Genomic DNA, 288,358 nt, shown 5'->3' with positions numbered 1-288,358 from the left:
GAAAGACCCGGCAAGGGACGTTTTTCAAACGATGTAAGTTTAAAATACAAGTTAACAGAGGCCAACGACACCAGATGCTGATATAGCACTGGGCCGGATGTTCCTACGAGTAAACAGGGGTCAGCAAAGTGCAATATAACACCAGCCACAGATGCTGACATAGCTCTGGGCCGGATGTTCATGCACGACGGCAGCGCACGAGGCGCAAGCTAAGCATTCTAGCGGCCGTTGTGAAAAGCACACAATAGCTTAAGTAGTTTTGATCAACCTTTTGTACATTTAGTTTTTAATTCAACTTTCACTGAGGCACATCGGCCTAGCGATTTCACGCGTAAAGTAACTCGCTCACTACGGCATATCGGACTAGTGTTCTATAAACTATATAACGTTAATCAACTTTGTGTTACAAAAATAACAAAATTATCGAAATAAAAGTCTCATAAAGAAAATCCGCGAGTTATTATTATTTAAATATTAATTGGCGCCCAACGTTTTTCGGTCCATTTTGTGCAATAATTATTTTGGGAATGGAGCTTGAGCAGCTTAAGGCTTTGGTGCATGCCGCAGTGGCCTCCGCCTTAGAAGCACAGAGCGCAGCATTGAAGCAAAGAGATGCTGAACTAAGGGCTTCCTTAAACGCTCGGTTACAAGAATTGGCAGGCAGAATACCTGCCAGTAGTATAGAAACACCGCCGGTCCAGGCATTTGAGCCGGTGGAAATCAGAAACGACGTCCAATGTAATGAACCGTTGGACGCCGTTAAATGCTTATCAGAATTTACGGGGCTGCCAGAGACGTACGCCTCTTGGAGACAAGCTGCGATAGCGGCATATAAAATTTACAAGCCATACGACGGCAGCTCACGCCACTACCAGGCGGTCATTATTATAAAGAGCAAAATTAGAGGGGCAGCTGACGGCGTTTTGGGCCAGTTCGGCACAGTAATGAATTTTGATGCCATAATAAACCGTCTCGATTTCACATACAGGGATAAGAGAGGCATTCACGTCATAGAGCAAGAGATGAGCACCCTTAGACAGGGCTCATTAACAATTTTACAATACTATGACGAGGTTGAGAAAAAGCTTACTATTCTCACCAATAAGGTAAACATGTCCTATGAACCAAACATGGCACAAAGGCTCTGTACGAAGTTCAGAGACGATGCGTTGCATGTTTTTGTCTCAGGCCTAAAGCGTAGCCTGACGGATGTCCTGTTTGCGGCAAGGCCTAAGGACTTACCGTCGGCCCTAGCTCTAGCGCAAGAGGTGAAGGCAAACCATGAGAGGTACGCCTTTGACGCTAACTTCGCTAAGGGGCAAGAAGATAGGGAACGAAAAGTGACCCCGAGGCTGCAGGTCCGTCAGCAAGATAGGGTTCAACAGCAGGGGGATCCGCAACCCAGCGGTTCCAAAAATCCTCATTTCACTAAACAACAGAAACAGCAACAAGGTCAATTTGAGCAACAGAGTGGCAGGTGGAACAAAGGTGGAGGGTCACAGGAACCAATGGACGTCGATCCTTCGGTGTCAAAAATTGTACAACCATCGCAGGAACCAGCCTACGTTAACTCTAGCGCTCCTCAAGCCTACAAAAGAACGGCCACGTCTTGGAGTTTAAGCGGACAGAGGAGGCAGAGAGTCAATCATACGGCTCACGAGCCTGATCAAGATTCAGGTTCGTATGCTAGCTCTGCAGCAACAGCAGAACAGCAAATTGCTGACGACAATGGTAGCGGGTATGACTAAGACACTCTCAATTTTTTAGGGGGAAGCTCCCTGCTGCCCTACATCAGTAGGAGAATAGCAGGGATCCAGATGAGATTTCTCATCGACACGGGCGCTTCCAAGAATTATATCAGACCACATAAAATTCTAAAAGGTGTGTGCCCAGTAAATTCTTCCTTCTCTACCCATTCTATTCACGGCACCACGAAGATCACTCATAAGTGCCTTATACCTCTGTTCGGCAAAACTGCCACATTTTTTTTACTCCCAGACCTATCCACATTTGATGGAATTGTGGGGCTCGACTTGCTCACGCAAGCAGGAGTGTCGCTTTGTCTTTCTTCTGGCCAGCTCAAATGTGGCACAGAAACTGAACAAATCGAATTCCACAGGAGCGCGGATGTTAACTTTACCAATGTTGACTGCGCCGACGTGCCCGATGCTGTAAAAGATGCATTCCTAAAGATGCTAAAAAGCAAACATAAGGCCTTCGCGGATCCGGAAGAAGCACTTCCCTATAACACATCAGTGGTGGCCACTATCAGGACCACTGATGAACAACCAGTTTATGTCCGACTGTACCCCTATCCCATGGGAGTAGCGGAATTCGTTAATAAAGAGATTCAAAGCCTTCTGAAGAACCGTATCATAAAAAAATCTGTTTCCCCCTACAACAACCCCATTTGGGTGGTGGACAAGAAGGGGACGGACGAGTTTGGTAACAAGAATATGCGCCTCGTAATGGATTTTCGCAAACCTAACGAGAAAACCATCGCAGACAGATATTCTATGCCTAACATTCCAATGATTTTGGGAAATCTTGGCAAAGCTAATACTTTTCGACATTGGACCTAAAGTCCGGCTATCACCAGATCACGCTAGCAGAGCGTGACCGTGAAAAACAGCCTTCGCAGTTAACGGGGGGAAGTACGAATTTTGTCGACTTCCCTTTGGGTTGAAGAATGCGGCCAGCATCTTCCAAAGAACTGTTGACGACATACTGCGTGAGCAAACTGGCAAATCTTGCTATGTCTATGTTGACGATGTCATCGTCTTCTCAAAAGACGAAAATTCTCATGTCCAACATGTAGAGTGGGTCTTAAAGAGCCTGTACGAGGCAAATATGAGAATCTCCAAGGAAAAATCTAGTTTTTTTTAAGAAAAGCATAGGTTTTGTTGGTTTCGTGGTAACCAGTAATGGGGCTACAACGGACCCTAAAAAAGTCAAAGCGATTCAGGGGTTCCCAGAACCAAAGAATATATTCGAGACTAATCTTGATCTAAATCAAGCCCAATTAAAAGCCATTTGATACACCGAAGCCGCTGGAGCTCTTCGGGCAGCGACTTGTCACCAAACCAGCGCGAAGCCGGTTGGAGCAGCGAAGCAAACCAACACCCATAGACTTCAGCGAGGGATCATAAAAAAGCATTCGCGACTGCAGCGTGGGAAGCAGTAGTTTTAGACGTAGTACTACACCCCTTGTAGGATCAAATAAAATGTAAGTGGGCCATCATTTGGCACAAACTTTTTTCAATTTGCGTGATTAATTTTAAAATTAAATCCAAAAATACATAAGTGAGAAATATAAAAAATTGCAATAATTTTGCTCCCAACTAACTTTGAGTAGTAAAATTTTGCATCCATCAGCAATTTTCAATAAAGTCGCCTCTGTCAGCATTCATTTAATTTACTGTTGTTGATTTGCCCTGGAAATTGTGTTGTTATTATTGTTGACAGTATAGTCTATGTACAGCTCGTTTCTCAGGTACAGAGACCGCTCTGCGAGGGGATCTGAGTCAGACGACTCAACCACCTTAGATAGGGAACCCGTCCCGCAAAAAATCGCTGACAACAGGTGTAAAATGGGAATGGAGCCTGAGCAGCTTAAGGCTTTGGTGCATGCCGCAGTGGCCTCCGCCTTAGAAGCACAGAGCGCAGCATTGAAGCAAAGAGATGCTGAACTAAGGGCTTCCTTAAACGCTCGGTTACAAGAATTGGCAGGCAGAATACCTGCCAGTAGTATAGAAACACTGCCGGTCCAGGCATTTGAGCCGGTGGAAATCAGAAACGACGTCCAATGTAATGAACCATTGGACGCCGTTAAATGCTTACCAGAATTTACGGAGGTGCCAGAGACGTACGCCTCTTGGAGACAAGCTGCGATAGCGGCATATAAAATTTACAAGCCATACGACGGCAGCTCACGCCACTACCAGGCGGTCATTATTATAAAGAGCAAAATTAGAGGGGCAGCTGACGGCGTTTTGGGTCAGTTCGGCACAGTAATGAATTTTGATGCCATAATAAACCGTCTCGATTTCACATACAGGGATAAGAGAGGCATTCACGTCATAGAGCAAGAGATGAGCACCCTTAGACAGGGCTCATTAACAACTTTACAATACTATGACGAGGTTGAGAAAAAGCTTACTATTCTCACCAATAAGGTAAACATGTCCTATGAACCAAACATGGCACAAAGGCTCTGTACGAAGTTCAGAGATAATGCGTTGTGTGTTTTTGTCTCAGGCCTAAAGCGTAGCCTGACGGATGTCCTGTTTGCGGCAAGGCCTAAGGACTTACCGTCGGCCCTAGCTCTAGCGCAAGAGGTGGAGGCAAACCATGAGAGGTACGCCTTTGCCGTTAACTTCGCTAAGGGGCAAGAAGATAGGGAACGAAAAGTGACCCCGAGGCTGCAGGTCCGTCAGCAAGATAGGGTTCAACAGCAGGGGGATCCGCAACCCAGCGGTTCCAAAAATCCTCACTTCACTAAACAACAGAAACAGCAACAAGGTCAATTTGAGCAACAGAGTGGCAGGTGGAACAAAGGTGGAGGGTCACAGGAACCAATGGACGTCGATCCTTCGGTGTCAAAAATTGTACAACCATCGCAGGAACCAGCCTACGTTAACTCTAGCGCTCCTCAAGCCTACAAAAGAACGGCCACGTCTTGGAGTTTAAGCGGACAGAGGAGGCAGAGAGTCAATCATACGGCTCACGAGCCTGATCAAGATTCAGGTTCGTATGCTAGCTCTGCAGCAACAGCAGAACAGCAAATTGCTGACGACAATGGTAGCGGGTATGACTAAGACACTCTCAATTTTTTAGGGGAAGCTCCCTGCTGCCCTACATCAGTAGGAGAATAGCAGGGATCCAGATGAGATTTCTCATCGACACGGGCGCTTCCAAGAATTATATCAGACCACATAAAATTCTAAAAGGTGTGTGCCCAGTAAATTCTTCCTTCTCTACCCATTCTATACACGGCACCACGAAGATCACTCAGAAGTGCCTTATACCTCTGTTCGGCAAAACTGCCACATTTTGTTTACTCCCAGACCTATCCACATTTGATGGAATTGTGGGGCTCGACTTGCTCACGCAAGCAGGAGTGTCGCTTTGTCTTTCTTCTGGCCAGCTCAAATGTGGCACAGAAACTGAACAAATCGAATTCCACAGGAGCGCGGATGTTAACCGATGCTGTAAAAGATGCATTCCTAAAGATGCTAAAAAGCAAACATAAGGCCTTCGCGGATCCGGAAGAAGCACTTCCCTATAACACATCAGTGGTGGCCACTATCAGGACCACTGATGAACAACCAGTTTATGTCCGACTGTACCCCTATCCAATGGGAGCAGCGGAATTCGTTAATAAAGAGATTCAAAGCCTTCTGAAGAACGGTATCATAAAAAAATCTGTTTCCCCCTACAACAACCCCATTTGGGTGGTGGACAAGAAGGGGACGGACGAGTTTGGTAACAAGAATATGCGCCTCGTAATGGATTTTCGCAAACTTAACGAGAAAACCATCGCAGACAGATACCCTATGCCTAACATTCCAATGATTTTGGGAAATCTTGGCAAAGCTGAATACTTTTCGACATTGGACCTAAAGTCCAACTATCACCAGATCACGCTAGCAGAGCGTGACCATGAAAAAACAGCCTTCGCAGTTAACGGGGGGAAGCACGAATTTTGTCGACTTCCCTTTGGGTTGAAGAATGCGGCCAGCATCTTCCAAAGAACTGTTGACGACATACTGCGTGAGCAAATTGGCAAATCTTGCTATGTCTATGTTGACGATGTCATCGTCTTCTCAAAAGACGAAAGTTGTCCAAACATGTAGAGTGGGTCTTGAAGAGCCTGTACGAGGCAAATATGAGAATCTCCAAGGAAAAATCGCGTTTTTTTAAGAAAAGCGTAGGTTTTCTTGGTTTCGTGGTAGCCAGTAATGGGGCTACAACGGACCCTGAAAAAGTCAAAGCGATTCAGGAGTTCCCAGAACCAAAAAATATATTCGAGATTAGATCATTTTTAGGACTGGCCAGTTACTATAGGTGTTTCATCAAAGACTTTGCGTCAATAGCAAAACCCATTTCTGATCTTCTTAAGGGCGAGAATGGGTCAGTAAGTAAACATAGATCGCGAAACATCCCGGTAGAATTCTCTGAGCTTCAGCGTCACGCATTCGAAAAGCTACGCAACATGTTGTCATCAGAAAACGTCATGCTCAGATACCCTGACTTTAAGAAGCCGTTTGATCTAACGACGGACGCTTCAGCTTACGGCATAGGGGCAGTGCTTTCTTAAGAGGGTCGCCCCATCTCAATAATTTCCAGAACATTGAAGCCCCCGGAGGTGAACTACGCCACCAACGAGCGGGAACTTTTGGCTATAGTTTGGGCCCTTAGCAAGCTACGTCACTATCTATATGGGGTAAAAGACATTAACATTTTCACGGACCACCAACCATTAACTTTTGCCGTTTCTGAGTCAAACCCGAATGCCAAAATTAAAAGATGGAAGGCGCGCATTAAGGAAACGAATGCGCGAATATTTTATAAGCCAGGCAAGGAGAGTTTAGTTGCTGTTGCGCTATCGCGACAACAGCTCAGCGCTCTTGACGAGCTGAATACTGATTCCTGCGCGGCCACAGTCCACAGCGAGCTGTCCTTGACCTATACAATTGAGTCAACCGAAAAGCCACTTAATTGTTTCCAAAATCAAATTGTCATTGAAGAGGCACGCGTCCCCACCAAACGCAGCTTCATTCTTTTCAAGGACAAGAGGCGTCATGAAGTAAGCTTCACTGATCGCACAGCCATTCTAGATGAACTCATTGACTTTATTAATCCAAATGCAGTTAATGCCCTCTATTGCAACCTGCACACACTAGCACAGGTGCAGGAAGGCTTAGTTCGCATGTTTCCAGGCACAAAGTTCTGGCACTGCAAAAACCGAGTTGCAGATGTCTTCAACGTAGACGAGAGGAGAGAAATTCTCGTTCCCGAACATAATAGAGCGCACAGAGCAGCTCAAGAAAATGTTAAGCAAGTGTTATCAGAATACTATTTCCCTAAAATGGCGAAGTTGGCTAAGGATATTGCAGAAAGTTGTAGAATCTGCTCAGCAGCCAAATACGATAGGCACCCGAAAAGACAGGAGCTCGGAGAAACCCCGATCCCTGAGACTCCTGGGGAATTTCTACACAGTGATATTTTTTCCACGGACAAAAAATTTTTTTGACCTGTTTTGTTAAGTTCTCTAAATTTGCAGTCGTACAACCAATTCAGTCGCGCACTATCGAGGACTTAAAAACCCCACTACTGCAGCTCATGAATTTCTTTCCACGAGCCAGAACAATTCTCAAACGGTAAAGACCCTGTTGTTAAACAACTACGAAGTCCATATTGTTAATGCGCCGCCGCTGCATAGCACCTCCAATGGCCAAGTCGAGCGCTTCCATAGCACTCTAGCCGAGCTTGCACGTTGCCTCAAGCTGGCGAGAAACATCAGCGAGTCAGTCGAAGTAATTTTGCTAGCCACTATTGAGTATAACAAGACAATACATTCGGTCATCAACAAGTGACCTGTTGATGCCCTCCATGTGCCCCCAGGCGAACCTCAAAGGGAAATATCAGCAAAGTTAAGGAGTGCACAAGATGCGCTCCGGGCTAGGCTGAACGACCAGCGACTGAATAGTCTTTGAAGTAGGCGAAAAAGTCCTAGTGAAAAGAAACCGCAGGCTTGGCAATAAACTCACGCCCTTATGTGAAGAACGGATCGTAGAGGCAGACCTTGGCACGACCGTCCTCATTAGAGGGTGGGTGGTCCACAAGGACAACCTTAAGTAGGGCGAGAGCTGAAATAAAACATTGATTCTACGCATCTTGAATTTTACTATAAGTTTCAACATTTGAGCCACTAGGCTTTACCTTTAAGTTTTATTATTTACGCCACTTGGCAATACCTTTAGATAGACACGTGGTAATAGTTTGGTCCGTTTTGTCTGTCTTCCACAGGTTCGGGTTTCTGCTATTTCTATTTTTTGCAAGTGCGACAGCGCGTGTGACTAATTACTCACACGCCAAGTATATTCCCATTGTTGATGGTCAAGTTCTGGTCTGGGAGGAATTCAATTTCGTCAGGCACACAGCTAACATCTCTGAGTACGAGAAAATGGTAAACGAAACAATGGAGCTATGTGATATGTTTCCGCAGTCACACATGAGAAAGCTTCTAAGCGTAGATGCGTCCCACCTCAGGGATCTGTTAGAAGCTCTTGGCGTGCACCACAGGGTGGCAAGAAGTTTAGATTTCTTGGAAGAAGTTTAGATTTCTCAAAGTAGTTGCGGGAACACCTGACGCCAGTGACTTCGAGAAGATCAAATTTACTGAGTTACAGTTAGTGAACTCTAACAACAGACAGGTAGCTATCAACACAAAAGTTCAAGAACAAATCAATCAACTCACTACAAGTGTCAACACATTACTAAAAGCTGCAAAAAAGAATCAGATAGATTCCGGGCATTTATACGAGACTCTTTTAGCTCGGAATAGAATATTGCTGATGGAAATGCAGAATTGGATGCTCGCTGTTACCCTTGCAAAAATTAATATCATAAGCCCAAATATATTAGATCACGCAGATTTGAAATCTGTTTGGATCGATGAACCCACAGGAACTTCAATAGCTGACCTTATGTCCGTTGCGTCCGTGAAAGTATTACAATCTGTTAATGCCCTTCACTTTATCATTTAGTTCCCGAAAATCAAAATGGCTTGCAGAAAGGTGATGCTGTATCCAGTTGCACATGAGAATGCTGTGCTTCAAATCGACGACAACATTATAGCTGGGTGCGGAGATCAAGTGCTCGCCCTTAAGAATTGCACTTCCACGCCGGGAGGAACTTTTTGTCAACTTTTACCGACCAGCTCTTGTGCAGAGAGCTGCATGCTGGTGGCCTGGCAAACTGCCAAATACAGCCGAGTCACTTAGACCCGATCACATGGGTCGATGACGGAATTTTGATCATCAATAACCGGCCTGCTAAAGTTTGCACTGACAACTGCACTGAGACTTGGATTCACGGAACAAATTTAATCACGTTCAATAATTGGGCTCTGATCAACGAGACAAAGTACTTGAATCGCAACAATGTCCAGAGTAAGTTCCCCGGCATCGCGGCATCTCCCCTTCTGAACGTCACCGGCCACCAAGACGTGCTGAGTCTCCCTTACCTTCATCGCTTGAATGAACGTAATTTGGAGATCATCAAGGAAGGATGAAATTGGAAGCGTCGACGTCGTGGTAATAGCCTTCTTGTTGGGTGCTGCGTGTTGCACCATAATATGCATCGGAGTCATCTACCAGAAACATGGCATCGGCCAAGGAGATTAAGAAGGTGATCGCCGAGATAGGAGCGGCCGAGGGCGGCCCTAACTTAAAAGGGGACTATTTAACAGAGGCCAACGACACCAGCTCCAGATGCTGATATAGCACTGGGCCGGATGTTCCTACGAGTTAACAGGGGTCAGCAAAATGCAATATAACACCAGCCACAGATGCTGACATAGCTCTGGGCCGGATGTTCTTGCACGACGGCAGCGCACGAGGCGCAAGCTAAGCATTCTAGCGGCCGTTGTGAAAAGCACACAATAGCTAAGTAGTTTTGATCAACCTATTGTAAATTTAGTTTTTAATTAAGCTTTCACTGAGACACATCGGCCCAGCGATTTCACGCGTAAAGTAACTCGCTCACTACGGCATATCGGCCTAGTGTTCTATAAACTACATAACGTTAATCAACTTTGTGTTACAAAAATAACAAAATTATCGAAATAAAAGTCTTATAAAGAAAATCCGCGAGGACTTATTATTTAAATATTAATTTACACATACATGTATATACTATTTATATTTAAAAAACTCGTTTATGTTTTGTGGTTTGAAAACATGACCAAAACACCAAGTGTTTTTTCACATGACCGAACTAAGCTATAACTACTTGTTTAGTTTGGTGGAGTCGTATTTAGTGTCGAAGAAGAACACACCTCCAAATGCCATTCCACATGACGCAAAGCTTGCAATGGTTCTTGAGTAAAGCTAGGTATGGAGATAAGATAAAAGCTGTGCTCTAAATGTCAAGTCCATATAAAAAAAAACAGTTGCTAAGTTAGCTAGATAGCGTTTTAGCTGGTTTGTTCGGAGAACGGGTAACACAGAGTTGGCAGAGCAAGAAATTGTTGTTTTTCAACACTGCTGGCTTTTCGCTCGGGTGACTGCGAAAATATTGAATTGTTCAAACATTTCACGCATGACAAGCTAAATATGGCCGCGGCAAACTTGAAATTAAAAAATAAGCAAATTAATTTATTCAAAGATATGGATAAAATTGTTTAAATTCAAGAGATTGAATCGAAGCCCATAATTTGGGATTTGTTTCATAAGCAGCATTATGATGCAATTCAACTTATAAGTGGTGCTCAACAGATGCGGTAAATTCATTTGTATCGCAAACTTAATTAACATATATTTAAATGGATATTACAATTTTAGTGAATAGCTATAGATACCATCGCAAGGCGTCTGAAAAGTGAAAGAGTGGTAGTGCCGATGGACTTGGCCCAGAGCAGCCCAGGGCTAATGATAATGTGGAGTGGCATTTTGCCCCATATGTGGCTTTCCTACCGGACCTCTCGTCGCAAAGACGGTAGGCATAATGTTATTATAATATTGTATGCAAATTGGCATTAAAATATTTTACGTAATCTTGTAGTACTGTCACCATGGGGTTCGACGACAACGCATCGGCAAATCACAAGCAAAATTCTGAAATTTAATGGGAAAACACAGCTGAATAGACGGACCTGTCATTTGCAGCGTTGTGGAAAATGAAAGCCACAGCAATACGTCTTCGTATTCCTATGTAAGTACAAATGTGAATTCAATAAGTGCTTGACAAAGAAATAATATTATATATATGTATCCATGTCCAGAAGGCACAGCCCAGCAAGAGGCGGAAGGTCGAGGAGAAAAGCGAGCCCGAGGAGGTGATTGGAATGTTGGGCAGCTTTATAAATTCAGAAATTCTTGACCGCTCAATTCCTAAGCCAGCTCCTGCCATGGAATACTCTCCTGCCGTAAATTATTGGCAGGGCTTGCTTAATGAAATAGACCCAGAGCTGAGACGACAAGCTGAAGAAGAGGTGACTCAAGTCTTCTGAAAGTACCGAGGCCTGTCAAAAAAAAATTTCTTTTGGTTTATTTAATTTTTATTTTAATTTCATTTCTTCTTTATTATTTTCTTATTTTTATAAAAACTTTATTTTGTATTTTAATTTTTTTTTTATTATTTTTCACTTTTTTTATTTGAATTACTGTTTTATGATTTTATGATTTTTGGTTAAATTATGTCTAGCTTGTATTTGTTAAAATCCTAGTATTTAAATAAAACATAAACCAAGAATGCGTTCAATAAATATTTATTCTTTTATACCAGTTCATTCTCGCTGGCAAGATACAGAACCACTCGGGGAGTTCACATATTCTTTTATGTTATTTCTTATGTACTTCGGGTAATCTTGATAGGGACCATGGAATGAAAGAAACTGGGCAAATTTTGTTGGATGAAGCTCGTCTATATTACGTGGAATATAATCTTTATGCCCGTTGGTTCCCGTCATAAAGTTGTGTAAAGCGCAATATGCTGCAACTATTTATTGAGCCCTATCTGGGTGGCTTAGCAAAGTGCGTTGCACGGCCATCCACCTGGTGCTGAGAATTCCGAAAATATTTTTAATAGTACGCCGAGCTCGACTTAGTCGATAGTTATAAATTCGCTCGGTTGTCGTAAGGCCTCGAGCTCCATATGGATTCATAATTTAATATTTTCTCATATTTAAGGGGAAGGCATCGTTTCCTACCAAAAAATACGAAGTCGACACACCATTTACTGTTTTGTGTGCCGGAAACTGCAGAGCTCCTGACAACAATGCCGTTCCAAGCTTACTATACGAAAAGGCATTCTTGTCGCCCTCGCTTCCATAAGCACCTACATCAATATAGGTGAAACGACACGATGCGTCGCACGTCTACGGCGCTTTAAATCTAATAAAACAGGTGGTTGAAAATATCTTTTTATGCCCATATTTTCAAATTATACTCACTCAAGAACTATTGCACATTCGAATTTCCGCGGAATTGCATCTGAGCGTGTGTTCCTCTTTGGCATCAAATAGGGCTCCACCATGCTAAACAAATGCTTGAAATTAACTTCGCTCATGTGAAAGTTCCCCAGAAAGTTTTGGTCATATTTTCGAAGTACAAAACATAACCAAGATAATTTAAAACATATAAGGTATATCGCTATTTTTAACTTACATCGCTTGCAAATCGTCCTTTGACGTGTCTTTCACTCAAATAAGAGTTTACCTAATGCTCGGGGTGCTTGCGCTTATTTGATTTTTCCTCCTTCTTAAGCAGAGCATAATATGCTATTAATCCTGCAGTACCCACACTGATCACCGCCTCTACTCTCTTCTTCATTTCTAAATACTCTTCCATTTTATTTCACTCAATTTTTATTGACCAAACTCTCAACTCAAATTAGTTGTGCGTTTTTAAAATGTAAGCAAAACACACAGCTGACGTAACAGAGTTCCCATTCAAATGTTGGGGTTTTATTGTATTGCATTGACAACACTATTTTCGCTCGCCGACAGCTAAATATTGAGCACCTTCCCTTCGCTAGTGTCAAATCTTATGTCCATATTCAGCTTAACCCTCTAACAGGCAAAATCGAAATAGTCATTCAATCAAGTTGATATTTATTTTATGAGTAGATATAGGTAAAATAAGCTTAAGTTTTAAATATCATAATTTTTCGTTGGTTGGGACGACTGTTAGATGCAAAATACTAAAGACCGTCTGTAGACGGTTTTGTCGGTTTGAGCGTAAAAAAATATCGCCGTTCGCTTGCATCACAAGGGAATATCGCACGCGACTTTTGACGATAACTTTTGCTATTTTTTGCTTCAAAAGTTTTTTTTTTTAATTTAAATAATTATTATAAAATATATCAATTTGTAATCAATTTTAAATGAACAATTGCTTGAGTTCACCGTTACTATGTAATATGTGGAAAGTCCCTATTTACAGGTATTTTTTAAGTTAGATGTCTTAAAGTATAATTATTTTTGTAATGGTTGTCTCAAAAAAAATTTTGGGAGACTGATTTGTATAAATTGAGCATTCACTTTTACCAAAATACTAAATATGTGCATATTTTTCCTTTTTATCCAGCCAAATTGCAAAAATTATTTATTTATCATATTTTTATCTGATATCAGATGAACAGCTCGTTTCCAGTAATTGCTAAGCCGGTCAAGTCATTGCACGCCATTTCCTTGAAGAAAACAAGTCCTGCTGATATTATTGTAAGGAACTCTTTATGGTATAGCTGCTCTCCGATGCCATACTCTGAATCGGAAACTTTCTATACAAGAACCCACCTGTATAATATGTTTGCATATAGTAGAATAGCTTTCTTTATGTTTCCTATCTTCGTCCTTGGATTGTAACTGCCCATAAGGCCGTGCATCAAAGGGACTCCTTCAAATGTGATTATTGTATTCCTCACTTATTTGCAAGCAACTGATTTCTATATAAGCCTTCAGCATCCTGCCATAATGCAGTGCTTTATCTCTTTCCTTACTGGAATTGGATCAGGGGAGTGGTGCAACTCCAAAATATATAGATGCCAGCCTACCGCACTTGATATCTTCCCACATTACCGAATTTACGCTAACACCATGAATCTTGGAGCAGAACTGGGCGGGAAGTAGACTGGATTTGGAGACTAGTTGGTTCAAGTATGGGCAGTGAAGATCGAATGCTTTAGAGAGGCTTGAAGTATGCAGTTGTTGATGAGGATAGTTCTAGTATAGGACCAACATTTCAGGTGAAACTGTTGCCTGAATGTCTTGTGAAGCAATGAATGAGAGGCTTAAATCTTAAAGAAATGTATCTGAATTATCATTTTTAATAAATTTCCAATTTTTTTAATGGTTTTGGAATATTATTGGTTTCTAGATCAAATGTTGTCGACAACATAATCGGAGTCCTATCACTATTATAGCTGCTTAACTTAACATCGCTTCTACAGAATCCATTAACTCAAGCAATTGTTAATTTAAATTTGCTTATCAATTAATATATTTTATAAATAATAGACACTTAAATTTAAGAAAATTGCATATTAATAGTTATAATAGTGAATATTAACTCAAAAAAAACTTTAGAAGCCAGAAGCAAATGCTCATCGTTAAAAGTCGCGTACGATATTCTCTTGTGATGCAAGCGAACGGCCATATTTTTTTCCGCTCAAACCGACAAGACCGTCTACAGACGGTCTTCAGTTTTTAGCTTTTTAAGAATCCTTCTAGTTGTATTTTTGTATGTATTTTTCTACATATCATAAGAGAATAATGTTACCTACCAGCAGTCTAATTCACAAATCGATAGACTCAAACAATATTTATTTTTTTTAGCGATTGAAATTGCAATTTATTCGGTCATAATTAAATTTGGCATTTTCCACAATTTCAATGTTTAACAAAATTCTGTAAAACAACGGTTCATCGGAAAATAGTCATATATATTTTTTAGACGTCAGAAAATCAATTCTTAATATATAATAAATATATTCGAACAAAAATATTTATTAGTTATTAGATGTAATGATGAAGAATTATTCTTTTTCGAAAACCTAGAAAATTTGTTTTACGACTTTTTGAAAAAACCGCTAAATAAAAATTTGATGACAATACTCCGAGGATGTTGACCTATATCAAGTTTATTTTACAATTTGGCCACGCGCACTTCCGCCCACATAAATTATATTAAATCTTATAACAAGAGCATTTTAAAGCCTTGAGACTTGGCACACAGGATGGGGGGACGAGTCCTGAGGTGTGCTGAAAATTTGATCGATATCGGTTAATAAACAGAAGAGACATTTAAGGAAATATGATATATAGAGGACATATAATCACCTGGATATCAGAGACTATAAGAGCTAGAGCTACCGAATTCGGGGACAATACTGCTATATTGCGCACGCAGATCAAGTTTGCTTTAGAATTTTGCCACGCCCCCAAATTTTCCTGTAATCGACAAAAAACTAAAATATCCAATTACAAGGCCAAGAGTTTTAAAATTAGGCGTACGTATAGATTACTTTCTTTATGATGTATGCTGAAAATTTCATTGCGATCGGATAATAAACAACGATGTATTAAGGAAATAAATTTCGCTTTGCACGCCGTGGTACACACAGTCTGGAGGGGTGGAAGTAACGGCAGGCACACATGTTATGTTAATGTTATAATAACATTATATAATTTTAGTTATACATGCTACATCAATGTTATATTAACATAGTATACTTTATGTTAGACATGTAATATGAAAGTTATGTTAAGAAATTTTTTGTTACTATACATTTCATCTGTTAATTCAATTGCTCATTAAATTATGTTAATATATAAATGTAAAATTTGCATATATTTATGTATGTTTGATGGTTAGTATGTTAAACTTTCTTTTATTTTAACATTTTGAATGTTAAAAGTATCAATTAAATTTAGCCTCAGCACGTATTGAAGTTATTTAAGGATTTATTTATTGAATTAATGGTCATTAAATCTAACTGCCGAGGATGTGGGTAGCAAGCTTATAACTGTCGAGTGGGCTCAACTGTAGTTCTTTCATACATCACCGCGAGCGAAGCGAGTCGGGGATAGGCGGGCGTAGCGAGCAGTGGGCACATGACATCTTTATCAAATTTCAATGTATATTATAGTCAATAAAATTCCGCTTTTTTTTTTTTGGTATATCACACATATCTGTAAAAATTCGTTTCGGCAAGATATTTCCAATTCAGTGTATATATACATATTACTAAGAGTGCAAAGATGACAGCAGCAATATAGTGTCATATCAGCAAACCTATGAAGCCCACAAAATAAGCAGTGCTAAGAAAATTTTGTTTTTCGTTATATTTTTATTTAAAATTTTTAGATGAAACTGAATTTTGTTCGTCACAAAATTGGATATCAGAAATTTTGGGGCTAGAAATTGCTTTCGTCACTAGACTTTCACCTCGTGTAAAGGTTTTTTTTGTGGGATATCAGAAATTTTTGCAATTGCTTTTTCTTTTGACATTGTAACTTTATCATTAATGCAGGCAAATAGTAAAATATATAAATTTAGTTGTTGAACGTATTTCATATGTAAAAAAAACATTTTTTCTTTTATTATAAAAACTAGGGGGCTTCGCCCCTGCTCGCTTTGCTCGCGATGCTATGAAAAAAAGTTTTTCATACTAAGACTTGGATTTCGCCCGATCGGTCCTATGACAGCTATATAATATAGTGCTTCGATTAGAACCAGCTTTGGTCAGGATATATAAGTCTAACTTAAATGCATATTCTATTAGTTTGGTTACTATATCTCGTAAAACAAAAAAAAATTTTATACTAAGGCTTAATATTGGACCGATCGGTCCTATGACAGCTATATGATATAGTGATCCGATTTGAACCAACTTTTGTCAGGATATATAAAACCAAGTTAAATGCATATTGTATAAGTTTGGTTAAGATTTCTCATAAAACATAAACGTTTTTCACAGTAGAACTTGATTTTCGCCCGATTGGTCCTATGACAGCTATATGATATAGTGGTCCGATAAGAACTAACTTCGGTCAGGATTTTTAAAACTAACCTAAATGCATATGCTATCAATTTGGTTAAAATATCTTACTAAACAAAAAAGTTTTTCATACTAAAACCTAATTTTGACCCGATCGGTCCTATGACCAACCAACCAAAATTTATGTTTCAAATACCAAAAAACGGGAAATTGTAAAATGTTATCTGAGTACTTTAGAAAAAAGGTTCAAGGGTACGCATAAAAGCCCTCAAACACACCTTTCCAATGATATATAGAACATATCTGCTTCTATGGTTTGAAAACTGTTGAGGTTTCAATTTTATCGGGATCTAGCGCTTTATCGCAAAACTAGCATTTTTTTCAAAAAGTCGTAGAAAAAAGCATTTTTAGATTTTCGAAAAGGAATAAGGAATAAGGAATAAGCTTTTTTAGCGCTTTGATACAAACAGACAAACAGACAAACCGACAAACAGACAAACATAGAAACTGACTTTTCATTTCATTTTGAGAAGTCCACTAAAATGTTCAAATTTATTTATCTTTTGAACCAGTTATCGAAATTGGGTGATTAATGTTTCAATCGACGCGTATTTTTAAGTAAAATTTTTAAAAAAATTTTACGAAAAGGCCCCAACAGCCCCGTTAGCTGCAATCATTTAAATTTTTCCCCTCCCATTTACACCCCCGTATCTCGTGACCCAGGTTGGTTAGAAAAAGTTTTAATATGATATTTTGTAAGTTAAGACTCATTCTTTTGATCGGTATATAACTTGATCTGATCGGACAGTCGTAGCAAATTTTCCAACTTAGCTGTATATATTGTTAGTCGCCTTTCGCACCCTTCGTGATGCTTTCGTCACTAACGCGAACTGCCGTCCGCAGTGATAATTTAATTTAACATAATTTTTAATTATTTTTCTTTGTATTTGCAGAGCAGAAAAAATAAAAATTGGCCCGAGTGGTGGCGCGCCGTCTTCGTGGGCTTTTTACGAAAAAGTGCACAGCATTTTGGGCGGCTTGCGAGTCCATGATATCGACTCCCCGCGACTAACAAACACGAGTTAGTATTGATAATTGAATTTATTATAACCGTTTTTATGTACTCATCACGCCACAGTTGCAGATTTCATTGAATATTTAGAGGACCCCATTGTGTTCGAACCGGACATATCCATATCGGAAAACCGATGGCTTTAAACTTTAAAGCCCTGCACACACTCGTCAATTTTTGACTCGGTCAAAAAGTTCGGCTTCATATATTTATTCGTAAACTCCAAAACTAGTGGAAAATATTGCAGACACTGTTTGGAGAAACGTCGAAGAGTCTGCCAACTGCTCTATACTCAGCCGTCGAGCCCAGAGTGCACAGGACTATCGCTATCCTTTTATCCAGTGGAATGGCATTTCGGAAGTTTGTGTCCTTCTACCTCAAGGTAACTAGTCTGTTGACCAGCATGTCAAATGTCGACCTCTCCATGCGGAAGCTCTCTTCAAAGAGGTGGTCAACATTTTCCGGCACGTCCATCTCCCAAAGCGCGCCAAACCGCTTCTAAAATAAACACATGAATAATGCCTACAAAATGAGAGCATTTTTTTATTAAATGTTTTTACTTACAGCCATCCAAAATTTCGGAGGAATCCTTATATTTGAGGTCATTAACATCTTTTCGAAATCGTCATCGTCATCGTTGACGGACATATCATCGTCCACTACGTTGTCCAACTCCATTATCAAATCACTAATCATTTTGTTGCTATGCTCCGAAACAGCAAGCAACACTTTAATTTTTTCTAGTCGATTCATTATACCCGATACTTAGAAAATAAGTAAAAGGGTATATTGTATTTGTTGGAATGTATGTAAAAGGGAGAAGGAGGCATCTCCGACCCTATTAAGTATATATGTTCTTGATCAGCGTCAACAGCCGAGTCGATATAGCCATGTGTGTCTGTCCGTCCGTCCGTCCGTATGACCAAAACGATCTCAGAGACTATAAGAAATAGAGCAACCAAATTTGCAAACAGATTTTTATACACCCCACGCAGATCAAATTTGTTTCAAATTTTAGCCCCGCCCCCCTCAGCTCACGCAAATCGCGAAAACCCGTTCGTTCGTCTGTATAAACAACAGTATCTCAGAGACTATAAGAGATAGAGTAGCCAACTTTGGCACACAGATTTCTATAAACCCCACACAAATCAAGTTTATTTCAAATTTAAGCCACGCCCCATTCCGCACCTACAAATCGCGAAAAGCCACCACACCCACAATTTTTAAGATAATACGTTTTTTTTGGTAATAACCGGTATCTATATTATTATCTATTATCGATTTAGTAGGATAATAACAACAAGATCGGACAAGTAGAACAGCGGTAATAACGTGACAAAGTAATTAAAGCAACGTAAGCTCCTTACAGTATGCAATAGTTTTAAAATTGTTTTCCCTTATTAGAATGCCTCAAATTCTCAACTGGTTCTGACTAGGCAAAGATGGCATTCGGCTTGAATCGCTAGTCGAGACAACCCAAATGGTACTGATGATAGGGAATGGCATCTCTTGTATCAGCTGTTGCATGCCAATCTCTCTGCATTTATGCAAGTGTTGTTGTTGTTTGCTGAGATGTCATATCGACAATAAAACCAACAAAAGACACAATTTTTGTTTTTGCCTAATTTATCTCATACAATATTTTGTAAGCCAGAAAGGTTTGAAATGATTTCAAACTATTCAGAATTTTTTTTTACCTGAAGAAGTTGCTACTTGATTTAAACCTGAAGCAGTGGCAAATTTAAAGCTGTTGTAACCAAAAACCGTTGTTAACCTGTGGAAGTTGAAACAACATTTTATTGCAACATTTTTTCGTCATTGGTTTCAAGACAATGTTTTGAAGACCAGAGAGGTTGGTTTAAATATTGAGCTATGTAGAATTTTTTTTACAACGGGAAGCAGTTGCTACATGAATGGTTGGTATAAAATAACTGCAATGAATTATTGCACTCAACTTGGGTGAGTAAGTGAGCATGATCCTTGTCCCTGCTATTCCCAAGTCGACGCACTACCTCCACGTGGTTCCTCCTGGATTGTCACCTAGTACCCGTTGGGTGGCAAACTAAAGCTTGCGGCGAGGAGCCAAATTGGACAACAAGCCATGCCCCAATAGGGAATCAAGGCCATATAACAATAAATTTTAATAATTTTTATTGTTTCTTAAAAATATTTTTTTTTTTTTTTTTTTTAAATTTCCTTAAAATACTCTTATATATATTTAAGTTAAGTAACGGGTATCCTTTAGTCTCGACTATAACCTTTCCCACTTGTTTTTGCTTGTAGAATTTATTACTTGAAATCGCTTTTGATTCTAGACCAAATATGTCACTGTACTTGGTACATAATTCAGTAAGCTCTGTTTTTACATGGTCTGGGAATTTTAATTTGTTTAAGACTTAATTTGTTCTATTTGTTCATAAATGAACATACGGTTTGAACAGCCCTCGGGATGCGTGACAGATTTGGGACACAAACCACTTGAAAGGGTCACTACAATGTAGAGTTATCACAAGGGTCGCAATCCTGACGTTCAGAAATAATAGACAAACGCTAATCAATACAGTAAGTAAAAAAGAACCAAGTACACGTTAACCCTATGGTTAACTCAATCTAAATAATAGATTAGATGATATAGAACAATAAGTAAAAAAGAGTCAAACATACTCTAACATCATGTCAACTATATCCTAATAATACATAAGATCACACAAATTCGATGAGTAGAAGTAAGCCAAGAATATTGTCAACACTATATCGAGCTCTGTCTAATTAGTATATAAGATATCCTATAAAACCTCATACAAATCCAATAAACGAGACAGTTCTTAAACAAACGCTTGAGCAGTGTTTAAAAAACTGCCAACAGTTTTTGCAGTTCTGTTATTGCTAGAACTGTTGCTGCGAGTATTTTCGACAGTCGCAGTCGCAGCGAAAGCAAAAACATATTTTTATCAGCAGCGCAGCGCTTCGGGAATCGACAACTTCGGCAGTTTTACGAATGCTAGAGCTGTTGCTGCGAGCATTTTCGACAGTCGCAGTCGCAGCAAAAGCAAAAACTGTTCTTGATCAGCAGCGCAGCGCTTCGAACTGCGTGAACTGGCGACAGTTGCAGTCGCAGCAAAATCAAAAACTGTCGACTGCCGAACAGCATAGCACAGCACAGCAGACAGCTTCGACACTTTTTGCTTTGCTTTGTGCGTCATGAGCGAAATGAATGAAAATTAATAACATTTTATTTATTCATTTATAATAGTGATTCTTTATTTATTTATTCGTCATCTTCTTGGAAGAGCGGCAGGTTATCAATTGCTGTTTCCAAGAAGCTAGGATTAAGCTTCACAAGCAATATATTTTCCAGCGACTCTGCATTTAAACAAAATGATTTTCCGTCGGTTGCCTTGAAGCCGTCACAAATTGGGTTTAAAATATTTCGCATATTATTCGAATTTAACACATTGAACGGTATGGAGTCCTCCGTAACGAGTCCAATGTATGACCGTATTAGTTGCTTTTTGTTCATTTCAATTTTAATTTTTTTTTTTCGTGTAATTTTAGACGACGAACAACTAGAAGAGTTTTCCGACAGTTCGGATGGAGGTGTCGTTTTCAAATGATGTACTTTGACAATATGAGCTTTTAAATTTGAAATTCGATTGCTTTTTAGTTTGCTTTTGCATGTTTTACATGTAGCAAAGTCCCCTTCCTCATTGGTATCAAAATACTTCCAAACATCACATTGTTTATTAAGCGACATTTTTGCTGTTGCTCGGATGCACATTAATACAAGACTACGTCTACGATCTGTTTCATTGCTACAAAGTACTCCGCAAGTGACTTCGGCAATTACAGTTACAAAAGTTACCAAAACAAAGCAAAGCAAAAAGTGTCGAAGCTGTCTGCAGTGCTGTGCTATGCTGTTCGGCAGTCGACAGTTTTTGATTTTGCTGCGACTGCAACTGTCGCCAGTTCACGCAGTTCGAAGCGCTGCGCTGCTGATCAAAAACAGTTTTTGCTTTTGCTGCGACTGCGACTGTCGAAAATGCTCGCAGCAACAGCTCTAGCATTCGTAAAACTGCCGAAGTTGTCGATTCCCGAAGCGCTGCGCTGCTGATAAAAAAATGTTTTTGCTTTCGCTGCGACTGCGACTGTCGAAAATGCTCGCAGCAACAGTTCTAGCAATAACAGAACTGCAAAAACTGTTGGCTGCAGAAGCCCAGCACAGACAAAATTGTACGACTGCTGCTGCTGTGACTGTCAGCTTTTCAAACACTGCGCTTGAGTGTTTTACTTAGGGATTGGCAAGCGTGCTTACATACTAGCTCTGACGTTACGACTAACATCGCGACAAAGTTCAAGTACAGATTTGCATGCACTATTGTTTTTGTTATTACTTAATGATTTAATTTCGTAATTTTCTATTGATTCGAACTTAATATTTGGATTTTTGATATTTATATTTTCACTTGTTGTATTCAAAATACGAGCTATTGCACTATTACTTTTTACGATGCTGTTAGCTATTAATACCCCACGATGAATTTACTGATTTGGTATTAAAACAGTATCGTTATTTGCCTGAAGTGTGATTTTTTAGAAGTGTTTTATTTAACTAAACATCCAATTTTATGTGTGTATCAATTTGTGCATATATATTTGTTTTTGTTGATTTTTTCCCTTCTCTCTACTTGATCTGCTGCTAAGTAAATTGTTTTTGTTTGGGTATTTAACTTTCTGTTAACTTGCTCTCTCGCTCTCAGTATGCTTAGTTGCGCTCTCACTAAACAACGTCTCAAGCATTGCAAGCGCAAGCGCATTGTTTTTGTTCGTGCGTTAAGCCTATTTTTCCGATAGCTAGCTCTCTCACTCTATTTATGTGTTGCTTTGTGTTTACATTCTGCATTTTTACGTCGCGACGTTTGTAACCAAGCATTGCTTTTTTTCGTTTTCTGTGATCTTGTTTTGCATTGGCATTTCGATTTGCATTCCCTTGAAAGTTTTGCACCGACTAAAAAATACCCTATAATACTATGCCATCAGATTTGATCTGTCATTTTAACAAGTTTCATGTTACTGATTCCAAGCAAGAATGTACTTCTTGCTACTTCTGTCACCGGACTTTTAATTTAATGTGTGTTGGTTTAACAATTAAAGACAAAGATTATCTGGATAAAAACATTGGTTTGAGATGGCGTTGTGAAACTTGCCGGCACATTGAGGTGCAAGTTCGCAAATATATTAAGCGACCAGAAAAAGTTTTAAGGACTTATCGAAGCTTTTTCATAAAGCAAATGTCGTTTTTCGGATATGGAGAACTTGTTCAGAAATTCGTCATTATTGAATGAGCAACCTAAAAGAAAAAAGAGTAGTTCTGTTTTGCGCCATGCGCAGACTTCCTTTTCGATCCTGCAATCAGATCTGGATCTGCAGCAATCAAATACAAATTCCACATCTCAATCAACCAATTTATTACCTCAACATGCTAGGACCCACCATAACGCACATGTTAGTAAAATTTCTGCCCCCCAATCAACATCTGTATCCAATAGTGTGAATCTTAGTGTCACGCCAGTCGTTACGGCAGCCAATCCACCAACTACCGTACCGCCTCGCCTGTCAAGGCCCCTCAAAGGCATTCCTCCTCCGAATCCTAAGAAACATGTTTTTATCTCTAAGTTTTTTAAAGATCAGTCTTCGTATGATGTTAATTCTTATGTCCAAAACAAAATACAAGATGCTGATATTTCGGTGCATAAATTTAATTTCAATTACTCCAGGGAAATCTCGTCATTTAAAATATCGTGCTCAGAAAGTGTTTTTGCTTATATTTGTCAAACACACTTTTGGCCTGAACACATCTTTGTTGAGTATAAAGGAAATGCAAATCGAAAGAGAGATCGGAACCCGATATAAGGTGATGGCTCCTCTTTACCTGTTGCATCTTCAAACGTAGTCTCAAAAAACTAATTTCCTCTATCTTCTTAGCTTACCAAAATTTACGAGGCCTTAATAGTAAGCTATCTAGCCTATTTCTAAACAGCCATTCTTTTGGCTTTAACATCATCTGTTTTACTGAGACCTGGCTCAAACCTGCCACATCAGATATTTCTATTCTTTCTTCTAAATATACTACATATAGATGCAATCGCATTACTCGAATTGGAGGTGGATTACTGTTGGCTGTTGACTTCAATCTCCCCTCGGAACCGATTCCAACCACTTTTAATTTGGACATTGAGTTCATTTGTGTAAAAGTATCTTTCAATAAATTTTCTATTTATTTAACATGTTCTTACATTCCACCCCCTGCTGATGAGACAGTATACGGTACTCATCTAAGCGCTATTAAATATATCTCATCGTTAGTTTCTGACACTGCCTTGCTCTTTGTCTTGGGTGATTTCAATTTACCCGATGTTGAATGGATCGCCTCCAATGACTCGAATTTACTTATTCCTGATAATTCCGATAGCTTTATTGATGGTCTATCAGAGCAATCGTTGGTTCAAATCAATCCAGTTCGCAATTCTATTAACAGGACGCTTGACCTGCTATTTGTATTGGACTCTAGCAATACCATTGTATCTAGGATTGACAAATTGGTTATGCCAGAAGACTTATACCATCCAACTCTTAATACATGCATTAGTTTACCTTTGCGTTCATATGTATTATCATCTGATACCGCTGATTTCAATAAGCTAAACAATCAAATTTCGTGAATGGATTGGTCTCAACTATACGCATGCTCTGATTTGGATAATGCCATTAAGCTTTTTTATATTACTCTAAATTCTTAATTTTATATCTGCGTTTCGCTTGTATCTCATATCAGTTCTGCTAGACCTCCTTGGTTCTTTAGAGAACTATCACATTTAAAAAATGTAAAATCCAAACTATTTAATAAATATAAAAAGTCTGGAAATCCTTGCGATTTCTCTCGATACGTAATTACCAACTCCAATTTTCTGGTACTTAACACTCAATGCTACAATAATTACTTTCAACGTTGTGAGGTTGAATTCTTTAGAGATATTAAACAGTTCTATAAATTTGTAAACTCTAAACGCAAAACTGTATCATTTCCATCATCTCTTACCTTTACATAAGTTATTTACTTTGTCAATTGACTCTTCATCTTTTCCAAATCTATGGAAAGACTCTTATATTATCCCTCTTTACAAAAAGGGTATCAAGTGCGACGTTCAGAATTATAGGGGTATTGCTAAACTTACTGCAATTCCGAAGTTGCTTGAGAAAATAATAACTTCTCATCTTCAACATTTATGTGGTTCTATTATCTCTCCTACTCAGCATGGGTTTATGAGATCTAGATCGACAATCACTAACCTTCTTGAGTTTACTTTTCTTGTGATTAAAAGGTTCAAGAAAAAGATGAAAACTGACGTTCTGTAAATCACTCACTACGAATTCGTAAGCTTGATCTTCTCGGCTTTCCGAATAATCTGCTTCTTTGGACATCCAATTACTTAATTAACAGATCGCAAAGAGTTAGTTTCAGAACTTCATTTTCAAAGTCCATCAAATCTACGTCTGGAGTACCGCATGATAGTCATCTTGGCCCACTTCTTTTCACGTTATTTATAAACGATCTTCCAACTGTCTATCTCACTCACGTGCACTCATGTATGCGGATGACGTCAAGCTTTGTTTAACCTATAGTGAACCTGCATGCAAATCTGTACTTAAACTTTGTCGATATGTTAGTCGCAACGTCAGAACTAGTATGTAAGCACGCTTGCCAATCCCTAAGTAAAAACACTCACGCGTTTGTTAAAGAACTGCCTCGTTTATTCGGTTTGTATGGGGTTTTATAGGTTATCTTATGTACTAAAGGATAGAGATCACTATTGTGTTATAATATTTTTTACTCTTTTCTTCTCATTGAGTAAATAAGTCTTATGTGACGGAGTAATTTCTTATCTATTATGTATTCAGTTTTGTTTATGTTGCCCTTGCCCATCTATTTCTGAGCGCCGGGATCCCTTCCCATGTGGTAATCCAACGCCTTGGTGACCTTTTCACTTGGCTTGTCGAACATCTGGCAGCGCACTCCAAAGGTTGCTTAAATACCATGTTCATTTATGAACAGAACCTTTCTCTGATAGGATATTGCAAACAGACTCAAATGCACTATTTTTTTGGTGTCAAGCAAATTTTGCTAAATTTAAATAGCTCAAAATGTAAATTAATGACTTTCTACAGATCCTTTCGGCATATTTGTCAGAATTCACTTAATGGCATTATTTTGGAATTTTTAAATGATTACGAAAATGATCCAAAAACCTCAGTACATGATTTCGGTATAGTTCTAGATTATAAACTTAAGTTCGATTAACATATTGCTGTTGCATTCAATAGAGCAATGGGAGTTCTTGGGTTTATTAAATTAATATTATTTATATCTCTTGTTTGCCCGATTTTTGAGTATGGATCATGCATTTGGTCCTTTCAATATAAATCACATCGTGCCAGAATAGAATCGGTTCAAAAACAATTCTTAATATTTGCTCTTCGCGGCCTGGAAATTCAGATGCCTTCATACTCTAGAAGACTTCGCTTAATTTATCTTCCCTCTCTTACTAATCGTAGAATTATGCTTGTAGTAATGTTCGTCCATAAATTACTGCAGGGTCAAGTAGACTCAGTAGGTTTGATAAAGAAACTTTTTTTAACATACCTTTTAAATAAACTCGTAACTTTAATCCTCTGTATCTTTAGCATTACACGACTAACTGGGCTTTGCATGAACATTTTCGTATCTGTGTGCTGATTATAACAATCTATGCCGTACGATAAGTTTCGAGTGTTCTTCGCTTACTATTAAAGCCTCTATATTAGTATTTCTAACTAATCTTACTAACTAACTAATCTCTTTATTTTTTATCTTGGTCTGATTGGGCTATTCTGGGTTTTCCCCAATCCTTGCAACAAATGTTGGACCAATCGTTTTCTTTTTCATTTTAGATACCCCCAGAATATTTATTTTTATATTTATATTTACATTGACATTACACAGAAAAATTTTAATTTATTTGTTAATTTAAATGCATAGTTAAGTGTCGGCTGCTTATAGCTTGACAATAAATAAAATAAAATAAAATTTTCAGAACATGAGCTATTATCTTTTAGAATTGATATGTTAGCTCCAGTATCTACTAGTAATGTTAATGGCTTGATATTTTTTTGTTTCTGTATTTTTATTACTCTACTGAGACTTAGAATTGTATCAAAAACTTTTATTCTTTCATATTGAATATTGTGTACAATATAAATTAATAGCAATCGTTACTGATGTTAATTATATTTGTTTTAATCTAAATCTTATCTGAGTCATTCGCCTTGCTTAAATATTTATTTTTTAGACACTTATTGTGTACTTTGTAAATTTTGAACAAAAGATTTGCGAGCATTATTATAATTATTATGATCAATAACTTTGTTATAATAGTTAGATCTTGATTTTCTAGAGCTACCTTATTTATAACATTGGCAGTGGAGTCAACTGTTTTTGTATCTATTAAACCCTTTTTTGGGGGTAATATATTTATTATATATTTAAGGTTTTTTAATGTTTCAACATTTTCAACAGATTTGCTAATTCTGTTGTCATTCATTCATGAATTTAGAAAATTTAAAATTCTAAAATTTAAATTGTATTAAATGGTTTTAATATTTGAAAATTATTATTTTACATATTTCCCTGCCTATGTTTTTGTATGGTTTCAGGCCACACTCTAACCGGGCAACTTTTATGTCGCTCAATTGTACTTTAGTTTCTTTTAAATAATAATTTTTTTTTATGCATCGTAGGGAAATATGTAAAAAAATAATTTTCAAATATTAAAATCATTAAATACAATTTAATTAAAAAAAATTATGCGCACTTGGAAGCACTGTCGGTTCACTTATCCGTGGTCTGACTTGATGCGCCAGACGGGGCCGGTGCTGGCTGCAAAGGTGTACTCACAGTGAGGTGAGTCTAATGGTTCCTCGCAGTCATTGGGGCAGGTACCGGTGCTGGCTGCTCAGGTGTACTCACAGTGAGGTGGGTCTAATGGGGCAGGTCTTCTTTTGCTTTGGAATCTCCTTTAATTTGGGTGGAGATTGTATTAGTTTTATCTTTGCAACATTTGGAATTGCAGGGTAGGTGGATGTGGTACGGCTGTTATTTGACTTTTTCGAACCGATAGTAATGTTTTTATATGTTCAACTTCTGCATGTATTTCGACCGAGTTGTCCCAATTTATACCATTTTTGCTGTTCAATAGTTTTAACATTTCTGCCTTTCTGGCTTTTAGTCTTTTTACCACGCCGCTTCGTTTGGCGCACATCACACTCTACTCACTGCGTTTGTACTTTGTTGTTTCTGTTGTTGTTGTTTGCTGCCGTTGCTGCTGTTGTCGTTGTTGTTAATGCTGTTGCTGCCGTTGTTGTTGTTACTGCCGTTGCTGCCGGTGTTGTTGTTGTTGTTACAAGTCCAAGTCCTGGTCCATTTTGAAAGGTGTCACGGCGGCCATGTAGAATTATTAGTTCTCTTTGCGTTTGTTTTAAGCCAGGAGCAACTGTTGTGATCGCTCTGGCAGCGCTGCCTTTTGTATATAAGTCCTTTTATATATAACATATAAAACGAATATATGTAAGCGGCGGAAACGTCGCTGGTGGGACAGAGCGTGCTGTGCACATATATATCTTATGCAAGCGGTCATTGCCTGGGCTTGTTTTTAATAGAGGCACTTGTGACCGATCATATTTTGGTGCACTTGAATATGTCACATGTTTAGGCAACAAAGACTAAGTGTCGTTGCACTATAGTATTCATGTTTATTGGTATATATGAAGTATATACTGGACATAGTGCTAAGCACAGTGAGCTCTCGATATGTGCATAACACAATATATATTTTTCTTTTTAGACCCCGTACTTAAAAAAGTACAGAGGTCAATTGGGTTTGTTTTAAAGAATATGTGCGTAACAGGCAGAAGGAGGCGTGGCAGACCCTATAAAGTATATATATTCTTGATCAGCATCAATAGCCGAGTCGATATGACAATGTCCGTCTGTCCTGACGTCTGTATGAACACCTAGATCTCAGAACCTATAAGAGCTAGAAACACCAAACTCGGTATGTAGGTTTCTGTATATTGCAAGCAGATCAAGTTTGTTTCCAAAATTTGGCCACGCCCCCCTTACCGCCCAAAAATCAACTAAGAAATTTTGATATCCATATTATAAGAGCAATTTAAAAGCTGGAGACACCAAACTTGGTATGAAGGTTCCACTATAGTGCAAGCAGATAAAGTTTGTTTTAGAATTTGGCCACGCCCCCTTTACCGCCTAAAAATCGACTTAGAAATTTTGATATCCATATTATAAGAACAATCTAATAGCTGGAGATTCCAGATTTTGGTAACATGAAGCGGGAAGTGTTCTAGATGTTTGCTGAAAATTTCATTCCGATCGGACAGTAAATAGGGAAGATATTCAAACAATAAATTTTACTGTTTGATTTGATAAGGGAGCGTTGGCAAGTAATTAAGTCTTGAATATATTGATAACATGAAAATTTAGTTAACATATTATATAACAAATTGTCGTCCAATCAGTCATGGGTTTCTGTGGCGTAGTGTGATAAGAGGCGGAAAGTCAGACGATGTTCGTGGGTTCGAGTCCTGCCGTGGGCGAAAGACATTCAATTTTTATTCTTTTTCGATTAAAATTCAGTGTTTATTTATAAATGTGCTATTAAGATGATTAAAGCCTAAAATAAAATTTTTGAATTATCTAATTGAGTAATAAAAGAAGTAATATGGCAATTTGGGAGAGCTAACGGATTTTTGCAAGTCTGGCTCAATATGTTAAGCCTCTGTCATTTAAAATTTTTTGAGTTTTTTGCGGGTTCGATTCCCGCCGGGGACAACTTTATTTCAGCTAATTTTTTAGCTATTTTTAAATTTTGTTTTAAATTTTTATTTAATTTCAAAATTTTTTTTAATTTATTAATTATGAATGTTATATTGACATATTATATTGAATACATGTTTAATCATTTGATTTAAATTATTTTATATTGACATTTATATAAATGTTATGTTAAAATTCTATGTAAATTTAATGTTTTATAAATTTGTCTGTTATCTTTTTTGATTCAAATATATTATTTAATTAAATTTTGAGCTTCAATTATGTTACTATATAATTAAGTGTTGGTTAGTATATTTATTACAACATTTTGCATGTTGAACATGTACTTTTAATTTAATCTCTGTTAAGGATTTATATGAAGGCTTATATATAAGAATTTAAGTTTATCTTAAACATTATTTAATTCTTAGAAGTCGCTGCTTTTGGATAGTAAGTACGGGGTCTCCGACAGTCGAGTATGCTCGACTGTAGCACCGGCCGACTAGCTTAATAATAAATTTTACTTTAATTAAAGATTTTTATTAATTTTTGAATTATATATATATTTTTTTTTTGCTTTAATATACAAATCGTGTGCTTAAACTCACGAGCTTAATACACCCTGTAGGTGGCGAGAAGTATTTAACCCTACGTGACGGTGTACATTTACTACCTATATTTTGTATGGCTTTATGGGCCATACGCTACCTGGCTGGTTTGAGCTTTTTTGAGCTAGACGCTGACTTGGCACTTATGCTGTCCATTGCGTTCTTGTGCGATCATATTACTTTGCACTTCGGAAATTCATTGGGACTTATGTATGTTTATGTAATCACTGCAACAAAGTGTTACAGTGTATTCGATATGTGTGCATACTACACTATCCTTATGTGATTTCTGTGTCTTATTTGTATCATTTTTAATTAAAATTTGTTCCTTGTCTTCTATTGCTTCTACTGTATATGGGCCTAAGTAAACTGGTTCTACGTTATGGCCAGTTTCATTTCTTAACAGATCCTTATCTCCTATTTTTAATTCAACATAATTTTCCTTATTCTTAGCCCTATTTTGTTCTAACATTATTCTGGCTCTTTTGTAAGCCTGTTTTAACCTAAACTTAGATTCCTTAGCGTAATCTTCTGTATTGTATAATGTGTTAATTTTATCTATTGTATTAAAATATGCTGGCAAATTGCTTTGTTTGCCAAAAACTAACTCATATGGACAATAAAATGTGCCATAGAGGGGGTCGTGTTGAAACAGTAATCAAACTTTTAAAACCATACATTCCAATCTGTTTTATCAACAGATATATATGAACGGATGTATTCATTAAAGGTTCAATGACTTCTTTCGACTGTTCCAACTGTTTGGTGTCGGTATGCTGTATACGTTATATTATAATATTATACAGTATTATGGAATTTTTATATTCAGTACCCATGTCCGAAATGAACGTCTTCATTGGACCGAACTTCAGTATAAATGATTCGAATATTGCTTTCGCAACAGTATTAGCATTTTTGTTTGGTATTGGAATAGCTACAAGATATTTCGATAAATCGCATATCAATGCAATTGCGTATTCGTTGTTATTTTCTGATTTAGGTAGCGGACCTATAGTATCCACTATCACTCTGTCAAAGGCACTAATTGGTGTTTCAGTAATGGTCATTGGGGTCTTTGTAGGGATCAACGTTTTTGATGTTAGGCATTTATGACATCTACGTATGTACTCTTTGACATGACGAGTCATGTTTTTTCAATAGTAGTGTCTTTTGATTTTTGCTAGCGCTTTAGTTATGCCTGTATGACCTCCTTTTATGGGATCGTCATGAAATGTAGACATTATTGCTTCTTGTTCTTTTTCATTATTAATTAGGGTCAACGGCTTGAGTAGCGCTACTCTTAATGATTTTTAATATCTTATTGCCCATTTTTTTTAAAGTATCTTTTGAAACTAATTCAAAAATCTTTTCGCTCGGTGCCACTTTGAGTTGGCGGATTTCATGTATACCGGCTTGCATTTCAAACCTTTGGAAGAACTGACCTAAGTCAAGAGTTCCAATGTTGTACAGATCGCCAGCATCTATTATTGCAATACCTTTATTTCCATGTTTCAGCAAACATATTTTATAAGTTATTTGCAAGGCCACTACTTTTCGTACATCGACATTCTTGATGACTTCATATACGTTGGGCTTTGAAGCATTATCAGGATCTTGCATAAACGAGATTTCCTTTTTTGTTCCTGCACAGGAATTGTTCTGTCTACTTTGTTGTCTTGTAGTGACATTTGAGACATGTTTATTCATTGTTGTTAATTCATCAATGGTTATTCTTAATAACGCATCGGCTCAAAATTATCTTTTCCCTTAAGATATTCAACTGTGAATTCGAATTCTTCTAGATCCAGTCTCATACGAGTTAATTTTGAGCTTGGGTTTGTCATTGAGAACAAATATGTCAATGGTCTATGATCTGTTTTAATTGTAAAATGTTTGCCATATATATATGGTCAAAAATATGTTATTGCCCAGTGAATTGCTGCTAACTCTTGTTCGGTTGTATTTTTATTGCTTTCTCCTTTTGTAAATGAACGGGAGGCATATGCTACGGGCGATTGTTTATCTCTATAGGTTTGGGTTAGAACTGCTCCGCAGGCTTGTTTACTGGCATCTGTTATAATGCAAAATTCTTTATTAAAATCTGGATATTTTATTATAGTAGGCTTTATAAAAGCTTTTTTTAAATAATCGAATGCTTTTGACACTCATTGGACCATTCAAACTTTACATTCTTTTCACATAATCTTGTTATGTGACATGCATGATCTGCAAAGTTTTTTATAAAACGTCTCTAATAATTGCAAAATGCAACGAATCTCCTAGCGCTATCGGCGTCCGTAGGGACAGGGTATTTTTTAATGACATCATATTTTTTATCGAAAATATCTTGATCTGTACATTTGTGACCTAGAAAAGTCACTTCATGCATGAAGAATGTGCATTTTTCTGGATGTAGTTTAAGGTTGTGTTTCCTACACAAATCAAAGACATTTGTTAAGTTTTTGATTATGTGATTTTCGAAACAACCCATGAGTCATCCATATACAAGAATGCTTGTGAAGGGTCTAATCCAGAGAAAGCTATTGTCAACATTCTTTGAATAGAATTTGGCGCTATTTTTAAGCCATATGGCATTCGCGTGAAGCGATAAGAGCCATTGCTCGTTGAAAAAGACGTCATATTTCCAGAGTGTTCTTTTAGCTCTATTTGTTGAAAACCGGATATTAAGTCCAAACATGAAAAATATTTAGCTCTACTTAATTGGTCAAGAATGTCGTCTATTCTTGGTAACGGAAATTTATCGGAAAGTAATTTCTTATTTATTTGACGATAGTCTATAACCAATCGCCATCTTTTGGTATCGGAACCTGGTAGTCCTTTTTTTGGAACAAGTAGTATTGGGCTGTTATATTCTGATACGGTCGGTTGAACTATTTTGTCTGAAATGAGTTTTTCGACTTGTTTATTAACTTCTTCTTTATGTGTATTAGGAATTCTGTAATTCTTTATGTATACTGGCTCAGTATCTTTTAGTCTTAGTTCTTGCCTATAAAAATTATTTGTCGTAATTGATTCGGTCTCTAGTCCGAATATGTATGTGTACTTGGTGTAGAGATCTTTTAATTGGTTTTTAAATAGTTCTGGAAAGTTCTTTGGTAATTTTTTCATCACCGTTTCTTGGCAATCTTTGCTAATGTCATTGACCATTTCATAGTCACTTAGCTTTTAAATTTTAATATCATTAAGGTTTATAATTTTTACTGAAATTGTAGTATTCAGTATTCGCACAAACGCTTGTTGATTATCGGAAATTGTATTCGCTAAAAAGATTCCTTTATCAATTTCTTGATTTGGAATTAGAATATTGTTTTCCGGTGTGGAAATTTTAATTTGACGGACTACTTCGGAACGTGCTGGAAGTATTGTGGCATTATTGTCACAAGTGTGAATTGTTGGTAAATGTATTGGATAATTTAGATTATTTGGCTGAAGTATTAAATAATCACATGTTTGTGTGCAATCTAATTGGCAATTATTCTTTTTGAAGAAATCCATACCAATAATACCATCGCTAGGTATTTTGAAATCTTGTCTGACTATGTAAAAGTCGTGAGGAATGACATATTTTCCAGTAGATAGCTCTATGAATGTTAAACCTTTAGAGAAAATAGAACCTTTACCAATTCCTGATATTTGTGTTGATATGTTGGAATTAATATTGTAAAATGTATCAAAATTTTCTTTTAAACTTTAAACTTCTTTTAAAGACCCCCCAATAAAACTAAACAACAAACACACAGCAAATGCTCGAGTTTCGGCTGCGACGCGTACCGTCATAAAAGTGTTCATTTTGCTATAATTTATGATAATTTGGTTTTGATGCGTTTTGATGCGTTTTGATTTTTACCATGTAATAAGCGTTCGACTTGCAAATAAAATTAATTAGAACTTCTTTTAGTGTATAATTGTTTTGTTTTGTCAAAACCAACAACAACCATACAGATTTTTCGTCGCGGCGCACAGAGTCATAAATATGTTCATTTTGCTTTAATTTATGACTTCAGAAGTTGTGTTTGTTGTAGATGTTGTTGTAGTACTCACGATTGCAAATTTCGTGCCCATCGCTGCTCTAATGGTCGATTCGGTTTTGAATTTTTGTAGCTTAATCTTAACTTGGGGGATTTTCTGCATTAAGCAGTTCTTTACTTCTGTGGCTTGTGGAAGTTGCGTATTAGACATTGATAACGGAGGACCTGCTTGCATGTTGAGAGTAAACGTGATGTGTTTACACTTTTATTTATTTCTTTTAATACACCAGTCGGCTAGCCATTTCTCTAATACCGCCAAATGTTCAGCTAGACGTGCTGTTGCTTATATGGGGCATCTGAAGCGACTAAGAATTGCGTTGTCGTCGGCAAACGTAGATGTTGTTAGCCGCTCGTTTATGTGGATGTCCGCTGTGTATATAACATATATGTATATAGTGTTGGTCCCAAGATACTTCCCTGAGGAACCCCAGCTTCTATAATATTATCATTAGATTTAGTAGTGTTGCATCTTACTCCGAAGACTCCATTGTAAAGGTACGACTCGAGTAGATTATGAGTGTACACCGGGACCGTCGCTTTGATTTTATGCATGAGGCCATAAAGCCACACTCGATAGAAAGCCTGGGTGACGTCGGGGAATATTGCACTGCAGGCAAATTGATCTATACGATGGTGGTATTGTATGATCTTTTCCAGGTTTGGGAATCATTATAATGACCGATTTCTTCTATTTTTTTTTTTTTTGGGAAGTAGCCGAGTGTTGTAATCGCGTTGAAAAGTTTAGAAATGAGCGAAATAGTACAGTTCAGAAGCTCAAAGATCATTTTTTGAGTTATTAGATCGCAGCCTGGAGCTTTCTTTGGTTTAATTTGGACGAAATTCAGGTGGTTCCGGCTCGCCAGGACTATGAGGTGCGCAGAGTGATAGTACAAACGAATTTGTTGCGGGGTTTGGTTGGAATTCATTACGTAGGTGAGCAGCGGGCCCAGCAGCCTGAGGAGTTTCTTATAGCCGTTACCGTTACGATCAGCGCACTTAGCGTAGGGTGAGCCCACCACAAAGAATGCTTGATACTGGTTGGTGATAATTGCTCTATGTACTTAGCTGCGTTGGGCATCTGCTTCGTCTTGCTTTAGAGCTTTACTGAGTCTGCGTTAAGCATCTTTAAAGCGTTGTTTTGTAGATGGCGACCGGTGAGGCTGCCATTCACGTCGCGTTCGTCGCTTTTCCAGAACAAGTTGTTCTCTTTGAATATTAGTTTTGCGTTGACTGGGCTGCACATGGGCGTGTTGTGGAGTAGACATTTTAGCTGCTGCAACAAATACAAATTCTAGTAAATCAGCAGAGCAGTCGATGTCCGCTTCGATGTTGAACTGCGGGGCAAGATCGAGGTGAGAGCTAACGTATTTCTTGTACTTGAACCAGTTGGTTCTGTGTATTGTAAGTCTATCAGGATATCTGCTGGCCAGTATGTAGGACTACCCGGGGAAACAGTTTGAGTTTGTTGCTTGGTTTTATGATTGCGTTGTATAACTGCCTTCCTTTTGTGGTCACAAGGCAAGAGCCCCAGTGCGGGTGTTTCGCATTGTAGTCTCCTGCTGCTGTAAACCGCTGTCGCAGTGAATTGTAGAATTGCATGAATTGATCTTCAGAGATTGTAAAGCGGGGAGGACAGTATACAGCGGCAATAGTTAGATTGCTGATGTCCTATTGTACAATTATGGATGTGGCTTGTAGATAGTTTGAAGCAAACCTTTTGAATTCATGTTTGATGCGGTTTCTTATTAGAATACCGGTTCCGCCATGTGCTCTTCCATCCGGATGATCTGTGCCGTAGAATATGTAGCCGCGTATTTGAAAGTTATATTTGTTAGTAAGGTACGTCTCAGAAAGCAGCATTTCATCAATGTGATTGTCGTAATGGAATTGGGTAAGTTCAAGTTAATGCCGTGAAACACCGTTGACGTTCCACAGAGATATTCCTAGAGGCGCCATTGATTATTTGGATTGTTGAGATGCAAGCATCTGCATCAAGGTGTTTTGATTTTGCATAAGATTTTGCATAGTTGATCTAATAAACGACATGAACTCCATTATACTTTGTTGTAGGGTGAAAATCATCGCATCAATAGAGCTTTGTGACTGCTGCATGGGTTGCTGAGCGTTATCCATACTTGAATCTTCTTGGATTACACTTGGGGGCGCTGCGGAGAAAGTTGATTTTTGAAGTCCAGATTTTAAAGCATAAGCGAAAGATATACCGTTGATAGTTTGGTTTGATTTATCAAAAATAATGTGTTGCTACATTCCGTATTTTTGTAGTTGTTTGTTTTTGTTAAAACAAAGGACACTTAACCCAGGGCTGCAGCATATCATATTTTCTTAGGAGCTTTTCAAGGCATTTATTGACACTAAAAAAAATTTTCTTTAATTTAATTTTTCGTTTCTCTTTTAAAAAATGTTATCTATATATAAATCTCTTTTCCAACTGACTTACTGACTGACTTCGCTTTTGACGTACGACCTTGAAACTTGGCCACAATATTCTTAAGATAATAAGGCTGCATTTTTCAAAATTAGAAGTGCAAGTGCCTTAAATTAAAGTTCAAAGTTCCCATGTATTTTCTGTTTACATGTGTTTGTAGTGTAGTATAGTTTGTTCAGCCACGCTTTTCAGTGGCAAAGTAGTGCAGAGGATGGTGTGTTAGATTCAGAAGCAGAAGCTCCGGGCTCGAATCTCGCTTGATCATGGCTTTTTTTTAAATCAATTCGACAAAACATAAACATACATTTATTTAATTAACATATAGCAGTGCTTGGTCAGCTGGCGAGTTCAGTACCTAAGTAAGTACCCAGTAGAACTGGACCTCAAAAAAATATTGAGGAAATGTTGAGGAACATTCCCTGGTCATTGAGGAAACATCGATCCGTTTGTATGAAAATGATTGAGGAATTTAACATTGGGAGTTCCTAGGAACGATGAATGAGGAAGCTTCCCTATACATTTCTAACAAGAAACCTTGGTGACTCCTCGTGGAATTCTGCCAAAAAATCACCAGGCACTAAACTAAAAAAAAATTAATTCAAACGTATTGTTTTTCATTTTGAGTTTTTTTTTTTTTTTGTTAATTTTTTTTTATTACTTTTTTTACTTTGTTTTTTTCTTTTTATTTATTTTGTATTAAATTTTTGTTTTATTTATGGCAGTTCTAGTGGTGTTCGAAACGGGGCCCCCGAACTGAAAAGTTCTGCTTGTCTGCCACACTCGGCGACTCTAACCATTGAACCACGGAAGCTGAAATTTTTTGCTTAACAATAATGTAGCAATTGATTCCAATTTTATGTTTCGAAAAAGCAGCGGGCAGTTGACGTCGGCAGAATTATAACAACACCAACAATAAAACGTCAAAAAAATGACAACAACATCAAGTAAACGTTAGGGAAAATCAAGAACAGGGAACTTCAGTTCCACTGGGTAGTGCAGAGGATGGTGTGTTATAGACCCAGGTGCAGGGAGGCGCGGGTTCATTTCCCACACCAGGCAGGATTTTTATTTTATAATTTAATTTTATTAACACATTTTCAAATTTTTGGATATTTTACAATTTGGTCAAATAAGAATAGTCGGGTTCAGATTCAACTTTAGTGTGGAGAATTTTTTTGTTTTTCAAGTTATCTCAACCAAACTCAGAGATTGTGTTTTTTTTTACCATGTTTTGCGTCCTGACCAACTTTTGTCAAAATCGGATGACTATATCATATAGCTGTCATAGGTACAATCAAGCTCAAATTAACCTTTAGTATTTAAAACTTTTTTGTTTCTCAAGACATGTCAACCAAACTCACAGATTGTGTATTTGAGAATGCCTGTTACACCCTGACTAAATTTGGTGAACATCGGGTAACTATATCTTATAGCTGCCATTGGAACAATTGGATGGAATTTAACTCTTAGTATGAAAATTATTTTTATTTTTTGAGCTATCTCAAACCAAACTCACAAAATATATCTTTTTTACTAAATGTAAGACCTTGTTTAAAGTTGGTCTTAATCGAATGACTATATCATATAGCTGCCATATAAACATCGGGTTCGAATTAACCTTTACGTATAGTATGAAATTTTTTTTAAAATTTTTCAATTTCTTAACCAAACTTAGAGATTTGCTTTGTCACGCCAAATATCGAAGTTTTCTGCCAAATCTAGCCGCGTGCTTACAATTATTCGTTTTTTTTTTTACAAAAAATGTTGTATTATATAAATTTGTTGCTATCTATTGCATTCAGCATACAATTTCCAACGACAAAAAATTTCTAAATTTTTTCATATAACTGATTGTATAAGAAGGTATCATGCCATTTAGCAGGTACTACTTACTGATCCATCAGAAGTAAAAGATAATAATAAACTGATAAAAAACATACCGAATAATCCCAATGTTAGAAATATCGACGCTTTGTTCTTAAATGACAGAAACTGCAGCTTAAATGCCTTCATTTGCACATATTTTTGCTTAATATATTATTTTCTTACATACAAACACGTTAATGTGATTGGATTTCAGAATAAACAAATTTATGTGGTGCCCGGGTTACAGAATATTTTATAGATAAAAATTAAGTGTCGGAATTATAAGGTTGTCCGAATTAACAAGTATTTTTTAATTTAATTTTATTAACATATTTTTAAATTTTAGGTTTTTTTACAATTTGGTCAAAATCGGGTTACTATATCATATAGCTGCAATAGGAACCATCGGGTTCAGATTCAACTTTAGTATTGAGAACTTTTTTGTTTTTCAAGTTATCTTAACCAAACTCACAGATAGTGTTTGTTTAACCATATTTTGCACCCTGACCTGATATCATATAGCTCTCGTAGGTACAATCAAGCTCAAATTAACCTTGAGTATGAACAATTTTTTTGTATCTTTAGACATGTCATCTAAACTCACAGATTGTGTATTTGAGACTGCCTGTTACACCCTGACCAAATTTGGTGAACATCGGATAACTATTTCTTATAGCTGCCATTGGAACAATGAAAATATGACAATTATTTTTGTTTTTTGAGCTATCTTAACCAAACTCACAGAATATGTCATTTTTAACAAATGATACAATCTGTTCAAAATTCGTCTAAATCGAATGACTATATAATATAGCTGCCATATAAACGTCGGTTTCAAATTAACCTATAATATGAAAAACTTTCACAGATTCGCTTATGCATGCCAAATATCGAAGTTTTCTTTTACAAAAAATGTTGTTATATAAGTTTGTTGCTACTTATTGCATTAAGCATGAAATTTTTAAATTTTTTCAAATAACTGATAACTGATAATTGCATCGTACGAACTGTGAAAACGTAGTAGTCTGATTTGTATAAGAAGGTATTATGTCATTTAGCAGGTGCTAATTACTGATCTATAAGAAGTAAAAAATAATAATAAACCAATAAAAAACGTTCCAAATAAACCCAATGTTAGAAATAACGACCCGTTGCTCTTAAATGGCAGAAACTGCAGCTTAAATGCCTTCTTTTGCACATATTTTTGTTACTTATACTATTTTCTTACATACAAACATGTTAATGTGATTGGATTTCAGAATAAACAAATTTGTGTGGTGCCCGGGTTACAGAATATTTTATAGATAAAAATTAAGTGTCCGAATTTTTAGGTTGTCCGAATTAACAAGTGTCCGAATTATTGAAATAGTACAGTAATATAGTTTTGCGTTAAAGAAGTTTATTCAAGGAAAATATAAGAAGTGCTGCTCTTTTACACGCATCAATTTCGCGAGCGAAGCAAGCAGGGGGCAGAGCCCTCTTGTAACATATAAAACGAATATATGAAACTTATATGTAAACGGCGGAAACGTCGCTGGTGGGACAGAGCGTGCTGTGTACATATACATATATCTTATGCAAGCGGTCATCGCCTGGAAAGCATGCTGACGCGGCTTGTTTGTAGTCGAGGCACTTGAGACCGATTATATTGCGGTGCACTCGAATATGTCATATGCTTAGGCAAAAAAGACTAAGTGTTAGTGACTCCGCAGAGTGCGATGTGTTGGAGGGTTATGAGTATTTGTTTTAAGGCAAAGAAGATTGTCCCTGCTCTTTCAGCGTGAAGTGCGATGTTTCGATTAGCGAAGAAGAGGGAAGTTCAACGAGCTGAACCGCGCGTGCCTCTTCGAATCCAAGTACGTAGAAGCCATGTATAGCTCCGAAGAAGGAATCGCTGCTAGAAAGAGTCACCACAACGCAGCAAAGAAAAGAAGATATGGATATGCAGATGATGGATGTGGAAAGGAAGAAGCTGGCCTGGGAAAAAGAAAAATATGAGAGAGAACAAGAAAACGATAAGAGGGAGATGGTTGCCAAAAAGAAAATGAGAGAAAACGAAATAAAGCACGAAAAGAAACTAAAAAAAATTGGAAATTGAAAAAGAGCTTAAAATGTTACATTAAATGTTCGCAAGCCAACTATCGTTTAAATTATTACTTAACTTTGTTTTTTGACTTTTCTTTGGCATTTTGTGCGTTGTAGTCTATCATTTCTCAAACAGCTGTTCGGCCAAGCTGTCAGCTGTTCACGAAATCAAGATCAAATCAGTGTGCAAAAAGGGTCGTTCCTGAAACAGATTCAGATTTGCTTAAGCGAAATCGAAACCAAATCCGAATCTGTTTCAGGTATCCCCACAGTTAACTTGCAGTATAGCATAATTGGAATAATTCTATTTACCAATAATGCGTAATCTGAAATTTTATGAATTCTCAGCTGCTCTTCGTGTTTTTAAACTATTTTTGTGCTTTAACTTTCTTTCTTAGCTGTCTTGTCCATCTAAAATGTAAACAGACACCAAGTGTGGACAAATAATGTTATCGAAATGCACGGTCTTACATATTATCGAAATGAAATCATAACGAAATCAGCCTCAGATCTGATTTCGTGAAATCTCTCAGGGCTACCACACTTTCAATTTATTTTAATTATTTTGCCTGGCAATCCTACACATTTTGTATGGGGCAGCTGTGAACAGCTGATCGGCCAAATCAGATCTGTAAACGATATCCGAAACTGTTTCAGGAATACTACCAATGAAATAAAAATTATTAGGGGTGCCACAGAAATCGAAACCAGCCGAAAACCAAACAAAAATCAACTTAGGGTGATTGACACAGACCCCTGTTCAAGATGATTTTCAATTCTCTTTCATTTTGCCCAGAAATTTGATCATGTTCACCAAGGGCGTAGGCAGCTTTGAGCGAAGGGAGGGCCCAAAAAAAAGTTTTTTTTATAATATCACCACAAACCCTGCCTAAAACCTCTAGAGATTCTTAAACAAACTGTTTAAAAATTTACGAGTTATATGTGTTATATTAGGTATGTTTTATATAATTAATAAATTAATTCAAAATACATTTTATTCAATTTAAAGAAATACTTGATACTTTCACCTCTCCAAAAATTTGAAAGCATTTCTTGCATACTTTCAGAAACTCCACATTTGGGGTACTTTTAGAGATTTTTGGAACACACATTCCTATGACCAATATAGCTTCGTAGTTAAATTAGTCATTGTAGTCATTCTGAACTTTATATAAGTTAAAATTATTTCTAAATCTAGCCTTTCTTGCGCACTCAGCATACAAGATCCTTAAAAAAAAGAATTTACAGTAGAGTGGGTCATTTTGTTTTTTGCGACAAAACAACGAATTCTATATTAAATATAAAATATATTTTAAATTAATTGCCTACGCCCTTGATGTTCACCAATATATAAAGCTTTTTATGCATAATAAGTGTTACTGTTTTGGAAAGGTCATTCAATTTTATAACCAGCTGTATTAAAACATTTCAATATTGCAAAGGTTTTAATATATGATTTTTATTTATACAAAATGAAAATAAAATCTCTTGCGTTTTTTTATATTAAACATAAGAACATTAAAAAAAATATTAGTTTAAGTTGACAAAATTGCAGCTCAAAGCAGTGAAGAGTTTGGTGTAAATTAAAAAAAGGAAATGCAGTACTTCTATTTTTCATTAAGTGGCAACTCTTGCAGTGTTTTGTGGTATGTGTGAATGGCTTCAGCAAGAAGAAGAGCTGGGTTGTCTACACAAAGTGAGAAAGAGATGGCATGTCTTCTTTGCTTAAATTAAAAATCATCATTATTTTGTCCTTGTCGACACGGTAGCTATATCGAAATCTGTTCAAAATAATTGTTCTGTGCTTGTACATAATCAAAATAAAAAACGCATGCGAGCGGTCAGCAGTCGTCAGTGGATCCGATGCGCTTCGAAGAAACCTACGCTCGATCCTTTCCTTGGCCAACTGTTCTCTCCGCAAGAAATCAATGGCCAGCAATCTTGCAAGAAGCATATTTAATTTTTCTTTTTTAACTTTAGCACTTTACAAATGTAAACAAATCAAATTTGCCATTCACAGGCAATCGAATAAGAAACTAAGCAGCTGACATGAACGCAGGTTTGTCAAACAACTTACGTTTTTTGGCGGTCAAAATAATTGAATTTTTTTGTATTCAATTCACAAGCGATTAGTCAAAAAAATATTGTTATTTCCCCACCTATCAAATTTAGTACTATCACTTTGGGATCGACTTTAAAAACAAAGACAAAAATAACAATAACATTTAGCTCATAACATTTTAGTTCATTTTTTTTGGTGAACGGTAGCAACTCTATGCTGCCGTTCTCGTTTTGTGCGTTTACTCGGACAAAATACTCCGATGAACTAAAATGAAATCTATCAAAATTCTGTGTCACCTACGGTTTGGTTTGAGAGATTTGCAAATCGGCTCGATCCAAAATCTCCAGAGATTTCTGTGGCACCCCTGATATATAGATAACATTTTTTTGTAAGTATATGCAAATTTTTATAAAAAATAGTTAATTTATATTTTCAATTTCTATTACAGAAATTTAAAATAAAATATATCTTTAATTATAATTATAAAAATAAAAATTATTGTTAATTTTCATTATAAATTATATAATAATTAATTAATATTCATTTTCAATCTATATATGTAAAAAAGTTCGTCATGTATGTACACTTACTCACTCACTCTCTCACTCAAGATCATTGTACAGGCCAAACTGCTCGACATACAATATTTAATTATGGGACAACAAAGCTATGACAATTTCATTGGGAGATGAGGCGGCGTTTTGGAAAATTCGATCTGCAAGTGTGTCAAAATCGAGGCCAAAGTTCGCGTTTATTTCAATTTACATATAGAAGCGTTTAGTCAGCCAGCGTGTTAGTAGGTAGTGCAGAGGATAGTGTCGTAGACTCACGCGCACGGGGTCACGATTTCAAGCCCAGACCGAGAAAGATATTATTATTGTTTTTTAATTTATTTTTATTAGCATTTTTATAAATTTTACGATATTTTACAATTTGGTCAAAATCGGGTTACTATATCATATAGCTGCAATAGGAACAATCGGATTCAGATTGACATTTAGTATGGAAAACCTTTTTGTTTTTTAAGTTTTCTCAACCAAACTCATAGATTGTGCTTTTTTTTACAATATGTTACACCCTGACCAAATTTTGTCAAAATCGGATGACTATATCATATAGCTGTCATGGATACAATCAAGCTCAAATTAACCTTTAGTATGAAAAACATTTTCTTAAGACATATCAACCAAATACACAGATTGACAATTTGAGACTGCCTGCTACACCCTGAAAAAATTTGGTCAACATCGATAACTATATCATAAAGCTGCCATTGAAACAACTGGATGCAATTAAACAATTAGTTTGAAAATTTTTTGAGCTATCTTAGCCAAACTCACAAAATATATCTTTTTTTACTAAATGTTACACACTGCTCAAATTTGTTTTTTTTTTGCCATATGAATAAATTTTTAATATCTGCAATATCTTAACCAAAATTAGTTTTTGAACGGCAAATATCGAACTTTTCTGCCAAAGCTAGCAGCGTGCATACAATTATTCGTTTAATTGCGTAGTACGAACTGTGAAAAAACGTAGTAGTCTGATAGGTATAAGAAGCTATCAAGTGATTTATCAGGCTCTGAGGTAATTATCTATAATACGGGTGATTTATGGGGGTGATTTATGAAGAATTTATCAGTAAAAATTAGATTGGGGACTCACTTGGTTTATTTTTAAAAAATATTTGAAATTATCATACAAAATTAAATTTTGCATGGTTGTATTGTGCAATTTGTCCCTACTTTGTCTGTTTACCAACACTTCTTTTGTAGTGAATTTGGTTAAGTACTTAATTTTGACGCTCCCGATTTATAGCCGTTGTCTGTCTTTTTTTGTGAACACTTGTTGTATGAAATGAGTTCTTATAGGTTATGTGCTTAGTGCTCTATGCACAGAATACGATTCCCATCTCTATTGGTTGTGCAAATTTTCACCACTTGTAGTGAGTTTTTTCAACGCCAATTTTACACATACGATTAGTGATTTAAAAAAACATCGATGCATCGCACATCGAATATTATTTAACGATGTTTCGCGATTTATTTGCAGATATCGATGTTCATCGAAGTTTGAAATAAACATCGGTCGTAACGATTAAGACTGCTATAAAAGCATAATAGACTATTTCCACGCCCACTCACATATGCCACATTTGCTTACATTTGAATGTGTCAGATTTTTGTCTTTCCACGACCAAATGTGAAACTGTTATAACATTTTCCGTTCACCCTGAATAAATCAGATGTTCGATTTCTGTGCAAAAATTATAAAATGCTGAAAGCTAGAACATTTTCATTTATATTTTGCAATTATAATTCGCGCCCTTTTTATGCTAGCTTATTTATGGAACAAAACAGCTGGTTACAGTGTAAATTCCTTTTTTTCACGAGCTTATCGATAAACGTGTGTTCGATAAAAGAAATACTGAGATGGGTGGATGGCAAAAAATCTTAGCAATAATTATGAATGAGCCAAAATGATCACTCGGATGTTGTACTAAAAAGAAATTCACATTCGGGCCGAATGATGATAATGGCGTCGAATAAGCTATAACTTACGATAAATATGACTGATATGGATGCACTAGTTGTTATAATAATACTTTTAGCCATTGTTAATCAAAAATATGGGTCAACGGAATTCAATGAACTGAATTTATTGTGATAATATTTATTCTAAACATTCTCAATAAAAATAGTTTATGTTATGAAAACAAAATATTTATTATGTTATTTAATTATATACGATATCAACGCATAATTTTTATTAATTTTTTTTAATGGAATTTTGTTGAGAAAAAGAAACATCGGACACCATGATGCATCGAAGATTTTGACCGATGTCTTATACACCATCGAATTTTCATTTTGTAAACATCGATGAACATCGACATCGAAGTTTCGACCCAATTTTAGTTGAATGAACCTCGACATGCTAAACGCGATTTGATACTTCAGCTTTTTTTTTTTAGGTTTTTGCATTTGAAATTTCAGGTTTATTTCGACTTGTTTCCCGTCAAAAACAGCTTTTTTCTTAAAAAAGTTGGCAGCACTGTTCTACAGTTTTATGAAACATCGATAGTCCGATGGTGACTTTAGTTTTTTCAATGCTATTTTCTATAAACGTCTGTCGGCAATCGAGATCATTTATTATTTCTGTCTTAAACAAATTATGAATCCCAAAATAAAAAAAAAAAATCAAACCAAGTTATAAGTTGAATGAGATCATCAACTTTTTAATAATATTAACATGAATTAATTTGTAGTAGTTGAGTATATGTACATATGTGTACACATACAATCTGCCAACAATGAAACACATTTAATAAAAAAATACTTTGAATTACTAAGTTTAATAGATAAACATCCACGCCTGCATTATAATATTACCGTGTCTATCAATTAATTAAAAATAATTTAAAATGAGAGGTGGGTGCTTATATGTGTAAATTATTTGTTAAATGTTTTTTGACATTGACTGTTTATGTTTTCATCCCAAATATTGAAAATTGGTATCGACGAAATAATATTTAAGTGAAAAGAAAAATATCAAAAAACGTGTGTAAATAGAGTGTAATTGATAACTGTTGACATGTTGACATATACGTATGTATGTACATCAGAGAACTGCAACGGGTATGTTCGAGTATGATCGAACACCAGTGCGAAAAATTCAATCAAATCAACTCAGCTGCAACGTGCTTGATCGTGTTCCGAGCATATCTGTTTGCGACCGAGTAACAAGCGCGATTGTTTGTTTACGAACTACTCGGCTTGGCATTGAGGCTCGTTTCCGACAACCCCTAAAACCCAAGTGCTGCTCGAGTTTGTGTATGCAGACGAGTGTACATAAAAATATGGGGGTAATAGTCTATTGAGCTGGGCCAACTCCAAATCAAACAAAAAACACCGCAAATAGAGGCCGATTTATCATGAATATTGCCGAAAAAATTGGTTTGGGGACTCAAGTAGTTTTTGGTTTAATGTTTGAAGTTTCCATACAAAATTCCCTATTTTTGTTGTTGCTTAGTGCAATTTGTCATTACTATGGACCTAATACCAACACTTGTTTTGTTTGACTTGTCCATTGAGTTTTATTTGCAAAAATCTCAATCGAAAAATAATATAACAAAAAAAATAATAATGTAGAATATTTGGCCAAGCTCGAATTTCAAAAGAAGTTGGAAGTAGCATTTATAAGATTGGTAAATATCACCGCGGACGGCAGATCGCGTTAGTGACGAAAGCAGCACGAAGGATGCGAAAGGCGACTATCACTGCGGACAGCAGTTCGCGTTAGTGACGATGCAGCACGAAGGGTGCGAAAGGCGGCTAACAATATATACAGCTAAGTTGGAAAATATGCTACGACTGTCCGATCAGATCAAGTTATATATTGATTAAGTCGATTAAGTTGAAAGGTTTAGTCCTAACTTACAAAATGGCATACTAAAACTTTTTCTAATTCACCTGGGTCATGAGATACGGGGGTGTAAGTGGGAGGGGAAAAATTTGTATGATCGCAGCTTGTGGAGCCGTTGGGGCTTTTTTTTGAAATTATTTATTTTTTCTTCAAAAATACGCGTCGATTGATATCTCGATGACCCAAATCCGTTAACTGGTTCAAAAGATAAATTTGAAATATTTAGTGGACTTCTCAAAATGAAATGAAAAGTTAGTTTCTTTGTTTGTCTGTTTGTATCAAAGCGCTAAAAAAGCTTAGATGTAATGATGGGGATTTATTCCTCTTTGAAAATCTATAAATGTTTGTTCTACGACTTTTTCAATTTCCCGCTAGTTTAGCGGGAAAACGCTAAATCCCGCTAAAATTGAAACCTCAACAGTTTCCAGCTACAGATATGTTTTATATATCATTGGAAAGGTGTGTTTGAGGGCTTTTATGCGTACCTCAAAACTTTTTTTCTAAAGAATTCAGGTAACATTTTACAGGTGATATAATGTTTTTAAGCTTACATTTTCGCGATTTCTGACAAAACGGTTTTAACGATTTCTGTTAAATTTTATTATGTTGTAATACGTACAATTTTGCGTTTTTTGGTATATGAAACATACATTTTGGTTGAGGGGCTTGGAAGATATTACTTGTTAAGTAAATAAATACATTTTTCTAACGGTCGAAAATTATGTTTTAGTACGAAAAACTTTTTGGTTTTATGAGATATCTCAACCAAACTGATACAATATGCATTTAACTTGGTTTTATATATCCTGACCAAAGTTGGTTCAAATCGGAATACTATACATATAGCTGTCATAAGACCGATCGGGTCAAGATTAGGTTTTAGTATGAAAAACTTGTTTGTTTAGTAAGATATTTTAACCAAATTGAAAGCATATGCATTTAAGTCAGTTTTAAAAATCCTCACCGAAGTTAGTTCTTAACCGACCACTATATCATGTAGACAATCGGTCCAATATTAAGTCTTGGTATGAAAAACTTTTTTGTTTTACGAGATATCGTAACCAAACTAATAGAATATGCATTTAAATTAGACTTATATATTCTGACCAAAGTTGATTCTAATCGAACCACTATATCATATAGCTGTCATAGCACCGATCGGGTCAAAATTAGGTTTTAGTATGAAAAACTTGTTTGTTTAGTGAGATATTTTAACCAAATTGATAGCATATGCATTTAAGTCAGTTTTAAAATCCTCACCGAATTTAGTTCTTGTCGGACCACTATATCATATAGCCAATCGGTCCAATATTAAGTCTTAGCATGAAAAACTTTTTTGTTTTACGAGATATCGTAACCAAACTAATAGAATATGCATTTAAATTAGACTTATATATTCTGACCAAAGTTGGTTCTAATCGAACCACTATATCATATAGCTGTCATAGCACCGATCGGGCGAAATCCAAGTCTTGGTATGAAAAACTTTTTTTTTTTCATAGTTAGTACGGGGTCTCCGACAGTAGAGTATGCTCGGCTGTAGCAACGCGAGAAAAATTTTTTTTTTAAATATGAAATACGTTTAACAACTAAATTTATATATTTTACTATTTGCTTGCATTAAAGATAAAGTAACACTGTCAAAAGCAAAAGCAATTGCAAAAATTTCTGATATCCCACAAAAAAAACCTCTACACGAGGTAAAAGTCTAGTGACGAAAGCAATTTCTAGCCCCAAAATTTCTGATATCCAATTTTGTGACGAAAAAAATAAAGTTTAATCTAAAAATTTTAAATTAAAATATAAATTAATAAAAAAAAAGCGAAAATTGGCATTCGGCACTGCGCAAAAAGTAATTCCTTTGTACATCTATAATACGGTTCTTATCTCAAAAAAAAAAAAAAAACACCAATAGGGGGTGATTTATGATGAATTTATCAGTAAAAGTTTGATTGGGGACTTGGTTTATTTTTAAAAAATCTTTGAAATTTTCATACAAAATTAAATTTTGCATGGTTGTATTGTGCAATTTGTCCCTACATTGTCCGTTTACCAACACTACTTTTGTAAGCGAATTTGGTTAAGTACCTAATTTTGACGCGCCCGATTTAAAGCCGTTTTCCAACACTATATATAACGGAGTCGTGCAGAAAGCTTTAATTTTTATAAAATGTGCACAGGTTGTGATGTTACTGCGAGAGAGTTTCTTAGACTCAGTGAAAGTGAGTTGTTAGACTTGCGGAGGCACAACGTAATACTCAGTGAAAAGTTGAAGTTTAAAGATGTCACGGATAGGATCCATGAGGGGTTTATGGCGATTGGAAGGCTTTACAATCCTTCCAAAGAGCTGGTCATAAATGAATATGTCCATTTAGATGAGGTGAGTTGTTAAGGTGTAAAAAAAAGCGCTGCAGGCAAAATTTTTTGGAGAAAAATCGCGAGATTTTTTTTTTTAATTTTACGGTCCATATATTTCATTTCCTCATGGGAAGAAGATTTTGACGCTGATGACGTAGATGCTGCGGATACCTAAGAAGTCACCCTAGATGATGATGACGCAGAAGCTGCAGATGATATAATTAATTAAATATTTTTAAATCTAAAGTAACGGCAACATTTAAGCACCAGTACGAAGTAGTGTTGGTAAACGGCTATAAATCGGGCGCGTCAAAATTTGAATTCTATTTGAATTGTTTGGAGAAGCTTTTTGCATATTAACATTTTTTTGTGTAAGCCCTAGAAAAAATGAAAAAAATAGATTTTTACATAAAGGCCTCTCTCCATCAAAATAAAAACACCCGTCATTAATTTGCTAACTATTTCATGTGTTTGTGGAACATAACTAAATGAGTGTGACCAAGCACCTAATATTATAAAAATATTTACCTAAAACTTGCTTTGCTTGTAAACAGCCCAAAATTTTAAAGCTCAACTTAAATTAAACTAGTCGGCCGGTGCTACAGTGTAGCATATTCGACTGTCGGGGACCCCGTACTTACTATGACAAAAACTAATAATGAAAGAAATTAAAAAATATTTAGTTAACTTGAATGCATATTCTATCATATTGGTTACAATGTCTCATAAAACATAAAAGATTTTCATTTTAAGACTTGATTTTCGCCCTATCGGTCCTATGACAGCTATATGATATAGTGGTCCGATTTGAACCAACTTTGGACAGGATATATAAAACCAAGTTTTATGTATATTCTATTAGTTTAGCTACGATATCTCAAAAATCAAAGTTGTTCATACTAAGACTTGATTTTCACCCGATCGGTCCTATGACAGCTATATGATAAAGTTGTTCGATTTGAACCAACTTTGGATAGAATATATATAAATCCAAGTCATATGCTTATTGTATCAGTTTGTTTTAAATATCTCATAAAACAAAAAAATTTTTCATACTAAAACTTGATTTTCGACCGATTGTTCCTATGGGCGCTATATGATATAGTGGTCCGATTCAAAAAAAAGAAACAAACTTGACCTGCCTGCAATATAGAGGAATCCTCATACCAAATTTTGTGTCACTAGCTTTTAAATTGTTCTTATAATTTGGATATGAATTTTTTTTTCGATTTGTGGGCGATAATGGGGCGTGGCCGAATTTTGAAACAAACTTGATCTGCTTGCAATATAGAGGACATTGCTATATCGACTCGGCTATTGATGCTGATCAATAAACTTTATAGGGTCTGCCACGCCTTCTTCTGCCTGTTACGCACATTTTCGTTAAAACAAACCCAATAGACCCCTGTATTTTTTTTTAAGTACGAGGTCTAAAAAGAAAGCAAATTAACTCTGTCGATGAAGTGATTGTGTTGGTGGCGACAATTATTATTAATTTATTTCTCCAGCAAAACTTTTTCACGTACTTTTCATAGATATGTTATCAAAAAGATTCTTATTTGTGATTCGCTAAGGAAATGGTCGTGCATACACTGTTGTTATAAAAACTTTCTTTTCCTCGTGCTGAAAATACAAGTCGCGTTTTTTTTTTCCGCACAGCAACTTCTGTCTCCATGTTTGACCTAAGAGTCCATCAGGAATAAATGCCAAGTATATTTTCCTGATACACTCATCAGCTGTTCTCACATGCTATCGATATGCCAATTACACTAGGCAACAGCCAAAAAATTACAAGAACCAACTCCACTTTTTTGGATAGATTTGGAGCACCATATAACGAAAAACATTTTTTTTTTTTTAGAATTTTTTAAAAATCTGCCTTTTTTTCGTACCTTTTTTTTTTAGAGGTGCGCCCACACTTGTCATCATTACTCGAGAATGCCAAAAACGGATTTTCAGAAGCTTTACTTTTTCTGAAAGCTAAGGAATATTTCTATAATTAATTAAAACATAGCTTAAGATTTGAAACAGTAGTTTTAAAGACATAAATTTTCGAATTAAGAAAATTATGATTCTTTGTATATCTTTATTTTTAGATTTATTTTGCTTAAAGTTCTAGGAAAAGTAGAAAAAAATGTGTTACATGTTATTTTATATTTTATTTACATAGCTGCATTTATTACGCGTCGCTTAAGTAATGATTAATGAAAATCTATGAAGAGACGGCTAAGTAATTAGCATATAAATAATGAAACAAGTTTTACACAAAGGTTGATTTTGTACTGATCGGTATCGTGGACGCTTTATTTTATAGTGGTCCGATTGCAACCAAATTTGAACAGGTTGTATAAGGCAATACAAGGTTTAAAATTTGTAAGTTTGGTACAGACAAGGTTTATAATTTGTAAGTTTCGTACAGATAACTTAAAAAATATAAAAGTTTTTCATACTAAAGGTTGCTTATCAACCGTTCGTATCGAAAGTTCCTATGGCAGATATATGATATAGTGGTCCGATTTATACCAAATTTGGTAAGGATGTATTGGGCAATTAAAAAACCCAATTTTGATTGAGATATCTCAAAAAACAAAAAAGTTTTTCATACTAAAACTTGATTTTATGATATAGTAGACAGATTTTAACCAAAATTTGTGAAGATGTAAGGGACAATATAGAATACACAGTTTGTGAGTTTGGTTGAAATATCTTAAAAAATAAAAAAGTTTTTCATACTAAAGTTGGATTGAAAAGTCAACCGATTTGAACCAAATTCGGTAGGGATATATAACACATTACCAGATTCTATAGGCTGATTCAGAACCGATCTCTCCTATGGCAGCTATATGATATAGTGGTCCGATCCAAAAATTAAAACAAACTTCAGCTGCCAGGCATCCAGGAACCTACATACCAAGTTTGAAGTCTCTAGCTTTTATGGTTTCTGAGATCGACGCGTTCAAACAGACGGACGGACGGACAGACAGACGGACATGGCTCAATCGACTCGGCTGCTGATCGTGATGAAGAATATATATACTTTGGGGGGTATGCCACGCCCCCTTCTGCCTGTTACATACATTCTGCCAAACACATTATGCCCTTTTTGCCCATTTTCAATGGGCTCAGCGTATAAAAAACACAAAAATTTTGAAATATTTATTTTTTATTTTACTTTCATATTTCGACAGGGTTCCACGACGAGTCCCTAACGTTTTATGTGAGGAAAAGGTTAGGGAATACCTTGAGAGGTTTCCTGTGTCCTCGATATTGGGACTCACAATGTTAAAGTCCGCAACGTTTTTCATACAAAGCTATCAAGTTTTTCCTGTCGATTAGGGACAATTCCACATGCATTCCTCAACTATTCCTTGAGATCTGGAACTGCTGGAGAGTGTTTGGGTATGCATGTATGCAAGCGTTTACATAAGCGTATATATTTTTGTACTTTTGTTAGTAAGATAGTATTATTGAATTGCAAAATAAATTGTTACATAAAGATTAAATAATTTAAAATATATGAATTAGTTTTCTTTGAAAATACATAAAAAAGGTATTATTAATAATAAATATTATTTTTTGCATTTTTTTATTGACTTAATTGTTTAAATAAATTAAACGAATGTAACTTATTATTATTCACTCAATTCTAGAAGTTTGACATATTAAAACCGATGTAAATTATTAAGTTTTTTTTATGGTTATTGACTAAATTCTATTTTTAAAAATTGACCTAATTCTTACGGTATGTCTGTTTGACACCGAAAATCTCAAAAAAAATAAAATAAAAAAAACAAATTTTAGAGATAAAAAATTATCCGGGACTCAACTAGTTTTTTAAAATGAATTCTAAAGTTTCCATACAAAATGTTCCTTTTTATTGCTGTTTGTCACTATTATGGCCCGTTTATTTATTGCCAAGCTATAAGCAGCCGACACTTAACTATACATTTAAATTAACAAAGAAATTAAATATTACTGTGTAATGTAAATGTAAATATAAATATTCTGGGGGTATCTAAAATGAAGGAAAAAACGATTGGTCCAACATTTGTTGCAAGGATTGGGGAAAACCCAGAAAAACCCAATCAGACCAAGATGAAATTAGAGATTAGTAAGTAAGTAAGCTTAGTAAGAAATACTAATATAGAGGCTTTAATAGTAAGCGAAGAACACTCAAAACTAATCGTACGGTAAAGATTGTTATAATCAGCATACAGAATACGAAAAGGTTCATGCAAAGTCCAGTTAGTGGTGCAATGCTAAAGATGCTGAGGATTAAAGTTACGAGTTAATCTAAAAGGTATGTTGAAAGTCATTTCGTCTATCAAACTAACTGAGTCTACTTGACCCTGTTCGTAATTTATGGACGAACATTACTCCAATCATAATTCTACGATTAGTAAGAGAGGGAAGATTGATTAAGCAAAGTCTTCTAGAGTATGAAGGCATCTGAATTTCCAAGCTCCAGCTCAAGCCGCGAAGAGCAAATATTAAGAATTGTTTTTGAACCGATTCTATTCTGGCACGATGTGATTCATATTGAGGGGACCAAACGCATGATCCATACTCAAGAATCGGGCTGAGCGTTCAGAATCATTTAAGCAATCCAAGATAATGCCATTAAGTGAATACTGACAAATATGCCGAATGGATCTGTAGAAAGTCATTACTTTATATTTTGAGCAATTTAAATTTAGCAAATTTGCTTGACCTATCAGAGAAAGGTTCACTATAGGTTAAACAAAGCTTGACGTCATCCGCATACATGAGTGCACGTGAGTGAGATAGAACAGTTGGAAGATCGTTTATAAATAACGTGAAAAGAAGTGGGCCAAGATGACTATCATGCGGTACTCCAGACGTATATTTGATGGACTTTGAAAATGAAGTTCTGAAACTAACTCTTTGCGATCTGTTAATTAAGTAATTGGATGTCCAAAAAAAGCAGATTATTCGGAAATCCGAGAAGATCAAGCTTACGAATTCGTAGTGAGTGATTTACAGAACGTCAGTTTTCATCTTTTTCTTGAACCTTTTAATCACAAGAAAAGTAAACTCAAGAAGGTTAGTGATTGTCGATCTCGATCTCATAAACCCATGCTGAGTAGGAGACATAATAGAACCACATAAATGTTGAAGATGAGAAGTTATTATTTTCTCAAGCAACTTCGGAATTGCAGAAAGCTTAGCAATACCCCTATAATTCTGAACGTCGCACTTGATACCCTTTTTGTAAAGAGGGATAATATAAGAGTCTTTCCATAGATTTGGAAAGATGAAGAGTCAATTGACAAAGTAAATAACTTATGTAAAGGTAAGAGATGATGGAAATGATACAGTTTTGCGTTTAGAGTTTACAAATTTATAGAACTGTTTAATAACTCTAAAGAATTCAACCTCACAACGTTTTAAGTAATTATTGTAGCATTGAGTGTTAAGTACCAGAAAATTGGAGTTGGTAATTACGTATCGAGAGAAATCGCAAGGATTTCCAGACTTTTTATATTTATTAAATAGTTTGGATTTTACATTTTTTAAATGTGATAATTCTCTAGAGAACCAAGGATATTATCTTAATATATGCATATTAAGATTTGGATGGTATAAGTCTTCTGGCATAACAAATTTGTCAATCCTAGATACAATGGTATTGCTAGAGTCCAATACAAATAGCAGGTCGAGCGTCCTGTTAATAGAACTGCGAACTGGATTGATTTGAACCAACGATTGCTCTGATAGACCATCAATGAAACTATTGGAATTATCAGGAATTAGTAAATTCGAGTCATTGGAGGTGATCCATTCAACATCGGGCAGATTAAAATCACCCAAAACAAAGAGCAAGTCATAAATTGGTTGAATGAGATGTGGAATTTGTGTTTGATTGCTGCAGGTCCAGGTCTGATTGCGGGATCGAAAAGGAAGTCTGCGCATGACGCGAAGTATATCTACTCTTTTTTTTCGTTTAGGTTGCTCATTCAATAATGACGAATTACTGAACAAGCTCTCCATATCCGAAAAACGACATTTGCTTTATGCAAACGCTTCTATAAGTCCTTAAAACTTTCTCTGGTTCGATCCATATATTTGCGAACCTGCACCTCAATGTCACGGCAATTGCCACAACGGCATCTCAAGCCAATGTTTTTTTTTTCGAGATGTACACTTTTGCCTGGAATCAGTAACATGACACTTATTAAAATAGCAGACCAAATCTGATATATCTGTATCTGAACATAGGGTATTTTCTAGTCGATGCAAAAGTTCACAAGGGAATGCAAATCGAAATGCCAATGCAAAACAAGACCACAGAAAACGACAAAACCAATGCTTGGTTAAAAACCGACGCAAAAATGCAGAATGTAAACACAAAGATAGAGTGAGAGAGCTAGCTAATGGAGAGCTGATTTAGTCACACGGTCACAAGTAACTTCTCAAACATCTGTATGAGCTACATCCTACGGGGTTAAGGGGATGTAAATAGTGGGCCGTATAACAAAATTTTTTGCATGACAGATATGTCCTGTTGGAAAGGTGTGCTTGAGAGCTTTCAGGCGTACCTTCAAACTTCTTTTTTTAAGTACTCAGATAAAATTGTACAGGTGAAATAAGGTTTTTTGCTTACATTTTGGCTATTTATGACAAAACGGCGCTAACGATCTTCATTATTTGTTCAATATGTTGTAATACGTAATTTCGACCTTTTATATGATATATAACTTTTGGCTGAAGGGATTGCAAAATATTACCTGTTAACTGAATAAATACATTTTTCGGTCGGTCGAAAATCACGTTTTAGTTAGAAAAACTTTTTTGTCTTTTGAGATGTCTCAACCAATCTGACAGGTATTGCATTATGTCAGTCTTATACATCCTGACCAAAATTGGTTCATACCGGTCCACTATCCAGCTATCATGGGAACGATCGGTCTAAAATCACGTTTTTTTTTGTTATTATATCCTAGTGCTACTAGCTTATGCTTATTAATTATTGCAGACACTATTAGTTATATTAAGTTTTACAAATAATTTTATTAATTATACAATTACATTTTTGCACTTTTAATTACTAAAAAATTATACAATTTTATCATTATTTCTTGTTCATGTCCTCTAATAAGCTTAAGTTATTTTCCTGTAGATGCATTTTTAGTTTTATTTTAAATTGCGTGGCGCTACAAATGGTTTTTAAATAATGTGGAAGTTGATTTCAGGTGCGAACAGCATGTATGAAGAAATGTCTTGCAGAGTTCAAGGTGTTGTGTCTCATGCAGACAATATTATTTGTTTTAGCTGATGTTGAAAATTTAAGTTTAAATATGTGGGCTCTTTTGTAAAAAATATTTTATGCAACAAAATTAATGTCCTGAAATTTATGAAATCTCTTTAATGCATGTCAGCCAATTAAAATGTAAATGAGACATGATCCTTCAAACACTTCAACTTAAGTGTTAGTATAAGACACGTCTATGCAATTAAAAGCCGAAAATAAGCTGTTCAGAAATTCTTGCTTTAGGAGAGTGTTCTTAGTAGGCCATAGGTTCTACCGACAGGCTTGGAAATATGATTGTTCCATGTCAGAGTTTTATTAAAAGTAAATCCCAGGTTACTTGCATTGCGAAATGAACACATTTATAACTCTGTGCGTCGCGACGAAAAATCTGTGTGGTTGTTGTTGGTTTTGACAAACCAAAGCAATTATACACTTAAAGAAGTTTTAATTAATTTTATTTGCAAGTCGAACGCTTATTATGTGTTAAAAATCAAAACGCATCAAAACCATCTTCACTTTTTCACACAGTGTACAAGACGCTGCTGACGTCATAAATCATACCAAAATGAACACTTTTATCCGTACGCGTCGCAGCCGAAACTCGAGCATATGCTGTGTGTTTGTTGTTTATTTTTATTGGGGGTCATAAATGAGTTGCGCGCGACAAAACTTTTTTGTTTTTTGAGATATCCCAATCTGACAGATAATGCATTATGTCAGTCTTATACATCCTGACCAAAATTGGTTCTAATGGGTCCACTATATCACATAGCTGCTATGGGAACAATCGGTCGAAAATCACGTTTTAGTACGAAAAACTTGTTTGTTTTAATGCCTTCAATCTTATGCATTCCAACCAAAGCTTGTGCAAATCGACTGACTATATCGTATAGCTGTCATGGGAACAATCAATCGAAAATGTATTGCCTCAAATCTCAGGGTTGCAGGTTGCTTTGATGTAATTGTGAATTGATTTTTAAATTTGGAGTAAGCATATTAAAAACTTTTTTCAAAGAATCAGTGTCCAAAGCATATGAAATTCAACAATTTTTGATATCTTCCAATAAAAACCTTACGAGGTAAAATTCTAGTGACGAAAGTCTTTGCATACCCTAAATTTTCTGATATCCAGTTTTGTGACAAACTATATTCAATTAAATATATAAATTTAAAACAAAAATACATATGTAAATTAAAAAAAAAAAATACATTTGGCACTTCGTAAAAACTAATTTTTATGTACTAAGAAGCTCAATCTTTTTGCGCATGGTGAAAAATTTAATCTTTTTTGATAATAGTCCATTGGGCTGGGCCAACTCCAAACAAAAAAAAACCCAAATAGAGGCCGATTTATCATGAATCTATCAGTAAAAAATTAGTTTTTTTTTTAAATCTTTGAAGTTTCCGTACAAAATTGTTTTTTTTTGTTGTTGCTTTGTGCAACTTGTCACTTTACAGCCCGTTTACGAACACTGATTTGCTCACACGGTCACAAGTAGCTTCTCAAACATCTTTATAAATTATATCGTAGGGGGGTTGGGTAATGTAAATAGAGGACCGTAGACAAATTTTTTTTTTTTTTAATCGCACGATCATGAACATAAAGATCTTAGAAATCCTTCTCCATTGACCTTAGAACTTCTTTTAAAATCAGTACTTGCCCAAATATCCAATATAATGATTTTTTTCACTACATTATTTTTCCCAAAAAGTTTGAGAAAGAACACTGTTTTATGTCAATAGGGGAAATGCTCATAAAATATATAAAATACGCTGAAAGACATGAACAGCGATGTAGTAATAAACAACCGACGTTTCATGTTTGATGATCTTTTATTCATTGAATTCGTTTTACATTAAATGTCTCAAGCAAGCTAGGGGCTGCGCCACCATGTACGCTGGCAGCAGAGCAGCCGCTTTGGGCTTTATATATAAAAGAGAGAATGTTATGTGCACACAAAGAGAGCGCCATGCGCGGCAAGCTAGACGCCGACTTGGCACTTAAGCTGCCAATTGCATTCTTGTGCGATCATATTACTTTGCACTTTGAATATGCTTGGGACTTATGTTTATGTAATCACTGCAACAAAGTGTTACAGTGTGTATTCGATATGTGTGCATACTACATCTCCCTCCTTTTGAAAAATAACGTAATCTTATGAAGTTATTTTGAATATAAAGTGCGCGAAAGAAGTAAATGGGACACTACGTTCTAAGGAATAACAACTTAACCTTTTAATATATTTTCAAAAAACAAATTATTATATAAACTTAATAATATTATGAATAGATTTTAACATATTTAAATAAAAAAAAAATTGGGAAAATTAAGAAAAAAATTAAGACAAAATATTCTGAAGCGAAATAAGTAACTGGGACAAATTCATTATTTGTATGTCAAAACTTAAAAAAACAAAAACAAAAATTTTTAAACTATACCAATATCTTAAATAGAACACCCTTTGTTGTTTAACACCTTCACTATCCGTCCTGGCATTGAATTGACCAAGTTTTGGAGCATTTGTATGTCCAATTTCTCCCATTCTCGCATAATGGCTTCTTTTAACTCTTTTAGAGTTGAAAATTGCTTCCGTTGGCATAAACCCGTTGAGACAAGATACCCCAAAGATTTTCAATCAGTTTAGGTCCGGGCTGCGTGCTGGCCACTCTAAAACAGGAATTTGGGACTCCTTAAAAAAAGCCTTAGTGAGCCTTGCGGTATGGATGGGTGCATTATCCTGCTGAAAAATCCAGGTATCACCAAATTTATCCTCTCCAAATTGCACTAACACACTCTCCAAGAGCTCCACATAATTTTGTGCAGTCATTTTATGCGTTATAAAGCACATGGGTGTCTTTCCATTGAAGCCGAACGCAGCCCATATCATAAGTGATCCTCCGTGGAAATTTGTGGACACGTGAACTTTTTTTGGGCACCGTAAATCGCGGTAATAATAGCAGTAGCCATCAGGGCCGTCTAAATTAAACTTTTTCTCGTCGCTAAAAATTATATTTTCCCATTCAGTATCCCAAAATTTATATTTGTTTGCAAACTGCAATCGAGCAGCTTTGTGCCTTGGCAGTAGTTCCGGTTTTAACAGTTTTTTTTCATACGAAACATTCTCGGAACACTTTAAAATTTGTTGTACACGTCTCGTAGATATCGGTAGAGACAAATTGCTCCGTATTTGGGATGCGCTGATATTTTCCTTGACCGCTAGATTTTTTATTCGCCTTTTGTCCCGGTTGTCAACCAAGGGTGGGCGCCCAGAACGGAGTTGTTTCCCATGATTTTCAGGGTTCTTTATTAATTTTTCCACCGTATTCTTATTTCTGCCAACCTTGTCTGCAATTTTTCCTATTGACATCCCCGAATCACGCAGTTCCAAGATTCTTCCACGCTCGATATCCGTTAAACGACCAAAACTTGACATTTCTTAACAAAAAAAGCGATTAGGAGCTGTTATAAGTAATGAATTTACTTAAAACTTACTTATTTTTGTTTATTTTAATATTTTCAACAGAATTCAATATGAAAAGTTCAAACTCCACGTGGTTAACCAGTCGCAAATTAAAACAAACTAATCTGTCCCATTTACTTATTTCTTTCGAAAACTCAACATTGTCATCTATAAATAAACATAACGGAAAAGTCTTGCGGTACTTTTTCGAAATTTTTTGCCTACCGCATAAGCACACTATAATCGAAATATAGTGGGAAGAGAGAAACCCAAGAATTGCATCTTACGGTTAATACAGGGTGCCAAATGTTTGTCCCATTTACTTATTTCGGGCACTTTAGTGTATTTATGTTAAAATTAAAAAGATTTTTATTATTAAAAAAATTTTTATTATATATAATATGTTCTTAAGTTGTTTTTTGTTTCTGTTAAAATGTTGTCCATGTTGGATTTTTAAAAAGTTTTATAAAGTAATTGACTATGAAAAAAAAAAAAAACTATATATCTATAAAATTTTTTTTTGAAATAATTAGTTTTTAGATTTTTATTATTATTTTTATGTTTTTTATGAGATGATCACCTTTTCCATGAAAATTTTCAATTATTAAAAATTTGTAACCTATCCTTATGTACTTTTTGTGTCTAATTTTTGTCAATTTTAATGAAAATATTTTCCTAAGCTTCTATTGCTTCTACTGTATATGGGCCTAAATATACTGGTTCTATCTTATGGCCAGTTTCATTTCTTAACAGAACCTTATCTCCTATTTTTAATTCAAAATTTATTTCTTTCCTATCATACTTTTTTTTATTCTTAGCCTTATGTTGTTCTAACATTATTCTGGCTCTTTTGTAAGCCTGTTCTAACCTAAACTTAGATTCCTTAGCGTAATCTTCTATATTGTATAAAGGATTAATGTTATCTATTGTATTAAAATATGCTGGCAAATTGCTCTGTTTGCCGAAGACTAACTCATATGGACAGTAATCATGTGCCATAGAGGGGATCGTGTTGAAACAGTAAACAAAATATTGAAGCCATACATCCCAATCTGTTTTATCAACAGATATATATGAGCGGATGTATTTATTAAAGGTTCTATGACTTCTTTCGACTGTAGACGTTTTATTGTCTATTTTTAGGTTTTTTCACAAATCGATAATTAGAGAATTTTTATATATTGAGTTCCCAAGTCCGAAATGAACGTCTTCATTGAACCGAACTTCAGTATAAATGATTCGAATATTGCTTTCGCAACAGTATTAGCATTTTTGTTTGGTATTGGAATAGCTACAAGATATTTCGTTAAATCGCATATCAATGTAATCGCGTATTCGTTGTTATTTTCAGATTTAGGTAGCGGACATATAGTATCCACAATCACTCTGTCAAAGGCACTAATTGGTGTTTCAGTAATGGTCATTGGGGTCTTTGAATGGATCAACGTTTTTGATGTTAGGCATTTATGGCATCTACGTATGTACTCTATTACATGATGAGTCATGTTTTTCCAATAGTAGTGTCTTGATTTTTGATAGCGTTTTAGTTATGCGTGTATGACCTCCTTTTATGGGATCGTCATGAAATGTAGACAGTATGGCTTCTTGTTCTTTTTCATTAATAATTAGAGTCATCGGCTTGAGTAGCGCTACTCTTAATGATTTTAATATCTTTTTGTCCATTTTTTTAAAAGTATCTTTTGAAACTAATTTAAAAGTCTTTTCGCTCGGTGCCACTTTGAGTTGGCGGATCTCATGTATACCGGCTTGCAGTTCAAGCCTTCAGAAGAACTGACCTAAGTCAAGAGTTCCATTGGTGTACAGATCGCTAACATCTATTCTTGCAATAACTTTATTTCCATGTTTTAGCAAACATATTTTATTAGTTATGTGCAAGGCCACTACTTTTTGTACATCGTCATTCTTGACGACTTCATATACGTTGAGCTTTGAAGCATTATTAGGATCTTGCCTAAACAAGGTTTCCTTTTTTGTTCCTGCGCAGGAATTGTTCTGTCTACTTTGTTGTCTTGTAGTGACTTTTAAGACATGTTTATTCATTGTTGTTAATTCATCAATGGTTATTCTTGATAACGCATCGGCTACAAAATTATCTATTCCCTTAAGATATTCAACTGTGAATTCGTATTCTTCTAGATCCAGTCTCATACGAGTTAATTTTGAACTTGGGTTTGTCATTGAGAACAAATATGTCAATGGTCTATGATCTGTTTTAATTGTAAAATGTTTGCCATATATATATGGTCGAAAATATGTTATTGCTCAGTGAATTGCTGCTAACTCTTGTTCGGTTGTATTTTTATTGCTTTCTCCTTTTGTAAATGAACGGGAGGCATATGTTACGGGCGAATGTTTATCTCCATAGGTTTGGGTTAGAACTGCTCCGCAGGCTTGTTTACTGGCATCTGTTATAATGCAAAATTCTTTATTAAAATCTGGATATTTTAATATAGTAGGCTTTATAAAAGCATAATCTGCAAAGTTTTTTATAAAACGTCTGTAATAATTACAAAATGCAACGAATCTCCTAGCGCTATCGTCGTCCGTAGGGACAGGGTATTTTTTAATGACATCATATTTTTTATCGTCAGGGAAAATATCTTGATCTGTACATTTGTCACCTAGAAAAGTCACTTCATGCATGAAGAATGTGCATTTTTCTGGATGTAGTTTAAGGTTGTGTTTCCTACACAAATCAAAAACATTTGTTAAGTTTTTGATCATGTGATTTTCGAAACAACCGATGAGTCATCCATATACAATAATGCTTGTGAAGGGTCTAATCCAGAGAAAGCTATTGTCATCATTCTTTGAATAGAATTTGGCGCTATTTTTAATCCATATGCCAATCGCGTGAAGCGATAAGAGCCATTGCTCGTTGAAAAAGACGTGATATTTCTAGAGTGTTCTTTAAGCTCTATTTGGTGAAAACCGGATATTAAGTCCAAACATGAAAAATATGTAGCTCTACCTAATTGGTCAAGAATGTCGTCTATTCTTGGTGACGGAAATTTATCGGAAAGAAATTTTTTATTTATTTGACGATAGTCTATAACCAATCGCCATCTTTTGGTATCGGAACCTGGTAGTCCTTTTTTTGGAACAAGTAGTATTGGGCTGTTATATTCTGATACGGACGGTTGAACTATTTTGTCTGAAATGAGTTTTTCGACTTGTTTATTAACTTCTTCTTTATGTGTATGAGGAATTCTGTAATTCTTTATGTATACTGGCTCAGTATCTTTTAGTCCTAGTTCTTGCCTTTTAGAATTATTTGTCGTATTTGATTCGGTCACTAGTCCGAATATGTCTGTGTACTTGGTGCAGAGATCTTTTAATTGGTTTTTAAATAGTTCTAGAAAGTTCTTTGGTAATTTTTTCATCACCGTTTCTTGGCAATCACTTAGCTATTAAATTTTAATATCATTAAGGTTTATAATTTTTACTGAATTTGTAGTATTTAGTATTCGCACAAACGTTTGTTGATTATCGGAAATTGTATTTGCTAAAAAGATTCCTTTATCAATTTCTTGATTTGGAATTAGAATATTGTTTTCCGGTGTGGAAATTTTAATTTGACGGACTACTTCGGAACGTGCTGGAAGTATTGTGGCATTATTGTCACAAGTGTCAATTATTGCTAAATGTATTGGATAATTTAGATTATTTGGCCGAAGTATTAGAGAATCACATGTTTGTGTGCAATCTAATTGGCAATTATACTTTTTGAAGAAATCCATACCAATAATACCATCGCTAGGTATTTTGAAATCTTGTCTGACTACGTAAAAGTGAGGAATGACATATTTTCCAGTAGATAATTCTATGAATGTTAAACCTTTAGAGAAAATAGAACCTTTACCAATTCCTGATATTTGTGTTGATATGTTGGAATTAATTTTGTGAAATGTATCAACATTTTCCTTTAATATAGATATATCTGCACCAATATTTTACAGTAATGTAAATGTTTTGCCAGTTTTTTCATTTTTTACTTTAATAAAGATACTGAGGTTTAAGTTTATGGTGTGTACTTTGGCTTTTCTTGGTGCATATCTCAAGGGTTCTGCTGGTTTTCGATAACTATTTCCACTGCGATAGCTGTTGCTACCTCTGGGTCTTTGAGTGCCGCGGAAACGTCCGTTTCCATTACCACGGTTGTAACCATAGTTACTTCCACGATAATTGTTTGCTTGTCGATTTTTGTAATACAAAACTGTATAAGATCGGCCAGTTGCATCTGTGCAGCTGTTTACAAACTTTGCTACGGCTTCATTCATATTGGAAAATTGGCCAGCTTCCATTATAAGTTTTACCTTATCAATGGAGCAATTCTTTATCATTTATTTAACAACGTGTTGGGTGCTGTATTTTAAAGCTAGTTGTAATGGAAGTCCATCAGTTATGTATGTACCTTCTAGAGCTTTTGTCAGCTTTTCAACCTCTTGGGTATACTGATTTGCTGTTTTGCTATTTTGTTGAAGATTGAGCAGTTTAGCTTTAATGACTTCAGCAGATTCGCCTCGTACAGTATTGGATAATGTGCTAATAATTTGTGCAATTGAGTTCTCATTGCTAATCAATTTACGTGCGTTTCCTTTAAACTTTGTTTTAATCAATTGGACTGCCGTTGACTCGTGTGTCTCTTTGATTGAGTTCACTAATGGCGACGCGTCTAGAATGCTTCTTAAATTTTTAGCTTTGCCATCGAAATCTGGTATCAGAGATTTTGTTTGACTGTTTATTGTTATAGAAGAATTTTTTTTTTTTCTAATATTTACTATATTTTATCAAGATCATAACCTCGTCTTAGGTATTGCTTCTTTAATGATCTTTTGTGCAAAAGATAAAGTTTAAGTGCGAGATTTATCGCAGAAATGGTTGTTAAAATAATCATAACAGAATAGAGCGAATCTATTTGGGAAGTGTGATCAACAACCTCTACGTTATTAATAACATTTGCGGGGCTATCAGCCACTTTAGATTTTTGACCGCACATTTTTATTTGTTGGGTTAAGACCAAAAAAGTTTTGTTTTTTTTTTTAATATTTGAAAGTTTTCATGTAGATTTTGTTATCTATTATGATATTTAGTGTTTTTTTTTTTTTTGTTAATATTTGTTATATATTTTTTTCTTTATTTTTTAATAATCAATTTTTCTTTTATTAAAGATTTTTATTCATTTTTGAATTATTTTTTTTTTTTTTGGACAAATCGTGTGGGTAAACTCACGAGCCTAATACACCCTGTGGGTGGCGAGAAGTGTAAACCGTGCGTGACGGTGTACATTTACTACCTATATTTTGTATGGATTTATGGGCCATACGTTACCAGGCTGGTTTGAGCTTGGTTTTTACAAATTTTACAATTTTTACTTATTTTAATATATATATATAATTTTTGTTTTAAATTTATGTTGGGCGCTCTTTGTAGCGCTGCCGGTCCTTGATTTCCAACATTGGTGCAAAAGGCATCGCCTTCCTTCGTTGGTGCAAGGGGTGGTCCTATGCCGTTCGCACTGTATTCCCTCGATGGCGTAAAAGGCGGTCTTATGCCTTTCACACTTGTTTCCTGCGTTGGCACAAGGGGCGGTCCTATGCCTCTCGTGCTTGATGACATGTATACTTGCAGTATATGCTTTCGAATGGTCCTCGGCAGTCAGCTGGACACATCACTCGTTAAACTGGAATATTATTCCTTAAAGGGGGCTGATTAATTGTGCCGATAACTTTTATGAAATTATTTGAGTTAGTTTTCATTTTGGTCAGTGTATTTGTTAAGCAATTTCTTGCTTAGCACGGAATATGATGCCACCGCTTTTGGCTTTTGGAATATTTATTTGAACTCCTTTAGCTACATACACTGACCTAATTTTAGAGGTTGGAAAATATCGAATTTTGCTACAATCGATTTTTCGATTGTCGATGTTAGCCAACATCGATTTCACCGATGTTTTGAAGCAAAAAAATCGATAATCGACGATAATCGCAGTTTTTCAAATAAAATTTAAAACAAAATAACAAGTCTTTATTATTCAAGAATTTACAAAGCAGATCATTTTCGAGATCACAGTTTTGTTTCAAAAATAATGAGTATCAAGTATTAAGTATTAAGGAGATCATAGTTTTGGTTTATAAATAATAACGCATTAACGATTTGCGGTTTCAGAGCACATCGGCTATCTGACACGACTTGTCCGGCTTTGCTAAACATCCTTTCAGATGCACACGACGTTGCAGGCACGCACATATACTTCTTAGCTATCAACTTTAAAGCTTCTTCGTCAGAATTCTATAAAAACAAAATAATTAATGTTAGCATGTGTAATTAGTAGGAAGTGTACTACCTTCCAATAAATCAGGGGATCCACATCCTCCTCGGCATTTGGTTTTGTCAAATATTGGTTTAGCATGATGATTGAATCAGCTCTATTGGAGGCTAGCTTGGCCGCTATATAGTACTTTAAAAATTCAAATCGCGTACGCTTTGGTTCAGATGGTGTAGGAGGCTTTTGTGACGTTTTTAAGGACAAACAATCGGATAACTCATCTTCTAAAGCTTTTGCAGCTTCGTCGGCATTGAAAGTATGCAAGAAACCATACTTTTTGAAGCGAGCATCTATTAATGTTGAGATTCGGGGAATGGTCCTCTTTTCATACTGTCCAAATCTCTCGGGCAATCTTTTGGCAATCATGTTTAAGGCTTCCAAAACGTTGTCGAATTTTATTTCATAACGCAATTTGTTAATTTTTTGATGCAGCTCGCTAATTATCGGAATGATTAGAGAAATGGTGACAGTTTTATTTGCGGAAATTTGTTGGGTCGCGTCATTGAAGGGTCTTAGTAATTCGATTAGCTCCGATATAGTCGCAATTTCGTCGACTGATAGCGGGTTTGGAGTTTTGCGCGAAATTAAAAGCACTTTTCCAATGAAAGAGCTCAGCATTACTATACGATCCATCATTAAAAAGGCACTGTTCCATCTGGTAGCCACTTCTTGAATAAGACCCAATGGATTTTCCTCGTTTTGAGCCTCTTTTAACTTGGCATTCGCAACTGTGTTTGATTTAAAGAAGGCTACGATGCGATTGCATTTACAAAATATATCATTAAGGCTCGGCAATTTTAGAGCTTCTTAGACGATCAAGTTCAAAGTATGTGAACAGCAAGGCAGATTTTTAAGCTGTAGTATCTCGCACGATTTTTTTATTGTCGCATCGTTATCCGTCACGACACACACAACTTTTTTGTACACATCCCACTCTGTCATGACAGCCTGCAATGTTTCTGCCATGCTTTTGGCAGTATGATTTGTGTTGCCAAGACTGCCGACTTTAATTCAAATCTACTGTTTATAAAATGGCAAGTTACTGTGATATAACCGTCAACTGCCTTCGAAGTCCAGCAATCTGTTGTAAGCGCAACAAAGGATATATTTTGTAAACTTGATTTAAGCAAATTTTTCATATCATTGTACTTATTCTCAAGAAGCACGTTGCGAAAGAACTTTTTGCTGGGTATTTTGTACCGGGGATCCAACAAATGCAGCAATTCACAAAAGCCTTTGTCTTCGAGGAAACTAAATGGTTGAATATCTATTGCTATCATGCGCATTATTGCTTGGTAGCGTTCTTGCGAGCTGAGCCATTTTCGTAACACTTGACTTTGTTTAAATAGTTGTCAAGATTTGTTGGCAAAGCAGGCTTAGGATAGGCTTATTTGCATAGTTCTGATGCATGCTTTGTAGATGATGGATTAGATTTGACGTGTTGCCTTTGGTTTTTATCTATGATCCGCAATGATTACATATGGCCTCTTGGCTGCCTGCACATTTTTTAAAATGGTCCCATACAAGAGAAGGCCCCGTTTGGCGCTTACTCACTTTGAGTTCTTGCGGCTCTCGCAATCTTCTTTTGACGAATCCGCACGCTTTTCGTTTGTTACAACTTTAAGAAAATTTATAACTTTAATTGCTGTAAAATAATTAATATCAACCAACAGAGTGGTTTTGGGGCGCAGAAAAAGTGTAACATATGTACATACATTTATGCACATTGCACTATCTAAACTCACATTTCAAGTGTTTGTCCATTGTTACTTTGTCACTTTTACCTCCACCACAACAGTAAACCACACGTACGAATACTAAACATATAAATTCAATTAAATGTATGGAATTAATAAAAAAAACGCGGTATTTACGCTTTTATCTGCTGCTTTTAGAGAAGGTAAAAAATCTATAGCAAGAATCGATGTTGGGGATCGATGTATCGATATTAACATCGACTCCGAATATTAAAGAATCGATAATCGAAATTTCTTTTGATCATCGATACATCGATGTATCGTCCAACCTCTACCTTATTTTCTTTTGTGTATCACAATCACACTACTCACTCAGTCTTATCCCGTTCCAGATTTTTCAGTTAAAGGTTGCCGTTGTTGTTGTTGCTGCTGCTGTTGTTGTTGTTGCTGTTGTTGTTGCTGCTGCTGCCGTTTTTGTTGTAGATGTTGTTGCTGCCGTTGTTGTTGTTGTTGCCGTTGTTGTTGCTGTTGTTGTTGAACTATTTAACATACAAATTACACATGTCACGGTCGCCATGTAGTAATAAACAACCGACGTTTCATCTTCGATTATCTTTTATTCATTGAATTCGTTTTACATTAAATGTCTTCAGCAAGCTAGGAGCTGAGCAGATGCGCCGCCAGGTACGCTGGCAGCGGAGCAGCCGCTCTGGGTTTTATATATAAAAGAGAGAATGTTATGTGCACACAGCGCCGTTTCGAGAAGGGCAACCGCCCCGAGCGCTAAGATATTAGGGGCGCCGACATTTCAAAAAGAGTTTGAACTTAGAAAAAATTTGAGTGGTTGAGCCTGAGATTTAATAAATCAGACAATGAAAAGTGCGAAAACAATTTTAATATGTGGCTGCAGTTGATAGCAAAACAATACCAGAAACTGGTACATTTCGAATTCCATTTTTAGAATCAATCGACCCCATCTTTTAGCAACTCAAATTGACATTTGAGGCACTTTTTATTGTTTCCGACGATTTTAATTAATAAACAGGACTTTAACACTAAATCCATATTGGACAGTGAACTTGAAAAGCACACAATGAATTTGACAACGATTTTTTAACGATTCACATCACATCCTTCACATCATATCAGCATTAGCACATCGTTTATTTAGCAATAAAGAAATTTGAACCTCTTACGATCATCAATTGGACAAGATAACTTAGCAGTCTCCGTTTGCTATCAATCGAATATCTCCAAATATGGGTAAAGTAATTTATGATTTTGTTTTCATAAACGCTAACAATTAATATCTCAATTTGGGGGACCTTAAGTCAATTTTACAATTTTAGAAATAACAAACCATTACAAAATTAAAGTTTAAAATTTTTAATTTCATCATGTATTTTTATACCCTGAGCCCATTGAAAATGGGCAAAAAAGGGTATAATGTGTTTGGCAGAATGTATGTAACAGGCAGAAGGAGGGGTGGCAGACCCCATAAAGTATATATATTCTTGATCAGGATCAACAGCCGAGTCGATCTAGCCCTGTCCGTCTGTCTGTCCGTCTGTTTGAACGCGTCGATCTCAGAGACTGTAAGTGCTAGAGACTTCAAATTTGGAATGCAGGTTTGTGAATACCATACGCAGGTCAAGTTTGTTTCCAATTTTTGATGCCACGCCCCCTTCGCCCACAAATTGAAAAAAAACGATTTACAGGCGCAATTTTTGACATAGCACTCCATAACTGAACAATCAGTTGAGAAGTATGCGTATTAAACGACCCTGAAAATTTCAAAGCGATAGACCCATAAATAAAGAAGTTATTTCGGAATTTAGATTTAGTTGAATAATTACATTTGGATGGCAAATCAAACGTGCGAGCGAGACAGCATGTTCACGTTTGTATGCAAGGCGCGCACAAACACAGCAAGAAATAGTACCAATTTTCTTTTGGGCTTCGATTTCAAGTACTATATGACCTAGAGACTTCAAATTTGTTATGTAGGTTCCTGGATACCATACGCAGGTCAAGTTTGTTTCCAATTTTAGGTGCCACGCCCCCTTCGCCCACAAATTGCACAAATCGATTTACAGGCGCAATTTTTGACATAGCACTTCCTAACTGAACAATCAGTTGAGAAGTATGCGTATTAAACGACCCTGAAAATTTCAAAGCGATTGACCCATAAATAAAGAAGTTATTTCGGAATTTAGATTTAGTTGAATAATTACATTTGGATGGCAAATCAAACGTGCGAGCGAGACAGCATGTTCACGTTTGTATGCAAGGCGCGCACAAAGACAGAACGAATTAGTACCAATTTTTTTTTGGTACCAAATAAGAATTAAGCGATAAGCAAAAATATTATCGATATCATGTAATGAAAATGTTAATGTATAATTTATGTATATACAAATATACAATTTGATTAAAATATAATTGTGTTAATATATAAATATGTATTTTTGCATGGCAAAAATCAGCAGAAGCTGATAGCTATGTATGTATGAAATTGCATGAGAGAAATAGCGATCATTGTGCAGCACTACTCTTGCATCTTTGCCGAGCACTGAAAGCTGCAAAATAATAATTTTAGTTATTAATATTTTCGATTCCTTACACATATATATAATAAGTATCTGCTTATTATCGTTGTAAAAAAAAACTTAGCATTATCCGCTTTAAGAATCTCATAAAATTAGACATTGCCTTTTATTTCAAATTTCGCGCGCACTGCAGCAGCCTTTGGCAGGCTTGAATTTGTTGCGTAAGTGGGAGAGAGTGAGAGAGGAAAATGGGTGCTGCCAGATTGCAGGCTGAGCAAAGTTGTAGTTTGTGGCTACTCTTGACACACGCTACATCGATTGCAAGCGATTACGATTACGACTTGCGATTTACCAATTTATCAATTTCTAATTAATTTTAAACAAGTTTATTATATTAAAGTTTATAATATTAAACTTATTTAAAATTAATTAGAAATTGATAAATTGGTAAATCGCAAGTCAATCGTAATCGAGTGATGTATTAGTTCAGTGAGGCATTAATAACGTAGTCTGCAGTGATAAGCACAGTGACTTCAGAAAACCGAAAGTTGTTCATAGTTTCGCGTGTGTAATTTTTGATACCCTGAGCCAATTGAAAATGGGCAACAATCAACTTTTATAAAAGAGTACATGGGCTCAGGGTATCCTACTGTCGAGCGTGCTCGACTGTAGCCGCACCTCACCGCGAGCGAAGCGAGCCGGGGGTAGGCGAGCGAAGCGAGCAGGGGGCGGAGCCCCCTTGTTAAAGTATGTATTCAGGATGATATTGTTAAATTCAGACAATTTGCGGATAAAATGGCAACGACTCAGCATTTTAAAAGTCAAAGAAGTCTAAAATATTTGATTTAACTAAAAAAAACATGGTCTGACGTGGGCCTGGCCAAATTTTAAAGTTCACTTCCGATAGGTCAACATCCTAAGAGTATTGTCACCCAATTTGGTTCCTCTTACTCGAATAGTCTCGGAGATAAAAGTGTTCAAACTGGTATACCATAATCCTTCACGAATCTTATAGTACCCATTTTTATGTAACGAGCTAATTATCATGTTATATGTTTTTATTGTAGGAACATTTAAATAATTTTAGTAAACATTTTTGATACTTGAGTTGTCAATTTAATATGTTTTTAAAGGAGTTATCTTTGTTTTGTTTATTTTCTTAAAAAATGTGTTGCTAAAAAGAAATCGTAGGAGGTGGAGGTGGCGCCGACAAAATCTTTGCCCCGGGAGCAACTTTTCGTCGCAACAGCGCTGTGTGCACACAAAGAGAGCGCCATGCGCGGCAAGCTAGACGCCGACATGGCACTTATGCTGGCCATTGAATTCTTGTGCGATCATATTACTTTGCACTTTGAATATGCTTGGGACTTATGTTTATGTAATCACTTCACAAAGTGTTACAATGTGTAATCGATATGTGTGCAAGTTACTTTAAGTTGGTTAGAATAGTGGAAATGAATTCAATCACAAAGCGAGATACTTTGTTATTATTTATTTGAGTGATACACTTCGTAGTAATTCAAAATAAGATCTAAATTTAAAGAACATAAAAGCTTAACGTCTAACCTAAGCTCGCCGGCAGCGCTGCCGCTGAAGCCGTCAACCTCACATTGCTGTCCCACGGTAATGCAGCGTAAGCGCTTTGTGCATAGTGTCGCGTTACCCGGCGGTTGTTGGGCAACATAATTGCAAGTCGTCACCTCGAAGTTGTTGACCGATGGAGCTTGCCGAATTCGACGCTTTTGTTTACGCTAACTCGCTGACCACTTATAACGTTGAGTCAGCACGTCTGGGGAGCGAGTGTGGCAAATTCTCTTCTCTACTTCGGTTAGCGGGAAGCTCGTAGTTAACTACTCCCCCCTTCGAAGACTGACCGTCCTCGGTCGCGTTCAAAACTTTCACCAGCTCTACAATCTGTTGGGCGTTCCGACGTCTTTCTATGAATTGACACAGGAACACGGTGCCGCATGCTATGGCACAGACTCCAAGGCCCATTCCAATCGCCAGCGCAAATCTCGATTCTGATGAGACATCATTCTTGATCATCTTGATGTAGTTAAGGTTGTCTTCACTTAGGCGGCGCAGGTAGGGAAGGCTTAGGATGGTGTCATGTCCAGTAATATTGAGCAACGGGTTTGACGCAACTTCAGGTAACCTCTCCTGGATATTCTTTTGGTTGACGTATTTCGTCCCGTTTACGAGAGCATATGAGTCGAAAGTCAAAAGTTGGGTTCCGGAAACGCTAACCTCCTTGCTTCCGTCACAGACCACAACTGCTGGCCTGTCGTTGATGATGAGGATTCCCTCGTCTACCACGGTAACTGGGTCCAAGTGGCTAGGCTGCAATGCGCTACGTCTCCTGCATGAAGACCTCGGGCGCATGTGTCCTCAGCTCATTCCTCGCAGAATGTTGCCGTGCTTGTTGGGATACAACCCGTGACCGCTAGTATTTGGTTGCCACATTCTGCTATGTTGTCTTGAAGTTGCAGAACGGATTCGTTGTAAATGACGGGGAAGATTGTTATTTTACGGCAGAGCTAGCTAACTTTAGGATATTTTGTGATAAATTTAATTACATTAGGTGATTGTAAAACCTTAATTCTAGATACTCCTAAAAGGTCAGTAACACTAGTCCCTGTGAGCTCGTTCGTTAAAATGGACTTGAGATCAGCATGGTCTAATATGATTGGGTTAATTACATTTAATTTAGCAAGAGTGATCGTTAGCATATGGTTGCCAACTTCGTTAATGAGAATCCTGTTTCTGGCAAGTAATGTCTCGTATAAGTGGGCAGTATCAATCTGTTTATTTTCTGAAATTTTGATTAGCTTATTGACCGTATCAATCAGTAGGTTAATTTGACTTTGAGTTCTAGAATTAATTTCGATTTGTTTGCTATTGGAATCTATAAGTCGAGCCTCAGTTATTCTAATGTTTTCTAGGTCGTGCGCGTCCGGCGTTCCCGCTATTACTTTTAGTGTTGTCCCTAAGAAGTCTAAACTTCTCGCTTGTCGGTGATGAACGCTGAGAGCTGCCAACAAGTGCCGTACATGTTCAGTGTCTACCTCCAAGAGCTTGCGCATATGAGATTGTGGAAACCTTTCCGTCAGACTTTCGGTCTCGTCAGCCATGCGGGTGAACTCTGTAAGGTTCGTAGTGTGGTGCAAGAAGTCATAGCCCCTCCATACGAGTACGTCCCCCTCCGTGACAGGAATATAGTTCGAGTGGGAGTCGTCCGTTATTCGTGCCATCACTGTAGTCAGCATTAGTAGTATCGTTCCGTACATCGTTGTCCAGTTAGTCCTGTAATGTAATTGTCCGTCAGTTGGAGTTTCGAAATAAAGTCTTAACCTATCTTAATGATTAAACAGTAACACCTAACGGAGGTTGTCCTTGTGGACCACCCTCCCCTTAATGAGGACCGTTGTCCCCAAGTCCGCTTCTACCTTCTCCTCGTTGCACAATGGTGTGAGCTTATTCCCCAACCTCCTGTTTGTCTTGACGAGGACTTTTTCGCCTACTTCGAAAACCCTTTTTTGTCTTGCCTGGTTGATTCGAGCATTTTGCACTAGTTGTGCTTTTTCGATCCTATCCCTGACGCCTTGATGGGCTTCCGGCCTGCTGTTATGCACGATGTCAACTGGTCTTCTGTCGGTAACCGAATGAATTGTTTTATTATACTCGATCGTAGCCTGAAGGATTAGCTCGACCCTGTTGCTGATGCCTCTCTGCAATTTGAGGCATCGGGCATTTTCTAGAAGAGCGCTGTAGAAGCGCTCAGCTTGGCCGTTTGACGTGCTGTGCAACGGAGGCGCGTTTGCAGTATTAACCCCAAAACTGTTTAGCAATAGGGATGTCACAGTGTCAGACTTGAGTGAAGGCTCGTTGTCGCAATACACTTGTTTTGCATGGGGAAAAAGTTCATAATTGTGAGCAATGGAGGTATAACGTCCTCGATCGTCCGGGACGCTATATGCTGAACAGTAGCGAACTTTGAATATTTGTCAATGCAGGTTAGAAAGTATTTCCGGTCTGTCGAGAAGATGTCGATATGTAGCATCTGCCCGGTGCGTGAAGGGATTGGAGTTTGTCCAAGTTCCTGCTTCTTTGGATGTCTGTCATATTTCGCTTTCTAACAAACCTTACAATTAAGAATTACTTCGTTTGCGAGTTTTGTCATTTTTGGGAAGTAGTAATCGTTCATTACCTGCTTCACATTTTGCTGGGTGGCCCTATGGTCGCGATTATGCTCAGTGGTGATGATTTCCCTTCTCTCCCCACTATCGTAAACGTCGTTGACAAGGCTCTTACAATGCCAGAATTTTGTAGTGGGAAAGGATTTAACCAGTTCGTGTTGAATCTGGGCCAAGGTTGGAAATTCGCACATTTGGGTTGATCACCGATTTCACAACGTCAATAAGGGAATTTTTATCGACAAAGTTGATTACATGTCGACTTTTTTCTCCTAACAGGATGAAATTTCTCTTTAAGGGAAACCTAGCCTCCTCGAGGACAATTTGGTTTCTGAAACAATTGACCGGCTTGGTAGTTTTCTCAATAGTGTAGGTCAGGGATGCCTCGCTATGAATAGTAGCGGCGTCTGACTCAGGCTCATTATTCTCGAGCGCATTTACCTTTTGTCGTGATAAGGCATCAGCCACGTGATTCTCCTTACCAGGTTTGTAAAAAAGGTTTGCCCCTAGCTCGTCAATGCGTGCTTTCCAACGCTTGATGTTTGCATTCTGGTTTCCCTCGGACACAGCAAACGTAAGTGGCTGGTGGTCCGTGAAGATATTAATGTCTTTTACCCCGTAAAGGTAATGACGGATCTTGGCGAGAGCCCAAACAATGGCTAACAGTTCACGCTCGTTAGTAGCGTTATTTGCTTCCCTGTCTTTTAAAGTTCGTGATATCATGGTTATAGGCCTGCCATTTTGCGAGAGAACTGCCCCAATGCCATAATCTGACGCGTCAGTGGTCAGATCAAATGGTTTTTTGTAGTCAGGGCACATGAGCAATACGTCTTCCGAGGCTAAGATGTTTCTAAGTTTCTCAAAAGCGTTGCGTTGTTTCTCATTAAGTTTTACAGGGATCTTTTTCGACCTGTACTTTTTACGGAATTATTTTCACCTTTAAGGATATCGGAAAGGGGTTTTGCTATCGAAGCAAAATCATTTATGAAGCAGCGGTAAGAGCTGGCCATCCCCAGGAACGACCTAATTGCGAAAAGTGAGTCTGGCTCTGCGTACTGCTGGATGGCTTTCACCTTCTCAGGATCCGTTTTTGCGCCATTATTTGTCACGATGAATCCCAAGTATTTGACGCTGTTTCTGAAAAACTGTGACTTTTCTTGGGCTACCCTCATATTTGAGTCCCGCAAACTTTTGAGAACCCATTCGACGTGCTTGACATGCTCCTTTTCACTTTCGGAAAAGATAATGACGTCATCGACATAGACATAGCAAGATTTGCCAATCTGTTCTCGAAGAACGTCGTCAAAGGCCCTTTGAAAAATGCTGCCAGCGTTTTTCAGGCCGAAAGGCAGTCGACAAAATTCGTATTTTCCGCCGCTAACAGAAAACGCCGTTTTTTCTCTGTCTTGCTCCGCCAGAGTTATCTGATGGTAGCCGGACTTGAGATCGAGCGTTGTAAAGAACTTTGCTTTACCTAAGTTCGCCAAAATCATCGTTATGCTTGGCATGGGGTAGTTGTCGGCAATTGTGCTTTTATTCAGTTTCCTGAAATCAATCACTAGTCGTTTTTTCCTATTGCCGTCACTGTCGATACCCTTCTTGTCCACTACCCAAACTGGGTTGTTGTAGGGTGAACTAGATTTTCGAATGATGCCATTTTTTAGAAGGTCGTTTACCTCCGAGGCAACAAAGTCATCTACACCACGCGGGTATGGGTATAGTTTTGAATGGACAACTTGACCGCTTACTGTTCTTATAGTGGCGACAACAGCCGTGTTAAAAGGCGGAGACTCGTTGAGGTCCGCGAATGCGTTTGCACAATCTTTTAACATTTGCAAGAATTGCGGTTTTACCGCAATTGGATTTTCGATGTCAAGAATCTTTGAATGATTCACATCTTTGCAATTATGGTAGTGTATCTTTTCTTGAACACCACCAGCTACTAGGCTGATAGCGGCATCGACTTGTTTTAACAGGTCGAGGCCAATGATCCCGTCAAATGTGGACAGGTTATCCAAAATAAAAAATGTTGCCTTCTGTCCAAACATCGGTAACAAGCACTTCTTAGTTATGCTGTTCGAACCGTGAATGGACTGGATGACAAATTGGGATTCGACTGGGCCTACACCTTTAAATTGTTCAAAGGGTTTAATGTAGTTTTTAGATGCGCCCGTGTCGATTAATAGTTTAAGGCTTACTCCCGCTACTCTTCGCCGTAGGAAGGGCAGCAGGGACTTTGCCCTAAAAAATTGACGCTGTCAAAAAGGTAGTTGGCACTGTCGTACTCGTATTCATTATCGGATCCGTCTTCGATCTCGGCTACGTTCTCCTCAGCTTTTCCGCTGTAAGTCGTATCTTGATCCGTTTCAGCTGAGACATGGTCTACCCTTTGGCGCCTTTGGCCAGATACCCGTTCGGACGTATTGGAGCGTTTCATGACTTGACCCTGGTTTTGATTAACCCTTCCAGAGCCTTGAGCCTTTTGAAAGCTTGTGGGTTGCCTAAATTTGGACATCGACTGGTCAACGTCCATTGCTTCCACCCCTGATGAATTACCTGCTGTAGGGTTAGCTGCCTCAGACCTCTGTTGCCATTTCTGTCTTTTAAATGCTGGGCTTTTGCCCTGGTTATTCTGAGCATTGGGTTTTTGCTCCTGAGACTGATAATTGTGGCGGCTCTGGTTTTGTGACTCACTTCTATTAAGTTTCTCCTCCTGACCCCTGGTATAGCTTGTCGCAAATGCGTATCGTCCATGGTTGGCTTCCACCTCTTGGGCCAATGCTAAGGCAGAAGGCAAATCCGAAGGGTGCGCCGCAAACAGAACGTCGGTCAAACTTCTCTTTAGGCCGGAGATAAATACTCGTAACGCGTCTCCCTTGAATTTTTCGCACATGCCCTTTGCTAAATCCTTGTCGTGGGTCATGTTTACTTTGTTAGTGAGCAAGGTAAGCTTTTTTCTCTACCTCGTCATAGTACTCTAAGATACCCATTTGTCCCTGTCTCAGCGTACCCATTTCTTGTTCAATAACGTGTATGGGTCTCTTATCACCATAAGTGAAATCAAGGCGAGCTATGATCGCTTCGAAATTAAGGACTGTATTAAAAGAAGCCAGTACTGCGTTAGCAGGTCCCTTTACTTTGTTACGAATAATTATGACAGCCTGATAATGTCGTGAGCTACCGACATAATTTTCGAAATCTTTGTACGATGCATGGGCCGCTTGTCGCTAAGCTACGTATGTGTCATGTATCCCAAGGAATTCCGGTAAGCTTTTTACCACGTCCATGCGTTCATCACAAGTTCTACCCGGAATAATTACCGCCTCTTCGTACACTTTTACTTCAGGAGCTAATAACCTTGTTGCCTCTAGACGCCCTGACAATTCTTCTATTTTCTTTTCTAGTTACGCCCTAATCTGCTGTTCTCTTCTATTTGATTCCTCGGCTTGAAATCTTAAAGCAGCATCGATGATCGCGCGCATTTGGTTTTCGTCCATTTTGTCGTTATTATCTTCTGAGTGGGTAGCTTGAACTTCAGATACCTGCCACAGGTCTTGTACTAAGTCTGCTAATTTGCTATCGTCTGAATCGATTCGTGTTTTATAACTCATAAGACTCAAACTACTACGGTACGTAGCATACGAAAACAAAAGGAGAAATGATTTTTCACACAAGAACAGGAAACTCCCAAATTTGGAATAAATATTTATTTTTCACAACTTTAAAAACCTATGTGATCTCAAGTATTTAATCGAAAAGCTGACTTACATGCTCTCCCTTATTTATGCGACTATTTGTGCGGGTGTCGCTGCTCCGTTGATGTTGCAAGGCTTCTTTATTTTCTTCTCCGCTGCCCGAAGAGCTCCTGCGGCTTCGGTGTACTTTGATGGTGGTTTTGTTTTACTTGCAACTCGTTTGTGTTGCACTACACTTGTGTTGGTTTGGTTTAGTTTTTTTTTTGTTTTTACTTGCAAATTATTTGTGTTGCATTACACTTCACTTGTGAGATGTATTTTAGTTTGATTAATCCGCGACGCGAGGAATTATTTATTCAACCGTGAGTTACCGTGGTTGGGCGCCAGTTACTTTAAGTTGGTTAGAATAGTGGAAATGAATTCAATCACAAAGCGAGATACTTTGTTATTATTTATTTGAGTGATACACTTCGTAGTAATTCAAAATAAGATCTAAATTTAAAGAACATAAAAGCTTAACGTCTAACCTAAGCTCGCAGGCAGCGCTGCCGCTGAAGCCGTCAACCTCACATTGCTGTCCCACGGTAATGCAGCGTAAGCGCTTTGTGCATAGTGTCGCGTTACCCGGCGGTTGTTGGGCAACATAATTGCAAGTCGTCACCTCGAAGTTGTTGACCGATGGAGCTTGCCGAATTTGACGCATTTGTTTACGATAACTCGCTGACCACTGATAACGTTGAGTCAGCACGTCTGGGGAGCGCGTGTGGCAAATTCTCTTTTCTACTTCGGTTAGCGGGAAGCTCGTAGTTAACTTGCATACTACAGCGAGCTATTTATTTTTTATTTATTTATTTATTTATTTATGCACGACTAAAAGCAGTCGGCAAAGCAAAAAATTACCAAGTATAATAATTAAGCAAAAGATTAAAAATAAAAATAAAATTAAACATAAGTTATGAACTGTAAAGAAAAAAATTAAAATTAGATTTTGATCTGGGGTATGAAAAATTATGAATGATATAACATTTGTTGCCCGGATTTGGGAAAATCCAGAAAAACCCAATCAGATCAATGAAGATTAGTATTGTTAATAATAATAGAATGAATGTTAGACTAGTATAAAGTCACATAACAAGTTATTAGTATTAGTAAGGTCAGGGATTTAACAATATGTATTGAAAAAGTGCGGATTTTAGGGAAGGAAGAGCGAGAGAGAGTTCTGAGGAGAAAACGTGAAAGAGGCTATTATAGTTAGTGCATAAAACACAAAACGATTCGTGGAAAGCGTAATCAGTTGTGCATGTATATAAAAATAAAGTCTTGTAATTCCTAGTAGACCTGCAGGGGACCGAAAAGGTGAGGCGGGCCAGAAGGAAACTATAGATCTTTAGTGGTGAAAGAATAATAAAATTCTTTCGACCACGTATAATAAAACCAAGTACTCCTTTGGCCTCATTAACTATAGTGGAAATGTGGAAATTGAAGCATAATTTGCAATCTAATGAGACTCCAAGATCCTTTACAGATTTTATACGTTCCGAAGGGGTATTGTCAATCGTATAAGAACCTAAATAGGGCCTAGTACGACTAAATGTCATGAGCATAGACTTTGAAAAATTTATATGCAACTTTTTTACCTAGCACCATAGTTGCATAGCGTTCAAATCGTCTTGCAGACGATTATGAAAGAGTGGATCATGGTATGAAAAGATAAGCTTTACATCATCCGCATACATCAAAATATAAGAATGATAGATCTTTAATGAATAGAGTAAAAAATAAAGGCCCCAAGTGACTACCTTGAGTTACACCAGAAGTAACGTGAACCGAACTCGAAATGGTTGACCTAAGAAGCACATTTTGGGTCCTACCTTTTAAGTAGGTGGAAACCCAACGGAAAAAGGTGGGGGGGTGCCTCTGTAGTTCGAAATATCAGACTAACCACCTTTTTTGTGGAGTGGAATAATATAAGATTCTTCCCAAAGATATGGAAAGATTGAAGATTCAAGCAAATAGTTCAGCGGCTGCAGAGTCGTTGGTGGCATTATCTATCCCATGAAAAAAAGAGGAAGTAAAACTGGGGGATTTATGCTTCTTGCTCACAAATTTTAAAATTGTTTAGGGTCACTGGAAAACTGTCTTTTTTATATCGAGTTAGATAGTTCTCGTAGCATAGCGAGTTTAAATGGGCAAAGTCCGACTTGGCTACTGTGTACTTAGACCAGTCAAGACTTGAACCAGACTTCTTATATTTTTTAAAATATATAGATTTAATATTCTTTAAATTAGAAAGTCTGGGTGTTAACCAAGGAGGCTTCATAGAACCAGACGGTGGAACATATTTGAGAATGCACACATCTCATAGAAAGAGCTAAGGGCAATATCGATGTCAGTAGCTTTCGCTAAAAAGCACCAGTCGGTAGAAAGGATAAGTTCATTAAGCAATGAATAATTTCCCTTGCGAAAACAACGACGAGATGACTGCTGACATAATAGAGGTGGACTAAAAGGTTTTGAGATTGAGATAGAAATTTCTATGGAAGGGTGATGTAAATCTTCAGGGATACTTAATGGGGATGCCCTAGAGACGGCAGTTTTTGCGAAATTATTAATAAAACCCGGATCAAGAATTCGATCATTATGATTTCTTATTGAATTTATTTAAAAACAATGAGAGATCAAGCTAGTTATCTAAAAATTTATCTTAATTTAAGGGAACAAGATAATTTGTGCTACTGAAAAATCACGAATGACAGTAAATGAGTCGTGAGGGACACTTATTTTAAAAGATGCTATTTCACGGGAAGTAGCAAAATTAAATGTAGTGATTGATACATTATAAAAGACTTTGCTAGAAATGGATGCCGCTACAGATTCACAAGTAGTGTACGTGTGTGAAAGAATCACCTACAGAAGGTGTAGGAGAATTGAATAGGTTAACAATACCCGGAGAGCCCAAGAAAGACAACGTTGGCGAAGCGTCTTGATAGTGACGAGATGCCAATGGAGTCTCGGGAGGCTGAGTAACTGGTATATTAGGGGGACCCGTTAGAAATTGAGAATCAGGTAATGAGTTAAATTTATATTGGCTAAGCAACTCCAGACTAGAGTCAAAATCACTCGAAAGAAGCTTAGCCATTCTATTTAGTTTTTAAAATTGGTTTGTCAATTGTATCAATTTGTCAATTTGTATGTCTCCAAAATGTTGGAGATTTAGTATTTTCATTTTTTTTTTTTGCATTCTTATTAAATTTTAAGATACTTTAGTATTTAAATATTTTATTTTGTCAAATCCTTCAATTTTTTTTAGACAATTGAAAGAAATGGTTTCTTTTTTTCAGGAACACTAACAATTGCTTTTCGGTTGCTTTATCGCTCTTATAAATTTGTAGAACACACCTGATAGGCAGTTTTATTTTATTCAATAATTTTGGGGCATAGAATATTGCTTTTCTATGCTTTTGTATAGAAAATTTTTAGAACATGCCTGAATGCTCTTTTAAGATTATGTATAGTGCGCACATAAAACTACTCTCCGAAAAAGTCTTAACTCATAAAGATTTGCAAGAATTAGTTTCTGACCGAGTTGTCATGGCAAGACCGATTTGAGTGTTTGCTCAGTAAAAAACTCAAGACCGAAAGCATAAGTGAAACGAAAAAAAGGGTCTTGCTCAGAGAGAAACCGAAATTACTTAGTTTTTCTGTCATTTGTGTGAGGGAATTGCTTCTATTATTTTGGTCGACACTTATTTGGGAGCTCTGTGTATTACCTATTAAACTACCCAAAAGTAGGAAAAGGATATTTTTTTCATAATATATGTTTGCAATTGCGAGTATATATTTACAAATATACATATGTATACGCATGTAATTGAATATATGTACACATACTATACACTATTTAAACATACATACATACTATTGCATTTATGTACACATTTGCATACATACATACATAATATAATAATAATAAGTCTATCTTATATTAATCTATATATATAAAAGTGTTTGTCCTGGCTGACGGAGTGACTCACTGACTGACAGATATTTGAGAGCCCAAACGGTATGACCTAGGAGGATGAAATTTGGGCACAACGAAATTTGCACACACACACAGACGTCTTATTGGTCTTAAGGCTTGATCGAGAGTGTTCTCTCGGTTTTATTCAATTTTATATTTGGCTTATTACATACAATATTCTAAGTGAACTCTGCCGCTAAGAGCGTCGGCAGAGAGAGAGAGAGTTGCAGTACCTATGTGCCTATGTAGTTATGTATATATACAAGTTAAGCCTTTCCGTTATCCCATGATAACGGAATGGCATCTTTACCTAAACATAATTAGGTTCCTGTGAATTCCTTGGTTTCTTTGCTTGCTTGGTATGCTCATAGAAGGTTTCCCCAATCCAGCGTCTATTCCCAGTCCCAAGATTGAAGTAGCGAAGACTTTGTTTAACGTTATAATTTATTGTTCAATAGCTTATTGTACGTTAATTAATTTGTTCAAGATTTATACAAGTCTCTTCCAAGTCCCAATTAAGTCTAACCCTAGCTGGCTGAATATTTCCACAGCAAACCTCGTTGCTCGTCTTGGTGTTGGCGTCGACGTCCGCGTCGGTGCCCGTCTTGCAAACGGTGCAATATGATCATCCCGCGTTGTTGTTGTTGCGTCGTATTTCCATACAGCAAATTGCTGATAGTAAGTATTGCGCTGTTTGGCCCCGAACTTGCCGGTTTTGTGCAACAGCGGATATGGTGACCGTTGTCTCAGCGAAGCCGCTGTTTCGGCGAGTCAACGGCACTTAGAATGCTGACTCGGCGCGGGGCGCGACGAGGGAAGTAGAACGCTGGGCTGTAAGCGGATATTGCGACAGCGCTGGGAATGTGCAGCTCATCGCGGGGGGCGATGAGAGTAAAGGGGGAAATACTGCACTGTTAACTTACATATACATGTACCGATGGTACATACTCAAGAAGTGCTTACGCTAGCGATCTCACGCTGCGGCCAGTCCGCATAAGTGACGGATCCTATTACTGCACTTATGGATATTTATGATTGTATAAACATAGCAACAAAGTGTCGCTATGTTATGAGTTGTTACTCTTGCTTTTAAGTTGACCACTTGTTATATTGTATACTCTACAATATAGTGGGCATATGCTCATTTGGCATACAACGTACTACACCGTACTTCAGAATAAAAGATTCGAATATGGCTTTTGCGACAGTTGTTGCACTTTTGTTTGCAACAGGAATTGCTACTAAATACTTTGTCAAATCACATATTAAAGTGATTGCGTATTCATTCCCATTTTCCGAACGTGGTAGTGGACCAATTGTGTCTACTATCACTCTGTCAAAAGCATATTGTGGAGTTTCGGTTATTACCATAGGTGATCTTGTATGTTTCGTTGTTTTCGACGTCAGGCATTTTGGACATTTATTTATGTACTCTTTTACATGTTTAGTCATGTTTTTTCGATAATATTGTCTCTTTATTTTTGATATCGTTTTATTTATGCTGTATGACCTCCTTGAACTGTATCGTCATGGAATGTAGACAATATAGCTTCTTTTTCTTGTTCAATTTTTATTTGGGTCACCGGCTTGAGTAGCGCTACTCTTAATGATTTTAAATTTTTATTGCCCATGTGTTTGAAAGTATCTATTGAAATTGATTCAAAGATCTTTTCGCTCGGTGCCACTTTTAGTTGGCTGATTTTAGATACACCGGCTTGCCATTCAAGCCTTTGAAAAAACTGACCTAAGTCGAGAATTCCATTGGAGTACAAATCGCTAACATTAATTCTTGCTACAACTGTTTTTCCATGTTTCAATAAACATGTCGAATCTGTTATTCGCAAGGTCACTACTTTTCGTACCTCGTCATTTGTGATGATTCGTATACGTTGGGCTTAGAAACTTTTTCAAAACTTTGCTTTGGCAATAGTTCTTGTTTATTTTCTGCGCAGAAATTGTTTTGTCTACTTTGGTGCCTGAAAGTGACTTTCAGGTATTTTCTATTCATGTCAATTAAGTCGGATATTGTTATCCTAGACAGGGCGTCTGTCCCAAAATTATCTTTCCCTCTCAAATACTCTACCGTAAAATCATATTCTTCTAATTCGAGTCGCATGAGTGTTAATTTTGAACTTGGGCTTATCATAGAAAATAAATATGTTAAAGGTCTGTGATCAGTTCTTACTGTAAAATGTTTGCCATATATAAATTAATTATTCTTAAGTTATAACTCCAGTAGAGATTTTGGTTTAGTTTATCTTTATTTAAAAATGTTTATTTTGTTAATACGAAAGATTTATTAAAACACTAGTCAATCCAGACTCAGTGAGTGAGTTAAATTTCGCGGATAAAATAATGGGCAGATGTGCCTCATTCAAAAACCGATATAAAAACTAAACTAAGGGATACAAATAGAAAAGACTTAAGCTATTGAATTTAGCTCACAACGGCGGCTAAAATGCTAAGCTTGCGCCTCGTGCGCTGCCGTTGTGCAAGACATCCGGCCCAGAGCAATGCCAGCTTCTGTGGCTGGTGTGATATCAAATTACATTTGCACTTGCGTTGACTTCTGTTAACTTATATATGGTCGAAAATGTGTTATTGCCCAATGTATTGCTGCTAGTTCTTGTTCTGTAGTACTCTTATTGCTTTCACCTTTAGTGAATGCACTTGATCCATACGCAACTGGAAAGCAAGCTAAGGGCTGCGCCGCCAGGTACGCCGGCAGCGGAGCAGCCGTTTTGGGTTTTATATATAAAAGAGAGAATGTTATGTGCACACAAAGAGAGCGCCATGCGCGGCAAGCTAGACGCCGACTTGGCACTTATGCTGCCCATTGCATTCTTGTTCGATCATATTACTTTGCACTTTGAATATGTGTAATGTTGAAGATGTTCGAAGCACAATGAAAGACGTCGGATTGGCTTGAGGCCTTGATCGGGAGTGTTCTCCCAGTTTTATTCAGTTTTATATTTGGCTTATTACATACAATATTCTAAGTAAGCTCTGCCGCTAAGAGCGTCGGCAGAGAGAGAGGGTTGCAATACATATATGCCAATATAGTTATGTATATATACATATACATATGTACATACTCAAGAAATGCTTACGCTAGCGATCTCACGCTGCGGCCAGTCCGCATAAGTGACGGATCCTATTACTGCACTTAAGGATATTTATGATTGTATAAACATAGCAACAAAGTGTCGTTATGTTATGAGTTGTTACTCTTACTTTTAAGTTGGGCATATGACCACTTGTTATACTGTATACTCTACAATACTGTGGGTATATGCTCATTTGGCATACAACATACTACACCTCCCTTTTTTTTTAAAAAAATAACGTAATATATTGTAGTTATTTAATATAAAAATTATTATTAGTATTATTTTTATATTTTTTGTATACTATGTTGTATAAAATTTTTTTTGAATATATATAATTAGTAAGATAATATAAAATGAAAATGTATTGGTATTAATAAAAAATTTTGTATATAATTAAAAAATTTTTTTTTCTTTTTTTTTTTGATATTTATTTATTTATTTATATTATTATTTTTTTTGTTGTTGAATTATATTGTGGCTGATCAGGCCTAAAAATTGAAATATTATTTTTTTTTGAAAAATCAAGCTTATCTAACTTTTGAATAGTTTTAATCTGTTCTTATTTATTATCTGTGGTTTCTTTTTTCCCACATCTATTTGAATGTTGTTTCTATCTTCTATACTTATAACTTTATACGGACCTAAATATTTACTTTCCAACTTATGTGCTGTATCGTTCTTTAGAAGTACTAGAGTTCCTACTTCGAGTTCTATGTCATTTAATTTATTGTCGTATTCTAATTTTCGTTTTTGTTTTTCTAAGTTTATTAACTTTTTTGCTCTTTTATAAGCTGTTTCTAATCTAAACTTAAATTCTTTGGCATAATCATCTATGTTGTATATAGGATCTATTTTAGTTATTCTATTGAATTCTCTGAACTGTCTTGGTAATCTGCCAAAAACAAGTTCGTAAGGACAGTATTCGTGTGCTGTTGATGGAGTAGTATTGAAACAATAGGTGAAATAGTTCAACCATATGTCCCAATCGTCTTTGTCAATCGAAATATATGAACGGACAAATTCGTTAAATATTCTATGACTCCTTTCAATTGTCCCTAAAGTTTCGTGATGATGTGCTGTTGAGTGTATATTACTTATATTCATATACTTGCACAAGTCATTTATAAGTGAATTTTTATATTCAGTACCCATGTCCGTTATGAACGTCTTCATAGGACCGTACTTTAATACAAAAAATTCAAATATTTCTTTAGCAACTGTTTTTGCACTTTTGTCTATTACTGGTATTGTAACTAAATATTTGGTTATGTCGTATATTATAGTTATTGCGTACTCATTGCCATTCTCTGTTCGAGGTAATGGTCCAATTGTATCTATTAAAACAGTGTCAAATGCAGTATTTGGAGTATTTGTTAATATCATAGGAGCTTTAGTATGCGTAGTGGTTTTTGCCTGTTGGCATTTCACACAAGTTTTCACATATCTTGTTATTGCCTTAGTCATTTGGGGCCAATAATAGTATTTCTTAATTTTTAACAGGGTACGCGTAATTCCTGTATGGCCTCCTTCTATAGGATCATCATGGTATTTCGACAGTATTGCTTTAATTTGACTTTCGTCGTTTTTGTCTATGTGTGTCACTTTAGTTAGTAGCGCTATTAACTATTTAACTATTTATTGCCCATATTTTTAAATTCATTTAGTGATACAGATTCGAAAATTTGTTCACTTGGTGACAACTGTAAATTAACAATTTTATGTAACCCGGCTTCTGAATTAAGCCTTTGAAAGAATTGACCTAGATCGAATTTTTCATTGGAGTACAAATCATTAACTGAAAATTGTGAAATAATTCTTTTTCCTTGTTTAAATAAACATTTGGATTTATCGAATTTTATTTTTACAAATTTCTTTACGTCATTATTGCTAATGACTTCATAGACATTGGGCTCTTTTTGTTCTTTTTGCAATTTTATTTTATTATCTGCGCAGATATTTTGCTGTCGTTTTGATGATCTCGTTTGGACCATCGTTATGTTCCTAATCATTTCTATCAGTGATTCTATTTTAATTCTAGATAATGCATCTGCTACATGATTATCTTCCCCCTTGAGATATTCTACCGTAAATTGGTATTCTTCTAAATCTAGTCTCATTCTTGTTAATTTTGATGTTGGGTTTTTCATTGAAAATAAAAATGTTAAAGGTCTATGATCTGTTTTAACTAAGAAATGCCTGCTATAGACGTATGGTCGGAAGTGTTTTATTGCCCAGTGGATTGCAGTTAATTCCTGCTCTGTAGTTGATTTATTGCTTTCTCCCTGTGTGAATGATCGTGACGCAAATGCAACTGGTAGTTGCATATTGTTGTACTCTTGGGATAGTACCGCGCCACATGCATGTTTATTGCATCTGTAGCTATGCAAAATTCTTTGCTGAAATCAGGATATTGCAGTAATGTTGGTTTCATTAGTGCCTTTTTTAAATAATTAAATGCGTCATTGCATTCCTTTGTCCATTCGAATTGAAGGTTCTTTCTACACAATTTAGTCAAATGACGTGAATATTGTGCGAAATTGTGAATAAATCGTCTGTAATAATTACAAAACGCGACGAATCGTCGTGCACTATCCGCATCTGTAGGGATTGGATAATTTTTTATAAAATCGTATTTTTTATCATCCGGGAGGATGCCATAATCTGTGCATTTATGGCCTAGGAATGTAACCTCATGCATAAAAAATGAACATTTCTTTGGGTTTAATTTTAAATTGTGTTTTCTACACGAGTCAAAAATATTTGACAAATTTTTAAACATGTGCTGTTCAGAACAGCCAATGACTATCAAGTCATCCATATACAGAAATGCTTGCGATGGTTCAAGACCGGTAAATGCGAGTGTCATCATTCGCATAAACGAATTTGGGGCTACTTTTAAACCATAAGGTAATCGCGTGAAGCGATAGGAGCCGGAGTTCGTGGAAAATGATGTTATGTTTCTAGATTTCTCATCTAGTTTTATTTGATGAAATCCAGACATAAGATCGAGACATGAAAAATATTTTGCTCGTCCTAGTTGGTCTAGGATTTCTTCTATCCTTGGCAGTGGGTATTTGTCTGCTTAAAGTATCTTACTTATCTGGCGATAATCAACTTCTAAACGCCATTTTTTTTCTTTAGAATTTGGAAGAGATTTCTTGGGTACCAAGAGAAGTGGGCTATTATATTCGGATATAGATGGTTCGACTATACCGTTTTTAATAAGATTTTCGACCTGTCTGTTTATTTCTGGCATCTCAGATTCAGCATTTGTATAATTCTTGATATATACTGGAGTTTTGTCTGTAAGTCTTAATTTTTTTTTTTTTAAATTATTACTTGAAATTGCTTCTGTTTCTAGACCAAATATGTCACTGTATTTGGTACATAGATCAGTAAGCTTGTCTTGGAACTGCTCAGGGAATTTTAGTTTTTTCAAGACTTCATTGCTTCTATTACTTTGATTTATAAGTTGTTTTTTAATTTCGTAATCTTTTATTGATTCGAATTTTACTTTTGGATTTTGAATTTTAATATTGTCGTTTGTTGTATTTAAAATATGAACTATTGCACTGTTACTTGCTACCAAAGTGTTAGCTTTTAATACCACAGGGTGAATTTCCTGGTTTGGTATCAATACAGTTTCTTCTTTTGTCAGAAGCGTAATTTTTCTCATTACTTCTGATCTAGCTGGTAATAGTATTGAATTGTTCACATCGTTATGTAATAGTGGTACATGTATTTAATAATTTAGTGATTTTGGTTTCATGATGAACTGATCATTTTGATAATCTAGTATGCAATTAAATTTTCGAATGAAGTCTAGTCCAAGAATTTCATCGCATGGTATGGGAAATTCATTGTAGACTATTTGAAAGCAGGGACCATAACTGTTATGAAGAATATCCAAAAAAGTCACTTTTAATGGTTATTTTAAGACTTTTATTTTATAAATAAAATATAATTGTTATTTTTATTTAAAAAAAATAAAAATTAAAATTAATCATTATTTTTGATTTTTATTTTATTAGTCTTTAGTAAGTCTTTCAAGTCTTTTTTGATGAATAATTTAAAAGTCTGTGAAGACTATTATTTCTGATTTTAAAATTTTAAAAGACTTTTATTTTATTTCTCAAAAATAAAAGTCTTTAAAGACTTTTGTCATATGAAAAAATTTGAATAAAAGTCTTTGTGAATATTTCGGCTTATTAAACATATTTTAAAAGAAACCTTAATAAATAAGACAGCTAATTGCTTACGGTGCAGGATGTCGGGTGGTTGCTTACTCGTATATTGACGCTTTATTTCTTAAGCCAAGGCTGAGACCCACAAATTTGCCAAAATATAAACTTTAGAATTGTGGACCGCTGTGCGGCGAAAAAGAGCGTAGTTAGTTAGTAGAGGATAAAGGTTCATAGAATGTCGTATGTTTTACTGGTGTTGTAATTTTGAAAGTTTTATCTTGAGTATGAGCGAAGATATTGACAAAGACTTTTATTCAAAAGTTTTCAAATCGTAAAAGTCTTTAAAGACTTTTATTTTAGTTATCAAAATAAAAGTTTTCAAAGTCTTTAAAGACTTTTATTCAAAAAAAAAAATCAAAGACTCTTATGAAAGATTAATAAAATAAAAATCAATAATAATTATTATTCTAAATTTTTTTGATCACAAATAATTATTAAATGTGATTTAAAAAATCTAGTCTTTAAATAACCATTAATTTTGATTTTTTTCTTTTATAAATCAAATAAAAGTTTATTAGCTGTTTGCAGAGATATACAAATAACAAAAATTTTGGTACATTCAAAACAAAAATTGAACTTCTCCTTATGGTTGATTTTTTATGTTGCTATTTTGAACAATAATCATTATTTTCTGTTCCTGTTTGAAAGTCGTGACTGATTACAAAGTAATCGAAAAGTAAATCAATTGTAGATTGTCCAATTGATTGTATTGTTCTCTGTCCAATTCCTGTTATATTTGTTTTATAATTTTGATTAATATTTGAATTTACGTTAATATTTTTTAGGATAGAGACATTTGCTCCAGTATCTACAAGTAATGTTAATGGAATATTATTTTTTCTATTCTGTATCTTAATTATACTACTGAAACTTAGATTTGTGTTTAGTATTTTTACTATGGGTTGCTCAAGGGGGTTTGTTGGTTTTCCGAGTTACCTTGTGAACCTGATTCTGCTGTCCGCGTCCTCTGTTTGGTGCGCCTCTGTACGAGTTACCTCGAGGGTTGCCTCTGCTATTGTTGTATCTATTGCCGTTATGGTTATTATAGCGAAAGCCTCCCCTGTTGAATGGTCGGCTTCTGAAATTACCCCTGCCGCGGCTTCCGCCATGGTGAGAGTGATTTTTGGCAATATAGGACAGTGTGAGGTTGTCCTGTTGCTTCTGTGCAACTATCTACAAAATTTGGATATGGCATCATTCATGTTATTGAATGTGCCTGCCTGCATGATAAGTTTTACCTTATAGCGCAGTTTTTGGTCATGGCCTTTACAGCTTGAGCTGTGCTGTATTTGATGGCTAAGTCAGAACTTAAACCATCATTAATGTAAGCACCTTGTAGGGCTTTTGTCAATTGCTCAACTTCTTGTGCGTAAGTGTTGGCAGTTTTGCTTTTTTGTTGTAAATTCAAGAGTTTAGCTGATAGTACTTCAACTGATTCTCCTTTTACGGTTCTTGAAAGTTTTGCAATAATTTCAGCGATTGTTTTTTCATCACTTATTAAATTTCTTGCATGACCCTTTAGTTTGGTCTTTATCAAGCTGATTGCGGTTGCTTCATGATCGCCTTTAAGTGAATCTACTAGATTCAACGCGTCTTTGAAAGTTTGCAAATTTTCAGCTTTGCCATCATACTCCGAAAGTATGGACGAGGCTGTTTTAATAAACTCAATTGTTGTTTGAGCCATTGTGATCGGTTTGTGTTCTGAATTTGAATCAAAATCTGACGATTCAGTCAACGTTATTATTGCTGGGATTGTTAAATTATTTATAATTTGTAATTCAATATCTTGAGTTTCTTCAGATTCTGAATTATTTTCCAGTTCTTCTGATTCTTTTTAATTCGTTCCTATAGTCATATATTAGTTGACGAGCTTCATTAAAGCTTTCTACTAATAAATTTGCGTGTTTATTTACTGTATTTTTTTGAATATCCCTATTTTGTGCTAAACATTTATTTGATTTATCAAACGTTACTTTGATTTCTATTATTCTGTCTCTGATCGCTTCCCATTCCATACTAATCCATTTTTTTTTTTTATTACAAAAATAATGCTGCCATTATGCAGTGTATATAACTATATACAAACAAATTCATTTTATACACTTTTTTTTTTGTTTTGAAATTTTTAGATTTTATCTAAATCTTTTGCCTTGCTCATATATTTCTTTTTAAGAGAAGTTATTTCGGAATTTACATTTAATTCAATAATTACATTTGCATGGCAAATCAAACGTGCGAGCGAGACAGGATGTTCACGTTTGTATGCAAGGCGCGCACGAAGACAGGACGATTTTCTTTGGGTTTCGATTTCAAGTACTATATGACCTAGAGACTTCAAATTTGTTATGTAGGTTCCTGGATACCATACGCAGGTCAAGTTTGTATCCAATTTTTGGTGCCACGCCCCCTTCGCCCACAAATTGCACAAAACGATTTACAGGCGCAATTTTTGACATAGCACTCCCTAACTGAACAATCAGTTGAGAAGTATGCGTATTAAACGACCCTCAAAGCGATTGACCCATAAATAAAGAAGTTATTTCGGAATTTGCGTTTAATTCAATAATTACATTTGCATGGCAAATCGAACGTGCGAGCGAGACAGCATGTATACGTTTGTATGCAAGGCGCGCACAAAGACAGTACGAATAAGTACCCATTTTTTTTTGGGTACCAAATAAGTATCAAGCGATAAGCAAAAATATTATCGATATCATGTAAAGAAAATGATAATGTATAATTTATGTATATACAAATATACAATTTGATTAAAATATAATTGTGTTAATATATTAATATGTATTTTTGCATGGCAAAAATCAGCAGAAGCTGATAGCTTTGCATGAAATTGCATGAGAGAAATAGCGATCATTTTGCAGCACTACTTATGCATCTTTGCCGAGCACTGAAAGCTGCAAAATAATAATTTTAATTATTAATTTTTCCGATTCCTTACACATATATATAATAAGTATCTGCTTATTATCGTTGAAAAAAAAACTTAGCATTTTCCGCTTTAAGAATTTCATAAAATTAGACATTGCCTTTTATTTCAAATTTCGCGCACTGCAGCAGCCTTTGGCAGGCTTGAATTTGTTGCGTAAGAGGAGAGTGAGAGAGGAAAATGGGTGCTGCCAGATTGCAGGCTGAGCAAAGTTGTAGTTTGTGGCTACTCTTGACACACGCTTCATCGATTGCAAGCGATTACGATTACGACTTGCGATTTACCAATTTATCAATTTCTAATTAATTTTAAATAAGTTTAATATAATAAACTTTAATATAATAAACTTGTTTAAAATTAATTAGAAATTGATAAATTGGTAAATCATGTCATCAATCGATGATATTAGTTCAGTGAGGCATTAATAACGTAGTCTGCAGTGATAAGCACAGTGATTTAAGAAAACCGAAAGTTGTTTACAGTTTCGCGTGTGTAATTTTTGATACCCTGAGGCCATTGAAAATGGGCAACAATCAACTTTTATAAAAGAGTACATGGGCTCAGGGTATCCTACTGTCGAGCGTGCTCGACTGTAGCCGCACCGCACCGCGAGCGAAGCGAGCAGGGGGCGGAGCCTCCTTGTTACATTTGCAGTTGAGTCTACAGTTTTAGTATCTATGAGGCCCATTTTGGCCCAAGGGAAATTGTTTGTAATTGTGAATAGGGTCTCCGTTTTGACGGTTTGTAATTAACAGATTTCTACCTATTAGTTCGCATAGCTTTACAGGCCACACTGCTAATTGGGCAGAAATGGTTCTGTGCAATTTTATAATTTTAAGTGTAATTTTTATTTTAATATACAAGAATGGATTGACCCTCGATGATGCATCAGCTGGGCGTCGCCGGATGTGGCACGCTGATGCTCCTTCGTTGGCGCAAGCTGCGGTATGCCTCTCGCACTTGTTGACTGCTGCTGCTGTCCTAAGCCTATGAGCTCAGGCGGGGCCGGTGCCGGTCATCGCACAGGTCGTTGTATGTAGGCAAGTTCCTTTGCAGAATATGTTGTAGAATAATCCACCGCAGTCTCCTGGGCATTCGCCAGGTCTTCTAAGTGAGCTCTGCCGCTAAGAGCGTCGGTAGAGAGAGAGGGTTGCAGTACATATATGCCAATATAGTTATGTATATATACATATACATATGTACATACTCAAGAAATGCTTACGCTAGCGATCTCACGCTGCGGCCAGTCCGCATAAGTGACGGATCCTATTACTGCACTTATGGATATTTATGATTGTATAAACATAGCAACAAAGTGTCGTTATGTTATGAGTTGTTACTCTTACTTTTAAGTTGGGCATATGACCACTTGTTATACTGTATACTCTACAATACTGTGGGTATATGCTCATTTGGCATACAACATACTACATATGCTTGGGACTTATGCTTATGTAATCACTGCAACAAAATGTTACAGTGTGTATTCGATATGTGTGCATACTACAGTGGAGTCCATTATAGTTTTGAGTTAAAACTGCTCCACATGCTTGCTTGCTAGCATCTGTGATAAAGCCAAATTTTTTGCTAAAATCTGGGTACTGTAATAAATTTGGTTGAACAAGTTGATTTTTTAGGTACTGGAATGCCTTTTCACATTCTGTTGTCCATTCAAATGGGACATTCTTTTTACATAATCTTGTTATGTGCCGTGAATATTCGGCGAAGTTTTTTTTATAAAACGTCTATAATAATTGCAAAATGCAACGAATCTTCTAGCGCTGTCTGCGTCCGTAGGGACTGGATAGTTATTGATAACATCGAATTTTTTATCGTCTGGTAAGATTCCTTCATCTGTGCATCTGTGACCTAAAAACGTCACCTCGTGCATGAAAAATGAACATTTTTCTGGATGTAATTTCAGATTGTGTTTTCTACAAAGTTTGAAAACATCTGTTAAGTTTTTAATCATATGTTGTTCAGAACAACCAATAACGATTAAATCATCCATGTAAAGGAAAGCTTGTGAATGCTCTAGGCCTGAGAATGCTATTGTCATCGTTCTCTGAAATGAATTAGGCGCTATTTTTAAACCAAATGGTAATCGCGTGAAGCGATATGAACCATTGCTTGTTAAAAAAGACGTTATATTTCTTGAGCTTTCCTCAAGCTCAATTTGGTGGAAACCTGACATTAAGTCAAGTCAGTTATTTTATACCAACCACTCATGTAGCAACTGCTTCATGTTGTTAAAAAAATTCTACATAGCTCAATATTTAAACCAACCTCTCTGGTCTTCAAAATATTGTCTTGAAACCAATGACGAAAAACTTATGCAATGAAATGTTGTTTCAACTTCCTGAGGTTAACAACGGTTTTTGGTTACAACAGCTTTTAATTTGCCACTGCTTCAGGTTTAAATCAAGTAGCAACTTCTTCAGGTAAAAAAAAAAAATTCTGAATAGCTTGAAATCATTTCAAACCTTTATGGCTTATGGCTTGCATGTGATAAATTAGGCAAAAACGAAAATTGTGTCTCTTGTTGGTTTTATTGTCAATATGACATCTCAGCTAACAACAACAACACTTGCATAAATGCAGGGAGCATGGCATGCTACATCTGATTCAAGCGATGCCAGTCCCTATCATCAGTACCATTTGGGTTGTCTCGACTAGCGATTCAATCCGAATGTCATCTTTGCCTAGTCTGAACTAGTTCAGAATTTGAAGCATTTTAATAAGGTAAAACAATATTAAAACTATTGCATACTGTAAGGTGCTTTTGTTGCTTGGGCACGTTATTACTGCTGTTCTACTTGCCCGATCTTGTTGCGATTTAGTAGGATAATAGATAATAATAATGGATACCGGCTATTACAAAAAAAACGTATTATCTTAAAAATTGTGGGTGTGGTGGTTTTTCGCGATTTGTGGGGGCGGAATAGGACGTGGCTTAAATTTTAAGTAATCTCGATTTTCGTGGGGCTTATAGAAATCTGTGTGCCAAATCTGGTTACTCTATATGTTATAGTCTCTGAGACACCGTTGTTTATACAGACGAACGAACGGTTTTTCGCGATTTGCGTGGGAGGAGGGGGGCGGGGCTTAAATTGGAAACAAACTTGATCTGCGTGAGGTATATAAAAATCTGTGTGCCAATTTGGTTGCTCTATCTCTTATAGTCTCTGAGATCCTTTTGATCATACGAACGGACAGACACACATGGCTATATCGACTCGGCTGTTGATGCTGATCAAAAATATATATACTTTAGGGTCGGAGATGCCTCCTTCTCCCTGTTACATACATTCCAACGTACACAATATACCCTTATTTTTTTTAGTAACGGGTATATAAAAAATAAAATTGGCATTCTGCATTGCTCAAAAAGTAATTTTTATGTACAAAGAAGCAAGAAATTGCTTTCGTCACTAGACTTTTACCACGTGTAGAGGTTTTTTTTATGGGATATAGAACATATCTGTAGTTTCTGGCTTGAAAACTGTTGAGGTTTCAATTTTACCGGGATCTAGCGTTTTCCCGCTAAACTAGCTGTTTTTCAAAAAGTCGTGAAACAAACATTTCTAGATTTTCGAATAAATCCCCATCATTACATCTTGGAATTCTTAGCGCTTTGATACAAACAGACAAGCAGACAAACAGACAAACAGACAATCAAACAAACTGACTTTTCATTTCATTTTGAGAAGTCCAATAAAAATTTCAAATTTATTTATCTCTTGAACCAGTTATCGGATTTAGGTGACCGAATTATCAATCGACGGGTAAGTTAGCAAAAGTTTTAGCCTTTCGATCAGTATATAACTCGATCTGATCGGACAATCATAGCAAATTTTCCGAATTAGCTGTATATATTGCTAGTCGCCTCGCACGCTCACGAAAGGTGCGTGCTGCTTTCGTTACTAGCACGAGCTGCCGTCCGCAGTAATAAAGTTACGAGTACAATGTCTAAAGCAAAAGCAATTTCAAAAATTTCTGATATCCCATAAAATAACCTCGTTACGAGGTAAAGGTCTAGTGACGAAAGCAATTTCTAGCCCCAAAATTTCTGATATCCAATTTTGTGTCGAACAAAATTTAATTTACTATAAAAATATTGAATAAAAATGTAAATTAATAATAAAAAAAAAGAAAATTGGCATTCGGCATTGCGCAAACAGTAATTTTTATGTACAAAGAAGCACACCCTTTTTGCGCACAGTTCACAATGCCAATTTTCTTGTTTTTTAGACCCCGTACAAAAAAAAACCTACAGGGGTCTATTGGGTTTGTTTCAACGAATATGTGCGTAACAGGCAGAAGGACGCGTGGCAGACCCTATAAAGCATATATATTCTTGATCAGCATCAATAGCCAAGTCGATATAGCAATGTCCGTCTGTCTGTCCGTCCGTCTGTATGAGCACCTAGATCTCAGAGACTATAAGAGCTAGACATACCAAACTTGAGCTAGACATACCAAACAAGTTTGTTTCAAAATTTTGCCACGCCCCCTTTACCGCCTAAAAATCGACATAGAAAATTTCATATCCAAATTATAAAAACAAATTTAAAAGCTAGTGACACCAAACTTGGTATGTAGATTCCTCTATATTGCAGGCAGATCAACCTTTTTTCTTATTTCGATGGGACCCCTAAATCATATAGCGCCCAAAAGAACAATTGGTCAAAAATCATGTTTTTGTATAAAAAATTTTTTTGTTTAATGAGATATTCTAACCAAACTGATACAATAAGCATATAACTTGGTTTTATATATTCTGTCCAAAGTTGGTTTATTTCGGACCACTATATCATACAGCTGTAATAGGACCGATCGGGCGAAAATCAAGACTTAGGATGAAAATCTTTTATGTTTTATGAGACATCGTAACCAATCTGATAGAATATTAATAAAATATTCTTTAGTTTTTTCCATTATTAGTTTTTACCAAAGTAAGTACGGGGTCTCCGACAGTCGAGTATACTCGACTGTAGCACCGGCCCACTAGTTTTATTATTAATTTACATTTTATTTAATATTTTTATAGTAAACTAAATTTTGTTCGTCACAAAATTGGATATCAGAAATGTTGGGGCTAGAAATTGATTTCGTCACTAGACTTTTACCTCGTGTAGAGGTTTTTTTTGTTTATATACATTCTTGACAATCTTAAAATCGTCGTTCCAATTGCTTCCTATCATGTAAAGGGGTATCAGGGTGACTTTTGTCGTCATCATAAAATTTAAGCTTTTTTAGCGCTTTAATACAAACAAACAAACAGACTTTTCATTTTATTTTAAGAAGTCCACTAAAAATTACAAACTTTTTTATCTTTTGAACCAGTTATCGGATTTGGGTGATCGAGGTGCCAATCGACGCGAATTTTTGATAAGAATTTAAAAAATTACAAGAAGACCCCAACGTCCCCATTAGCTGCAGTAATTTAAATTTTGCCCCTCCCACTTACACCCCCTTATATCATGAACCAGGTGAGCTAACATAATTTAGTTTTTGTTAGTTAGGACGAAACCAATCGATCGGTATATAACTCGATCTGATCGGACAGTCGAAGCAAATTTTTTATATTTGCTGTATATATTGCTAGTCGCCTTTTGCACCCTTCGTGCTGCTGTCCGCAGTAATATGTACTAAATCGTCCAAAAAGTCCCCGGACTGGCAGTGAAAAAACATTTTTTTTTCAAAAATCTATATATTATTCAATACAGTCTCCGTCTACCTTATTAAACTTAGTCCAACATTTAACATTTCGATGCGTTTTTTGTAATGGTCGGAAAAAAGTCCCTCAAAATAGGCTTCAGTTTCCCATTCAACTTCTTCTTCATTGGACTAAAATTTTTTTCCCTGGAGCCATATTTTCAAGTTTGAAAACAGGTAGTAGTCACTGGGGAATATGGAGGATGAGAAAGAAATTCCCAGCTCAATGTTTTTATTTTTTCCATCTTTAAAGCGGCTTTGTGAGATGGTGCATTGTCTTGATGAAAAAGGATTTTTTTCTTTACCATATGCGGGCGTTTCTTCTTGATTTCGTCATTCACACGATCAAGCAATGCTGGGTAGCTTTGAACAGCATTCACCTGCCTCTCGCCACTGAGCTTATGACCGATTAGACTCAGGAATGTAGTGATGGGTGCAAGTCTCATCCATGGTGATATATCGACACAAAAATTCTCTTGGATTGCGGTTATACATGTCCAAACGGAACTTGGAATCGGCAACTCGTTTTTCCTTTTGTTCAATATCTAGAAAATGCGGCACCCATTTTACATAAAGCTCTTTCATATGCAAATGGTCATGCAAAATCGAAACCACTGACCCAGTTGATATGCCCACAGTCTCAGCAATTTCACGCACTTTTGACTCTTCGATCAGTCAACACGATTTGACGAACTTGTCTGATGATCTCTGGGATAATCACCTTTTTTTGGTCTTTCCGAATGCTTCGAGTCTTCGGTGCTCGTACGACCGCTTTTAAAGTTGGAATACCAATCAAAAATGGTTGATTTACTTTCATCAAAACACGAAATGCTGCTCTTTGCATTTTTCAAAAAGTTGCCTAGCCTAAAAATTAATTAGTCTGTCAAAAAAATGTGTTTCAAAATTTTAGTGGCGTACCCTATGTGTCAGTCCGGGGACTTTAAAAATAACTCTTATTTTTCGATGAAAAAGACATTGTTATTTAAAAATCATATTCAGGCCTGTTCCGAATTCCAAACGATTTCAATAAGTAAAACGAAACGAAAACAAACGTTTTACTATTTGCACCAGCTGATTTCCTGGCTTGTGCATATCGACATGGACCAGTGTTGTCATGAATTCAAAAATAAAAACATTTAATCCTCAATTTTTCACTTAAATCCGATTAGAATTACTTAAAACTATTTTTGAAAAATAATATTAAATATTTCATGTTAAATATCGCACATAGAAGCTAAATTAGACTAAAATTTCGTTGTTCGAATTTTTTATGTAACTTTAGAAGCTTTCGATTGCGAGAGCTATTGAGAACAAAAAGTAAAGTGGAATTCAGAACAGCTCGGTTTAGTCATTGCCGCTCAATTTTGTTTTGTATGCAATATTTTATAGATGTTAATAGAAAAATTCTTATAAAATACTCTTCAACTTTAAACATTTTAAGTAGTGATGTTAAACGATTCTGAAAATGTTCAAGGCTATATGAATTTTCAGTTTATTGTTTTAGGGAATTATTTTAAAGCTTTTTGTATAACTTACTTTTGATTCCGCTCGCTCAACATCACACGTTTTGAAATCGATTTTCGATTTGCAGAATTCGGAACAGCAATCAAATCGATTTGAGGAAATTCCACTCGTTTTCGGAATTCCGAACAGGCCCGAATATTCTTTTTAATTTTCATCAAAATTAAAAAGAATTTTCATCAATTAAAAAAAAAAAAAATCCTAAGAAAAAAAAATAGTTTTTTAATTTTTAAAATAAATGTCAAAATTATTTTTCATCTTTTATTACAAAAATTTAACATATAAATTGAGTGTAAATATCTTTGATCCAAGTGGTGTCATTTCAAAATCCAAAAATATTCCTTATATGTAATGTGCTCAATACCTTTCATATGATGATGATCCTTGAAGGACGAATATTTTTTACAAATATAACTAGTAAGAGATAACATTAGTTTTTAATAAAAATAAAAATTAAAAGTTAATCCTGTTTCCAGGAAACTACATCCCGAAAAAGTATAGCTAACATTTTCTTATTTAATTAGATAATTTTTTGTCATGATCAAATTTTTTTAATCAACTCTTATTTGCGATCACTGATTTTTAGTCCAATTGTATGTTGCAGAAAAGTCCTCAAAACACTTAACAGTAAAAAATTCTTTTTAATTACAGTTCATCGTTCTGATCGACGGGACCTAGTATCATAGTGATTGCCGACAGTCTGGCAACAGTGATTCAATAAGTCATCCCGTTACTTGCAATATGAGTAAAATCGGATGTTTATTTGCTTCTGTCGCGACATCTGCTAGTGCATTAAGCCCAACACAGCTGACACAATCAGTCAGTTGTCAATCACACGATCAACCACGAACGCATAAATCGCCTAATCGCCACCATACAATCAACTTTAAACGCACGCCAAAGACAAATACTGCAGACCCAAAGATTCATAACAATTATCGGAATGCGCATGTGGTTGTTAAGGATCCCATTTTCAAAACGGATCGTTGCCTAGAAAATGCACTTAATTGTGAAGACAAATATTCGCAAATCTTTGAAACATATTTTAAAACTGTTCAAAAAGACATTACCCCACCTATGCGTAAAATTGTTGCCGATTGGATGATGGAGGTGAGTAAATTTTAATACAATACTAGAACGTATTTCCATTGATATTTAACAGCGGTGGGCAGGCCCTTAGTAACACTAAGTTGTCGTTTCTGAAATGTCAGAGACTTAACTTTCCGGAGTCAGAAAAATCGGCTATAAGGGCGAAAAATAACAGTCAAAAGCGATAATTTGTTTTTTTTTTTTAACATTTAAAATGCAATATAAAAAAATTTGAGTTAAACTTAATTTTTTTATTTTTAAAAACTTTTTTTAAACTCTCCTTAAATATTCACAGAATCAGAGTCAAATTTATTGAAAATAACCCCGACTTTGAAAAGCTGCACACGCCTCAAAAATTTTACAAAAATTATAAAACTTTCTGTATAAATTACTAGAACCAGTTCTTGACCGAACTACATCCAAATTTTTGACAAAAGGAAATACGCGAATATTCTTTGTTGCCACTTACTTTCCTGAAATAGGCCATCGCTATCAAAATCGCACAAAATTCATTTTTACAGAGCACCTCAGAAATGCACGTTAGCTGTGATATAGGTTATATAAGCATATGTTTTAAATTTTATAATTTTCCGTTGGTTGGAACGACCGTCAGGTGCAAAATACTGAAGACCGTCTGTAGACGGTCTTGTTGGTTTGAGCGGAAAAAAGTATGGCCGTTCGCTTGCATCACAAGGGAATATCGAACGCGACTTTTGGCGATAACTTTTGCTATTTTTTGCTTCCAAAAGGTTTTTTGAGTTGGTAATCACTTATATAACTAAAATAGTATGCAATTGACTTAAATTTAAGTGACTATTATTAAATATATCAATTTATAATCAGTTTTAAATGAACAATTGCTTGAGTTGACCGTTACTATAAATATATTTATTTTTGTAATGGTAGTCCCAAAAAGATGTTTGGGAGACTGATTTGTATAAATTGACCACTCACTTACCAAAATACTGACTATATGCATCTTTTTTTTTTTAATACAACTAATTTGGAAAATGATTTGCATTTTCATATCTTGATCTGATGTCAGATGAACAGCTCGTTTCCAGTGATTGCTAAGCCGGTCGAGTCATTTTAGCGATTTCCTTAAAGGCAACCAGTTCTTTTGCCCTTTTTTGTAAGGAACTCTGCGTGCTTTAGCTGCCCTCCGATCACATACTCTGATTCGGAAACTTTCTCTACAAGAACCCACCTATAGAATATGTTTGCATTAGTGGTATTCATGTTCACGAAATGATAGAAAAGCCACTCATCATATAGTAGAATAGCTTTATTTATGCTTCCTATCTTCGTCCTTGGATTGTAACTGCCCATGAAGCCGTCCATCAAAGGGACTCCTTCAAATGGGATTTGTGTGTGTATTCCTCATTTATTTGCAGGCAACTGATTTCTATATATTGCTTCAGCAACCTGCCATAATGCAGTGCTTTAGCTTTGGGGACTAGTTGGTTCAAGTATGGGCAATGAAGACCGAATGCTTAAAAGAGAGGTTTGAAGCACGCAGTTGTTGATGAGGATAGTTCTTCTGTATCGATGGGTATAGGACCAACATTTCAGGTGAAACTGTTGAATAATCGGAGTCCCATCACATTTATCACTGCTAAACTTATCATCGCTTCTACCGAAATTATCAACTCAAGCAATATTCATTTAAAATTACTTACAACTTAATATATTTTATAAATAATAGACACTTAAATTTAAGTAAATTTATTTTTCATCGCTTCTACCGAAACTATCAACTCAAGCAAATGCTCATTTAAAATTACTTACAAATTAATATATTTTATAAATAATAGACACTTAAATTTAAGTAAATTGCATATTTATAGTTGTATTAGTGATTACCAACTCAAAAAGAACTTTAGAATCAAGAAATGACAAAACTTATCGTTAAAAGTCGCGTACGATATTCCCTTGTGATGCAAGCGTACGGCCATATTTTTTTCCGCTCAACAGCGACAAGACAGTCTACAGACGGTCTTCAGTTTTTCGCTTTTAAAGAATACTTATAGGTGAATTTGTTTTTTTTTATAAAACATAAGAGAATAATATTACCTATTAGCAGTCTAATTCACAAATCGATAGACTTAGTCAAAATACTTTTTTTTGGTGATTGAAATTGCAATTTATTTGGTCATAATTAAATTTGGTAATTTCCACAATTTAAATGTTTAAGAAAAATTACGGTTCATCTAAAAATAATCATATATATTTTTAAGCGTCAGAAAACCAATTCTTAATATATAGAAAATATATTCGAAAATAAATATTTATTAGTTTTCCATTTATATTTTAAAAGCGGATGACCGTCATCAGACTATCTTACCCGTTAGAGGGTTAAGACCTTAGCAACATTATCTTGGTAAACAGGTGCCTGACATAAGATTTTGGGAAGCTCATTCGTAATGTGTTGGAGGCTGCGATCATAAAGTTATGGTTTCGCGATGAGCTTTTTTATGATCAATCACTGCGGACGGCAGTTCGCGTTAGTGCGAAAGGCGACTAACAATATATACAGTTAAGTTGGAAAATTTGCCACGACTGGATGATCAGATCGAGTTATATACTGATCGAAAGGGTTAGTCTTAACTTACAAAATGGCATACCAAAACTTTTTCTAAGCAACCTGGGTCATGACATTCTGGGTCATGAGATACGGGGGTGTAAGTGGGAGGGGAAAAATTTAAATGATTGCAGCTAATGGGGCTGTTGGGGTCTCTTGGTAAAATTTTTTATTTTTTTTTTATTAATTTATGTTTTTATTTAAAATTTTTAGATTAAACTGAATTTTGTTCGTCACAAAATTGGATATCAGAAATTTTGGGGCTAGAAATTGCTTTCGCCACTAGACTTTTACCTCGTGTAGAGGTTTTTTTTGTGGGTATAGTTCAACGGGCCTCCCTTTATTTTTTGATAGGTACTCATATTCCTCAATTTTATGACCGGTACTTGCACATACTAGATTGCCAGGCCATTTCACAACTGTATTATAAAATTAATCAACCTTAAAAGTTCATTCAAACATTTGTCAAAAATATCATGCCTTCTTCATACATTGCACACATTCCAAAAGAACGTATCCACCTTCAATGTAACGGTTTCTTACTAATTTTGGTGTGCTTAAAAAATCTGTAAGTCCGATGTTATTCCACCGATCTTAACAGTTGATATTGTTTAAGAAAGCAAACAGTGAGGGCTAACTAAGAAAAATAATATTTGATTTTAAAATCATTATCTTTTGGGGTAAAATCACAGTTATGTCGGATCTTTTGAGTTTTTTACTGATTTCTCATAATTTATCGTTAATGCGCTACCTCAGGATTACCTCCAAGAAAATTGATTTTTTTTTTACAGATATTGCTTTTATATCGTATAACCATTGATGATACAGCGTTTTCGAAAATAAAAAAATGTGAAATTCACTCCACCCTAATTTATACATACACTTAATCGGTAATATCTTGCCAAAACCAATATTTACAGATAAGAGTGGTATACCGAAAGAAACCCGGAATTTTATTGACTATAACCTATTGAAATTTGATAAAGATGTCAACTGTAAACTTTTAAAAAATCGCCAAAATGTAAGCTAAAAAACCTTATTTCATCTGTGAAATGTTACCTGAGTACTTTAGAAAAAAAGTTAACATTCTGCACAGTGCGCAAAAAGGGTGAGCTACCACGAACATAATAATTACTTTTTGCGCAGTGCCGAATGTCAATTTTCGTGTTTTTTTTTTTGTAATTTATATTATTATTTAAAATTTTTATATTACCTACTCTATATTTTTTTCGTCACAAAATTGGATATCAGAAATTTTGGGGCTGGAATATGCTTTCGTCACTAGACTTTTACCTCGTGTAGAGGTTTTTTTGTGGGATATCAGAAATTTTTGAAATTGCTTTTTTTTGACATTATATTATAACTATAATTAATGCACACAGATAATAAAATATGTAAACTTATTTATTGAATTTCTTTCATATCTAAAAAAAAATGTTTTTCTTTAATAATGAAGAGAACAAGGGGGCTCTACCCCCTGCTCGCTTTGCTCGCGGTGAGGTGCGGCTACAGTCTAGCACGCTCGACAGTAGGATACCCTGAGCCCATTTACTTTTTTTATAAAAGTTGATTTACTGCCATTTGTTCCTATGGCAGCTATGTTATATATGTAACCGATTTGAACCAAATCTGGGCAGAAGGTAAAAAAAAATAACATACGTTCATATTCTATCAGTTTGGTTAATATATCTTAAGAAATAAAAAACTTTTTGTCCGATCAGTCCTACGACAGCTATATGATATAGTGGACCGATTTAAACGAACTTCGGTCAGGATGTACAAATCTAAGTTAAATGCATATTCTATCAGTTTGGTTAAGATATCTCAAAAAACTTTTTCTTACTAAGACTTAATTTTCGATTGAGCGTCTCTATTGCAGCCAAATTTGGTCAGGATGTATAATACAAGCACAGATGCATATTTTATCAGTTTGGTTCCAATATCTCAACAAACAGAAAACTTTTTCATAATAAAAATATTTTATGTATCGATGAATCGTTCCCATGGCAGCTATACGATATAGTGGTCCGATCCAAAAATAAAAACAAAGCTTGATCTGCCTATGGTATTCAGCAACCTACATACCAAGTTTGAAGCCACTAGCTCTTATGGTCTCTGAAATCGACGCGTTCAAATAGACGGACGGACGGACAGACAGACGGACATGGCTCAATCGACTCGGCTGTTGATCCTGATCAAGATTATATATTTTTTCGGGGGTCTGCTACGCCCCCTTCTGCCTGTTACATACATTCTGCCAAACACATTATACCCTATTTTGCCCATTTTCATGTGCTCAGGGTATAAAAAGAATAAATAAATTTCATATGCGTTGCAGAAAAACACAACAAGTTTAGGTCAATTAAACTAGTTTAAGCCCGAATGGTCAGAAAACAAAACTAAACTATCTGGCAAAACTGGCTTTTTCTGCAATTTAAGCGGGATTTAGCGTTTTCCCGCTAAACTAGCGGTTTTTTCAAAAAGTCGTAAAACAAACATTTCTAGATTTTCGAAAAGGAATAAGTCCCCATAATTACATCTTAGGTTTTTTAGCGCTTTGGTGCATACATACAAACAAACAAACAAACAAACAAACAAACTGACTTTTCATTTCATTTTGAGAAGTCCACTAAAAATTTCAAATTTAATAAACTTTTGAACTAGTTGTCGGACTTGGGTGATCGAGGTATCAATCGACGCGTATTTTTGATTATTAAATTTTTAAGAAATAAAACAAGTGGAAAAGGTTTTAGTCGAGATCCCGACCATAGGATACCCGTTACTTAACTTAAATATATATAAAAGTTTTTTAAAGAAATTTTTTTAAGAAAAAAAGATGTTTGAGAAATAGTAAATACTAGTAAAATTTATATGGCCTTAAATCCCTTTTGGGGCAAGGCTTGTTGCTCAATTTGGCTCCTCGCCGCGCGCTTTAGTGTTCCACCCAACGTTTTCCACCAACCAATTCTCAACTGGTTCTGACTAGGCAAAGATGGCATACAGCTTGAATCGCTAGTCGAGACAACCCAATTGGTACTGATGATAGGGACTGGCAACTCTTGAATCAGCTGTACTATGCCATGCTCCTTGCATTTATGCTAGTGTTGTTGTTGTTTGCTGAGATATCATATCGACAATAAAACCATCAATTTATCTCATACAATATTTTGTAAGCCAGAAAGGTTTGAAATGATTTCAAGCTATTCACAATTTTTTTTTTACCTGAAGAAGTTGCTACTTTACATTTAATTGCATAATTTTTTCTTCATTGGTTTCATGACAAAATTTTGAAGACCAGAAAAGGTTGGTTTAAATATTGAGCTATGTAGAATTTTTTTTTACAGCAGTTTCTACATGAGTGGTTGGTATAAAATAACTGCAATGAATTATTGCACTCAACTTGGGTAATGCCAGCATAATCCTTGTCCCTACTATTCTCAACTCGACGCACTACCTTCACGTGGTTCCTCCTGGATTGTCACCTAGTACCCGTTGGGTGGCAAACTTAAGCGCGCGGCTAGGAGCCAAATTGAGCAACAAGCCTTGCCCCAATAGGGAATTAAGGCCATATAAAATTAAATTTAAATAGTATTTATTATTTCTCAAAAACCTTTTTTTCTTAAAACAATTTCTTTAAAAAACTTTTATATATATTTAAGTTAAGTAACGGGTATCCTATGGTCGGGATCTCGACTAAAACCTTTCCCACTTGTTTTCTTTCTTAAAAATTTAATAATCAAAAATACGCGTCGATTAATACCCGATATTTAAGTTAAGTAACGGGTATCCTATGGTCGGGATCTCGACTATAACCTTTCCCACTTGTTTTTTCTTATGTTCTGTTAACTTGTTTAACATCACAAGATATTTAGAGCGCGTTTTACGAGTACTTTATTACGTTGGGCGCCAGTTAAATAAATTCTGTTTATATCGTTGTATAATTATTTATTATAAATTCGTTTGCTGGATAAACACCCGTTAGGGCCGGATGACAATATTATATTATTTAATTATAATTAACTTTATTTTATTGGTTAGTTTGGGAGACACCCGTTAGGGTCGTTTGATAGAATTATATTTTTATAATTTTTTATAATTGGCTGACACCCGTTAGGGCCGTCAGATTGATTTATATTTTTATTTATAATTGGCTGACACCCGCTAGGTCTGTCAGATTGCTCTAAGTGTGAGCTTGAGCGTTAAGGGTTAAGAACTGAATTATATCTAGCTTAAAGCTATCCCACGAAGTCTCGATGTGCCGGCTGCGTTCCCAGTAGAATGCCTTATCAGCGCCTCGTGCCCGTCTGTTGCCGGTCACTACCAGCGCGCATGCAGAGTATCCGATTACGCCGTTTCCAAGAGTCCGTTGCACTGGCCGGCGGATCGCAACGTCAGCACGTCGATGCATACTCCGTATCCGGTCTTGGGCTGCCGTTGGCTGCAACGTTGATGCTCGTGTTAACTTATATATTAAATTGTATATTGTTCGTCATAAAATTGGATATCAGAAATTTTTGGGCATCTAGACTTTCGTCACTGGACTTTTACCTCATGAAGTGGTTTTCTTGGTAGTTAACTTCTTAGTTCAACAGGACGGGACTACATGCCATTCAGCTAATGAAGCAATCAATATATTGAAACCATTGTTCCCCGGGTGGTTGATGTCGAAAAGGGGTGATTTTTTTTTTGCCACCGAAATCACCAGATTTAATTCCACCAGACTTTTGTTTGTGGAATTATTTGAAATTCAATATAAGACGTCAACTTAACTGAAAATCAACATTCGACTCAAATTGCCGCCAGATCGTTCGAAATGTTGGCCATATTTTCTCATCAAAGCTAAGGGTGTTCATTAACGCGGTATCATTCTGAAATATTAGCTAGAACAAATATGTTTGGACCTAAGTAAATGATTTTTCAAATGGACAAAAAAAAGTTGTTTCTACGTTTTTCTTCAGAAACAAATAGGTCAACTTTAAATGGGCTACCCTGTATATACACTAATTAAAGTATTGAGGAATAACATCTTATTAAAATAATTTTTAGGTTTTAGATTTTTTCAAAGAGGCTTACGCAAACGAGGAGGCAACATTGTGAGCCAGACAAAACAAAAAGACCGATTTGAACCAAATTTGGTATGGATATATAACACATTTCCAAATACACAACTTGCGAGATTGGATGATATATCTTAAGAAACAGTAGAACTTTTCATACTAAAGTTGATACTGAACCGATCCCTCCTATGGCAGCTTTATGATATAGTAATCCGACTTAAGCCAAATATGGTCATAATGTACAAGACGACAAAAAATTTATATTCTGTGAGATTGGTTAAGGTTTCTCAAAAAACACAAAAGATTTGTATACTAAAGGACATGCTGGTCCATAAGGAAGTCATAAAAATCGAAAAAAAAACATAGATACATATAAAATATTATTATATCGCCGTTTCGCCATAGATATTTATGAATCATATTCTTAACGACGTGTAATTAATGCACCTATGCAAATGAAATAGAAAAAAATGAAACAAATTTTTTTTCGATGTTTCCTCGAATTTTAAAGTAAAAAATGTTAAAAAATAAAAAAGCTTTACAAAAATCATTATTTTCTTAATTCAAAATTTGATGGCTCACAAAAACTGCTGGCTTAAATCTTAAACTTTGTTCTAATGAATTATAGATATATTCATTAGCTTTCAGAAAAAATTTGGCATTCTCGAGTAATGATGACAATTGTGTCAATGGTTTTTTTTTTTTTAAACTTATCTTAAATATTCACAGAATCAGAGAAAAAAGTCAAATTTGGTGGACTCGACTGGACTCGGTTTTGAAAATCAACCTAAACTTTAAAAAGTCCCCAAAATATAAGTTAATAGGAAAAATTATTTAAATTTTTTTTTTTTTTTATCAACTTACTTTTTAATATAAGTCCGCTTAAAGAAATAAATAAGTTTGATGCCAAGTCTTACCTTACTGATAATAAGTTGCACTTTTCTTAAAATACGCCATAGTGCTATGGTGCTCGGCCAATCAGCTGCATCTCATTTATTCAAAGTGTATGTTCATGACACTTGGTCGTACCAGGCCCTATTTAGGTTCTTACGCGATTCACAATACCTATTTGCGACGTATTAAATCTGTAAATGATCTTGGAGTTTGATTTGATTGCAATTATGTTTCAATTTGCACATCTCCACTAAAGTTAATGACGCAAAAGGAGTACTTTGTTTCATTAAACGATGGTCGAAAGAATTTAATGATCCTTTCATCACTAAGCTCCTTTACGTCTCTTTAGTTCGTCCCATCCTGAAATACTGTTCATGCATTTGGCGCCCGCAGTATCAAACAAACCAGAATCGAATTAAATCAGTTCAAAAGCAATTCTTTCTTTTCGCCTTAAAGCCACTGGGATCCGAACCTTCGTTTACCACCGTACTCCGATAGGCTTCGTCTTCTCAATCTTCCGTCTTTAATTAATCGTAGAAAACTCTTGGTATTATTTTTCTTCACAATTTGATTATTGGTGAGATCGTTTCTAGTTCCCGTTTAGCACGCCTCACCTATTCTGTCCCCCGCAGGGCTACGAAGAATTACAAGCCTTTATTTTTATCTACATCAGGGGTGCTCAAAGCTGCCTTATGGATGTGCCCGCACCAATACAAATAATATAAATCGCACGCACACATGTAACTTAAATTTTTTTTGTTTCAATGTGTACACTGCAAAAAGATAGGAACATGTTTCTTCAAGTGTAAAATTAAATTACAAATGAAAAAGTGCGAATAAAATAGTTGCGTAAGACGATTCACAACAAAGTATATTTTTTCGTTTTTAGTCTATACAAAACAATAAGGCAACAACAAATTACATTCGGATAAGCGAGCTGCTAAGCTCGGCGACATGTCAGAAAATGAAAAGAAAGGGAACGAATGTATAAAACTGTTTTTGTTTTAAAAGGATCGAAAGGGACGGAAAACGAAAAGTAAAAAATTGTTTGTGTAATTTCTCAATGTGCAAGTTAACTAAAGTCAACAATCTCTGGATTGTTGACCGTAACCCGATGCCAGCCAAAATTGCTGAATAAGCTTTTGGCCGGATATCGTTGCATAGCAGGCAAGCGCTGCATATTTGAGCGGCCGCTATGAGACGATTGCGAAACCATAAGTTTCGCTTTCGAGTAAACTGTAAAACATAAATTGTATAAGTTCTGAATAAAGCATCAAATGAATTGCATCGTACTCCGACTCGATGTCGTAAAACAATTAAACTCTTTTTCTTTACTTGATTTATAATCAATATTGAATAATTGGCGCCCAACTAGTGGTAATTATTTCGGTTACCCGCGGAATTGCAAATTAATTTATTTGCAAAGTTACAGTAAAGACTCAGTCAAATCGACAGAGCTGTGTAGTGAACATAACTAAGCACACGCAACCAAGTGTCCACGAAATTGCAATTAATACATTTGCAAAGTGCAGTGAACATAATTAAGCACACACAACCAACGTACGGTGCGTATGAGCGAATTATAAAATCGCTCAAATTCAACAGTGACAGTGAATTGACCTCGTCTTTTATCAAAATTGACAGAGGTGCGCTTAAGCGCAATATTAATTATTTTGTACACCGAAGCCGCTGGAGCTCTTCGGGCAGCGGTGTGTCGCCAGTTTAACACACAAGTTATCTGGACAGCGTTAAAGTTTCAAATACCTTGACTGCAGCGCGGGAATATCAACTCTACAACTCTCGAGATTAGAATAATTTGTCTAGGATTTCCATTCAAAAAACATGTAAGTGGGAACTTTAATATTAAATCTATTTTAAGTCTGAGTTAAAATTATTTGAGCATTATTTTTTGCAAAGACGTTCATAGCTTTACCAATCATAATAAATATAATTATTGACAAACATTGCATTGAGAATTTCATTGACTCTGTGAACAAATTTGAAGTTGGGTAAAAAAAAAAAAAAAAAATTAAAAACTAATTACCAGAGCGCGCAATCCGCTCAGCTTATGAAATTTGAGCCACAGCTTTTATTCATGCATATTTGTTGTTGTTGGTCTTGCGCTCAGTCGACAGCACTTGAATTCAATTGTTTTTGTTTTGTTTTGATTATTCGTTTTGTGTGTGGGACCATGAGCTCGCAGTTTTCGCTCTATAGAACCCCTTTGCATCGTTCTAGTGATTCAGATTCAGACTCTGATAGTAACATTAGAGTTCTTAGGAACAGAGTCATCAAAAATAAACGTGCCCTTGTAGCTTCTACACCAAAAATGGACCCAGAACAGCTTAATACAGTATTTCGAGCAGCGATTGCCAATGCCTTAGCTGAGCAGGCAGATCAGCAAGCCTTGTTACAAAGAATCAATGAGTTGTCTGAGCAAGTGTCGGCAGCTTACGTTACACCTCCAGTGGTGCAGTCTTATACTGCTATAGAAATTAGGAATGACGTCCGTTGTGACGAGCCTTTAGATGCAGTAAAATGCTTGCCCGAATTTACTGGGGTTCAAGAATCTTATGTCTCTTGGAGACAGGGCGCTGTTGCCGCTTATCACATTTTTAAACCCTATAATGGCAGTTCGCGCCACTACCAGGCAGTCATCATTATTAGAAGTAAGATTAGAGGTGCCGCTGATTCACTGTTGTCTTCATTCGGTACAGTATTGAATTTCGACGCTATAATTAGTCGCCTCGACTTAACATATAGCGACAAACGACCAATCCATGTCATAGAGCAAGAATTAGGTACTCTCAGACAGGGAGGACTTTCGCTGCTTCAATACTATGATGAAGTAGAGAAAAAGCTCACATTGTTGACTAACAAAATCAACATGTCACATGAGCTGGCCCTGGCAAAGGGTCTTTGCGAAAAATTCAGAGACGATGCGCTCCGAGTATTCATTTCGGGCCTCAAGCGTAGTCTCACAGATGTACTCTTTGCGGCAAGCCTAAAGACTTGCCTTCGGCGTTGGCTCTCGCACAAGAGGTCACGTCTAATTATGAAAGGTCCGCGTTCGCAGCTAATTTTGCGAAAAGTCTAGAGGACAAAGGGCGCAAGCCATATGCAAAGACGCAGGGTCGCCAGCAGGAGAGACAATCTCAGCAGGCTGACTCACAATCAAGCGGTTCAAAAAATCCGCTTTTTAATAAACAGAACAAGCCACAAGCCCAGAGCGATCAGCGAAGCGGCAGGCAACAAAATAATAACGGCACACAGGTGCCCACGGAGGTTGATCCCTCCCTTTCAAGAATCTTGCATCCTACTGAGGCCCCAGCCTTCACAAACAGGAAGCAATTCGCGTCTGACCGCTCGAGCGGTCAGAGGGGACAGCAGAGGCTGAATCATGTCTCGCAAGATGCTGGACAAAGGACAGAGGCATATGCCAACGCTGCTGCAGCGTAGAGGCGCAGGTTGATGATGACACTAGCGCTGGCTATGACTCTGATGCCCTCAATTTTTTAGGGGTAGGTCCCTGCTGCCCGTCATCAGACGAAGAGTAGCGGGGATCGATATGAGAATTCCTTATAGACACGGGCGCATCTAAGAATTTCATCCGACCACACAAGGGGTAAAGAGGCGTCCGCTCTGTAGAGTCCCCCTTCACTATCCATTCAATTCACGGAACAACTAGAATTACGCAAAAATGATTTGTTTCGTTGTTTAATTTGAAGGCAACATTTTTCATTCTGCCGGTTCGGAAGATGAACAAATTTCCTTCCATACCTGCTCTGATGTCAATCACACGAATGTAGATTGCTCGGACGCACCCCCTTCTGTAAAAAAAGATTTCCTCAAAATGCTAAAGAATAGAAAAAGGGATTCGCAGACCCCAATGAATCCTTGCCTTACAACACCTCCGTTGTAGCTACAATTAGGACGGTGGATGAGGAGCCGATATATGCCAAGCTTTACCCATATCCAATGGGCACAGCTGATTTCGTTAACAAAGAAATCCAGAATCTGTTGAAAGATGGCATAATACAAAAGTCAGTCTCCCCTTATAATAACCCCATTTGGGTGGTAGACAAGAGGGGCACTGACGAAGCTGGCAATCGGAACATGCGTTTAGTTATGGACTTTCGCAAGCTCAACGAAAGAACCATACCCGATAAATACCCCATGCCAAATATCTCAATGCTATTGGGAAACTTGGGTAAAGCCAAATTTTTCTCGACACAAGACCTCAAGTCTGGGTATCATCAAATCATATTCGCTGAACGCGATCGTGAGAAAACTGCTTTTGCAGTAAACGGGGGAAAGTACGAGTTTCGAAGACTCTCCTTCGGTCTAAAAAATGCTGCTAGCATCTTTCAAAGGACCATTGATGATATCTTGCGAGAGCAGATCGGCAAGTTCTGCTACGTATGTGTTGATGACGTGATCATTTTCTCAAAAAATGAAGCAATGCATGTCAAGCATGTGGACTGGGTTCTAAAAAGCCTACTCGAGGCAAACTGAAGATGTGATGCTTAGGTATCCTGACTTCAAGAAGCCGTTCAATCTAACGACGGACGCTTCAGCTTATGGCATAGGTGCGGTACTCTCTAAAGAGGGTCGTCCAATTACAATGATCTCAAGGACATTGAAGGACAGAGAAGGTCAATTATGCTACGAATGAAAGAGAGCTATTGGCTATCATTTGGGCACTAGCTAAGCTTCGGCACTATTTGTATGGCATTAAAGACATAAACATCTTTACTGACCATCAGCCTTTAACCTTCGCTGAATCGGAGTCCAATCCTAATGCGAAGATTAAAAGATGGAAAGCGATGACGAGTCCAATGCGCGAATATTCTACAAGCCCGGTAAAGAGAACCTAGTTGCAGACGCCTTGTCCAGACAACAGCTTAACGCTTTGGAAGGAAAAGAGCTCGACTCTTGCGCTGCAACAATTCACAGTGGGGTTTCCCTCACACATACTATAGAAACCACAGAAAAGCCGTTAAATTGCTTTCAGAACCAAATAGTTCTTGAGGAGGCACGCTTTTCAGGAAAACGCAGGGTACTCCTGTTTGAAAACAAAAGGCGTCACTTAATCAGTTTCGCCTGTAAAGATTCTCTTATGAGCGAGCTAGAAGATGAATTATTTTCCAAAAGGCGTCAATGCCTTTCACTGTGATTTGCATACTCTCGCAATGATACAAGATGAAGTAGTTCGAAGATTCCCTTCCACTAAATTTTGGCACTGCAAAAATCGTGTAGCTGTCATATTCAGTGTTGGGGAAAGGAGAGAAATTCTCACCACCGAACATAATAGAGCCCACAGGTTGGCTCAGGAAAATGTGAAGCAAGTACTTTCTGAGTACTACTTCCCAAAAATGGCCAAACTGGCCAATGAAATTGTCCAAAATTGCAAGACATGCGCTAGGGCTTAATACGATAGACACCCTAGAAAACAAGAGCTCGGTGAAACACCAGTTCCGTCGCAGGTAGGGGAGATGCTACACATAGACATCTTCTCTACTGACAAAAAATTTTTCCTCACCTGCATTGATAAATTTTCCAAACTCGCTGTGGTTCAGCCCGTTTCCTCAAGAACTATTGAGGACCTGAAGCCAGCCTTGCTCCAGCTGATGAACTTTTTTCCAAAGGCAAAATCGATATACTGTGACAACGAACCAGCGTTGAATTCACAAACGATTTCAATGCTGAGCAATTATTTTGGAGTCAGCTTTTCAAACGCACCTCCCCTACACAGTGTTTCCAATGGGCAGGTAGAGCGATTTCACAGCACATTGCTGGAACTTGCCAGATGTTTGAAAATTGACAAAGGAATAAGCGACACAGTAAAAATCATTCTACTAGCAGCAACAGAGAACAACAAGTCAATCCACTCCGTTATTAATAGGAGACCGGTTGACATTGTCCAAACGCGCTCAGATGAGACGCAAGAAGATATAGAATACAGAAGTAAAACGCCCAGATTGCGGTCAGAACCAGGGAAAATACATCGCGGCAGAATAGGGTCTTCGAAGTTGGCGAAAAAGTCTTAGTAAAATCCAACCGAAGGCTTGGCAACAAGCTCACACCTTTGTGTGAAGAGCGAGCCGTGGAAGCGTACCTGGGCCCCTCGGTCCTCATTAAAGGAGGGTGGTCCACAAGGACAACCTAAAGTAATCAAGGCAGTCCCTTTTATTTTTTAGCCACTAGGCAGTCTAGCATAAGTTAGTAATATTCTTTTTCATTTATTTTTAGGCACTTGGCATAATTTATATTAAGGCTTTTTGGTGGTGGGTTGCCCCATTTTGAACAAGAAAATAGCTAAAAAATATCCACTCCACAGGTTCGGATTCATACTCCTCTTCTTATTATCGTCGGCATCGGCGCGTATTACTGATTATTCAAGTGCCAAATACATCCCTGTTGTGGATGGCCGAATCTTAGTGTGGGAAGAATTTGCCTACGTAAAGCATTCGGCAAATCTTTCGGAATATATGCGAATAGTGGAAGAAGCGGTCAACTTAGTTGAGTCTAATGACATGTTTCCGCAATCGCACATGAGGAAATTATTGAGCGTGGACACAGCTCATCTCCAGGATCTTTTAGAAGCCTTAGGCGCACATCATAGAGCTGCAGGAGTTTAGATTTCCTAGGTTCCTTGTTAAAGGTTGTGGCGGGCACGCCCGATGCTAGTGATTTAGAAAGGATCAGGTTTGCAGAGTTACAGCTCATAAATTCAAATAACAAACAGATAGAAATAAACACTAGAATTCAAGACCAAATTAATAAACTAACTTCCACTGTCAATGAAACTCTCAAGGTAGCTACAAATTCCCAAATAGACACCGGCCATTTGTATGAAACGTTGTTGGCAAGGAATAGAATGCTGGTGATGGAATTGCAAAATTTAATGCTTGCTGTAACTTTGGCAAAGGCTAACATCGTAAGCCCAAACATTTTAGATCACTCAGATTTGAAGTCGATTTGGTTGGAAGAACCCACCAATTCTCCCATAGGGGACCTTATGTCTGTCTCGTCCGTTAAAGTACTCCAATCCGTTAACATGCTTTTTTTATTATTAAGTTCCCAGTAATCAAGTTTGCTTGCAAAAAAGTCACCTTATTTTCCGTCATCCATAAGAACTTCATACTACAATTAAAAGACAATGTCATAGCTAAATGCGATGGAGCGACTCACACTCTTGCGAGTTGCAGCGATTCACCTGGAGCCACATTTTGTCGTATTGCATCAAGGAGCTCATGCGCCAGAGAACTTCACGCAGGGGGCACTGCACACTGCGAGATCCAACCGAGCAACCTAGACGCAATCACTCAGGTGGACGACGGTATCTTAATCATAAACGACAGATCGGCAAAAGTACAGGTTGACAATGGCACCGAAATCTGGATACACGGAACGCAGCTCATCACTTTCAGCGACCGGGCCACGATCAACGGAACTCTATTCCTTAATCATTACAACATACAAAATAGAGTTCCCGGACTTGCCAACTCTCCACAATTGAACATCACCGCCAGTCAAGATGTTCTCAGCCTCCCGTACCTTCATCGCCTGAATGTACGTAATTTGGAGGAAGTTCAAAGGTTTAAGGAATCAGCCGGAACTGACCATGTGTACCGTGTGGGTTCTATTGTGATAGCCATATGTTGTGCGCTCATCTGTATTGGCCTCGCCTATCGACGAATCACCGTGGCAAAGAGATCTGCGACGCAGCTAAGAGAGGTGATCGCTGGGATAGGGTCGCCCGAGGACGGCCTTAATCTTGAGGGGAGGGTAGTTAACTAAAGTCAATAATCTCTGGATTGTTGACCGTAACCCGATGCTAGCCAAAATTGCTGAATAAGCTTTTGGCCGGATATCGTTGCATAGCAGGCAAGCGCTGCATATTTGAGCGGCCGCTATGAGACGATTGCGAAACCATAAGTTTCGCTTTCGAGTAAACTGTAAAACATAAATTGTATAAGTTCTGAATAAAGCATCAAATGAATTGCATCGTACTCCGACTCGATGTCGTAAAACAATTAAACTCTTGCTTTACTTGATTTATAATCAATATTGAATAATTTGCACTAGGAGCCTACTAATGTGAAAGCTCACACACTTTCATATGACATGTGCACAACTAAAACAAATGTGCGTCGTGTGTATAGGCACTGAGCACCCCCGATCTACATGCACAACTGATTACGCTTCACACAGTTTGCTTCGTGTTTTATGCAACAACTATAATAGCGTCTTTCACGTTTTCTCCTCAGAACTCACTTTCCCTTCCCTGAAATCATCACTTTTCCAATACCTTTCGTTAAATCCCTGATCTTACTAATACTAATTACTTGCATTACATTGTACAAGTCTAATAGTTATACCATTACTAAAACCAAAACTTATTTGATCTGAGAGGTTTTTCTGGTTTTTCCCAAATTCTTGCAAAAAATTTTGGATCATTTAAAATTTTTGCATACCCCAGATCTAATTTTAAATTTTTTTTCTTTTCAGTTCGTAACTTATATTTAATATTAATTTTATTTTAAATTCTTAACTTAATTTTTATTCTTAGTAATTTTTTCTTTGCCGACTGCTTTTAGTCGTGCATAAATAAATAAATAAGATTAAGAGCCATATTAAACACGTCTGGTTCACTCAAACAGAGAACTCTTTAGACCAGCGGTGGGCAAGCCCTTGCTCGCGCTACTCACAAAACTCAAAAAACAACAACAACTTTTGACGCCGCGCGCAAATCATTTATGACCCCAATAAAACTAAACAACAAACACACAGCAAATGCTCGAGTTTCGTCTGCGACGCGTACCGTCATAAAAGTGTTCATTTTGCTATGATTTTTGACTTCAGCAGCGTCTTGTACACTGTGTGAAAAAGTAGAGTTGGTTTTGATGAGTTTTGATGCGTTTTGATTTTTACCACATAATAAGCGTTCGACTTGCAAATAAAATTAATTAGAACATCTTTTAGTGTATAATTGTTTTGGTTTGTCAAAACCAACAACAACCACACAGATTTTTCGTCGCGACGCACAGAGTCATAAATGTGTTCATTTTGCTTTGATTTATGACTTTAGAAGTTGTGTTTGTTGTAGATGTTGTTGTAGTGCTCACGATTGCAATCTCCTTGCCCACCGCTGCTTTAGACTATGGACTTAAAAAAACTAAAAATACACAGAGAAAAAAAACAAAGAAAAGTACAAGAAGTACACTAGAACGCAACTAAATTGTCAAAGAATTCTAATAAGCCATAGATGCCCAGAACTAGGCCAGTCGGCTAAAGGTAAAATCAAAAGTATCAAAACAACGCACAAATGATCCCTACGGCGCCTGCGGCAAAAGCAAAGCAAAAGAGACAAAAAACAAAACCAGCGAAATGTCGGGTTGATAGCTTTTCCCGAATGCGACTGCCAACGAATTTCGGGAGCCGATCGCTTGCTGCAGATTCGACTTACGCTCATTATCAAAAGCAGCAGCAAAGCAAAAAGTAAAAAACAAAAAATGACGACTGTTTCTCCTGTTTGATTTTTAAAGCTGTTTTAGAAGCAGAAGCCGAAGCAAAAACTTCTTGCAGTTTTTTAAACACTGTTCGTCCCAAAATTTTATATAAGAAATTTTTGAACAAGGAATGACTTTCGTCACTAGACTTTTACCTCGTAAAATTTTTTTTTTTTTTGGAAGATAAGGAATGATCAGCACTCCAGGATTTGTTTGAAACGACTATACACCACAAAACACATTTGGAAAAGACTCGGAAGCTTCATTATTTGAAATCGTTTTTGTCTAATAAATCAGCAAGAAATAGGACGCGACTAGTGGTTAGCTTTTTGCTGCTTGCAAAATTCGATCCAGAATCTAGACGCAAATGGACAGCTATCAGTCAAGACTACATGTCTCCAACAATTGATAATTTGTTTCAGTTCCTTTACTCACCGTGTGGGGAATTTGAATTAAGCCAAGGTCATGTTACTGCTGACGCGGCATGCAACAACAACAACAACAACAATGGGAAACCAAAGAAAAAAGCACGCAATTTAGTGACCACTGGGCAAAGCGCATGTGTGAATACGGATCAACTGAACATCTACTGTTTGGCTCGCAGCCGCAACCACGCTGTTTTCTAAAATTGACATCAACGCCTCACTCCAAAGTTTCTGGGAGTTGGAGGACACCAACACAGGCCTGCCACCTGATTCAGACGATTTGAAGGTGGGGGATTACTTTCGTGAGACACATTCACGAGATAAAAAAGGCAGGTATATTGAGAATACTACATTTGCGAATACTCTTCACGAAGTAGCATCAAGATTTAAAGCTGTAGAGCGTCGACTACGCACAGATACAAGCCTGCAATCACGGTATGTACATTGTACAGTTCATGCAAGACTACGAGAGTCTAGGTCACATGCGGGAAATCGCTCCAAACAAGATCCATATACCAAGGACGAGCCTTCTACATGCCACATCATCACATCGTCGATGCTCTTCTTCACCGCATTGAAGAATTGATACCAATAGTGTCGGAAGCACAACCTGGGAAATGACTTTTAAACAGCAAACGCATTGACAACACAAACAAAACCCCATGTGTAAATGTTTTCGATGCATCACATGATTCAACAGTAAAGGTGCTTGGAATTCACTGGCAACGACCACATGACATTCTGAACTACAATGTGAATCTGAGTAATATGGCAGCAAATACAAAACGACAGGTACTCTCCGATGTCTCGCGCAACTTCGATCCGTTTGGATTGTTGGCACCAGTTGTCGTTCATATCAAGATTCCATCTCAAGAGTTATGGCTTTATGACTTGGATTGAGACTTTCCGCTCCCAAAAAACTTAGCAACGCAATGGCAAGAATATTGAAACGATATCATCAAAATGAAGGAACTCAAGGCGCAACGCTATAATGGATACGCTGCAGGCACCATGGCACTGCATGCATTCTCAGATGCATCAATCAAAGCATACGCAGCTGTTGTTTACAGTAGGATTGTACATCCTGATGGACATGTAGAGGTTATACTCATCGCCTCTAAAACACGTGTTGCACCACTAAAGCACCAAACTCTTTCCCGACCGAAACTTTGTGGAGCGCTGCTGCTGAGTCGACTTTTCGCGTCGATCAAAACTACGCTTAAAAACATCGATATTAACTTACACGCCTGGTGCGATTCAACCGTTGTATTGGTTGGTTATCCAGCACAACATTCAAACTAAAAACGTTTATCGCCAATCGCACCTCCGAGATTCTGAGCATTATACCACAACATGGCCACGACCACGACATTATACCTTGTTAGCACCAAGGGAAATCCAGCAGATTGCGCATCCCGAGGCATGCTAGCCGCAGATCTGCTCAAATTTGATCTCTGGTGGACAGGACCACAATGGCTTCACAATGAAGGCTTCAAACCGACAAACAAGCAGAATCTCACTGCACAATTTTCTCTTTTCATTTTAGATGCCCGTGCTCAAGAAGAAATGAAGACGACAACAATGTTAACTGCGGCAGCTGACAACACTGAACCATCAACACTCGACGAGCTGGTAAACCGCGTGTCCTTCTGGACGAAATTTGTACGCATCGTGGCGCATCTCAGGTGCACTGACATTTGAAGAAACAAGCAAGGCACGTACATTTGGCTTTCGCTATGCACAAGTAGTTTTCCAATATGAGCGTCAAATGCTGCTGAACAAGCAACCACTCAGGATTGACTCAAAATTGCGTACCATTTTGCGAATTATTGATGATCATGGACTCCTTCGCGTAGGCGGACGTTTAAGCAACTAGGAACTGCCATTTTGCGCCAAGCACACAATCATTCTACCGAAGATGCATTGTATCACAAATCGAGGCAGTGCTTTATTCTCACCCACTGTATACAACACCGGACACCGACTTGACATATTTGTCAACTGCTCACCTTCTGATTGGTCGACCATACACTATAGTTCCAGAAGAAAATCTAAAGTCAGTCCCAGAAAACAGATTGGATTATTGGCAAAAATCTCAGGCTATGCTTCAAAGCTTTTAGAAGCAGTGGAATTTGGAGTACTTTACCACCGTCAGAAATGGACTACAAAATCTCAGCCCAAACGGCTAGACTTGCGACGTTGAAATTTGGCCACTATGTATTTAAGATAATTTAATCGTGAGATTAAGCGGCGTTTTGGAAAATTCCACCTGCAAATGCTTTTAATTAAATGTCAAAGCTTGCATGTATGTACTTTCAGTTTACATGTGTTTATAGTGTAGTAGTGTTTGGTAAGGCGAGGTATTTAGTGGCAAAGGGCTGCAAAGGATGGTGTGTTAGATTCAGAAGCCGGCATGGCTTTTTTTAAAATCAATTTGACAAAACAAAGACATACATTTATTTAATTAACATATGGCAGTGTATGGTCAGTTGGCGAGCTCAGTACCTATGAAGTAGTGCAGAGGACGGTGTGTTAGACCCATGTGCAGGGAGGCGCGGGTTCATTTCCCACACCAGTCAGGATTTTTATTTTATTTTTTAATTTAATTTTATAAACACATTTTTAAATTTTAGGATATTTTACAATTTGGCCAAAATCGATCCACTATATCATATAACTGCAATAGAGACGCTCAATCAAAAATTAAGTCTAAGCTTGAAAAAGTTTTTAATTTTTTGAGATATCTTAACCACAAATAAAACCTCTACACAAGGTAAAAGTCTAGTGACGAAAGCTATTTCTAGCCCTAAAATTTCTAATATCCAATTTCGGGACGAACAAAATTCAGTTTAATATAAAAATTTTAAATCTATATAAATAAAGTTCTTCGTCCAGTAAATTCATTCACTCATCCATATATCATTGTACAGGCCAAAACCGCTCAAGATACAAATTTAAAATTTTGGGACAGTAAACTTAAGATAATTTCATCGGGAGATAAGGCTATGATTTAAAAAATGTGGCCTGCAAGTGCGTCTTAATCGAGGTCAAAGTTCACATGTATTTTCTGTTTACATGTAGTAAAGTTTGGTCTTCTAGACTCACGCGCAAGGCTTCACGGGTTCAAGACTTGCCGGTTTCAGCCCAGGCAAATGTGGGTGGAGTGCAGAGGATGGTCTCGTTGATTCACGGGCACGGGGTCGCGAGTTCGAACCCAGACCGGGAAAGATTTTATTTTTATTTTTTAATTTTATATTATAAACATTTTTTATAAATTTTACGATATTTAACAATTTGGTCAAAATATCTGTCATAGGAACAATCGGCATTATATTAAGCTTTAGTATGAAAAACTGTTCTGTTTTTTAAGTTATCTCAACCAAACTCACAGATTCGCTTTTGCACGCCAAGTCTCAAATTATTCTGCCAAATCTGGAATTTTCCCGCCAAATCCGGCTTTTTCCCACCAAATCTGGCGACTTCCCAAAGTCCAATTGCAGGGGCAATTTTTATACTATTATACGTTGATTCTATTCTTACATACAAACACGTTATTATGATCAGATTTCAGAATCAATAATATTGTGTGGTGCCCGTGTTACAGAATATTTTATAGATAAAAAGTTGAAAGTCCGAAATACCAGGTTTTCGTAATTAACAAGTGTTCCAATTATTGAAGTAGAACAGTAATTTATATTTGCGTAAAAGAAGTTTTTTTCAAGAAAATTATAAGAAGTGCTCCTTTGTATCACTTTTCAATTTCGCGAGCGAAGCGAGCAGGGGGCGGACCCCCTAGTAACAATATAAATTAATAAAAAAAATAAACGGAAATTGGCATTGTGCACTGTGCAAAAAGGGTGAGCTTCTTTGTTTATAAAAATTACTTTTTGCGCAGTGCCGAATGCCAATTTTCGTTTTTTTTAATATTTTTTTACCCATTTGGTCCTATATGATTTAGTGGTCCGATTTGAACCAACTTTGATCAGGATATATAAAACTAACTTAAATACATATTCTATCAATTTGGTTAAAGTATTTCATTAAACAAATAAGTTTTTCATACTAAATCCTAATCTATTTCATATAACCAAAAAGTTTTTCGTACTAAAACGTGATTTTCGACCGATAGAAAATCGTATATATCCAGTTTACAGGTAACATCTTCCAAACCCCTTAGCCAAAGTTTATGTTTCATAAACCAGAAAATGCAAAATTTTACGTACTACAACATACAGCATTTAATAAAAATCGCCCTCAAACACACCTTTCCAATAATGTATAGAACATATCTTTCAGTTTTGGAGGGACTTAGCGTTTTCCCGCTAAACTAGCGGGAAATTCAAAAAGTCGTAATACAAACATTTCTAGATTTTCGGAAAGGAATAAATCCCCATCATTACATCTAAGGTTTTTTTTAGCGCTTTGATGCAAACAGACAAACAATTTTTTCATCTTATTTTGAGAAGTCCACTAAAAATATTAAATTTAATTATCTTTTGAACTAGTTGTCGGATTCGGGTGAATTAGGTATCAATCGACGCGTGTTTTTAATTAGAATTTTTAAAATATTATAAATTTAACCAAAAGGCCCCAACAGCCTCATTAGCTGCAATCGTTGAAATTTTTCCCCTCCCACTTACACCCCCCTATCACATGAGCCAAGTGAGTTAGAAAAAGGTTTAGTACGCCATTTAGTTAGGACTAAACTTTTCGATCGGTATATCAATCGATCTGATCGAACAGTCATAACAAATTTTCCAAATTAGCTGTATATATTGCCAGTCCCCTTTCGCACCCTTCGTGCTGCTTTCGTCACTAGCGCGAACTGCCGTCCGCAGTGATATCTCAAATATCACAAAAAACCTTCATACTAGAGGTCATGTCGCTCCACAAGGAATTATCAAAGTCGACTAAAACATGCCTAGACATAAAATAATATTATATCGCCGTCTCTCCATAGATTTCAATGAATTAAACGACGTGTAATTAATGCAGATATGCTAATAAAATTGACAAGAAAATGTAATCAATTTTTTTTCGACTTTTCCTCGAATTTTAAAGTAAAATGAGCATAAAATAAAAGCTTAAAAAAGTCATCATTTCCAAAATTTAAAAATGTCTCTTAAGCTACTGGTTTAAATCTTAAGCTTTGTATTAATGAATTATAGATATTTTCATTAGCTTTCAGAAAAAGTTAAGCCTTTGGCGGTTTCGAGTAATGATGACATATGTGGGTTCACCTCTAAAAAAAAAGTAATAAAAAAGACAAATTATAAAAAATTCTAAAAAAAAAAAAAATCTCAACAAAAAAAAAAAGGTTTTTTGTCATATGGGGCCCCAAATCTATCCAAAAAGTGGGTTTTTGTTCTTGTAATAGTCAAAATTGTCAAATTAGTTGCCTAGTGTTATTGACCAATTTCAGAAAATAGATACACATTTTACACGTGGAAATTTGTAATTTTTAAATAATAAAGCAGGGTTTGGAGGTTTCTAACAAAATAGTGCTCAAAAACTTTTCAAAAGTCCAAAAATAAAAAAAAACTAAAAAAAAAATTTTTTACATTGCAAATACTCTAATAAGGGAATTAAAAATTTATGAGTTTATAAATTTTTAAAACAAACGAAAGTTTGGAGGCGTTTAAGTTTAAGAAAGAGCGAGAAAGATAAAAAGAACGGCGATTCGTGCTGTATGTTTATGTATAATTTGACAACTGATTTGCATCTTCTAAGTCTAGCTTATCTAAGGTGGCGAAGCGAGGCGAATTCGCTCTCAGAGCGATCAACGACAGCTTTATTATGCTCTCGCTTCGCCCTAAAACTAACTTACACTAGACTTCAAAATAATAATTATGTACATACGAAAATATTAAATATCAAAATTCGAATTCGCTGAAGTGCGCCAACACCGGCCCCCATGAAGCGCTGTGGGCTTCATAAAATTAGAAACCGCGCCAACTTATTGAAGTCCCTCTTAAAAACTCCTCCACTGGACGCCCCATTCGAGTCCGCAAATCCTGGCTGCCGACTCCGTTGCTCCCACAAAGTTCGTCACGATGTCGAAAAATGCAGGTATCTAACATAATGTCTAGAAAATTGCGAGCTGTTAGGAAGGAGCATCTAAAACTTAGGAGGAGCATGTCGTCCCCCCACTCGCATCGAAGTAAAGGAGCAAGTTCCATTATACTTTCGAACCCTATATATGTCTTCTTCAACTATTTTATAAAAAGCTTCTTTTCTCTTAAATACAGTAGGGAGATTTTCAACTATCTCTCGTTTTATGAAATGGAAGACATAAAGGAGCACTCTAAGCAGTCGGGCATGCGATTAGAAACTATCAATAATTTCCAAGAGATTTGATCGGTCTACCATAGCTGTCAGTCCAACAGATGTTTTCCGTACCTCCAAGGTACGCATCTCGTCTGGAATCAGATGCTGGTTAACCGGCCAGGAGTCTCTTGGTTCCTTTAAAAACGAAGGTCTATCGAGCCAAATAGACGATAGCAACAATATCTGCTGTGTTCTGCTTTGTCGGTTCATGGTGCCATTCAGAGATCTCTGTCGGCAAATCTGATCTGTTGCGTCGGCAAAACCATGTATCTTAATAAGTGGAGCTGGCTCTGTATATCCGTATCGTGGTAACAGGCCAAGCGGATCAAATAACCGCGATGACACCGAGAGAATATTCCGCTTTGTCGCTCTAAGATCCATAAATGAACCCTCTGTCCTCAGCTGATAGACATCTTCATTTGGCTCTTTTCATTTACCACAACATACCAAGTGTTTTCATTTTGTTATACTTGTAATTGCGATACAAACGTCTTTTCAGCGACATACAATGACGATTCGGAACCGACTTAAATGATAGTCGTACAAATCGACCTGACTGCAATATTTTCAAATTATCTTGAAGTGGCTCTCACATAAGTGGTGTTCAACTGTTTGAACATTTTTAGGTGACGGCAATTCTTCCAATGACCAAAACTTCTGCAATGTTGTGTATATTGTATTTTCCTGATAAGTTAGTTCCTAAGAAAATCCAGCCAACAAGAGTTTTTTCCATAATCGGACAATTTGATGAGCATGTCAATCTTCTGTGGCCTGTGAAAATTTGGATCAGCTAGTTGCAGGTCCTTAGGGATATTCCAATCACTGATATTGACCGAGTGGTCAGGCTGCTAACTTGAAATGGTTTTCTAGACCCACAGCTCTAATGAGACCATGGGTGTTCCTGGGATGAAAATATTCTCATTGAATATCAGACATTCATTGTCATAAACCTTCTTTAAGCTTTCTAATGCCTTTGTATAATTATCCTCGGTGACTTGGAACGCTTTAATAGTGCCGGAGCTGCACCATAGAAACACGGTATTAAATAATTTTACTTCTCTATCGTTTCAATCGTATTATTATTATGAGCCAGCTTTTCAAATAAGCCTATAAAATTCTTAAACTCTGAGTATTTTTGACTAAACTTGAGAAGTGCCAGATGCGGAAGACGTGTGCGTGGAGCCGCAACAGAAATAGCTGCCTGCGTTTCAGGACTGAGCCTCTTTATAACGGACGTTAAACGAGCTTTTGTCGTTTTGCTTATTATTTTATGCATTCGATGTGTAGCAAAAAATTATAGTACTATAAGCAAAAAAAATTGTATTTAAGTATACCTACAACATACGCTATGTCCCATCCAAGAAGTTTTGCTTTGATTTTTATACCCTGAGCCCATTGAAAATGGCAAAAAGGGGTATAATATGTTTGGCAGAATGTATGTAACAGGCAGAAGGGGGCTTGGCAGACCCCCCAAAATATATATATTTGATCAGGATCAACAGCCGAGTCGATTGAGCCATGTCCGTCTGTCTGTCGGTCTGTTTGTCCGTCCGTCTGTCTGTTTGACCGCGTCGATTTCAGAGACCATAAGAGCTAGAGACTTCAAACTTGGTATGTAGGTTCCTGGATACCATACGCAGATCAAGTTTGTTTCCAATTTTGGATGCCAAAAGGATTTACAGGCACAATGTGAAAGGTAGCACTCCCTAACTGAACAATCAATTGAGAAGTAAGCCTATTAAACGACCCTGAAAATTTCAAAGCGATTGACCAATAAATAGAGAAGATATTTCGGAATTAGTTTGAATTCAATAATTACATCTGATGGCGAATTGAGCGTGCGAGCGAGACAGCATTAATACGTTTATATGCAAGTATATGAGAGTAAGAACTAGTACCCATTTTTTGGGTACCCAGCATTAATGAGTACTCATTTTTCTGGGTACCGAACTAAAAATCGAGCGATAAACAAAAATGTTATCGTTATCATGTAATACATACAAATATTCAATTAGATTAAAATATAATTGTGTTGATAAAAAGGGGCCTGTTCCGAATTCCGAAAAAGAAGTGGAATTGCCGCAAATCGAGCTGATTTCTGTTCAAAATTCCGCAAATCAACAAGAATTGTTGTTTTCAAAACGTGTGCTGTTGAACGAGCGGAATCAAAGGTAAATGCTACATAGAGCATTAAAATAATTGCCTAAAACAATAAACTGAAAATTCAAATAACCTTGAACATTTTTAGAATCGTTCAACATCACTACTTCAACTGTTTAAAATTGAAGTATATTTTAAAAGAATTTTTTTATAAACATCTATAAAATATTGCATACAGAACAAAACCGAGCGGCATTGTCTAAACCGAGTGTTCTTAATTTCACTTTACTTTTTGTTATCGATACTAGCTCTTGCAATCGAAAGTTGCTAGATTTACTTCAATTGATAAGTAAAATTCGAACAACGAAATGTTAGTCTAATTTAGCTTCTATGTTCTATATTTCAAAAACAGTTTTAAGTAACTCTAATCGGATTTAAGAGAAAAATTGAAGATTGAATGTTTTTATTATTAAAATCATGACAGCACTGGTTCATGTCGATATGCACAACCCAGGCAATCAGCTGGTGACAAAAATTAAATTGACAATTTATATTATTTAAGCAACTTCTATTCCTTCATTGGCTAAAATAGCCGATACGGTCGATGACTTACTGCTATCGTAAAGTTTTCGAAACAGAGTTCGAAAAGTAAAAACAAGTCCATTTCGGTCGGAATTGGGAACAGCAAATAGTAAAACGTTCGTTTTAGTTTCCTTTTCACTTTTTGAAAACGTTCGGAATTCGGTACAGGCCTGATTATTATGTATTTTTGCACGGCAAAATTCGATATGACGTCACATTTTTCAATAAAGTCGGACAGAAGGTGATTGCTGTCCATGAAATTGCATGAGAGGACAAGCGATCATTTTGCAGCACTACTTTTGCATCGTTGCCGAGCAATGAAAGCTGCAAAATAATAATTTACTATACATACTAATATTTCCGATTCCTCACACATATATTCATTAAGTTTCCGCTTATTATCATTGTAGAAGACACTTAACATTTTCCGTTTGTAAAATCGCATAAAACTAGACTTTGCATTTTATTTTAAACTGCGCGCGAGTTATGTAAGTAACTTCCTCGGTGTTGTCGTTGACAACTTAGTAGTTGACAAGTAGTGTGGTTTTAATAAAGTTTTAATATGTCTCAACAATAATTAAACGTCTTGATTTCTTTCGGGTTGGAATTCAACTGATTTTATCAAAATGATTCTGTACGTAATTATGGCTGAGTGGATAATTGTCTTTGGGGTGTCGCATGTTGAATTTACTATCAGATTGTGGGCGTTGAACACGAAGATGGTCTGCTTCTCCATCTCCATTATTATCTCGTGATCTCCGATTTTTACCACGTCGCACGTCGCCGTATCCTGATTCCATATTCCACGGAGACATTTGACGTCGGATTTGCTGATGTCATCTTTATTACTCTCGCAAACCTATAGATCGTGAATTATTTGACATTTTTGTTTTTAAAACTTTAGATCAATAATATTAGCTAATGCATATTCTAGTATTTTAAGATAATAACTATTATTTAGAGGTAGTGGAATAATATGAAATAGTGTGTATTGAGTTTCCCCAAAGACATCAACATATTTGAAAAATTATGTCAGTACTGTTTACAATTGCCTGTAATAGCAGTAGTCTATATAAGTGTTCATTTGATAGAAGTATGCTTTCGGCCACGTTTGTTAAATGAGTGCTTAAAAAATCAATATGGAAATTAATCCTATTAATATATTGTAAAATAAGTATTTCATTATGCTCCTCGCTTAATTCTTTGTATATATTTTTTCTATAGTTATCCAAAAAATTTCTTATAATCATCTGTTCTTTATTTATATGTTCAGTTATATTATTGAACCTCACAAATATCTCTTTATTAACTGTTAATCTGTTCGTTTAATATGTGGCTGCAGATGATAGCAAAAACATACCAGAAACTGGTACATTTCGAATTCCATTTTTAGAATCAATCGACCCCATCATTTAGCAACTAAAATTGAGATTTGAGGCACTTTTTATTGTTACTGATGATTCGAATTAAAAAACAGGACTTTAACACTAAATCCAAATTAGACAGTGAACTTGAATAGCATACAATGAATTTTTTTAACGATTCACATCACATCCTTCACATCACATCAGCATTAGCACATCGTTTATTTAGCAAACATCAAATAAATTTGAACCACTTACGATCATCAATTGGACAAGAAAACTTATCAGTCTCCGTTTGCTATCAATCGAATATCTCCAAATATGGGTAAAGTAATATATGATATTTCTTTCATAAAAGCTAACAATTAATACCTCAATTTGGGGGACCTAAAATCGATTTTACAATTCTAGAAATAGCAAACCATTATAAAATTAAAGTTTAAAATTCTTAATTTTATCATGTATTTTTAAAGTATGTTTTCAGGATGTTATTGTTAAATTCAGACAATATGCGGATAAAATGGCAAGGACTCAGCATTTTAAAAGTCAAAGATGTCTAAAATATTTGATTTAACTAAAAAAAAATGGGCTGACGTGGGCCTGATTCTGTTCTACCTCGTCAGTAGAAAACCTAGGAGTTAACTTGTTTTGTTGCCGAATGAATGGAGTTATTGTATGTTATAAATCCCTCTTCTGTCCTGTTGATATGGTCTATTGTACTGATAATTCCGTTGGTACTGATTTCTCTCAAAATTATTATCCTTACGGTTACTTTGACCCTTAAACTACCTTGGTCTCAAAAATATGTTCCTTTCCTTGATGGTCATTTCATAAGCTTTTTGTAGAGCTTATGGACTTTTGCTTCTAACAAAGCTACCTAGATTACCTTTTAAGTCCAGTGACAAAGGCTTCCAAACAAGTTGCTGCATGCAGTTCCTTCTTGGCTTCTAATGCCACTGCATTTGTTTATTTTACATTAATTAAATCAAATAAAGCCCTTTGAATGTTTGTGATTTCGTCAAAAAATCTTTCAACCGTCAGTTTCTGTATTCAAGTTGATTTAAGTCCCTAAACAGTGTTTTTTCCGTCCTTTTATCTGTGATTTTTTCAATAAGTCGGTCCTTAATGTCGTCCCAATTAAGTCTTGCAGCAGTCTGAAGTAATGCTTCATTTGCCTTGCCCTGAATCTTGTTTCTGATCGACCTTAGGATTAACAATCCCATGTGCGTCTGATCTGCCCCACGAATGAGCATTAGCATTTCCTCGACGTTATTGATAAAATCGCGTAGTCCCTCAACGATTCCTTCGTACGTGGGCATTGATTTAATGACGTCAGTTAGCTTAAAGGTGCCCATTATGTCCGTCTGTACCTGTATAAGTCCCTGCCCTAAAGCTGGTGAGGTTGAAGCGTCCGACCCCATCGTACTTGTGCTAATATTTGTCCTTTCGGCTAATAAAATGCTAGCTTCAAGCTCTTCTGGAATTTACTCCTCAGACTGTAAGTTTAGATAAGCCGGAAAAGTGTTCGATTCATTTGTTACAATAATTCCAAACATTTTATGTGTCGATATGTTTTGTTTTGCAATTTGTAAAACATAACGTCAGCTAACCAAAAGTTTCTGTGCAATACAGTAACTTGGCTGATGCAAAAATCGACGTCACAACACAGTGAGGTTCGCGCATATATTTCGTTTCACTTCTTTTTTTCTTTTTCATTGCCATATTTTTATTTTCTGTTCCGACACACACATACACTTCCACAATTCACTTTATTTCCTTTGTTTCATTTCTTTGTTTCGTTGATCTATATACATTTTCCTCCATTAGATTGCTATTACTTACAATACGAAAATGGTAAAAAATCCTAATAGCTGCATCCTAGTATCCTTGAGGTTCGTCCTTCTGGTCCTCTGAATACGTGTTCAACCATAAGGGCCGGCTGCGCCAGTTATGTAAGTAAATTTCTCGGTTTTGTCGTTGACAACTTGGTAGTTGACAAGTAGTGTGGTTTTAATAAAGTTTTCTGTCTTAAATATACTTAAATATTTACACAATACGAATGTTGCTTGCTGGAATAATGCTGACGCCGCATAACATCGTTGTGGGTCTGGTTTCGCAACGACATCCCCTAGTCCGGCTGCGGTGAAGAATTGCTGAGTTGTTTGGTTGTATGATGTAGCACAATGTACTTAGAGACATTGCCCTCTTGTTGGTTTAGGGGGCGGGATGCTAGAGGGTACCAGCATGGTAACTCGCGCAATGCGGCAGCCTCTGTCAGACTCTAATTTGTTTCGAAGTGAGAGAGGAAAATGCTGCAGGAATTTTGACAGACTAAAATTGTAGTTTGTGGCTACTCTTGACACACTCTACATTGATTCCGAGCGATTACGATTTGCGACTTATCAATTTAAATTTAATTATACCCTGAGCCCATTGTTTTTTGTATTTTTGAAAAATCTTAACCAAACTAATAAAAATATGCATTTAACTTAGTTTTGTACATTCTGACCAGATTTGGTTCAAATCGGTCATATCATATAGCTGCCATAGGAACAATTGGTCGAAAATAAACTTTTATAAAAGAGTACCTGGGCTCAGGGTATCCTACTATCGAGAGTGCTCGACTGTAGCCGCACCTCACCGCGAGCGAAGCGAGCCGGGGGTAGGCGAGCGAACTAGCAGGGGGAGTAGCCCCCTTGTTTTTGCAGCAGTGTGTAATGCAATAAATAGGGAGTACAAAGATTTAATCAAGTACACATCTTTTAGGGCAGTTCGAGCTTTTAAGAATGCCTATGGGATTGAAAACTCCCTCGCAAGTGTTTTAAAGATTTGTGAACAGCATATTCTCTGACTTGATTAGGGAGAATTAAGTCATAGTGTATATGAACGACATTATGATTGCAAGCAAAAATGAAAATGAGCATTTAGAGGCCTTGAAAATAGTGTTTGAGCGTTTGGTAGAAAACAAGTTAGAATTAAGGTTGGATAAGTGCGAGTTCATGTAAGACAAGGTTGAATACTTAGGATTTCAAATATCAAAGGAGGGTATAAAAGCATATAATAAAGGGCTGGAAGCGGTAAAGAACTATCCTGTGCCCAATAAAGCTCAAGCAGGGCAAAGTTTTTTGAAACTTTCTTCATATTTTAGGAGATTTATAAAAGACTTTTCTGTAATCACCAAACCATTGTATGATTTGTTAAGAAAGGATACCAAATTTCACTTTGAAGAAGAGGAGCTACATTTTTCTTTTATGTTTAATGGAGAAATTATTGGAAGCGCCTGTGTTATCAATTTATGATTTCAAAGATGATATCAAGTTGCAATGCAATGCAAGCGCGCAGGGATTCGGGGCAGTACTGCTGAAAAAAAGAAAGATGGCAAACTTCACCCAATATTTTATTTTTCAAAGAGATCAACGAAAACAAAAGCAATGTACCATAGTTTAGAGTTGGAGACTTTAGACATCATTTATGCTTTGCGCAAATTTATCTACAAGGAAAGCGGTTTAAAATTGTTACAGATTCCAATTCTTTAACTTTGACTTTAAACAAGATAGAGCTTAATCTTAGGATTGCGAGATGGGCACTAAAAATTTAGAATTTCGATATGAGCTAGTACATAGAGCAGGCAAACAGATACAGCACGTGGATGCGTTATCAAGGTGTAATTACACTATTATGATAACAGAAGCAAACAGTTTTGAGACCAACTGAATAATTTGTCAGACAAAAGATGAGAAGGTGCTTGGTGTAAGAATTGAGAAATGGTGACTAATGATAAATGATTAGAATCTTATGTGTCTGAAGGAATGGAGAATCATGTTCTATATAAATATCATGATGAGCTTGGACATGTTGGTAGGGATAAAATAGTAAATTCAATTGGAAAGTCGTATTAGTTCGCTGGTCTAAAAGCGAAAGCTTTAATTCACATTGAAAGCTGTTAAAAATGCATAGCATTCTCGCCTAAAACAGGAATGGAAGGTGGAGTTTTACATAGTATACCGAAAGGCAATAAACCGTTTGAATTAATACACATTGATCATTATGGGCCAGTAGATACAAGTAGGTCAACAAAATATATTTTTGCTGTTGTTGATGGTTTGTGTGAATATACACAAAAAAACAACCAACAGTAAAGGAGTAATCAGTGCATTAAAAGATAACTTTAGATCTTATAGCAGGCCAAGTAGTATAGTGTCTGATCGAGGGAGCTGTTTCACATGAGCCGAATTTGACGAATTTTTGAATGAACAGAATATCAAGCATGTGAAAATTGCAGCGTGTTGACCACAAGCTAATGGCCAGGTTGAACGAATAAAAAGGAGTTTGGACCCGATGATAGGTAAACTTACCGAGCCAGAGAAGGCACAGTATTGGGATAAAATTATTGAAGGAGTGGAAAATTCGTTAAACAATACTCATCATAAAACCACGAAACAACTTTCAAGCACAATGTTGTTTGGTTTAGCTCAAAAGGGAGAAATTAGCGATGACTTAAAAGGTAAAATAGAGGGGTCTAATCAATTAGAAATCAATCGAATCAATTGGCTAAAACAAGAACCAAACCTACTTTCTTCGATAGATTTGGGGCCCCACATGACAAAAAACATTTTTTTTATGGTAGGTCCATCAATACTCGAGAAAACCAAAACCGATTTTCCAAATCTTTATTTTTGCTGAAAGCGAATGAATGGTCGCATTCGCTAGAAAACATGCTCCCTGATCAAGTATCACAACAATCACTGCGGACGGCAGTTCGCGTTAGTGACGAAAGCAGCATGAAGGGTGCGAAAGGCGACTAACTATATATACAGCTAAGTTGGAAAATTTGCTACGACTGTCCGATCAGATCGAAATATATACCAATCGAAAGGTTTAGTCCTAACTTACAAAATGGCATACTAAAACTTTTTCTAATTCACCTGGGTCATGAGATACGGGGGTGTAAGTGGGAGGGGAAAAATTTGCATGATCGCAGCTTGTGGAGCCAATGGTGCTTTTTGGTATAATTATTTATTTTTTAAAAAATTTTATCAAAAATACGCGTCGATTGATACCTCGATGACCCAAATCCGTTAGCTGGTTCAAAAGATAAATAAATTTGAAATTTTTAGTGGACTTTTGAAAATGAAAGGAAAAGTTAGTTTCTTTGTTTGTCTGTTTGTATCAAAGCGCAAAAAAGCTAAGATGTAATGATGGGGATTTATTCCTCTTTGAAAATCTAGAAATGTTTGTTTTACGACTTTTTCAATTTCCCGCTAGTTTAGCGGGAAAACGCTAAATCCCGCTTAAATTGAAACTCCAACAGTTTCCAAACCATAGAAGCTACAGATATGTTCTATATATCATTGGAAAGGTATGTTTGAGAGCTTTTATGCGTACCTTAAAACTTTTTTTCAAAAGTATTCAGGTAACATTTTACAGGTGATATTATGTTTTTAAGCTTACATTTAGGCGATTTTTGACAAAACGGCTCTAACGATTTCTGTTAAATTTTATTATGTTGTAAAACGTTCAATTTTGGTCGAGGGGCTTGGAAGATATTACCTGTTAAGTGAATAAATACATTTTTCGGTCGAAAATCATGTTTTAGTACGAGAAACTTTTTGGTTTTATGAGATATCTCAACCAAACTAATACAATATACATTTAACTTGGTTTTATACATCCTGACCAAAGTTGGTTCAAATCGGACTACTATATCATATAGCTGTCTTAGGACCGATCGGGTCAAAATAAGGTTTTAGTATGAAAAACTTGTTTGTTTAGTGAGATATTTTAACCAAATTGATAGCATTTGCATTTAAGTCAGTTTTAAAAATCCTGACCGAAGTAAGTTGTTATCGGACCACTATATCATATAGCCAATCGGTCCAATATTAAGTCCTGGTATGAAAAATTTTTTTGTTTTATGAGATATCGTAACCAAACTAATAGAATATGCATTTAAATTAGACTTATATATTCTGACCAAAATTGGTTCTAATCGAACCACTATATCATATAGCTGTCATAGCACCGATCCGGCGAAATCCAAGTCTTAGTATGAAAAACTTTTTTTTTTTCATAGTAAGTACGAGGTCTCCGACAATAGAGTATGCTCGGCTGTAGCAACGCGAGCAAAGCGAGCAGGGGGCGGAGCCCGCTAGTTTTTTTTTTATAATTAAAGAACAATTTTTTTTAAATATGAAATACGTTGAACAACTAAATTTATATATTTTACTATTTGCCTGCTTTAATGATAAAGTTACAATGTCAAAAGCAAAAGCAATTGCAAAAATTTCTGATATCCCACAAAAAAAACCTCTACACGAGGTAAAAGTCTAGTGACGAAAGCAATTTCTAGCCCAAAAATTTCTGATATCCAATTTTGTGACGAACAAAATTCAGTTTAATTATAAAATTTTAAATAAAAATATAAGTTTATAAAAAAAAAGCGAAAATTGGCATTCGGCACTGCGCAAAAAGTAATTTTTATGTACAAAGAAGCTCACCCTTTTTGCTCACAGTGCACAATGCCAATTTTAGCTTTTTTTTTTTAAATATAAATTTTTTGCTTTCGTCACTAAACTTTTACCTCGTGTAGAGGTTTTTTTTGTGGGATTTTATGCTACTGGAACTTCCTGGTGAACGCTTTGATACATTTTTCTGTCAACGGCTTATTATCGAATTATCGATAATAAAAGTTATAAACAGCACAGATAGGAAATTAAAATAAAACTATATAATTAATTAAAATAAATTATTCATGTATTTCGATAAGAAAATCTGACGGGAGCACAAAGATAGCACAAAGTAGAAGTCTTTTTTTTATGATACATGCTCAGATATCATGATAAACAAAACTTGGTTTCATGATACGGTATCACTGCAGTTCACCAGAAGTATCATAGGTATCATAAAAATGATCAGGGAGCAAAATTTGCGTGGTGAATTCGACCAATATATCTATAATTCATTAATACAAAGCTTAAGATCTAAACCAGTAGTTTAAGAGACATACATTTTTGAATTAAGAAAATTATGATATTTTTAAAGCTTTATTGTTTAGCTTTTTATACAGTGAGCCCATTGAAAGTGGGCCAACAAGGGTATAATGTGCTTGGCAGAATGTATGTAACAGGCAGAAGCGAGCTTATATAGCTGCTATAGGAACGATACGTAGAAGATGAAGATTTAGTGTGAAAAGTTTTTTGTTTGTTGAGATATCTTAACCAAAGTTTTACTTTAAAACTCGAAAAAAATGTCAAAAAAAAATGTTTAACATTTTCTTTTATATTTTATTTGCATAGCTGCATTAATTACACGTTGTTTAAGATATGATATAATCTATGTAGAGACGGCGATATAATATTATTTTGTGTCTAGGCATGTTTTTGTCGACTTTGATGACTTCCTTGTGGAGCGGCATGACCTTAAGTATGAAATTTTTTGTTGTGATTTTTGAGATATCTTAACCAATCTCACACAATATCAATTTTTTGTTATTTTACACATTTTGATCATATTTGGCTCAAATCGGTCTACTATAGAGATCGGTTCAGAATCAGTCTTTAGTATGAAAGCTTCTGCTGTTTCTTAAGATATATCATCCAATCTCGCAGGTTGTGTACCTGGTAATGTGTTATATATCCCTACCGAATTTGGTTCAAATCGGTTAACTCTTCAATATAGCTGCCATAGGAACGATCCGTCGAAAATCCAACTTTTTTATTTATTTTTTAAGATATGTCAATCAAACTCACAAATTGTGTGTTCTATATTTACATTTTCTCCAATTTTGGTTTAAATCTGTTCACTATTTCATATAGCTGCCATAGGACCGATCAGTCTACAATCAAGTTTTAGTATGAAAAACTTTTTTGTTTTTGAGATATCATAGCTACAGGGCTCGGCACTCGAAGGGTTGCCAATAAAAAATGCAGTAATTTGGTCAATTTTTTTTTATTTGTTTCAAATCTTCTGAGTATTGTGCAAACATTTTACACTCTATGAAAAATAGGTTATTGTTCGATGTAGCCACCCTTAGCGCGGATTACAGCAGAAAGTTTGGCTCGGGAAGGCTTCACACGCAGCACGAACGTGGTCTGATAGTATTTTGCTCCATTCTTGGAATGGACCATATGGAAAAGTCCATTGGGCTTAAGTCTGGAGAGTATGGCGGCCATTGCTGTAATGAAATGAAGCCTGGAACGCACAGTGGTCGAATTGGCCGATTTAGCGTAACGAAATAAAAATTTTCGATCTTTGAAATCTACCAAAATTTGATTTCCCGCCGATAGCAAAATGTTCAATTAGCAGAAAAATGTTATCTTTACATTTTTAATCCATATTTTTGATCAGCTGTGAGCTTTCAAACTCAATATATGTAAACACAGCTGTGACAAAAAGCATTTCCTTTCTGTTTTATAGCTGCACACACTGTCGTGAATAATTTTCAGATTGGATTGTTAGCAACTCATTTCAGTACAAAATCCGAATGATCATTTTGCCTCATCCATAATGAATGAGCCGATTTCTTGCCATTCGCCCCAGCGAACTTCAGTATTTTTTTATCGAACACGCGATGTTTATTGATAAGATCGTAAAAAAAAACAAATAATCACCTTAACCAGCTGCTTTCTTAAATAAAAATGGTAGGCATTAAATTTGCGCCAATTATAATATTATAATAAATATTAAAATGTTGTTATTGTCTGCTTTTTATAATTTGTGCACAGAAACCGAACAGCAGATTTGCTTTGGGTGTTTTAACAGGCAAAAAAAATTTAAAATAATTATTTTTATTTACTGGCATTTGAATATATACAAAAAAAAAAATTTGGAAAAAATCTTTTGGTTTTTGAGTTATTTAATTCGTTGCGCTGAATCGGCCAAATCGACCACTGTGGAACGCTGTCTTGTAGAAATTGTTATATTTGTCTGGCTTTATGGGATGGTGCCGAGTCTTGTTGAAAAGTCCAATGGCTTCCATCGAACTGTTTACGTGCCCAAGATAGCAAAGCATCTTTTAAAATCTTTTCAAGGTAGATATGTTGGTTTACTTTTACACCCTGTTCGATGAAAACGAGTGGCGAACGTCCTGTGGCAGTTACTGCAGCCCAAACCATCACTGATGCAGGCGCTTGCTTTCGCAGAGCAATTCGCTGGTCGAAATTATCGTTTGATTTGTCCTGTAACCATACGCGATCGTTTTGCTTTACGAGTCGCTGAACAGTCAAAATTTTTTCGTCAGAAAAGACAACATTTTCAAGCTCGCCACTCGAGCTTTCATTCGTGCCGGTGTTAGATCTTGAACTTTTTGTATTTTGTAGTGCTTTAAGCAAAAATTGTTTTTTAAATTGCGTGCCATACTATAAGCAGACTACGAACTGCGCTCTGGCGTGAATTTCGTTGGATTCTGGCTTTCACCTTTTTAACCACTTCAGCCGATTTTTCTGTTTTTTTTTTATGTCCACCGCCATGGCGTTTTTTACGCTACCAGTATCGTTGTAGCATTTAATGGTTAGATGCACAACCATTTTGTTAACAGACAAATTGCGTAGCTCATTAGCAATGGCTGATGCTGTTTTTCCCGAAAAATACAAAGCAATAACACTGTTGCGTTTGAAGTCCATTTCGATAACTTTTTTTCACTGCGACGTATATCGATATACTTTTTTTAACTCGTAAACAACTAATCAGACAAACGCTAGCCAAAACATGAGCGCGCTATCATTTGCCGTTTGGATGCTATAATAATAATAATAGTTGTAATAATGTATTGTTAAGTTTAAAAATTTAAGATTGGGGACAATCTCACAGTCAGACGGGCCAACATCTGTAAAATCGATATCACATCCCTAATATTCTGTTAAACAATCGTACATATCTAGCTTAAGCGTTGCCAGCTGAAGAAAAGAATAATATATAATTGAGAAACGAAGTGAGCAGACATGTTTTATTAAAATCGGCTACACAAGGGGGCTCCGCCCATGGCTCGCTTCACTCGTGGTGAGGTGTGGCTACAGGCAAGCACGCTCGTCAGTAGGATATCATGTGCAGGTACTCTGTACTAAAAGTTGATTTTCGAACGATTTGTTCATATGGCAACTGTATGAAACAGGAAACCGATGTAAGCCAAATTCTTTCAGTATGTATAACACCAACTTGATACTTTTTGCTCTCAGTGCACAGTACCAATTTTCGCTTTTTTTTTATTAATTTATATTTTTATTTAAAATTTTTAGATTAAACTGAATTTTGTTCGTCACAAAATTGGATATCAGAAATTTTGGGGCTAGAAATTGCCTTCGTCACTAGACTTTCACCTCGTGTAGAGGTTTTTTTTTTTGTGGGATATCAGAAACTTTTGCAATTGCTTTTGCTTTTGACATTGTAACTTTATCATTATTGCAGGTAAATAGTAAAATATATAAATTTAGTTGTTGAACGTATTTCATATTTAAAAAATTTTTTTTCTTTAATTATAAAGAAAAACTAGGGGGCTCCGTCCCCTGCTCGCTTTGCTCGCGTTTCTACAGCCGAGCATACTCTTCTGTTGGAGACCCCGTACTTACTATGAAAAAAAAAGTTTTTCATATTAAGACTTGGATTTCGCCCGATCGGTCCTAAGACAGCTATATGAAATAGTGGTTCGATTAGACTCAACTTTGGTCAGGATTTAAAGGTCTAACTTAAATGCATATTCTATTAGTTTGGTTAAAATATTTCATTAAACAAAAAAGTTTTTCATACTAAGACTTAATATTGGACCGATCGGTCCTATGACAGCTACATGATATAGTGGTTCGATTTGAACCAACTTTAGTCAGGATATATAAAACCAAGCTAAATACATATTGTTTCAGTTTGGTTGAGATATCTCATAAAAAAGTCTCAAACCCCTCAACGCGAAATTGTACGAAGGGTGAGCTTCTTTGTACATAAAAATTACTTTTTGCGCAGTGCCGAATGCCAATTTTCGCTTTATTTTTTATTAACTTATATTTTTATTTAAAATTTGTAGATTAAACTGAATTTTGTTCGTCACAAAATTGGATATCAGAAATTTTTGGGCTAGAAATTGCTTTCGTCACTAGACTTTTACCTCGTGTAGAGGTTTTTTTTGTGGGATATCAGAAATTTTTGGAATTGCTTTTGCTTTTGACATTGTTACATTGCAGGCAAATAGTAAAATATATAAATTTAGTTGTTAAACGATTTTCATATTTAAATAAATTTTTCTTTAATAATAAAGAAAAACTAGTGGGCTCCGCCCCCTGCTCGCTTTGCTCGCGTTGCTACAGCCGAGCATACTCTACTGTCGGAGAACTCGTACTTACTATGAAAAAAAAAGTTTTTCATACTAAGACTTGGATTTCGCCCGATCGGTTCAATGACAGCTATATGATATAGTGGTTCGATTAGAACCAACTTTGGTCTGGATATATAAGTCTAACTTAAATGCATATTCTATTAGTTTGGTAACGATATCTCGTAAAACAATAAAGTTTTTCATACTAAGACTTAATCTTGGACCGATCGGTCCTATGACAGCTATATGATATAGTGGTTCGATTTGAACCAACTTTAGTCAGGATATATAAAACCAAGCTAAATACATATTGTTTCAGTTTGGTTGAGATATCTCATAAAAAAGTCTCAAACCCCTCAACGCGAAATTGTACGAATTACAACATTTTAACATTTTAATCACCAAAATGTAAGCTTAAAAACATTATATAACCTGTAAAATGTTACCTGAGCACTTTAGAAAAAAAGTTTAAAGGTACGGATAAAAGCCCTTAAACACACCTTTACAATAATATGTAGAACATATCTGTAGCTTCTATAATCTGGACTGTTGAGGTTTCAATTTTAGCGGGATTTCGCGCTTTCCCGCTAAACTAACGGTTTTTTTAAAAAGTCGTAGAACAAAAATTTCTAAATTTCTAGGTTTCTAGACCACTAAAAATTTAAAATTTAGTTATCCTTTAAGCCAGTTGTCGGATTTGGGTCATCGAGCTATCAATCGACGCGTATTTTAAAAAAAAAATTTTTTAAATATTAAAAATTTTACCAAAAGGCCCGAACTGCTCCATAAGCTGCGATCATATACATTTTTCCCCTCCCACTTACACCGTATCTCATGACCCAGGTGCTACCCAAGACGATAGCAGCGGTATCAACAGCAGCGGCGCATAAACAGCGTAGAAAAAAAAAACTCAACACAAGGTAAAAGGCTAGCGACGAAAGTAGATTCTAGGCCCCAAAATTTCCGATATCCAATTTTGTGAAGAACAAAATGAAGTTTAGTATAAAAATTTAATTTAAAACAAAAACACGAAAATTAGCGTTCTCAATTGTGCGCAAAAAGGGTGAGCTTCCACGAACATAATAATAACTTTTTGCGCAGTGCCGAATGCCAATTTTCGTGTTTTCTTTTTTTAGTTTTGAAATATTTATATAAAACTAAATTTTACCAAAAGGCCCCAACGGCCCCATTAGCTTCGATCGTATAAATTTCCCCACTTACACCCCCTTATCTCGTGAACTAGGTGAGTAAGTAAAAGTTTTAGTATGCCATATTGTTAGGACCTAACCTTTCAATCGGTATATCACTTGATCTGATCAGACAATCGTAGCAAATTTTCCATATTAGCCGTATATATTGCTAGTCGCCTTTCGCACACTTCGTACTGCTTTCGTCCCTAGCGCAGATTGCCGTCCGCAGTGATCAATTTCTTTGGAAGTCATCCTGAGGTGGCGCATCGATTATCTATTTTGGGAAATCGGTCGAAAATTAAAAAATCCGACATCACTGTGATTTAATCAGAAAGGATGGTTATTTAAAAAATAAATATTATTTTTCTTAGTTAGCCCTAACTGTTTTTTTTTTTTTTTTCTAAAACCATATCAACTGTTAAAATTGGTGAAAAAACGTCGGACTTACAGATTTTTTAAAACTACCAAAATCGGTAAAAATCCGTTACATTTGAGACGAGCACGTTCTTTTGGAATGTGTGCAAGGTATGAAGAAGGCACGTTATTTTGCCAAATTTTTAATCTAATTTTTTAGGTTGATTAATTTCATAATATGGTTCTGAAACGGTTATGAAATGGCCTGGCACTATAGTAGGTGCAAATACCGGTCACAAAATTAAGGAATATGAGTAACATATTCTGAACTTGATCTTCGTGTGGTCTGCGTGCCAAATTTGGTTACTCTATTTTTTTTAGTCTCTGTGATCCTTTTATTTTTACAAACGAACAGAAGGTTGTTTGTGATTTACGAGGGCGGAAATGAGCGTGTCAAAAATTTTAAACTTGGCCTGCTCCAACGCATTTGGAGACTGTGGGTGAAAGTTTGGTCCTGAGATCTAAGCGCTCACAAAGACGAACAGACAGACAGACGGACGGACGAACAGACACACACACATGGCTATATCCACTCGGCTGTTGATGCTGATCAAGAATATATCGAGCCCTATTTGCATAAATAACGTACGCGTCAAAAGTAAATTTTACAGGAGAAGGTAATTTTGAGTAATCGTGTGTCGTATTTCGTATACCGCTTGTCGCTTACGTTTAAATTGCCAGGTCAATATCTTCGTAAATATAGACAATACAAATTAATTATTTTGTGTGCAGATGCGGTTGGTAAATATGAACACATTTGCATCAAAAAACAAATGCAAATGCTTATATAATTACTTTAGTTAAATCACACTGTTAACTTATATTGTCACAAATACTTACATTGAAATTGTTGTCGATGCTAAGGGTATTCCGATCATTGCTGTTAGGTGTTATAATTGTTAAATATTAAACATCGAATGCAAATAAAAATACGAAATATCGAATATAATTTATAATTAAAATAATAATGTCGAAATGTTAGGGTTAATTAGATTTATTATTTATAATTTAATATTATAACGTTAACGAAAATGAATAATTAAATTAGATTTATTCGGGTGAGATGGGTATGTGGTGAGGTTGGGTAAAGTTGGGAGGACGATCGTTGAGGTGGATAACGTCATCTGTCCACCTAATCCTTGCCAGCTGTTGTCCGTGAAGGTGTTATGAGACCAAAGTCTGAGTATTATTCCGATTAGTAAAAATATAAGTAATTGTTACCCGACTCGCCAAGTATCGATGGTCGAACTCATCTTTGAGTATACCGATAGTAAGCCGGCAAATCGATATTTGGCTGCGGTTGATAAGTCGGTTCATAACACATCAATCTTCAATTTTTCTCTTAAAACCGATTAGAATTACTTAAAACTATTTTTGAAAACTAATTTTAAATATTTCATGTTAAATATAGCACTTAGAAGCTAAATTAGACAAGAATTTTGTTGCTCGAATTTTAATTATCAATTGAAGTAACTCTAGCAGCTTTCGATTGCAAGAGCTAGTATCGATAACAAAAAGTAAAGTGAAATTAAGAACACTCGGTTTAGACAATGCCGCTCGGTTTTGTTCTGTATGCAATATTTTATAGATGTTTATAAAAAAATTCTTTTAAAATATACTTCAATTTTAAACAGTTGAAGTAGTGATGTTGAACGATTCTAAAAATGTTCAAGGTTATTTGAATTTTCAGTTTATTGTTTTAGGCAATTATTTTAATGCTTTATGTAGCATTTACCTTTGATTCCGCTCGTTCAACAGCATACGTTTTGAAAACCTCAATTCTTGTCGATTTGCGGAATTCGGAACAGCAATCAACTCGATTTGCGGCAATTTCACTCGTTTTCGGAATTCGGAAAAGGCCCGAATGTGAAAATTGTGTTAGCATACTATATAACCAATTGGCTTTCGATCAGTCGTGGGCTTCTGTGGCGTAGTGTGCTGAGTCGCATGGATCAAGAGCTGGTTGACCAGCGGGTCGTGAGTTCGAATCCTGTCAGGAACGTTTTTTAATTCGATAATTTTGCATTGACATTCAATGTGTATTTATTAATGTTATCATGACATATAATATTAACATTTAATGTTAATAAACATTTTTGAAATAACGAAATAGAGTACTGTAAAACCAATATGACAATTTGGCAAGTTGCACTCAACACACTGTTTGGCTAAGTTGGTTGAGCCACCAAAGCTTTGAATTTTATTTAAACATAGGATCGTGGGTTCGATTCCAGGCACCGTCAAGTTTTTTATTTTTTAATGGTTTTCTAAAAATTTTGACTTGTTTTTTTTTTTCATGTACAGTAACAATTGTTACACCCATATATGTGTTTTAAATGTATGTGTGTTCTTAACAAATCTCAAAAATGCACATTACGCTTGAGAAAAATCAAGTCTTTAAAATATGTATGATAACCAAAGTAACAGCATATGAATCTGGTTTATTCTTTTAATTCATGACCGAAGTTGGTGCAAATCGGACCCCTATATCATATAGCTGAAATAAAACCGATCACGGGAAAATCAAGTCATAGTATGAAAAACTTTTTTGTTTTATGAGATATCATAACCAAACTTATAGAATATGCATTTAAGTTAGTCTTATACATCATTACCGAAGTGCAAATCGGACCTTTATATCATATAGCTGTCATTAAAACAAGTAGTCGAAAAGGTAATACAACGCTCGGCAACAGCGTCAAGTAAGTAAAATATTATTGCATTTTTAGCAGTTCTTGCTTACTCCATAGTAAGAACGGGGTCTCCGACAGTCGAGTTTGCTCGACTGTAGCACCGCGAGCAAAGCGAGCCGGGGGTTGGCTAGCGAAGCGAACAGGGGCAGAGCCCACTAGATTTTCTTACTATTTTTAGAGGTGCGCCAACTTTTTTCATCATTACTTGTGAATGCCATAACAGATTTTCAAAAGCTTTACTTTTTCTAAAAGCTAATAATATATCTATATTTCACTTATGCACAGTCTTAGATTTCAACTCGTAGTTTTAGAGCTATCAATTTTTCAATTAAGAATATGATGATTTCTTGCGTAGCTTTTTTCGATTTTTATGACTTCCTTATGGAGCAGCATGTCCTTTTGTATACAAATCTTTTGTGTTTTTGAGAAACCTTAACCAATCTCACAAAATATCAATTTTTTGTCGTCTTGTACATTATGACCATATTTGGCTTAAGTCATAAAGCTGCCATAAGAGGGATCGGTTCAGTATCAGCCTTAAGTATGAAAACTTCTACTGTTTCTTAAAATATATCATCCAATCTCGCAGGTTGTGTGTTTGGTAATGTGTTATATATCCCTACCAAGTCGGTAGAAAATCAAGTTTGGTATGAAACAATTTTTTGTTTTTAAAGATATCTTAATCAAACTCATGAATTGGGTATCTTTATTTTTATTGCCCTTTACATCCCAACTAAATTTGGTTGAAATCTGAACACTTTATCATATAAAGCAATCTATATTTAAGGTTCGTACATACAGTAAAAAATTCCGTTTGCTGGGCTGAACTCCACATAAAAACAAGGGGGCTCCACCCCTGCTCGCTTCGCTCGCCTACCCCCTACCCACCAAATTTGGTCAGAATGTCAAAAACAAACTTAAATGCTGTTAGAATAGTTTGGTTAAGATATCTAAAAAAACAAAAAACTTTTTCATACTAAGACATAATTTTTGATGAGCGTCTCTATTTCAGCTATATGATATAGTGGACCGATTTTAACCAAACTTAGTCAGGATGTAAAATACCAGCCCAGATGCATATTCTATTAGTCAAGTTTTGATATCTCAGCAAATAAAAAACTTTTCCATCCTAAAACTTCATTTTCGATGTAACGTTCCTGTGGCAGCTATATAATATAGTGAACCGATTTTAACCAAATTTAGTCAGGATGTATAATATCAGCCCAGATGCATATTCTATAAGTTTTGTTCTCATCAAACAAAGAACTTTTTCATACTAAAACTTCATTTTCGATGTATCATTCCTATGGCAGCTATATGATATAGTGGTCCGATCCAAAAATAAAAATAAACTGGATCTGCCTATGGTATCCAGGAACCTACATACCAAGTTGGTCTTATGGTTTCTGAGATCGATGCGCTCAAGCAGACGGACATGGCTCAATCGACTCGGCTGTTGACCCTGATCAAGAATATATATATACTTTGGGGGGTCTGCCACGCCCCCTTCTGCTTGTTACATACATTCTGCCAAGCACATCATACCCTTTTTTGCTCATTTTCGATGAGCTCAGGGTATAAAAACAGTAGCGGAACGAAAGATAAATTATCTCGCTTCAGTTTCGCTGGTGCGGTACTCACAAAAGTCATAAAAACGAAGTTGCCAGATAAGGGGTGGCGTTTATCAACACTATAGGCAACAGCTGATATTTTTCTTTCGACTGACCAATTATATGTCGTGTTCAAAATTTGGACAGCCATTAGAGAAACGTCAGCTGTTTGTTGTGCACTTTAGAGATAGTAAATTTAAGTAAAAATGGCTGAATTTAAAGTGAAAAGAAACGCTTTGACTTCGTTAAATCAGACGATAAGACAAAGTTGATAAATAAAAAGCATTTCAATGCAATTTTTAAAGATTAACCCAATATGCGTGTCGCCTGCGTTCCTCCACCTCTGCTTCCTTCAGCACAGGGCTTATGCTAACAATCCCGTCTCCATATCTTAAAAACTTTCCATTTTATTTATTTTTTAAGTTTGGCGCTTTATTAAATGTAAACAAAGCACAGCTGGCGCACCAATGTGATCATTCAACATTTGGTTACTTTTTGGTGTTGCGGTGGTCACACTTATTTTCGTCGCTGAGCGTCCATTTATCACTTTTTCTTTTCGCTCCTCACAAACTTTAGTGAATACCTACCATTAGTATGAAAAACTTTTTTATTTTTTAAGTTACCTGTACCAAACTTACAAAGAGTTTAAAACTTAAAGAGCCTCATATCATCTTATACAACCTGTCCAAATTTGGTTGGAATCGGACCAATATAACATATAGCTGCCATGGGACCAATCAGTCGAAAATCAACATTTGCTAAAGGTTGATTCTGAATCGATCCCTCCTATGGCAGCTGTATGATATAGTAATCCGATTTAAACCAAATATGGTCATAAGACAACAACAAATTAAAATTCTGTGAGATTGGTTAAGGTATCTCAAAAAATACAAAAAAAAATCATACTAACGGTCATGCTGCTCCACAAGGAAGTCATAAAAATCGAAAAAACATCGATACAGTTAAAAAAAATGTATATCACCGTTTCGCCATAGAGTTTTAAAAATCATATCATATAGGACGCGTAATTAATGTAGCTATGTAAATAAAATAGAAACGAATATTTAAAAATTTTTTTCTTTGAATTTAAAAGAAAAAAAAACGGAAAAACGTTAAGAAAAAAATCATCATTTTCTTAATTCAAAAAATGATAGCTCTGAAACTACTGGTTTAAATCTAAGACTCTGTATAAATGAAATATAAATATATTCATTAGCTTTTAGAAAATGTAAAGCGTGAAAAAACGTAAAGACGGTTTTGGCATTCACAAGTAATAATGATAAAAGTGGGCGCACCTCTAAAAAAAAAAGTAATAAAAAAAGCCAGATTTTTAAAAAGTTCTAAAAATAAACTCTGCCATAGAAAAAAAATAAAATAATTTTCGTCGTTTGTGGCCCCAAATCTATCCAAAAAAGTGGATTTCGTTCGTTTAATAGCCAAAAACTTCAAATTCGTTGCCTAGTGCTATACAGCGTTTTCGAAAATAAAAACATATTCGGTAAAACAAACCCAACAGACCCCTGTACTTTTTTTAAGTACGGGGTCTAAAAAAAAAAAAGCCAAATTTACTCCACCCTAATGTCCAATGTTATTTATTTATTTATTTTAAAACATGATTACAGATAACAGTGTAATCTAGTTAAGGTATAGCGCTGGCTTCATGCGGCTTTTAGCCATGTTTGTTGTGATTATATCTGACAGTGTGCTATCTTTTTAATATTTACTGATTATTTATGTTGTCCAATGTTATATATATTAACATTTCTTTATTAAACATTATCTTATTTTATTTAGGTGTGTACAGAGGAAAAGTGCCAAGAGGAGGTCATTTTGTTAGCGTTAAGCTACATGGATCGTTTTCTATGTTCGAAATCAGTTCGAAAAACGCATCTACAAATCTTGGCTGCAGCCTGCTTACTGCTGGCTTCTAAGCTACGTGAGCCCAATTGTTATGCGTTATCTGCAGAGCTCTTAGTCTTCTACACTGACAACAGCATAAACAAAGATGATTTAATAGTAAGTTTATATTTTGAAAATAAAATTGTTTCTTTTTTAATACATATACTAATCTAACAATGTAAGCATCACTGCGGACGACAGTTCGCGCTAGTGACGAAAGCAGCACGAAGGGTGCGAAAGGCGACTAGCAATATATACAGCTAACTAGGGTGCTCCGTCCCCTGCTCGCTTCGCTCGCTAAATTAAAACGTGATAAAGAGGAGCACTTCTTATAATTTTCTTGAATAAACTTCTTTTACGCAAATCACTGCGGACGGCAGTTCGCCTTAGTGACGAAAGCAGCACGAAGGGTGCGAAAGGCGACTAACATCACTGCGGACGCCAGTTCGCCTTCGTGACGAAAGCAGCACGAAGGGTGCGAAAGGCGACTAACAATATATACAGCTAAGTTGGAAAATTTGCTACGACTGTCCGATCAGATCGAAATATATACCAATCGAAAGGTTTAGTCCTAACTTACAAAATGGCATACTAAAACTTTTTCTAATTCACCTGGGTCATGAGATACGGGGGTGTAAGTGGGAGGGGAAAAATTTGTATGATCGCAGCTTTTTATCAAAAATACGCGTCGATTGATACCTCGATGACCCAAATCCGTTAACTGGTTCAAAAGATATATGAATTCGAAGTTGTTAGTGGACTTCTCAAAATGAAATGAAAAGTTAGTTTCTTTGTTTGTCTGTTTGTACCAAAGCGCTAAAAAAAGCTTAGATGTAATGATGGGGATTTATTCCTCTTTGAAAATCTAGAAATGTTTGTTTTACGACTTTTTCAATTTCCCGCTAGTTTAGCGGGAAATCGCTAAATCCCGCTAAAATTAAAACCTCAACAGTTTCCAAACCATAGAAGCTACAGATATGTTCTATAAATCATTAGAAAGGTGTGTTTGAGGGCTTTTATGCGTAGCTTAAAACTTTTTTTCAGGTTTTTACAGGCAAAAAGTAATTTTTATGAACAAAGAAGCTCATCCTTTTTGCTCACAGTGCACAATGCCAATTTTCGCTTTTTTTATTAATTTATATTTTCATTTAAAAATTTTGGATTAAACTGAATTTTGTTCGTCACAAAATTGGATATCAGAAATTTTGGGGCTAGAAATTGCTTTCGTCACTAGACTTTTACCTCGTGTAGAGGTTTTTTTTGTGGTTTAAGTTACTGTTCTACTTCAATGATTGGAACACTTGTTAATTAGGACAACCTGGTATTTCGAAATTTCATTTTTTATCTATAAAACTTTCTGTAAAATGGGCACAACAAATTATTAATTCTGAAATCTGATCATAATAACGTGTATAGAATAGAATAAACGTATAATAGTATAAAAAAGGCAAGTGAAGGCATTTCAACTTATTTTTTATGCCCGACACGGCCCAAGCCCGAAACTTACGATTAAAAATGGGCCCGAATCCGCACGACACATTTCTTGTGCGGCCCGAGCCCAGCACGATCGGCCAAAGTTTCAATAAAATATGATTGAATAATCAAATTTAAAATTTTTATTTAAAAATAAAATTTTATCAATGTTACATTAAGATTAATATGTATTTATGTAATTATTTCAAATTCTTATTCAAAAATAATATTTAATCAATAATTCATCTTAAGAGTCGAGCAAAAAACTAAAGATTTGTGTGTTACGTGCCTTCGGGCTTGAAAGTCAGGCACAAGCCCGGCCAGGCCCGACCCGTGCCCGTGGACCCGTGCCAACCTCTACTTCTGATAGATCAGTAATCAGTACCTGTTAAATGACATGATACCTTCTTATACAAATCAGACTACTACTTTTTTCACCGTTCGTATGGAGCAATTATTATCAGTTATTTGAGAAGAATTTCAAATTTTTAGTTGTTGAAAATTTCTTAATGAATGTAATAAGTAGCAACAAATTTATATAATATAACATTTTTTGAAAGAGAAAAAAATAGTTATATTCACGCTGCCAGATTTAGCGGAAAAAAGCGGGATTTGGCGGGAAATTTCAGATTTGGCAGAAGAGTTTGAAACTTGGCGTGCAAAAGCGAATCTGTGAGTTTGGTTGAGATAACTTAAAAAACAGAACAGTTTTTCATACTAAAGCTTAATATGATGCCGATTGTTCCTATGACAGATATTTTGACCAAATTGTTAAATATCGTAAAATTTATAAAATGTTAATAAAATGAAATTAATAAATAAAAATAAAATCGCGACCCCTTGCCCGTTAGTCTACGACCCCATCCTCTTCACTACCTAAGTACTTAGCCCGCTGCAAACAACAATAAAAATGCAGAATGTGGCAAAATATTAGTTTTGATTTAAAAAAATACAAATAACAATAAATTAAAAAAAAAAAGGATTATTCAAACTTTTCTATTTTGATTTCAAAAAATACGAATAACAATAAATTAAAAAAAAAAGTAATATTTGCCTGGACTGAGCCGGCAGGTCTTGAACCCGTGAAGCCTTGCGCGTGAGTCTAACAGACCATCCTCTGCACAACTTTGCAAGAAAACTGAAAATACATGTGAACTTTGAACTCCATTTTGACGCACTTGCAGGCCCCATTTTTGAAATCGCAGCCTCATCTCCCGATGAAATTATCTTAAGTTTATAGTCCCAAAATTTCAAACTTGTATCTTTAGCAGTTTGGCCTGTACAATGACGAGTGAATAAATGAATTAATTATGGAAAATTTGCTACGATACTGATCGATAGGTTTGGTCCTAATTAACAAAATGGCATACTAAAACTTTTTCTAACTCACCTGGGTCATGAAATAAGTGAGTGTAAGTGGGAGGGGAAAAATTTAAATGATTGCAGCTAATGGGACCGTTTAGGCCTTTTGGTAACATTTTCTATTTTTTTTAATTCTTATTAAAAGTAGTTGATTGATACCTCGATCACCCAAATCCGATAGTTTAATTGAAAAGATAATTTAATTTAAAATTTTATGGTATCTTCTCAAAATTAAATGAAATTCAGTTTGTTTGTATGTATCAAAGCGCTAAAAAAGCTTAGATTTAATGATGAGGATTTATTCCTCTTAGAAAAACTAGAAATGCTTGTTCTACGACTTTTGAAACAAACAGCTAGTTTAGCGGGAAAACGCTAGATCCCGCTAAAATTTTAACTCCCTCAGTTTGCAAACCATAAAATCTACAAATATGTCCTATATATCTTTGGAGAGGGCTTTTACGCGTGCCTTTAACTATTTTTATAAAGTGCTCAGGTAAAATTTCACAGGTGAAAGAATGTTTTATGGCTCACATTTTGGTGAATATACAAAAATTGACATTCAACATTTTTATCAAATTAATATGTTATAGTCAATAAAATTTCGCGTTTTTTGACATATCACACTTGTCTGTGAAAATTCGCTTTCTCAACATATTAACAAAAAAGTGTATATACACCAGAGAACTGCAACGGGTAAGAGATGTTCGATCAGACTCGAACATTGACTCGTACTCGTTGTGATTTTTTCACTTTGTTCAAGCGATCGGAGCGGATCGTTCGAACTGAGCGTTTGATTCGAACGGTCAGCTCGAATCAAATCGTCCGCGACCATGCTGATCGTTTGTGAACGTTCGTTTCGATCCAATCACGTTCGAGTAGCAATGAACGAAATGATTTTTGAGCGTTTGTGAGCGTTCGTTTCGATCGAGTCACGAGTCATGATCGAGCTTGCTGGTTGATTTGATTTGATTCATACCCGTTTTGTTCAAACGATCGGATCAATCATCGAGTCATACTCGAGTTGACTCGTTCAGAAAATGTGCGAGGCAGAGCGCGCACGTGGCAGCGTTTGCGCTTGCAATGATATGTATTTATGCGCGTAAATATGTATATAAATGCAATAGTATTTATCCTTAAGACGTTTATTGTAAAATTTATTACTGGCTGCGTATACAGACATACGTACATACATATGTATATACATACATACATGCAATTACACATGCCCATAATATAATAAAACTATTTTAATTTGTTTAAAGACTGGAAAAACTATCAAACTTTAAATTATTTAAAATAAATTATACTTTTGTAATAATAATTAATTTAATTTTTTCATTTTACTTTTAATTTAAAACTTAAATTTTTTACACACATTTTTCACCATTTTATTTTATATTTTATAAACTATTCTAAGTTGACATTAAATAAATAAAAAAAATTAAAACTAAATAAATAATTAATAATAAATAAATAAATTATAAATAATAGTTTTAATAAAATGTGTGTACATAATTGCGTTATATAAATATGCATTTGCATAAATATAATATAATTACATAAATATAAATGTACGTACATGTATGCGCACATTTATTTAGAAGAAGAAGCCGGAAAAAAAATACAAAATCAACAGTGTCGTTTTCGATCATACTCGAACAATCACAATCAAATCAAATCAGTCAGCAAGTTCAATCATGACTCGTGACTCGATCGAAACGAACGCTCACAAACGCTCAAAAATCATTTCGTTCATTGCTACTCGAACGTGATTGGATCGAAACGAACGTTCACAAACGATCACAATCAAATCAGATCGTATGACTCGAACGCCACTCGACCCGAATTGTTCGAAAGCAAAAAAATCATACCCGCGACTCGATCGTAAGCAAAGAGACCCGTGACTCGATCGAGCCCGTTGCGACCGAGTCTCTGAGTTGATTTGATCGAACTTGTCGCTCTGGTGCTCAATCATACTCGAACATACCCGTTGCAGTTCTCTGGTTGATACCTCGATGACCCAAATCCGACAACTGGTTCAGAGTATAACTAAATTTTAAAATTTTAGGGGTCATGTCAAATTGAAATAAAAAGTCAGTATGTTTGTCTGTTTAAATCAAAGCGCTAAAAAAGCTTGGATGTAATGATGGGGATTTATTCCATTTCGAAAATCTAGATATGTTTGTTCTACGACATTTTGAAAAAACCGCTAGTTTAGCGGGAGATCGCTAAATCCCGGTAAAATTAAAACGTCAACAATTTCCAAACCAAAAAAGCTACATATATGTTCTATATATCATTGGTAAGGTGTGTTTGAGTACTTTTTTTTCTAAGGGACTCAAGTAATATTTTCTGACAAAACGGCTTTAACATTTTCTGTTAATATAATGTAATACTTACAATTTCGCGTTTTTTGGTATATGAAGTGAATAAATACATTTTTCTAATTGTTCTGCTTTAATATAGAGGAACTTACATACCAAATTTGGGGTCTCTAGCTCTTATAGTCTCTGAGATCTAGGTGCTCATACAGACGGACGAAAAGACAGACAGACAGACGGAAATTGCTATATCGACTTGGCTATTGATGCTGATCAAGAATATATATACTTTATAGGGTCTCCCATGCCTCCTCCTCCTTATTCGTTAAAACAAGCCCAATACACCCCTGTACTTTTTTAAATACGGGGTCGAAAAAGCTTTAGCATAGTAGGCATTTGACCGACAATGAAAAACCGATGAAATAGGACGTGTTCTATTTCCATCGGCTAAATCACTGCTCTTATTTTTACTACTTTTATTCTTAATTTACAAATAAACACGTTATTGTGATCGAATTTCAGAAACAAAGTTTACAACAGGAGGAGTATCGCAGGCTATACATATTCCATATTTGCGAATTATTTTTCACAATATTAGAATATAGCAGCTAAAATTGTAACAATAATGTATTTAAAAAAATATATTTATTCCTTTATTTATTGTCAGAAATGGGAGCTATTCGTGTTGAGCCATCTGGGCTGGAATCTCTCTTCAGTGACACCTCTAGATTTTCTGGAGCTCTTGATCGTACGTCTGCCTGTAAAAAGTAAAAACTTTAGTGATATGAACATCGAGAAAGTGCGCCAACACGCACAGACATTCATTTCGTTAGCCGCCAAAGGTAAGAACAACATTTTTCTGTTTACTAAAAGTCCAATACAGACCAAACATATAGAAGTGATTGGAGAATTTGTTGGTATAGTACCTTCTTTCTTTGTTTCCTGAAGTAGCGCAGAACATTATAGCCAATACTCGTAGATTAGAGGGATTTATTGTTTTTGTTGCAAGTTATATAACAGGGAGAAGGAGGTATCTTCAACTTTAAAAAGTGTATATACTTCTTATCATCATCTGTCTGTTCGTCTGTGAAAACACACAATTTTTATATATTGTTGAAACTTTAAAAATTTGAAAACAGAATTAAAAAATTTAAGCGCGCTTTCAACAAAATCGAGTTCGTTGAGCTATAATAGTCTTGCACTAATGAGCGATATTTACTACCTACAAATTCACTACATTTAATAATAAAACCGAATACCTTCGCTGAGCGTAAAAAAAATAATAAATATTAAAAACTAGTGGGCTTCGCTCCCTGCTCGCTGCGCTCTCGGCGCTACAGTCGAGTATACTTGCCTGACGGAGACCCCGTAATAACCATTGATAAAAAGACTGGTAAAAATTAAAAATATTTAGATTACTTGACTGGGGAATACGTAGAACTCAACTGCCTAAGATGCTCGATACGCAGAAGATTTGATGCCCTTGCAGAGCGCTGTATTAAATGTTGTACGAATTTGGTCGAAATTTGGTCGGATATTTTAAAAATTCTTATCAAAAATACGCGTCGATTGATACCTCGATCACCCAGATCCGACAAATAGTTCAAAAGACAATAAAACTTGAAATTTTAAGTGAACTTCTCAAAATGAAATGAAAAGTCAATTTGTTTGTCTGTTTGCATCAAAGTGAAACAATTATTAGATTTAATGATGGGCAATTGTTCCTTTTCGAAAATCTAGAAATGTTTGTTCTACGACTTCTTGCGGGAAAACGCTAAATCCCGCTCAAATTTAAGCCCAACAGTTTCCAAACCATTGAAGCTACAGATATGTCCCATATAACAATGAAAGGTGTGCTTAAGGGCTTTTAGGCGTCCTTTAAACATTTTTTTTAAAGTACTCAGGTAACATTTTACAGGCGAAATAAGGTTTTTTGGCTTACATTTTGGCAATTTTTGAAAAATTTATACATGACATCTTTTTTGGTATATCACACATGTCTGTACAAATTCGTTTCGGCAATATATTACCGATTGAGTGTATATATACATTACGGTGTCCCGCTTTTTCACTATTTGTTTCGGATTTCAAACGCTGAAGTAGATACTTAAAGATGATGATCTTAAACGATTTTGTGCTAAACTTCAGAATATTCAAAAGTGATTTAGAGGTGGCGAGTTTTGATTTAAGGGAAAAAAAATTGTTTCTAAAGTGGAAGTTACGAAATTAGTAAAATTATAGTATCTGCAGCTATTTATTCTAGTCAACTTGATATTCATTCAAAAGATTTTTATTCATTCTTCATTTTAATAGTCATATATAAAAAGTTATAACACTTTTCCTAGCGATTTGGGGTCTACAATGTTTAATTTTCTAAAAAATTTCGATATTTTTAGACAAAAAACACAAATTTTTTTTTTGGAAATGTAAATGAAAATTTTTTTTAAGTATCTTATTGCAAAGAACATTGAAATCTAAGCAGATAAAAAAAATTATCTTGACAGCGTTTCTTAATCAAAAGTAATGGCTGTTTGAAAATCTGAGTAAAAGAACTAAGCGAAATTGTTGTACATCTTACTTATGTTACCGCATACCCTGTCTGTTGGCGAAGTCAGATCAAAGTGAAAATCATCTATTCAGTTTTTAAGTTTTATTAACTTGTGAGGAGCCTTACAAGTAAATTAAAATTATAAGAAATTAAACGTAGATTTAAATTATAAGAAATTAAGCAAAAATTAAAAATAATACATGCATTACACTTATTATGAAGCCTCTTGCTTGTCAATTCTGGCATATTTTTTCGGTGTGCTTCAACAACCTGCAAAAGGTTTTGGAATTCTGGTTCACTTCTAACCAAGTGCCTGTAATCATTCGCCATTTCAACGCCACGTTCAGCTACATCATTGACCGCAAACAAATGTTCAATTTTTTGTTGGGCTTGTAAAAAATTCGGGACCGAGTTCCATATATCTGGACCAACTTGTAAAACTGCTGTTGATATTTCTAGCATGTTGAAAAATATTTTGCTATTGCCCGTTATGAAATCTTGAATATTTGATATTTTAGTCAGCTTCAATTATTGCTGCCCTCATTGAAGATAGAGCTATACCGCGGACTTCAAGTCGTTGAATCACGTAGAGTTGTTTTTTTCACTTGGTCATCAAAATATGACAAAGGTGCCAGTGATTCTGATAAGTACCACTGATGACATAAAAATTTTTTTAATGCGGCATCTGAAATAATCTTATTGAATCTTTTGTAATTTAATATTTCCCTGAGTAAGTTTATATCATTAATGGTGCATAATCTGCTCTTCGGCATAAAAACCAATGTTTTAAGTAAACACGAATAATGAACACATTAAACTGCAATTGTGCATTAAGGCATGCTTTTTAATTCGACGACAAAATAAATACCGAATGCCAATTTTCGCCTTTTTTTTATTAATTTATATTTTTATTTAAAATTTTTATATTAAACTGAATTTTGTGCGTCACAAAATTGGAAATCAGAAATTTTGGGGCTAGAAATTGCTTTCGTCACTAGACTTTTACCTCGTTTTTTTTGTGGGATATCAGAAAATTTTGCAATTGCATTTGCTTTTGACATTGTAACTTTATCATTAATGCAGGCAAATAGTAAAATATATAAATTAAGTTGTTGAACGTATTTCATATTTAAAATTTTTTTTTCTTTAATTATAAAGAAAAACTAGGGGGCTCCACCCCCTGCTCGCTTTGCTCGCGTTGCTACAGCCGAGCATACTCTAGTGCCGGAGACCCCGTACTTACTATGAAAATAAAAGTTTTTCATACTAAGACTTGAATTTCGCCCGATCGGTCCTATGACAGCTTTATGATATAGTGGGCCAATTTTAACCAAATTTGGACAAGTTTGAACAAGTTAAATGCGTATTGTATCAGTTTGGCTTAGATATCTCATAAAACAAAAAAAATTTTTTTACTAAAACTTGATTTTTGGCCGATTGTTCTTATGGGCGCTATATGATATAGTGGTCCGATCCAAAAAAGAAACAAACTTGATCTGCCTGCTAAATAGAGGAATCTACATACCAAATTTGATGTCACTAACTTTTAAATATTTCTTATAATTAGGATATGAAATTTTTTTTCGATTTGTGGGCGATCAGTGGGGCGTGGCCGAAACAAACTTGATCTGCTTGCAATATAGAGGAACCTACATTCCAAGTTTTGTGTCTCTAGCTAGGATCTTTTTGTTCATACAGACAGACGGACATTGCTATATCGACTCGGCTGTTTATGCTGAACAAGAATATGGTAATTATCTATTATACGGTTCTCATCTCAAAAAAAAAAAAAAAAAACACAAATAGGGGGTGATTTATGATGAATTTATCAGTAAAAATTAGATTGGGGACTCACTTGGTTTATTTTTAAAAAATCTTTGAAGTTTTCATACAAAATTAAATTTTGCATGGCTGTTTTGTGCATTTTGTCACTACTTTGTCCGTTTACCAACACTACTTTTGTAACCATATCTGGTTAAGCTACTAATTTTGACGCGCACGATTTATAACCGTTTACCAACACTACTTCGAACTGGTGTTTAAATGTTGCCGTAACTTTAAATTAATAAAATATTTAATTAGTTAACCTCATATTTCTTTTTAAAATATACCATCTGCAGCTTCTGCGTCATCAGCGTCATCATCGTTTTCCCATGAGGATGTGAAATATATGGGCCGTAAGCAAAAATTTTTTTAAAAAAAATCGCGCGATTTTTTTTAAAAAAATTTTTGCCTGCGGCGCATTTTTCTCTCCTTATCAACTAAGCTCATCTAAATGGACATATTCATCTATGACCACCTCTTTGGAAGGGTTGTAAAGCCTTCCAATGGCCATAAACCCCTCATGGATCCTATCCGTGACATGTATAAACTTCAACTTTTCACTGAGTATTACGTTGTGACTCCGCAAGAAGTCTAACAACTCACTTTTAATGAGTCTAAGAAACTGTCTCGCAGTAACATCACAACCTGTGCACGACATTTTATAAAAATTAAAGCTTTCTGCACGATTCCGTTATATATAGTGTTGGAAAACGGCTAGAAATCGGGCGAGTCAAAATTAGGTACTTACCCAAATTCGCTTACAAAAGTAGTGTTGGTAAACGGGCAAAGTAGTGACAAATTGCACAATACAACCATGCAAAATTTAATTTTGTATGAAAATTTCAAAGATTTTTTAAAAATAAACCAAGTGAGTCCCCAATCTAATTTTTACTGATAAATTCATCATAAATCACCCCCTATTTGTGCTTTTTTTTTTTTTTTTTGAGATGAGAACCGTATAATAGATATTTACCAAGAATATATATGCTTTATAGGGTCTGCCACGCCTTTTACTGCCTGTTACGAACATATTCTTTAAAATTAGGGACCGTAACTGTCATAAGTTTTTAAAAAAAGTAAAAAATAATAATTAAATAACAATTTTTATTTGAAAGTTTAAAAATAAATTTTTTCAATAAAAATTTAAAAAAGTGATATTTTTGATTTTTATTTTAAATGTCACATTATGTTAAATGTTAACTTTTTATTTTTAATTTATTCTTAAAAGTTATTGAATAACTCTTATTTGTGACATTTAAAATAAAAATTAAAAATAACATTTATTTTCAAATTTTATTGAAAAAATCAAGAATAAGTGTTATTTTTCAACTATTAGGTAAAATTGTTATTTAATTATTATTTTTTCCGGTACTTTTTTTTAAGCATTTAGCATTTTTTGTCGTTAGTTCTTGCTTCAAAAAAAATGTTTGCGATAAGAGTTCACCTATATTATTATTTTTAGAAAACTTAACTTTAAGGAGAAGATGCTCTTAGAAATGAACAAAGCTGAACCTTCAACATTAGAGCTTGAATAATCGTCAATGCATCTAAGAAACGACGTGTTCTCCTTAATTTAAAAAATTTGAATATTTTTTATATAATACAAAAAGTTTACAAAAATGTTTTGATGACTTTTAATTTTTCGATCCTGGTGGACCTTTCTGTGGAAATGGCCGTATGTATACATGTACCTTTCATACTTTCAAAATTAAAAGTTAGTTTACAAGTTTAAGTTACTTCATATAATTTATTATGAGGTTAAACTTTTTAAAAACTCAAAAATGTTAAAAAGTAAGAAGATAATATGTTTTCATTTATATCAAATTTAAAATGTATTTGGTGACATTTATAGTTTAAGCAAGCGGGCACGAAATATGCAATCGGGAGCACTACAACAACATCTACAGCAAACACAACTTCTGATGTCATAAATTAAAGCAAAATGAACACATTTATGACTCTGTGCGTCGCCACGAAAAATCTGTGTGGTTGTTTGTTTTTACCAAACCAAGCAATTATACACTAAAAGAAGTTCGAATTAATTTTATTTGCAATTTAAACGCTTATTATGTGGTAAAAAACAAAACGCATTAAAACCAACTTTACTTTTTCGCACGGTGTACAAGACGCTGCTGAAGTCAAAAATCATAGCAAAATGAACACTTCTATGACCGTACGCGTCGCAGCCGAAACTTGAGCATTTGCTGTGTGTTTGTTGTTTCGTTTTATTGGGGGTCATAAATGATTTGCGCGCAGCGTCAAAAGTTCTTGTTGTAGCCGGAGCACTGGGAGCAGCGAGAGCAAGGGCTTGCCCACCGCTGGTTTAAGCCGTTTCGTTTCAACATGTTTTCTTTTTTGGTGGCTCCTTATCAAAAAATCATTATATCCGTTACTTAAAAAATAAGTGAAAGGGTATTTTGTTTTCGTTGGAATTTATGTTGTAGAAGGAAAACACCGACGTTTCTTGTTTGAGAAACATTTATTAATTAAATTCAGTTTTACATTATATGGCTTAAGAGAGCTAAGAGCTTAGAGCAACCAAATTTGGCACACAGATTTCGATAGACCCCACGCAGGTCAAGTTTGTTTAAATTTTTGACTCGCCCCCCTCCGCCTTCGCAAATTGCGAGAAACCAGAAAAACCAGAAACCACAGTTTTTAAAATTAACGTTATCTATTCGTATTATCTATTAATCCACAGAATCGCATCGAGATCGAACAAGTAGAACGGCAGTTATGTTTTAATATGATATTCTAAGAGTAATTTGTTGTATCTAACTGATAAAAAGTTGTTTGAAACAATCTCTCGAAGTTAGCTGATCAAAAAATGCGCTGTAAGTTGCTCACTTTATTCTGCTGAGCAAAAAACGGCATTTGGAAATTCGTCGAAATTAAATTTAAATGGTTTTACTAATAATAGTACTGAACTATATGCAATGCACATACCATTAGAATGGTAAAAGAGTGCTCTTTTAATTATAAAAAATTTTGGAAAAAAAAACACTTTTTCTCGGCAAATTTACGCTTTTTGTTTTCGTGTTACCATATGGTAACGCTGAGAAGTACAGGGTACATACATACATTTTAATCGCGTTTCGGTACTGTTTTCTTCATAAAATATGATTGTTCCTATGGCAGCTGTATGTTAGAGTAAGCCGATTTGAACCAAATTTGGTCAGGATGTATAAAACCAACTTAAATGCATATTCTGTGAGATATCTCAGAAAACAAAAAAGTTTGCCATACTAAAGGTGAATTTGACCCCGATTGTTCCTATGACTGTAGCTGTCATAGTACCTATAGTGCACCGATTTGAACCAAATTTGGTCATATATATCAAGGGGAGCTGCCTGTTGGAAAAAGCTGTGTTTATTTGACTTTTTCGCAAATATTCGTATTTTGTAGTATTAAAAAAACCTGTAAACTGTTATTCCCAGCGTTACCTTATGGTAAAAGCCAAAATAATGGTCCTGTCGATTATCCTGACAAGGACGTACAAAAAGAATGTGTTTTTCGTATTCAGCGACCTCAAACTTATCAGTCCTGAAAGTTTTATGAAGAAACTCGAAAAAACGTTGCTCAGGACGATTCGGGTTAATGCTTGAATATGATTTCCGGCATGTGGCCGCCGCTGCTGGTTCGAATATAGCCAAGTTTAGAGGTCCAATTTTCAAGCACTTTTTCGAGCCTTTGGGGCCGTATGTCGGCAATAACGCGATGAATGTTGGTTTTCAAGTCCCCTAACGTTTGTGGTTTGTTGGCGTAGACGAGCGACTTCACATATCCCCAAAGAAAATAATCCAATGGTGTTAAATCACACGATCTTGGTGGCCACTTGACAGGCCCATTCCTCGAAATTATGCGCTCATCAAATGTTTCCTTCAATAAATCGATTGTGACATGCGCTCTGTGGCATGTAGCGCCGTCTTGTTGGAACCATATCTCATCCACATTCATGCCATCCGATTCGGGAACAAAATAGTCGGATATCATGGCTCTATACCGGTTTCCATTAACGGTAACTGAGTCTCCAGCATCATTTTGGAAGAAGTATGGCCCAATGACTCCACCAGCCCATAGAGCACTCCAAACAGTCAGTTTTGTGGATGTAATGGCGTCTCAAGGGTCTCATGTGGATTATCCTTACTCAAAATGCGGCAATTTTGCTTGTTGAAGTAGCCATTCAACCAAAAATGAGCCTCATCACTGAACAAAATTTTACGATAAAAATCAGCATTGAGATCAATCTCACTTTCGGCACAAAATCACGACGCATTTCATGGTCTCGCGGTTTTAATTCTTGAACAAGCTGGATCTAGTAAGGTCGTAAGACAAGATCTTTGCTCAAAATCTTCCATTAAGTTGATGGACAAAGCTCCAATTGCTGTGCACGGTGGCGAATCTATTTATTCGGTCTACAGCGGAAATTGTTTCTTCGGTGCGCACTGTTCGACGGGTCTGCGGATGCGTATTATCATATAGAGTAAACGTAGTGCGAAAACGATCCATGGTTAACCGAATTAATGGGACGGAGCTTGCGGTACACTTCGCGAACTGATCCATTATTTTCGAAATAAATTTGCACAATTTGCAAGCGTTGTTCTTTTGTCAACCTGTTCATGATAAAATGGCAAACCAAACTGAACATAAATGACATTCGATTTAACAAAAAATGTCAGCTTTATCTCTACTCGAAAAACCAACTAGGAAGGAAGCAAATTTGTAACCATGAAAGACCACGTTCTTGCTAAAAAAAATCCGTGTTAAGCGAGGGCCAAGTGTACAAGTTTTCTAGCTGTATATAAGCTTTGCCATCCACCTTACTCTATGAATAGCTCCTGGGGTCCTTATTGTAATATTTTCCTTTTCTTTTTCAAGGAAAATTAAACACAGCTGCAACAGATCTTTATAGTCTTCACATGGGTGGCAGTTATTTAACTGCTCCCTTATAAACGCGACAGTATCATTACGAATACGGTCCGTAAGTATTTTTGAAACATTCGGATCAGTTAGACAATTAGATTTGTTTGCTCTGTCAATGCTATCTCACTCATCTCTTAAAATTTGATTAATTGCAATGCTTGGCGATGTGCAAATTTAGATTTGCAGAGCTTTAAACACCGACCCAGACACGATTTCTAGCACGTGGTGTCGACACGCTGAAATATCGTTTTTGCTTGCTCTTCGCCTGTACCTGATTTGATTGCTGGTGTTCCAAGCAGCTTGCTTTCTCCTTCACCCGACTCGAGATTTGTAAGACGATCAAGTTTTTTTTTTTTTTTTTTAAATTTTTCAGATCTGGCGTAATTTTGCCGTCCCAGTAAACGGTTAAAGAGTTCGCAGCTAAAAAAGATGCTCTTATCACTTTGGCAACAGAAGATGGTGTTTTGTTTCTGGCTCTGCAGACAGAACTTTTAGAAGGACAAATGCTGAGATTTTCACACCCACTTGACTGTGCGGACGCATTTTTGATTAATGCTGCTTTTCTCCAGCTAATTCCAGCACGGTCAAGTGATGAGTTGAGTTGATCTTTTTTTTTAAGGGTTACTTCTTTTTTCTCCTATTGGTTTAGTTGAAAATCGGAAACGTTATTATGACTTGGTAAAGTAGAAGCACTTGAGTCACTTAATTTAAAATTTTCTTTAAATGAATCATTTGTTTTTGATCTTTTAGCAGCCAATATCAGATTTATTTTTACCTTAAGCTCAATATTGATTTTAGACCCATGGTTTCTTGGGCAAATCTTCTTAGAATTCATCGTAGATTACGATTTTCATAACCGCTTTGTCACGAAAAATTTGACCCACTCTAATTTACGTATTACTAAAAGTTCAAAGATGACAGCAGCTATAAAGTGTAATATCAACAAACCTATGTAGCATACAGTTTTTGTGCTGCAAAAATAACCTGTATTGTCAGAAAATGTTGTGATGCCAGACAGTTTTGTTTTTTTTTTTTTAATTCGGGCTTAAACTAGTTTAAATTAAATAATTAGTTTTGCTTTTTTGCAACGCATTAAACAATTATGTGTTCTTATTCTCTTTATTATTTAAGGAAACAATTTTTTTAAATATGAAAGAAATTCAACAAATAAATATTCGTATTTTACTATCTGTCTGCATTAATAATAAAGTTACAATGTATAAAGCAAAGAAAATTGCAAAAATTTCTGATATCACACAAAAAAAAAGTCTAGTGACGAAAGCATATTCCAGCCTTAAAATTTCTGATATCCAATTTTGTGACAAACAAAACAAAGTTTAATATAGGCATTTTAAATAAAAATATAAATGGTTCCGAACCTTTACCAAAATTTTGGTGGCTTGCAGTCTTCTTTCATACAAAAGCTTAATGTGAACCCGGTTGTTTCTATTGCAGCTATATGATATAATAAACCGATTTTGACCAAATTTTAAAATATAATAAAAAGTAAAAAAAATGTTAATAAAATTAGATTTAAACATAAAATAAAAATCTTGCCTGGTCTGGGAAATGAACCCGCGCTGCATGCACCTGGGTCTAACACACCATACTCTGCACTAACTAGGTACTGAACCTGCCGGCTGACCAAACACTGCTATATGTAAATCGAAATAACATTTTTTGAAAAAGAAACGAATAATTATATTCACGCTGGCCGCTGAACCTGATTTGGCGGAGAAATTTAAGACTTGTAAAAAAAAAAAATAAACTAAAAAAATGTTAAAAAAAATGAAATTAAATAATGAAAATAAAACCTTGCTTGGTCCGGAAATTGAACATCGGAACTCTTGCGCCTAAGTCTGTACACCATCCTCTACGCCACCTATGCACTAATTCCAACGTCTGACCAAACACAACTTTATGTTAATTGAAAATTAATGCGAACTTTGACCTCGAATTTGACGCAGGTCAAAGAATTTTATATAAATTAATAAAAAAAACTCGAAGATTGGCATTCGCAAAAAGTAATTTTTTATATTCATTGTAGGTCACCCTTTTTGCACACAATGCAGGATGTCAATTTTCTTGTTTGTTTTTTATTAATTTATATTTTTATTTAATATTTTTATACTAAACTTTATTTTGTTCGTCACAGAATTAGATATCAGAAATTTTGGGGCTGAAATATGCAAAATAACACATAAATGTAACATGCGTGGCAGAAAGGCACGACTAATTTAATTCATTTGAAATAGTTTAAGCCCGAAATAAAAAAAAAAATGTAAAACTAAACTGTCTGGCAACACTGGCTATTTCAGCAATGCAAAACACAATTTTCTAGCAACTCTGAAACCCGAATCGTCATGAGCAACTCTTTTTCGACTTTCTTCATGAAACTTTCAGGACTGATAAATTTGGGGTCGCTGAATACGAAAAACACATTCTTTTTGTACGTCCTTGTCAGGATAATCGACAGGACCATTATTTTGGCTGTTACCATATGGTAACGCTGGGAATAACAGTTAACAGGTTTTTTTAATACTACAAAATACGAATATTTGCGAAAAAGTCAAATAAACACAGCTCCAACAGGGGGCTCCTCTTGATATATATGACCAAATTTAAAAGAGCACTCTTTTACCTTTCTAATAATGTATGCATTGTATATAGTTCAGTATTAAAATTAGTTAAACGAATTAAATTTACTTGCGACGAATTGCCAAATGCCGTTTTTTTTGCACTGCAGAATAAAGTGAGCAACTTAATGCGCATTTTTCGATTAGCTAGCTTCAAGAGATTGTTTCAATCAACTCTTCATCAGTTAGAGACAACAATTTACTCCTAGAATATCATATTAAAGTTAGTCTAATGTTCATATGTTGTCTAAAAATTAAGTTTTAGTAAATGCCTTTTGCTTGTTACCATATGGTAACGCGAGTTACCATATGGTTCTGTACCTAGTTCTATACCTAACTAGAGGTGGGCACGGGCCGTGCCGAACGTCGTGGCCCATGGGCCTTTTTAAAAAATTGTCGGGTTGGGCCTAAAAACCTCATTTCGGGTCGGGTCGGGTCGGGTCGGGTCGGGCCGGGCCGGTCTCGTTCCTGACTTTCAAGCACAAAGGCATGAAACACACAAACCTTTGTATTTTTGTTCGCATGTTAAGTTCAAATATTGATAAAATATAATTTTTGAATAAGAATTTGAAATAATTACATATTAATCTTAATGTAAGTTCTGACATCTGGAAATGTGTGAAACGAAAGTAGATCGAAATTGTTAAGTTTTCACATTAATAAAATTTTATTTTTGAATCTAACTTTGAAATTTTGAAAAATTATCAATCACGTTTTTGTTGAAGTTTTTGACGATCGGGCCTGGCCGTTCTGGGCTCGGGCCGCAAAAAAAATGCGTCGTGCGGGTTAGTTTAATTAACTATGTGTTTAATTAACTACAGCTAATTGGGCCGTTTTTGCCTTTTGGTAAAATTTTTATTTTTTTTTTTTACTAAAAAAATTCTTATCAAAAATACGCGTTGATTGACACTTCGATCACCTAAATCCGACAACTAGTTCAAAGGATAATTAAATTTGAATTTTTGAAATGAAAAGGCAGTTTTCTTGTATATAATAAGTCCTATATACCGCAGGAAAGGTATTTAAGGACTTTTTTTCTTAAGTACTCGGGTATCATTTACAGGTGAATAAGGTTTTTTAGCTTACATTTTGGCGAATTCTGACAAAACGGCTCCAACGATTTTTATTTATTTTCAATATGTTTTAATACGTAAAATTTTGTTTTATGATTTTTTTTTTGCTATATGATACTTAAATTTTGGTTAAGGGATTGGAAAGACATTACCTGTTAACTGAATTTATACATTTTTCGATCCGATGAAAATCACGTTTTAGTACGAAAAACTATTTTGTTTTGAGATATCTAAACCAATCTGACAGATAATGCATTAAAGTTAGACTAATACATCCTGACCAAAATTGGTTCAAATCTGTCCACTATATCATATAGCTGCCATAGGAACGATCGGTCAAAAATCACGTTTTAGTACGAAAAACTTGATTATTTTTTTAAATATCTCATCCAATCTGACAGATAATGCATTTAAGTCATTTGTATACAACTTCAACAAATTTTGTTTAAATCGGTTCAGAATCGGGGGTGCCGCAGAAATCGAAAACAACCGAAAACCAACCAAAAATCAACTTTAGGATATTTAAGGTGACACAGATTTAATAAATCTCACTATTATAAAGCTTGTTGTGCATAAAAAGTGTTCCTGTTTAATCTTATAGTCTTTGAGATATAAATTTTCCACTATCGTCTAGACACTATAGCTAGATAAACCCTGTTCGAGATAAGTTTCTAGCTCAGCTCACAATCGGCCACTGCCGATATGCTGCTGATCTAAGTAAATAGAGTCCTTCATATGATAAGAGGATGACGTGATATGAAGCGTCATAAACAATGCGTCGTAAACATATGTTCACATTAGTATTGATTGTTAAGGGCACTCATTGTAATAGAATACGGTAGTTTAAGATAATAAATAATTCAATAAACCTGCCCAATTTCTCGGCAGATCAGTCCAAAAACATAACTCGAGCTGTGTACCCCAATTCGCCGCGCCGATACTTCGTATTTTCATTTTGGTGACCCCGTGTATCTTTTCACGCAAGTTTTTTGTTTGAAAAGTAAGCAAATCGCGAGTGATAAGTTTAAGCGAAAGTAAATTTAAGAAATTAAAAGAAAGTTTTACTTTTGTGACGATAATTTAAACAAATCGAAAGTGTTAAGATTAAGCAAAAGTGAAATAAAAATATAAATTATAATAATGGATAGAATATGTGAAAGTATTGAAACCCAAAAAATTTTGGGCAACACATTGGAGAATATTTTGACTGCGGCAGAGGGCAACTCGATGGACTTAAACCAACTGCGGGGCTTAAACAAGGAGCTCCCTACCATCACCTACAGTTTGGAAAGCGACAAAATACAGTTGCTAGAACGCAAGGTAGAGGCGAAAAATACGCCGAACTTTAAGAAAAAGTACGGCTATCAGGTACGTGGACTTACAAATAAAAATTTTACACTTCTCAGCAGGATCTCTCCTGAAGAGACTGCTAAGGTGACAAAAAAAATGTCCGACAGTTCGAGTCAATCACAGGAATCACCTATATTGTGTGGCACAGTAGCCGAAAAAGCGGACAGATTAGATTCTCAACTTCAAAAATGTGAAGTTGAAGAAACTAACACCGCTCTCCCCAATCTCACACAACAAGAAACTAAGTGTGATGAGATATGTGCAAAGAGCATTAAAAAGGCTAAAGACGGGAAAGTTGTGGGCAATTCCCCTTTGAAATGCAACTCTTCCGAACAAGGAACCTCAGAACACCAGGCAAAATTAACGGAAATTGTTAACAAACCCGAATTTAAATATACAATATTCGGAATTTGTGACAAAACTCAAAAATTAGGTCACATGGCAAACCTTGATAATCAAAAAAATATTTTGGCAAAGAAATCCTGGCGGTGGAATCGCAAAAACATATGCACTTAAGACAGTGACATGTGAATCAGCTGCCGCACCAATTTTGGCAGTTAATTGCCCGCAAATAGCAGAAAAACAAGTAGGGAAAGCTATGAAGGTAAATCCTGAACAAATGTGGTTCGTTAAATATTTGTCCGAGGTAAAAAATAGGTACAAATAGACTAACAAAAATATTATTATACTTTGAAATCTGGTTCCCTCGTCCTACTAAATGAAAAAAATCTAACTCAACAAAGTTGGAGGAGGGGTAGGGTTACCAAGCGCATTATAGCTAAAGATGGGCTTGGTATAATGGTAGAAGCAAGGACCAGAAATGTAGTGGTGATAAGATCCACACACAGTGTTTCTCCATTTATTACTAAACATAAAGAAAAGTTAAATAATAATAAACAAATTAATAAAAACAATCAATTAAACGAAAAGGAAATGATACGATATATCCACACATATAAGCCAAGTAAGATTAAAAGTAAAAAATTGGTACCGTCTATTTTAACATTTTTATGTCCAAAAAATCATATTGTCAAAATGTAAAACAAAAATTTAATAAGGCAGGACTATTTTATGAAGATCAGGGCATTGTGGGGCTTTCAACGACGACATGGAACGTGGGTATTCATGCAGATCTTGAGAGCTACGGCGCGTTAAGGCCTCGAGTGGAGAAATCGTGGGCTTCGTTGTGGACCATAAGGGAGAGACTAAAAAACAACGTAATCAAGCAAGCCCAGGCAAGAAAGGCACAACATGTTCCAAGGGCACCACTGAAAGCAATCTACCATGCTTTGTTTGGGTTATTGTATGAAGACGACACCGATGAACTTCTGCAAATAATCCAGCAAAGTGGACGCAATGAGGATTACTTGCTCGACCTGGCCAAATTCATGAAAAGCAATATGAAGTCATTGGAGGAACTTCAACATAGTAAACGTAAGAATCTACCTAATGCAGAACGCCTGGATCACATCGATTGACTACGAAGTGTCAAGAAGCATATCCAAAGAAGTACCCTAAAGATACCAGAAAGCTTCTACGTAAACGTTATGCAATCCAAGAACATTTGGTACCAATTCTACATGCCGAATTGGTTATTCTCAATGGCAAACGAAATAACTACTGATGTCATTTGTACGAGCAAGCCTAAACACATTGAACTGCCTGTACAAGAAATCCTTCAGCTTCAGCCAGGATGCGAACTCCACACTGAAGACGTCACGCTTTGGGCTTATAAAGACCTGACAACAGATGTGGATTTTTGGGTACCAGCATTGAACCCGACTACTTAGCTACCGGAGCACATCAAGTTGGAAGGAGAACCACTAATTTTCCTGTGGATTTGGATATTCACCACGTAGCAGTATTAATCACCGCAATCATCGTGGGAGTCGCCTACCTCTTCGAGCGAGTCTGCCAGATGTATTTATTTAAAAAATAGAATTATAAATAATTAGTACGATCAAAAGGCTTATTTGCGGCGGAAAAAATACACAAAATACAAGTTGAATACCCCTGTTCTATCTACCAATAGAAAACGGATTAAAAGTATTGCATTATTAATTCCCCACATAAAATTAAGTTTATATTGAAGCTGACAAAATTAATTTGAATAAACTTATTTGAAAGGTACTCGTTTTAACAGGCCCAAAATGTTTAATCTTTTAATGTTTAAAGTATAAAAATTCCACTGAGTCAGCTATATAATCATATTGTTTTGAAAGCTTAGCCTTTCAACAGGGCCAGATGTTTAATTTTATAGTATTTAAGATATAAATTTTCCACTAACGTCTAGACACTAGAGCTAGATAATCCCTGTTCGAGATAAGTTTGTAGCTCAGCTCACAATCGGCCACTGCTGCGATATGCTGCTGACCTAAGTAAATAGAGTCCTGCATATAATAAGGGGACGACGCACTCTGTTTCCTGTTGTATGGGAGGGCGGCCATAAATACTTCTAGTTGAGGTAGAGGCTTGAAACTTAACACAAAATTTTTATAAATTTATAGTAGGATTATGTATAAAATTATTATTATTGGTATTATTAATTTATATTTATATTTAAAATTTTAAGATTAAACTGAATTTTGCTTGTCACAAAATTGGATATCAGAAATTTTGGGGCTAGAAATTGCTTTCGTCACTAGACTTTTACCTCGTGTAGACGTTTGTTTTGTGGGATATCAGAAACTTTGGAATTGCTTTTGCATTTGACATTGTAACTTTATTATTAATGCAGGCTCGCGTTGCTACTGCCGAGTATACTCTACTGTCGGAGACCCCGTACTTACTATGACAAAAAAAGTTTTTCATACTCAGACTTGGATTTCGCCCGATGGGTTCAATGACAGCTATATGATATAGTGGTTCGATTAGAACCAACTTTGGTCTGGATATATAAGTCTAACTTAAATGCATATTCTATTAGTTTGGTAACGATATCTCGTAAAACAATAAAGTTTTTCATACTAAGACTTAATCTTGGACCGATCGGTCCTATGACAGGTATATGACATAGTGGTCCGATTTGAACCAACTTTGGTCAGGATATATAAAACCAAGTTAAATGCATATTGTATTAGTTTGGTTAAGAGTTCTCATAAAACAAAAAAGTTTTTCACAGTAGAACATGATTTTCGCTCGATTGGTCCTATGCCAGCTGTATGATATAGAGGTCCGATAAGAACTTACTTCGGTCAGGATTTTAAAAACTAGCCTAAATGCATATGCTATCAATTTGGTTAAAATATCTCACTAAACACAAAAGTTTTTCATACTAAAACCTAATTTTGACCCGATCGGTCCTATGAAAGCTATATGATATAGTGGTCCGATTTGATCCAACTTTGGTCAGGATAAGTTAAATGCATATTGTATCAGTTCGGTTGAGATATCTCAGATTCTTACTTAAACGTGATTTTCGACCGATAGAAAAATGTATTTATTCACTTAACAGGTAATATCTTCCAAACCCCTGAACCAAAATTTATGTTTCATATACCAAAAAACGCGAAATTGTACGTATTGCTACACATTAAAATTTAAAAGAAATCGTTAGAGCGTTTAAGAATACGCCTTAAAGCCTTCAAACACACCTTTCCAATGATATATAGAACATATCTGTAGCTATGTATCTATGGTTTAAAAACAGTTGAGGTTTCAATTTTACCGCGATTTAGCGTTTTCCCGCTAAGCTAGCGGTTTTTTCAAAAAGTCGTAGAGCAATATTTTCTAGATTTTCGAAAAGGAATAAGTCACCATCATTACATTTAAGCTTCTTTAGCGCTTTGATGCAAACAGACAAACTGACAAACAAACTGACTTTTCATTGTATTTTGAGAAGTCCACTAAAATTTTCAAATTTATTTATCTTTTGAACCAGTTATGGGATTTGGGTGATTGAGGTATCTATCGACGCGTATTTTTAAGTAGAAAAAATAAAAAAAAAATTGTAATAAAAAATAAAAAATTTTACCAAAAGGCCTTAACAGCCCCATTAGCTGCAATCATTTAAATTTTTCCCTCTCACTTACATCCCCGTAGTATAACCCAGGTTGGTTAGAAAAAGTTTAAGTATGCTATTTTGTAAGTTAGGACTAAACCTTTCGATCGGTATATAACTCGATCTGATCGGACAATCGAAGCAAATTTCCAACTTAGCTGTATATAATGTTAGTCGTCTTTCGCACCATTCGTGATGCTTTCGTCACTAACGCGAACTGCCGTCCGCAGTGATGATTGGGCTGAAAACAAGTGTTTGTATGGAAAACTTTTTTGTTTCCCATCATACTGCAACGCAACCTTATAATTCTTCATTAAAAACTTTATAAAACCAGTGCGAGCTTAGTGAAAATCGGTATACTCATTATATAGCTGCCATAGGATTAATCAGTCTAAAATCTATTTTTTGTTGAAAAAATCATTTTTTTTAAAGACAAACAGCAATAATGTAACATCATATTAACAACAACAACCACAAAATTTTTGAAGATATTTTTTAGTATTTATATGTACACGATTTTATTATAAAGTAAAAATTAAACAAGTATAATGGAAAAATTCAACAAATATATGTAAGATAGGAAATAATAAGTAATTTATATGGATTGTTCCAGTAAATCAATAGCTGATTTTAATTGCTTCGAATTTGATTTAAATGGAAGTTTTCTTTGACTCATAATGAAAGGATCAGAGCTTAAAAGCAATCTTCTAAATAAATCTGTATTCGTCAGGACTCTAGAAATTTTGCGCGTATGCTTCAGCCTTAACAGTTTTATATCTTTGTTTTTTGCTTTTGCAGCTTTTTCATAAAGCTCTCCAATCGACACTAAGCAATTTTGCATAAATCTCTCTTTGTAATCATACATCTAAGCCATTCATTTGAGTTTTAGTAGCTTCGCATATGTAGCATTTCGCTGATGACGTTCCGCTTAAAGCATTACATATTTTGCCATCAACCATTGTGAGTTGCAAAGAATGTTCAATTTCAATTTTCTGATTTCCTATGAGAAATGTTGTGGGTCTAAGCTGATCAATTTTATTTTCAAAGTATTCCTCTTCGGTAATGGACAGCTCAGTAGTTTCTTTTTTAAATTGATTTCAAATAGGTATGCAGTAGCGGACCGACGATGGTCGAGGATTTTTCCAAACACATGAGTCTAAGGGGTACGTTAGATGTTACAAACAAGCTGTTGTCTGCCAGGTCTTTATCTGCAAACATTTGTTTATATTCCGAACGGCCAGTGCTACCATCAAATCCCCACTGTCCCGTTAAAATGAGATTATTTACCGAAACATCTTTTATATTATGGACAACTACATTCTGAAGCTACAATATACATGTTGCTGTATGATCCAGTAAATTTTGAAGCTTAACTTTAGCGTGGGATTCGTTTACTATGATATTATCTGGACAGCTTTTAGTTTAAGCATTCAGAAGATTTTTGTAGCTATGAATTTACAAAAGTACGAATCAACAAATATTGATGTTTTGTTAAATTTGCTTCTTTCAAAAGAGATAACACTTCTGCAATAAATCCTTGGGAGCGCACAAATTCTGGTTGGACACCCAATGAGCGCATATCAGAAGCAGCAGACTCATAATGTTTTGCGACTTTTGAACACTCCACAAAATATTTTTTTGGACGACCACGAGCCAAATTGGAGATTGTTGGTTGCACATCGCATTGTTTTGCAGAAATGGATTCAATTACAGCCAGCGAATCAGAATGGTTATTCAAAACGGATGTACGCTTGCATTTGATCCAAAACGTTAATAACTTTCTGCAAACATTTTCTAGGCATTTTCTCAACTCATCTTGGTCTAGCTGATATCCCATATGATTGACATATTTAAAAATGGCATCCCGTGCATCATCATTTAATAAAATACTAAGCTATTAGCATAGAAAAACCGAAAAAAAACACAAAACATAAAATAAAAGCAACAATTACAAAACACAACAACAACAACAATAGACAACTACGACAAAAAACAGCAACATACAACGCATCTTGCATCTTTTCGGCGGCGTCAGTCAGGTACTCGTCAAATACATGTGATTTGTATACCTGAGCCCATGAAAACGGGCAAAAAGGGTATAATGTGTTTGGCAGAATGTATGTAACAGGCAGAAGGAAGCGTGACAGACCCCCAAAAGTATATATATTCGTGATCAGTATCAACAGCCGAGTTGAGCCATGTCCGTCTGTCTGTCCGTCCGTCCGTCTGTTTGAACGCGTCGAACTCAGAAACCATAAGAGCTAGAGACTTCAAACTTGGTGTGTAGGCTCATGGATACCATAGCCAGATAAAGTTTTGTTTTTATTTTTGGATCGGACCACTATATCATATAGCTGCCATAGGAACTATACAGCGAAAATTAAGCTTTAGTATGGAGAAATTTTTTGATAGAATATGCATTAATGTTGGTTTTGTACATTAGGTGCAAATCGGTTCCATAGATATAATTGGTCGAAAATCAACTTTTATAAAAGAGTACCTGGGCTCAGGGTATCCTACTGTCGAGCGTCCTCGACTGTAGCAGCACCTCACCGCGAGCGAAGCGAGCCGGGAGTAGGCGAGCAGGGGGCGGAGCCGTCTATTCGCTTGAAATAAGTAAAGGCTTGGTGTATGTTTTGATTGCCTAAGAAAGGGCATAAAATTCGACGTGCAGTTCTTGCACCTGCCGCTCATGTGCAGCCAATCATCTAAGGCTGCAAAAAAATGCGCACGGAGACGAAGCTGAAGACGAAGATGAGGACGAATTGGTTGCGCTGCGAGCAAGCCGATAAGTGCATAGTGAAAGCCGAATATGCTGCGTTATTTTGGCAGTTACAATAATTTCATCATTTGATGAAGAACCTTTTTGCAAGATAATTTGTTTTTAAAACTTAAATTAAAAAGGAAAACCTCATTTCGAGTCTACCCAATTAATTTGAGTCGGATATGATGTTCTGCCAAAAGCTAATAAAAAGTTTTTGGAATACCATATAATAGAATAAAATCGCTAATTTTGATTATTTTTTGTTAAAAATTAAGCCATTTATAAGAAAACAACAGACTAATTTCATCAAAGTTCAATAATGCCTGCTCAACGATTTTTCAAATGCAGAGCAACGAAAAAAATTCAAAAAGTAACGGCGACAAACACGAGCGATTCTGCTTCAAATTCAGTACCGCACTGTTTGAAGCAGACAGATTGCGTTTCGTCTTCATCTTAGTCTTTGTCTTCGCTTGCACTACGAACACATTTGAGCGAATTCATATGATTTGCTTTACACAGTTTTTGCTTCATTTTCGTCTCAGCGCGCACTATGTTTGCAGCCTAACTCTATTGCACCTTGGAAATCCTGAATCTCAAACACCTGGCAGCTCTGCAGCTCAATCAGAAGAGAATCTGCAAGCTTTAATATCAATTAAGCCCGAACAAGGCACTCCTCTTATCCCTTCTGCCCAAGCCTTACTTACCGCTCAGGATTTCAGCTCAAATTTTGTGCGTCTGGTAACTTCAGTGATCTCAGTCAAGAGTCAGTCGGGCGAAGCCCTACCATGTCGCGCACTGTTAGAGTCTTCCAACATGCCGCGATAGCGTCAATTACTTCGGCTCCTGTCAATCGTTGTGGATGATTTGGCTTTTCCAAGGCGACGTGCGGATTTTCGGAGCCCCAAATGCAGCAATTTTGCTTTTTGACGCAACCACCGAGGTGAAAATGAGCTTCAACTGAATAGATGATTTTTTGATATTTTTTGATATATATTATCACCACTTTGGAAGTAAGTTTTCAGTATTTCCCAATTTTCTTCTACCGTAAATTAACCATTTCGTAAGCCGCAAACCTTTTACTAAATATTTGACACACGGGCAATGTCATTCGAGCTGTCGAAGTCGAAATAATAGGTAGTTCAAAAAGCAACCGCTATATGGGCTACCCTGTACTTGCCAAATCCGGACAATGTGAGCAAAGCTTGCCAGTTGACTGTAAATTGGATTATTTAATTCGCCGATCTTGGGAATTAAAAAATTCGTTTATGTCTCGTAGCAAGGCTACCGCAGAGGAATTAGATTGTGAAGATCATTTCAAGTTGAACGTGTCTCGCTTGCCAAGTGACACTTACTGCGTTCGACTTCCACTAAAACAACCTATTGATGTACTTGGGGACTCATACCAATAAGCGTATAGACGATTTTAGTCGTCTTTCGCACCATTCGTGATGCTTTCGTCACTAACGCGAACTGCCGTCCGCAGTGATGATTGGGCTGAAAACAAGTGTTTGTATGGAAAACTTTTTTGTTTCCCATCATACTGCAACGCAACCTTATAATTCTTCATTAAAAAACTTTATAAAACCAGTGCGAGCTTAGTGAAAATCGGTATACTCATTATATAGCTGCCATAGGATTAATCAGTCTAAAATCTATTTTTTGTTGAAAAAAATCATTTTTTTTTAAAGACAAACAGCAATAATTTAACATCATATTAACAACAACAACCACAAAATTTTTGAAGATATTTTTTAGTGTTTATATGTACACGATTTTATTATAAAGTAAAAATTAAACAAGTATAATGGAAAAATTCAACAAATATATGTAAGATAGGAAATAATAAGTAATTTATATGGATTGTTCCAGTAAATCAATAGCTGATTTTAATTGCTTCGAATTTGATTTAAATGGAAGTTTTCTTTGACTCATAATGAAAGGATCAGAGCTTAAAAGCAATCTTCTAAATAAATCTGTATTCGTCAGGACTCTAGAAATTTTGCGCGTATGCTTCAGCCTTAACAGTTTTATATCTTTGTTTTTTGCTTTTGCAGCTTTTTCATAAAGCTCTCCAATCGACACTAAGCAATTTTGCATAAATCTCTTTGTAATCATACATCTAAGCCATTCATTTGAGTTTTAGTAGCTTCGCATATGTAGCATTTCGCTGATGACGTTCCGCTTAAAGCATTACATATTTTGCCATCAACCATTGTGAGTTGCAAAGAATGTTCAATTTCAATTTTCTGATTTCCTATGAGAAATGTTGTGGGTCTAAGCTGATCAATTTTATTTTCAAAGTATTCCTCTTCGGTAATGGACAGCTCAGTAGTTTCTTTTTTAAATTGATTTCAAATAGGTATGCAGTAGCGGACCGACGATGGTCGAGGATTTTTCCAAACACATGAGTCTAAGGGGTACGTTAGATGTTACAAACAAGCTGTTGTCTGCCAGGTCTTTATCTGCAAACATTTGTTTATATTCCGAACGGCCAGTGCTACCATCAAATCCCCACTGTCCCGTTAAAATGAGATTATTTACCGAAACATCTTTTATATTATGGACAACTACATTCTGAAGCTACAATATACATGTTGCTGTATGATCCAGTAAATTTTGAAGCTTAACTTTAGCGTGGGATTCGTTTACTATGATATTATCTGGACAGCTTTTAGTTTAAGCATTCAGAAGATTTTTGTAGCTATGAATTTACAAAAGTACGAATCAACAAATATTGATGTTTTGTTAAATTTGCTTCTTTCAAAAGAGATAACACTTCTGCAATAAATCCTTGGGAGCGCACAAATTCTGGTTGGACACCCAATGAGCGCATATCAGAAGCAGCAGACTCATAATGTTTTGCGACTTTTGAACACTCCACAAAATATTTTTTTGGACGACCACGAGCCAAATTGGAGATTGTTGGTTGCACATCGCATTGTTTTGCAGAAATGGATTCAATTACAGCCAGCGAATCAGAATGGTTATTCAAAACGGATGTACGCTTGCATTTGATCCAAAACGTTAATAACTTTCTGCAAACATTTTCTAGGCATTTTCTCAACTCATCTTGGTCTAGCTGATATCCCATATGATTGACATATTTAAAAATGGCATCCCGTGCATCATCATTTAATAAAATACTAAGCTATTAGCATAGAAAAACCGAAAAAAAACACAAAACATAAAATAAAAGCAACAATTACAAAACACAACAACAACAACAATAGACAACTACGACAAAAAACAGCAACATACAACGCATCTTGCATCTTTTCGGCGGCGTCAGTCAGGTACTCGTCAAATACATGTGATTTGTATACCCTGAGCCCATGAAAACGGGCAAAAAAGGGTATAATGTGTTTGGCAGAATGTATGTAACAGGCAGAAGGAAGCGTGACAGACCCCCAAAAGTATATATATTCGTGATCAGTATCAACAGCCGAGTTGAGCCATGTCCGTCTGTCTGTCCGTCCGTCCGTCTGTTTGAACGCGTCGAACTCAGAAACCATAAGAGCTAGAGACTTCAAACTTGGTGTGTAGGCTCATGGATACCATAGCCAGATAAAGTTTTGTTTTTATTTTTGGATCGGACCACTATATCATATAGCTGCCATAGGAACTATACAGCGAAAATTAAGCTTTAGTATGGAGAAATTTTTTGATAGAATATGCATTAATGTTGGTTTTGTACATTAGGTGCAAATCGGTTCCATAGATATAATTGGTCGAAAATCAACTTTTATAAAAGAGTACCTGGGCTCAGGGTATCCTACTGTCGAGCGTCCTCGACTGTAGCAGCACCTCACCGCGAGCGAAGCGAGCCGGGAGTAGGCGAGCAGGGGGCGGAGCCGTCTATTCGCTTGAAATAAGTAAAAGGCTTGGTGTATGTTTTGATTGCCTAAGAAAAGGGCATAAAAATTCGACGTGCAGTTCTTGCACCTGCCGCTCATGTGCAGCCAATCATCTAAGGCTGCAAAAATAATGCGCACGGAGACGAAGCTGAAGACGAAGATGAGGACGAATTGGTTGCGCTGCGAGCAAGCCGATAAGTGTGCATAGTGAAAGCCGAATATGCTGCGTTATTTTGGCAGTTACAATAATTTCATCATTTGATGAAGAACCTTTTTTGCAAGATAATTTGTTTTTAAAACTTAAATTAAAAAGGAAAACCTCATTTCGAGTCTACCCAATTAATTTGAGTCGGATATGATGTTCTGCCAAAAGCTAATAAAAAGTTTTTGGAATACCATATAATAGAATAAAATCGCTAATTTTGATTATTTTTTGTTAAAAATTAAGCCATTTATAAGAAAACAACAGACTAATTTCATCAAAGTTCAATAATGCCTGCTCAACGATTTTTCAAATGCAGAGCAACGAAAAAAAATTCAAAAAGTAACGGCGACAAACGCGAGCGATTCTGCTTCAAATTCAGTACCGCACTGTTTGAAGCTGACAGATTGCGTTTCGTCTTCATCTTAGTCTTTGTCTTCGCTTGCACTACGAACACATTTGAGCGAATTCATATGATTTGCTTTACACAGTTTTTGCTTCATTTTCGTCTCAGCGCGCACTATGTTTGCAGCCTAACTCTATTGCACCTTGGAAATCCTGAATCTCAAACACCTGGCAGCTCTGCAGCTCAATCAGAAGAGAATCTGCAAGCTTTAATATCAATTAAGCCCGAACAAGGCACTCCTCTTATCCCTTCTGCCCAAGCCTTACTTACCGCTCAGGATTTCAGCTCAAATTTTGTGCGTCTGGTAACTTCAGTGATCTCAGTCAAGAGTCAGTCGGGCGAAGCCCTACCATGTCGCGCACTGTTAGAGTCTTCCAACATGCCGCGATAGCGTCAATTACTTCGGCTCCTGTCAATCGTTGTGGATGATTTGGCTTTTCCAAGGCGACGTGCGGATTTTCGGAGCCCCAAATGCAGCAATTTTGCTTTTTGACGCAACCACCGAGGTGAAAATGAGCTTCAACTGAATAGATGATTTTTTGATATATATGCCTATCACCACTTTGGAAGTAAGTTTTCAGTATTTCCCAAATATTTTCTTCTACCGTAAATTAACCATTTCGTAAGCCGCAAACCTTTTACTAAATGTTTGACACACTGGCAATGTCATTCGAGCTGTCGAAGTCGAAATAATAGGTAGTTCAAAAAGCAACCGCTATATGGGCTACCCTGTACTTGCCAAATCCGGACAATGTGAGCAAAGTTTGCCAGTTGACTGTAAATTGGATTATTTAATTCGCCGATCTTGGGAATTAAAAAATTCGTTTATGTCTCGTAGCAAGGCTACCGCAGAGGAATTAGATTGTGAAGATCATTTCAAGTTGAACGTGTCTCGCTTGCCAAGTGACACTTACTGCGTTCGACTTCCACTAAAACAACCTATTGATGTACTTGGGGACTCATACCAATAAGCGTATAGACGATTTTTCAACTTTGAGCAAAAGCTTGAGCGCAAGCCTGCGCTTGATATGCAATACGCCGAATTTATTAAGGAACATAAGGAACATTCTGCAACATATGTCTTCAGTTGAACAATAATTTCTTAGCAATTGCAAATATTATTTACCGCACTATTGCGTGATTCGCGAGGACCACACCACTATAACACTTCCTGTTGTTTTTGATGGATCAGCTCGCACTTCATCTGGTTTATCGCTCAACAATATTTTAATGTCTGGCCCCACCATTCAGCTGAAATTGTCTACTAACATGCTTTGATTTCGCACGTATCCTGTAGCATTAACAGGAGATATATGTAAGATGTACAGATGTGTACAAGCTACACCACCGGACTCTTTCTTACAATGTATACTTTGGAGGGACTCTCCGCAAGCTGGAATGCAGATATATAGACCGGACACGGTGACTTAAGGCACAAAGGATCTAATCCAGAAAAAGCTATTGTCATCATTCTTTGAAAAGAATTTGGCGCTATTTTTAAGCCATATGGCAATCGCGTGAAGCGATAAGAGCCATTGCTCGTTGAAAAAGACGTTATATTTCTAGAGTGTTCTTCTAGCTCTATTTGGTGAAAACCGGACATTAAGACCAAACATGAAAAATATTTAGCTCTACCTAATTGGTCAAGAATGTCGTCTATTCTTGGTAACGGAAATTTATCGGAAAGTAATTTTTTATTTATTTGACGATAATCTATAACCAATCGCCATATTTTGGTATCGGAACCTGGTAGTCCTTTTTTTGGAACAAATAGTATTGGGCTGTTATATTCTGATACGGACGGTTCAACTATATTTTCTGAAATGAGTTTTATGACTTGTTTATTAACTTCTTATTTATGTGTATGAGGAATTCTGTAATTCTTTATATATACTGGCTCAGTATCTTTTAGTCTTAGTTCTTGTTTATAAAAATTATTTGTTGTAATTGATTCGGTCTCTAGTCCGAATATGTCTGTGTACTTGGTGCAGAGATCTTTTAATTTGTTTTTAAATAGTTCTGGAAAGTTCTTCGTTAATTTTTTCATCACCGTTTCTTGGCGATCTTTGCTAATGTCATTGACCATTTCATAGTCACTTAGCTTTTCAATTTTAATATCATTTAGGCTTATAATTTTTACTGAATTTGTGGTATTTAGTATTCGGACAAACGTTTGTTGATTATCGGAAATTGTATTTGTTACAAAGATTCCTTTATCAATTTCTTGATTTGGAATTAGAATATTGTTTTCCGGTGTGGAAATTTAATTTGACGGACTACTTCGGAACGTGCTGGGATTATTGTGGCATTATTGTCACAAGTGTGAATTATTGGTAAATGTATTGGATAATTTAGATTATTAGGCCGAAGTATTAGAGAATCACATGTTTGTGTGCAATCTAATTGGCAATTATACTTTTTGAAGAAATCAATACCAATAATACCATCGCTAGGTATTGGAAAATCTTGTCCGACTATGCGAAAGTCGTGAGGAATGACATATTTTCCAGTAGATAATTCTATGAATGCTAAACCTTTAGAGAAAGTAGAACCTTTACCAATTCGTGATATTTGTGTTGATATGCTGGAATTAATATTGTGAAATGTATCAACATTTTCTTTTAATATAGATATATCTGCACCAGTATCTAACAGTAATGTAAATATTTTGCCAGCTTTTTCATTTTTTATTTTAATAAAGATACTGAGGTTTAAGTTTATGGTGTGTACTTTGGCTTTTCTTGGTGCATATCTTAAGGGTTTTGCTGGTTTTCCGAGTTAGTCTGAGTAACTCGAACATTAGTTGCTTGGCCGTTTTGGTTATTTCCGTTATTTCGGTAGTTTTGTCTACCTCGATAACTATTTCCACCGCGATAGCTGTTGCTACCTCTAGCTCTTTTAGTGCCGCGGAAACGTCCGTTTCCATTACCACGGTTGTAACCATAGTTACTTCTACGATAATTGTTTGCTTGTCGATTTTTGTAATACAAAACTGTATCGGATCGGCCAGTTGCATCTGTGCAGCTGTTTACAAACTTTGCTACGGCTTCATTCATATTGGAAAATTGGCCAGCTTCCATTATAAGTTTTACCTTATCAATGGAGCAATTCTTTATCATTGATTTAACAGCGTGTTGGGTGCTGTATTTTGAGGCTAATTGTAATGGAAGTCCATCAGTTATGTACATATGTACCTTCTAGAGCTTTTGTCAGCTTTTCAACCTCTTGGGTATACTGATTTGCTGTTTTGCTATTTTGTTGAAGATTGAGCAGTTTAGCTGTAATGACTTCAACAGATTCACCTCGTACAGTATTAGATAATGTGCCAATAATTTGTGCAATTGAATTCTCATTGTATTAGATAATGTGCCAATAATTTGTGCAATTGAATTCTCATTGCTAATCAAATTACGTGCGTTTCCTTTAAGCTTTGTTTTAATCAATTGGACTGCCGTTGACTCTTGTGTCTCTTTGATTGAGTTCACTAATTGCAACGCGTCTAGAAAGCTTCTTAAATTTTCAGCTTTGCCATCGAAATCTGGTATCAGAGATGACGCTGTTTTTAAGAACTGTACTTGTGTTTGAGCCATTTTGTTTGTTTCTTTATTGTTACTTATATTGGATTGCGTATTGTTTGCTACGCTTGTTGACGGGTTATTATTTTGAGTAAATTCCCCTTTGGAATCTTCCTCCGCAACTATGCTGAGATACCCTGTGTTTGGGGATTTTGCTCTAGGACTTATCGGTTTGTTTCCACCGTTATCAGTCACTACTAGAGTAACTGGACTGTTTATTACTGTAGGCACGTGAATATCTATCGCATGCTTTGTTTTTATAGTAATAAGATTGTCTCTTAGACGATTGATAACTTGTGAAGCTTGAGTCCAATGTAGGTCTGATATTCTTTCAGAGCGTTCATAGTAAAGCACCCGTGTTTCATTATAAATGCTAACTAAATTTGTAGCGTGTTTATTTACGGTGCTTTGTTGAGTCTGTCTATTTTGAGTGAGACATTTGTATGATTTATCAAACTCGTCTCTAAGTTCTTTGACTTTTGTACAGAGCTCATTCCACTCCATGGGGTATGGCCATTTAAATAACTTTTATATACACACGTGTATGTAAGTTAATAGCCGCCTTTTGGCTTCCTATTTTTTTTAATCAGTATCGTTGCCACTCGATAGATTTCAAGTCGGCAAGAATTTTCTGACCTTTGGCAATTAAATCTTCGAGTAATAAAAATAGGGTTATACCCGCTGTTTATACTACTAAGAGAAATACTATTATATCTTTTTTCTTAATTATTATTAATTTTTTTTTATTTTATCCAATTAAAAAAAATTTTTTTATTTTTTATTTTTAATAATTTCTACACTGAATTTGAATTTGTTTTTTTTTTATATATTTACTATATTTTATCAAGATCATTACCTCGGCTTAAGTATTGCTTCTTTAATGATCTTTTGTGCAAAAGATAAAGTTTAAGTGCGAAATTTATCGCAGAAATGGTTGTTAAAATAATCATAACATAATAGAGCGAATCTATTTGGGATGTGTGATCAACAACCTCTACGTTATTAATAACATTTGCGGGGCTATCAGCCACTTAAGACTTTTGGCCGCCCATTTTGTTTGATTAATATTTGATATATTTTTAATATTTGAAAGCAAAATTTTTTTTAATTAATTGAAAATTTTCATGTTAGCTTAACTTTTGATATGTTGATATATATATATATACATTTTTTTTTAACAAATCGTGGGTGGCGAGAAGTGTTTAACCGTACGTGACGGTGTACATTTACTACCTATATTTTGTATGGCTTTATGGGCCATACGCTACCAGGCTGGTTTGAGCTTGGTTTTTACAATTTTTACAATATTTAACTTATTTCAATATATGTTTATAAAAAAAATTTAAGATTATGTTGGGCGCTCTATGTAGCGCTGCCGGTCCGTGTTGGGCGCTCTTTGTAGCGCTGTCGGTCCTTGATTTCCAACGTTGGTGCAAAATTCGGTTCGTTGCCTTTCGCACTTGGTTCCTTCGTTGGTGCAAGGGGCGGTCCTATGCCTCTCGCACTGTATTCCCTCGATGGTGTAAAAGGCGGTCCTATGCCTTTCACACTTGTTTCCTGCGTTGGCACAAGTGGCGGTCCTATGCCTCTCGTGCTTTACGACAAGTATATTTGCAGTATGTGCTGAACGGTCCTCCGCAGTCATCTGGGCACATCACACGTTGAACTGGAATATTAATTTTTGAAATTATTTGAGTAAGTGTGTTGTGATTTCTTTTTGGTCAGTGTATCTGTTACGAATGACTCTAAATGGTCGATTCGGTTTTGAATTTTTGTAGCTTTATCCCAACTTGGGGGATTTTCTGCAGTAAGCAGTTCTTTAAGCTGAGCAATTTCTTGCTTAGCACGGAATATGACGCCACCGCGTTTGGCTTTTGGCATATTTATTTTAATTCCGTTAGCTACATACACTGACCTTATTTTCTTTGTATATCACAATCACACTACTCACTCAGTCTTATCCCGTTCCAGTTTTATAATTTTGAAGTTGCCGTTGTTGTTGCTGTTGTTGTTGTTGCTGCAGTTGTTGTCGTTGCTGTTGTTGCTGTTGATGTTGCTGCTGCCGTTTTTGTTGTTGTTATTGTTGATGTTGCTGCTGCTGCCGTTTTTGTTGTTGTTGTTGTTGATGTTGCTGCTGCTGCCGTTTTTATTGTTGTTGTTGTTGTCCTGGGCCTATGGGCTCAGGCGGTGCCGGTGCTGGTCATCGCACAGGCAGGTTGTAAAAACGTGTAAAACTTCATTGAACTTATGCACTTTGACACATGTCAGACTTGTACATTAAGTTCAGTCAGTCATATTCCTAATGTCTGACTGAACAACTGTCACGGTCGCCATGTAGAAAGGGAAACGCGTATGTTTTCGTTAAAGTACATTTATTGATTAATTTCGTTTTACATTAAAATGTCTTAAGCAAGCTAAGGGCTGCGCAGCTGCGCCGCCAGGTACGCCGGCAGCGGAGCAGCCGTTTTGGGTTTTATATATAAAAGAGAGAATGTTATGTGCACACAAAGAGAGCGCCATGCGCGGCAAGCTAGACGCCGACTTGGCACTTATGCTGCCCATTGCATTCTTGTGCGATCATATATATTACTTTGCACTTTAAATATGATTGGGATTTATGTTTATGTAACCACTTTGTTCCTGGCAGCTCGAGTCATGCATCAACTGGCTTTTGATGAGCAGGCTTTATCTCTCATTGACGATCTAGTTGACGATCTGCTGACAGGGGGCAACTCTGTTACCGAAGTAAGTCAAAAATTGAGCCAAGTTTCCGCCTTGCTGAAAATTGAAATTTTAAAATCAGAAAATGGTGCTCTAATAATTCTACGGTTCTGGATCTAATTCCAATTGAAGACAGAGAATCATCAGTCAAGTTTACTGATGGTTCAGATAAAACCAAAACATTGAGCCTTGCTTGGGACCCAGCTTATGACCGCCTATTGTTTTCATTCTCATCAATTCAATCCATTTCAAAGCCTAGCAAACGGAATATTTTTTCAACAATTGCTCGACTATATGATCCCATGGGTCTTAAAGGGACTGGTATTTGCAAAGCAAAGATTTTTATGCAGCAGTTGTGGAAGGAGCAGTAGAATGGGACGAGAGCCTGCCTGCAGCACTCAATACAGCTTGGATTCATTTGATGGAAAAGTTCGGCTGTATAGATTGAATTGAATTTCCACGCCTTGCTATGATTTCTAGCAGTGAAATAGAAGTTCATGGATTTTTTGATGCTTATGGAGCTTACTCTACGCTGTGTCTCGCACTGACAACGGCACACAAGCACATTTGCTATGCTCAAATTCGCGCGTAGCTCCAGTTAAGACAGTCACAATACCCAAATTGGAATTATGCGCTGCAGTTTAACTTGTCCAAGTTTCACACAAAGTATCTTAAATACAAATAGCCAATTCTTACTATTGCTGGAGTGATTCTACAGTTGCCTTGACTTGGATTTACAACCCCTCCCCCGGAACTTTAATGTTTTTGTTGCTAATCAAATTTTTGTTATTCAAGAGCTCACAACTGGAATGGAATGGCGGTATGCTCCGACTGCACTTAGCCCTGCAGATTTGCTGCCTCGAGGATCGTTTCCTGCTGATTAAGTTGACTGAAAACTCTGGAATTTGGCCCAGAATATCTCTTCACATCCAAGGAAGAATGGCCTACTTTACCTATAAAACCTACACAATTGCCTGAACAGCGAAAAAGTTTTTTAGAAGCAATTGATATTGAAAAATTTAAATTTTTTAACTAATAGGATCAAATCGCCTGGCCTCAACTTGGTCGATTTATGTCGCGAGACTGAACTGCTGCTAAGATTGACTCAAATGGATTGGATCAAATGGACAGGTCTGAAATTAAAGCACTTCAAGACAATAAAATGATTAAGCTTTCCAGTAACCTCTCTTCGTTATCACCATTTTTGGTAAAAAACGGCTTGCTTTGTGTTGGTGGCCGCTTAGAAAACTCAACGCTTGATTTTGAAGCCCGGCATCCAGTAATTTTACCGAATCATCACCCAATTACTTTCGCTCTTATTAAACACTACCATGAGAAAAACCTACATGCTGGTCCTTAAGCCCTCTTGGCATCAATTCGTCTCATCTACTGGTCAATCGGTGGAAGATAAACTGTCTCACAATTTGGGCACAAATGTATTCGATGTGTTAGAGCAAAGCCACGTACGATGGAACACATCATGGCAGCCCTTTCCGAGGATCGTGTCAGCGCCTCCAGAGCATTTATGGTAACCGGGATTGACTACTGCGGACCATTTATGTACAAGTCAGACTGGATGCGTTAAAAAGGATTGTGCTTAGTGCTGATCATCAAGAGGCGATTCATACCGCCTAGGTCGCCACATTTTGGTGGCCTTTTGAAAGATGCAGTGAAGACCGTAAAGTACCATCTGCGCCGATCTCATGGCTCCACTGTTCTTGGATTTGACTTTGATGTCCAAGCACCATCTCATTTCTTAATTGGCACTCCAACCTCATCATTTGTGGAACCAGATTTATCAAATCTCAATTTAGACAGACTCGACCGTTGGCAAAAGGTCGTTTACTTACAGCATATATTTTAGACTCGATGGCGCGAAACATATCTATCACTTCTACATGAGAGATCCAAATAGCGCTCTGGGAAAAATCAATTTCGGGTTAACGATGTCGTCTTGATTATGGATGAGAGCCCCCCATCTCTCAAATTGCCGTTGGCAAGGGTCGCTAAGCTTATTTCTGGCTCTGACGGCGTGGCTCGAGTCGAAATTATTCAAACTTCAACTTGACGCACCCGAAGAGCGATCACCAAACTCTGTCTGCTGCGCATAAGAGATTCTGTTGAAAGCTAGCGTAAAGCTTTCAACGGGGGGGAGAATGTTTAAGCCAGCGCCAAAACACAAAGTTATTATATTGCTCATAGTATTTCTGTTTGTATTGCTTATTTCAATTACTTGCTCTAGCAATATATACAGCACATATGGAAAATTTGCTACGACTGTCCAATCACATCGAATTATTTACCGATCGAAATGTTTCGTCACAGCTAACAAAATGGTATACTAATTTTGCTATTTCAAGTGAATCATGAGATAAGGGGGTGTAAATTTAAATGATGGCAGCTAATGTAGCCGTTGGGGCCTTTTGGTAAAATTTTTTATTTTTTAAAAATTCTAATCAAAAATACGCGGCGGTTAATACCTCGATTAACAAAATCCGACTACTAGTTCAAAAGATAATTAAATTCGACATTTTTAGTGGACTTCTCAAAATGAAATGAAAAGTCAGTTTGTTTGTTTGTATCAAAGCGCTAAAGAAGCTTAGATTAAATGATAGGGATTTATTCCCTTTCGAAAATCTAGAAATGTTTGTTCTACAACTTTTTGAAAAAACCAATAGTTTAGTGGGATTACGCTAAATCCCGCTAAAATTTAAACCACAACAGTTGAAGGTATTTTAAAGGGCTTTTAGGCGTACCTTTAAACTTTTTTCTTAAGTACTCAGGTAACATTTTACAGGTGAAATGCTGTTTTTTAGCTTACATATTGGCGATTTTCAAAAAATTCTCACATGACATCTTTATCAAATTTCAATATGTTATAGTCAATAAAATTCCGTTTCTTGGTTTATTACACATATCTGTAAAAATTCGCATCGGAAAGATAATACCAATGAAGTGTATATAAACATACCACTAAGAGTTCAAAGATGAAAACAGAAATTAAGTGTCATATTAGCAAATCTATGAAGCAGACAGCTTTTGCTCGGAAAAAAATAACCAGTGTTGCCAGAAAATTTTGTTTTGCATTGCAGAAATAGCCAGTGCTGCCAGACAGTTTAGTTTTGTGTTTTTAAATTCGGGCTTAAACTAGTTCAAATGAATATAATTCGCTGGCCTATTCCGAATTCCGAACGTTTTCAAAAAGTAAAAACGAAACAAAAACGAAAGTTTTACTATTTGCTGTTCCCAGCTCCGACCGAAATGGACTTGCTCTTACTTTTCGAACTCGGTTTCGAAAACGTTTTGATAGCAGTAGGTCATCGAACGAATCAGCTGGTTTAGCCAATGAAGAAATAGAAATTGTTAAAATAATATAAATTGCTAGTTTAATTCTGCAAAATGCCGGCAATTATGGTAATTAGTTGCTTGAATTTTTGCAATAAATTTTTTTTCACCAGCTGATTGCCTGGCTTGTGCATATCGACATAAACTAGAGTTGTCATAAACTCAATAATAATAAAAACATTTAATCTTCAATTTTTCTTTTAAATCTGATTTGAATAACTTAAAACTATTATTGAACATTAATTTTAAATATTTCATGACAAATAAAGCACATAGAAGCTAAATTAGACTAAAATTTCGTTGTTCGAATTTTATTTATCAATTGAAGCAACTTTCCATTGCAAGAAACTAAAACAAAAAGTAAAGTGAAATTCAGAACAGCCCGGTTTAGTCATTGCCGCTCGATTTTGTTTTGTATGCAATATGTTATAGATGCTAATAAAAAATTCTTTTAAAATATACTTCAACTTTAAACAGTTGAAGTAGTGATGTTAAACGATTCTCAAAATGTTCAAGATTATTTGAATTTTCAGTTTATTGTTTTAGGGAATTATTATAATGCTTTATGTACTTTTACTTTTGATTCCGCTCGATCAACAGCACACGTTTTGAAAACGATATTCTTCTCGATTTGCGGAATTCGGAACAGCAATCAACTCGATTTGCGACAATTTCATCCGTTTTTAAAATATAAATGGAAAACTAATAAATATTTATTTTTGAATATATTAATTATATATTAAGAATTGATTTTCTGACGCTTAAAAAAATATATGATTATTTTCCGATGATTTGTAGAAAAACAAATACAAAATTAAACTAGAAGTATTCTTAAAAAGCTAAGAACTGAAGACCGTCTGTAGACGGTCTTGTCGGTTTGAGCGAAAAAAAAATATGTCCGTTCACTTCCATCACAAGGGAATATCGTACGCGACTTTTAACGATAAATTTGTAATTTCTTGTTTCTAAAGTTCTTTTTGAGTTGGTAATCACTAATATAAGTATTAATATACAGTTTACTTAAATTTAAGTGTCTATTATATATAAAATATATTAATTTGTAAGCAATTTTAAATGAACATGGTCGACAACATTCGATCTAGAAACCCAAACTATTCCAAAACCATTAGAAAACTGAAAAATTATTGAAAATGATTATTTCGATGTATTCTTAAAGATTTAAGCCTCTCATTCAATGCTTCCCAAGACACTCAGGCAACAGTTTCACCTAAAGTGTTGGTCCTATACCCATCGATGTAGAAGAACTATCCTCATGAAAAACTGCATGCTTCAAGCCTTTCTAAAGCATTCTATCTTCACTGCCCATACTTGAACCAACTAGTCCTCAAATCCAGTCTACTTCCCGTCCAGTTCTGCTCCAAGACTCAAGAAGTTATCGTAAATTCGGTATTGTGGAAAGATAACAAGTGCTGTAGGCTGGCATCTATATATTGTGGAATAGCACCACTCCTCTGAGCCAATTCTAATGAGGAAAGAGCTAAAGCACTGCATTATGGCAGGTTGCTGAAGCAATATATAGAAATCAGTTGCCTGCAAATAAATGAGGAATCAAATCCCATTTGAAGGAGTCCCTTTGATGGACGGCCTTATGGGCAGTTACAATCTTCCAAGGACGAAGATAGGAAACATAAAGAAAGCTATTCTACTATATGATGAGTGGCTTTTCTATCATTTCGTGAACATGAATACCACTAATTCAAACATATTATACAGGTGGGTTCTTGTATAGAAAGTTTCCGAATCAGAGTATGTGATCGGAGGGCAGCTAAAGCACGCAGAGTTCCTTCCAAGATAGGCAAAAGAACTGGTTGCCTGGCTTAGCAATCACTGGAAACGAGCTGTTCATCTGACAGCTGACATCAGATCAAGATATGAAAATGCGAATCATTTTCCAATTTAGTTGTATAAAAAAGAAAAAAATGCATATAGTCAGTATTTTGGTAAGTGAGTGGTCAGTTTATACAAATCAGTCTCCCAAAATTCTTTTTGGGACTACCATTACAAAAATAAATATATTTTAAGAAATCTAACTCAAAAAAAAAAAATACCTGTGAAAAGGATTTTCAACATTACATAGTAACGGTCAACTCAAGCAATTGTTCATTTAAAACTGATTATAAATTGATATATTTTATAATAGTCACTTAAATTTAAGTAAATTGCATATTATTATAGTTATATATAAGGTATAAATGATTACCAACTCAAAAAACACATTAGAAGCAAAAAATAGCAAAAGGTATCGCCAAAAGGCGTGATCGATATTCCTTTGTGATGCCAGCGAACGACCGTATTTTTTTTCTCTCAAACCGACAAGACCGTCTACAGACGGTCGTTCCAACCAACAGAAAATTATGAAATTTAGAACTTAAGCTTATTTAACCTGTATCTACTTATAAAATAAATATCAACTTGATTAAATGACTATTTAGATTTTGCCTGCTAGAGGGTTAAGTTCGTTTTTAAGTAACAGGCGGATGGAGTCGTGGCAGACCCTATAAAGTATGTATATTCTTGATCAGCATCAACAGCCTAGTCGATAAGGCAATGTCCTTCTGTCGGTCCTTCTATGTGAAAACCTAGATCTCAGATATAATTGGAGCTAGAGATACCAAACTTGGTATTTAGGTTGCTTTGTATTGCAAGCAGATCAAGCTTGTCTCAAAATTTGGCCACGCCTCCTGCATGCAAATCTGTACTTGAACTTTGTTGCAATGTTAGTCGCAATGTTAGCACGCTCGCCAATCCCTAACCAATAACACTCACGCGTTGGTTTAAGAACTGACTTCGTTTATTGATTTGTATAGGGTTTTAGAGGCTATCTTATGTACTATTTAGACAGAGTTCAAAATAGTGTTAGCAATATTCTTGGCTTTCTTCTACTCATCGTTTCTACGTAATCTTATGTACTATTTAGACGGAGCCCACATTAGTGTTAAAGTATTATTGCCTCTTTTCTACTTATTGTCTTATGTGATCCAATTTGTTATTTAGAGGGAGTTTGCATAAGTGTTAAAGTGTACTTGGCTTGTTTAAGCTTCTTGTATACATGACGTTGTTTGTATAGATTAGAGTTATGGAATATTTGACTCACTTCTTTTCATTTTTTGTGTTATATGATCTTACGTTCTAGCGTGTATATTTTTTAATATATATTCTGAGTACACAGGTTCCCACAGTTGTCTATTATTTCTGAGCGCCAGGACTGCGGCCCATGTGGTAATTCTACGCTGAAGTGACCCTTTCAAGTGGTTTGTGTCCAAATGTGTCAACGCACTTCGAGGGCTGTTCTAACCGTATGTTCATTGATAGCACAGCAAGTATTTTTTTTTTTGACTGTCTTGAAAACACGTCTGCACACGGAAAAAGAGTAGCTCTGCTTCGCGCCATGCGCAGACTTCCTTTTCGATCCCGCAATCAGACAGTATTTCTAATTAGTCATTCCTTTGACTTTGACATCATCTGTTTTACTGAGACCTGCCACATCAGATTTTTCTATTCTTTCTTCTAAATATACTACATATAGATGCAATCGCATTACTCGAATTGGAGGTGGATTACTGTTGGCTGTTGACTTCAATCTCCCCTCGCAACCGATTCCAACTACTTTTGATTCGGACATTAAGTTCATTTGTGTAAAAGTATCTTTCAAAAATTTAATATTTATTTAACATGTTCTTACATTTCACCCCCTGCTGATGGGACAGTATATGATACTCATCTAAACGCTATTAAATGTATATCATCGTTAGTTTCTGACACTGACTTGCTGTTTGTCTTGGGTGATTTTAATCTGCCCGATGCTAAATGGATCGCCTCAAATGACTCGAATTTACTTGTTCCTGATAATTCCGATAGATTTATTGATGGTCTCTCAGAGCTATCGTTGGTTCAAATCAATCCAGTTCGTAATTCTATTAACAGGACACTCGACCTGCTAGCTGTATTGGTTTCTTCCAATACCTTTGTATCTAGGATTGACAGATTGGCTATGCCAGAAGACCCATACCATCCAACTCTTAATACATGCATCCATTTACTTTTGCGTTCAGATGTGTTATCATCTGATACCGCTGTGCGCAGTCGGTGTTTTAGCAAAACAGATGTCAATATGGATTGGTCTGAACTATACGCACGTTCTGATTTGGGTAATGTCATTAAGCTTTTTTATAGTACTCTAAATTCTTGTCTTAATATATGAGTTCCGCTTGTATCTCCTATCAGTTCTGCAAGACCTCCTTGGTTCTCTAGAGAATTATCACATTTAAAAAATGTAAAATCCAAGCTATTTAAAAAATTTCAAAAGTCAGGAAATCCTAACGATTTCTCTCGATACGTAATTATCAACTCCAATTTTCTGGTACTTAACACTCAGTGCTATAATAATTACTTATAACGTTGTAAGGTCTAATTCTTTAGAGATATTCAACAGTTCTATAAATTTGTAAACTCTAAACGAAAAACTGTATTATTTCCATCATCTCTCACCTTCAAGCTAATTCTGACCAATCCATAGAAAATTTGTTTGCCGACATTTTCCAAACTACATACTCTACGAGTAGTCCCCATGCTGGTCACTCTTACCCTTAACATACATGCTAATGGATGCAGATAATGTGCCTGGTTCCGTATTAAAGTACTGTGCGGATTCTTTGTGTAGACCGCTACATAAGTTATTTACTTTGTCAATTGACTTTTCATATTTTCCAAATCTATGGAAAGACTCTTATATTATCAATCTGCACAAAAAGGGTATTATGTGCGACGTTCAGAATTATAGGGGTATTGCTAAGCTTTCTGCAATTCCCAAGTAGCTCGAGGAAATAATAACTTCTCATCTTCAACATTTATGTGGTTCTATTATCTCTCCTACTCAGCATGGGCTTATGAGATGTAGATCGACAACCACTAACCTTCTTGAGTCTACTTCTCTTGTGATTAAAGCGTTCAAGAAAAAGATGCAAACTGACGTTATTTATACGGACTTGAGTAAAGCTTTCGATTCTGAAAATCACTCACTACTAATTCATAAGCTTGATCTTCTCGGCTTTCCGAATAATCTTCTTCTTTGGATATCCAATTATTTAAGTAACAGAACGCAAAGAGTTAGTTTCAAAACTTCATTTTCAAAATCCATCTGGAGTACCGCAAGGTAGTCATCTTGGCCCACTTCTAATTACGTTATTTATAAACGATTTTTCAACTGTTCTATCTCACTCACGTGCACTAATGTATGCGGATGACGTCAAGTTTTATTTAACCCATTTTGAACCTTTCTCTGATAGGTTTTTGCAAGCGGACTTAAACGCACTGTTTCTTTGGTGTCAAGCTAATTTTCTAAACTTAAATAGCTCAAAATGTAAATAATCAATAAAGCAATGGGATTTCTTGGGTTTATTAAGCGATGGTCCAAGGAATTTGATGATTCTTATATTACTAGGCTTTTATATACATCTCTTGTTCGCCCGATTGTTGAGTATGGATCATGCACTTGGTCCCCTTAATATGAATCACATCGTGCCAGGATAGAATCGGTTCAAAAACAATTCTTAATATTTGCTCTTCGCGGCTTGAGCTGGAACTCAGAAATTCAGATGCCTTCATAATCTAGAAGACTTCGCTTAATCAATCGTCCCTCTCTTACTAATCGTAGAATTATGCTTGGAGTAATGCTCGTCCATAAATTACTACAGGGTCAAGAAGACTCAGTTAGTTTGATGGAAGAAATTACTATCAACATACCTGTTAGATTAGCTCGTAACTTTAATCCTCTGTATCTTCCGTATTGCACCACTAACTGGGCTTTGCATGAACCTTTTCGTATTCTGTGTGCTGATTATAACAATCTCTACCTTACGATTAGTTTCAAGTGTTCTTCGCTTACTATTAAAGCCTCTATATTAGTATTTTCTTACTAACTAACTAATCTCTGATTTTTGTCTTGGTCTGATTGGGTTTTTCTGGGTTTTCCCCAATCCTTGCAACAAATGTTGAACCAATCGTTTTCTTTTTCATTTTAGATACTCCCAAAACATTTATGTTTATATTTACATTTACATTACACAGAAATATTTTAATTTATTTGTTAATTTAAATGTATAGTTAAGTGTCGGCTGCTTATAGCTTGACAATAAATAAATAAATTAATATTGTAGTACGTAAAACTTCGTTTTTAGACCTCGTTCTTAAAAAAAAAGTATAGGAGTCTGTTGAGTTTGCTTAAAAAGAATGTGCGTAACAGTCAGTTAATCAGCATCAATAGCCGAGTAGATATACCAATGTCCGTCTGTTTGTCTGTCTGTTCTGACGTGTGTTTGAACACTGTGATCTCAGAGACTTTAAGATCGAGGGACACCAAACTTGGTACGTAGGTTGCTCTATATTGTAAGCCGATCAAGTTTTTTTCAGAATTTGTCCACGTCCCCTTTAACGCTTAAAAATCGACACAGAAAATGTTATATCCACATTATTTCATAGACTTTAAAAGATAGAAACCCCAAACTTGGTATGAAGGTTCCTCTATATTGCAGACAGATCAAGTTTGTTTCGTTTTTTGGATCGGACGACTGTATCACATAGATTTTTTAGATCCTGTTGGTTCACAACCACACTAGCAGTTTTTGTAATCCGGCGTAATGTTGCTTTTTTTTTTTAGATTTACATTGCCTTTATTATTGAATCTTCTCCAAGGGAGACTTACAATAAGTTTATCAAATCTTATATTTAAAGCTTAACTAACAGTAATGTTGACTTAAAATGAACTACGGCGCCCCAAGGGTTTATTGCTGGGCTGGAAGGTCGTTTCGTTTAAGGCGGGTTCGACTGCAGAACCGAGGTAATCGCCGAGCAAGAGGATTTGGGTGCAAGGATAGCTTAATGTTGCTATCTCATCTTGTAACGTTCAAATCTCTATGAATGTTCTCGTTTCGAACATACCATGGTGCCCCAGTGATAGTCCTCAAGATTTTTGATTGTGCTCGCTGTTTGATATCAATATTGCTACTGCACGCGTATCCCCATAGCTGCAAGCCCTAGGTCCACACTGGTTTTATGGTGGAATTGTAAATTGGGACCTTGTAGTCCAAGCTGAGAGGAGATTAATGGCTTTCAGTTTAATCTGCGTTTTCTTTGCTTCAAGGTGACGACGCCAAGTGAGCCGCCTTTCAAGATGAACGCCAAGGTACGTTACTTCTTTGGCTTGTGGGAGTTGCTTATTGCACAGTGCCATCGGAGGACATCATTGCATGTTGAGAGTAAACGTGATGTGTTTACACATTTGTTTATTTATTTTAATACGCCAGTCGCCTAGCCATTTCTCTACTACCGCCAAAATTTCAGCTAGACGTGCTGTTGCTTAAATGGGGCATCTAGAGCGACTAAGGATTGCGGTGTCGTCGGCAAACGTTGTTAGCCGCTCGTTTATGGGGATGTCCGCTGTGTATATTACGTATAGTGTTGATCCCAATACACTTCCCTGAGGAACCCCAGCTTCTATAATATTATCATTAGATGTAGTAGTGTTACATTTCACTGCGAAGACTTTATTGTAGAGGTACGACTCGAGAAGCTTATGAGTGTACACCGGGAGCGTCGTTTTGATTTTATGAATGAGACCATCAAGCCACATTCGGTCGAAGGCCTAAGAGACGTCGAGGAATATTGCACTGCAGTATTCCCGATGTTCGTATGCTGTACGTATTTCTGATGTTATTCGGGTAACTTGCACGATAGTTCCATGCTTTTCTCGGAAGCCAAATTGATGTGTTGGGATTGTGTTGTGTTTTCTCAGATGAGGAATTATGCGCGTCAAGAGGCATTTTTCAAAAAGCTTAGACAAGCACGGTAGTAGGCTAATTGGTCTGTACGATGATGGTATTGTATGGTCTTTTCCTGGTTTGGGAATCATTATAATGACCGATTTCTTCCATTTTTTTGGGAAGTAGCCGATGATTGTAATCACGTTGAAAAGTTTACAGATGAGGGAAATAGCACGGTTTGGAAGTTCAATGATCATTTTTTGGGTTATTAGATCGCAGCCTGGAGCTTTCTTTGGTTTCATCTGTTCTTTTATGACTTTTACAATTTCATTTGAACGAAATTCAGGTGGTTCAGGTTCGCCAGGACTATGAGATGCACAGGATGATAGTAAAAACGAATTTGTTGCGGGATTTGGCTGGAATACATTACGTAGGTGAGCAGCGAATGTGTTAGCTCTGTCTTTGTCGCTAAGGGCCCAGCAGCCTGAGGAGTTTCTCATAGGCGTTACCGTTACGATCGGCGCACTTAGAGTAGGGTGAGCCCTCCACAAAGGATGCTTGGTGCTGGTGGGTGATAATTGCTCTATGTAGCGGTGTTGGGCATCTGCTTCTTCATGCTTAAGAGCTTTGCTGAGTCTGAAGCATCTTTAAAGCGTTGTTTTGTAGATGGCGACCGGTAAGACTGCCATTCACGTCGCAATCGTCGCTTTTCCAGAACATGTTGTTCTATTTGAAGATTAGTTTTACGTTTATTGGTCTGCACATGCGCGCGTTGTGGAGTAGAGATCTCAGCTGCTGCAACAAGTACAGATTCTAATAAGTCAGCAGAGCAGTCGATGTCCGCTTCGATGTTAAACTACGGAGCAAGATCGAGGTGAGAGCTAACGTATTTCTTGTACTTGAGCCAGTTAGTTCTATGTGTTGTGAGTCTATTAGAATATTCCACATATTCCGGGGATTGGAGTAGATTTAATAACACGGGGGAGTGGTCGGATGAAAGATCCGAAAGTTTTACGGCGCTTATCAAATTGCGTGCGATGTTTTTTGTCACAGAAAAATCTATTAAGTCTGGTTGTTTGTTAGGGTCTGCTGGCCAGTATGTAGGACTAAACGGGGAAACATAGTTGAGTTTGTTGCTTGGTTTTATGATTGCGTTGTATAGCTGCCTTCCTTTTGCGGTCACAAGGCGAGAACCCCAGTGCGGGTGTTTCGCATTATAGTCTCCTGCTGCTATAAATCGCTGTCCCAGTGAATTGTAGAATTGCATGAATTGATCTTCAGAGATTGTAAAGCGGGGAGGACAGTATACAGCGGCAATAGTTAGATTGCTGATGTCCGATTGTACAATTATGAATGTGGCTTGTAGATAGTTTGAACCTTGAATTCATGTTTGATGCGGTTTCTTATTAGAATACAGGTTCCGCCATGTGCTTTTCCATCCGGATGATCTGTGCCGTAGAATAGTTACCCGCGTATTTGAAAGTTATATTTGTCAGTAAGGTGCGTCTCAAAAAGCAGCATTACATCAATGTGATTGTCGTAAAGGAATTGGGTAAGCTCAAGCTTATGCCGTGAAATGCCGTTGGCTTTCCACAGAGATATTCGTAGAGGCGCCGTTGATTATTTGGATTGTTGAGATGCAAGCATCTGTATCAAGGTGTTTTGATATTGCATAAGATTTTGCATAGTTGATCTCATAAACAACATAAACTCCATCATACTTTGTTGTAGGGTGAAAATCATCGCTTCAATAGAGCTTTGTGACTGCTGCATGGGTTGCTGAGCGTTATCCATACTCGAATCTTTTTGGATTACACTTGGGGGCGCTGCTGAGGAAGTTGATTTTTGAAGGCCAGATCTTAAATCATTAGCAAAAGATATGCCGTTGATAGTGTGTGCTGGACCAAATGAGGACCTAGCTGTTTTGGCGAAAAAGACGTCGGGTGTAGTTTGGGATGCTTTAATTGCACCTGGCAGGTGCGGATGGCACGCTGTTGGTACACGTCGGATGCGGCTTTTTAGTTCCTTGTACACTGGAAAGCCTCTGTAATTAGCAGTGTGATTTCCACCGCAGTTTCCGCACTTTTTTGTACTAGGGTCATTCTTGTTGACTTGGCAGGAATCAGGGCCATGGGAGTCTCCACAAGCTACACATACCGAACGCAGCGTGCAGTACGTCCTGGTATGCCCATATTCCTGGCAGTTTGAGCATTGAACTGGACCATTCCGTTTGTATGGTTCCTCAACAGTGATCCGGCGATGCAGCAGGAGCTGTAGTTTGTAGATCGGGTGCACTTCATTTTTCTTTGGAGCTTTACTATCTGGCTCCAGCTCAACTTTGAAGAGAGGTTGCGGTATTTTGCTTTTGTTTAAAATGTTTGTTACTCTTTTAGCGAGAAAGCCCTTCTCTTTTAACGCACTTGCGACCTCGGAAGGGGATATATCCAGTTCAATACCTTTAAGTACCACCTGCAGGCCCTTGCTGCTTTTTAGTTGGTAAGTGTACAAGTTTTTCTTAGCTTCATTTAGAAGCTTGCGCTTGGTCAGCAGAAGATGGTACGACGACTGTTGACACAGTTAACGCTGCTGTTGCCATAGCGTTAGCTGCAGCGACTTGTGAGGGCAAGTTTGGTGGTTTCCGCGGGGAGGGGGTCGGCAATGGAGAGGTACACTCTTTGCTCCAGGTTTTTGGAGTTGCAGATGGTAAAATCGGAGAGCAAGATCGCGCTCTCACATCTTCTACCTCTAAGAGGTTCTGCTTTGATTTTTCGCCTGTTTGAAGTGTTGCTGTGGAGACATAGCTAAAGTAAGCATTATTTTTGGCCAAAGAGATTCGCCGCTCGTCTTGCTCGACCTGACGTTGGGCACGGTTATCGTAGTGACTCATCGAAGTTAACATTTGTTCAATTCAAATTCTATTTGATTTGCTTATAGTTTATATATTAGCTCAATAACACTTTAAAAACTAAATTAATGATCGTGCGTATCGAACTAGGGGGCTCTTGGCCTAATTTTAGATTTTTACCGCACTTGGGTACTATTTAATTTTGATTAATTCGGAGCGCTTTAAAATACACGTCTGCATGGTCCGAAGGTTTGTGCAATGGGAGATGTCAGAAATTTTTTTATTGTTTCATATTTTCCTGATAGTTATTTCACTAATAATAAAATAGGAAAGCCCCAACTGACCGCAGTGGTACAAAAAAAAACACTTTCTTTCTGCCGTCCGCAGTGATAACATCAACTCAAAAGCTATGCTACAAAAAATGTCTGGCAATACTGATTGTTTGCTACATACGTTTGCTGCTATGTCACGTTATTGCTGCTGTCATATTTAAACTCTAAGTAATATGTATATATACACTTACTTTTTAATATCTTGAGAAAGCGAATTTTTACAGATATGTGTGATAGATTAAAAAACACGGAATTTCATTGACTATACACGTACAATTTGAAGTTTGGAAAATATGTTTGGAAGCTGTTGGGGCTTTAATTTTAGAGGGATCTAGCGTTTTCCCGCTAAACTAGAGCTTTTTTCAAAAAGCCGTGGAGCAAACATTTCTAAATTTTCAAATAGGAATACATCGCCGTCATCCAATCTAAGCTTTTTTTTTGCGATTTGATACAAACAGATATTAAATTTAGCTTCTATACTAATTAAAGTTTTTTTTTAAGTATTTATTTATTTAATTAATGGTCATTAAATCGAACCGGCGCGAAGATGAGGGTAAAGAGCGTATAACTATCGAGTGGGCTCGACTTGTTATTACCTATGCAAGAAAAATAATATTATCTTATTTGTTCTTTTCATTGAATATTCGACAGAACACAAGTTTGCTAAGTACACTGCAAGTACAATTGCGGCTTCAAGTATTGCCGCATCAGTCACTGAACTTCAATGGGATCTAAGTACTGATCAGAACATTAATTTTTTGCTGAACCTTCTAACTGATCTAACTAGTGTGGAGCAGGTTTGTATTTACAACGATTTCTACTTATTTATTATATTTACAATCTTTTATATCGGTAGGATGAACTACAGCAGTGTATGATGCAAATGGAAGCCATATTTAAAGAACACAGTCAGAACTTGCAACCGTATATTGTTTCCATTCAGAAGCCTCAAACATTAAAAGGATATTATAATAATCGATATTCATATCAACAGAGCCAGTATCAGAAGTCCGTAATGCCAGTTTTGCCAAATCGCTTTCAGACGTGCAAAATGCAGGCAAAATCGACAAAAGAGTTACAAGAAATCGAGTTTTGAACATTTTGGCTAAATAATTTCTGCTTACAAGGGTTGGCTGTTGCACATGTGCATGCTACCAGCTAATTAAAAAGGTTGCCAACGTACCCGCCTTAATCCTTAATATAAGATATATGACGCATATGCTTATGTGTACAAGTTATATTTTTTTTGTAGGCCAACTAGGGCATACTTAATTAATAAATAAGACTATAATTAATACTTTATTATTAATATTTTCGACTTGTACAGATTTATACATACATCTAAACAAACAATTGTATGTAAATGAATTATGTATATTGAAGCTAAATACGTGTTTTAAATAATAAAAAGAAAAGGAGACTGATTGTGTGAATAACTTACCAGCTGTACTAAAAATCAATAAATAATATAATTTTAATTAATGGTCATTCAATCGAGCCGGCGCGAAGATGAGGGTAAAGAGCGTATAACTATCGAGTGGGCTCGACTTGTTATTACCTATGCAAGAAAAATAATATTATCTTATTTGTTCTTTTCATTGAATATTCGACAGAACACAAGTTTGCTAAGTACACTGCAAGTACAATTGCGGCTTCAAGTATTGCCGCATCAGTCACTGAACTTCAATGGGATCAAAGTACTGATCAGAACATTAATTTTTTGCTGAACCTTCTAACTGATCTAACTAGTGTGGAGCAGGTTTGTATTTACAACGATTTCAACTTATTTATTATATTTACAATCTTTTATATCGGTAGGATGAACTACAGCAGTGTATGATGCAAATGGAAGCCATATTTAAAGAACACAGTCAGAACTTGCAACCGTATATTGTTTCCATTCAGAAGCCTCAAACATTAAAAGGATATTATAATAATCGATATTCATATCAACAGAGCCATTATCAGAAGTCCGTAATGCCAGTTTTGCCAAATCGCTTTCAGACGTGTAAAATGCAGGCAAAATCGACAAAAGAGTTACAAGAAATCGAGTTTTGAACATTTTGGCTAAATAATTTCTTCTTACAAGGGTTGGCTGTTGCACATGTGCATGCTACCAGCTAATTAAAAAGGTTGCCAACGTACCTGCCTCAATCCTTAATATAAGATATATGACGCATATGCTTATGTGTACAAGTTATATTTTTTTTGTAGGCCAACTAGGGCATACTTAATTAATAAATAAGACTATTATTAATACTTTATTATTAATATTTTCGACTTGTACAGATTTATACATACATCTAAACAAACAATTGTTTGTAAATGAATTATGTATATTGAAGCTAAATTTTTGTTGTTGTTGTTTAATAATATACTTAAGCAAATATAATGTGAACGGATGTCCCATTAGCAATTTTTGAACTAACAAGGTTTTTGCTATCACGTTTATGGCAAGAGATGGTTAGAGCTATATGCTAAACTCCGAATCGGGATTCCAAAAGCAGATTTTGATTAAAATTTCAATAAATAAATAATTTTTATAAAAGCTTAATGAAAATAATAGTATGATTATAATATGATTAACTTATTCGCTTCGATCGCCAACCCCCGGAATTGAAGCGTGAAAAGAGGAGCACTTATATTTTTCTTGAATAACCTTCTTTAAGGCAAACATAAATTACTGTACACTTTCAAACCCAAAAAAATTCCAAACGAGGTAAAAGGTCTAGTGACAAAAGCATATTCTAGCCCCAAAATTTCTAATATCCAATTTTGTGACGAACAAAATTATTTATCTTTTTTTTTTTTTTAAAGGGGTAATACATTTATTTAGGTTGAACACGCTCGTGCTAATCAAAGCACATTCTTATCTTGAGCATGGGGAAGAACAAAGCTGGGAAAATTGCAGGTACTAAGCAGGATGAATAAAGTAAATATCGCGTTTAGAATATTACTCCATCAGGCACAAAGCGAAGCCTGTAACAGGGTTTGACAGTCTTAGCTGATGTCAGGCAATAGCCTGCCACCAAGCGTTCGACCAAAAAACCAGTTGTCGAAAATTTGTCTCCTAGCCAGCCTCCTTATCCTGAAAGGTCTAGCAAGATCAACTGCAAGACAATTCAACCGCCCAGGGTGCTAAGATTTTAGGGGCACCGATATTTCAAAAAGAGTTTGAACTTAGAAAAAATTTGAGGGGTTGAGCCTGAAATTATATAAATCAGACAACGAAAAGTGCGAAAACATTTTAATATGTGGCTGCAGGTGATAGCAAAAACTTACCAGAAGCTGCTACATTTCGAATTCCATTTTTAGAATCAATCGACCCCATCATTTAGCAACTAAAATTGAGATTTGAGGCACTTTTTATTGTTTTTGATGATTCGAATTAAAAAACAGGACTTTAACACTAAATCCAAATTGGACAGTGAACTTGAATAGCATACAATGAACTTGACAACGATTTTTTAACGATTCACATCACATCCTTTACATCACATCAGCATTAGCACATCGTTTATTTAGCAAACATCAAATAAATTTGAACCACTTACGATCATCAATTGGACAAGAAAACTTATCAGTCTCCGTTTGCTATCAATCGAATATCTCCAGATATGGGTAAAGTAATATATGATATTGCTTTCATAAAAGCTAACAATTATTACCTCAATTTGGGGGACCTAAAATCAATTTTACAATTCTAGAAATAACAAACCATAATAAAATTAAAGTTTAAAATTCTTAGTTTTATCATGTATTTTTAAAGTATGTATTCAGGATGTTATTGTTAAATTCAGACAATATGCGGATAAAATGGCAACGACTCAGCATTTTAAAAGTTAAAGAAGTCTCAAATATTTGATTTAACTAAAAAAAAAACAAAAGCTGACGTGGGCCTGGCCAAACTTTAAAATTAACTTCCGATAGGTCAACATCCCAAGAGTATTGTCACAAAATTTGGTTCCTCTAACTCGAATAGTCTCGGAAATAAAAGTGTTTAAACTGCTAACTAGCTAATTATACTCGTATAAGTTATGTTATAAGTTTTTATTGTAGTAACATTTAATTAATTTTAGTAAACATTTTTGACACTGGAGCTGTCAATTTAATATGTTATTGAAGGAATTATCTTTGTTTTGTTTATTTGCTTAAAAAATGTGTTGCTAAAAAGAAATTGTAATGGGTGGAGGGGGCGCCGACAAAATCTTTGCCCCGGGATCAACTTTTCGTTGCTAAAAGTGCTTAAAAAAATCATAATTTTCTTAATTCAAGAATTGATATCTTTTAAACTACTGGTGAAAAGCTTAAACTTTATATTAATGAATTTTAGATATATTCATAGGCTTTCAGAAAAAGTAAATCGGCTTTGGCATTCTCGAGTAATGATGACAAATGTGGGGGCACCTCTGAAAAAAGTCAGATTTTTAACAAATTCTAAAAAAAATAAGTTTTTTTTGCAAAGCTGCAATAAGTGAGCGCCGTTTAAGATATGATTTATTAAAATGTATGGAAAAACGGCGATATAAAAAAATTGTATATCTATGCATGTTTTAACCTAACCAAGCTCACAGAATTTGAATTTGTTATTGTCTTACACATTATGACCAAATTTGGTTCAAATTGGTCGACTTTATCATATAGTTGCCATACGAACGATTGGTCGAAAATCATGTTTTAGCATGAGAGAGAGTTCTTTTTTTGAGCGAATCAGACGTGTTTTATTTGGCTCATACATTTTTATCTGTTTCTGTGAATTATACCACACGGCTTTTATATTTTTAGACCTAAAATTGTGCATAAGTGAACAAGCTATCGACTTGCTGTGTAAGCTGTAATCATTTGTGCATTGTGGTCCTAATATATAGCATATTATTTTTGCTAAACTTAGTTTTGCAGTTTCCCTTAAATAATTACATTCTTGTGCGTGTGTTTGTTTGTGTATTTCGACTTTTGCTTTACATTTCGCTCACACAAGTTTGTTGTTATTGTAAGCACAGCGATTGTTTTTGTTTGTGTTTACATCTCCTTATCTCAGTTTCGGCTCTTCGCACATCTTAATACATTTGTTTGTGTGTGTTCGCTGCATTTCGCTTTTGTTTAGCAGCGCTGTCACAAGCAAATGGTTTTGTGTTTTGCTCTCTTGTTTAGAGCTTCATTTGAGTGCCAACCGCTCTATTTAAGTGCGCAATTTCTGCCCATTCTGCCTATTAAGTATCTGTTTAACCCCTGTTGGAAATATGTCGTGCTGCAAGAAAAACTGCACTATCAAGTGTGCTGATGATTCTGAGCAACCGAGATTTATTTATTGTTGGTTGTGTGAGAATATCATGCATGCAAAGTGTGCTGGACTTACAGGTCGAGAGTGTGATAAGATCATTGCCGTTTCTAAAAAGCAATGTGGTGCAGTGAAATGGTCTTGTCCAGTATGCATCGACATACAAATTGACTTTTCAAAAATTTATAATTCTGTGGGAAACCAATTTTTAAAACTTAATAAAATGGCTAAGCTTCTTTCGAGTGATTTTGACTCTTGTCTGGAGTTGCTTAGCCAATATAAATTTAACTCACCACCTGAGTCTCAATATTTAGCAGTTCCTCCTAATATACCGGTTACTCAGCCTCCCGTGACTCCATTGGCATCTCGTCACTATCAAGACGCTTCGCCAACTTTGTCTTTAGCGGCCTCTCCGGGTATTATTGACCTATTCAATTCTCCTACACCTTCTGCAGGTGATTCTATCACTCAGACAACTGAATCAACCCAAGTCATCGAGTCTTCGGTGCGGGCTGGATCTGGTCGGAAGGGTAGACCTCCTCGTACTGTAGCGCCTAGCAATAGAACTGATAACGTAGTTGCCCCTACATCTGAGATCCCTATTTTAAATGTTGTTGCTCCTCGTAAGCAAGTATTTGTGTCTAGGTTATCCTCGGACACTACTTGTGAAAATGTAGAGGCATACATTTCTAGCAAAGTCTCTGCTAATGTCTCAATCACTGAATTTAATTTTGCCACGGCCCGTGAAATAGCATATTTTAAAAAAGGTGTCCCTCACTACTCATTTAGTATCATTTGTGATCCAAAATTTTGGCCGCCACATATGATTGATCATGAGATTAAGAGTCTCTTACAGCCGTCAGTTCCAACGTACAGGAGCCCGCTAGTACGGCTTAAAAAAACTAGACCTGCGGCCCGATTTTGCCTGTATTCATTATCAAAATGTTAGAGGCCTCCTTACTAAGCTTAAAAACCTTTATTTGCGTAGTATGTCCTTTGATTCTGATATAATTGCTTTGTCAGAAACTTGGTTAAATCCTACAGTATCTGATTCTGAAGTTATGTCAAATAATTATCTTTTGTATAGAAATGATCGACCAACTCGAAGTGGTGGCGTACTTATTGCCACTAAATCGACACTTCAGTCAGAACGCATTACTTTTAATGTGACTACTGATATTGAAATTGTTGCTGTCAAAGTAACTGTTTCAACTCGATCAATTTTTATCACCTGCTATTATATCTCTCCAAAAGCTTCTTCGGCAGTTTACTTGCAGCATTTTTCCTGTATTGAAGAAATTAATCTTCAAGTCAAAGACAACGACTCATTTTTTGTGCTGTGTGATTTTAATTTGCCTAAAGTTCTTGGCCATTTTTCAGCAGCACAAATTACCTTACCTTAAACCAAGATAATTTCTTAGATTACTTGCTGATCTCTCATTGTTTCAAATGAATTCAATAAGAAATCACAATGATCAAATTCTTGATCTGGTTTTTATTAATGATTTCGCAAATACTGCCGTCTCTAGGGCATCCCCATTAAGTATCCCTGAAGATTTACATCATCCTACTATAGAAATTTCTATCTCAATCTCAAAACCATTTAGTCCACCTCTAACATATTATGTCAGCAATCACCTCGTCGTTGTTTTCGCAAGGGAAATTATTCATTGCTTAATGAACTTATCCTTGCTACCGACTGGTGCTTTTTAGAGAAAGCTACTGACATCGATATTGCCCTTAGTTCTTTCTATGAGATGTGTGCATTCCCAAATATGTTCCACTATAAAGCCTCCTTGGTTTACCCCTAGACTTTTTTATTTAAAGAATATTAAATCTTAATATTTAAAAAAATATAAGAAGTATGATTCGAGTCTTGACTGGTCTAAGTACACAGTTACCAAGTCGGACATCGCCAATTTAAACTCGCTACGAGAAATGCAAACGACAGTTTGCAAAAGACAGTTTTCCCGTGACCCTAAACAATTTTACAAATTTGTTAACTTGAAGCGTAAATCCCCCAGTTTACCTTCCTCTTTTCTTCATGGGATAGATAATGCAGAATCGACTCTGCAGCAGCTGAACTACTTGCTAACTTTTTTCAATCCACCTATTCTCCAATCTCCACTTCCAACTCATCTTATCCTTATTCTATTTTTCAATCAAACACTATGTTTGCTCCCTTTATTTCTTATAACACTATAATCTCTTCGATTAGCTCTTTAAAATTTTCTTTCATTCCTGGGCCAGGCAACATTCCTAGTTATCTCCTTAAGGAATGCTGTTCTTCTTCTGCTGCTCCGTTGCATAAGCTTTTTAATCTATCCCTTGAATCTTCAATCTTTCCATATCTTTGGAAAGAACCTTATATCATTCCCCTCCACAAAAAAGGTGGTAAGTCTGATATTTCGAACTACAGAGGAATTGCAAAGCTATCAGCCATTCCTAAATGATTTGAAAAAATCCTTGTTTCTTCTTTGCAGCATCTCTGTAAATCGATCATTTCCCCTGCACAACACGGCTTTATTAAGGGTCGGTCCACTACGACCAACTTGCTTGAATTTACCTCCTTGGTAAATGATGCATTTTCAGAGAAAAAGCAAACTGATGTCATATACACTGACTTCAGCAAAGCCTTTGACTCTGTGAACCATGACCTCTTACTTTACAAACTTAATTGCATAGGTTTCCTACCGCCTTTGTACATTGGGTTTCCACCTACTTTAGAGGTAGGACCCAAAAAGTGCTTCTTAGGTCAACCATTTCGAGTTCGGTTCACGTTACTTCTGGTGTACCTCAAGGTAGTCACTTGGGGCCTTTAGTTTTTTACTCTGATCATTAACGATCTACCCACTATTCTGTCCCATTCATATATATTAATGTATGTGGATGATGTAAAGCTAATCTTTTCATACACTGATCCCCTTCTTCTGTCTGCAAGACGATTTGAACGCTATGCAACTATGGTGCTCGGCCAATAAGTTGTATCTTAATTGTTCAAAGTGTATGTTCATGACATTTAGTCGTACTAGGCCCTATTTATGTTCTTATACGATTGACAATACCCCTTTGCAACGTATAAAATTTGTAAAGGATCTTGGAGTTTGATTTGATTGCAATTATGCTTCAATTTGCACATCTCCACTATAGTTAATGACGCCAAAGGAGTACTTGGTTTTATTAAACGTTGGTCGAAAGAATTTAATGATACTTTCACTACTAAACTCCTTTACGTCTCTTAAGTTCGTCCCATTCTAGAATACTGTTCATGCATTTGGAGCCCGCAGTATCAAAAAAACCAGAATCGAATTGAATCAGTTCAAAAGCAATTTTTGCTTTTCGCCTTACGTGGTTTTAACTGGGATCCCAACCTTCGTTTACCACCGTACTCCCGTAGGCTTCGTCTTCTCTATCTTCCGTCTTTAATTAATCGTTGGAAAACTCTTGGTGTTGTTTTTCTTCACCAATTGATTATTGGCGAGATTGATTCTAGTTCCCTTCTGGCCCGCCTCACCTTTTCGGTCCCCCGCAGGTCGACTAGGAAATACAAGCCTTTATCTTTATCTACATGCACAACTGATTACGCTTCACACGATTCTTTTCGTGTTTTATGCAGTAACTATAATAGCCTCCTTTACGTTTTCTCCTCAGAACTCTCTCTCCCTCTCCCTTCCCTAAAATCCGCACTTTTCCAATACCTATCGTTAAATCCCTGACCTTACTAATACTATATACTATATATAATAATAACTTGTCATGTTACTTTATACTAGGTCTAACATTCATTCTATTATTATTAACAATACTAATCTTTATTGATCTGATTGGGTTTTTCTGGGTTTTCCCCAATCCTTGCAACAAATGTTGGATCATTTATAATTTTTGCTTACCCCAGATCTAACTTTAATTTTTTTTCTTTACAGTTCATAGTTTATATTTAAATTTATTTGTATTTGTAATCCTTAATCCGACTGCTCTTAGTCGTGCATAAATAAATAAAAAAAACTTTTTTGTTTTTAAAGATATCTTAACTAAACTGACAGAATATGCATTTAAGATGGGTATTTGAACTATTTAATTTGTTTTTATATACATGGAGCTAAATTAATTACCCATCGTTAAGTATGTTTACCGTTAAAATCTATGGAAAGTCGGCTTAGTTATTAGCATATAAATCAAATATTTGATTTAACTAAAAAAAAACAAAAGCTGACGTGGGCCTGGCCAAACTTTAAAATTAACTTCCGATAGGTCAACATCCCAAGAGTATTGTCACAAAATTTGGTTCCTCTAACTCGAATAGTCTCGGAAATAAAAGTGTTTAAACTGCTAACTAGCTAATTATACTCGTATAAGTTATGTTATAAGTTTTTATTGTAGTAACATTTAATTAATTTTAGTAAACATTTTTGACACTGGAGCTGTCAATTTAATATGTTATTGAAGGAATTATCTTTGTTTTGTTTATTTGCTTAAAAAATGTGTTGCTAAAAAGAAATTGTAATGGGTGGAGGGGGCGCCGACAAAATCTTTGCCCCGGGATCAACTTTTCGTTGCTAAAAGTGCTTAAAAAATCATAATTTTCTTAATTCAAGAATTGATATCTTTTAAACTACTGGTGAAAAGCTTAAACTTTATATTAATGAATTTTAGATATATTCATAGGCTTTCAGAAAAAGTAAATCGGCTTTGGCATTCTCGAGTAATGATGACAAATGTGGGGGCACCTCTGAAAAAAGTCAGATTTTTAACAAATTCTAAAAAAAATAAGTTTTTTTTGCAAAGCTGCAATAAGTGAGCGCCGTTTAAGATATGATTTATTAAAATGTATGGAAAAACGGCGATATAAAAAAATTGTATATCTATGCATGTTTTAACCTAACCAAGCTCACAGAATTTGAATTTGTTATTGTCTTACACATTATGACCAAATTTGGTTCAAATTGGTCGACTTTATCATATAGTTGCCATACGAACGATTGGTCGAAAATCATGTTTTAGCATGAGAGAGAGTTCTTTTTTTGAGCGAATCAGACGTGTTTTATTTGGCTCATACATTTTTATCTGTTTCTGTGAATTATACCACACCGCTTTTATATTTTTAGACCTAAAATTGTGCATAAGTGAACAAGCTATCGACTTGCTGTGTAAGCTGTAATCATTTGTGCATTGTGGTCCTAATATATAGCATATTATTTTTGCTAAACTTAGTTTTGCAGTTTCCCTTAAATAATTACATTCTTGTGCGTGTGTTTGTTTGTGTATTTCGACTTTTGCTTTACATTTCGCTCACACAAGTTTGTTGTTATTGTAAGCACAGCGATTGTTTTTGTTTGTGTTTACATCTCCTTATCTCAGTTTCGGCTCTTCGCACATCTTAATACATTTGTTTGTGTGTGTGTTCGCTGCATTTCGCTTTTGTTTAGCAGCGCGCTGTCACAAGCAAATGGTTTTTGTGTTTTGCTCTCTTGTTTAGAGCTTCATTTGAGTGCCAACCGCTCTATTTAAGTGCGCAATTTCTGCCCATTCTGCCTATTAAGTATCTGTTTAACCCCTGTTGGAAATATGTCGTGCTGCAAGAAAAACTGCACTATCAAGTGTGCTGATGATTCTGAGCAACCGAGATTTATTTATTGTTGGTTGTGTGAGAATATCATGCATGCAAAGTGTGCTGGACTTACAGGTCGAGAGTGTGATAAGATCATTGCCGTTTCTAAAAAGCAATGTGGTGCAGTGAAATGGTCTTGTCCAGTATGCATCGACATACAAATTGACTTTTCAAAAATTTATAATTCTGTGGGAAACCAATTTTTAAAACTTAATAAAATGGCTAAGCTTCTTTCGAGTGATTTTGACTCTTGTCTGGAGTTGCTTAGCCAATATAAATTTAACTCACCACCTGAGTCTCAATATTTAGCAGTTCCTCCTAATATACCGGTTACTCAGCCTCCCGTGACTCCATTGGCATCTCGTCACTATCAAGACGCTTCGCCAACTTTGTCTTTAGCGGCCTCTCCGGGTATTATTGACCTATTCAATTCTCCTACACCTTCTGCAGGTGATTCTATCACTCAGACAACTGAATCAACCCAAGTCATCGAGTCTTCGGTGCGGGCTGGATCTGGTCGGAAGGGTAGACCTCCTCGTACTGTAGCGCCTAGCAATAGAACTGATAACGTAGTTGCCCCTACATCTGAGATCCCTATTTTAAATGTTGTTGCTCCTCGTAAGCAAGTATTTGTGTCTAGGTTATCCTCGGACACTACTTGTGAAAATGTAGAGGCATACATTTCTAGCAAAGTCTCTGCTAATGTCTCAATCACTGAATTTAATTTTGCCACGGCCCGTGAAATAGCATATTTTAAAAAAGGTGTCCCTCACTACTCATTTAGTATCATTTGTGATCCAAAATTTTGGCCGCCACATATGATTGATCATGAGATTAAGAGTCTCTTACAGCCGTCAGTTCCAACGTACAGGAGCCCGCTAGTACGGCTTAAAAAAACTAGACCTGCGGCCCGATTTTGCCTGTATTCATTATCAAAATGTTAGAGGCCTCCTTACTAAGCTTAAAAACCTTTATTTGCGTAGTATGTCCTTTGATTCTGATATAATTGCTTTGTCAGAAACTTGGTTAAATCCTACAGTATCTGATTCTGAAGTTATGTCAAATAATTATCTTTTGTATAGAAATGATCGACCAACTCGAAGTGGTGGCGTACTTATTGCCACTAAATCGACACTTCAGTCAGAACGCATTACTTTTAATGTGACTACTGATATTGAAATTGTTGCTGTCAAAGTAACTGTTTCAACTCGATCAATTTTTATCACCTGCTATTATATCTCTCCAAAAGCTTCTTCGGCAGTTTACTTGCAGCATTTTTCCTGTATTGAAGAAATTAATCTTCAAGTCAAAGACAACGACTCATTTTTTGTGCTGTGTGATTTTAATTTGCCTAAAGTTCTTGGCCATTTTTCAGCAGCACAAATTACCTTACCTTAAACCAAGATAATTTCTTAGATTACTTGCTGATCTCTCATTGTTTCAAATGAATTCAATAAGAAATCACAATGATCAAATTCTTGATCTGGTTTTTATTAATGATTTCGCAAATACTGCCGTCTCTAGGCATCCCCATTAAGTATCCCTGAAGATTTACATCATCCTACTATAGAAATTTCTATCTCAATCTCAAAACCATTTAGTCCACCTCTAACATATTATGTCAGCAATCACCTCGTCGTTGTTTTCGCAAGGGAAATTATTCATTGCTTAATGAACTTATCCTTGCTACCGACTGGTGCTTTTTAGAGAAAGCTACTGACATCGATATTGCCCTTAGTTCTTTCTATGAGATGTGTGCATTCCCAAATATGTTCCACTATAAAGCCTCCTTGGTTTACCCCTAGACTTTTTTATTTAAAGAATATTAAATCTTAATATTTAAAAAAATATAAGAAGTATGATTCGAGTCTTGACTGGTCTAAGTACACAGTTACCAAGTCGGACATCGCCAATTTAAACTCGCTACGAGAAATGCAAACGACAGTTTGCAAAAGACAGTTTTCCCGTGACCCTAAACAATTTTACAAATTTGTTAACTTGAAGCGTAAATCCCCCAGTTTACCTTCCTCTTTTCTTCATGGGATAGATAATGCAGAATCGACTCTGCAGCAGCTGAACTACTTGCTAACTTTTTTCAATCCACCTATTCTCCAATCTCCACTTCCAACTCATCTTATCCTTATTCTATTTTTCAATCAAACACTATGTTTGCTCCCTTTATTTCTTATAACACTATAATCTCTTCGATTAGCTCTTTAAAATTTTCTTTCATTCCTGGGCCAGGCAACATTCCTAGTTATCTCCTTAAGGAATGCTGTTCTTCTTTAGCTGCTCCGTTGCATAAGCTTTTTAATCTATCCCTTGAATCTTCAATCTTTCCATATCTTTGGAAAGAACCTTATATCATTCCCCTCCACAAAAAAGGTGGTAAGTCTGATATTTCGAACTACAGAGGAATTGCAAAGCTATCAGCCATTCCTAAATGATTTGAAAAAATCCTTGTTTCTTCTTTGCAGCATCTCTGTAAATCGATCATTTCCCCTGCACAACACGGCTTTATTAAGGGTCGGTCCACTACGACCAACTTGCTTGAATTTACCTCCTTGGTAAATGATGCATTTTCAGAGAAAAAGCAAACTGATGTCATATACACTGACTTCAGCAAAGCCTTTGACTCTGTGAACCAAGACCTCTTACTTTACAAACTTAATTGCATAGGTTTCCTACCGCCTTTGTACATTGGGTTTCCACCTACTTTAGAGGTAGGACCCAAAAAGTGCTTCTTAGGTCAACCATTTCGAGTTCGGTTCACGTTACTTCTGGTGTACCTCAAGGTAGTCACTTGGGGCCTTTAGTTTTTTACTCTGATCATTAACGATCTACCCACTATTCTGTCCCATTCATATATATTAATGTATGTGGATGATGTAAAGCTAATCTTTTCATACACTGATCCCCTTCTTCTGTCTGCAAGACGATTTGAACGCTATGCAACTATGGTGCTCGGCCAATAAGTTGTATCTTAATTGTTCAAAGTGTATGTTCATGACATTTAGTCGTACTAGGCCCTATTTATGTTCTTATACGATTGACAATACCCCTTTGCAACGTATAAAATTTGTAAAGGATCTTGGAGTTTGATTTGATTGCAATTATGCTTCAATTTGCACATCTCCACTATAGTTAATGACGCCAAAGGAGTACTTGGTTTTATTAAACGTTGGTCGAAAGAATTTAATGATACTTTCACTACTAAACTCCTTTACGTCTCTTAAGTTCGTCCCATTCTAGAATACTGTTCATGCATTTGGAGCCCGCAGTATCAAAAAAACCAGAATCGAATTGAATCAGTTCAAAAGCAATTTTTGCTTTTCGCCTTACGTGGTTTTAACTGGGATCCCAACCTTCGTTTACCACCGTACTCCCGTAGGCTTCGTCTTCTCTATCTTCCGTCTTTAATTAATCGTTGGAAAACTCTTGGTGTTGTTTTTCTTCACCAATTGATTATTGGCGAGATTGATTCTAGTTCCCTTCTGGCCCGCCTCACCTTTTCGGTCCCCCGCAGGTCGACTAGGAAATACAAGCCTTTATCTTTATCTACATGCACAACTGATTACGCTTCACACGATTCTTTTCGTGTTTTATGCAGTAACTATAATAGCCTCCTTTACGTTTTCTCCTCAGAACTCTCTCTCCCTCTCCCTTCCCTAAAATCCGCACTTTTCCAATACCTATCGTTAAATCCCTGACCTTACTAATACTATATACTATATATAATAATAACTTGTCATGTTACTTTATACTAGGTCTAACATTCATTCTATTATTATTAACAATACTAATCTTTATTGATCTGATTGGGTTTTTCTGGGTTTTCCCCAATCCTTGCAACAAATGTTGGATCATTTATAATTTTTGCTTACCCCAGATCTAACTTTAATTTTTTTTCTTTACAGTTCATAGTTTATATTTAAATTTATTTGTATTTGTAATCCTTAATCCGACTGCTCTTAGTCGTGCATAAATAAATAAAAAAAACTTTTTTGTTTTTAAAGATATCTTAACTAAACTGACAGAATATGCATTTAAGATGGGTATTTGAACTATTTAATTTGTTTTTATATACATGAAGCTAAATTAATTACCCATCGTTAAGTATGTTTACCGTTAAAATCTATGGAAAGTCGGCTTAGTTATTAGCATATAAACAATGAAACAAGTTTTTCGCAAAGGTTGATTTTCGACTGATCGGTCCCATGTCAGCTATATGTTATAGTGGTCCGATTCCAACCAAATTTGGACAGGTTGTATAAGACGATACGAGATTCTTAATTTGTAAGTTTTGTACAGATAACTTACAAAATAAAAATTTTTTTCGTATTAAAGGTTGCTTATCGACCGTTCGTATCGATCGGTCCTATGACAGCTATATGATATACAAGTCCGATTTGAACCAACTTTGGTCAGGATATATAAAACCAAGTTAAATGCATATTGTATCAGTTTGGTTGAGATATCTCATAAAACCAAAACGTTTCTCGTACTAAAACATGATTTTCGACCGATAGAAAAATGTATTCATTCACTTAACAGGTAATATCTTCCAAGCCCCTCAACCAAAATGTTTTTATGTTTCAAATACCAAAAAACGCGAAATTGTACGTTTTACAATATTAAAATTTAACAGAAATCGTTAGAGCCGCTTTGTCAGAAATCGCCAAAATGTAAGCTTAAAAACATTATATCACCTGTAAAATGTTACCTGAATACTTTAGAAAATATTTAAGGTACGCATAAAAGCCCTCAAACACACCTTTCTAATGATATATAAAACATATCAGTAGCTTCTATGGTTTGGAAACTGTTCAATTTTAGCGGGATTTAGCGTTTTCCCGCTAAACTAGCGGGAAATTGAAAAAGTCTTAGAACAAACATTTCTAGATATTCAAAGAGGAATAAATCCCCATCATTACATCTAAGCTTTTTTAGCGCTTTGATACAAACAGACAAACAAAGAAACTAACTTTTCATTTCATTTGAGAAGTCCACTAAAAATTTCAAATTTATTTATCATTTGAACCAGTTAACGGATTTGGGTCATCGATGTATCAATCGACGCGTATTTTTGATAAATTTTTTAAAAATAAACAATTTCACCAAAAAGTCCCAACGGCTCCACAAGCTGCGATCATACAAATTTTTCCCCTCCCACTTACACCCCCGTATCTCATGACCTAGGTGAATTAGAAAAAGTTTTAGTATGCCATTTTGTAAGTTAGGACTAAACCTTTCGATCAATATATAACTTGATATGATCGGACAGTCGTAGCAAATTTTCCAACTTAGCTGTATATATTGTTAGTCGCCTTTCGCACCCTTCGTGCTGCTTTCGTCACCAACGCGAACTGCCGTCCGCAGTGATATTTAAGAAATCACAACAAATTTTCATATTTAAGGTCATGCCGCTCCACATGGAAGTCATCAAAGTCGACAAAAACATGCCTAGACCCAAAATAAAATTATATCGCCGTCTCTCCATAGATTTAAATGAATCATATCTTTAACGACGCGTAATTAATGCAGCTATGAAAATAAAATAGAATTTTAAAGTACTAGTTTTAATCTTAAACTTTGTATTAATGAATTATAAATATATTTCAGAAAAAGTAAAGCTTTTAATATCGGTTTTGGCATTCTCGAGTAATGATGACAAATGTGGACGCACTTATGAAAAAAGTAAAAAAAAAAAAAAGACAGATTTTTTAAAAATTCTTGTAATGATTTGGCTGTTGCCTTGTTTAATTAGCCCCATGCGCTCTGTACCCACCCAACCATTGAATTTTCTGCGCATTAAAATTTCTGAAAATCCTCTAAACAAACTCCGTCACATTTAATTACATCCCTGGGTCAGCAGGAAAAAAGAAATATTTACCAAATCATTATAAAAATATTTAATTTCCATGAATAAATTTTTGAAGCATATCATCTTAATTTTCCAAAAGAGAACAATTTTCTTAACGATACTCAATATGTGGGCCTTAAGTGTCATCGTAATAAGAAAAACTATTTTATAAAGCACTAAAAAAAAAATTTAACTGTAGAAGAGACTAGGAGTAATCATTTTCATGTTAAGTTTAGTATATATATTTTTTCAGGTCACGATTTGTGGATTACGTTATTTGAATTATCAAAATTTTTCTTTGTTTTATTTTTGTATAAACGTTTATGTAAGTGTCATTGTAATAAGAAAAATTATTTCATAAAGCACTAAAAAAAAAATTTAACTGTAGAAGAGACTAGAAGTAATCAAGATCATGTTAAGTTTAGTATATATATTTTTTCAGGTCCAGATTTGTGGATTACGTTATTTGAATTATCAAAATTTTTCTTTGTTTTATTTTTATATAAACGTGTATCTATTTTAATTATTAACTAGGTGGCTCCGCCCCCTGCTCGCATCGCTCGCCAACCCTCGGCTCGTTTCGCTCGCGGAACTGAAGCGTGAAAAAGTGGAGCACTTCTTATATTTTTCTTGAACAATCTTTTACACGCAAAAATTAATTACTGTACTAATTCAATTATTTGGACACTTGTTAATTTAGACACCCTGATAATTCGGACACTAAATTTTTATCTATGAAGAATATCTCTCTAGCCAGGGCACCACACAAATTTTTTGATTCTGTAATCCGATCACATTAACGTGTTTGTATGTAAGAAACTAATATAAACACCCAAAATATGTGCAAGAGAAGTCATTTCAAATGCAGTTTCTGTAATTTAAGAACAAAGGGTCCTTATTTCTGACACTGGGTTAATTCGGCAGGTTTTTTAATCGGCAGTCGCTTCATTACTTTTGATGGATCAGTAAACAGAACCCGCCTAATGACATGATACCTTCTTATACAAATCAGACTACTACGTTTTTTTACCGTTCGTACTAAGCAATTATTATCAGTTATCATACGTTATAAAAAAAATTCCAAATTTTTTGTCGTTGGAAATTTCTTGCTGAATGCAATAAATAGCAACTTATCTCCCGATTAAATTATCTTAAGTTTATTGTCCCAAAATTTCAAATTTGTATCTTGAGCGGTTTGGCCTGTACATTGACATATGGATGAGTGAATGAATGAATGTACTCGACGAAGAATTTTATATCTATATAGATAACATTTTTTTTAAAAGAAACGAAAAATTGTATGCACGCTGCTAGATTTGGCAGAAAAGTTCGATATTTGGTGTGCAAAAGCGAATCTGTGAGTTTGGTTAAAAAAAAAACCTCTACACGAGGTAAAAGTCTAGTGACGAAAGCAATTTCTAGCCCCAAAATTTCTGATATCCAATTTTGTGACGAACAAAATTCAGTTTAATCTAAAATTATAAATAAAATATAAATTAATAAAAAAAAAGCGAAAATAGGCATTGTGCACTGTGAGCAAAAGGGTGAGCTTCTTTGTACATAAAATTACGTTTTGCGCAGTGCCGAATGCCTATTTTCGCTTTTTTTTTATTAATTTATATTTTTATTTATAATTTTAGATTAAACTGAATTTTGTCGTCACAAAATTGATATTTTACTCGTCACTAGACTTTACCTAGAGGGATATCAGAAATTTCTGCAATTGCTTTTGCTTTTGACATTGTAACTTTATCATTAATGCAGGCAAATAGTAAAATATATAAATTTAGTTGTTCAACGTATTTCATATTTTAAAAAAAAATTGTTCTTTAATTATAAAGAAAAACTAGGGGGCTCCGCCCCCTGCTCGCTTTGCTCGCGTTGCTACAGCCGAGCATACTCTACTGTCGGAGACCACGTACGTACTATGAAAAAATAAAGTTGTTCATACTAAGACTTGGATTTCGCCCGATCGGTGCTATGACAGCTATATGATATAGTGGTTCGATTAGAACCAACTTTGGTCAGGATATATAAGTCTAATTTTAATGCATATTCTATTAATTTGTTTACGATATCTCGTAAAACAAAAAAGTTTTTCATACCAAGACTTAATATTGGACCGATTGGCTATATAATATAGTGGTCCGATAAGAACTAACTTCGGTCAGGATTTTTAAAACTGACTTAAATGCAAATGCTATCAATTTGGTTAAAATATTTCACTAAACAAACGAGTTTTTCATACTAACACCTTATTTTGACCCGATCGGTCCTATGACAGCTATATGATATAGTAGTCCGATTTGAACCAACTTTGGTCAGGATATATAAAACCAATTTAAATTCATATTGTATCGGTTTGGTTGAGATATCTCATAAAACCAAAAAGTTTTTCGTACTAAAACGTGATTTTCGACCAATAGAAAAATGTATTTATTCACTTAGCAGGTAATATCTTCCAAGCCCCTCAACCAAAAATTATGTTTCATATACCAAAAAACGCGAAATTCTACGTTTTACAACATAATAAAATTTAACAGAAATCGTTAGAGCCGTTTTGTTAAAAATCGCCAAAATGTAAGCTTAAAAACATTATATCACCTGTAAAATGTTACCTGAATACTTTAGAAAAAAAGTTTTAAGGTACGCATAAAAGCCCTCAAACATACCTTTCCAATGATTAATAGAACATATCTGTAGCTTCTATGGTTTGGAAACTGTTGGAGCTTCAATTTTAGCGGGATTTAGCGTTTTCCCGCTAAACTAGCGGGAAATTGAAAAAGTCGTAAAACAAACATTTCTAGATTTTCAAAGAGGAATAAATCCCCATCATAACATCTTAGCTTTTCTAGCGCTTTGATACAAACAGACAAACAGACAAACAAAGAAACTAACTTTTCATTTCATTTTGAAAAGTCCACTAAAAATTTCAAATTAATTTATCTTTTGAACCAGTTAACGGATTTGGGTCATCAAGGTATCAATCGACGCGTATTTTTGATAAGAATTTAAAAATACCAAAAAGCCCCAACGGCTCCACAAGCTGCGATCATACAAATTTTTTCCCTCCCACTTACACCCCCGTATCTCATTTCCCAGGTGAATTAGAAAAAGTTTTAGTATGCCATTTTGTAAGTTAGGACTAAACCTTTCGATCGGTATATAACTTGATCTGATCGGACAGTCGGCGCAAATTTTCCAACTTAGCTGTATATATTGTTAGTCGCCTTTCGCACCCTTCGTGCTGCTTTCGTCACTAACGCGAACTGCCGTCCGCAGTGATAATATTGCAAAAATATTGGCAGATATGTGATATAGTCATCCGATTTAGACCTAATTTAAACAGGGTGCAATATTAAGTAGAAAAAACATATTCTGTGAGTTTGGTTGAGGTAGCTCAAAAAACAAAAAAAAATTTGACACTAATAGTTAAGTTTCATTCAATTGTTTCAATAACAGCTATATGATATAGGTACCCGATGAAGACCAAATTTGGGCAGGGTGTGACAGTCAGCGTCAAATGCACAATCTGTTTGGTTGATATGTCTTAAGAAACAAAAAAGTTTTTCATAGTAAAGGGTAATTTAAGGTTTATTGTACCCATCACAGCTAACATATGGTGTAAGATATGGTAAAAAAAACACAATCTGTGAGTTTGGTTGAGATAACTTAAAAAACAGAAAAGTTTTTCATACTAAAGGTTAGTTTCAGCTTGGTTGTACTCATCACAGCTATATGATATGATAATCCGATTTTGACCAAATTGTAAAATGTCGTAAAATTTACAAAAATGTTAATAAAAATAAATTAAAAAATAAAAATAAAATCTTTCTCTTTCTGTGTTCGAGCTCGCAACCCCGTGCGCTTAAGTCTACTACACCATCCTCTGCACTACCTACTAAACTCACTGCCTGACCAAACGCTGCTATGTGTGAATCAAAATAAACGCGAAAATTTCAAATTTGTATGTCGTGCAGTGTGGTCTGAATAATGATACATGAGTGAGTGAGTGAGTGAGTGAATGAATGTACAGGACGAACAGCTTTATTTACATAAATAGATAGATAACAATTTTTGTAAAAGAAACGAAAAATTGTATGCACGCTGCTAGATTTGGCAGAAAAGTTCGATATTTGGTGTGCATAAACGAATCTGTGAGTCAGGTTAAGATATTGCAAAGTTTAAAAAAGGTCTTCACATGGCAGCTATATGATATAGTCATCCGATTAAGATCAAATTTGATCAGGGTGTAACATTTAGAAAAATTACATATTCTGTGTGTTTGATTGAGATAGCTCAACAAACAAAAATATTTTTCATACTAAAAGTTAATTTGCATCCAATTGTTCCAATGGCAGCTATATTATATCCCACAAAAAAAACCTCTACACGAGGTAAAAGTCTAGTGACGAAAGCAATTTCTAGCCCCAAAATTTCTGATATCCAATTTTGTGACGAACAAAATTCAGTTTTATCTAAAAATTTTTAATAAAATATAAATTAATAAAAACAAATCGAAAATTGGCATTGTGCACTGTGAGCAAAAAGGGTGAGCTTCTTTGTACATAAAAATTACTTTTTGCGCAGTGCCGAATTAAACTTTTAGACTTGGATCAGAATAGAAGAGGAACCATATCACCACATCAGCCACAAACATAAATACAGAAAATCTTAACATAATTTTATTTTATAAAATTATATTTTTCATATAAATTATATTTAATAAAATAAAGCTTAAAGTCACTTTTTTTTTTGCTAAATGGCAATTATATGGATGAGTGGCGTTTCCAACAACAACATAATAATACTAAAAAAACAATATCAGAATATCTTGCGCAGTTTACAAGTTATTAATTAATTTTATAAAACTGCTCCAATTCCCCATAGTGCTCTGTTAGCGCGAAAGCAGCGCGCGTCGAAAAGTCATACAAAATGAGAATATTCATCTCTCGCCCTCTTTGCACATACATGTCCTTAAGTAGCCAGACAGAGAAAGATGTATTCGGGCGCGCAGGCTCATATCTATGTATGCGTGCGTCTTACAATAAGTGTGTGCATATGTATGGGCTGCTGAGAGAATTGACAACATCGCTTTGTTTATAAGTTGCTTTCCTTTAAATATTGTATGTAAGCTGTAATACCCTGCAACAAAATTTTTTTAATGAAGAAATTTCAAGCGCAAATAAATATTTAAAATTATAAAAACAACACATCGCATATTTGTTATTATCTACATTTATAAAATTATTAGATTTACGATGTTTTTCTTTATAAAATATTAAAGACAATTATTTTTTATAGCTAAACGGTATTTCATAGCACGCATGTTTTGTGTTTCGCTTGCTGTGCCAGCAACGAGCTCGCCCAGCCAACTGAATCGAAACCAAAAATAATTTCCCTCAAACGACGCGTCCACCGAAAAATTACCCAGTATACGCCCCGTCATGCTTTTAGCTGAGACACTTTCAGTTGTATGGGATGACTTCTCTATAGGTTATTTGCTTAGTGCTATTATAAAATATATTAATTGAAAAACAAATTTAAATGAACAATTGCTTGAGTTGATAGATTCTGTAGAAGCAATGATAAATGATAATTCAGATGCATTTCTTCAAGATTTAAGCCTCTCATTCAATGCTTCCCAAGACCCTCAGGCAACAGTTTCACCTAAAGTGTTCTTCCGATACCCATAAATATAGAAGAACTGTCCTCATAAACAACTACATAACATACTTCAAGCCTCTCTAAAGCATTCGATCTTCATTGCTCATACTTGAACCAACTAGTCCCCAAATCCAGCCTACTTTCCGCCCAGTTCTGCTCCAAGATTCATGGAGTTATCGTAAAGTCGTAAATGTGGGAAGATAACAAGTGCAGTAGGCTGGCATCTATATATTTTGGAATAGCACCACTCCTTAGAGCCAATTCCAATGAGGAAAGAGCTAAAGCACTGCATTATGGCAGGGTGCTGAAGCAATATATAGAAATCAGTTGCCTGCAAATAAATGAGGAATACAATAATCACATTGGAAGGAGTCCCTTTGATGGACGGCCATATGGGCAGTAGCAATCCAAGGACGAAGATAGGAAACATAAAGAAAGCTCTTCTACTATATGATGAGTGACTTTTCTATAATTTCGTGAACATGAATGACACTAATGCAAACATATTACACAAGTGGGTTCTTGCATAGAAAATTTCCGACTCAAGCTTTACGATCGCAGAGCAGCTGAAGCAAGCTGCGTTCCTTACAAAAATAGCAGAAGGACTTATTTTCTTCAAGGAAATGGCATGAAATGACTTAGCCGGCTTAGCAATCACTGAAAACGAACTGTTCATTTGATATCAGATAAAGATATGATAACGCAAATCATTTTTTCAATTTGGCTGGATAAAATGGAAAAATATGCATATATTTAGTATTTTGGTAGAAGTGAATGCTCAATTTATACAATTCAGTCTCCCAAAAATTTTTTTGAGACAGCCATTACAAAAATAAATATATTTTAAGACATCTAACTTAAAAAAAAAAAAAACCTGTAAAAAGGGGCTTTCCACATATTACATAGTAACGGTCAACTCAAGCAATTATTCATTTAAAACTGCTTATAAATTGATATAATTTAAATTGCATATTAATATAATTATATTAGTGATTACTTACTCAAAAAAAAACTTTAGAAGCAATAAACAGCAAAAGTTATCGCCAAAAGTTGCGTGCAATATTCCCTTGTGAAGCAAGCGTACGGCCATATTTTTTCACTCTCAAGCCGACAAGAGCGTCTACATACGTTCTTCAGTATTTTGCACCTGGAGGTCGATCCAACAAAAGGAAAATTATGAAATTTAAAACTTAAGCTAATTTAACCTACATCTACTTATAAAATAAATATCAACTTGATTGAATGACTATTAAAGGGCTAAAGCATCTCCCAAACCAGAGCGAATAAATCGCAGCGGCAGCGGCGCGAATAAACCGTGTGATGTTTTCCGCGCCAAAATCGCAAGTGTGTTCCCACCGCGGCGAATTTATTCGCGGTTTCTTTATTCGCAAAAATGTCTTCGTCAAATGACAGCCACGGAAAAAGACATTGCGCATAAACAGCTAAACGCATAAACGTCACATGTGATGATTTTTAATAAATATTTTTCAATAAAAGTGAATGATTATAAGTTAAAAACTGCTTCTCGTATTATATTATTATAATTATATTGTATTAAAAGCCAAAATATAGTAATTTAACATGTAAACAAGGCAAAAATTCAACACATGCATCACATGTGACGTCATCAGCGCAGAACATGAGCAAATTTCTGCGCAATCTAATTTTATCGTTCTTGGCGGCAAGCGGAAAAAACGCTGCATGCGCGGTTCTGGAAAAAAACGCTGCAAATTCGCCGTCGAAACGAATTCGTTCCGCTTTGGTGTGCATACGTTCATAAGACGCAATGTAATTATATATTCGCGCCGCTGCCGCTGCGATTTATTCGCTCTGGTTTGGGAGATGCTTAAATTGAAGTTTGACATCACCTACAATAAAAATGATTATGAAATTTTACATTTCTGTGCAAAAATAATTATGCAGCAGGAATTGTACATTACACTCCACGACAAAATCCGAATGATCATTTTGGCTCATGAATGTTAAGGTTTTTGTCATTCGCCCAGGCGAATTTCAGTATTTTTTATCGAGCACGCGATGCTTATCGATAAACTCGTTGAAAAAAGTATTAACATTTTAACCAGCTGTTTTGTTCAATAAAAAAAGTTAGCATAAATTTGCGACAATTATAATTCCAATTTAATAATTTTTGAACAGAAACCAAACAGCTGATTTATTTCGGGTAAATGGCAAATGCTTAAACATTTTCACATTTGGTCGCGGAAAGCCAAAATTGAATCACATTCAAATGTGAGCAAATGTGGTAAATGTGAGTGGTCGTGGAAATAGCCTATTACTGAATGCCCCCAATTTTACTTCAAATGGCATTCAACTTTGTCAATAAATAAATGTAATGTAAGCAAAGCACAACTAACGCTACTGGGTTAAGCTAGGTACTCAGTATCATGAAACAATTATATTTTGCTTTCACTCTCATACACCTGCTGCTGTCGCTACCTTATGTAATTATATTATGCTCAGTATTGTTTGAGCAGAGCGACAAATAAGAGTCATATATTTTGTCGCTGACTATCGCAATTTAGTGTGACCAACGCAACATCAAAACGTAATCAAATGTTGACTGGTCATACTGGTGCGTCAGCTGTTCTTTGTTTACACATTACAAAGCGCAAGTCAGTTGAAACAAAAAAAAACCTCTACACGAGGTAAAATTTCTGATATCCAATTTTGTGACGAAAATAATAAAAATAATAATTAAATCGTGTAGATGCTTTTTATGTGTTTTAAACTGACTTGCGCTTTGTAATATGCAATATCAAATATTTTTGCAATTGCTTTTTTTGACATTATATTATAACCATCATTAATGCAGACATATAATAAAATATGTAAACTTGATTGTTGAATTTCTTTCATATTTAAAAAAAAAAAATTGTTTAATGTAAAAATAAAGAGAACAAGAGCTACAGTCGAGCACTCTATATATATGGAAGCGACTTAGACCAAATCTGGTCAGAATGTACAAGAAATTTCCATTTTTTCTCAAAATTGATTTTTTTAAAACGCTGTAAAAACGAAACTACTTGACGAATTTCTGATCTGTCAATGGTGTTTGCCATAAAAGATGTCAATCTTTACGAAAATAGTAATGACGCCGCTAGCAAATGCTCCCTAGTGTTCGATTCTGGAAACTTTTAGGGTTACCCTCGTAATACAAGCCCAGATGCATATTCTATCAGATTGGTTCCGATATCTCAACAAACAAAAGACTTTTTCTTACTAAATCTTCATTTTCGATGTGCCGTTCCTTTGACATTTATATGATATAGTGGTTCGATCCAAAAATAAAAACAAAACTTGATCTGCCTATGGTATCCAGGAACCTACATACCAAGTTTGAAGTCTGTAGCTCTTATGGTTTTTGAGATCGACGCGTTCAAACAGACGGACGGACTGACAGACAGACGGACATGGCTCAATCAACTCGGCTGTTGATCCTGATCAAGAATATATATACTTTCTGCCTGTTACATGCATTCTGCCAAACACATTATACCCTTTTATACCCATTTTCATGGGCGCAGGGTATAAAAAAATAAATAAATTTCATATGCGGTTCAGAAAGATAAACTGTCTGGCAGCACTGGCTTTTTCTGCAACACAAAACAAAATTTTCTGGCAGCACTGGTTGTTTTTGTCGCGCAAAAGCTGTCTGCTACATAGGTTTGATGATATTCCACTTGATTGCTGCTGTCATCTTTGAACTCTTAGTAATATGTATATAAACACTTAATCAGTAATATCTTGCCGAAACAAATTTTACATATTGAAATTTGATAAAAATGTCATGTGTCAAGTTTTTAAAAACTGCTTAAATGTAAGCTAAAAAACCTTATATAACCTGTAAAATGTTACCTGAGTACTTAAGAAAAAAAGTTTGAAGATACGCCTAAATGCCCTCAAACACACCTTTTTAATGATATATAGGACATATCTGTAGCTTCTATAGTATGGAAACTATTGGAGTTTGAATTCTAGCGGAATTTTGCGTTTTCCCGCTAAACAAACTTTTCTAGATTTTCGAAAAGGAATAAATCTCCATCATTACATTTAAGGTTTTTTAGCGCTTTATTGCAAACATACAAAAAAACAAGCAAACTGACTTTTCATCTAATTTTGAGAAGTCCATTAAAAAATGTTCACTTAATTATCTTTTGAACTAATTGTCGGATTTGGGTGATCGAGGTATCATTCAGCGAGTATTTTTGATTAGAAGTTTTAAAAAATAAAAAAGTTTAAAAAAAGGCCCCAACGGCCCCATTAGCTGCGATCGTTTAAATGTTGACCCTCTCACTTACACCCCTGTATCTCATGAATCAGGTGAGTTAGAAAAAGTTTTAGTATGCCATTTTGTAAGTTGGGACTAAACCTTTCGATCGGTATATAGCTCGATCTGATCAGAAAGTCATAGCAAATTTTCAATATTAGTTGTATATATTGCTATTAGCCCTTCGCACCCTTCGTGCTGTTTTCGTCAATAGCGCGAACTGCCGTGATGATTTAAATTTACAAAGTGGAAAGATTTTCCGTCAAATCGTACAATATTGGGTACTTTTCGACTTCCATTATTCAATTGATCATGACGTGCGTTGTGAACAACTCTTTTTTGATGACTTTGGTGAGTATCGTACCAGCGAAACTCAAGCAAAATTATATAAATTGCGTTTCCCCACTGTTTATTTTATAATATATGGAGTTTAGACCCAGCGAACAGCATTATTTCGATGTGAGTACCTAGCTTTATCTTTAAACTTTTGGTTAGTTTATATATTGCATTAGAATAACTGACTTTGTTCGCCATCAGCGAAATATTGATAATATTTCGTTTGCCTAGGAGAAATCCATCCTGAGTACTAAGCTTAAGCGATGTGTAATTCCCTTTTAGGAACTCCCCTAATATTTAATGATTATAATGTCATGTTGTCGGCTTTTGAAAAACACACAGTTTTGAATTTATTTCGCATGAAAATAAATATTTATTTTAACACTGTTAAATGTCAAAAGTCGATAGCTAAGGTACAAAAATAATCCAAATCAGAATAGGAATATTTAAGATCGCGCCAAAGTCGTGCAAGGAGAAATAGGTAAGAACATATAATGTAAATATTCTTATCGATTATTTTGAGTTTTTCACGTCTCTAAAACAAGCACGCACGGTTTAGCAAAGCAAGCAAGAAATCAATTTACGAAACTGACTGCGCTGCAGAAATAATGATGCTGTGAAGAAGTTAAAATTGTAATCAGAACGCGATTCATACTGTCCGCTCTGCCTGTGACTGTAACCGTAACCGTAGCCGTACAGCAGCGAAGTCATAAGCGGCCGTTAGGCCAAATTACTTTGGAGAGTTGCTAGCCGAATCGCTTCCAATATACAAATACAATATTTGCTTATTCGATTAACGATTTCGTCCTCCGGTCGGTCGGTATGTCTATGTCACAGCGGGAACGGGAACGTGGCTCAGGCCCATTACCAAACCGTTGGCTGTATTGTCCCCGGAAAAGTGATACAATTATTTCCGAGCGGTTTCTCGCCTTTAAAACACCTCTAAATGAGTCCTTCCAAGACAAAATGCCCATTGAATGCACCTTTCGTCCCGAGATGGTATTTGATTATTGCAAGACAATCAAGGTAATCATTCATACTATATACGTGTAGGTCTCATTATAAGCATTATACGGATGTAATTATATTCTGTATTTGTTATTCTATATATTGTAGCTAAAGCTGGGACTGTGGATTGACTTGACAAACACGAAACGCTTCTACGACCGTAGCACAATCGAGGAACGGGGTGCCCAGTACATTAAGCTGCAGTGTCGCGGTCATGGTGAGACACCATCCCCGGAGCAGACGCACAGTTTTATTGAGTTGGTTGACAACTTTATTAACGAGCGTCCCTTTGATGTCATTGCTGTTCACTGTACGCACGGATTTAATCGGACTGGGTTTCTGATTATCTCCTATATGGTGGAGCGACTGGACTGTTCTGTAGAAGCAGCATTAGCTGTATTTGCCAATGCCCGACCGCCGGGCATATATAAGCAGGACTACATCAACGAGCTCTTTCGCCGCTACGAGGATGAGGAGGATGCTCCCCAGGCTCCAGAACAACCCAATTGGTGTCTGGAATACGACGATAGCAATGGCAACGACGACGTCGCTGGCCATGACGTCAGTAGAAAGCGTCGCTACGACGACAGCTGCTCAACCTCCCAACAAGCTGCGGCGGCAGCAGGAAGCGGCATATTTCCCGATAAAGATGATGATGCTGCTGATGCGAGTGCAAATGCGAATGGGGAGGACGGCGGCGGGGAGGCAGGCGACGCCTCACAGAGCAAGAAGCGAAGACGCGAGTTGATTGTTAAGAATGCCGCATTTATGTTTGGTGTACCCGGCGTACGGCATGTTGCTGATCAGCCTCGTCTCACTGGGTTACAACACAAGGTCCAGGACTGGTGCAAGTGGCAAAAGAATGGTTTTCCCGGCGCTCAGCCGGTATCGATGGATAGGAACAACATCAAGAGACTCAGCGAGATGCCGTATAGAGTGTCGTGGAAAGCAGACGGTACACGATACATGATGCTGATTGATGGACGCGATGAGGTTTACTTCTTTGATCGCAATAACTCATGTTTTCAGGTTGAGAATGTGACATTTGTGCATGGCAAGAACCTGCACGAACATCTGGATGGTACGCTCTTGGATGGTGTAAGTGGACAGCCAACTCCTTACATATGTATATCTTCGCTTCTCAATAATGGTGTTACATCTTTACTTTGTTCTTTTTTTTTTAAAGGAAATGGTTTTAGACAAGATTGGTGAGACTATAACGCCGCGCTTTCTTGTATACGATATTGTTCGCCTGGCTGGACGTGATGTACGAGAAGAGTTCTTTTATCCGCATCGTCTGGATTACATAAAAAATGATGTCATAGGTAAGCGACTGCATTCTCATTTTTATCCAGCAATATACAAATACACAAATATGTCGCAGGGCCACGTATCCTGGCTATGAAGCACGGCATCATCAATCGCGCATTGGAGCCCTTCAGCGTGCGCAACAAGGACTTTTGGGATATACGTACTTCAGCCCGATTACTGGGTGAGAAGTTCTCCCGTTCGCTGGCCCACGAACCTGACGGCCTTATCTTCCAACCCTCACAGCAGCCGTACACAGCCGGCGTTTGCGTCGACGTCTTCAAATGGAAGCCACATGAGCTGAACTCTGTAGACTTTCGACTAAAGATTATCACAGAGCGTGGCGAGGGGTAAGATAACGACAAAACCTTCGACCAGCAAGATATTTATGTATCGCTTCCTTCATATGTTTCCAAATTCTACATTTCTGCTACTCTTAGCAACATTCAGATCTAAACTGTAATTATAAAATTTCGTAAAAAAAAAAAAAAATTGGCTTTAAAATAACTTTTATTTTGAACCATCATGTTAAATATTGTAAGTCACAAGTCTTTATTGAGCGTTATCTAAATGGTTACAATTAGAATTTTTAAAATCTTCTTAAACATCTGCTCCATTGAATTGATTAAGATCGGCAATTGAGTCGATCATTGAACAACATGAATTTTATGGAAAGGTGCTCGCAATTATTTTCGAAAAAAAAAAACCTTTTTACGAGGTAAGAGTTGAACATGGAAAGACTTTCGTCACTAGACTTTTACCTTGTAGAGGTTTTTTCTGTAAGATACAAACAAACAGGCCATTAAAAATTTCGAATTTAATTTTTTTTTTTAACCAGTTGTCGAATTTGAAGAATCGAGGTGTATTTTTTATACAAATAATTTAAAATTTAAAAAAAATTATCAAGATTCCCCAACGGCTTCATCTGCTGCAATCATTGAAATTTCGCAATGTTAACTTCCTTTATTTGAATCGGAAAAATAATGATATGCTATGTTGTAGTGTATAGCAAAGCTTTCCTTGGCATCATTTCGGTCTCCAAAAATATAATACTTCATGGTATATTTATTTGATTTAAAGTTTCTGGCATGACAGTTTTTCCAATTCTAATATTTCTTATTATATTATGTATTCTAATAGTTTACTGACCAAAAAGGTTGGCTTTCTTTATGTGGGCGGACATGACGCGCCTTTTGGGCGCATACAAAAGCTTACAAAGGAAATACGTGAGCTCGATAACAAAATTGTTGAATGCACGAGGAATCAATTTGGAAATTGGGAGTTTATGCGTGAGCGTATGGACAAGAAGTTGCCCAACAGCTTTAACACGGCAGTTTGTAAGTTTGGCTAACGTGCTTTATATGTACACACCCGTATTTCACAAGTAATTTTCAAACGCACATCTTCCAGCCGTCGTGGAGAGCATTAAACATCCTATAACTAAGGATTATTTACTAAACTTTATAGCAAATTTCGGCTTCCGCGATGATCATACAATGATGCCGCCACCAACCGCCCAACGACGCTAGTGATGCACCATATCGACAACATAAAGACCCACACAATAGTAAATAAATAAATCATAATTATTTCAACATTCAGTGTAACTTAAATCATTTAGTGGTCGCTATAAAAGATATTTGTTTGTCTTCAAAAATTGTGAATAGTTTATTAAATTTAAATTTGTGCTATGTTTTAACTATAGCGTACAAGAAAATCATTCAATCTGAGATTTGTTTATTTAGATATTTAACTTCGACAAAACATCAATTGAAAGAAATTAATTAAATTAGCAAATATTATTTAGAATTAATAATTAAAAAAAAGTTAAAAATAATTTTATTTTAAAACAAAATCAATTTTAAAGTAATAATAACGCAAAAAAAAACCTCTACACGAGGTAAAGGTCTAGTGACGAAATCAATTTCTAGCCCCAAAATTTCTGATATCCAATTTTGTGACGAGCAAAATTCAATTTAATCTACAAATTTTAAATAAATATATAAATTAATAAAAAAAAAAACGGAAATTGGCATTGTGCACTGTGAGCAAAAAGGGTGAGCTTCTTTGTACATAAAAATTACTTTTTGCGCAGTGCCGAATGCCAATTTTCGCTTTATTTTTTATTAACTTATATTTTTATTTAAAATTTGTAGATTAAACTGAATTTTGCTCGTCACTAAATTGGATATCAGAAATTTTGGGGCTAGAAATAGCTTTCGTCACTAGAATTTTACCTCGTGTAGAGGTTTTTTTTTGTGGGATATCAGAAATTTTTGGAATTACTTTTGCTTTTGACATTGTTACATTGCAGGCAAATAGTAAAATATATAAATTTAGTTGTTAAACGATTTTCATATTTAAATAAATTTTTCTTTAATTATAAAGAAAAACTAGGGGGCTTCGCCCCCTGCTCGCTTTGCCCGCGTTGCTACAGCCGAGCATACTCTACTGTCGGAGACCCCGTACTTACTATGAAAAAAAAAGGTTTTCATACCAAGACTTGGATTTCGCCCGATCGGTGCTATGACAGCTATATGATATAGTGGTTCGATTAGAACCAACTTTGGTCAGAATATATAAGTCTAATTTTAATGCATATTCTATTAGATTGGTTACGATATCTCGTAAAACAAAAAAGTATTTCATACTAAGACTTAATATTGGACCGATTGGCTATATGATATAGTGGTCCGATAAGAACTAACTTCGGTCAGGATTTTTTAAACTGACTTAAATGCATATGCTATCAATTTGGTTAAAATATCTCACTAAACAAACAAGTTTTTCATACTAAAACCTAATTTTGAACCGATCGGTCCTATGACAGCTATATGATATAGTATTCCGATTTGAACCAACCTTGGTCAGGATATATAAAACCAAGTTAAATGGATATTGTATCAGTTTGGTTCAGATATCTCTTTAAACCAAAAAGTTTTTCGTACTAAAACATGATTTTCGACCGATAGGAAAATGTATTTATTCACTTAACAGGTAATATCTTCCAAGCCCCTCAACCAAAAATTTATGTTTCAAATACCAAAAAACGCGAAATTGTACGTATTACAACATAATCAAATTTAACAGAAATCGTTAGAGCCGTTTTGTCAGAAATTGCCAAAATGTAAGCTTAAAAACATTATATCACCTGTCAAATGTTACCCGAATACTTAAAAAAAAAAGGTTTAAAAAACGCCCTCAAACACACCTTTCCAATGATGTACATATCTGTAGCTTCTATGGTTTGGAAACTGTTAAGGTTTCAATTTTAGCGGGATTTAGCGTTTTCCCGCTAAACTAGCGGGAAATTGAAAATGTCTTAAAACAAACATTTCTAGATTTTCAAAGAGGAATAAATCCCCATCATTACATCTAAGCTTTTTTAGCGCTTTGATACAAAACAAAGAAACTAACTTTTCATTTCATTTTGAGAAGTCCACTAAAAATTTCAAATTTATTTATCTTCTGGACCAGTTAACAGATTTGGGTCATCGAGGTATCAATCGACGCGTATTTTTGATAATAATTTTTAAAAAATAAATAATTTTACCAAAAAGCCCCTCCCACTTACACCCCCGTATCTCATGACCCAGGTGAATTAGAAAAAGTTTTAGTATGCCATTTTGTAAGTTAGGACTAAACCTTTCGATCAATATATAACTTAATCTGATCGGACAGTCGTAGCAAATTAGCTGTATATATTGTTAGTCGCCTTTCGCACCCTTCGTGCTGCTTTCGTCACTAACGCGAACTGCCGTCCGCAGGGATAATTAGTCTGGGAGTATCTTTTTACAATAAATTCAATGTGTGTTGCAAGCATATCATCAATAAAAATTAGAGTAAGTTTCTACGGGCTAAGATTAAAATAAAATGTTCAATAGTGGGAAAAGAAGACTGAGCTGAATACCCGACCAAGTTTGTTGTAATCAGCACAGAGAATTCGGAAAGGTTCATGCAAAGATTAGTAAGTAGTACATGCGAATAAAGTAAGTGGGTAAGTCAATAACTTGGAAGCTTCTGTGATGGAAGGTTAATTAGTTAAAGTCTACTGGGTTATGATGGCATATCAATGACGGAAACCCAGTTAAGGCCACGAAAAAGATACAAACTTAATCACTAATCTTTATTTTAGAAAAATAGATTTACAAAACTTGATTAAGTAATGAATTTCATCCAAACTATAATATTAGCTTCTTTTGGGTCAATAATCCAAATACCTATACATTGAACAAGATGATACGAGTATTACCAATCAAATATATTAACTAAATAATTAGGCTTCCATTGTCACTGAGCGCTTCTTCTCTTAGTTGTCCGAGTTGTAACAATGCAACCAAGGCCGCTCCCTGCTCAGCCTGTTTCTTGTTCTTCTCCCAGAAACTACTGCTGTAGCGCTGTCCATCATAGCCACAAATGGACCGGAAAAGCTTGTCATTCTGATGCGTCTCATAGTCCGGAGGTTCTTTACCCATGCGACCCGCGTGCACGTAAAGCAACGTCTTTGGAAGCTGATTGTCTGCGGGAAATGATTGGTTTGAAATTCGATAAGGATAGCTAGATAGATATTGCGTTACCATTGGCGTATGTGGAACGCAGAAAAGCCATATTGCGAGTTATGACTCCCTCAAACTTGTCCGAAGTTTGTTCCAAGCTCAAATTGTTGACGATATCGAGTTTTGGTCGTTTGCTCATACCCTGGGAAGGCAGTACACCGGCACGTCCGATATTTCCTTGATGTTTGAGCTCTTGCTGCCGGCGTCGACAATAATCACCGAGGTTCCAAATCTCGCATATCTGCTGCAATGTCTGACACTGTAGGAATCGCTTTCCACGCGGCGTCTCCTGCAACTCCTTAAGGATGCTCTGCACACAGTACTTGGTGTTGTGCGGGGCATTGTCATAATCGACGCAAAGACGGAGATATTTATCAATCACCGTGTCCATTGGCAAGACACCTTCTTTGCGAAATATGGACACATTCAGTTGGGCAGCACGAGCGACCATTACGCTATCCGCACCACACATACTCTGGAATTTATAGATATCCTCATAGGTGTGTATGTCACGGGATCCCCCATTGGCTATAATCGGTATGTCTACGGCTCTAGCTACCGCCCGTAAGACGTCCGGATGTGGCCGATGCTGAGGACGCTCATCCCTAGTCCGGGCATGAATGCCAATGGCTGAAATGCCCGTTGCTGCCAATTGCTGAACCAGCTTCACGGTATCCAGTGGATCGGGCAGTATACGTATTTTACAGGTAACGGGTATGTCCAGCTGGGAGCATAAGGTGCGCAGTATATCTGTCGCTTTGGTGGGATCTGCAAGCAGCGCTGCTCCCATGCCGCCCTTGATGGAAAACTCCTTGGGGCAGCCCATATTAATGTCCAGACCGGCAATATCCGACTGCACCAGTTTGCCGACAGCAAGTGCTCGCTCCGGATTGCTGGTTCCCAATTGTAGCACTACCTTTGACGTCTCCAATGAACACGTGCGAAATACAATTGTTCCGTCCGAAGGGTCCACAAAGTCAACGGTCCCCAAGGCAGCTAATGAGAGAGAGAGACAGAGAGTGATAAGTGATATCAACCAGACTGTTGTACTCCATTTCAACTTACGGTTTTTCCGGCGAATGCTTTTGATCAATTTAAGATCAATTAACTCTTCGGTGTAAACAATATCGGCGCCCATTTCGAGGGCAAGCAGACGCATGGGCAGTGTGCCCACGCGCACCATTGGCGCCAGGATCAGTTTGCCTCGATATTCAAGCCGTTGCTGGTTTTTTAATCGCATGTTTATTCTCTAATTTACCCAAAATCGACCACCCAATTAACATACATAAACAATTCAGATTAGAGGTGGGCGATCCATGTACCCACGGCACGGCACGGTATTCAGTGTAGCCAAAACAGTTTCATCTATTCACGTTATAGAGCAGCTTAACCTGATTTGAACTTAAATCGTTTGATCTGACAACACACTTTGGTAAGTCTTTAGTCTGGGCCAACTCCAAATCAAAAAAAAAAACCCAAATTGAGGGCAATTTATCATGAATTTAGCCGAAAAAATTGGTTTGGGGACTCAAGTTTTTTTTATTAAAGTGTTTGAAGTTTCCATACAAAATTGCCTATTTTTGTTGTTTCTTTGTGCAATTTGTTACTACTATGGACCGTTTACCAACACTAGTTTTGTTTGACTTGTCCATTTTATGGCCAGTTCACCAAGTACATTATAGATTTGTGAGTTTTATTTGGAAAAATCTCAATCGAAAAATAATGTAATGAAAAATAATAATTTTGAATATTTGGCCAAGCTCCAATTCCAAGAAAAGTTCCAAGAGCACTGGAGAAGCATTTATAAGATTTTTATGATCATGAAGTGTGTGTGCAACCGTGAATATATTGTGCCGCAGGGAAAGTTTTTTTTTTTATATTGTGCGATTTAAAAAAAAAATTTTTTTCTTCGGTCTTCAATTAACATTCCCAAGCCCCCTCTAGCATGTAGTTTTTAGAGATGTTTGAGAAGCTACTTGTGAACGTGTGACCAATTCAGTGTTGATTAACGAGCTGTTAAGTAACAAGTTGCACAAAGAAACAACAAAAATAGGCAATTTTGTATGGAAGCTTGAAAGATTTGTTTAAAAAAAATAGTTGAGTTCCCAAACTAAATTTTCGGCTAAATTCATAATAAATCACCCCCTATTTGGGTTTATTTAATATTTTGTTTAGTTGAAATCGGACCAATAGACAATTACAGTATATTTTAGTGGTAAGTACAATGCCTGAATGTAAGAGCTGGAGAAAAATTTACCATGTAGAAACATTACATACAGTAGCTTAAGCTGCTTTGAATGAAAGCGAGTTGCCTTAAACCACCATTATAAACACTTTTTAATTAAGCTTTAATGCTAACAGTGTTTTAGTGTAGCTTGCTTTTTAAACCCGTCGCTAATTTTTTTCAAGCCGCTTTAAATGAATGTACAAGCACAGCGTTTTGAAATGTACTACAAGCCAGCTTGTCGCTCATATACAACTGCTAAGTACCATTAAAAACACTACGATATGCCAAATATTTAATTAATACACAAAAATATCAATATTAAGTCACAACTATAAACATTTATCAAAAATTTGTTGTAAGAAAAATTAAATTATCTTTAAACAAGTCGATGTTATTGATGGTCTTAATGGATTTTTAAAAATCTATGTTTTCTAGTTGTGTACGAATTTCATAAGGCAGGTTTACGTGCTCTTTTTCGATTTTCTATGCGTAAAAAATTTAAATTTATCTAAAAAAGTTTTTTTACCAGACCTTAATTTTAAGAACATTATATTAATTAAACAAGAATATATATTTATTTGAGCTTTAAGGCCTGTCTCCAGCACCGCGAAAAATTCCTGCGAGGAGTTTGCTAAATATTTCTCGTGTGTGTGGAGCATAACTAGAACAGTATGACCACTAAGCAAATAACCTATAGCGAACTTATATTATACACAACAGGACGGTTCTTTTTTTAGGTCCATAGTAAATTTCACGGGTGGACGCAATATCTGGCGTTTTTTGTGGACACTAGCCTGTAGAAAAAGCTATATATAGCCAGAAAATTTTGTTGGTAGCTAAAGAAAAAAAAACGCTGGTGTAAGAAAAAAGAGTACCATCTCTGCGTTCGACTATGGCAGTGACATAGGGGTTAGCGCAAATGATGTCAGTGCCGAAAATCTTTGCATCTGTTGCATCCACGTAGTTGGACACTTTAGTCCAAAAGCCTGTGGTATTCTTTAAACTGGATGTACTTAATAAGTTGGACTTTCGAGTTTTGGAACAGAATCTCTTCAATATTGGTTGATTTCACCTTGCTTGGAAAATAGCTATAATTCCCGCTAGCCGCTAGATCTATCGGGGAAATAGATGCATGAAATGAGTTCTCTATGTGATAAGGGCTGTTCCTGAAACTGATTAAGTTATGCTTAAAGAAAATTAAAACCACTTCTGAATTTGTTTCAGGAATACCTCTTTATTTGTTTCTCAAAAGTCGGCACACTAGATAGAAGTACAAATCAATACCAATAGGTAAGTGCGTGAAGGTGCCCACACACGACAATCATGTTCGATGAGCGTGCTCGTTGGTTGATGTTTTTCCTTGCTCATGAACGGCGAGCGGTTTAAAAAGGCCACTTGTTATGTTTTCAATAAATATTTTGTTCCACTTTTCTTGGGGACGCTTAAATTAATGTGATTATTTTTGGTGTTATTTGACGACACAAACGAGAACAAGTTCTCGAGACGCTTGCTAAAAATTTTAAGTTTTCAAAATGAACGAACTGCTCGCCGATCATGCTCATCGCACATGCTTGCCGTGTGTGGGCACTATTAGAGAATCTGTCACGGCTGCAACAGGAACACAATTTGTTATCAAAATTAATTAGTAAACAGAAGTAATGATAAAACTGTAATTATTTAAGTTTTTATAACATTTGATATCAACAGACTAAAAGTAATCGGCAGCATTTAGGCTTCGCGACCCAGTTAGCACAAATACCATCCGTTTTTCTACCAGTAAATAAAGAGGAATTCGCAATTGCCTCTAATTGAATTAGCGTCGTGTAAATGATTGAACTTGTATACATATGTACCTTTGTGTCAACATTAAATCCGGAACCGTGTTGAAACTAATACGGACACTCGTTTTAAACTGATAACTGTAAGGACAACTTGTGTCTCGGCTTTCCATTGTCTATTGCATCAACATTGATTAACATTAAGGGCATCACCTGAGTGCATCTCAGTTTAAAAAGCTCTTATATTGCGATCTGCAGCATTTCTGGCTCCGAATTGGACTTGGGCGCGGTATGCATCTTGCTCCCCTTGGTACGTTGAAGAGCGACAAATCGTGTTTTGACAAACAAATAATACTGTAAAACTCATTTGCGTTCTGACGCGTCTGATGAGCAACATGTCTCTGCTGGCCTACGACGGCATCGAAGACGGCAACTTCAGCGACACGGAGACAGATGCAACCATTGATTTTACGGCGATGCTAATGGATCCCCACAACGATTGCAATAACAGCTGGTTTGACTGTGAAAGTAAATTACAATCGCAGTCGCAGCATGATCAGAGTTACTATCTGGGACAGTATGTGCTAGGAGTCCTCGACTATAGTTCACAGTATGGTATTGACTATAGCATATCCTATACGGCGACCAACGTCATTGGCAGGCCGACTAAGTTTCCCTCGTATGGCGACTACCCAGAGACCTTTACAATGGTGAGTTACGAATGTCTAGTTTGGAAAATACAATAAATAAAGAAAATCAAATTATACACTTCCCCGGAGAAGCTCACATCTTGTGACATTTTCATCCAGAAACATTTTCATGTTGCTCGTTCAAACAATTTGCACGTGACTTAAGTCAGCGGTGGGGAAACCCTTGCTCACGCTTTTCAAAACGGTACTTTGGCTTGCTCGCGATTTTCGACAGTACAACAACTTTTGACGCTGCTCGCAAATTATTTATGACCCCAATAAAATTAACAACAAACACAGCAAATGCTCGAGTTTCGGCTACGACGGGTACCGTCATAAAAGTGTTCACTTTGCTAAAATTTATGACTTCAGAAACGTCTTGTACACTGCGTAAAAAAGTAAATTTTGGTTTTGATTGGCTTTGATGCGTTTTGATTTTTACCACATGATTAGCGTACGACTTGCAAATTTTTCAATGTAAAAATACTAATTTCTCTAAGTGAATAATTGTTTTGGTGCATTAAAACCAACAAAAACCACACAGATTTTTTTGTAGCGACGCACAGAGACATAAATATGTTCATTTTGCTTTAATTTATAACTTCAAAAGTTGTGTTTGTTGTGGGTGTTGTTGTAGTGCTCACAACTGCAAATTCCGTGCCCACCGCTGACTTAGTAGTTCAGAAGTATCAGCAAACCGATTGCATCATTGAATGAATTGAATTTCATTTCTGATCTTTGCTGCCACTTTTGCATTTTTTAAAGTACATATTTTAAAATTGTTTTCTTAAAATGTTATGAGTGCATTTATTTTTATGTTATTTTAAGCATTGTTTTCCATCTTGTGTCTTTATATATCTATATATATCGTTCAAAAAGTCCCCGGACTGACAATGGAAAATATATAGATTTTGTTTTTAAATCAATGTATTTATTCAATATAGTCTCCGTGTAGCTTAATACACTTAGTCCAACGGTCTTTTAACATTTCGAGGCCTTTTTTGTAATGGTCGGAAGAAAGTCCCTTAAAATAGGCTTCAGTTTCCTATTCAACTTCTTCATTGGAGTAAAACTTTTGTCCCTGGAGCCATATTTTCAAGTTTGAAAACAGGCAGTAGTCACTGGGGGCCAGATCTGGGGAATATTGCGGATGAGATAGAAATTCCCAGCTCAATTCTTTTATTTTTTCCACAGTTAAAGCGGCTTTGTGAGATGGTTCATTGTCTTGATGAAAAAGGATTTTTTTTTTGCTATATGCGGGCGTTTCTTCTTGATTTCGTCATTCACACGATCAACCAATGCTGAGTAATATTCTTTGTTGCATTTTTCACCCTTTTAAAGATAGTCGATGTGTATTATACTATGTCCATCCCAAATACACTGGCAAAAACCTTACCAGCCCACCGACTTGCCTTCACACGCTTTGAACGGCTGTGGGATAATCACCTCTTTTTGTCTTCCCAAACGTTTCGAGTCTTCGGTGCTCGTACGACTTCGTTTAAAGTTGGAATACCAATCGCAAGTAGTTTATTTACCTGGAGCAGAGACCCCGTAATGCTTATCAAGCCATGTCTTCGCTTCCACGGTATTTTTCCCATCAAAAAACAGTGTTTAATCAAAACACGAAATTTAGCTTTTTCCGTTTTTCAGACAATCCAAAAGTTGCTCAAATTTTAAAATTTTGCCTCCTAGAAATGAATTAGTCTGTCAAAAAAGATGTATTTCAAAGGGGCGTACCGTATGTGTCAGTCCGGGGACTTTTTGAACGATCTAGTATGTATTTTCAAATCTTTTTTTTTTTTACGGGCGAGAATTGACAGCATTGATTCTGATAATAAGTTCTTAATGATTTAAGAAGTTGAGTAATCAAAAAAACATAAAAATCACGATGGAAGAAAACTTCGCGTCCTACAGGGATTGAAATTAAATAAAAAATAATCTACTCAATATTTTGGAATCAATTAAAATGCATAAAAAAGTTGCATCAATGCATAACATTTTAAAGTTTGTCATTAACATAAACAGTTTGATTAAGATATCTCCAAAAGCAACAAAAATGTTCATATTCATAATATTAGTAGAGTGAAGCGATTTTAACCAAATTTGGTCAGGATGTATAAGACCAACTTAAATGCATATCCTAGCTTCTATAGTCTCTGAGATCGACGTGTTCATACAGACGGTCGGACGATGGACAGACTTGATACTGATCAAGAATACATATATATTTAGTTTATGTGGTTTGCCACGCCGCCTTCTGCCTGTTACCCACATTCACTCGAAGGCATTATTCAAATGTTGCCCCATTTTAAATAGGCACACGGTTTAAAAATATCGTTATAATATCTGCATTATGCCATATCGATATCAAAAGAAATTTCATTTAAAAAACTTACATCTAGCCTTTTTAATTGGTAATCTAGCGGGTTTGTCCTTATTGTTGCGATCCATATATTCTCTAGCATTTGTAAGGTTTGTAATCTTTTATTTTATCACCTTTACTTGCTTTTATTCTATTCCAGCGAACCTATGGTGACTGGTGGCAGCGCGCGCCATCATCAACGCGTGAGGTTCAACCACAGAATCTCCCATCGCTGCCCACACATGATTTTATTGGTACGTGAACTGACGCAGATTAAGTCGACTTTCTTTACCATTTCCTTCTTAATTACCTCATTAACAGTTGTTTGTTTCGAGAAGTTTGTAGTACCCACTGAAGTGGCCATCTTTGAGACATTTAACCCGGGTGGCGTAGTGCGCATCTGGGCGTATAGCATTACCAAGCATTGGACCTGCCTATGGGAGGCAAAAAACAGTGATATGATTCAGCCTCCAAGCAACTATCCACGTAATTCTCGCCGTTTTGCACCACCTCTAAAAAAGAGCAACTTTATAACCAAGTAATCAAACAATGCGACTTCTCGTGCCTTCCTTAATGATCTTATATCTGGCTGATTTCACACAGAACGTTGCGTATTGAGTTTAATCACAGTCAGCTGAATTACTACACCGAGATCGATGCTATAATGTTGTGCGGTCGATCTGTCTCAATGGGTTGTATGCAGCAGCTTATATCGCCAATAGGACAAAAACTTGATAACTCTAAGGAAGATACTAGCAGTGGACCCATCATTTGCAAATTGCGGACCCTGAATTTCCAACCTAGTTGCAGGGAAAACTATGCCGTCAAATTACATGATTTTATAAACAACGACTTGAGCCAGTTTCTAATGGAGAATAATATAAAATCTAGACAACAATTAAATAGCAGCATTTTTCTAACGGATCTTCCGGTTCGCCAACAAATTTGATTCATATGTTGCACTTTTTGTCTAACATGTCATCTTTTCATTTTAGTTTGAAATCCTGTTAAAAATACTCAGTTACCTGGATCTGAAGTCGCTGTTCCGCATGGGTCATGCATCGCGTTTATTCTATGACATTTCCACACATCCACTGCTTTATGGCGAACTTAGCCTAAAACCATATTGGCAGTTGACTAATTCCAAACTATTATGTACGCTGGCTCGACGCGCCACGATGTTGCGAAAATTGGATTTATCGTGGTGCGGCGGATTTGGTGAAGTCTCTCCTACCGAGTTCAAGAAGTCAGTGAAACGAAGATAATTAAATTGTTTTGGCATTTGATGTCTTATTTTTAACGTTTTTACAGATTTCTGACTCAACGAGGAGACAATCTAACCCACTTGCGACTAAATTCTTGTAAATTTCTTAATGCTAGCTGCATTGAGACAGTAGGCATAGTTTGTGATAATCTGACAGGTACGTAATTGTCATATTTAAATTTTGTTACACAATGTGTAACGCTATGAAGAACGCGGGTCAGACTAGTTGCAGTAATTACTTTCTTGATCAAAACCCTGAGCTAATTCTAAAAAGCCATGTTGTTTTATTAATACTGTGATCGGCGTAAACAATGGGTCCCAAAAGTTTGTATTATTACTATTATTAAATTAAATACAGCTTCGTTAAAAAAAAAAAAAACACCAATATGAATGATTCCACTAAGCAACAAATTTGAACTTTTTGACCATTAAACGAACAAAAACCCACTTTTTTATACCAGTTACCTATAAAATAATTAAAAGGGTATATTGAATTTGTTGGAATGTATGTAACATGGAGATGGAGGCTTCTCCGACCCCATAAAGTATAGATTTAGCCGTGTGTGTCTGCCCGTCCGTATGAACAAAATAATCTCAGGGATTATAAGAGGTAGAGTAATCAAATTTGGCACACATTTTTCTATATACCGCACGCAAATCAAGTTTGTTTCAAATTTAAGCCACGCCCCCCACCGCCCCTGCAAATCGCGAATTACCACCACACCTACAGTTTTTAAGATAATACAGTTTTTATGGTAATTCACGTTATCTAGTAATATTATCTATTATCCCACTGAATCGCATCAAGATCAGACTAATAGAATGGCATCTATGCACAGTGGATCCGCTTGTATGGAGACGCGGCCATAAATACTTCTAGTGGTGATATCCCATTGAAATTTTCACAAAAATTATAGAAAAATATTTAAAAAATATTTTATAAAAATTAGACAAATAGGATCACTATTTAATATAGCTGCCATAGGAATAACCAGTCTTAAATTCATCTAATTGCTTTTTAACTGATATAAACAAAACTTACACAATAAATCATCATTACATAAATCTAATTACTACCATAACTATGAAGTCAAAAAGAATCCAATCTACTATTTAAAATTCAATTTTTTTTTTAAAGCAAGAATCTTGCAACAAAAAGTTTTTTATTTTCATAATTCAGAGACCGTTCGTACAACATCAGCTTGAAGCTCCAATATGCTTGATGCGGTGTTATCCAGTAAGCTTTGCAACTCGACTTCAGCTCGAGACTCGTCCACAGAAATATTTTTCGGGTATCTCTTCTTTTTTGAGCTCAGTATACTTTGATAACTTGGGAAGAAATCAAAAGATATTTTGCTGTTTACAAAACTCCTTATAAGCAAATATTGGCTTTTAGTTAAAGAAGTCTCCATTAAAAGGGAAAGGACCTCAATTGGATCTGCTGGCAATAAGTTGTTCATTTGATGATCATTGCATAAAGAAGATACTGCGGACTCATCTATTCCATTCAGCAGAGCTAAACGCCGTCGCTTTGTTCTACCTGAGGTCTCCGCAAAATCATGTCTTGGACGCCCAAGCACACTTTCTGCTGATCGCTGTAATATAGGCTTGGTGCATTTTAATGAAATGTTTTCCTTTTCATTTAACCAATTAAGTTGGTACTGGAGAACAGATGATTTTTTCCGTTTATATCTTTCCCAGAAAGTTGCAATTCTCCTACAAATGTACCTTACACGTTTTTCTAAAACGTCAAACTCTGCAATGTAGCCCTCGCTTTCAATTTTTTCTTTAATAATTTCAAGTACATTTCGCAATTTTTGTGCGTTGATTCCATCATGCGAGCACCATAAATTAAAAATGTAGAGGCGTGCAAAAACACACTTATGGTATGAGTCTAATAAAATCGAATTGAAGTGGGAAAGACAAAATTAAATTAAAATTAAAAACAAATAAATTTATTGTTTTTGAAGCAAATACAAACGGACGAAAGACGTAGACAAAACAACACAAGAACAGTTAAAAAAAACTACTTTTACAACTTTAAAATAACCTCAAAAAAAAAAAAAGGTGCTGTTAGTATATTTACGACTGTACATACATCTGCAAATTTCTGCAGTTCATTTTAACACATTTTAATCTAAAATCTTGGACGAATACATACATATATATACATACCATTTGTGGAATTTTGTGGAATCCCAACTAAAAGTTTAACTAAACATGAAAAAGACGCTCAAAAAACACACAAAAAATATTAAAACACTTAAAATAAATTCCCGAGAAGAATTTATTAGATTATTTTTTATTCAAATCTTAATATGTTATAAATACCTTCAACTATAAAATCCATTTTAAATTACTCAATTTGCAGCACTCAATGAAACGTTTGACCACTTTGAAGTTTGCTTTTGTTGTGACAAAAATCTAACTTTACTGCAATGCTTTGCAAAAATGAACAAGTGTTCGTGCTTTCAAGGCCATTTCTAGAACATTCCGTTAGATTTCCAGAAAAAACCGGTTTGTCACCAAAAAATTTGGACAGTTTAGAGACAATTTGAATGCATTTGGTCAAATTATTTTGTGATGGATTTTTTGATTTATGGCCTATGGGCGGATCCACTGTGCTATGGCGATTTAATGTTTTCAAAGTAATAAAATAAATTTCTATACAGTACTCCTATTTATATTCAAATAAGTAACAGGTATCCTGTCGTCGGAATCTCGACTATAGCCTTTGCGACTATGTTGGGTTAGGTTAAGTCGGACGGCCCTCGTGGGCCAAGTCATAGGCCAGTAAGGCCCTTAGTGGTCCGGATGTTTGTGTGCCATGGTCATTACGCTGGCTTAGATCCCATGCATCAGAGCAGGTGATAGACCCCACGTGCAGCTTAACATCTTCTTGGATGTGTATAGCGCAATAGCGGCTTTCTTCACCCTATCCTCAACATTGGCTCTCCATGTCAGTTTGCTGTCCAACACCGTGCCTAGGTATTTGACCTGTGTCTTTGGTGTTAGCCGAGCTTCGTTAATTTCCGGGGGACAACCTTGTATCTCATTGTGAAGAAAATTAGGTCCGTCTTATCCGCATTGATATCGAGTCCGACTCCTTTCGCTCACTTGCGTATCAGAAATAAATTCCGAGAGGTTCTCTCATTGGAAAGAACGTAGCCTGTGGTCAGGCATGTGTTAAAAATCTTTAGCAGCCACCTGTAGCATGGCTAGAAATATTCCATCAATTTCAGGGGCTTTTATACCATTGCAGGTGCCAATGGCCCACTGGATTTTTCTTGAGGTTTTTAGTCCTGTTGGCAGTTCTTGTTCCTCAGTTACCAGGTCCTCATGCATTGTGGCATCGGGTACCTCAGTACAGCCCCGGAAGTAAGGTGACATGAGAGCTTCTAGGGTCTCCTCACTGCCTTCCGCTTATTTGCCTTCTTCTAGTTTAGTGGGCTACTTGGAGAGCAGCTTCCTTAGTCTAGCTGTCTCAGTCACTTTCTCGATCCCGAAGCAGAAGTTCCTCCACGAGTTTCTGTGAGCTTTGTGTATGTCTGTCTTATATCTGCTGGGCATGAGTTTATATTCCTCGTGTACAATTTTTTCGTCCGCTTGTCGATCTTGAAGAATTCTCTGAGGTTATTCCTTTGAATAGTGAGGTCTGGGCTCCACCAGCGTGGCCTATTCTTGTGAGTGAGCATGATGCGTAAAACGTATCTGTGAGATGCTTGGACAGGGTTTTTAGAGACTCCTCGATGTCGGTAGCGGATTCTATAATACCCGGTTCTGCAATTTTCGCGGTGGCTACCGCTTTAAACTTTGTCCAGTTTGTCGTTGCCTTTTTTTAGATGGTTAAAGGCATACTCAAACTTAATGTTCCTTTGATCTGAGAATAATGGTCCTTCGAGGACCTTTCACCCCGATATCAGGTTGCTCTTGTCCGTTGCTAGTGTTAGATCAGGCACGTAAGACGAGGCGGGCCCTACGTACGTATGTACCTCGCCTAAGTTTTCTATGTTTAGTTTAGTTAAAAGAATAAAGTCAAGGAGTGACTCACCCAGTCTCCTTAGCTCCGCAGGTGGGGTCGATCTGTCGTGTGCCATGAAGCTACCACTAGGCGCTTCCTGTCGTTCGCCAAGAACACTGCAGCCAGGTCGTCAGTGCTGTAATGTGACATAAGATAGGCTTGAATCCCCTTCCGTACAAGTACGACGGTTCTAGTTCCGCTTACCGTAGGTGTATAGAAAACGTTGTTTGTGCTTGATTTAAGCATCTCCCAAACCAGAGCGAATAAATCGCAGCGGCAGCGGCGCGAATAAACCGCGTGATGTTTTCCGCGCCAAAATCGCAAGTGTGTTCACACCGCGGCGAATTTATTCGCGGTTTCTTTATTCGCAAAAATGTCTTCGTCAAATGACAGCCATGAAAAAAGACATTGCGCATAAACAGCTAAACGCATAAACGTCACATGTGATGATTTTTAATAAATATTTTTCAATAAAAGTGAATGAGTATAAGTGAAAAACTGCTTCTCGTATTATATTATTATAATTATATTGTATTAAAAGCCAAAATATAATAATTTAACATGTAAACAAGGCAAAATTCAACACATGCATCACATGTGACGTCATCAGCGCAGAACATGAGCAAATTTCTGCGCAATCTAATTTTATCGTTCTTGGCGGCAAGCGGAAAAACGCTGCATGCGCGGTTCTGGAAAAAACGTTGCACATTCGCCGTCGAAACGAATTCGCTCCGCTTTGGTGTGCATACGTTCATAAGACGCAATGTAATTATATATTCGCGCCGCTGCCGCTGCGATTTATTCGCTCTGGTTTGGGAGATGCTTTAAGTCCAGCCACCATGTTGCTCTAGTGCAGATGCAGCACACTCAACTTCTTGGGTGGCTGCTTCACTTGACTGGTTGACTACGATCGTCAGGTCAGATCCTCGGCTGTTTTAAGGGTGTACGCGTTTTTGTTCTCCGGGTGTCGTTTTTTGAGGCAAAGGTAGACTCTACCAATGCCCCACTCCACATTTCCAAATCTTGGGTATAAGATGTCCTCTGCCTCCTTGTTGATTTAGAAGTTAACATTCTGGCCTCCCTCCTTAGGTGAGGGAATACCAGTATGCAACACCTTCCAGTCAGCCGTTGGCACGTCGGTATTCTGGGTTTTCAGGAGCGTTAGCGCCTGGTCCCCATCTAGGAAAGAGGTAGGGAATCGTACCTTCGCCTTTGGCTTCGACGGAATTAGCTCCCTTTCTACCACCTCTAGCTTGGCTCCCTCCCACATATCTTCCAGCTGTGAGACCTTCTGCGTAAGCCACCTGAGCGTTGGGTCGTCATTACATTTCTGAAGTTTATCCTCGCTTAGCCACTTAGCACTATCAAAGTTAGGCATGGGGTACCGGGCTCTTCTCTTATCTTTGCGAACAACAACTTCATTAGCATTGTGTGAACCAAGGTCCACCGATCTACCGGTATCCGGCCGTTGTCGTCGCTTCGGACAGTTACGGCCACGATGAGGTGCCTTTTGGACACCGCGACTTTCTTGGGGGGGCGCCTTCGTGGGCCTTGGGATCACACCCTTGGCTCCACTCGGCCGATTGGAGCTCCCTTGCTCACGGGGCTCTCGTTACTATGTCGAGCGCTGCCTTTTAGTTGCCAGCAACTCCTCGACTTTGTTGGTGTAGGCACTCGTAGATGCTTGCATTTGTGGCATCTTAGCGAAGTGCTGGCGGCCCTCATCGGTCCTCTGCTCAGCCCAGGCTAGTTTGGACTTCTCCTATTAAAAGAGATCCGCCTTACCCTGAAGCTTGCTTTGAATACGAAGCGCCTCCTTGTATTGGGCTTTAGCCTTCGAACCCTTACTTGAGGGTTTATGCTTGTCCCTACGGGGAAAGCTTGTTCCTTGCCCTGGTGAGCGCACAAGACTGTCCTCTTCCGTCTTGCTTATTGACATCACGCTGTCAAGATCCGAGTCCACGGAGACGCGAGTCAATTTCCCTTTAGCAGGTAGTTGTTTGCTTGTTATTAAGGCAGTAGCTGTACTACTGACTTGGCCTTTCTGACTAGTTATACCCGTTACTTAAAAAATAAGTAAAAGGGTATATTGTGTTCGTTGGAATGTATGTAACAGGAAGAAGGAGGCATCTCCGACCCTATAAAGTATATATATTCTTGATCAGCATCAATAGCCGGGTCGATATAGCCATTTCCGTCTGTCCGTCTGTCTGTCTGTATGAACAAAAGGATCTCAGAGATTATAAGAGGTAGAGCAACCAAATTTGGCACACAGAGTATACTCCACGCAGACCAAGTTTGTTTCAAATTTGAGCCAGGCCCCCGTCCACCCCGTAAATCGCGAAAAACTGTTAATTCATCTGTATGAACAACGGGATCTCAGAGACTATAAGAGATAGAGTAAACAAGTTTGGCTTACAGATTTCTATAAACTCCACGCAGATCAAGTTTGTTTCAATTTTAAACCACGCCCCCCTCTACCCTCGCAAATCGCGAAAAACCACCACACCCACAGTTCTTAAGATAATACAGTTTTTATAGTAAATAACGATATCTATTAATATTACACGGTGCTACAATAAAAAATCAAAACAAAACAAAACTTCTGGGATGGGACATAGCGTATGTTGTAGGTATTGGTAAATAAAATTTTTTTGCATACTGGAATTTTTTGGATCACATCGAAATTTTAAATAACAGTAAAAAACCGTTTTTTCATACTTGCGCTCACTAATACGCCCGTAGCTTCGTCAAATGTCCACTGATTTTGATTTTTTTTTAACAGTTTGGGAAAGGAGAAACTTAGGTATTTAAATGTGCCATACTTGACTTAACAGGTTTCAATTCCCTTATTAAAGTATTTGCTATGTAAAAAAATTGTTTGCGTTATTTTTTAATTTTTTTACTTTAGTGATGTTTTTGAACACTATTTTGTTAGAAACCCCCTAGCCTTGTTTTTTTTTTTATTAAAAAGAACACATTTGTACGAGTAAAATGAGTGTTCCTTTTCTAGAATCGGTCAATAACACTAGGTAACAGCCCAAATCTGAACTGAACCAAACCGACTTTTTTGGATAAATATAGGGCCTGAACCGACGAACAAAAATTTTTTCTTCGGCAGAGTTCTTTTTCAGAATTTTATAAAATTTCGCTTTTTTTTGCCGTTTTTTTTAGAGGTTCGCCCACTTTTGTCAACATTACGCGAGAATGGCAAACCTAATTTTGAAAAGCTTTACCTTTCCTAAAAGCGAATGAATATATCGGTAATTCATCAATACACAGTCTAAGATATAAGCCAGTAGTTTAAGAGGCATTAATTTTTGAATTAAGAAAAAAATTTTTAAGCTTTTTTTTTACTTTAAATTCAAGGAAAACTCAAAAAAAAAAACACTGAACTTCGGTTTTAATTTTATTTTTGCAAAGCTGCAGTAATTGAGCGTCGTTTAAGATATGATTCATTAAAATCTATGGAGAAACGGCAATATAATAAAATGTTATATCTATGCATGTTTTTCTTGATTTTTATGACTTTCTTGTAGAGCGGCATGACCTTTAATATGAATTTTTTTTGTGTTTTTTTGAGATATCTTAACCAGAATTTGAATTTGTAATTGTCTTACTCAACATGACCAAAGTTGGTTCAAATCGGTCGACTATATCATATAGTTGCAATAGGAAAGATCGGTCGAAACTCAAGCTTTAATATGAAAAACCTTTTTTGTTTTTAAAGATATTTTAACTAAACTGATAGAGTATGCATTTAAGATGGTTATTATTAAGATGGTTTCACCCGATCGGTCCTATGACAGCTATATGATAAAGTGGCCCGACTCGAACCTACTTTAGACAGGATATTTAAAACCAAGTTAAATGCATATTCTATTAGTTTGGTTACGATATCTCATAAAACAAAAAAGTTTTTCATGCTAAGACTTGATTTTCAGCCGATCGGTCCTATGACAGCTGTATGATATATTGGTCCGATTTGAACCAACATTGGACAGGATATATAAAACCAAGTTATATGCTTATTGCATTAGTTTGGTTACATCTCATTAAACATAAAAGGTTTTCATACTAAAACTTGATTTTCGACCGACTGTTCCAATGGGCGCTATATGATATGGTGGTCCGATTCAAAAAAGAAACAAACTTGACCTTCCTGCAACATAGAGGAATCTTCATACCAAATTTGGTGTCACTAGCTTTTAAACTGTTCTTATAATTTGGATATGAAACTTGATCTGCTTGCAATATAGAGGAACCCACATACCAAGTTTGGTGTCTCTATCTCTTATAGTCTTTGAGATCTAGGCGCTCATACAGACGGACATTGCTATATCGACTCGGCTATTGATGATGATCAAGAATATATATACTTTATAGGGTCTGCCACGCCTCCTTCTGCCTGTTACGCACATATTCGTTAAAACAAACCCAATAGACCCCTGTACTTTTTTTAAGTACGGGGTCTAAAAAACCGTTTTTTCGAGGTTGATGGAGTTAAGCAATCATATGCTTTAAGCTATGCATCCTACAATATAGTCGTTGGAAAGAGAAAAGTTATACCTTTTTAACGGTGTATTACACTACAAACTCGGATAAAAATTGAGGGAGCTAAGTGTAAAAATATATGGAAATTTTCAGATTTTTGCATCTTCACCGTACTCTGAACGAAATTTACTAAGTCAAATTGGTATAAAACTAATAATTTTGGTATGGTATTTCAAAAAACATTTAATTGTGCGTCTTCTGCTATTAATTAAAATCGAGTAATATTTAACCGAGTTATTCAACTTTTTAGGAAAAAAAAGCCATCAAATTGCTGACAGTATTTGATCGTTTTTAGTTCTTTTTCGCTACGTTTACGTATTTTTATCGGACCACAGATCCAAAAGCTTATGAAAAGTGAAAAATTTTCAAGTCCAAGTTGAATATTATTGATAAACGAGCTTGGAAATGTTACAATATCAGGACCGCCGACTATGGTACAGTTGTAAGCTATTTTTTTAAGGGCGTACAATGACATGAGCTGCAGCATGTCTATAAAAATACATTTTTTGCATTCCCATTTAAGTTTTTTCCAAGTTAATCTGGACCAGTTCAGCGACGAACAAGGTGATCGGCTTCACCAAAATATCGCTACTTAAAAAAAGCGCTCTGATGGCAAAAATAAAATCAACATAATAACAAATGACTGCTGCTCAATTAGCACGGATAGAGAAACCGATTATAATCAGTAAAAAAAAAAAAAAAATAGATCGAGTTAACATTTTTAAGTGTGTACTAAAAGTTTAAAAATAAAAAATATTATAACATGAAATAACTTGATATATTATATCGCCGTTTCTCTATAGATTTTAATGAATCACATCTTAAACGACGCTCAATTAGTGCAGCTTTGCAAAAAAAAAAAAAAATTAAAACCGAAGTTCAGTATTTTTTTTCGAGTTTGCCTTAAATTTTAAATTAAAAAAAGCTTAAAAAAAAACTTGAAAAAAAAAACAAAATTTTCTTAATTCAAAAATTAGTAGCTCTTAAACTACTGGCTTAAATGTTAGAAAGTATGGATAAATTACAGATATATTCATTCGCTTTTAGGAAAAGTAGAGCTTTTGAAAATCGATTTTGCCATTCTCGAGTAATGATGACAAAAGTGGGCGTACCTCTGAAAAACGGCAAAAAAAAAGCAAAAGTTAAAAAAAGTCTAAAAAAAACTCTGCCAAAGAAAAAAAAATGGTTTTTGTCGTTTGGGGCCCCACATCTATCCAAAAAAGTGGGTTTGTTTCAATTTAGAAGAAAAAAGTATAAATTTGTTGACTAGTGTAATTAGGAAAGTTATAATAGATTTTGGGAAACTATATGTTGCGCAATTTGTTGATGAGCGCGCAATTATAACATTGTCGACTGTCGTAATATTGATAGTAAATTCTTAAAGAATTTTTTTGGAGTGAAGAACTGTAAAATTAAAAAAATATATCAAGTTATTTCATGTTATAATAGTTTTTATTTTTAAACTTTTAGTTCACACTTAAAAATGTTAACTCGATCTATTTTTTTTTTTACTGATTATAATCGATTTCTCTATCCGTGCTAAGTGAGCAGCAGTCATTTGTTATTATGTTGATTTTATTTTTGCCATCAGAGCGCTTTTCTTAAGTAGCGATATTTTGGTGAAGCCGATCACCTTGTTCGTCGCTGAACTGGTCCAGATTAACTTGGAAAAAACTTAAATGGGAATGCAAAAAATGTATTTTTATAGACATGTCATGTCATGTCATGTCATTGTACGCCCTTAAAAAATAGCTTACAACTGTACCACAGTCGGCGGTCCTGATATTGTAACATTTCCAAGCTCGTTTATCAATAATATTCAACTTGGACTTGAAAATTTTTCACTTTTCATAAGCTTTCGGATCTGTGGTCCGATAAAAATACGTAAACGTAGCGAAAAAGAACTAAAAACGATCAAATACTGTCAGCAATTTGATGGCTTTTTTTCCTAAAAAGTTGAATAACTCGGTTAAATATTACTCGATTTTAATTAATAGCAGAAGACGCACAATTAAATGTTTTTTGAAATACCATACCAAAATTATTAGTTTTATACCAATTTGACTTAGTAAATTTCGTTCAGAGTACGGTGAAGATGCAAAAATCTGAAAATTTCCATATATTTTTACACTTAGCTCCCTCAATTTTTATCCGAGTTTGTAGTGTAATACACCGTTAAAAAGGTATAACTTTTCTCTTTCCAACGACTATATTGTAGGATGCATAGCTTAAAGCATATGATTGCTTAACTCCATCAACCTCGAAAAAACGGTTTTTTAGACCCCGTACTTAAAAAAAGTACAGGGGTCTATTGGGTTTGTTTTAACGAATATGTGCGTAACAGGCAGAAGGAGGCGTGGCAGACCCTATAAAGTATATATATTCTTGATCATCATCAATAGCCGAGTCGATATAGCAATGTCCGTCTGTATGAGCGCCTAGATCTCAAAGACTATAAGAGATAGAGACACCAAACTTGGTATGTGGGTTCCTCTATATTGCAAGCAGATCAAGTTTCATATCCAAATTATAAGAACAGTTTAAAAGCTAGTGACACCAAATTTGGTATGAAGATTCCTCTATGTTGCAGGAAGGTCAAGTTTGTTTCTTTTTTGAATCGGACCACCATATCATATAGCGCCCATTGGAACAGTCGGTCGAAAATCAAGTTTTAGTATGAAAACCTTTTGTTTAATAAGATATTGTAACCAAACCGAATCAATAAGCATATAACTTGGTTTTATATATCCTGTCCAAAGTTGGTTTAAATCGGACCACTATATCATATAGCTGTCATAGGACCGATCGGCTGAAAATCAAGTCTTAGCTAAAAAATTTTTTTGTTTTATGAGATATCGTAACCAAACTAATAGAATATGCATTAAACTTGGTTTTAAATATGCTGTCTAAAGTAGGTTCGAATCGGGCCACTTTATCATATAGCTGTCATAGGACCGATCAGGTGAAAATCAAGTTTAAGTATGAAAAACTTTTTTGTTTTATGAGATATCGTAATCAAACTGATACAATAATCATATAACTTGGTTATATGTTGTCCAAAGTTGGTTCAAATCGGTTTACTATATTATATAGCTGGCATAGGACCGATCGGGCGAAAATCAAGCATTAGTATGAAAAACTTTTTAGTTTTTTGAGATATCGTAACCAAACTTACAGAATATGCATTTAAGTTAGTCTTATACATCCTTACCGAAGTTGGTTCTAATCGGTCAACTATATCATATAGCTGTCATAGGACCGATCGGGTGAAAATTAAGTCTTAGTATGAAAAACTTTTTTGTTTAATGAGAAATCGTATTCAAACTTAATGAATATACATAAAACTTGGCTTTATATAGCCTGTCCTAAGTTGGTACAAATCGGACCACTAAATCATATAGCTGTCATAGGACCGATCGGACGAAAATCAAGTCTGAGTAAGAAAAACTTTTTTCCATTATTAGTTTTTGCCAAAGTAAGTACGGGGACTCCGACAGTCGACTATGCTCGACTGTAGCACCGGCCGACTAGTTTTACCGTAATTTAAAATTTCGATGTGTAACAAAAAATTCTAGTATGCACAATGTTTCATGTAACAATATCAACAACCTACGCTATGTCGCATCCCAGAAGTTTTTTGACTGTAGCACAGTGTTATCTATAATCTCACTTAACCGCAGCAAGATCGGACTAGTATAACGGGAGTATTAGCTAACCAAAGTTATTAATAAAGTTATTATTTCAATGCAATTACCTAAAAGTATGCAGTAGTTTGTGTTGGGTAGCAATTTTTTTGATGTACTTTGATATGTATTGAAATAAGTAACGGGTATCCTATGGTCGGGATCTCGACTATAGCCTTTCCCACTTGTTTTTATTTAAATTTTTAAAATTTAGTGGTTTTTAAAGGTGCTCCCACATTTGTCACATTACTCGAGAATGCTAAAACCGACCTTTAGATAGATTTTGATAAATCATATCTCAAACGACGCCTAGTTAATGCAGCTAAGTAAATAACGGCTTAAATCTTTTTTTTTATAATTATTTTTTTTCTAGTTTTCTTTATTAAAAAATTGATGGCTCGAAGTCTACTGGTTTAAGTCTTAGACTGTGTAATAATGAATTACAGATATTTATTCATTAGCTTTCAGGACAAGGGGGCTCCGCCCCCTGCTCGCTATGCTCGCCTATACCCGGCTTGCTTCGCTTGCGGTGAGGTGCGAAAGGGCTAAAGTCGAGCCCTCCCGATAGTTATATGCTCGCTACCCACATCTTCGCGGTTGTTCTATTTAATGACCATTAATTAAATAAATAGATACTTAAACAACTTAAATTCGTACAGCAGCTACATTCAATTGACACTTTTACCTTACAAAATGAAAAATAATAGAAAATTTAACTATCAGACATACATAAATATATGGAAATTTAACATTTGAAGATTAACATATCTAAACTAAACAATTGAATTAACTGAAGAAATGTATATAAACATAAAATTATATTAACATAACATTCATATAACATGTCTAACATAAGTTATACTATGTTATACCACCACCTCTCCAGGCGGTGTGCAATGCGAAACTATTCGTTGTTTATTATCTGATCGCAATGAAATTTTCAGCATACATCATAAAATCTATTCCTATTAAATTGGCCTTGTAATTGGATATTTTAGTTTTTTTTTTTGTCGATTACAGGAAAATTGGGGAGCGTGGCAAAGTTCTAAAGCATACTTGGTCTGCGTGCGCAACATAGCAGTATTGTCACCGAATTTTATAGTCTTATAGCTTCTGAGATCCTGGTGATTATATGTCCTCCATATATCATATATCTTCAAATATCTTCTCTGTTTATAAACCGATCTCGATGAAATTTTCTTGTTGCTCTATTTATTAGATTTTATATCATAAACGTGGGCGAAAGTAGGCGTGGCCAAATTTTAAAATAAACTTGATATAGGTCAACATTCTAGTCGTTTTGTCACTAAATATAGTTGCTTTAACTCCTATAGTCTCGGAGATCAAGGTGTTCAAAGTAGTGTACCATAATTTTCACGAATCTAATAGGCTTCATTAACCATTTTTTTTGGGTACCGAGCTGAAAAGTAAAGCTTTTGAAAATCGATTTTGGCAGTCTCGAGTAAACGAGACACTTCTATTTACATTGTCTGGCATTAAAGCCAACTCGTCTAACCGAACATAATACGCAAGCACCATGTTAGTAATTAAAAAAACGAGAAGCTCACACAGACTTAACAAGTGGGAAAGGTTATAGTCGAGATCCGACCATAGGATACCCGTTACTTATTTCAATATATATAGAAAAGTACTTTAAAGAAATTAAGGAGTGTACCAAATAGAAACTGCACAGTTTGAAATGCGAATTTCTGCCAGTGTACGTGTACGATAACGTCATGAAATTACCGTTAAAAAAGCTTTATCGCTTCAGCATAATTTAACATTTTTCGTTTGCTCTTTTTGCTCATAGTCTTAACGGTTGCTCGAATCAAAGAGCACGTAAGTCATAAAATTCTGCACAATTACAGTACTGAAAATTGATTTGATTGATTAGCTAACGCTTTAAGGTTAATACAAAATTTTTACTTTAAAGATATTCATTATTGGTAACGCATCAGTGTCGACCATTAAAATGTGCAGTTTTGGCAGACCATTTGCACCAAAATGGACAAAATACAATATAGTCCAGAGCTCGATCCATAAAGCTTTATTGGACAATTGTTAATACAAATTTAAGAAAGGATGGTAGACTTGCTGAAAACATGGATGAAATGGAAAAAAAGTGGAAAAGTGCAAGTCGGCAGGTCGAAACAAAGTTGTGCAGAAAGTAATGAAGGTGGTCACACAAAAAATTCGCGCAAAAATAGACGCTTGATTTTTTCCCAATTTTTTGTGCTTATTTATATTGTTTATGAATCTATATGAAATTTTGTATAAAGAAAAAATTGCTTTTGATTAATAATTTTCGAATTATAAATGAAACAAAGTGTGCAGTTTCTTTTTGGTACACTCCTTGATTGTATTACTTTGAAAGCATTAATTCGCCATAACTGCCTTTCTACTAGTCCGATTTTGCTGCGATTCAGTGGAATAATATATAATACTAATAGAAATCGTTAATTATCACAAAAAACGTATTGTCTTAAAAACTGTGAGTATGGTGGTTTTACGCGATTTGTGGGGGAGAAAGGGGGCGTGTCTTAAATTTGAAACAAACTTGATCTTTGCAGTCTGTGGATGAAAGTTTGGTTGCTCTATCTCTTATGGTCTCTGACATCTAGGCACTCACACAGACGGACAGACAGACAGACGGACAGCCACACATGGCTATATCGACTCGGCTGTTGATGCTGATCAAGAATATATATACTTTATGGGTCGGAGATGCCTACTTCTCCCTGTTACATACATTCCTACAAACACAATATACCCTTTTACTTATTTTTTAAGTTACGGGTATAAAAATGAATCCGAGTGAATAACCAAAAACAAGTATACTGCGTGACTGTATGTTTGCAGTTCGGTTTCGAGGTTCCCCAAACTTATAAACGTATCATGCAAAAAAAAAAAATGCACAAATTCGTTAGAAAAGACATATACTTGAAAGACACTGCGCTTTCAACTGTTGCTCTGTTGTCAGGCGATCCGTGCGAGAATCTTGACTAAGTAATAACGACTCGAATATAATTAATTAAAATTTATTAAATGAAAATAATATAAAATTAAGGAGCTTCAATAAACGTGTGTGCTTCGCACCAGTGCCATATCTCCTCTTTTTTTTCTTAACTATTGATTATTCGCTCTATCGATATCGCTTAATTTAACATAGGGGCATGGCAACTCAATATAATGTTTACATACTTATTACAACAAAAATTTTGTCTGTGAATAAATAAAGACAATTAGGGAAAAAGCTAATTTTTTTGCCTAGTTTATTTATTCTTAGATAAAGCAAACAAAATCCATTTTGGTTAAAATGTAAAATTCAAGCATTAAATTACAGAGTAATCTTAATAGAAATAATTATGACGAACAATAAAAAATTTAATATTAAAAATAGATAAATATTATTATCATATTTAAAATAAATATAGTTCGGCAATCGGCACTGCGCCAAAAGCTATTTTTGGGTAAAAGGTATGTAGGCTTTTTTCCCAATGTGCCGAATGCCGAACTATTTTTATTTTTAAGCATGATTATAATATTTAAATAATTTTCATATTAAATTTGGGAGGTATCAAAAATTTTTTGTTTCAAATGTTTCTGCTTGTTATTTCACTAATATTAAAGGACAGTTGTAGACAGACCCCAACAATTTCATTCTTTTAACTTATAACTGCCCGCAATGCTACAAAAAACAACTTTTTGGCAACACTGGTTACTATTGCAATGCAAAAGCTATGCAACAAAAAAAATTCTGGCAGCACTGATTATTTTTGGCGCGCGAAAACTGTCTGCTACATAGGTTTGCAGCTATGTCAAGTTATTGCTGCTGTTATATTTCAACTCTACTTAATATGTATTATATATATACATTTATTTGTCAAAAATCTTGAGAAAGCGAACTATCACAGACAAGTGTGATATGTCAACACTCGAAATTTTATTGACTATAACATATTAAAATTTGATAAAAAATGTTGAATGTCAATTTTTTTAAAATCGCGAAAATGTGAGCCAAAACACTAGCTGCAATCATTTAAATTTTGCCCCTCCCACATACACCCCCTTATCTCATGAGCCAGGTGAGTTAGGAAAAGTTTTAGTATGCCATTTTGTTAGATAAGACTAAACCTATCGATCGGTATAACATATAACTCGATCTTACCGGACAGTCGTTTCAAATTTTCATTGTTAGCTGTATAAATTAACCAGACTCTGTTTACGATATGATTGTTTTATTTATAAGTTCTTTATATAATGTATTTATGTCAATGTAAAAGACAATAGATTATAAACCGTGAGGGCTTTATTAGTTGTGAGTTTAATAGCAACACCCGTGAGGGCCGTTGTAGATCCAAAATAAAACTAAACTATATCTAGACTTAAGTAATCCCTTGAGGTTTCGTCATATCGGCAGCGCTCCCGGCAGACTCGGCTCCCAGTCGAATGCAGCGTCAGTGCTTAGTGACCGTTCTTCGTTGGTCACTCAGGGCGCGCGTCCGACGTCAACGGGTACCGTCGACCGTTCAACTCCATGAATGTGCTGACCGTTGCGTACTCCGCATCCGGTCCAGCGTTGCCGTCAGCTACAACTTTGTAGCCATTGACTGCAACTTTGTTGCCGTTGACTGCAACTTTGTTGCTCGTGTTAACCTATATATTGCTAGTCGCCTTTCTCACCCTTCGTGCTGCTTTCGTCACTAGCGCGAACTGCCGTCCGCAGTGATATTTTCTTTTAACCTTTAGTATGTTATTGTTCTCAGCTTTCAAGTCAGTTTTAAGTCAGTCAACTATAACAATGGATGCGTTCATTAGAACACATTGAACAACAGTAATGTACAATTATGATGCCAAAATTTTGTTGTTGGGATGAGTGAAAATTCATCACTTAAATAGTACGCTAGAATTCTCTGACTGTTTTGGTTTCTTTCAATAAAACAAATCGTTAGCAAAATAACAAAAGATTTGAAATTTAGCGAAACGAAATGAATACCGAATCCACTTTATTAGTCTTTTAAGGAGCTTTGCGTGTAATCATCTATTATTTTAAACATGACTTGTTGCTTTTTTGGCCTTCATTTCATTAGCATTTTGCGCCAAATTGTTTCGATCGTCCCCATGACACCAAGTTATCGTAGTCCGATTCCAACCCAACTTGGTCAGGTTGTATAAGTTGTTGTAGTTTGTCAGTTTGGTTGAGATATCTTAAGGTTGATGCTCGACCGATCGTTCCTATGACATCTTAGTGCTCAGATTTCAACCAAATTTGGTCAGGAAATATAAGGCAATACAAATTAAAATTATTTTCGTTAATAATTTATGAGTAAATAACACAAGTCAACAGCCAAGACATTACACGAACCAGATCCAATTTTTTTTTAAAGATAAGGGACCAATTAAAAAAAAAATTTTGGCATTCGGCACTGCGCATAAAATATGTTTTTGGGTACAAGGAATTGGGGCCTTTTGCCAAAAATTGTTTAAAAATTATTCATGTACTAAACTTTTTTTCTAAAGTACTCAGGTAACATTTTACAGGTGGAGAAAAGTTTTTTAAATTTTAATATGTTGTAATACGTACAATTTCGCGTTTTTTGGTATATGAAACATAAATTTTGGTTGAGGGGTTTGGAAGATATTACCTGTTAAGTAAATAAATCACGAAAATCACGTTTTAGTACGAAAAACTTTTTGGTTTTATAAGATATCTCAACCAAACTGATACAATATCCATTTAACTTGGTTTTTATATATCCTCACTAAAATAGGAGCAAATCAGACCACTCTATCATATAGCTGTCATAGAACCGATCGGGTCAAAATTGGGTTTTAGGATGAAAAACTTTTTTGTTCAGTGAGATATTTTAACCAAATTGATAGCATATGCATTAAGGTTAGTTTTAAAAATCCTGACCGAAGTTAGTTCTTATCGGACCACTATATCATATAGTAGAATAAAATTCAGTTTAATCTAAAAATTTTAAATAAAAATATAAATTAATATAAAAAAAAGCGAAAATTGGCATTGTACACTGTGAGCAAAAAGGGTGAGCTTCTTTGTACATAAAATTTACTTTTTGCGCAGTGCCGAATGCCAATTTTCGCTTTTTTTTTTATTAACTTATATTTTTATTTAAAATTTTTAGATTAAACTGAATTTTGTTCGTCACAAAATTGGATATCAGAAATTTTGGGGCTAGAAATTGCTTTCGTCACTGGACTTTTACCTCGGGTAGAGGTTTTTTTTTTGTGGGATAATAAAATCAACGGGAACCCGTTGCCGTTGGGAACAACTTTATTGATTGCAGCAAATGGGGCCTTTGGGGCCTTTTGGTAAAATTTTTAATTTAAAAAAAAATTTTATTAAAAATACGCGTCGATTGATACCTCGATTACCCAAATCCGACAACTAGCTCAAAAGATAATTAAATTTTAAGTGGACTTCTCAAAATGAAATGAAAAGTCAGTTTGTTTGTCTATTTGTATCAAAGCGCTAAAAAAGCTTGGGTCTAATAATGGGAATTTATTCCCCTTCAAATTTCTAGAAATGTTTGAAACTTTTGAAAAAAGCTAGTTTAGCGGGAAAACGTTAAATCCCGTTAAAATTGAAACCTCAACATATATGTTCTATATATCATTGGAAAGGTTTGTTTGAGGGCTTTTAGGCGTACCTTTAAACTTGAAACTTTCTATAGTACTGTGGTAACAATTTACAGGTAAAATAATGTTTTTTGGCTTACATTTTGGCGATTTCTGACAAAACAGCTCTATCGATTTTTATTAAATTTAAGTATGTTGTACAATGTTTCGTTTTTTGGTATATGACACATAAATTTTGGCTAAGGGGCTTTGAAGATATTACCTATTTACTGAATATACACATTTTTCTATCGGTCGAAAATCACGCTTTAGTTCGAAAAACTCTTTGGTTTTATGAGATATCTCAACCAAACTGATACAGTATGAATTTAACTTGGTTTTATATATCCTGACCAAAGTTGCTTTAAATCGGACTACTATATCATTTAGCTGTCATAGGACCGATCGGGTCAAAACTAGGTTTTAGTATAAAAAACTTTTTTGTTTAGTGAAATAGTTTAACCAAATTGATAGAATATGCATTTAAGTTAGTTTTATACACCCTGACCGAAGTTGGTTCTTATCTGATCATTTATCGGCATTTTTATTTTTACAAAACGTAAAGTTAAATCTACTCATAAATTAAACTAACTTTATGAAGATTTTATTATCAATGAAAAGGCCATTTAAATCCTGTTTGAATAATACAAAATTTTCCTTAACCCATTAAGTACACATTGAAAATATTGAATTTATGTAAAAATCTACTTTTTGACTTTTTTCCTATGGCTCAAACAAAAAATGTTTTGATGCAAAAAGTTTCTTTAAACAGTTCTAAAAGTGACTGCAAAAAGAATTTTACAAAAAAGCCAATAGTATCGCTGCCCACTGAGGCCGCATTCCGAAAAGCGTGCCAATATCATTTTTTTTCTACCGAAAGCGTTCGTAAAAAGTAATATATGCATTCTATAGAGAAGACTTTAAAGATTACGAATCCCAAAGGTTAATTAAATCGGGTAAAAATTGTGGGCGTGACAGCATCTCTAAGTTGACCCATTTTTCAGTACGCACACAAATGTGTAAATTTTACAAGAAATACATACTTTATAACTGAATTGTAGACAAGTTATGCGACCGATCTTTATGCTTTTGATCTCATCAGAAAAGTATGTTAATTTTTAATGAAATACTAAAAAAAAAAATAGTTTCTTAACTTATTTATTTGTTTGACCAGCAATTTATTAAAAAATCACTAAAATTATGCTATATTATAACTTTGATTAAAATAACTAAATCCCACCTCCGACCGCCCCTATCCCACTACTACAGGACGCGTTGGTATTCTGCATCTAGACGCGCCTTATCATATTTATAGTACAAAAACTGATGCCTCCTCGCAATAACATGGTGGTAGAAAAGGAAGAGCGCAGTGCAATTACATACGTTTTCGCTATGCCAGGAATCATAAAAAATTAAAAAAAAAAAAATTATTTTTATTTTAATAAGCGTTAAAAAACTTTTTTAAATATTTAACAACGTTGTTTAAAATATGAAAAATAATTAAAATGTATATATGGGCATTTCCACAGCACCGTAACGTTACATTCGTACAATAAAATGTGCCAAAAAACATAAAAAAGGTCAAAATTTATAAAAATGTCTATATATCTGAGTAGTGATTCAGTTGGACTATATTAAATAAAAAAGTGGGAAAGGCTATAGTCGAGATCCCGACCATAGGATACCTGTTACTTACTTCAAGATATAAAGGGTGATTTTTTTTTAGACTGATAGAACCTCAAATTGAAATAAAACACAAGAAAATCGTTTTAATGTCCACCATTTTTGCTTTATTGGAAGGATAATTTTATGCCATTAATGTTTAAATCTGATTGCCGGCATGTGAACGCCGCGGCTTGCTCGAATTTAGCTAAGTCTAGAGGTGCAATTTTGTTTGTGATTTGTTGGCGTAGACGAGCGATAATCCAATGGTGTCAAATCACACGACCTTGGTGGCCAATTGACAGGTCTATTCAGGTCAAATCAATAAATTGATTGTGACGTGCGCTGTGTGGCTTGTAGCGCCGTCTTGTTGGAACCATATCTCATCCACATTCATGCCATCCAAGTCGGGAACAAAATAGTCGGTTATCATGGCTCTATACCGGTTTTTAATTAACGGTAACTGACTCTCTAGCATAATTTCGGAAGATGTATGGTCCAATGACTACCAGCCCTAGAGCACACCAAACAGTCAGTTTTTGTGGATATAATGGCGTCCCAAGGGTCTCATGTTTATTATCTTCACTCCAAATGCGGCAATTTTGCTTGTTGACGTAGCTGTTCAACCAAAAATGAGCCTCACCACTCAACAAAATTTTGCGATGAAAATCAGCATCGAGATCAATCTCATTTTCGGCCCATACACCAAAATCACGACGCATTGCATGGTCTCGAATCTTTAATTCTTGAACAAGCTGGATCTTGTAAGGTCATAAGCCAAGATCTTTCATAAAGCTGAAGTTCAATTGCTGTGCACGGTGGCGAATCGATTCATTCGGGTCCTCTTCAACACTTTGCCCTACAGCGGCAATTGTTTCTTCGGTGCGTACAATTTGACGTCCCTGCGGCTTCGTATTATCACATAGAGTTAACGTAGTGCGAAAACGATTCATGGTTAACCGAATTAATTGCTCAGATGGATGATTATGTCGGCGTTGCTCTTTTGTTACCCTGTTTATGATAAAATGGCAAACCAAACTGAACTAAATGACATTAGAGTTGCCAGATTTAACAAAAAAAATCTCAGCTTTATCTCTACTCGAAAAACCAACCTCGCTCTATCAACCTCGCCGTATCTCTATTCGAAAAACCAACCTCTAAAAAAACACCCTTAATAAAAGTTTTTTTTTTTTTTTTTTTTTTTTTTTTTTAATAAAAGTACTTTAAAGAACTTACTACCTAATAAAATCTACTGCATACTTTTAGGTGGTTGTATTAAAATAATCGGGCCTGTTCCGAATTCCGAAAACGAGTGGAAACAATAAACTGAAAATTTAAATAACCTTGAACATTTTCAGAATCGTTTAACATCACTACTTCAACTGTTTTAAGTCAAGGTATATTTTAAAAGAATTTTTTTATAAACATCTTTAAAATATTGCATACAAAACAAAATCGAGCGGCAATGTCTAAACTGAGCTGTTCTGAATTTCACTTTACTTTTTGTTATCGATACTAGCTCTTGCAATCGAAAGTTGATAAAGTTACTTCAATTGATAAATAAAGTTCGAACAACGAAATTTTAGTCTAATTTAGCTTCTATGTACTATGTTATATTTAACATGAAATATTTAAAATTAATTTTCAAAAATAGTTTTATTGCATGTTTTTATTATTGAATTGATGACAACTCTGGTTCATGTCGATATGCACAAGCCAGGCAATGAGCTGGTGACGAAAAAATTTAATGCGAAAATGCAAGCAATAACCATAATTGCCGACATTTTGCAGAATTAAATTGGCAATTTATATTATTTAAGCAATTTCTATTTCTTTATTGGCTAAAACAGTCGATACGGTCGATGACTTACTGCTATCGAAACGCTTTCGAAACCGAGTTCGAGTTGGGAACAGCAAATAGTAATTCGTTTCGTTTTTACTTTTTGTTTTGGAATTCGGAACAGGCCTGAATAGCTTTATTAATAATTTTGGTTAGCTAATACTCCCGTTCTACTTGTCCGATCTTGCTGTGGTTAAGTGAGATTATAGATGATTTCAATAGATAACGTTATTTACCATAAAAACGGTATGATCTTAGTAACTGTGGGTGTGGTGGTTTTTCGCGATTTGCGGGGTGGAAGGGGGCGTGGGGTCTTCAAATTAAGTATCTCTATCTCTTAAAGTCTCTGAGATCTAGGCGACAGACAGACGGACAAGACTATATCGACTCGGCTGTTGATGCTTCTCCCTGTAACATACACTCCAACGAACAATTACGCTTTTACTTATTTTTGAAGTAACGGGTATTAAAAGATAAAAACAATCGACCTTTCCAATTAAAAGATATAGGCAAGAATATGCGATGACGTTACGTTACAAAAATGGAACTTGGTTTTGAGTTGTGATTGAGAAACGCAAAATTTTGCGAAATGGGCAAGAGTTTTCGTATAAAACTTTTTTAATTATCATTTTAAATAATGTAAGTTAATTTTTCATGTTTAAAAATCTCTTGCCACTTAATTTTTATTATCCTTAGTATGACACGACGCGTCGTAACGTCGCGACGTTACGTTATTTGACGTAACGTTCCATAAATGTCTCTATCATTTTATAGCGAATTAATGTATGTCCACTAGATCTTTCAAAAAGTCCCCGGACTGACATATAGTGTACGCCACTAAAATTTTGAAATAAACTTAATTACAGACTAATTTATTTCAAGGCTGCTGGCAAAATTTGAGCGCAATCGGACGCTTCGCTATCGATTTTATATTGTGGTGCAACTTTTCAATTTTTTTGAAAAATGGAAAAAGCTGAATTTCGTGTTTTGATTAAACAATGTTTTTTGATGGGAAAAAATACCGTGGAAGCGAAGACATGTCTTGATAAGCATTACGGGGCTCTGCTTCAGGTAAATCAACAATTTGCGATTGGTATGTCAACTTTAAACGCGGTCGTACAAGCATAGAAGTCGCGAAACCTTCGGGAAAACCAAAAGAGGTGATTCTGTTTGGACATGTATAACCGCAATCCGAGCGAACTTTTGCGTCGATATATCACCATGTATGAGACTTGGATCCATCACTACATTCCGGAGTCCAATCGGTCATCAGCTGAGTGGGAGAGGCCGGTGAAAGCCGTTAAAAGCGTGGGAAGGCAAGTCGATGGGCTGGTAAGGTATTTGCCAGTGTATTTTGTAATGAACATGGTGTTATACACATCGACTATCTTAAAAAGGGTGAAAAATGCAACAAAGAATATTACCCAGCATTGCTTGATCGTGTGAATGACGAAATCAAGAAGAAACGCCCGCTTATGCCAAAGAAAAAAATTCTTTTTCATCAAGACAATGCACCATCTCACAAAGTCGCTTTAACTGTGGAAAAATAAAAGAATTGAACTGGGAATTTCTTTCTCATCCGCAATATTCCCCAGATCCGGCCCCCAGTGACTACCGCCTTTTTTCAAACATGAAAATATGGCTCCAGGGAAAAAAAATTTACTATAGTGAAGAAGTTGAATAGGAAACTGAAGCCTATTTTGAGGGACTTTCTTCCGACCATAAAAAAAAATATCGAAATGTTAAAAGACCGTTGGACTAGTGTATTAAGCTAGACGGAGACTTTATTGAATAAATATATTGGTTTTCGAAAAAAAAAAAAAGTTTTTTTTCCTTGTCAGTCCGGGGACTTTTTGAACGATCTAGTAATTTAATACATACTTACTTTTTTAGTAATTACTATAAGAAACGCTTGAATCAGAATTAAAGTGTTTTCTCTGTTTGTTGTTTAGATTTTTGATGATAACAGACTGAATTCATGAAATAAACGTTTTAATACTAAATACTCTCCATTTTAGAAGTCAATTTTTAAGAAAACGATCAAATAAAAAAAAAAACAACAAAACCTAAATTTATAATTAAGAAACTTGAATACGTTTCTAGAAGAAAATTTTAGCATTTTGAATTTTTCTTCAATTTTAACGTTACAAACTTTTGAAATTAAATAAAAAATTAATTATCTATTTTATGACCCAATAGCTTATTATATTTACTTTGTCGTACTAAACTCTGTTAAAGTTTAAGATTTCACGCACTTAAAATCATCAGCGAAGATGTGAAGAGTTTAAAAGCTTTTTCGATAGCGTGGCGTTACATAGAAATGTCATTAAAAGGAAATCATTAATTTACCGTTTATTGATATTTCTTTTCCCCATTAGCATTTTTATACCCTGAGCCCATTGAAAATGGGCAAAAAAGGGTATAATGTGTTTGGCAGAATGTATGTAACAGGCAGAAGGAGGGGTGGCAGACCCCATAAAGTATATATATTCTTGATCAGGATCAACAGCCGAGTCGATCTAGCCCTGTCCGTCTGTCTGTCCGTCTGTCCGTCTGTTTGAACGCGTCGATCTCAGAGACTGTAAGTGCTAGAGACTTCAAATTTGGAATGCAGGTTTGTGAATACCATACGCAGGTCAAGTTTGTTTCCAATTTTTGATGCCACGCCCCCTTCGCCCACAAATTGAAAAAAACGATTTACAGGCGCAATTTTGACATAGCACTCCTAACTGAACAATCAGTTGAGAAGTATGCGTATTAAACGACCCTGAAAATTTCAAAGCGATTGACCCATAAATAAAGAAGTTATTTCGGAATTTAGATTTAGTTGAATAATTACATTTGCATGGCAAATCAAACGTGCGAGCGAGACAGCATGTTCACGTTTGTATGCAAGGCGCGCACAAACACAGTAAGAATGACTTAAAAATAGTACCAATTTTCTTTTGGGCTTCGATTTCAAGTACTATATGACCTAGAGACTTCAAATTTGTTATGTAGGTTCCTGGATACCATACGCAGGTCAAAGTTGTTTCCAATTTTAGGTGCCACGCCCCCTTCGCCCACAAATTGCACAAAACGATTTACAGGCGCAATTTTTAACATAGCACTCCCTAACTGAACAATCAGTTGAGAAGTATGCGTATTAAACGACCCTGAAAATTTCAAAGCGATTGACCCATAAATAAAGAAGTTATTTCGGAGTTTACATTTAATTCAATTATTACATTTGCATGGCAAACCAAACGTGCGAGCGAGACAGCATGTTCACGTTTGTATGCAAGGCGCGCACAAACACAGTAAGAATGACTTAAAAATAGTACCAATTTTCTTTTGGGCTTCGATTTCAAGTACTATATGACCTAGAGACTTCAAATTTGTTATGTAGGTTCCTGGATACCATACGCAGGTCAAGTTTGTTTCCAATTTTAGGTGCCACGCCCCCTTCGCCCACAAATCGCACAAAACGATTTACAGGCGCAATTTTTGACATAGCAATCCCTAACTGAACAATCAGTTGAGAAGTATGCGTATTAAACGACCCTGAAAATTTCAAAGCGATTGACCCATAAATAAAGAAGTTATTTCGGAGTTTACATTTAATTCAATAATTACATTTGCATGGCAAATCAATCGTGCGAGCGAGACAGCATGTTCACGTTTGTATGCAAGGCGCGCACAAAGACAGAACCCAGTACCCATTTTTTTTTGGGTACCAAATAAGAATTAATATATACAAATATACAATTTGATTAAAATATAATTGTGTTAATATATAAATATGTATTTTTGCATGGCAAAAATCAGCAGAAGCTGATAGCTATGTATGAAATTGCATGAGAGAAATAGCGATCATTTTGCAGCACTACTCTTGCATCTTTGCCGAGCACTGAAAGCTGCAAAATAATAATTTTAATTATTAATATTTTCGATTCCTTACACATATATATAATAAGTATCTGCTTATTATCGTTGTAAAAAAAAACTTAGCATTTTCCGCTTTAAGAATCTCATAAAATTAGACATTGCCTTTTATTTCAAATTTCGCGCGCACTGCAGCAGCCTTTGGCAGGCTCGAATCTGTTGCGTAAGAGGAGAGTGAGAGAGGAAAATGGGTGCTGCCAGATTGCAGGCTGAGCAAAGTTGTTGTTTGTGGCTACTCTTGACACACGCTACATCGATTGCAAGCGATTACGATTACGACTTGCGATTCACCAATTTATCAATTTCTAATTAATTTTAAATAAGTTTATTATATTAAACTTATTTAAAATTAATTAGAAATTGATAAATTGGTAAATCGCAAGTCGTAATCGTAATCGAGTGATGTATTAGTTCAGTGAGGCATTAATAACGTGGTCTGCAGTGATAAGCACAGTGACTTCAGAAAACCGAAAGTTGTTCATAGTTTCGCGTGTGTAATTTTTGATACCCTGAGCCAATTGAAAATGGGCAACAATCAACTTTTATAAAAGAGTACATGGGCTCAGGGTATCCTACTGTCGAGCGTGCTCGACTGTAGCCGCACCTCACCGCGAGCGAAGCAAGCCGGGGGTAGGCGAGCGAAGCGAGCAGGGGGCGGAGCCCCCTTGTTTCTCGTTAGTTCTTGCTTCAATAAAATTTTTTGCGATAAGAGTTTACCTACATGATTATTCATAGAAAATTTAACTTTATAGAGAAGATGCTCTTAGAAATTAACAAAGCTGAACAAAACACTGCCTTCAACTTTAGAGCTTAAATTCTCGTCAATGCATCTAAGAAACGACGTGTATTCCTTGATTTAATAAAATTGGAATATTTATGTACAATAAAAAATGTTTACAAAAATGATTGGATGACTTTTAATTTTTCAGTCCTGGTGGAAATGCCCATTATTCGGACAAAAAAAAAGATTTTTTTTTTTAATTTTAGATGTAAAATATGCACAAAAACAATTTTTTAACTTTGAGCGACAAGTCTATTTCACCCAGTGGGCCAATCAACTAGTGTAAGCTGTCATTTTAAAGCTTATTATACCCGTTACTTAAAGAATATGTAAAAGGGTATATTGTGTTCGTTGGAATGTATGTAACAGGGAGAAGGCGGCATCTCCGACCCCATAAAGTATGTATATTCTTCATCAGCATCAACAGCAGAGTCGATATAGCCATGTGTGTATGTCCGTCCGTGTGAGCGCCTAGATCTCAGATCTCCCATCCGCTTCCGTAAATGGAGACTGCAATCTCACTTAACCTCAGTAATATTGGGCAAGTAGAACGAGAGTTATAGCTAATATAAGTTATAAATAATGTTATTATTTCTATATAATCACCTAAAAGTATGCAATAGTTTTTATTTGGTAGTAATTTCTTTAAAGTACTTTTATATATATTGAAATATGTAACGGGTATCCTATGGTAGGGATATCGACTATAGCATTTCCCACTTGTTTTTTCTATAAAATGCTTTTAAAATTTTAAAAATATCTCCACTGGTTCAAAATATATGATTTTTGCAACGCAAAATGAGAAATGGCCCCACTGTGCGCTGCGCCAATCGGGCGATCGTTTCACCTCTTGGTGTCCTGCAGTGGGCGTGTCATGGCACTCGTTTTTGTATCTGGGCTCCCACGCACAGCTTCCACGGTATATAAACCTCTTAATCGGCTCAGTGCTTTAGAAGATGGTAAAGCTGATCGTTTTCCTAGATATAATCGGGAAATTTCTCTGGCTCCTGGATTAACTTTCTTCGCATGCTGGCGAGCCACTTACAGCGCATCCGCCACCACGTTAAGCTTTCCTTAACGATACTGCACATTAAACTGGTACTGTTGAAGCTCTATCCTCGTCCTGTCGTCAGTTCCTCAAACACTGCTTGTGTCTCTTCACCCCAGCACCATTTACGGGTTTTCTTGAGAAGAAGTGTCATAGGTGCCACCAATGTTGCGAAATTGGGGACAAAACGTCTATACCAAGACGCCACTCCCAAGCATTGTCGCAACTCTCTCAGGATTGTCGGGGGTTTCAGCTGCTGAATGGCTTCCACTTTCGCTGGGTCCGGTTGAATACCTTTTTCGCTCACCATATGTCCCAAGTAATGTAAACCAAACGGCATCATTCTCCATTGGAAACGAGCCTGCCGGAGACGCTTCAAGATGTGGATATATGTCCGGCACGAAATGTGAGTTAAGCTGCCTGTAGTCGACGCACATTCGCCAAATACCTGTCTTCTTCTTCACCAGCTCGATTGGTCACTGTGCGGACTCTTTGAGGGTTTTATGGCGCCTTCCTTGAGGAATTCGTCCACCTGGTCATTAAAAACCATTTGCATAGCAGGATTGTCATTCCTCATAATGATATTAGCTCTGCTGTGTGCGTCACGCCATTGAGACCGTCAAACTTGGCCAATTCTTCCTTCAGAAAGTCTCGCAAATAGGGCTCCAAATCCTCTGGCGACATCTGTTTGCCCTCCGTAGATTTTTCTATGACCTCATCATCTTGTGGCTCCGACGCTGGAACTTCGTTTCTGGACGCCGCTGTCTGATCAGCTGCGTAGTTCCATTGGCCAGCCTGATCGTCGTATCTGCCCTTATCCTGCTTACCCTTGCGATCCTCGTTCGCGCAATCCTCCCTCACAAAACTTTGCGTGGCGCCTGTGTCTATGGTGGCGATCACTTCGTGAACGCCCACTGAACCACGAGCGCCAACGCGCCAATCGATCAGAAACAATGGGCATCTGTCTTTTGACGGTCTTCGATCCCAGGCGCGCTGCTGCTCTTTTCCCACTTCTATCGGTTGACAGCACTGCTCAATTCTTAACCCCCGAATTCCAAATCATCTACCAAACAAAATCTTCGAATTCGGGCACTTGCGAGCATAATGACCCTCCTGAGCGCATGGGAAACAGATATTCCGCAGATTCTGTGATCTCTCGGATGCTGGAGCTTGAGCTACCATTACACTGTCCGAACGTTTGTTCCCGTCTCTCGTTGTCTGTCAGGCCCGTCGTCGTCACTAGAACGACTGTTCTGAAGGGACTTTATGTTTGTCCCGGCGCTTCAGAATTTGACCTTACGTTCGTGGAAAACTTGTACTTGCGAGCCCTAAACTCGTCTTCCAGCCTTTCGAAATATCGTGGCGGCAGGAAAAAATTCTTAAAATTCTGACCGGAATACCGACCACGGCACATCACGCAAACGACTAGTCATTGGCCAACGCGATGCCTTGTCGATTAGCACTTCACCCATAACTCGACCCAATCGATCTTTATTGATGTCGTGCGACGTAGCACGCTCGGGGAAATTTTATTATACAAATTTTAAATAAAAATAATAATAAAAAATACGAAAACTGGCATTCTGCATTGTGTTCGTAAAAGGGGTGAGCTTCTTTGTTACTTTTTGCTCAGTGCCGAATGCCAATTTTCTTTTCTTTTTTTTGTTAACTTATATTTTTATTTAAAATTTTTATATTGAACTGCATTTTGTTCGTCACAAAATTGGATATCAGAAATTTTGGGGCTAGAAATTGCTTAGCTAGACTTTTACCTCGTGTAGAGGTGTTTTTTGTGGGATATAAGAAATTTTTGCAATTGCTTTTGACATTGTAACTTTATCATTAATGCAGGCAAATAGTAAAATATATAAATTTAGTTGTTGAACATATTGTTTCTCCCCCTGCTCGCTTTGCTCGCGTTGCTACAGCCGAGCATACTCTACTGTCGGAGACCCCGTACTTACTATGAAAAAACTAGTCGGCCGGTGCTACAGTCGAGCATACTCGACTGTCGGAGACCCCGTACTTACTATCCAAAAGCAGCCACTTCTAAGAATTAAATAATATTTAAGATAAACTTGAATTCTTATATATAAGCCTACATAAATGTAAATCCTTAACAGAGATTAAATTAAAAGTACATGTTGAACATGCAAAATGTTGTAATAAATTAACTAACCAACACTTTTTTCATATAGTAACATAATTGAAGCTCAATATTTAATTATATAATATATTTGAATCAAAAACAGATAACAGACAAATATATAAAACATTAAATTTACATAGAATTTTAACATAACATTTATATAAATGTCAATATAAAATAATTTAAATAATATGATTTAACATGTATTCAATATAATATGTCAATATAACATTCATAAAGAATAAATTTAAAAAAAATTTAAAATTAAATAATAATTTAAAAAAAATTTAAAAATAGCTAAAAAATCAGCTGAAAAATTTTGTCCCCTGCGGGAATCGAACCCGCAACAAAACTCCAAAAAATTTTAAATGCAGAGGCTTAACATATTGAGCCACACTTGCACATATCCGTTTAGCCTCCCAAATTGCCATATTACTTCTTTTATTACTTAATGACAAAATTAAAAAATTTTATTTAAGCCTTTAATCATCTTAATAGCCCATTTATAAATAAACGCTTAATTTTAATTGAAATGAGGTCATAAATTCTAAAGCAAACTTTATCTGCCTGCAATATAGTGGAACCTTCATACCAAGTTTGGTGTCTCTAGCTTTTAAATTGCTCTTATAATATGGATATCAAAATTTCTTAGTTGATTTTTGGGCGGTAAGGGGGGCGTGGCCAAATTTTGAAACAATCTTTATCTGCTTGCAAAATACAGGAACCTACATGCCAAGTTTGGTGTCTCTAGCTCTTATAGTCTCTGAGATCTAGGTGTTCATACAGACGTCAGGATAGACGGACATTGTCATATCGATTCGGCTATTGATGCTGATCAAGAATATATATACTTTATAGGGTCTGCCACGCCTCCCTCTGCCTGTTACGCACATATTCTTTAAAACAAACAAAATAGACCCCTGTACCTTTTTTAAGTACGGGGTCTAAAAAGTTTTTCATACTAACACTTGGATTTCGCCCGATCGGTCCTATGACAGCTATATGATACAGTGGTTCGATTAGAACCAACTTTTGTCAGGATTTATAAGTCTAACTTAAATGCATATTCTATTAGTTTGGTTACGATATCTCGTAAAACAAAATAGTTTTTCATACTAAAACTTATTTTTGGACCAATCGGTCCTATGACAGCTATATGGTCCGATTTAAACCAACTTTGGTCAGGATATATAAAACCAATTTAAATGCATATTGTATTAGTTTGGTTAAGATTCCTCATAAAACAATAAAGTTTTTCACAGTAGAACCTGATTTTCGGCCGATTGGTCCTATGATAGCTATATGATATAGTGGTCCGATAAACACTAACTTCGGTCTGGATTTTTAAAACTAACCTAAATGCATATGCTATCAATTTTGTTAATATATCTCACTAAACTAAAAAGTTTTTCATACTAAAACCTAATTTTGACCCGATCGGTCCTATGACAGCTATATGATATAGTAGTCCGATTCAAACCAACTTTGGTCAGGATATATAAAACCAAGTTAAATGCATATTGTATCAGTTTGGTTGAGATATCTCATAAAACGATGATTATCGATCTATGTTACTGCGGACGGCAGTTCGCGTTAGTGACGAAAGCAGCTCGAAGGGTGCGAAAGGCGACTAACAATATATACAGCTAAGTTGGAAAATTTGCTACGACTGTCCGATCAGATCGAGTTATATACTGATCGAAAGGTTAAGTCCTAACTAACAAAACTTTTTCTAATTCACCTCGGTCATGAGATACGGGGGTGTAAGTGGGAGGGGAAAAATTTGTATGATCGCAGCTTGTGGAGCCGTTGGGGTTTTTTGTTAAAATTATTTATTTTTTAAAAATTCTTATCAAAAATACGCGTAGATTGATACCTTGATGACCCACATCCGTTAACTGGTTCAAAAGATAAAAAAATTTAAAATTTTTAGTGGACTTCTGAAAATGAAATGAAAAGTTAGTTTCTTTGTTTGTCTTTTTGTCTGTTTGTATCAAAGCGCTAAAAAAGCTAAGATGTAATGATGGGGATTTATTCCTCTTTGAATATCTAGAAATGTTTGTTCTAAGACTTTTTCAATTTCCCGCTAGTTTAGCGGGAAAACGCTAAATCCCGCTTAAATTGAAACCTTAACAGTTTCCAAACCATAGAAGCTACAGATATGTTCTATATATTATTGGAAAGGTGTGTTTGAGGGCTTTTAAGCGTACCTTAAAATATTCGGGGAACATTTTACAGGTGATATAATGTTTTTAAGCTTACATTTTGGCGATTTCTGACAAAACGGCTCTAACGATTAATTTAAATTTTTATTTAAAGTTTTTAGATTAAACTGAATTTTCTTCGTCACATAAGTGGATATCAGAAATTTTGGGGCTAGAAATTGCTTTCGTCACTAGACTTTCACCTCGTGTAGAGGTTTTTTTTTGTGGGATTTCATATACCAAAAAACGCAAAATTGTACGTATTACAACATATTAAAATTTAACGGAAATCGTTAGAGCCGTTTTGTCAGAAATCGCCAAAATGTAAGCTAAAAAAATTTATTTCACCTGTAAAATGTAACCTGAGTACTTTAAAAAAAAAAAAATTTAAAGGTACGCATAAAAGCCCTCAATCACACATTGCCAATGATATATAGAACATATCGGTAGCTTTTATGGTTTGGAAACTGTAGAGGTTTCAATTTTAGCGGGATTTAGCGTTTTCCCGCTAAACTAGCGTTTTTTTCAAAAAGTCGTAGAACAAGCATTTCTAGATTTTCGAAAAGAAATAAATATCCATTATTACACTTAAGCTTCTTTAGCGCTTTGATGCAAACAGACAAACAGACAAACAAACTGACTTTTCATTTCATTTTGAGAACTCCACTAAAATTTTCAAATTTATTTATCTTTTGAACCAGTTATCGGATTTGGGTAATGGAGGTATCAATCGACGCGTATTTTTAAGTAGAATTTTTAGGTATAGTTTTTAAAGAAACCTAAAGGCCCCAACAGCCCTCTTACCTGCAATCATCTACATTTTTCCCCTCACACACACCCCTATCTCATGACCCAGGTTGGTTAGAAAAAGTTTTATGATGCCATTTTGTAAGCTATGACTAAACCTTTCGATCGGTATATAACTCGATCTGATCGGACAGTCGTAGCAAATTTTCCAACTTAGCTGTATATATTGTTAGTCGCCTTTCGCACCATTCGTGATGCTTTCGTCACTAACGCGAACTGCCGTCCGCAGTGAAAGTAACAATAACGAAATAAATGTATTGCACTATTTTCAAAGGACTACAACACAAATATGTACAAAGAAATGACAAATGAATTAATTAAAGAATATATGTGTACAAAGAAAAGCGTTATATACTTTCATAACGAAGTAGATTTTCTAACATTTCGAACCGCTTTCATAGAAATAAGTCCAAATAATTTAGCAAAATTAATGAGATCAACTAAAATTTTAACAGACATTCAAACATATGCAGAATTTAAAGAATTTATCGTTAAAACACATAAGGAAATATTGCACCCAGGTATAGAAAAATTAACCGGACTTTTCAAAGAAAAATACTACTATTCAGATTATCAGAATTTAATACAAAACATTATTAATTTCAAACTTGTAACATTGCTAAACCGTAACATAGAGACACAAAGCTATCATTTGAACTAACTCCAGAAACTTTCAACCCTAGAGAAAAATATGTTATAGATTTTTATATGATGGACTACAAACAATTCTCGTCTAGTATAGACATATATTCTAAATTCGCATCCCTTATCGAAGTAAACGGTAGAGATTGGCTGGAAGCAAAAAGAGCGTTACTTAAAATTGTGACTAAGTTGGCAGCTCGGTTCCACAAAAAGGGTCACACTTTTTAAAAATGAGCAACACTTGTCGGAAAGTTTGGCGCAAAATTGCAAATCCTGAAATTTTTGGATGAATTCTTCCTATATCTCAACCGCTTTGAGAGCTAGAGCAAAGAAATTTGGCAGACAGACTACCATAATGGTGGAGTAATTCAAGAGTCTTTCAAATTTTTTCCACGCCACCGTTGTCCAATGCAAATCGCAAAAACAATATATTACACCCACATTTTGAATATAGAACTCTTTTGTTATTAAATAACGTTTCGTGTTATTTTTAGCTATTATTTTGCTTATTCTCATTAATATCAGATAAACATCGCGGTAATAACTTAGGATAAATGATGATAAAAAATTCAAGCTCCTAAAGGTATGCAATAATTGATACACTGTATGGCGTTGCCCTTAGCAACACCGAAATAATCGTAGTTGGCGAGTGTTAAGCACTTAAAGTTTGGATGACCTGCCTTTAACTTATAACCTGCCTGCAACTAAATTTTTTACAAGATATCAAAGTTCCCTTGCAAGCCAATTTGTCTAGACGGTAAAGCTGGGTATGGACATAAGATTTGACACAAGCGAAGGAAAAGTGCTCAATATTTAGCTGTCGGCGAGCGAATGTCAGTGTTGCCAACGCAACACCCAAAAACAACAAAAATTATGATGGTAACTCAATTGCGACAGCTGTGCTTTGTTTAAATTTTTAAAAACGCACAGCTGATTAGATTACATTGAGGAGGCGTAGGGAATGGAAAATGACGAAAGTGTAGGACATTTAGACATTTAATTCAAGTAGGACGAGTATGCAAAGACACATTTAAGTTATGTGCGTATTTCTTAATTTTATTAATAAAAATTAAAAATTTATATAATTTGGGCTGACTAATTGTATCAGTTTTGCTAATATTCTTGAAAATTTGTCCTGGTTGAAAAAAACAAGACGTCTTTGTTTTGTTTTCAAATGAATAACGGCCATTTTAAGCTTGTCAGGCGTAAAATGTTTGAACAATTCCATATTTTCGCAGTCACCCGAGCTAAAAGCTAGCAGTGTTGAAAAACGGCATTTTCTTGGTCTGGCAGCTCCGTGTTATCCGGTCTCCGAACAAGCCAGCTTAAACGCTGTCTAAATTTCTATCTAGCTAATTTAGCAACTGTTTTTTTCATATGGATTTGACATTTAGCGCACAGCTTTTATCTTATGTCCATACCTAGCTTCAGGTTGATAGCAAGATGAGTAAACGGCCCTCAGTGTTATATTAAAATCAAGATGAGAGAACCAGTGTTGTGCCATTACGCGTAATTTTTTAATGTTTACACATTGGTGACGACAATGCGTAAACAATGAAGACAATCTGTAAAAAATGTAAACAATCCGTAAACAATGTAAACAATCCGTTAACAATGCCAACAATGCATTAACAATGTCTACAATAGTATCCTTCATAGGTTTTGCTACGCTGCTGATTGATATTTGTTGTTGTTATCTCTTTTTTAATATGGCCTGAATCCCCAGCTAAATCATCTATAATAATAATTTTTTACACCGTTAGGATAACTTATATTTATACAAAATTATACATACATATCTTAATAATTTTCGTATTCTTAGTTAATATTTCTGTCGCCTTGAATTATGTCGATTGATCCTGTACTTAAAATACTTATTGCGCTCTACAATGTGTTTTAAATGCACTATAATCAGGGGTTACACAGAAAGCAAAACAAACCGAAAATTTCCTATAACTCCATACAACTTTATCTAAACATGAGAGCCTAAAAATCAACTGAACGAACTAAATTTCTGATAATCACGGAATTACCTCTTTCTATCACTTCTGTCATTCGACAAATCGAACTAATTTCAAACCATTTAATACAAATTCATTCTGGTTCACTACAATATTATAATAATGAATAATTCAGTTGGATAATTATCAAACTTTAATTGAATATAATTGGTTTATATTTAACTATTTTATATAAATTTTTTCTCTTAAGTGCGCCAGCTCACTCTTCTCACATTGTCGGCATTGTCTACATTGTCTACATTGTTGACATTGTTAACACGTTTAAACTTTATAGTTGACACTCCATTACTTACACGTAGACAATCGTGTAATCCAAATGGTGTAGTCTACGTGGCACATCACTGCCCCGCTTGAATTTACAAAGAAATAGTAAATAGGTTCAATGCGAAAGTCATATTCAAGCTCCTTAAAGATAGCGACGGTAATTCTTGTTATTCTGCTGCGTCACCAGAAATTTTGGGTCTTGAAAAAAGCTAGTGGTCACTAGACTTTTACCTTGTAACTCCAAATTTAAAAATCAAATCACAATTACATCAAAACAAACAGAACCGTCGACCGCATTCGACAGTAGGTTTTAGAAGTCGTTCTGCTCTCCGAAGATTGTATTCCATTGCTGAAAGCCGATTTGAATAAAGTTTGATCAAGATGTGAAAGACCAACTAAAATGCAATATCCGTTAGATTGGCTAAGATATTAAAAAAAAAAAAGAAAGTGTTTCCTACTTATTTGATTTTGGGCAGAGTGTTCCTATGGCAGCTATATGATAGTGGACCGATTTGAGCCAAAATTTTTTTATTATTACATTAGGGAGCTCCGCCCCCTGCTCGATTCGCTTGCGAAATGTAAGCGTGATGAAGAGGAGCACTTCTTATAGTTTTCTTGAATAAACTTATTTTACGCAAATAAAATTACTGTTTTTCTTTAATAATTGGGACACTTGTTAATTAGGACAACCTGGTATTTCGGACTTTAAATTTTTATCTATAAAATATTCTGTAGCACGGGCACCACACAAAATTATTGATTCTGAAATCCGAACCTGCTAAATGACATGATAACTTCTTATACAAATCAGACAACTACGTTTTTTCACCGTTCAAATATAACATTTTTTGAAACAGAAAAGATTAATTATATTCACGCTGCCAGCTGTCACTGCAATTGGACTTTGGGAAAATCGCCAGATTTGGTGGGAAAAAGCAGGATTTGGCGGGAAAATTCCAGATTTGTCAAACAAATTTTAAACTTTGCGTGCAAAAGCGAATCTGTGAGTTTGGTTTAGATAACTTAAAAAACAGCACAGTTTTTCATACCAAAGCTTAATATGATCCCAATTGTTCCTATGACGGCTATGTCATACGAATAACAATAAATTAAAAAAATAAGTTATGTTTGACTGGGCTGAACCGGCAGGTCTTAAACACGTGAAGCCTTGCGCTGAATGCCGCGCTTGACCAAACTCTACTACTTGTAAACTGCTAATAAATGTGAACTTTGACCTCCATTTTGACGCACCTACAGGTCGAATTTGGCAAAACGCCGCCTTATCTCCCGATGAAATTATCTTAGTATGATTTTGGTCAAGCTTTAAGGTCGTAGGCCAATTCGTTTGGCCTGTACAAAGATACATGAGCGAGTGAGTGACTAAATGAGTGTACTGGTCAAAGAATTTTATATATATAGATGACCAATTTAGTTATATATTCTGTCAGTTTGGATACGATATCTCAAAAAACATAAACGTTTTTTATGCTAAAACTTGATTAGATTTGATGATATAGTGAGCCGATTTGAACCAACCTTAGTCAGGATTTATAAGACTTACTTACGTGCATATTCTTTCAGTTTGTAATGCAAATTCATTTATATAAAAAAAATTGTTCATACTAACACTTGATTTTCTCCCGATCGGTCCTATGGCAGCTATATGATATATTGAATCGATTTGAACCAAGTTCGGTCATTATGTACAAGACCAACTAAATGCTAAAACTGATAGATTTAACTACGATACTTCATAAAACAAAAAAGTTTTTCATACTAAAACTTCATTTTTACTGTTTTTTTTTTTATTAAAAAATCTACGGTAAATTCTAGGATGTTTTCACCAAGAAACCATAGTTCTAAAATCAATTCCTAGTCCCTTTTTTTGAGTTGATAAACATGCATTATTAGCATATCATTGGTGTTTTTAGTCCGATCCTGACAAAATGAGAGACCAATTAACCTTAAAACATAATTTTCGCCCATGAATGGACTAAAAACACAAAATTGTTTAACTCATATAGTGTGGACTAGGAATTGATTTTAGAACTATGGTTTCGTGGTGAAAAAATCATAGAATTGTTTTCATTTTTTTTTTTTTTAGATCGATGCACTCTGAGCCCATTGAAAATGGGCAAAAAAGGGTATAATGTGTTTTTTATTTATTTTCAAATACATGTTTTTTTTCGTTTAAATAGAGCTGAGCCTACGCAACTGTGCTATCGATCCACCATTGCTGAATTTTTCGTGTCTGGCCAATCTTAAAAATTTGGAGCGACTTGATCTCTTCCAAACTGCCTTTGAGTCGGAGCTACTACTAAGCATGCTCGAGGGAAACCGCAAGCTAAAGCATCTCAATCTAGGTGGGTAGAGTTAATTTGTCCAAGCTGTAAGTTCACAATTCTTTTAATGTATGAAGCCTTCTGTGGTGTTTCGGTAAACATGGATAACGTCGCAACACATCTGGCCACCTACAATACACAGCTTGTATCGCTGGATATGTGGAAAGCGCATTTTTTAACTACGCGCGGTCTGCAAGCACTAGCCCGCTGTCAGCATCTTGAAGAGTTGGATCTTGGATGGTGGTAAGTTTTTTTTGCAACTTGCGAGATATTGCTCTGTTTTACCAGTCATCATATATTTTGCAGCTTGCGGGAAGCTACATTGGGCGATAGCCTTAACCAACTTCTATCTAATTGTCCCAAACTGAAAAAGCTTTTTCTGTCAGCAGTACGAGGGATTACAGAACGTGATCTCATAAATATTGCAACGCTAGGAAAAAATCTCGAACAATTAGATCTAATGGGCATTTTAAATATAACTCACGAACGCGTTTATGAGTAAGTTTAATGATAAAATGCGTTTTTAATTATGACATCCACATATATTGCTTCTAATTTTATAGTATTCTGATGCATTGTACAAAGCTTCAATTGCTGGATCTAAGCTTTTGCGACAGCATTATGGATCGCGATGTAGGTGTGATATTAATTTTTTACTGATACATGTATATAAACTGTTTGATCTCTCTAATTACAGTTCGATGTAATCGCGAACTGGTCGCGACTCTTTAATGTTGAAATCAAGAGTAGCCGTATCTACGATGCTAGATAGTCGAATGGAAAAGTTAAATGCTTTATATAATAATACCTTAAGTCACCAAGTAGCTATTTTTGTTTTCTACATAAAATATGTTAGCATTACAATCAGGGAATAATAACAGAACCGGTACCGTAACTGTTAACCGAAATTAACCGTTTAATTTTGAGTACCGGAACCGAAATAAATTTTTTAATAAGAAGGAAAAACCAAAACCTTTGTACCGGTACGCTTTCGGTACACTTTTTCAAAAATTATTTGTTGTTTTCTTTATGTATATTATTTTAGTTGTTTTACTTTCTATTAAAAAATTACAATAAATTGAAGTTAGGTTTGTCCCGATAAAATTCGAACATAAAGTACGTTTGTCTGAACAAATCTGTCAGATTTGTTCCTAATTAACTACTTTTTTAATTAAATCGTCATTTCACTAGCATTAAAAAAAGTAGTGCTTATGAAATTTCATTTCACTAGCATTAAAAAAGGTGGGGCTAGTGAAAACGTCATTTCACTAGCATTGAAAAAAGTAGTGCTAGTGAAAAATTATTTAATTGGCATTAAATTTAAAAGTTTTCGTTGGCATTAGGTAATGCCAATGAAAACCCATTTTAATTAGCATTGAAAATAATTTTTTGGGAAATTAAAAAAAATTAGAAAAATTTGGAAAATTGTTTTTCCGATAGCTTTTCCGATATTTTGATCCGATAGTTTTATCCGATATTTTTATCCGATAGTTTAATCCGACATTTTTATCCGCTGGTGTTATCTGATATATGCTATAGTATATATCGTATAAAACTATCGGATAAATCTATCGGAAAGATCTATCGGATAAAAATATCGGATAAATATCGGAAAAACAATTTTCCAAGTTTTTTTTTTTTTTTTTTTTTTTTAGTTTCCAAAAAAATTATTTTCAATGCTAATTAAAATGGGTTTTTATTGGCATTACTTAATGCCAACAAAAAATTTTTAATTTAATGCCAACTAAATAATTTTTCACTAACACTACTTTTTTAATGCTAATGAAATTAGGTTTTCACTAGCACTACTTTTTTCAATGCTAGTGAAATGAAATTTCATCATACAAATAGAACCGTTTACCGAATTTTCTGTTTCGGGACGTACCGGAACCGAGACCGGATCTGATATTTGTTTCGGTTTGATTCCCTGATTACAATGTTATATGTGATCATAAATGAAACATTTATGGAGTGTAAATTGTAATGTTGTTGATTTGCTGTCGGACAAAAAACAAAAACGTAATACAAACAGGGGGGCTCCGCCGCATGCTCGCTTCGCTCGCGGTGAAGGCCGGAAGGGCTACAGTCAAGCCCACCCGACACTTATATATGAAACACAAACTTAAATTCGTCAAAAAGGCTAAATTAAATTGACACTGTTTATTTTCAAAATGTTTAAATAAAAAAAGTTACACTAACCATCAGACATACATAAATATATGTATATACATGTCGCTATCGCTTGCCATAGCCAAACGTATTTTTGATCGCTCTATCGTCATATCGAGTTTTATATGAGTAAACCGAATTGATTCACTTCAGATTTGTGATATTGTGCCGGTCATTTAGTGATCTTTATTAACCCTTTTTCAGCTGGTTAAGACAGTGACCTCAAATTTTTCAACTAAATAATCAGAAATTTATTGTTATGGTCCGCGGCGAGCCATCGATAGGTATCAATGTTACTAGCGCCACCTATCGGCTGACAGCAACAGCTGATCGCTTAGCCGCCACCAAAACAGCAAAAGCTTTTTTTAAATAATAATACAAATTAATAAAAAAAAAAAAAAAAACACGAAATTGACATTCTGCACTGTGTGCAAACAGGATGAGCTACCACGAACATAATAATTAGTTTTTGCGCAGTGCCGAATGTCAATTTTCGTGTTTTTTTTTTATTAATTTATATTCTTATTCAAATTTTTTATATTAAGCTTTGTTTTTTTTTTGTCACAAAATTGGATATCAGAAATTTTGGGGCTGGAATATGCTTTCGTCACTAGACTTTTACCTCGGGTAGAGGTTTTTTTTGTGGGAAGTTTTTGCAATAACCTTTTTTTTGACATTATATTATAACTATCATTAATTGTTAAATTTCATTTATTTTATATGTTGAAATCGATACTCATCGATATATTTAACAATGTAACTCTGTTTTAGCTTTGCAACTCTAGCTTTGTATGTATGTGAGTAAGAATAAGAAAACCAAGCCGGCCAATGGACGCTAAAAAAATTGATTTTGATCATCGAAGAATATATAAGTTAAAATTATAAAAAGTATTTATTCTTATTTCGTATGCTGCGTTGCCTATAATAGATCACCGGATCCTCATCAGGTTATGGGCCCAGATACACGCGAGTGTGGGCAGCAGCATTAAGAAATTGTATGAGTTGTGAAATTAATTTGACGGATTTCAGGTTAAGCACGATATAAGACACGCTGTAAAGAATGATGTCAATTTACCAAATAGAAAAGTTGGATGTAGGGAATTATGATTCCTGGTGCATTCAAATGCGAAGCGTGCTGGTAAACGCAGTAATAGAGCTGGAAATACATCGATGTTTGCCCACATCGATGTTTCGATGTTTTTGGGGGGCGAACATCGATGTATCGATACATCGACCTTTTCTAATGGGTTTTTGAAAAGTTTAATTTAATTAAAATAAATTCCAAAAATGTTCACATTTCATTTTGCCAATTTAATAGTGTCACAACGGTTTCAAAGGTTGTATAAACAAAAGAAAGAAAGAAGACTTGCCGTCACTAGACTTACTAAAATAGTTCCACACAGTTGACTGCCCATACCTTGTCCGTTTGCTAGGGATTCCTTCCTCAGGTTCCACGTCAATTGGATTCACATTATTGGAATCTGCATACAAGAACACATTTATATGTAATGAAAATATACATACACACAGACACAGCCATTAGAATCTTTCAAAAATCTGTCCATTTCAATCACTGCCAACACCAATATCCAACATCTAACCAATATCCTTCAAATAATAGATATATTTTATAAGTTTTATTAATTAAAATTGAATTTTTAGTCTTAACTTACCTAGCTTTTCCGCGTTTTTTCGATCAGTGATGGGAAAGTAGAGAAAACATCGAACATCGTAAAAAAAACATCGATGATCGAAATATTTTTGGAAACATCGATGTATCGATATTACATCGATGTTGGTTCCAGCACTACGCAGTATTGTGGTATGTTATCAACGGACATAGGCCAGCAAAAGACGCAGATGACTGGGATGTGTGCAACGACAAAACATTAGGCATGATCACATTGAGTGTGAGGCCGTCACGCCAAGCGGACCTGTGAGAAATGTGTCGCTATACAATTAATTGCTTGGACTGCGGATATTACTCTCAAGTTTGCCAAAACTGTATGAGAATTTTGTCATCGCCTCGGAAACTCGTGATAGTCTGCCAACTCTTGAGCAGTTAAAGATCAAGCTGCTGACTGAGCACGCAGAGTTGCGGATGATAATTCTGTGCAAAATGAGCAGCAAGCATTCCAGGCAAGAACTGGTCAGGAAAACAGATGCAGACCCGCATGAAGAAGGACAAGAAAGATCTAGAATGCTTCAATTGCGGTCACCGCGGGCATTTCAAGAGAGACTTCAAGAACAAAAGCAAAGAAGAGACGCCGAAGGGTCAGCAACAACGTTCGTTTACGGTTCTAGCTGCGTTGTACGCAGAAGACTTAGATTATTCGAACTGGTGTGTGGATTCAGGAGCTACTACGCATATGTGTTGCATGCGCAGCATGTTTGTGAATTATGCTTTACATGAGGAAGATGTTATGTTGGCTGACAGCAACGTTATAAAGGCAATCGGTAGAAGTGACGTTAAGCTTCAAACGGAGTTTGGCGGTTTGACATTAGAGAACGTGCAGCATGTTCCAGATATGAAGGGAAACTTTATATCAGTTGCTCAAGCTATTGACCGTGGGTGCACAGTGATGTTCGATCGGAAAGCTGCAGTTGCAGCAAACGCAATTTGTGCTATGGTGCAGTACAAACAAAATGCAGGCGTATGGCACAACAGGTATGGAAAAGAACAGAATGGTATGCGGCTTGGAGCATGTGAATTTTTCTGAGAAGACATCGTGTTTGACCTGTATGAAAATCGGGCTATGTATCAGCTGGAGCTCGTGCATACCGATGTATGTGGACCGTTCAAAAAGCGATCTCTTGGCGGCTCATCATATTTTCAGACGTTTATCGACGATATGTCAAAACGCATGTTTACATATTTTATCAAGTCAAAAGTCAACTTGTTTGATAAATTTGTGGAGTTCAAAAGCATGGCGGAAAGACAGACTGGTCGCGAGTATGTCAACAGGCAATTAGGACTGAGACATTGTAACCAATATGATAGATGCATATTTAAGTTAACCAAATATTTTTTAATTTTTTCCATTATTAGTTTTTGCAATAGTAAGTACGGGGTCTCCGACAGTCGAGTATGCTCTACTGTAGCACCGGCCAACTAGTTTTTAGCTAAACCGGATTGAACATTGTTATTATATAAATGTTATGATAAAATTCTATGTAAATTTAATGTTTTATAAATTTACTATGTAAATTTATTGTTTTAATAAATTTATCTGTTAACTTTTTTTGATTCAATTATATTATTTAATTAAATCGTGGGCTTCAATTATGTTACTATATGAATTAAGTGTTAGTTAATTTATTTACATCAACATTTTGCATTTAATCTCTGTTAAGGTTTTACATATGCTTAACATACACAAATATGCATGGACGCATGATTATATATATGAATGTTCAGCTAGAAACTTCTTTTGTTTTGGCGCGTGCTTACATTTGTATGTATGTGTGGCTGCTTTTGGATATTAAGTACGGGGTCTCCGACAGTCGAGTATGCTCGACTGTAGCACCGGCCGACTAGTTTTAAAATCAATTTGACAAAACAAAGACATACATTTATTTAATTAACATACAGCAGTGTTTGGTCAGCTGGCGAGTTCAGTACCTAAGTAAGTAGTGCAGAGGATAGGATAGATAGCAAGTACCAAATCACGAGGGCACAGGGTGCGAAAATTAAGTCTAAGTATGAAAAAGTTTCTTGTTTTATTAAATATCTTAACCAAACTGATAGATTATGCATTAAACTTAGACTTGTACATCCTGACTGAAGTTCTTTTAAATCGGTCCACTATCTCATATAGCTGTCTTAGTTTCAAAAGTTTTTGTTTTTGAGATATTTTAACCAAACTGATAGAATATGCATTTATGTTGGTTTTCTACATTCTGACCAGATTTGGTTCAAATCGGTTCAGGGTATCCCACTGTCGAGCGTGCTCGACTTTAGCCACACCTCACCGTGAGCTAAGCGAGCAGGTTGCGGAGGCCCCTTGCCTCTTTATTATTAAAGAAAACAATTTTTATAAAATGAAAGAAATTCAACAAATAAATTTAAATATTTGATTATCTGTCTGCATTAATGATAGTTATAATTTAATGTCAAAAGGCAATTCAAAATTTCTGAAGTCCCAAAAAAAAAAAGCTCTACACGAGGTAAAGTCTAGTGACGAAAGCATATTCCTTTGCCTGTTTCTCAATTTGGCTCCTCGTCGCGTGCTTTAGTTTGCCACCCAACGGGTACTAGGTGACAATCCAGGAGGAACCACGTGGAGGTAGTGTGTCGACTTGAGAATAGCAGGGACAAGGATCATGCTGGCCTTACCCAAGTTGAGTGCAATAATTTATTGCAGTTATTTTATACCAACCCTCATGTAGCAACTGCTTATCGTTGTAAAAAAATTGTATATAGCTCAACATTTAAACCAACCTCTCTGGTCTTCAAAAATTGTCTTGAAACCAATGACGAAAAAATTATGCAATTAAATGTTGTTTCAACTTCCTCAGGTTAACAACGGTATTTGGTTACAACTGCTTTAATTTAGCAACTGCTTCAGGTTTAAATCAAGTAGAAACTTCTTCAGTTAAAAAAAAAAT

At 35.9% G+C, this 288,358-nt stretch overlaps 5 protein-coding genes and 2 long non-coding RNA genes across 7 annotated transcripts; 4 read left to right on the top strand and 3 right to left on the bottom strand.

Annotated features, from left to right (window-relative positions):
• The first annotated feature begins 46,027 nt into the window (after positions 1–46,027).
• Positions 46,028–202,181, top strand: LOC117794118 (G1/S-specific cyclin-D2). Its single transcript, XM_034634605.1, has 6 exons — positions 46,028–46,267; positions 101,046–101,504; positions 149,329–149,550; positions 155,257–155,431; positions 201,417–201,562; positions 201,622–202,181. The coding sequence occupies exons 2-6, from the start codon at positions 101,136–101,138 to the stop codon at positions 201,859–201,861; spliced, it is 1,152 nt and encodes a 383-aa protein (XP_034490496.1). The 5' UTR covers positions 46,028–46,267; positions 101,046–101,135; the 3' UTR covers positions 201,862–202,181.
• On the bottom strand, positions 66,373–67,281 carry LOC117794119. Its single transcript, XM_034634606.1, has 2 exons — positions 66,721–67,281; positions 66,373–66,665 (listed from the first exon to the last, which is right to left on the bottom strand). Exons 1-2 carry the CDS (start codon positions 67,066–67,068, stop codon positions 66,477–66,479), a joined length of 537 nt encoding a protein of 178 aa, XP_034490497.1. The 5' UTR covers positions 67,069–67,281; the 3' UTR covers positions 66,373–66,476.
• On the bottom strand, positions 68,167–68,609 carry LOC117794120. Its single transcript, XR_004618363.1, has 3 exons — positions 68,577–68,609; positions 68,448–68,519; positions 68,167–68,320 (listed from the first exon to the last, which is right to left on the bottom strand). It is a non-coding gene; the product is annotated as an uncharacterized LOC117794120 (long non-coding RNA).
• Positions 202,182–202,377: 196 nt separating the features above from the next.
• LOC117794121 lies at positions 202,378–202,680 on the top strand. The gene is made up of 2 exons (XR_004618364.1): positions 202,378–202,524; positions 202,584–202,680. It is a non-coding gene; the product is annotated as an uncharacterized LOC117794121 (long non-coding RNA).
• Positions 202,681–228,627: 25,947 nt separating this feature from the next.
• LOC117794116 (mRNA-capping enzyme) lies at positions 228,628–231,716 on the top strand. The gene is made up of 6 exons (XM_034634603.1): positions 228,628–228,831; positions 228,922–229,911; positions 230,000–230,138; positions 230,198–230,471; positions 231,262–231,458; positions 231,532–231,716. The coding sequence occupies exons 1-6, from the start codon at positions 228,628–228,630 to the stop codon at positions 231,648–231,650; spliced, it is 1,923 nt and encodes a 640-aa protein (XP_034490494.1). The 3' UTR covers positions 231,651–231,716.
• A 2,510-nt stretch (positions 231,717–234,226) lies between these two features.
• LOC117794117 (tRNA-dihydrouridine(20) synthase [NAD(P)+]-like) lies at positions 234,227–235,976 on the bottom strand. The gene is made up of 3 exons (XM_034634604.1): positions 235,743–235,976; positions 234,699–235,673; positions 234,227–234,640 (listed from the first exon to the last, which is right to left on the bottom strand). Exons 1-3 carry the CDS (start codon positions 235,915–235,917, stop codon positions 234,390–234,392), a joined length of 1,401 nt encoding a protein of 466 aa, XP_034490495.1. The 5' UTR covers positions 235,918–235,976; the 3' UTR covers positions 234,227–234,389.
• A 2,590-nt stretch (positions 235,977–238,566) lies between these two features.
• On the top strand, positions 238,567–282,595 carry LOC117794115 (F-box/LRR-repeat protein 4). Its single transcript, XM_034634601.1, has 12 exons — positions 238,567–238,871; positions 238,956–239,392; positions 241,894–241,987; positions 242,055–242,271; positions 242,337–242,664; positions 242,729–242,979; positions 243,045–243,154; positions 281,438–281,602; positions 281,659–281,824; positions 281,888–282,079; positions 282,145–282,214; positions 282,279–282,595. The coding sequence occupies exons 2-12, from the start codon at positions 239,069–239,071 to the stop codon at positions 282,351–282,353; spliced, it is 1,992 nt and encodes a 663-aa protein (XP_034490492.1). The 5' UTR covers positions 238,567–238,871; positions 238,956–239,068; the 3' UTR covers positions 282,354–282,595.
• Positions 282,596–288,358: the final 5,763 nt, after the last annotated feature.

This window comes from Drosophila innubila, chromosome X (genome assembly GCF_004354385.1).
Source record: "Drosophila innubila isolate TH190305 chromosome X, UK_Dinn_1.0, whole genome shotgun sequence".
Taxonomy (NCBI): Eukaryota; Metazoa; Arthropoda; class Insecta; order Diptera; family Drosophilidae; genus Drosophila; species Drosophila innubila.
This window is presented reverse-complemented; position numbering and strand designations above follow the sequence as displayed.

What these genes read in the sequence shown, in the direction of transcription:
- LOC117794118 (XM_034634605.1), top strand. Translation starts at nt 101,136, where the DNA reads ATGAGTAAAATCGGATGTTTATTTGCTTCTGTCGCGACATCTGCTAGT. An exon ending in TAAACAAAGATGATTTAATA is followed by an intron (nt 149,551 to 155,256) that starts GTAAGTTTATAT and finishes ATTTATTGTCAG; the next exon opens with AAATGGGAGCTATTCGTGTT. An exon ending in ATCTAACTAGTGTGGAGCAG is followed by an intron (nt 201,563 to 201,621) that starts GTTTGTATTTAC and finishes TTATATCGGTAG; the next exon opens with GATGAACTACAGCAGTGTAT.
- LOC117794119 (XM_034634606.1), bottom strand. Translation starts at nt 67,068, where the DNA reads ATGATTGCCAAAAGATTGCCCGAGAGATTTGGACAGTATGAAAAGAGG. An exon ending in ATCCCCTGATTTATTGGAAG is followed by an intron (nt 66,666 to 66,720) that starts GTAGTACACTTC and finishes TTGTTTTTATAG; the next exon opens with AATTCTGACGAAGAAGCTTT.
- LOC117794116 (XM_034634603.1), top strand. Translation starts at nt 228,628, where the DNA reads ATGTCTATGTCACAGCGGGAACGGGAACGTGGCTCAGGCCCATTACCA. An exon ending in ATGGTACGCTCTTGGATGGT is followed by an intron (nt 229,912 to 229,999) that starts GTAAGTGGACAG and finishes TTTTTTTTAAAG; the next exon opens with GAAATGGTTTTAGACAAGAT. An exon ending in CATAAAAAATGATGTCATAG is followed by an intron (nt 230,139 to 230,197) that starts GTAAGCGACTGC and finishes AATATGTCGCAG; the next exon opens with GGCCACGTATCCTGGCTATG.
- LOC117794117 (XM_034634604.1), bottom strand. Translation starts at nt 235,917, where the DNA reads ATGCGATTAAAAAACCAGCAACGGCTTGAATATCGAGGCAAACTGATC. An exon ending in AAGCATTCGCCGGAAAAACC is followed by an intron (nt 235,674 to 235,742) that starts GTAAGTTGAAAT and finishes CTCTCTCATTAG; the next exon opens with CTGCCTTGGGGACCGTTGAC. An exon ending in GCGTTCCACATACGCCAATG is followed by an intron (nt 234,641 to 234,698) that starts GTAACGCAATAT and finishes CATTTCCCGCAG; the next exon opens with ACAATCAGCTTCCAAAGACG.
- LOC117794115 (XM_034634601.1), top strand. Translation starts at nt 239,069, where the DNA reads ATGAGCAACATGTCTCTGCTGGCCTACGACGGCATCGAAGACGGCAAC. An exon ending in AGTTTGTGATAATCTGACAG is followed by an intron (nt 243,155 to 281,437) that starts GTACGTAATTGT and finishes TCGTTTAAATAG; the next exon opens with AGCTGAGCCTACGCAACTGT. An exon ending in GCTAAAGCATCTCAATCTAG is followed by an intron (nt 281,603 to 281,658) that starts GTGGGTAGAGTT and finishes TAATGTATGAAG; the next exon opens with CCTTCTGTGGTGTTTCGGTA.